General features: G+C 47.0%; 1 long non-coding RNA gene across 1 annotated transcript; it reads right to left on the bottom strand.

Moving 5' to 3' along the window:
* Window positions 1-109612: 109612 nt before the first annotated feature.
* Window positions 109613-237234, bottom strand: LOC130483641 (uncharacterized). Its single transcript, XR_008933666.1, has 3 exons — window positions 237131-237234; window positions 218487-218564; window positions 109613-109668 (listed from the first exon to the last, which is right to left on the bottom strand). It is a non-coding gene; the product is annotated as an uncharacterized LOC130483641 (long non-coding RNA).
* Window positions 237235-250098: the final 12864 nt, after the last annotated feature.

Here is a 250098-nt window from a genome sequence, read left to right as displayed (position 1 = left end):
TCATCCCCTACTAGGGTTGCCAGGTGTCCCCCCGCCCCCCGGAGGCAGCTGGGAGGGGGTTAGGTTTGCCAGATCTCGGCTGGGAAACTCCTGGAGATTTGGGGGTGGACCCTGAGGAGAACAGGCACCTCAGTAGACTATGATGCCATGGAGTCCACCCTCCAAAGCATCCATTTCCCCCATGGGAACTGAACTCTGTAGTCTGGAGATGAACTGCAATTCTGAGGGATCCCCAGGTCCCACCTGGAGGCTGGCAGCCCTGTCGCCTATACCTTCATTCACTTGCTGTATGGCATACCTGGAATCCCGCTCAACCAAAGGGGTTAAATAAAAGGGCAGATGACACAACTGTGGGGGGAATGGATGGAGAAGTCTTTCTTCCACTGGAGATATAAATAACTGTGTCCAGTATATGAGTTGCCAGGTGACAATCCCTAGCTAGGACTTAGAATCACAGAATCATAGAGTTGGAAGGGACCACCAAGGTCATCTAGTCCGACCCCCTGCACAATGCAGGGAATTCACAACTACCTCCCCCCTACACACACACCCCAGTGACCCCTCCCCCACGCCCAGAAGATGCCCAAGATGCCCTCCCTCTCATCATCTGCCTCAGGTCATAGAATCACTTACTGGAGATCAAGCTGGAGGCCCACATTAACTCAGAGTTGTGGTAGAAACTTATCTCCCGTCCCTCATACGGACTAATTCTGATGTCTAGATGAACACAATTAGTCCTTACAAGGGTTTGGGAGACAAGAACAACCTTTTGGGGGGAAATGGTGGTAGCCATTTTTAGCTTTCTGGTATCAAATAAGTAGCTTAGTTACTGATTTTTATAATTGCTCTTTATATTGTAGTGTGTAGCTGTGATATGAGATGTGACATTACGTCAAACATGAACACATATGTGTATGTGATATGTTAGATGTTAGATTTTGTAGTGTGACATTATAAAGTAGTAATAAAGAGAACTATGGTAGGAGATACAAGACAGAAAGTTAATGCAAGATTTAACTTTATATTTTATAATATAATTCAACATATCCACTGATGTGCTTTTCACAGAGTGTCAAATTGACTTTCATCTTTAATGAGCGTGCAAAACTCAATTAAGCAGATGAGTATGAGGACAGAAAATTTTGACAGCGGTGCATAACTGGCCGTCAGGCACTTTGGCACAACTCTGCAGCTGAAGATTCCCTCCTCACTGACAGCGTTAAATGTTTAGGCATCATGACTCAGTCCCCTAAGTGATAGGAGAAGTCTTAAGAATTTAAAGCATTTATTATTCTTTTTCTGGCTTCCTAATCGCCAAACCATCATCTTTATCCTCCTTTTCACAACCTGAACTACAAGCAACTTGGAAAATACACAACCCACCAAAATTCTTACATACAGTTTGTTAGAGTTGTTGTAGTGGAGTGACGATGCAAGAGCATTATGGGACAGGAAGTCCCTGATTTTCCACTTTCACCATGAGCTCATGGCGGGACCTTTGGCAGTCGTTCTCTCTCAGCCTCTGGCAGACATCTATAATAGGGGGATAATAATAGTGACCTACCTTGCCAGATTGAGATAAGGATAACCAATGGGAAAACCCTGCTAATCTTGGCTTGGAAATCAGGAAAACAGAACCCAGCACAACCGTTCTTCCTGGACTCAGAACGCCTCGTCTTTCTCTCTCACCCAACTGGACCTGCTGTGCTGATGTTGGCAGCCATGCTGGTTTTGGGCCAGCTGGCTCAGCTAGGAGGAAGACTCTCTTCTCCCCCTTTCCTTTCTTCTCTGAGACCCTGGGTGAACCTCGAGAAACCTTTTCAAAGAATTCATAGCCCATTCCTGAGAATTGTGCCGAAACTTCATAGGAGGCGGCATGACCCCGCCGCCAGCGTAAGTGCGTGCAATCACATGATTACATGCACTTACGCCGGCGGCGAGGCCAGGCCCGCTGGTGGGTGAGTGCTGCAGGGCCGCGCCTCACCCCTCCACCGGCGTGGCCTCTCCATGGCGCAGGCCAGGGCATAGACAGGCTGCGCTGGCACAGGGGGGCGGGCCGGGGGGCGGGCCGGGTGGAGGAGCCGCCGGTTAGGTGGCTCCCTATCCCCTTTCGGTGGCTTACGCCGGCAGCCAGAATGGTGGTGCTGTGCCTGCTATTTTGCAGGCACAGCCTCGCTGTTTTCAATGGGGCGAAAAGCCCCACTTGAACTAAAAAAAAGCCACAAGATGGCCTTTTTTGCTCAACGGCGTATGTGAAACGGCTTAGGAAGAGGAGCAGCTGTGCTTCTTCCCCGGCGTTCCCCTATGCCGTCAGCTCAGGAATGGGCTGTAAATCTCCTAATGTCAAGCATGCTATAGACGACTTATCCCAAGGTGCATTTCAGCATGATGCCCAAAACACTCCTGGCACCAGTAGGAAGGAAGGAAAATGAAGGCAGCAAAGATTCTCCATCCCTACCTAGACGTCACCCAGACGGTTGACTGGCTTCTTGTCCGGCTGCCCACTGCAGCTGCCACCAGCCTACCCTGGGAGCTGTAGCAACACAGGGCAAGCGCAGTCAAGCCTGAGAAAATGTTGAGGCTGTAATGCTCACCTTAATATTTAAAAGTATTACAAGATACTAAAGATTACATTTCTGAGTACAAGAATATGAGCTCTCTGGCAAAGAGAGCAACACAATAATAGCCATGATCACAAAGTCTTGCTAGAGTAGATTTTGTGGCTGAACATTAGTTTTCATCCTTCAGACTACTCTTTGGATCGAAACTATCCGTAGGAGATCTGATGAGCAGCCAGAGAGGAGTTGGCATTTCCCCCTTTTTCTGTCAGTACAGATCACAAACACTAATCCCATCAGTGCATAAATCTGTGACTGAGATTCAGGGATTTCAAGGAAAACACACTGATGTATTCAAAGCAGGAAAAAAAGCAAGAAATCCCTTAGACTTTTGTGAGCAAATATATACAGGTACCCAAAGGGCTGGTCCGCTGTTATTATTTCTCTGTTGCTGAAATGCACAACTGTACCCACCCGTCCCACAGAAACACCTTCCAAATGCAAAATAATCTTTGTTTTTTAATTTTACAGAAACTTACAGCCTGCCTTTCTGCTCTCACAAGGGCCTCCAAGGCAGCTAACAAGTTGAAACATGCATGATAAACCCACCGCCACCACCCATCTTTTTCTGCTTACAAACTGGAACAGGTGACAACTCCGCGTTGTTTCTTTGAATGGAGCTTTAAGCTTCAATCTCTTCAGGCACGGCTTTCCCTGACACCCTCTCCAGGACTACAATACCTTCTCCGTTATCGAAGGAGAACAGGCTTGTAACCATTGTCTCTCCCCCTCCCGTGAATCAAAATGCAGCAAAATCAATGTGTTCGCTCCATGTCAGCAGCTTTAAAACTCAGCATTTCAATGATGCCTAAGAGATTAATGTATTTGGGGGACATTTGATGGAATGGAAAACGAGGGTTTCTAATATCTCTGTTCAGACTGAACACGTTCCTATATATCAAACACCCCTCCCCCTTTACCTAGATTTCACCAAGTGCGGTTATCTCACAAGCAGCAATATTCAGCAATAAGATTTTCCTAGGCTGCTCACTATCAGAGTTCTTACTGTTATGTACATAGTAGTGTGGTATAGTGGTCAGAGTGTCTGATTAGAATTTGGGAAACCCAGGTTCGTAACCTCACTCTGTCATGGAAGCTCGCTGGTTGACCTGGGGCCAGTGACATAGTCTTAGCCTAATCTACCTCACAGGGTGGTTGTGAGGCTAAAATGGAGAAGAGAAGAACATCAGCTGTTCTGCCCTCCCTCCCCCCATTGGGGAGAAAGGCAAAGTATGTATACATACATACATGCATACATACATGCATACATACATATGTGTGTTGAAGCGGGTCAGTGCCTTTCAGTGCCTATTCTCTTAGAATCGCCCCCTTCCTGAGAAGAAGTATGTTATCTCATTCAGTTAGACACCTACTAAGTAGGACTCAACTAATTTCTTACAAGAAGTAAGCTTTTTATTGAATAACTGCAAAATATGTAAAGTATGTATATGTGTGTACAGTCTTAACATAATGTAGTATGTATGTATGCAGATGGTTACAAAGTCTTTAGATGTTACAAAAGTTCAGACATTATGAGTCTTAAACATGTTTCATATTACAAGCAATCTTAAGCAATCTCTATTTTATACCTCTTTAAGAGAGTTTCAAACCTTAAAACAGTAATATTTCATTCAGAAAATACAAGTGTTACAGAAATCTGTAAAATTGGTTAGTGCAATAAATAAGATCTGATTTAGTTAAAAGTATCTTAATTCAAAGTATCTAGAATATCATAAGAATAAGTAGGCATGTTTTACCCAATTATGTCTTCCATGATGCTCTCCAGTCCACCAGGACTAGAGAGATCTGAGAGTCCCCAACCCATGCTAAGGATGGGTAGACCTCTAAGGCCCTCTATTCTCAATCCATGTAAGGACTTAACAGATCTTAGTGAAAGCTCCTTAATCAATGTAAGGATTAGGGAGATCTCAGTGCCTCCATACAAAGGATGGAGAGATCTATAAGAAGGGAGCTAGGGAGCTCTTAGAACTTCCATGTCTTCGCAAAGATTGAAAAGCTCTAAGCTCCTCCAGTCCATGATGCATTTTTGGGGGTACAGCCCCCAAACTTTCAGCGTAGCTTCAGAGGAGCCTTCTTGAAAGAATCCCCAAGTTTTGTAAAAATTGGATCAGCGGGGGCTGAGATATGCCCCCCCTTTCCCTATTGGGATGAATGGCATCAGCTGATCCTATGTGCATCTCGACAGCGGCAAATCCAAGGCAAAACCTCCCATGCTTAAATGGAACTGTACTGGATTACCCAGTCCTCCAAGTCCCTCCTGATGGAACAGAAGACAGCCACAGTAAGACCCCTTTTGGGGCTTTAATCTATAATTTTTCTTCTGTGTGTGTGTGTGGGGGGGAAGCAGAGTCTGTGTGTGTGTGGGGGGAGGGAGCAGTTTCTGTGGGTGGGGGGGAAGCCAAAGGGGGCTTTCGCCCATTCTGTCTGGGGGGGTGTGCCCCCTCGAGTCTCTCTCTCCCTGGTCTGAGGGGGGGCTTCAGTTGTGTGTCCTCAGGTTTTCCCTCATTCATAAGATCGGTTAGGTCTATTTTGATGCTTGTTCAAAAATTGTTTTCAAATTGTGACTTAAAGAATGCATTTGCCTGGTCCCAAGTCCGATGCAAAAGGGGAAGTTCCATCCCCTCCTGCTCCTGATGCTTAGCTAGCATGCCTCTGTCCCTTTCCATGGTTTGCAAACTCCCAGGCGTCAAGTGTTGCTTTGCATGGTTGCAAACGTGTTGCTTTGCATGGTTGTGTTGCTTTGCAATGTTTGCAAACTTCTTCTGTCCCTTTCCATGGTTTGCAAACTTCCAGGCGTCAGGTGTTGCTTTGCATGGCTGCAAACGTGATGGTTTGCATGGTTGTGTTGCTTTGCATGGTTTGCAAACTTCTTCGCACCTACCCCGCCCTTGCTCCCCGCAGCTCAGCTGTTTGTCGGGGCTGGGAGCTTCCAGTGGGCGGCAAGCTCTGCTAATTGCAAATGCACATTAAGGAGGGGGACCCCTTTCGGGGCCCATATCTCAGCCCCCGCTGATCCAATCTTTAAAAAACTTGGGGGTTATTGCAAGAAGGGTCCTTTGAAGCTACGCTGAAGGTTTGGGACCTCTACCCCCAAAAATGCCCCCCCGGAGCCGCGGAAAGGTGCGGTTGTCATTTTAATGGCTTTATTTGGCCAAATTTTTCCCTGAACTCCAGACCTCATGCCGAATTGCACGGACCCGAAGTGGGGGAGTTCAGACTTCGGCATTTCTCGAATAAAAACGGGCCGAATTTTGCCGAATCCGAATTTTACCGAATTTTTTTTTCAACAGCCCTAAACCTGGGTCTTCCAGGTCCGAGTCTAACACACCACACTAGTTCTCGATACTCTACGTGACACAAGAAAAGAGACTGAGAAGTCATGTATTGCCAGAAGTCATGTTTTGCTTTTTCTACAAAGGACTGCACCTGCCTGAAGCTTAGGAAGTTTGGACAGGTGCTGAAGAGGGCCTTTAATATAATATTATCTTCTGAAATCACGAGCTTTTTTCATCTTTTAAATATGGCTTGGGCAATGTAATATGTACTAGGAGAAATGCAAAGTGTCACTTAGAAGTTATAAAGCACAAAACAAAATCAACTGTGAATTAAATTGCTGAGTTTATGCTTTGGCAATTTTGAATTGACAATTTATTATTCATAGCATGGAATGCAGAGAGCAAAGCTGCCCTGTCTATACCTGCAACTTTTTAAAAAAATTAAAGACTTCATAAACATTTTTAATTTTCTTCATGCAAGATCATTTCATTTCACTGAGAAACACTCAAATAGCTTCATTAACCATTTTAGCTTTAGCAGCTGCAAGAGATATTCCCAGATAGCCATCAGCTAAAGTGCTTAATCCTGAATTATGAATGTTGTTTACTTCAATATTCCCCCTATTTCTTGTTGACTTCAATAGGAACTTCAAGTAAAAAAAAACGCTTATGAGATGGATAACGCCGTGGACTTTCAAAAGATCAAAACTCATTTGCAAGTTCCCACTGATATATGGATATATCTGAATATTTAAAAATTTATTTGCTTTGATGATTTAAAGATTTTTAAGACTTTGATGATATCTTACAATTTGAGATATTTTCATTTTCAACTGGGAGACCTTACTAAAGATCTTTTTGAGGGGAAAAAGTCATTCTCTTATAAGTCATGACTTCATAGCTTTTTAAATTTAATGAATGTGTATGTACATTGTCATCTGTTGCATTTTTATTGCAATATGCTACACCCAAAAATAAGGACATAAAACACATTACGACGCATGTCTTAAATTAACATTGTTCACATATCTGGCATTGACAAATGCATAGACTCCCAAAATGATATAGAGCAGCACTCTTCAGTTACGTACGAGCACCGCTTTGGCAAATGCCACTTAACAGAGTATTGCAGCTTATCTGGCTATTGCCGTAATAATAAAATCATTCATTCACTCAACAATATTATCACCTCCGCCAGGTCCTCGTCAAGCAAAATATACGCATCGTCCATCAGCATAAATGGAGGAAATGCTTAATACACAAATGGAGGTTCTTAAGCAGAGAGGAGGCTGTCAGGACAGGGGGGGGGGAGAGAAGAAGAAGAAGAAGAAGAGGAGGAGGAGGAGAATCACCTTCCCTTCCTCTCCCCACAACAGACACCCTGTGAGGTAGGTGGGGCTGAGAGAGTTTGGAGGGAACTGTCACTAGCCCAAGGTCCCCCAGCAGGCTTCATGTGGAGAAGTTGGAAATCGAACCTGGTTCTCCAGCTTAGAGTCCACTGCTCTTAATCTGGTAAACCGGGTTGTTTTCCCCACTCCTAGACATGAAGCCAGCTGGGTGACCTTGGGCTAGTCACAGATCTCTCAGAACCCTCTCAGCCCCACCTGCCTCACAAGGTTTCTGTTGTGGGGAGAGGAAGGGAAGGCGATTGTAAGCCGGTTTGATGCTTCCTTAAGTGGTAGAGAAAGTCGGCATATAAAAACCTCCTCCTCCTCCTCTGGAGCCTGCGAAGTGGTTTGAGAAAGTGGGCAGGGCCCACATGTGGGACTTTTGCCCAGCAAGGCTTCTGATTGAGTATTGGGGATTTGATTGGCTCTGCAGATTTTTAAATATGTTGCGTTGGCAGCAGCGGCCACCACAGCACAAAGATCTTCACTGTATGACTGAAGGTAAGCTGCGGCAGCCATTTTGTGGCTGGCTCCACCTCCTGCGGCAGCCATTTTGTGGCTGGCTCCACCACCCTGTGTCAGAAATCCAAAGGTGCCCGCAGGCTCAGAAAGGTTGGGGCCCCCAGTGCTAGACTACAGCCACTACGAAGGAGTTAAGAGATAAAATAATTTCTCTGCCCTCGGCCACTGTATTAGTCTACTGAGCAGAAGAGCTCGCGGGCTATTTACTTGTTGGGGAACATGTATCCGCTGTTCAAAGAGGGTTTTGATTTCTAATGTAGCTCTTTGAGACTAGAACCTGGATTTTGAAAGAATTCTGTTATCCAAACGTGTATAACTATATATGACTATTTCTTAAAGAGGTCACTTGACATATTGTAAAGTTGTGTATAAAAGTCAACAAAAGGTAGAAATTAAGGCCTGTGGGAAGGGACGAATAAACCAATCCTGCTGTTTTTCCAATCTTTGATTTTGAAGAGGGTGACGTCAAAAGCCCAGTTAAAACCTTCTGATTGACTCTTTACTCCCCCCCACTGCCAATGTGTATGTTTTAAATTGAGTTTTGGCATACTTTTAATTTACGTAATTGCACAGCAAGACTTTGCAGTTTTTAAAATCATTTATGGCTTTCTGCAGACTAATTGCTGCAATTTGATCTCAGAGATTGGTCGAAAGGCACCACGATACAGCAACTTTGCAGAAGCGAAGGTTGCGGATGGTCATGGCTTGCCTGGATGGCAGACCTTTTGGGGCACCCCATGCGTGACACCTTGAGTTGCAGGGCGGAAGACAAGCAGGACAAATGTCATTAACCCAAGCATTTTTACTCAATATTATGAACATCCTGGCCCTTGTAATACATTATTGTCACTCCTCTGTTCCAAAGGACATGCGGCTACAGTTCTAAAATCAAGTCTATTTCTCAAGTCTACCAGTATCAATAGAGGCCTTACAACTGGAAATGCTTTGAGGAGGAAGGCTTAAAGCAGGTATTAAAATGGAGTGTCCTCCACCTAATTCAAGCACACTCAAAGATGCCTCCACCTACACTTCCATTAAGCCATTAATTGTCCAACATTATTAGTTTGCCTCTTGTGTGAATTTAGCAATACCTCAATGACTACCTCCTCAGCCGCAGAGCGACTATACAATGAAAGGGGATCTCAACATTATAAAATAGTTTTCAAGATCCCACAGTCAACAAAAACATAGCTGATATTCTACACGAAACTCATGCCGAATATCACCCATTTACATTTTTAATTCTCCTTCCTCTCTACCCACTGGGCCCTGTCACTGTCCGCGTGGGCAATCCTACTCAAACAGCCTGATCCTTCGCACCTTTAGAACCGGCCCTGCTCATTTCAAACGGGGCTTACTTTTTAGGAATTAGACGGGATCGCAGCCAAAGTGGACCATGACACTGTGGTGCCGTTCTAGAATTAACTTGTTTGGCACCGAGCAATTTCCTCTGTCTAATCAAGTGTAACGGGCCATCACGCCACAGTATTCCCCCCACCCCCAAAGCATGGAGAGAACAAATCTGTAATTTTTCTGAGAGGCTGGCCAGGTGTAATTTCTTACTGAAAGCACTTTGGAGGAAGGTATCAGTAATAAATTCCAGGCAGGCTGTCGTGTCAGCACTGCAGCTCTTTCCCCATTTCAGCCGTAACAATTCAGCGAGGGGAAATGTACGTTTTTGACTAATTAATAAAAGCCACGACTAAGCATCCGATCCCTCATTATAGCTTCCGCCTGTGGCCCCAGGTCACTGGCTGCGACCCTCTAAATGGTTGTAGCTATTTTAAAAATCGTCAAGGTAAGCCTTTAAATAAAGTACGCTCCCTTTAATTGCCGCCATTCCCCCCCCCCAGTAACACCCCCCCTGCAAAATACTGCTAAGGTATTGGGGGAGTTCGGTTCAGCTTTAGCCAAATGCACACCCGCTAACCTCTCCTCCGTGAATCTATCTAGCCCCCTTTTAAAGCCATCCCCGCCTGTGGGCCATCACTGCAACCTCTGGCAGCCAATTCCACATTTTAATCACCGGCTGTTTAAAGAGGCCCTTTTGAGTTCTAGTATTTCAGAAGAGGGAGGAGAAGTTCTCTTTGTGAACTCTCTCCACCTTGTGCCCAGTTTTATAAACCTCTCTCCTGTCCTCCCTTAGACGTCTCTTCTCTAAACTGAAAAGTCCCAGACTCTTCAGCCTTTCTTCATGGTGGAGGTGCTCCGACCCCTAATCGTCTTGGTTGCCCTCTGTTGTACTTTCTCCGGCGCTGCAATGTCCTTTTGAAGATACGGTGATCAGAACATACAATGTTCCAAACAAGGCTGCAGCATAGATCTATACCGGGGGGTGGGGGGTGGGCACTGCAGCATCGGGGCTGTTGTATTTTCAGTTCCTTGCCTCACAATCCCCGACACAGAGTTTGCCTTTTTCACCGCTGCAGCATACCGGGTTGACATTTTAATTGAGCTGGCTACCAGGACCCCAAGATCTTTTCCCCTCTCGGTCCCAGCAAGACTAGACCCCGTTAGCCTGCACTTGAAGTTGGGATTTTTTTTTGTCCCAATGTGCATCACCTGACACTTACCAACAACTTTTTCCAGAAACAAGACCCTTGTCTGGCCTTGTGCATAACCTTTGGGAGGATAGTTTCAGCCTTTCAGATTAATTGTATTTACAGGAAACAAGTCTGTTTTAGTAAAATGGTGAAAAAGGTTCCTATGAACTCTTAGGTGGGCCTGCTGCTGATTAAAGGTGCTGCATAGTAACCAATTCAGTTGCACGGTGTATTTATGAACCTACCATTCTCATTCAGTGGTTGGTGTTAAACTACTCTAGGAGCATGATGGACAGTATGATTACAAGACATGCAAAATACTTTAATTCCATCCAACCTGTCTGTAATTAAAGTTTTAATTTAGCACAATGTGTGAGCATTTGCTTATTATCCTTGTACTCACATCTGGCCATGATTAAGCGAGCTCACCTGGATTTATTAATCTGAATTATTTTGCCTAATCTCATCAATTGGGATGAGTGACTTGATTCAACGGGCTACAGGGGATATTGTGCTTGATAAATTTCACCTCACACCCTTCATCCCATATCACTGTGCCATCAGCTCCTGAAGAGACCATCAGTGGTCTCCCCCTGGCAGAACTGCTCTCCCCACATTTTCACTGAGCTCCCTGGAATCATAGAATCATTGAGTTGGACGGGACCACCAGGGTCATCAAGTCCAACCCCCTGCACAATGCAGGAAATTCACAACTACCTCCCCCTCCACACCCCTAGTGACCAGAAGATGGCCAAGATGCCCTCCCGCTCATCATCTGCCTAAGGTCACAGAATCAGCATTGCTGATCTGACCTCTTCTTAAAAACCTCCAGGGAAGGAGAGCTTACCACCTCCTGAGGAAGTCTGTTCCACTGAGGAACCGCTCTGTTAGAAAATTCTTCCTAATGTCTAGATGGAAACTCTTTTGATTTAATTTCAATCCATTGGTTCTGGTCTGGCCTTCTTGGGCAACAGAAAACAACTCAGCACCATCCTCTATATGACAGCCCCTCAAATACTTGAAGATGGTTATCATATCCCTTCTCAGTCTTCTCCTCTTCAGGCTAAACATACCCAGCTCCTTCGACCTTTCCTCAAAGGACTTGATCTCCAGACCCCTCACCATCTTCATTGCCCTCCTCTGGACACGTTCCAGCTTGTCTACATCTTTCTTAAATTGTGGTGCCCAAAACTGAACACAGTACTCTAGGTGAGGTCTAACCAGAGCGGAGTAAAGCGATACCATCACTTCGCGTGATCTGGACACTATACTTCTGTTGATGCAGCCAAAGACTGCGTTTGCCTTTTTAGTTACAGCATCACACTGCTGACTCATGTTCAGTGTTCGGTCTACTAAGACCCCAAGATCCTTTTCACATACACTACTGCTCAGACAAGTCTCCCCCATCCTATAATTATGCAGTGTTCGGTCTACTAAGACCCCCCCAGGCACTGCCCCCAAATCTCCAGGAATTTCCGAAGCTAGTAAACGTCGGGATGTGATGTCACCCCATGTGTCAGCAATGACCCGGTGCTTGCACAGGGGACTACCTTCACCTTTTTACTTTGCACCAAAGAAGTAGCTGCTAGGTTTACAAGATATGATAACTGTATACATTCTCTTCCTTCATTTGTTTTTAAATTGTGAACTAGATGTGTTGTTTGCTCCATATGCTGGTTCTGATTATATATTGTTGCATTTTAATACATTATAAAATAAACTGCAAGGTTATGTGTAGGTAAACCCTCAGTGGGCATTTGGAATGGTGGGCTTCAATTTCAATTTAATAAACACCTACCTGAACCACACCCAAGTGCTGACCCACATCTACAAATAACTTCAACAGTTCAGAGAGAGATTTATCACAAGAAGTCTGGATTATGAATAATTTTATCAATTCTCATGGCTGGCATTCCTTCAAGAAAATTGCTATTTCAGACAGTTCTTTTCCTTGCAGTAATCATTTAATCAGAAATAACCAATTACTTGTCAGATAAACAAATAGGTTTCTGTTGCTTTTATTTTAGCTGAGCATTTTAAGAGCCTCGTGCACCTGATGTATTATCCTGCCATAAACTTGTTCCCTTGCTACTCTTCGTATGATTAATAATAATCAGTCTGTAATTTAGGCTAGCATAAATATTACATTAAACAGTAAGGAAAGAGTTTAGGATTTCAGGAGGCCAAAGGGAGGAAGAGTTTAATGAGGTTTGTAAAAGGAACTCATGATTGATACGAATGACCTGCTTAGGAGTTGTTAACTCTAAGAATCTAAAAGATATCCAAGGGTGTGTGTGTGGGGGGGGAACTGTCACGGTTTCAGTCCTACAAATCTCAGATAACTTTGACTATTCAGCTTTTAACAGTATTCTATGTTCAGTATTCTGATGGGCTAGAGAAGTATGTCTTCTGAGTTTTAATTTGTTACTATAATGTAATGTAATTTTTATCAGTGATTGTTGTCCGGCTTGATAGCGTTGGTTTTTTTTCTTCCTGATTAATTCTTTTAACAGCCTTTGGCCATATATGATGAAGCTGAACCTTGAACCATGTATACTCTGCCTTTCTCCAGAATGGCTCCCAAAGCAGCTTACACCATTCTCTTCTCCTCCATTTTATCCTCACAACTTCCCTGTGAGGTAGGTTAGGCTGAGAGGCTGTCCCAAGGTCATCCAGCAAGCTCCCGTGGCACAGTGGGTTTGAACCTCCCAGATCCTAGTGTGAAACTTTCACCACGGGCACTATAGGGGCTTCTGTGGGGTGGCTGCTGTTGAGGGGGTCGTGGGGCCTGGGTGAGTCAGGCAAGTCACGTAGTAGGGATGTGGGGGGGGTGGGCCACAATGAACCCTCCTCAAAGGCCAAAACAGGCCTGGAAAGGCCCCCTGCCTCCCCCCCCCCCCGCCGCCTTTTACTTTCCGAAATCAGGCTGGCAATATTGTGGTAGTTTCCTAGCAACGGCCACAACGGCTACTGCATTCATGTCTTAAAGGTACAGGTGCTCCTTCCTTCTTCTTTTTTTAGATTCTAGATTTTTCTGCAAATCCAGGAATATCCTAAGGTTTGTGGAAGGATGTGTCTTGTCTGTTCGTGGCTCCATTCTCTGGATTTATGCCTTGTTGAGAATCAGCTATATTGATGAAAAGGTAATATTTCAGAACTAAGAAGTTAGAATTAAATGTGAAACCATCCACCTAAGCTTCCTGCCACAAAACCCACAAGATCTTTCAATGAAGCCAAAAGGTCTTGCAATGGAAGAGATACTGTTTTTTGCAAGTCTCCCGGGAAGCAGAGTTGCAGTTTCTCCAAAGCAGCTGCAGAATTCCTTTCTGCGTGTAGTTGCTACTTATTACAGTGCAGTCAAGAGACTGCGACTGTTTTTGGACCATTTGGATGGGAAGGTGGGTGAGGAGTACGACTTGGAACCATCTGTTCAGTAGAGGGGAATTTTGCATGTGTATCGCTTTATGTCCTCAGTTGTATAAGAGTATTAAAGGTCCAATGGTTTTTCATCACTTTCATCGTCTTCCTCTATCATCTTGAGGGCTGGATGTTCAGTTTGCGGGCTGGGCCAGGGGTGGGTGGGTTTGGGTCATCAGAAGCCATTCAAGCTGGTTTGTGTCAAAGGTGGGCGTCTGAATCAGTGTGGGCCGTGACTGGATCCGCTCCAGCCTGTTCCTGCAGTTCTGAAATGATGCTCTTTGTGGAGTATGTTAAAAGGCCATAATAATCCCGTTTTGATGTACTATGAATTTTAAAAAATGAAATTCAGAGTGTCTGTCTTTGAACCCAAAAAGCGGGGAGGGGAATATGTTGACAGAATAACAAGCCATCAAAGCTGGACTCAAATATACCCAGATGTGACACTGATGTGTTTCTCTGAAGCTAAGCAAAGGTTATGTTCAGAGGCATGAAAGGAAAGGCCTGTTTCCTTCAGGCTAGGAATAGATGTTAAGAAACAAATAAACATGAATTTGTTTGGTTGCAGATCGCTTATGGTTGTGTGAGTATGTGCTGATGACGGACCAGCTAACGAGAGCCCTGAAACGAAGCAATAAAAGTTAATGCATTTCTCCTGAACGTTAGCGTCAGAGAATGTCAGGACTGTGACTGCCACTCAGTGTATTCCCAGGCAACTAATGCATTTCCTCCTTTCAGTTGCGGGGTGCCGCTGAGCAGAGAGGAATTATTTGGCTTTTAAGCATCATGAATAGAGGAATTGTCAGCCTGTTTAGTAGAGTGAGCAGAGGAGCCTCAGGTAAAGCGGTTTTGAAACAGAGCAGAACAGTTGGGCTACATATGTTTGGACAATATTGAAAGCTGAAACACAATTCAGTTTTCCAGAGTTCTTTTGAGTTTTCCCTTAAAAACTGTAAGCACAGCTAGGTTTGAGTCCAGTACAGACTTAGAGATCATCAAGGTTTTCAGGGTCTAGGCTTTCGAGAGTCTACGCTCCCTTCGTCAGATACTTGACAAAGGGAGCTTTGACTTTTGAAAGTTTATACCTTGACAGGTGCTACTGGACTTGAATCCAGCTGTTCTACTGTAGACCAACAAGGCTACCCCCAAAAACCCTTAAAAACAGTATCCATTTTTCCCTTCGCAAATGATGTGGAACTAGGGGTGAGTTGCTAACCTGTTAGCTCCCAGGGTGACTTTAAATTAAAAGGGATCTTTTAACCTTTGCGCAAAACAAGCAAAATCCCATGTAAACAGAACCAGCTGCAACCCAAATCTCATTTAACTACTTTTATTTCAGCTAAGCAACAATAAAGATTTTAAGGCAACAATGTTCATTTCTTCATTTTAACTTCTTATTACAGTTTCCTCAATCTAAAAGAGGATAAATTCTCTAAAACCCCACAAAATTCTCCAAAGAACAACAAAATTCTAAAAGCCGAATTCTGCCCTGTTCCTCTTAACCCAAGAGATAAATTCCTCACAAAATACAAATTCTTAATGAATTATAGTACACCTTACCTCATTATTCAATGCTAATGCTCCACAATACTAGATTATAAATTATGGAAATCTCTCCAGATTACAAGAGCAATATGACAACAGAACAAGTCGGCCTCAAGGGGTGCGGGCAAAAACAACAACACACCAGTAAAATTCAGATTCGGGTCTAATGGACCTGACATTTTTTGGGAAACTGAATATTCCTGAACCCCCCCCCCATATTGGGAATATCCAGAATCCCTAAAAAATACAGGTCCATTAGACCTGGATCTGAATGTCACCCACACACCCCATCTCCCCCTCTCCTCACTTCCCTTTACTCAAGTAATTGCCGTGGCCGCCACGGAGCCCCACATGGAGGCTGGAGGTGACCGGCACAGAGTTGCCTCCAAACCTCACTCGGAGGCCAGAGGCAGCGGCAGCCGAACACCACCTCTCAGACCCACATGGAGCCTGGAAACGGCGGCAGCCAGTGGTGCAGAGCTGCAGGCGGGCCCAGCTGGACCAAGCTTGACTTGCAGGTCTGCGCCACCAGCCACCTCTCCAAGACCCACGGGGAGCCCAAAGGCGTCGGCGGCCAGCTGGTGCAGAGTTACATGCTGGGCCTGGCTGGGCCAAGTCTGTGCAGCTCTGTGCAGCCCACCGCCTCCGAGACCCAGGTGGAGTGCAGAGGCCTTGGTAGGGTTGCCAACCTCCAGGCACTAGCTGGAGATCTCCTGCTATTACAACTGATCTCCAGCCAACAAAGATCAGTTCCCTTGGAGAAAATGGCTGCTTTGGCAATTGGACTCTATGGCACTGAAGTCTCTCCCCGCCCCAAACCCCGCCCTCCTCAAGCTCCATCCCAAAAACCTCCAGGTATTTCCCCACCTATCGCTGGCAACCCTATGCCTCTGCCTGGCCAGCCACCAGGTAAGGGAGGGAGGGAAGGACAGGGGAGTCCCCCGTCTTAAAAAAAAAAATGGTGGTAGAACTGAAGAGGCCTGAAAAATGTAAAAAAACCCGGCAGTATTCGGAATCCACTTTTCAGCTCCCTTTAAATCACCACAATTTTTTTTTGGGGGGGGGGGGACTCCCGAAAAATACCTCACTGGCCACTTCTCATTCAACAGATGTATGCGGAATACATTTACTGTAGACTAGACATGTGTCTCTGTAGGTAGGGTGAACAGATAGCAAGAGAGTTTGACTGCACAGGGATGGAGTCGTGTGTGACTTCTGACACTCCAGGTTATCCTTCAGGAAATAAATTAATCCTCACAGCCTGTAACAGCCTTTTGGACACACTTGACTATTTAAAACCCTCGGTGCCAAGCCCATCAGCAGTCTTTTGTTCCTTACTTGCCTCACTCCCCAACTTGACTTGACTTACTTCAGAGTACTTTAATCATTAAAACGTCAGAACAACATTAATAAGAACATAAGAAAGGCCCTGCTGGATCAGACCAAGGCCCATTAAGTCCAGCAGTCTGTTCACACCGTGGCCAACCAGGTGCCTCTAGGAAGCCCCCAAACAAGACGACTGCAGCAGCACCAACTTGCCTGTGCTCCACAGCACCTCATAGAATAGGCCTGCTCCTCTGATCCTGGAAAGAATAGGTATGCATCATGACTAGTATTCATAAGAACATAAGAAACATGAGAACATAAGAAAGGCCCTGCTGGATCAGACCAAGGCCCATCAAGTCCAGCAGTCTGTTCACACAGTGGCCAACCAGGCGCCTTCAGGAAGCCACAAACAAGACGACTGCAGCAGCACCATCCTGCCTGTGTTCCACCGCACCCAAAATAATAGGCATGCCCCTCTGATACTAGAGAGAACAGGTATGCAGCATGACTAGTATCCATTCTAACTAATAGCCATGAATACCCCTCTCCTCCATGAATATGTCCACTCCCCTCTTAAAGCCCTCCAAGCTGGCAGCCATCACCACATCCTGGGGCAGGGAGTTCCACAATTTAACTATGCATTGTGTGAAAAAATACTTCCTTTTATCTGTTTTGAATCTCTCACCCTCCAGCTTTAGCAGATGACCCCCGTGTTCTAGTATTATGGGAGAGGGAGAAAAACTTCTCCCTGTCCACTCTTTCCAAACCATGCATAATTTTATAGACCTCTATCATGTCTCCCCTCAGCCGCCTTCTTTCCAAGCTAAACAGCCCTAAGCGTCTTAACCGCTCCCCATAGGACAGTTGCTCTAGTCCCCTAATCATTTTGGTTGCTCTTTTCTGCACCTTCTCAAGCTCTGTAATATCTTTTTTTAGGTGTGGTGACCAGAACTGTACATGGTATTCCAAGTGTGGTCTCACCATAAATTTGTACAAGGGCAGTATGATATCAGCAGTTTATTCCTCGTCTAATTATGGCCAGCATGGAATTTGCCTTTTTTACAGCAGCCGCACACTGGGTTGACATCTTCATTGAGCTATCCACTACCACCCCAAGATCCCTTTCTTGGTCTGTTGCTGCCAGCACAGATCCCATCAGTGTATATGTGAAGTTGGGATTTTTTGTCCCAATATGCATCACTTTACACTTACATTGAATCTCATTTGCCATTTTAATGCCCATTCTTCCAGTATGCAGAGATCCTTCTGGAACTCTTCACAGTCTGATTTTGTTTTAACCACCCTAAATAATTTGGTGTCATCTGCAAACTTGGCTACTTCACTGTTTAACCCCAACTCCAGGTCATTGATGAACAGGTTGAAAAGCACCGGTCCCAACACAGATCCCTGAGGCACCCCACTGCTCACATCCCGCCATTGGGAGAACTGACCACTGATTCCTACTCTCTGCTTCCTATTTTTCAGCCAGCTCTCAATCCATAAGAGGACTTGTCCTCTTATCCCGTGACTATGAAGTTTGCTTAGCGGTCTTTGGTGGGGGACTTTGTCAAAAGCTTTTTGGAAATCCAAATACACAATATCCACAGGCTCATTCCTGTCCACATGCTTATTGACGCGATCAAAAAAACTCTAATAGGTTAGTGAGACAGGACCTACCCTTACAGAAGCCATGTTGGGTTTTGCCCAGCAGACCTTGCCCTTCTATATGCTTGACAATTCTATCTTTAATAATGCTTTCCACTAATTTACCCGGAACAGATGTTAAGCTAACTGTAATTTCCTGGGTCCCCCCTGGAACCTTTTTTATAAATGGGTGTTACATTGGCCATTCTCCAGTCCTCTGGTACAGAGGCTGATCAAAGGGACATGTTACATATCTTTGTTAGAAGTTCAGCAATTTCCCATTTGAGTTTTTGAAGAACTCTAGGATGAATACCGTCTGGTCCGTGACTTGTTAATACAAGTGAGAGGCTCCCTTTGGAAGGCAGAAGGCTTCATTTTCCCCTTAAAGAAATGTTCCATGTTTCATCCACGCTCCGTCTCCACCTCTGCTAAACCTACTGCATTTGCACCTCTCTGTTTCCAGCTGCTCCGGCCTTTGACCTTCTTCAGTGTCAACAGTATTCCTGGGATCTTCGCCCAGAGTTACTCAAAACAGAACAAGTTTTGGCCAGGTTACATGCAGAGCAAGTACTGATACGAAGGCCCAGAATCGATAGAAACCATGTCAGCATGTTTCAAACGAACAGAAAAAGTCTTTTACTAGGCCTGAGACCTACATTTTAGCTCTGTTGGTCTCTGGGCCCTGGAGGTCTTTTACATACATCAGTCTTGCTGGAATCCATAGGTCTAACAGAGTAGTGCGGTGGCCAAGTTTGCAGACGACACAAAATTGCTCGTGATGGTGAAAACCAAGGACGACTGTGAGGAGCTCCAGGAGGATCTCACACAAACTGGGTGGGTGGGGCGACAACGGGGAAAATGAAGCTTGATGTGCTTGGATAATATGGAATTCATCCAACAGGCAGCAGTGAAAAGTATTACATTTTTAATGCTTATTGAAAAACTCTCGAGCCGATCCACTATGTCCATATGAAGATGACAGAGCCGTTCCAACACAAAGTGATGCTTTCAAAGTTAATGCGGTCAGATATTTGACACTATCTCTCTCAGCTACTCTTAGCTTGATATGGCAATCACGGAGCTGTCTGTTCCCAACAGACTATTTACTCCTGGTTCTTCAAATACCTGCCAGGTGCTATTAAGGGACAGTTGACAGCTCCAGAATTCTAACAGGCACACCTGATGCCGCAGGAAAAACAGAGTGATCGCTGCATCTCAGATTGGATGCAACGTGATCGGGTCCACAAACAGAACTCGCCAGCTGGGGGGTTATTGCCACCCAAGCCCAACAAAGCTGCATATTTAAGATGAAAACTCACGAAAGATGTTCTTGCTCTGCCACAATCACTGTCTGTCCTCTGTGTGGATGGCAAAAGCTACACAACGTAGCCACCCAAGGTCACAGGAGGGACCTCTACCAACTCAGGGGAGGGACTCCTCAAGTATGCAGGAAAATGGGACTTTGTTGATTAACCAAAAGGTAAAGGGAGGGGGGGAGAGCACAGCCAGAGGAGAATTGCATGCATTTATTATTTAATTAAATATTTATACCATGCCTTCCCTCTTGGCTCACACTGACTTAGAGGTAATGATTAAAACCTTTCGAAATAAAACCAGATAAAAATTTAAAAGCCTCCATAAAAGAAACCTCCATGCCCAATCCAGAAAGATATCAGTTAAAGAGAAAAAAAAGGTCCATGGGGTATTTCTAGGAGATTTTTTTAGGGAATAGCTAGGATTACTGGATGGTTAGCCCACATCTCATGGTTCTTCACAAGATCTGACTTTGTTATGAACAAAAAATCTGTGCCATGGGTTCTGTGGTACAGGAACAAAAATCATGTACACTGGATCACCTGAGAAATCCAGGGGTTTTGCTACTGTTTGGGCACCCGACTGTATATAAGGGCCACGAGAGCCAAGCACTGGCTCATTCCTTCCTGCCTCCCTCTCATCATCTGCTTAAGGTCACAGAGCCAGCCTTGCTGACAGATGGCCATCTAGCCTCTTCTTAAAAACCTCCAAGGAAGGAGAGCCCACCACCTCCCGAGGAAGCCTGTTCCACTGAGGAATTGCTCTAACTGTTAGAAAATTCTTCCTAATGTCTAGACAGAAACTCTTTTGATTTAATTTCAACCCGTTGGTTCTGGTCTGACCTTCTGGGGCAACAGAAAACAACTTGGCACCATCCTCTCTATGATAGCCCTTCAAGTACTTGAAGATGGTTATCATGTAACCTGTCCAGGCCATTAATGCACAACCTGTACTATGGACAAGACACTACTGTTAGAACAGAATATAGAGTCACAGAATGGCTTCCGTTTGGCAAAGGGACCCCAAGGTTCTTCTGGTCCAGCCCCCTGCACAATGCAGGAAATCCACAGCTCCCTCCCAGTCCACTCTCCCCGTGAACCCTGCTCTGCGGCCAGAGCTTGGCTTGAGGCCAGCTTAGAGGGGATGCTAGAAGGTGAGTTCACAACTCTTTCCTGTATGTGTGTGTGATGCGGGAGAGGGGGGTAAGGGGAAACAGCTGTGTGGAGGCTCTCTGTGTGAGAGATCCCCCTCTCTGAGTTTGCTTCTCCAAATCAGTTGCTCAGACGTTGATACAGAAACAATAGATTTATTGAAGCCTTCAGGAGATGAGACAGGCACAGGTAGAAAGTTGCAAGTGAGGGGCTATACGGGTTTACAGAATATATTGACTCCAGGGCACTGGGGCACTGGGGTTCACACTTATTGTTATGGGAAGTTACAAGCTTGGCATAATACAAAACATCAGACGGATCCCAGGAAGTCTGGTGCGGCTATCACACTTCCAAGGCCGCACCGGCCTGAGGGAGTACTGGCAGGAAGAACAGCGGGGGGGGAAGATACATGGGCCATCAGGCCTGGCGCCTGAGACCAGAAGGTGTGAACTGCTTTTACGAGTTCACTGATAACACCGCAGGTGATGGAAAGCAGAGACACAAAGACTGAGACCCTCACATTCTGCCCCCCTTAAGGCCCCCCTCCGGGGTCCTCGAGAGGGCGAGGCTTATCGGGATAAGCGAGGTGGAATTCTCGGACCAAGCGAGGAGCTGCCATGTGGGGTGCGGCCACCCATTCGTCATGAGCGGAGCCAAGGTTTTTCCAGCGAACAAAGTAAAACAGTTTCCCTTTCTTCCATTTGGAATCTAAAACCTTGGATATTTCCAAATGGGTATCCCCTCCCACCACGGTAGGAATCTCATGAGCGGGAGGGGGGTGGAACTGGGGAGCTGCTACATAAGGTTTGAGGAGGCTTATATGGAAGACTGGATGAACTCCCTTGAGAGTTTTTGGGAGATTCAGTTCCACGGTAACCTCGTTGATTACTCTGGTAATGGGGAAAGGTCCTACATAACGGTCGCTCAGTTTTTTGCAGGGGCGAAGAGAGCGGAGGTTTTTGGTGGACAGATAGACTTGCTCCCCCACCTTGAGTTCCCATCCCGGAGACCGGTGTTTGTCTGCCTGTTCCTTGTACTTGCTTTTTGCCCTTTCCAGATTTTTGAGCAACCATGGCCAGGTGGATTTAACCACCTGAATCCACTCCTGAAGATCAGGGGTAGACTGGAGCTCTGGCGAGACGGGGGCAGAACCGAAAGGGCCAAAATCCGTCCCGTATATAACTTGGAAGGGACTAAAGCCGGTAGAGGAATGAGGCGCATTGTTGTACGCATATTCGGCAAATGGCAGCAGGTCGACCCAGTCGTCCTGGTGGAAATTTACATAGCAACGCAAATAACATTCTACCACCGCATTTACTCGTTCCGTTTGACCATCCGTTTGGGGGTGATAGGCGGAAGAAAGGCCCTGTTCCTCCACTCCCATTAATTTTAGGAAGGCCCGCCAGAATTTGGCAACAAACTGGACCCCCCGGTCGGAGAGGACCTTCCTCGGGATCGAGTGTAGCCTGAGGACGTGTGTGATGAACAGTTTAGCTAAGCCCTGGGCTGAAGGAAGACCTGCACATGGAATGAAATGAACCTGTTTGGAAAAGAGGTCTGTGATAACCCAAAGAACCGTTTTTCCCCGACTAGGAGGTAGGTCGGTGATAAAATCCATGGCGATGATTTCCCAGGGACGGGAGGGGTTCTCAAGCGGTTTGAGAAGCCCTGGGGGTTTTCCCATCCGTTTCTTGGCTGTGGCGCAGGTGGGGCAGCTGCGCACATACAACTCTACATCAGATCTCATACCGGGCCACCAGAATTGCCTTCGAACCAGGTGAAGCGTTTTTATGAAACCAAAATGACCCGCTAGCCTGGCCCCATGTACAAGTCCCAATACTTCTTTGCGAAGGGGTGATGGGACATATAGTTTCCCCCCTTGCACCCACCAAGTGTTGGTTCGTTCCAAGCCAGTGGGGAGGAGATGGTGCTCCTCCTCCTGTAAGGAGGCGTCCCGGAGTCGCTGTTGGAAGGCTTCCGGGATACCTTTGAGCGTAGGGGGGGTCTCTGGTTGGCGGGCTTGGGATCGGGTGGTGACGGCCAAGCTAGGGACTTCCCCTCGCTGTTCGGGAGTGAACAGGGAGTCGACGGGGCGATCGAAATCGTTGCGATACTGGGGAAGTCGTGACAAAGCGTCGGCTAGGGCATTTTCTTTGCCAGGGACATGTTTGAGAGTGAACCGGAATTTTGCAAAAAATTGGGCCCACCGAATTTGTTTGGCATTGAGTTTTCTAGCTCCCTTGAGAGCCTCGAGATTCTTGTGATCGGTGCACACTTCAAACGGCTGTTCGGCCCCCTCTAAGAAGTGTCTCCATATGGTAAGGGCATGTTTGACCGCTGCTGCCTCCTTCTCCCAAATGGCCCAGTTGATTTCGGACTGGGAAAACTTCTTGGAAAAGTAGGCGCATGGCCTCAACCGTCCCCCCTCATCCCTCTGCAATAGGGCCCCGCCCATGGCTACATCCGAGGCATCAACCTGCACCACGAAGGGCTTGGTGCAATCCGGGTGAGCCAAAACGGGTTCGGATGAAAAAAGTAGCTTTAAACGTTCAAAAGCTTGCTGGCACTGGGGGGACCATTGCAGACGGGCTGAGGGAAGCACGGCGCTAGCCCCCTTGTCCTTGGTACGCAACAGGGCAGTGAGGGGAAGCGCAACTTGGGCAAAGTTGGGAATGAAGTTCCGGTAAAAGTTGGCAAACCCCAAAAACTGTTGAAGTTGGCGACGGGTAGTGGGGGTTTCCCAGTCCCGCACCGCCTGGACCTTGGCGGGGTCCATTTCCAACCCTTGGTGGGAAATCACATACCCCAGAAATGTAATAGAAGGTTGGTGGAATTCACACTTGGACACCTTAGCATACAGTTTGTGCTCCCGCAGCCGCTGGAGCACTTCTCGCACTAGGCGCACATGTTCTTCCATGGTTTCAGAGTAAATAAGGATGTCATCGAGAAATACCACCACCCCCCGAAACAGTAAATCATGCAAAACTTCATTAATTAATTGCATAAAGACACTCGGAGCCCCCGAAAGTCCGAACGGCATGACCAGGTATTCAAACATCCCAAAACAACTGGAAAAGGCCGTTTTGGGTTCGTCTCCCTCTTTGATGCGAATGCGGTGGTAGGCTTCTACTAAGTCCAGTTTGGTGAAGATTCGGCCCTCCTTTAATTGTGCTAGAAGGTCAGGAATAAGAGGGAGGGGGTAAGCATTAGACTGGGTGACTGCGTTCAGTCTGCGAAAGTCAATACACAGTCTTAAATCTCCCGTCTTTTTCTTTACAAAGAAAGCTGGGGCTGAATAAGGAGCCTTGGAGGGGCGTATGAAACCCCTCGCCAGATTGACATCCAGATAGTCTCGCAATACAGTCTTTTCACTAGGGCTCATGGGGTAAACCTTTCCCTTAGACAGTTTGCCTTCCCCTACAATCTCGATGGCACAGTCCGTTTCTCTGTGGGGAGGCAGTTCGTCGCACTCTCTAACATCGAAAACATCAGTAAACTGCGAGTACTCAGAGGGTAATTGAGGAGAGACTGGGGCGGGGGACCCTACCAGTGCGGCGGCTGGAGTTCTGAGTACCCGTTCCTTGTCATGCAACCCACAGGGGTTTTCGGGGAAGGAAAGCACCCGTTTAACCCAATCAATGGAGGGATTGTGTCCCCTTAACCAGTTCATCCCTAACACCACAGGGGTTACAATAGGGGCGATGGTGAAATACAACCGTTCCCAATGTTCCCCCACGGACATAATCACGGCTGCAGTTCTGTGGGTCACAGGGCCCCGTTTAAAGTCACTCCCGTCCATTTGGGAAAAACGGAGGGGTCCCGGAAGCCGCTTGCGCCGGACACCCAACTTCTTGGCAGTTTCCTCATTTATCATGGTGCGGGCACACCCCGAGTCGACCAACGCGGGGACCTCTAACGGGGGACCCCCTTTGGGTAGGGACAGATGAACACGCACAAATACATTGTCCTCTTGGGCGCTTACCATCGGTGGAGCTCCTTGCACAACGATAGGGACGGTCTGCTGCGGAGCCCCCTCTACAGCAGACCGACGGCGTTTTTTGCCGGCTGTTCCCACTCTTCCTCCTCGCTGGAAGAGGGGGACGGGGTGGTGGCTTCCGGGGAGCCGTCCGAATCAAAGACGGTATTTGTAATCCGGGACCCCGATGGGACCGTAGAGTCGGATGCCCCATCCTGGGGGCGCGCGTGGAGAGCGGAGGGTGCGCCGGAGCGCCGGCTCAGTGGTCCACTTCTGCGGCGAGGCTGGCTGTCGGCGGCCGGTTTCGTCGGCTCGGCCTGGGTTTGGCGGGGGGGGGTCGGACGGCCTGAGCGAGAGGGGCATTGCGATGCAAAGTGACCCTTTCCCCCGCAGATCAGGCAGACGCCGGCCTCGAACCGCTTGCGGCGTTCCGCGGCCGAGAGACCCCCGCCACCCCCTTGCCGGAGTTCCCGGCCACGGTCACCTCGGGGCCTGGGGTCTCGCCCAAGCCGTTGCTTGGACAAGTTCAGGAGTTGTTTGCGACTCTCGATGTCAGCAGCATGGCGAACCCAACCTTCCACATCCGGGGGGTTCCCTTGCATGAAGGCCCAATGTTGGAGGTCTGGGTTGAGACCCTCCCTGAAACATTGTACCAAGGTAGCTTCACTCCAGTCCAGAATTCGGCTAGCCAGTGACTGGAACTCACTTGCATACTGCGCCACCGACTTAGTCCCTTGGCGCAGTTGCATCAGGGAGGCTTTAGCCCGCTCACCCAGAGTCGGGTCCTCAAAACGGTTTCGGAGTGCTACCATGAACTCGTCCAGGGTTCGCAGCACCGGCGAGCGGAGTTCATACTGCAACACCATCCAGGCAGCCGCCTCCCCTTGCAGTAAGGAAGCCACGTACTGCACCCGGGACTCCTCAGAAACGAAGGTTCGACCTTGTTCCCGCATAAAAATGTCCACTTGGACCATAAAAAAGGTCAACTGGTCTCCCGACCCGTCGTACGTGACTTTCAGGTCCCGACGGGCCGGGGGGGCAGGGGTTGCGGGCGGAACTACCGGCGCCCCGTCTGGGGGAGCACCGGCTGGAGGTTGCAACTTCAGCGCATCTAGGGTCGTGGCCATCTCACCCATTACGCGTTGCATGGTCTCCATCTGCTCCTGCATAGCCCGGCGGTCTTCCTGCCACTGCTTCCGTTCTTCCTCCATGAGGGCCTCTTTGCGGGCCGGGTCCCCTTCGAGCCCCGTGCTGGGGAAGGCCAACCGGCGGTCCTTCGCCGCAGTCCGTGAGAGCGACCAACCCTTGGGAGAGTCCAGCCAATAAGTAAGCCCCCGGGGACGTCCGTCCCGATCTTGGTCGGGTATGCGACCCTGCGGTTTCTTTGGCTTGGCGCCCTCCTCCTTAGGGTCCGGCTTCTCCGGCTCGTCCGGTTCCGTTGGGACATCGGGGTTAGGGGTGGTGTCCTCGTCGGCTGACATTCTGTCCAAAACGGTACAGCTGCAGTCCGAGAGGCAAGGACTTGCAACTTAATGTGAGAGATCCCCCTCTCTGAGTTTGCTTCTCCAAATCAGTTGCTCAGACGTTGATACAGAAACAATAGATTTATTGAAGCCTTCAGGAGATGAGACAGGCACAGGTAGAAAGTTGCAAGTGAGGGGCTATACGGGTTTACAGAATATATTGACTCCAGGGCACTGGGGCACTGGGGTTCACACTTATTGTTATGGGAAGTTACAAGCTTGGCATAATACAAAACATCAGACGGATCCCAGGAAGTCTGGTGCGGCTATCACACTTCCAAGGCCGCACCGGCCTGAGGGAGTACTGGCAGGAAGAACAGCGGGGGGGGAAGATACATGGGCCATCAGGCCTGGCGCCTGAGACCAGAAGGTGTGAACTGCTTTTACGAGTTCACTGATAACACCGCAGGTGATGGAAAGCAGAGACACAAAGACTGAGACCCTCACACTCTGCTTCGGTCAGTGCCACAACATGGGGAAGATGGGATTTGGCCCTGACACTGCCACTTGCTTTCATCCACTGAAACTGATCTTCCCCCCTTCCCCGGGTCCAGACTGTTGACAGGGGGCAGCCTGCAGCCTACCTCTGTCTACCTTTCCACCCTTCCAGTGCTCACAACAGCCTGGGTGTGTGTAGGGGAGAGGTCCTGATGGCCAACACTGCCAGGGTGAACAGGAATAATTTATGGGCCTAAAGGTGCTGGTCAATATTGTGCAAAAAGCACAGACCGCAGGACAAGCACTGAAACCAAACTCTTCTTTGGGCCCATTGGGCAGTGTCCAGGCAGCCGGCTGCATCTGCTGAGTCTTACAGGGTGAGGCACCTGAACGCTATGCCGGAGGAAAGGTCTCGGGCACCCTCCCTTCCCCCACCGGTTGCAATTTATGCACCGTACTGCTCGGTTGCAGGTCAGGAAGAGTCACCAGTTCACTTAGTCCCCTTCTTCACAGCAGGTGCAGGAGAAGCTTTTTTCCTTTTTCTCCAGTTGCCTGGGGTCAAAGCACAACCATTAAAAACGGGCACCTGAGTTAAAACGTGGAAATGCAACCGAGCCTGCCAAGCCCAGAACCAGATGCTCAATCAACATTAAGGAACAGAATCTATTTTGACAAAGCCCTCCAATTAGAGGGTGGCAGAAACCACGGGCTTCTGCCCAGGAACGCCAGGCTGTGGTTCATTTGCATACCCTCAAGTAATATCTTCTCTCCACTTGGAAACCAAACACCTTAAGCAGCTGTGGTGCCTTAAACCCATTTTGCTAAATTACAATCTCAGAAGGCTTATCCTGATTACTTGGAGAAGGGTGAAGGAATGAGGACAGTTTGCCCCTCCAGGTATAATCTGGAGCGCCCAGATGCTCTTCTTTCGAGTATCTGCTTCCAAAGATGGTACCCCAAGGTTTTTGTGTCTCCTTAGTGGCTGGACGATCAACTTCCTGCTTCTTTTCCCCCAGTCATCACAGATCTAAATAATGTATATGAAGAGAGCACATCCCACTCAGTGGGGAAAGAGGCAGGAGAGGGCAGGCTGAGTTCTGGCTTTCATGTAAGGAGGTCAACCTTGCTGCCAAGAGCAGGCTGGGAAGTGAAACAGGGCCTGGAGTGAGTCGAGCAGAGGGGTCCCTGCGATGCTACAAGCCAGCTCCGCAGGGCCACTCGGCTCCATGGGGCCGACAACGGGCATCAGCGCTCCCTCTGCATAACCTCCTAGCTGGAAACAGTGCAGGAGGAGACGCTGGGTGAGGTGACACAAACTGCTGTGGCTGATGAGGGGTCTGGGCCAAGTGGCCCCCGAGGCCCAGGCAACATTTCTGGGGCTGGGCTCTGATTGGTCCCGGCCCCCAGTGGCCCTCTAGGACGGTGGCCCACCAGGAAATCGACCTGGAAGTTCAATGCCCAGCCCACCCTTGCATGCCACAGATGGATGGTGTAGGGATCCATTCTCATATTCAGATTAAGCCCAAACCAGACTCCACACGTGACTCATGGGTGTTACACAGTCTCTTTCTTGCTACTTTTCTGCCCCAGAAGGTGGCTTTAAACACTGGAGAAGAATCACTGGGGGAAGAGGGCACTGAAGCCTTTCCTTTGCATGCCTCTTCCATGATCTAAAAATGCTTTTCCAAAGCTGAAATGGGCTCCTGTAGAAAAGCACACGGGATCAGGTGCCTGAATCCAGGGGTTGCAGGACCCAAACAGGGGATGGGGCTGACTGTCCATCTACGGCAGGGGTTCCCAACCTTTTTTTGACCAGGGACCACTAGAACTTTTTTGTCCGGTGCAGGGACCCCAAGGTTCAAAATAAAAATTCCGAGTGCCAATGCGGCAATTTAACCTGAATACTGAGGTTTTAGTTTAGAAAAAACAACTCATACGTTAACATCTTTTGCCTTAAAAGAAAAACACAATAGCAGAGCTTTCAATAATACAAACAACTTTTAATTGAAAGGCAAATCCAAGGCAAAACCTCCCATTCACAGATGGCCAATAACCCCCCCATGCAGAGTTTTGAGAATCTGGATGGGGAAAACGTGCATCTGAGTGGCAAGTCCAAAGCAAAACCTCCCACTCACAAATGGCCAATAACCCCGTCCCGCGACGGCTGTTAGCCCTTTTGCAGGCCCTCTACAATGCCGCACACTTACCGCACAGGGGGCAACCCATGCCTGGAGGCTAGCCCAGGGGACCGTCTTCCATCCCTGATGGAGGGAGCCGGGAGGGTGGCACGCTCGCCAACAAGCGCCCCTTTGGTTGCGTCGCCAGCGAGGGAGGACAGTGGCTGCGTGAGGGGCCTGGGGGCCGGGGGGAACCGAGGCCCAGCCGGTCCCTTGCCAATACGTCCCCTCTCCTCTAGGAAGCCGTCACGAGGGAGGAGCACAGCGAGGGACCTCCCCACAAACAGCCGGGAGACAGGAGGACGAGCGAGGGGGAGGCGAAGGCACGCGCCGCCAGCTTCTGAGCGGCCCACCGGCCAGCTGGGCGTCGGACGAGCCTGGCCGGGATGCGGGCGGGTCGGAAGGCGAAGGGTCGGACTGACGGAAGTCCCGGCCCAGCCCGGTGTAGGGGCAGGGGAGACGTTTAAAAGGGGGACGGCCCTATAAAGAGGGAACGGGGTGGAGGCCGAGGAGGATCGCCACGGGAAGGCAAATCCAAGACCACCTCCTCCTCACTGCCGCCGCCTGGGCTCCTTCCTACCTTTCCTCCCCGGGGGCCCTGCCGTCCGCCCGTTCTCAGCGCCTCGGCCTCCTCCGCCAGCCAAAACCAGCGGGAAAATCCCGCCCTCTGATTGGATGCTGCCACCACCCGCCTTGGCGCCGCCAGCCCTCGAGCACCGCGTGCAAAACCCGGCTGCGCTGTGAGGAGAGGGAAAGGGGGGAGGAGGAGGGCGCTTTACCTCACACACAGCCCCTGAGCCGCGGGCGCAGCTCAGCTGAGAGAGAGGGAGAGAGCTGCGTGCCGGACCCCTGGTGGTCCGCGGACCACTGGTATAACTTTGTTTCGCGGACCCCTGGTTTAGTTCTCGTAGACCCCTTGGGGTCCGCGGACCACCGGTTGGGAACCAGTGATCTACTACAATGAAGCTGATGTGAAACCTGAGAGGAAAGCCATTAGCTGGCTCTTAAAGAAGCATCTGAAGTGACTCAGCCACATATACTGACCATTTTTACATATATTTGTAACAAAACTGTTTCTTATTGTTACTGTTATCTAACAAAACAGTTTGTCATTGTTATTGTTATTTAAGTGGCAGAGCGTCTGCTTTGCATGCAGAAGGTCCCAGGTTCAATCCCCGGCATCTCCAGTTAAAGGAACCAGGCAAGTAGGTGATGTGTAAGACCTCTGCCTGAGACCCTGGAGAGCCGCTGCTGGTCAGAGTAGACAACACTGACCTTGATGGACCAAGGGTCCAATTCAGTAGAAGGCAGCTACATGTGTTCATGTGTTATTATTTGCAGTCAGTTCCTTTTGGAACTTTTTTGGTGTGTGCTTTTCAACTTCCTACATCTTCTTGTTCTTTTCTTACGTAGAACGTAGCGAAGCTTAACAGGGAGACTGCAAGGCTGAAGGGAGGTTACGAGTTGTGTATTGAACCGAAGAAGGAACCTGAAGAAAGGGTAGGCAGAGAACGCAGCTTGAGAAGTGGAGGAGGGGGCAGGGCACTGAAGCAAAAAGAAGCTACTCCTCCCCCCCCCACTTCCAAGTACAAATGCCATGTAATACCTTTTATTAGGACCAACTCTCCCCTCACCCAACAAAACACACACACACACACACACACACAGAGAGCACTACATGCAACTTTTTTGTGCTCTCTACAATTCTTCATCAGGCTGGATATTTGATACAAAAAGCAAAAGCTAAAACCTGGAGGATGTGGGGAAAAGACAACAACTTGTTTCCACCTCATTTGTTTTTTGGGGGTTTTGTACCTGATCTAGTCTGATGCAAAGTTTCTCTAGAGCTTGATAGTTTATTTTGTGATATTTTCATTGATCCAAATAAAAGGTGTTGCCCAGCGGTTGCTTTTGGAACCTGTCTGAAGGCCAAAACGCTGCTTGTGAGCTTGGTCTGTTTTGGAAAATACCCACCTGTAGCCAAAGAGAACTCTGCTTCCAGTGGAGGAAGATTGATTGTCTGATGGGACTTAGTGGATGATGGGAAAGCAGCTCCCGTAAGCAAAGCATCATCCTGTTCTGCTTCCACAGAGTCTTCACCTAGCACAGCATCTTAAATTACTCTCCACATTGTTGAGCCAAAGGCTATGAAAGGCTCACAGTGTTTCCTTTGCTCTCTGTGCCTTTCCTTCAATACTAGGGAGACATTTCATTAACTGCTGCATTTCATGCTCATTCAGGGTCAATGCAGTATATTTTTCTCTCTCTCCTTTATGGCAGCAACCAGGAACAGTTTGAAAACCCGTCCTGCCCTCAGTGTCATATGAAGTAATGTACTTTAGGCTGCAGCACTGCGCTTTCCATGTTCAGACGACAGCTGCAGACTTTGGGCTTTGTCACCAGGCATCAAAGCCAAGTATTTTTCTCCTCCCTCACCCTCACTTTTTTTTTTGTAATGCACTTTTATTTACATGATTTTATAGTCCATCTGTCTTGCAGAGACTCGAGGCAGATTACAAAATCTAAATGCTAACAATACAATAAAAATGATCCACAAAATTTCCAGAGATGCTAAAAGTTATAAAAGATTTCCTGTTGTAAAAATGTTTTCCTAAATGGTTCCACTTTGCACGTTCTATGGAATGAGGCCATTCCAGAAACAGCAGAGAAAGCCCAGGTATGGGAAAAGCTGCTGATCTGACCCATTTGCCAGGTGGCACCTTAAAAAGCCCTTGATCGCCTCAGAACATCCAGCCTGATGAAGAGTTCAAAAGAACGTGAACGTCTGCCCTGTTTCGCACACATTCAAGGGAGGCAGCCGGTTCTTGGACTGCAGGGATCCAGTCAGGATTTAAAGCTAGACTCCCACACTACCTCAGGGTCTACATTACATGTGAGCAGTAGCTGACTTGCATATTTCACTTTTAGCACATTACTGCTGTCAGGAACTACAGCTGGCCCAGGGCTATTTCAAGCTGATTTGAAGCACAACAGAAATGATCAAGTACTTAAGAATAAAGTCTGCATCACGGAACTCACAAGAGGTACGTCTTTTGAAATCTGGGTAGGCAAAGCTCTTTAGCAACACTGAGTGGTATGGTTGTCAAAAGCCTGCTTCGACCCAGTGCCAGCACACACACACACAAACAATAAATATGGATACACAAGGCAAGACCATTTCTCAAAGAAGAGACCTGCTTAAATGGAGGACAAGACCACCGTGTCTCACTTGGTGTCTCTGAGAGACCAATTTAAGCCTCCAGTGGTGGGGGGGGGGGACGGACTACGGCAGAATTATCAACCCTTAATGGCAGGGCATCCTTTTGGCAGCTTTCTCCTCTTTTAGGAGTCGTCCAGGACCCAAAGAGCTCCAAGCGCCTCCAACAGGCTGCTCTGATCCCCCGGTCATCTTCTATCTGGATTAAGCATTTGGCTCATCCAAGTATGATTCCATCAACAACCAAAGAGCATCTCACGAACAACTTAACACATTCATAGCGTGGATTTTTCAACAACACTAATGATATCAGCACATAGGCTGATGGGCGCCTATTTATGATGAAGCCAGTGTGAGGTGGTTTGGAGCGGTGGCCTCTGATCTGCAGAACCGGGTTTGATTTCCCACTCCTCCACATGAGCGGCAGAGTCTAATCTGGAGAACGAAATTTGTTTCCCCACTCCTACACATGTATGTCAGGTTCTTAACTGAATGCAAGATCAGGCTCTTGACATGAGTTCAGGCCAAGTTCTGGCCACAGGTCAAGTCCTTGGTTCCCAGGGTTTTGAAGCTCCTGTGTATACTTTCGTTTGTGCCGATTCTCAAGCTGCGGCATGTTTTGTCTCCACTCATGAGAACCGCTTATCTAGCTGTTGCCTAGGCAATGTTTATCTTATTCTCCTGTACTAGTGTTTTTAAGCAAGTAACCTCTTAGGGGTCTCCATTGCTAACCTCGCCTGCCTGTGTGCAGTCAGTTCTTTTATTTGCCTCTTAGTTCCTAATAAAGTATTACTACTTCAGATCTACCTGTCTGAATGAGTTTGCTTAAGGGACACTAGAGGCAGATGCCTGAGACTGACACCTGGGTGACCTTGGGCTAGTCGCAGTTCTCTTAGAGCTCTCTCAGCCCCACCTACCTCACAGGGTGTCTGTTGTGGGGAGGGAGAGGGAAGGGAAGGTGATTGTAAGCCGATTTGATTCTTCCTTAAGTGGTGGAGAAAGTCAGCGCATAAAAACCAACTCTTCTTCCTCTATACGTTACTTTTTTGTCATAGACTGATGGGTGCCTATTTATGATGAAACATGGGACAAAGATCTATATGTTCCTTTTTTTGTGCCACACTGGATTGGTTAAATGTATTTGTTCGCAAAGGACAGGTAGATAATGTCAGAGGGTGCCCAAGAGAAAAAAAAATAACAAGCTAATACCATGTAACCAAACAAGTTCACGTTTAACCTTCTATATTACTAAGATAATTACATCATTTTACACGGCAAACAATCAAACCAAAAGGCAAGATAATAGAATCGGGGGGGAACGCTATCAAAATGAAGCATTCTGTCGATAACATCATTGCGGGGAGCTGTCGAGACAGTTTTCAGTTCCCCACTGTATCATCTAATTCTGTGCATGTCATTAAAGCCATTCTGCTGGGGTACCTTGGACACGCACTGTTGAACATGTGAATAAAAATGCTTACAGAACTGCTAACGTATAAATGAATTCATCAGTTCACTCGGGAAGAATGAGGCATAAGAAAATAAAAGCTGATGGAACTTGAAAAGAATCCCCCTCTGCAATCTCAATTAAAGCTACCGCTTTACAGGTTTCCTGACAGCATCTTGAAAGCTACACGAGACAACGAGGGGATGCAAGTCTTGCCAAACAAAAAAGGGCTACCAGCGACCAGGTCCATGTAGGAATAGGCCTCTGAGTTATGTACAAATAATAATCCTGGTCAATCGATGGAAAGATGGTTTTGCCTTCATTAACTCACCCACCCCTTGGCCCAGCAACTCCCACCCAATTCAAGCATACCTTTAAAAATCTAATGAATTTTTCACCACAGCAGTTCAACCATTCAGAGCAAGTTATAAATTATAGTTCAGCTTAGAGCTAAGAGCCATTATCTATTCAAAATCTTGCTTTTCTTGCACACATTTGACTTTTCCAAGAAACTCAAGGTCTCTTGCCTATCACAGAAACCTTAAATGCACATACCGTTAAAAAAAAAAAAACACAAAATACCCCTCCAAGTGTCAGCAGTCCAAAAAACAGCTGAAACACCCATTATAATAAAGTAGCAAAGGAAATATACCAGCTTATCCACTAACAAGACTGACCAGAGAGGGGCAATATCCTAATGAGAGACAGCGTGGTGTAGTGGTTAAGAGTGGTGGTTTGGAGCTGAGGACTCTGATCTGGAGAACCAGGTTTGATTCCCCGCTCCTCCACATGAGCGGCAGAGGCTAATCTGGTGAACTGGATTTGTCTCCCCACTCTAGGACTGTTGGAAAAAAAAACAATTCGGTAAAATTCAGATTCGGCAAAATTCGGCCCGTGTTTATTTGGGAAATGCCAAAGTCCGAACTCCCCCGATTCGGATCCATAGAATTCGGCGCTAAGTTCAGAGTTCGCAAATAAATCCGGCCATTTAATGCCATTAAAAACACATTTGTGCCTTTCCGCGGCTCCGGGGGGGCATGTTTGGAGGTAGAGGTCCCAAACTTTCAGTGTAGCTTGAGGGGACCCTTCTTGCAAGAACCCCCAAGTTTTGTGAAGATTGGGTCAGGGGGTCCCAAATTATGGGGCCCGGAAGGGGTCCCCCATCTGCCCATTGCAATAAAGCCATAACAAACACATTTGCAGCTTTCTGCAGCTCCTGGGGGGCATTTTTGGAGGTCGCTTTGGTTCTTCCTGCTTCCCTTTGCCTCCATCGGAGTTGACATGGGGAAGTCAGTCCGAGGGGGTGGGAGCGATTTTACATAAGGTTGCAAGGCATGATGGTAATAGTGCAATGGCGCAGAAAACATGTTAGCACAACGCTAACTCCCACAGAGGCGAGCGGGCACAAACACAAAGCCCCGGCAGAACCGGCACACCCCCTCAAGCCAGTACGGCTCAGCTCAACCCCAAATAAAGGCGAGGGGGAACCAAATCCCCCCCAAGCCAGTACGGCTCGGCTCAAAGCACCTACAAATGACCCAAGGAGGAGGCAGGGCTGTTGGTGAGCGGAGAGAGAAACTCACACGCACGCACAGCCACACGGGCTCAACTCCAGGCGAGGACTGGCCACTGGCCACGGGCAGAAGAGAGAACAACACTAACTCCCACAGAGGCGAGAGGGCACAAACACAAAGCCCCGGCAGAACTGGCAAACCCCACTTTGGCTTCCCCCCCACCCACAGAAACTGCTCCCCCCCCCCCACACACAGAGAGAATCTGCTTTCCCCACACACACACTCACACAGGAGAAAAGGTATAGAGGAAAAACCCCAAAATCAAACTGTGTGGATGTCTTCCAGCAGGAGCAGGGACGAGAAGTAAATCCAATCCAGTCCTATTCCAGTAAGCAGGAATTGGGATTCAGGATCTCTCAGAGTCAGGAGCAGCACCACCAAAATGGAAGGAATTCCAGACTCGAGTCGGGACGGGACGGGTGGATGGGAGTTTTTATACTCTTCTCCTGGCAAATTCAAAAGGGAGAATCCCTGTTCTGATTGGCCAGGAGAAGACCCGGCTTAGCCACCATTGGCCGCGGGAGAATGCTGCTAGTTGCTTACTAACTGACGGTTATGCTGCTGATTCGGAGCCCCTAATTTGCCGAATTTATTCAGCAGTCGCCCCGAACTCGCCGAATTCGGCTCGTCATTTTCCCACCTTTTTTTAAATTTAGTTCCATCCGAACTAAAAACTGCTGAATCGGGGAAAATTCTGCTGGTTTTCGGTTCGGGACAAACCCAATCGACAGCCCTACCCCACTCCTACACACAAAGCCAGCTGGGTGACCTTGGGCTAGTCACCACTCTCTCAACCCCACCTATTTCACAGGGTGTCTGTTGTGAGGAGGGGAAGGGAAGACAATTGTATGCCGGTTTGATTCTGCATATAAAAAACCAACTCTTCTTCTTCGTCTTCTAATGACAATCAGCATCCAGATGACCTGCAGGAAAATGCTCCATGTTTCCATGTTTGCTCTGTTTGCAACACGGCAGCCAAGAAGTTTAACATACAAAGCAAATGTGGGCAGGGCTTACCCAACAAATTTGGTAAACACATGAGAACAGAGTTTACCAAGGAGGGAGACGAGCAGAGCAAAAGTTGTTTCTGTCTATCAAACAGGAACATGGCCGGTCAGAAAACAACTTTTATCATCAAGTTGTAATACTCCTTGTTTGAAATAAATGCCTACTTCTGGTGTCTTTGGTAGTCCTTTTAAGGCACTCATCTTGAATTAAGTAATTCCATGTTCCCTAGTGTCAGGCCTGCTCGCTGTGTCTGAGATAGTTTCGTTTTCTGACAGACTCCCGTTCAAAGATTCTTTCCCTATCGCTCGCATTCCTGTTCCCTTTGAAGCTAGCGGGTGCCCGTGGGAGCCTTGGTGTTTCTAGATTGTTTGGGATTATCTCATGAGACTGTATTGCTGCAGCTTTTCTGGTGTTCTCATATCATCAAGTGCATGCCATTTCCCCCCATTCCTGCCTTTCGATTTCTAAGCTCTGCTTGCCTATGTTACCAATAAACCTACTCTTTTGGACTACTAAGTCTCCTGGTGTGGCGTTTGGATTTCTATGGAACAAGTGCTTACACCTAGAAATGACTGACTGCATGCTCCATGGGAAGCTAAAGGCACGCACATTCCTTACCTTCACTTCCTTATCCCACGGAGCTTAGTTACAGAGGTCTGCAGGTACCAATTTCAGGGTTCTCAGACTGGGAGCAACGAAGGTTCAGAGACGAAGCACAAGAGAAGCGGCTTCTAATGTATCCAATGCATGACAACAAAGAGCAATAACCTCAAAGCCAGCAAAAGGAAGCCGTGTTATTTTTAGGGTATGGTCAGATTAAAAGGGTTTCCAACCAACCAGGATTCAGCATGTTTAACCTGACGTCATACAAGTCCAAATGGTGCCGCAGTACCAAAACAGCAGTGAAATGAAATCTTTTGCCAACTAAGCCTGACACTTTTCATATTAGCGCAAACTACTGTGGCCATTGAATCCCTTCGTTTCCCTGGACAGTCTAAGTAAATGTATCTCCACTTGATGGAAACGTTTGTTAAACACTCCCCAACACTATTTAGTTTCCTTCGGATAAAAATGCACTGGAGACTTGAAGTGTCTTTGTAACATTTGCTTTATCTACATTTCCAGAAGGGCCATGAAAGCAAATGGGTGCTCCCTCAGCAGGCGGTGAAGAGAACCCCGGAGAGCAACCGGGGCATCCCTCGGCACTCTGATTCCACAGACTCCAGCTAATAACTCTCACATGAGGAATGAAAAACTGAGGTCTCGTCCACATCTTCCTGGTACCTTCCTGCTAACTAATGTTGCATACATATCTATTCCAGACCATTCCAATTTCTATAGAATGGATTCCTTTCAGCAGGTAGACACTGATTAGTTAGTCATTCCTGAAGCCCTCCTGGCATTACGGAAAAGGCATGAAATTCCAATATACAACACAACTCCACCAGGAAACTGTAATACATAGTAAACGTTTAAAAAAAGTAATGTTTTTACCATATCTGGATGGGAAACCCATGCCAGCAGAAAGACGAGTCCAATTCTTGGGTTAATCCATCATCATTTTACAGACAACTCAAACAATCTAGCCACTGTCAAATAAAACAGCCAACATGATTCATTTACATTGAGCAAACTTTTGTGTATCACAACCAAACAACAACAAAAAGGAGTCAATTTGGAGGAATACAATATGGCATACTAGTTTAAACATTTGGGGGGGGGGGGAGGATTCCAGGAGAGAAAAGGGGGGTTTCTGAAAACTAGAACAGGTGTTTATTTTGTGACACAGGCAAGCAACCGAACCACAGCCCTTCCAAAAAGATTTAAGATTAAGGAGGTGTTCATATTTTTAACATGTTACCCAGTGAGAAAGTCCAGGAATCACTTGAGAGTGGATTGCAAAGGAAGAGTAGCAGCAATAAGGTGACGGGGCTGTTCCAGTGCTCCCTGCAGGAAGGACCCAACAGGTAAAAACAGGCTGGATTCCTGGAGAGCAAGCATGGTGTAGTGGTTAAGAGCGGTGGTTTGGAGTGGTGGAGTCTGATCTGGAGAACCGGGTTTGATTCCCCCACTCCTCCTCCACATGAGCTAATCTGGTGAACTGGATTTGTTTCCCCTCTCCTCCACATGAAGCCAGCTGGGTGACCTTGGGCTAGTTACACTCTCTCAGCCTCACCTACCTCACAGGGTGTCTGTCGTGGGGAGGGGAAGGCGATTGTAAGCTAATCTGGTGAACTGGATTTGTTTCCCCTCTCCTCCACATGAAGCCAGCTGGGTGACCTTGGGCTAGTCACACTCTCTCAGCCCCACCTACCTCACAGGGTGTCTGTTGTGGGGAGGGGAAGGGAAGGCGATTGTAAGCCGGTTTGAGTCTCCCTTAAGTGGTAGAGAAAGTGGGCATTTAAAAACTAACTCTTCTTCTTCTTCTTGATCACTTCTCAGGAATGTAGTCAGTATATCCGCCTCGCAGCCCTCCGGGGTCCACCCACAGAAAGCAAACTCTGAATGCCCTCTGGCCCCATTTTATTCTACACAATGTCTGGTGAGAAAATCCAAACTCCTAAGCCTAAAGTGCTATATAAATGCCACACACACACACACACACACACGTATATAGCCCAGCAATGACATTTTTAGGATATATGACATCACACAACATAAAAATAAGACAAAAGCTCTCTATATCTGGGCTGTTTTCTGTTCTACCCACAACTGAAGACGCGTCGCTGTGCAACATGCCCTATCAGATTCTATTTCAGCTCTGGGATCCTGCCGAATACAAACCCTCTATATTTAGCACGCACAAAATATGTTCTTAATTTTTTTAAAAAAAACCTGTAGCTAGGAAATCAAGTTCTCATTAAACTGCGAAGCCTGCAAATGAGGAATAACAGAGAGCTGCGGAGGCAGAGTTGCTTTTGTGAGCAAAATGGGGGCTGCCGTTGGTGCTGCAGGAGGCCCCTCCCCAAGCCAAGCAGGTGCCGAGCAACCCAGCTGCATGGCGGATAAAAAGCAAGCAGCCTCCAAAGGGACCGGGTAGCCTGGAATCGTGGCAAGTGCTGAAAAGGAGCCGTATCCCCCATGAACACGTGATGCCGCCGCCTATCCCCAGCCAGATCTCCGGTCTATCCAGGTCAGGAGTGGGACTGACAGGCAGGGCCTCACCGATTCACCGACTAGCTGACCTTTTCAGCTGGAGATGCCGGGGACTGAACCTGGGATCTGCCACAAGCAGAGCAGCTGTTCCACCTCTGAGCCATCCCCAAGAACAGAACATATTACCTCACCTTATAACTGAAGACCACTGATGGTTAAAGCGGGAAGTACCAAAGCAGGGCTACAGCTGAACATCAAGAAGTCAAAAGTAATGATTACAGGGGAATTACTCAACTTTAAGATTGACAACGAGGAAACTGAAACTGTTCAAGACTTTCTATTCCTTGGCTCCATCATCAACCAAAAGGAAGACTGCAGCCAAGAAATCAGAAGGAGATTGAGACTGGGAAGGGCAGCCATGAAGGAGCTAGGAAAGATTCTTAAGGGTAAGGATGTGTTGCTGGCAACCAAAATCAAGTTAATTCATGCCATTGTATTCCCTATTACTATGTATGGGTGCGAAAGTTGAACAATGAAGAAAGCTGACAGGAAGAAATGTGGTGTTGGAGGAGAGTTTTACTGATACCGTGGACCACCAAAAAGACAAATCAGTGGGTTTTAGATCAAATCAAGCCTGAATTTTCCCTAAAAGCTAAAACGACTAAACTGAATCAAGCTGGTCACATTATGAGAAGACAAGTCACTGGAAAAGACAATCATGCTAGGAAAAGTTGACAGCAGCAAAAAAGGAGGAAGCCCCAACAAGAGATGGATCGACTCAAGGAAGCCACAGCCCTAAATTTGCAAGATTTGAGCAAGGCTGTTAACGACAGGATGTTTTGGAGGACATTGATTCATCGGGTCACCATGAGTCAGAAGCGACTTGATGGCACTCAACACACATACACATAACTGAAGAAAAAGAGAGAGTCCCTGCATGGTGGACCAGAAGGCACTGGCCCAGGGAGCCCGCCCCCCTCCGGTCACACTCTACTGTGCCTGCAGCTTCCCACAATGCTGTGCTACTGACCTTCCTGCATCCCTCCTTTTTGTGTTTCCACTTCCAATAAATTACCATTTTGAGAACATTATTTTTTTTAGAAAGGATCATCACATTTCCAGTCCACTAATCATCTACAGCTCAGTCAAGAGCAAAAACTGCTATTTCCTAAGGAAACAAATCATAGAATCATAGAGTTGGAAGGGACCACCAGGGCCATCTAGTCCAACCCACTGCACAATGCAGGAAATTCACAACTACCTCCCCCTCACACCCCCAGTGACCCCCTACTCCATGCCCTGAAGATGGCTAAGATGCCCTCCCTCTCATCATCTGCCAAAGGTCACAGAATCAGCATTGCTGACAGATGGCCATCTAGCTTCTGCTTAAAAACCTACAGGGAAGGAGAGCTTAACACCTCCTGAGGAAGACTATTCCACTGGGGAACCACTCTGACTGTCGGAAAGCTCTTCCTAATGTCTACATGTAAACTCTTTTGATTTAATTCCAACCCATCGTTGTGTTTGACATCACTCCCCTCAATGCCTTGACCTGGACACAGATGTGCTCCATGTACAATGCAAGCTATGAAATGCTGACCAACAGAAGAACCGAAGATGAGACCTTGCTGTTTGAAGGTCTGACTACAAACTGCAAAGTATGAATTGCAGTGTTGTGCAAAGGAATCCCTCCAGCGCCATACTTCACATTCGGAAACTTCACAGGTTCAGCTTGTGCAGCACCCATGTACAGGGTTGCCAGGTTGCTGGGACCAGCGGGCGATTGCCTGCCAATCCAGAAGCCTGCTTTGAGTGGCAGGCATGTGTGACATGCTTACATCACTTCTGGGTTTAGACCCGAAAGCGCTGCATCGCAAAGGGGCCCTTGACCACTCAAACCCTTTGCGATGCGGTGCTTCTGGGACTAAACCCGGAAGTGACATATGCGCAGCTGCCTGCCTCTGGCCTCAAAAACCTCCCGCTGGTGAAGAGGGAGGACCTGGCAACCCTACCCATGAAATGATTACAGAAGCCCTGCCGTTCACACGGCACATCAACACCGCATCCTTGAGTTCGACATCACTCCCCTCCATGCATTGGCCTGGGCACAGATGTGCTTCATGTACAAAGCTCGAGATTTTAACCAGTGCTTTCACCTGCCGCTTCCTCAGATCAATTATAACCTTCCAATTTATGAGTTTATTTACAGAATTTCTATTCCAAGAAGGAGGCATTTCACTGACAACAGATAAAGAGACAGAAGAAATGAGAGGCTCCTCAGCACAATCAAGCACAGGGGCATTACAGCGGTAAGAGTGTTATGACTAGGATGTTGGAGGCCCTGGTTCGAAACCAGGTGACTTTGGGCCAGTTGCACACTCTTGGCCCAACCTGTTGGAAGACAGCCAGGTCTCAAGCACAAAGAAAAAGAAAGATCTTGCAGAGGGCAGCAGGCTCTATCTAGGCAGGACTTCTTGCCAAAGGGGCTTCTCCTGGTTTGTCTGCAGAACGCTATTCTTAGGCTTTTCTTCTAGAACAATCTGCATCTCTCTCTCTCTCTCAGCTAGAAGGCAGCCGGGTATATCTCTTCCAGTTTGTTAGTTCCATAAATAAAGCTTAACCAGTTCAGTGTCCTGACTGCTGCATAAGTACTCTGCCTACCTCACAGGATTGTGGTGAAGATAAAATGGAGGGGAACAATAAAATGGAAGAGAACAAGTGGTATACGACCACGGAGCAGCACCAGGTATTTGTTGGGTTCGCTCAATCTGTGACGTACGTTCTAGTGCAAAGTTTATTCCAGGGCCTCTTTGACTTCAAGCCAGACGGACCGACATTGATGCAGATCCTCTGTTCCCCTGGACAAAACTAACTGGCAAACAAAGAGGGGAAACATGTGGCAGGGATTATCTTCCGCTAAAACAATGCCATAATATTGCTTTCTCCACTCCAACTGTTCCATATAAAGTAACGGACATGTTCTTGGGGAAAACAGCAGCTGCATTTTAAAAGGAAGTTTTGTTTTGTTGTTTAATGATGCCTTAACCCATTTCCTATCCCCCTGAACTAGCTTTGGACATTTACAGAGTTTTGCCGCTTGCTCCTAGTTCTAGGAGAGTATCTTCTTTCCCAGCCATGTTCTCAGCTAACATGCAACACAACTATGCGATTTCTCTTACCCCAGAGAGGAAAAAAGGCATCTCTCTAGCAGCGGTGTTGTAGTATTTTACTGCGGCAGGTAGAGCATAGAAATGGTCCCCCGCAGCACATGAAGCCGTGAGAGCCGTACCCAGAGCCAGCCCACCGGAGCTGGGGAACAGGGCAGCGTCGGGGCGTGGGGCCAAGGGACCAGGGGGGAGGCTTTGAGGACCGAGAGGCTGGACGTAGTGAGGGGGGGAGGGAGCAGGGCGCCTGCCCAACAGGAGCGTGGATTAAAGATCTCCGCAGCCATCAGATCCTGAGGAGCGGAGCGGGACTCCAGCTGGGTTGGCCGGGTCTGGCGTGAAGCGAAGTGGCGGCCGGCTGCTCTGTTTCATGCGTTATGGGCCTGCCTGAGAGGGTGTTTTTCCTCAGGCTTGTGCTGTCCACAACCGAACACCCCACAACTCCTGATTCACTTTTGACCTCACTCATGTTCCTCTCTGAATAAGCTTCTTTCTTGTTCACTTTCAGAAAGAAACCGTCGTGTTCCGGTCAGTTTTACCTCAGTTATCAACCCAGGCAGGGGCGCAGACGTCTCCATTCCCCCCCCCAGAGGGGGGGATGTGGGGGGGGGGAGATGGGGCTGGCCGGGGGCCTTCCAAAATCCAGATGCCATCAACAATTAACCATGTGGTTTTAAATATATATATATATATATATATATATATATATATATATATATATATATTTCACTTGTAATAGTCTGAAACTCAGTCAGAGAAAGAGGACCCTGTAAGGGGAGAGGAAAGGTACGGGGACGGTAGGCTAGGAGACCTCCAGGGAAGGTCACAAGCCGACAAAACCAGCCCGTGGCCTCCCATGACTAGGGTTGCCAGGTCCCTCTTCATCATCGGCAGGAGGTTTTTGGGGTGGAGCCTGTGGAGGGCGGGGTTTGGGGAAGGGAGGGGCTTCAATGCCATAGAGTCCAATTGCCGAAGCGGCCCTTTTCTCCAGGTGAACTGATCTCTATCGGCTGGAGATCAATTGTAATAGCAGGAGATCTCCAGCTGCTACCTGGAGGCTGGCAACCCTATTCCCAGAGGTCTGTCACAACAGGATTGCTACCTTCTTCCACACGACGTACATCTTGCCTCTCACTGAAGCCCGGCCTTATATCCAGATCCTACTGCGCACCTGAAGGGCTGATCTTAATGCAACCACCTCAGGTGTTTCACTGATTGGTTTTGTTTTTTAAACTGGTTTGCAACCATATTTCCTCGGGGGCGGCAGCCTCCGCTCAGAGCACCTGGGCTGTATCCTGACAGTTCATTCCCAAGAGGACATAAAACATGGACAGGAAAAACAAAGCCTGGTTCACTTCTGCGCACTTGAGCTGCGGCAACCTTCATGTGGAATCACCATCAGAAGGTTCTTGCACAAGCCATCTTGGCTTGGCTGTCTAGCACAGGAGTGTCGAACTCATTTGTTACGAGAGCCGGATATGACATAAATGTCACTTGGTCGGACCAGACCACGCCTCGCCATCCCAGACCGGGACTGGGGGTGTGTGTGGGGCTGCCTCGGCCGGCTCGCGGGCCTGATAAAAGCTCTCAAGGGGCCAGATCCGGCCCGCAGGCCGTATGTTTGACACCCCTGGCCCAACACTATTCCTTTTGCCTGTGCACAGGCAGCATCCCTTGATTCGCTCAGTGCACACGCAGAGGACTTTTTCAGTATAACTGTGTGCACGAATACCTAACTTCAAGTCACAGTGGGTAGCCGTGTTAGTCTGTTTATAGTAGTCAAAAAGGGCAAGAGTCCAGTAGCACCTTAAAGACTAACAAAAATATTTTCTGGTAGGGTAGGAGCTTTCGTGAGTATCTGAAGAAGTGAGCTGTGGCTCACGAAAGCTCATACCCTACCAGATAATATTTTTGTTAGTCTTTAAGGTGCTACTGGACTCTTGCCCTTTTTGTTAACTTCAAGTCAGGTAATCAAAGCAGGGTGAAGCTTTCTGGTTTTAACCGAAAGCACCATATTCAACACCGTCCTGAAGTGTAAAACACATGCCGAGCAGCGCGTTAACACCGACTAATAAGGTGTCCCAGTTTTGCTACATTTGACATAGTTATTCTGCAGAGTCGGACGCAGATACCAATGAGCACTTGAAAATATTTGCACATCAATCCTACTAGCAATTCTTTCTACTCATTCTGCCTGTTCAGACAACCAACCACCACATACACAGGAGGGGGGGTCCGCATTTAAGGCTATATGCTTTATACAGTACTCATAAGGGTAAATCCATTGCAAAGCAATGTTTACTGAGGTCGATTTTGCCAAAATGATGAAATAATCACATATATACTGCATCATTAGTTGTTAGTAGCGTTTATTAACTTCCCCAATGTCTTTATGCAGAGTACAAAGTTGAGGGAATCATTGTGGGGGTCATTGCTGGCACTGATCGACATCACAACCGGCCATTTCAGACGGTGAGCTTTGGAAGTATTTTGGGTTCATATTCTGATTCCCTTTTCCCTCTCTTTGGTTCATTTTTCAAGTAAGCATAAGTGGCACACTAAAGAGAACCAATAGCATTTCTTAAACTAGTAGCCAATGCCATATAATTAATTGTACTGGATCAAACTGTTTTCTGTGACCCTGCTTTATTTTTCATTTTGTCAATCTACCTTCATGGGGGGAAAAATAACAAAGATTTTGCAGAGTACACTAGTAAGGCATGCAAGATAAATTTAAAAAAGAATGCTACTGGTTCTAATGTAAATGCTGAACAGTTTATGGAGATCTCCCGCTATTACAACTCATCTCCAGCCGACAGAGATCAGTTCCCCTGGAGGAAATGGCTGCTTTGGCAACTGGACTCTATGGCATTAAAGCCCCTCCCCTCCCCAAGCCCTGCCCTCCTCAGGCTCCACCCCAAAAACCTCCCGCCGGTGACGAAGAGGGACCTGGGCAGCCCTAGCGGGCCTTCTCCTCGCAGGGGGGGGGGTTTGGGTTTCTCAGCCATTTCCGTGCTTCTCTTCACTCATTTAACAGCTGCTTAACATTTAAGTGCTGGAAGGTGACACATGAAAGGGTGTGCGATAATTGCTTCCCTATATTTGTGAGGGATGTAACGGAAGAAATCCTGAAGTCGTAAATACATTTTCGAAAGGGCAATTAATTTAATTAATCACATTGATGAGTTAATATTTGCTCACAGTAATACACCGCACATTTGCTGCGTTTTCCAGCCACGCTAGATCAGACCCAACACACCCGGCCTCTGTGATCCTGCCTACCGATTTTCCCTTGACGGAGTGACAGCTGGGGTTAGGGTCCCCTGGGAGGATTTCATGACGATCTCTCTGGTCTCCTGTCTCCACTGGGAAATGTTTAAAGAATGTGCCGTATTTCTATCTCCCCCTTCTCCAAACCAGGTCAGGGCAGGAGACATTTTTATTTATTTACATCATTCACATCCCGCCTTTCTGCCCAATGGGGTCCCAAAGTGGCTTGCATTGTTCTCCTCTCCTCCATGTTATCCTCACAACAACAACCCTGTGTGGTAAGTCTGCCTGACAGTGTGTGCCTGGCCAAAGGTCACCCAGCAAGCTTCCATGGTGAGAGTGGGGATTCAAACCTGGGTGTCCCAGATCCCAGTCCGACACCTTAACCGCTATGCCACGCTGGCCCTCCAATGGTTCTCCTCTGTTCTAGTTTACACTCACAACAACCCTGCAATGTAGATTAGACTGAGAACACATGACTGGCCTAAGGTCATCCTGTGAGCTTAATGGCTGAGTGGGGATTTGAACCCAGGTCTATACAGCCCTAGTCTGACATTCGCTTCAAATCAATTACACACTGGAGCAATTCAAGGACCAAACCTAGAGGGCAAAGAAAAACAGCCTGTTTTTATCTTTTAGATCAGGAATTCAGGCTAATTTGCATACCCAGGACTGAAAGCCCTTGCATTTTTGTTCCTTTGGGTTAAAGCATTTGGATTCCAGCGTGCAAAAAGACAGTATTTGCCTCCATTAGCAAAGAGAAACTGGCCAACAATTTTAACCTGTTACTTGTTTCGTCTTAATTGTCTAATCATTCTTCAGCGCACCAAGACACACAACCCATCAACCGCTGTGCAAAACAGCCGTTTATTCAGCAGTGGGCCTTTGGGTACCGAAGCTGAGGCATCTCCTCATTTACAGGGAAGGAGGCAGAGGGTGGTCTGTGATGAACCCGCAGGGCTTCTAAACAGACTCATACAGATAAAGCATACGGAGCGCTCAGCAAACGGGAGAATGACTTGGCCCACAGGATCGGCCGTCCCAACTTGAGACCTGCTAGCAGAATTATGTTTAGGCACGTTCAACCATTAAAAACAAAAGACCGAGAACACAATCACAATGGGTTTAGGAAATGCCCACTCACTTGCTTTAATACATGCAACTTTCAACAACTTGGATGGGTGCCCTAGCTCCCCTCTTTTCTCCACATTCAATGGAGCATGTTTAAGCTTTCCGTTATCCAGGACAGCGTATGACCAACCATGTACAATTCACGATGGGTAGCCGTGTCAGTCTGTCTCTAGCAGCACCTTAAAGACTAACAAAATTTCTGGCAGGGTATGTACAATTCTGGCATGTACAATTCAGACCAGTAGCCATGGATGGCAACGCTTCAGGGATTCAAACCACCTTCTTCTTCGAGGTCTGGGTGGGAATGAAAGCAAAGGGTTGCCATAAGGCACATGGCCAACGACATATGTCCGGTGAGCAGTATTCAGGCTCCAAGTAGAAAGCTGCACTGACTTGGAGTACAGCACAAAGCAGAAATTGCCATTTTCCCCCTATGGAACAAAATTTAGTGAAATCCACTGTCATAAAATTTGGACTTTACAGAAAAAAGGAAGACTTTGATTTAGTACCTTTCCACTAAAAGCCTGAAACAATCCAACATCCCTCCATACTTCTCTCAACAGTGGGCAAAATGAGAACATGCCAAATAATGCAGAAATGGCCACAGGGGCCGCTTGATAAGCGACGTGTAAAAACACAGACAGAGAATCTTGTATTCATTGCCCTATACTGGTACTCCGTTTGCTGTGATTACAACCGCAACATCATTTTTAGACAACTACCAAGTTTGTGTGCGTGTGTGTAAAGTGCCGCAAAGTCGCAGCCGACTTATGGACCGAGTATGTACTTCTTTTTAAAACTCTAGTGACTTCCCTTGCTGGCCTCCAGCAGCACTTCAAGAGATGCGTTTCTTCTTCAAAAGGCTACTTCGGAATGGGGGAGAGCCATTAACACGCAGGGTCTGCAGTGAGTCCATATAAATATTTCATTAGGGCAGCTAGCTTTTTCAGGGAAACAAAAGACAAAAGTACCTGCCCTGTGCATTGGAAAACCGAAAACTTTGGGAGAGAGTTTGTCTTCTGGAAACCGTCTTGTTAAATATAGTTCTTTCACTTCTGTGTCCTTTAGAGAAGCACAAAAGAACGCGCTTTTGCAGCTTTCACCCGTGGCGAAGAGCACAGCGTGTTCCAGCTTCAAATGAAGAGCGGATACCATGTTCTACCTCTCCCACCTCAGGGTTATCAATAACTCTATATCAACTTGCTGCAATATAAAAGGTCAGGAAAGAACAGAACTTGTTAAAGCCTTCCGTTTCCTAAAATATTCTGTTGAGCTGCGCGGATGTTCTCCTTGAAGACAGACTCAAGACAACTCACTTGGTTTCCCCCTGCCCTCCACGACCCCAGCCCCCTTATCCCTGAAGATGAACCCACAAAATCATCATCATCACACTATGTAACACTCAGAACACAATTCGACTTCAGTATATGTAGGAACAAATTTTAGTTTTTATATGGCAAGTGCTTCCCCTTACACTTTTGAATAACTTGAAAACAAAACATAGCCACCAAGCAATTTCAATATGATCGGCTGAATTGTTTGAATCCAAAGTTAGAATCAAACACTGCCTGAAATAGAAGTACTACCTACATCCCTCGCAACTGAGAGGGAAACCTAACAGGTTTTATAATGATGGGTGAGGAAACATGACCACCTCCAAACTGAACGCTTTTGCGATGGTAAATCAGGTATTTTGGATATTGTTTGGCATGTTTTATATCCATTGTAAAAAGAATGATCTCTCTAGAGGTATTTGGATTACAGTTGTACATTCAGAGATGGGGGGACCTGTTCTAAAGAAAGAGATAGTAGCAAAGTTATTGACTGATATTGATCCAAATATCAGCTGTGGCAAAAAAATTACCTATGGCTTTGAATTATACTTCCTTATAACTGTATATTCTGGATTTTGTACTTCTGTATGTTTGTCTTTGTATTACCGAGCTTACTGAATTTGTTTTGCTCATGACCTGTTGGTCTGTGAGCGTAAAGGACAGAAATAAAGGCAGCGAAACACTGATGAAGGCTGTCTCCAAATTCATTATAAAAACACAGAGATGGAAAGGGCCAGAAAAAGCTTCCATTTCAAGTCTTTTTTTTTTTTTTAGTCAAGTTGCAACTGACTTATGGCAACCCCATAAAGTTTCCAAGGCAAGAGACGAACAACACTAACCAGGGCTGACCCTGCTTAGCTTCTGATATCTGATGAGACTGGGCTATCCTGGGCTGTCCAGGTCAGGGAGTTCCAAGGCCATTCGCCCCGCCCCACCTAATGGGTCTACTCATGCAACCTGTGGGAAACTACAAGCTGTAGGACTGATTCATCCTTAAAGAACGCTCACGCTCTCAGCTATTGTCACCAATTAGCCAACTTAGAACAACGTGATTGGTGTGTGTGTGGGGGGGTGCCCTAAAGTAAGCCATTGCCAAGCATGAGCGTACTCCATCCACCCCGTAATCTCAAGAGATATAACCCGGGTTGTAGCAACTGGTTCTTGGAACCTGCATTTTCATTTCGCTCAACAGCACAAGTCCCCTCTGCAGCAGTTCTGAAGGCTGAGCTGAACACTCAAACTCAAATGTTTTAATCTTGAAAGGGGGTGGAGGGGGGGAGACATCAGGTTTAATAAAATTTCCCACCTCCCTTTCATCACCCCTCCGTTGCCCCTTGGAATGCGATTCTAGAAGCAGCAGCAGCAGCAGCAGCAGCTTTCCTCAGCATTTCCCTCCACTGTGCCTGATTGGGGGAAGGATGCACGCACACGCACACGCACCCCCCCCTTTAACTGGTCTGTGGACATTCTCACATCGCCACGGCCAACTGGCTACATGGCTTTGTGACAACATCAGGTAGCCGCATCTGATGGCTAAAGTAGCCATCTCATGAAAACACATCAGATGTAAGAGCCGCAAGAGATTTCTGCTAAGCAGTGTCTGTTGCCTGAGTGAAACATAGATCCATGGTCACGCAACTACGCTGCAGAGCCTACTCGATTCTAAACCTTTCCAGCGGCCAGCCTTCCTTCTTTCATACCCAGACAGGAGCTACTTTAAGGTTGTGTGAGCACCCGGACTCTCTGTCCCCCCTGCAAGAAAACCCTACTTTTGTAGGTTCTCTTCTAGTTTACTATGACACTATACTATATATGGCCTCTGCCCCCCCCCTTACCAATATCCTCCTCCATATCTAAGGCACAGGTGTGGTCTTTGGGTGTATCTGAACAGGAAGAGAGGCAAGATTAACCTACTTTTAACATGATCAATAAGATTTTCTTATTGTCTATAAATACAACTATAACAATGACACAAAGCTATTCATACTCATTTACAATAATTAAACTCAGGCGTATAAATACCATATGTCGTCTCCCAGGATAATTAACTAATGCTAACATTTAGAGGGTTTCTTTTGGAAAGTCACATTGTCCAAAAAAATTTCAACTCTACTTAAAAAATAATAATCATATCATAGAATGAGGATCCATTAAGTACAGTAAAACGTGTGACGCCTGCCCTATATAGAGTCAGACTCCTGCCCCATCTGGCCAGTATTGTCTACCCCATCTTCATCCTCCCCTTTCTCCAAGAAGTGTAGAAGGGCAGGTGTGTGCCTCCCTTCGCTCTTTATGTAATCCCTACAGCCTCAGATGCAGACAGTAACTGAGCCAAAATCGCTCCTGTGAGCTTCATGGCTAAATACGGTATCTGGATCCATGTCTCCCTTGTCAGACACACGAACCGTGGCAGCACATGGGCTGAGGTTGGCAGCAGGTTTCCATGGCCTCGGGCAGAAAGCCCAGCAACCTGAAACCCCTCTAACAAAGGACAGCAGGGACTGAACCTGGGACTTCCTGGGGGTAGAGCACCTGCTGCCCCACTGCATTATGTAAGAACATCAGAAAAGCCCTGCTGCTGGATCAGACCCAGGCCCATCCAGTCCAGGAATCTGTTCACACAGTGGCCAACCAGGTGCCTCTAGGAAGCTCACAAACAAGACGACTGCAGCAGCATTTATCCTGCCTGTGTTCCACAGCCCCTAATAGAATAGGCATGCTCCTCTGATCCTGGAGAGGATAGGTATGCATCATGTAAAAAAGCTAAAGGTAGTCCCCTGTGCAAGCACCAGGTCATTACTGACCGATGGGGTGATGTCACATAGGGGAAAGGGCCGTGGCTCAGTGGTAGAGCATCTGCTTGGCATGCAGAAGGTCCCACGTTCAATCCCCGACATCTCCAGTTAATGGGACTAGGCAAGTAGGTGATGTGAAAGACCTCTGACTGAGACCCTGGACAGCTGCTGCCGGTCTGAGTAGACAATACTGACTTTGATGGACCGAGGGTCTGATTCAGTATAAGGCAGCTTCATGTGTTCATGTGTTCACATCCTGACATTTACTAGACCGACTATGTTTATGGGGTGGTTTGCCATTGCCTTCCCCAGTCATCTACACTTTACCCCCAGCAAGCTGGATACTCATTTTGACTAGTCATTTTGTCTAGTAGCCATGGGTACCCCTCTCCTCCATGAACATGCCCACTCCCCTCTTCATGCTTCCAAGTCGGCAGCCATCACCGCATCCGCATGACCACATTACGAACCCTCCCCTACAGCGCCACTAGCGCCCTCCGTTTCCCTTGATGCCGGCTGCTGTCAGCCAGCCGAAGGCTCCTGCCTTTCTCCCTCCCTTGGCCTTCTCGCTTCAGCTTCCTTCCGGCTCTCCCCCAACGTCCCTCCAAGGACCTTTCGCTGCCTGAGTCTCACCCTGAAGTCCCTCCATCCTCTGCTCGAAGCCCTGCTCTGCCCTCGGTGGAGCTGAACTGGGGTCACTCAGCACTGTGTGTTTTACCTGCGCCCCTAACGCTGCGATTCCCACGGCTTTATTTCAGGATCACCTGCAAGTTTTTTCCCCCTCGGTCTCATGACAAACTAGAATTTAATAGGCACGAATGACGCACTTGTTTCCTCCTGACCGAGAACTGGATTTCTGCCGGTCTGGTGTGCATACCCGCACACACAACAGAGTATAAATTGCAACTTGACAGGCACAGCAAATGGCTGCTCTCTTCTGCTTGCCCAGCACTTCCGAAGAGCCGGGCAGGTGAAACGGTTCTGGGCGCTGCAGGTGCCAGCTGAGATCTTCCCCTGTGCTGAAGAGGATCCCTGACCTTGGCCGTGGATCACGTTTCTTTTGTCAATGCCAGCGCTCGGCCCCGGTCGGCTGGCTGACATAATCTACAAAGAAAACCTGTCTCCAAGTCAGACGCTTCCTTTTATCTAACAGCTCCAGTGTTAGCCATTTGATATTACAGGCACAGTATTGTTTGGACTAAACCTGATTTCTCCGACTTTCTTCTACCTACCAAAGATTTGACTTGCCTACCAGCCAGTTCTGAAAAACTGCACAGGTTTAAGCTGCATCAATGCATGCAACCGGTGTCTTAAGGAAAATGCCCGTGACATAGTTGTTCTCTGCCAAGGGAGAGCCCTATGGGGCATGTTGCCCCCCTGCCCCAATGCAGACGCAGGCATCCCTTTGTTTATTTACTGCATTTATACCCTGCCTTTCTCCCTAAGGGGAACCAAAGAGGCTTTTGCGCAGTTCTCCTCTCCTGCATTTCATCCTCAAAACAATCCTTTGAGGACGATTAGGCTGAAAGTGTGACTGGCCCATGGTCACTTAGTAAGCTTCCTTGTCAGAGCAGCAATTTGAACCCGGGTCTCCCAGATCCTACTCAGATTCTCTAAACACCACACAACCCGAGCGACCTAGATTCTCATGCTAGGTACTTATGAGGAATTGGAAATCCGGGCATGCCTCCCATACAACTTTCCCCTCCCTTTAGTTAAAAAACCAACACACACAAGTTCCCACAGGCAGAGAGCTGATGGGGGGGGGGGCAGACAAAATGCAACTCCCCCCCCCAAAAAAATAACACAGGTCCATAAGAGTTGTACCATGTGCTGCTCCCCCCACCCCGTCCAGTTTCCCTCTTCAGCTGTCATCAAAGCATAACAAATCAATGCAATGGCTAGTTAGAGAACTGAACCTTAGAAGAATTTCAATCAATTATTCTCTAATTGTTGTTTAGCAGTTTTTTAATAACAAAAATATCTTTCTGCCGGCTTCTAATAAAGCCTTTCTGAGAGCTGTAATTTTAATTCACAAACAGGCATTTAAAATTTGCATGCCGGGCTCTAATTGATCTTCTCACTGATGTCCAAAAACTATTCTGAGCTAGACTATATTTTCTTCAAGTACCAGACACCCTTTGTGTAAATATCAGATGAGAACTCACAACTAATATTTTACAATGTATGCCTTAAAGAGGATATCTACAGGGTATGCTATGCACATTTTGTGGGTGGGTGGGGATGTTTTATCAATGTTTTACTGATGCCTGACTAGGATATAGTTATAACCTAAGGGGGGGATATGATATAATCACTCTTATTAAATATCTGAAGGACTCTCATTCTGAGGAGGGTAAGGAACTCCTTTCAGTTTGTGATAGACCGCAGGATTCAATAGTGGGTTCAAACTACAGGTCGGAAGAGATTGGCGGGATATTAGGAAAAAACAATAAGGGCCGTTCAGCGGTGGGACTGGTTGCCCGGGGATGTGGTGGGTTCTCCCTCCTTGGTGGTTTTTAAGTGGAGGCTCGATGACCATTTATCAGGGATTCTTTAGGTTATGCTGCATTGTGCAGGGGGTTGGACTGGATGGTCCCCTTCCAACTCTGATACATGAAACCGTTTGCATCTCACAAGTATGACTGTCAGGTTGCTCCACATGGACACAAGAAAACTGGCTTTCTTCACACTTGCATATCGGGCAATCCCATTTTCGTCACACTCTTCTTCCAAGGAGTTCAGAAAGGTTTACACAGATCCCTCCACCTCCATTTTGTCCTCCCCCCTATGAAGGGCTTTGAAAGACGAGGCTGATAGAAGATGGCGGGCCCGCTGCCTACCAACGAGCTTCCTTGATGAATAGGGGATTTGAATAGCCCAGTTTGATACTGAAACCACCACACCACAAACATGTAATTCATGCATACAAGCACATCCGAGGTCTATATGCTCCTAGAAACTACATGCCTTCCTGTTGAGAGCATGTCTATAAGTCTGTGGGAGCTAAATGGAGCCACTATCTGCAGAGGCAACCGGCATCAGATACCAGGGGAGGGCTCTCGGCTTCACGCCCTCATTATGGGCTTCCTGGACTTATCCGGTCATCCACTGCTAGAAACAGGATGCAGGGCTAGCTAGATTTGTGGCCTTCTCCAGCAGGGTGCTCAGGATTGTCACTGAAGTGCACAGTGTTGGAGATAATGTGAGGGAAACTCAAATGTTTTGTGGTGAAGAAGAAGAAGGCGAGTTGGTTTTTATATGCTGGCTTTCTCTTAAGGAAGAATAAAGCTGGCTTACAATCACCTTACCTTCCCCTCCCCACAAAAAAGGTAGGTGGGGCTGAGAGAGTTCTGAAATAACTGTGACTGGCCCAAGGTCACCCAGCAGGCTTCATGTGGAGGAGAAGGGAATCGAACCCGGCTCTCCAGATTAGAGTCCGCCATGCCTAACCACTACACCACGCTGGCTCCCTTGAACTGGCTATTGCTTGAACTTGCATATATGGAATTGGGCCATGCAAGTGAAAAGTAAAACTACCCACCTGCACGCAGGGATGCTTACAGGCACCAACAACAGCCTATTCTGCTCCCAGCACCACAGAAATTCGGAGTACATTATTAATTGAACACGCACCTTTTGAGCCAAGAGCCGCACTTAATGACAAAGACATTCAAATGATTTTGTTCTCCGTGCTTAACAGCCTCCCCCTCATATGTTTTTGTGTAAAGTAATTGTGAGTGGGATAGGAAAGTTTGAACTTGCGCTCAGGAACTACAGTAAAGACAAAAAAAGGACTTTCAACTGCTTCAAATTCACAGGCATTTTATTAATGCACTGAAAGAACAGAGAAAAAAAGCTATTTTCATACACACCTGGCCATATTGTTTGCTTAACACCTGGGATTCAATTGTGCCAAGCCTTTTTGTGAAAGTAACTAAACAAGCACATTCTCATGGGTTCATGCAGAATATTGCACCTCAAAATAGTAAGCTATTCCAATTAGATGTGGTTTAATTGCTTGCAGACTCAGAAAAAAAAATCCTTTTCCTGCTTCCCCCAGATTCCTAGATTTACAATTAAATTAAACTAAGAAGCCTGTCACTCAAACTACATGGGCTCATGCTACATCTGGCTGGCATCAAAAGAACATGACTCCTCAAACAACTAGCAGTAGGCTTTAATTCGTGTAAAAGTTCCATATCCAGGGGCCACAACACAACCAACACGGCCTCTGGACCGAGCAGCTACCCGTCGTCCTTCAGAAGCACAGAAGAGAACTTCCCCTGAAGATCTACAGGAACAAGCAAGTTCATATGGCTCAACAGATGGCACGATAATTGTCACCTGTATAAAAAAAACCACAGTAGAACTAGCATTATCTCTGAAGATGATCAACCGTGGGGCTACTGCTACCAAACTGTAGTTTTTTCATTACTACTTTGTCACTGCTGTCCAAGTACACATCAAAGTGAAGCTGAAGACAACAAGGGGGGAAATCTGTTTCAAGTTACTGCCTTATTATCTTAACAAGATATAAAAAATACTGCAGATTATTTTACCTTTTACAGTCCAATTCAATCTGAACCTGCATAAAATGCAAACTATGCCATGGTAGCCCAGACTGGCTCATTCTTGCCAGAGCTTGGAAGCGAAGAGGGTCAGTACTTGGATGGGAGACCACCAAGGATGACTCAGGCTGCTATGCCTGGGAAGGCATCAGCAAATTGCCTGTGCTCATCTCTTGCCTTGAAAACCCCTTGATGGGGTCATCATGAATCAGTTGGGACTAGATAGCACACTTTACCCTTATGTCATCGCAACACTGTTCATCAGAGACACAAAAAGATTAAGGAGAAAGTAGTACAGCCTACGTTTCCCCAATTGTTGATATCCTTGTATCTCATCAAATGAGTCCTTCCAACCCCAAACATGAGACTTTTCCTTAAAATAGCTGCTTAAAAGTCACTTCTACCATTATATAATACATATCCCTGCAAGCAACAAAAGTGTACAAGCATGGATAAGCAGAAGAAATAATGGCATGATTAGGCCAAGATTCCTCATCAAGTCTTTCCTTTGTGGGCAAAGTAGGACTTCCGCTTAGCTCACTGCGACATTCTTACAGAAATTAAGCGTCCCACTGGCCCAAAGCTCACTCGGGTATAACAAGGAGCAGAGTAACGGCATAACTGAGCAACTAATGAATGAGGGTCCTCGCCCAAGTCAGCTGAACTAATCACTGAACTCCAGCAGAAACCACGGATAAAAGAGGGCATTCAAACGGGAGCCATTTCTCTGGGTGCGTTTGGAAGTGAAGTTTGTCTTTATCCTCCATTTTTTGGAACAATAACTTGGGATAACAATAATGGCAGAATGAAAAACAACCTGTAGGAATATTGGTTCTTGTAGGTTATCCGGGCTGTGTAACCGTGGTCTTGGAATTTTCTTTCCTGACGTTTCGCCAGCAACTGTGGCCGGCATCTTCAGAGGAGTAACACTGAAGGACAGTGTCTCTCAGTGTCAAGGGTGTAGGAAGAGTAATATATAGTCAGAAAGGGGTTGGGTTTGAGCTGAGTATTGTCCTGCAAAAGTATTGTCCTGTAAGTATCAAGATAATGTGCTCATGAGGGTATGGTATGTTAATATGGAACCATTGTATCCTGAAGTGATCTGTTAATGTGTGTAATCCAAAGATAATCTGTATGGCTATTGTTGAATGTTGTCTTTGTCTGGAGGTTTTTCAGGGCAGGAAGCCAAGCCTTATTCATTCTTAAACTCTCCTCTTTTCTGTTAAAGTTGTGCTGATGTTTATGAATTTCAATGGCTTCTCTGTGCAATCTGACAAAATAGTTGGTAGAATTGTCCAGTCTTTCAGTGTCTTGGAATAAGACCCTGTGTCCTGTTTGTGTCAGTCCATGTTCAGCCACTGCTGATTTCTCAGGCTGGCCAAGTCTGCAGTATCTTTCATGTTCTTTTATCCTTGTTTGTATGCTGCGTTTTGTGGTCCCGATGTAAACTTCTCCACAGCTGCAAGGTATACGATATACTCCTGCAGAGGAGAGGGGGTCTCTTTTGTCTTTTGCTGATCGTAGCATTTGTTGTATTTTCTTGGTGGGTTTAAACACTGTTTGTAGGTTATGTTTTTTCAAAAGTTTCTCCATCCTATCAGTGACTCCTTTAATAAATGGCAAGAATACCTTTCCTATGGGAGACTGTTTTTCCTGAATTTTCTGATTTTTGTTTGGTTTAATGGCCCTTCTGATTTCATTCTTGGAGTAGCCGTTTGCTAGCAGTGCGTGATTTAGATGATTAGTTTCTTCCTTGAGAAACTGTGGTTCACAGATCCGTCTTGCACGGTCCATTAATGTTTTGATTATTCCTCTTTTCTGTCGGGGGTGGTGGTTGGAGTTTTTGTGTAAGTAGCGATCTGTGTGAGTTGGTTTCCGGTAGACCTTGTGACCTAACTGAAGGTTTGTTTTACAGATGACAAGGGTATCAAGAAATGGGAGTTTACCCTCAATTTCCTTTTCCATGGTAAACTGAATGTTTGGATGGATATTATTAAGATGGTTTAGAAAGTCAAAAGACAAAAGAGACCCCCTCACCTCTGCAGGAGTATATCGTATACCTTGCAGCTGTGGAGAAGTTTACATCGGGACCACAAAACGCAGCATACAAACAAGGATAAAAGAACATGAAAGATACTGCAGACTTGGCCAACCTGAGAAATCAGCAGTGGCTGAACATGGACTGACACAAACAGGACACAGGGTCTTATTCCAAGACACTGAAAGACTGGACAATTCTACCAACTATTTTGTCAGATTGCACAGAGAAGCCATTGAAATTCATAAACATCAGCACAACTTTAACAGAAAAGAGGAGAGTTTAAGAATGAATAAGGCTTGGCTTCCTGCCCTGAAAAACCTCCAGACAAAGACAACATTCAACAATAGCCATACAGATTAGTTTTGGATTACACACATTAACAGATCACTTCAGGATACAATGGTTCCATATTAACATACCATACCCTCATTAGCACATTATCTTGATACTTACAGGACAATACTTTTGCAGGACAATACTCAGCTCAAACCCAACCCCTTTCTGACTATATATTACTCTTCCTACACCCTTGACACTGAGAGACACTGTCCTTCAGTGTTACTACTCTGAAGATGCCTGCCACAGTTGCTGGCGAAACGTCAGGAAAGAAAATTCCAAGACCACGGTTACACAGCCCGGATAACCTACAAGAACCAATGAACTCTGACCGTGAAAGCCTTCGACAATATTTTTTAACCTGTAGGAATAGCTCGGCTAACACACAAAGATAATAATCTCATATGTGGGCGCGCATACACACACAACGAGGAAGGCATAAACTTAGTCGCAAATCTACAAAACGTGAATGGCACATACCCAGAAATCTGCAGACCTCACAGAGAAGGACTTCCCCATTTCTCTCTCCCTCGCTAGATCCCATTGAGCATGTAAAAACTGTATTCGGGGCAAGGAGGGTCCCTCCTCAGGGACAACATAGCGGCAAAGAGAGCCAGTTCAATGTAATGGTTAAAGGGTTGGGCTAAGATCTGTGAAACCCAGGTTCAGATCCTCACTTTCTCACAGAGGCTTGCTGGGTAATCTCAAGCCAATCACACATTCTCAGCCAAACCTTCCTCAGAGGGTTGTTGTGAGGTTAAAAAGGAGGAGAAGAGAACAATGTAAGCTGCTTTGGGACTCCACTGAAGAGAAAGGCAGGGTGTAAATCAGTGGTTCCCAAAGTGAGCAGTACCACCCCCTGGGGGGGGCAGTGGGATTACCTAGGAGGGCACTAAGAGGCAAGTGGCAGCAGGGGGGCGCTAGAGGCGGGCCCCTTCAACTGTGTTGTTGGATAGGGTAGGGGGTGCTGGGGTTGAGTTAGTGGAACCAAGGGGGAGGTGGCCCCGAAAAGTTTGGGAACCACTGGTGTAATTGAAGTAGATAAATAAATAAAAGTAGGAGTCTGAGGTGCAGGGAAGGAACTGGCAGGAACCACCACTCCATGATCTCAAGACTTAAATGCCCTTAAGTCATCAGAACAAGCCAGCATAGTCGCCTTTGCTTACATTCTACTTCGCGTTATTCCACAACATGCAAAAACGTTGCTAAACGTCTATCAAAGGCTGCATTTCTTTTGCACCTTTTCTCATGCACCTTATAGCCCATATTTGAATCCGCTGCAGTACCTAACCAGGCTGACATTTGGTGCTCCCATCAGAAAAAGTGGTTTGCCTTCAGCCACACTGGTATGTAGACAAAGAAAAGGGCCGGGGGGACCAGACACAAGACTCTCTGATGAAGCCCTGAAGACAAACAGACTGACTTTGCATCTTTCTCGGAAACACTTTTTAATTTTTTACTACTAGTGCCTAGAGCAAGATGTCTGAATTTTAGCCGTTGCTATTTTAAGATGTTGAATTGAATAGCTAGGAAAGCATCTCACTCTCATCTTTCTTTTTGCCACGACCACACAGGCAGCAGCTGCCAAAGCTTAACCTGTGGATGATCCTTGTGCAGTTAATTAGCACGTATACACATATTTCTGTGGAAAATTAAAGAAATACTCAATTAAAAACCTAATGACTCTGTACAGTTATAAGAAGCATCAACAATCTCTTCCATTTCTAGCATGTTGTAGGTTCTTCAAACTTATATGAACCAGTCTGACTCCTCCACCCCACCACTGAAGAAGGAACTGCTACATGCTCCATGGGCACAAATTCCCATAAGGACAGCTGACCCACAGCTATTGTGGTTTTTCTACTGAATGCTAACATGATTAGGGTTAACAGCCTCCAGGTGGTGGCTGGAGATCTCCTGCTGTTACAACTGATCTCCAGCTGATAGAGATCAGTTCCCCTAGAGAAAATGGCCAATTTGGCAATGGGACTCTATGGCATTGAAGTCCCTCTCCTCCCCAAGCCCCACCCTCCTCAGGCTCTGCCCCAAAAACCTCCCACCAGTGGCGAAGAGGGACCTGGCAACCCTAAACATGACTGATACTATATTGGTGTGTCTACAGGGAAGCTTTCATGCCTGATAATCCATGGGAGCAGCCTAGGGTTGCCAGCTCTGTGTGGGGAAAGACCTGGAGATTTTGGGGGTGGAGCCTGAGGAGGGTGGGGTTTAGGGAGGGGAGGGACTTCAGTGGTGTATAACGCCATACAGTCGACCTTCCAAAGCAGTCATTTCCCCCAGGTGAATTGATCTCTGTCGCCTGGAGATCAGTTGTAATAGCCACCTGGAGGTTGGCAACCCTTGAGCAGCCAATCCTGCTAAAATGGATCTACTTGGAAACTTTGCCTATTAGAAGCATCCACCGTATGTCAGTCAGCTGGCAACCAGGGAACTGAATACTACACCCCATTGCTTGGATCCCATTTAAAATAACCACAGAAGGCCTTCTGTCTGTGGAAGCATAACTTCCCCGCCTCCCCCTTCCGGCTGCTGCCAGAAATGCCCACCTCGACGCTGCTCCTAGCAGCTGAGGGACCCCCCTCAAATAAGCTGGTGGGGAGTGACAGGTCTGTCGCAGGAGACGGAAACTCAGTGGACGTCCCGATCCTTTGTGCACGCAGAATTTGTAGGCAGGATCTAACCCAATTACTGGATAATTCATAGTTCAACAGCCTTATGACTGTGGGTATGCTCCTATCAGAAAAAGCTGTTTGCCTTCAGCCACACTGGTATGTAGACAAATAATTGCCTGGAAACATCGACATTGGTTAAAGGAGGGCCAGTTTTCAGAATGGGGTCGCATGCCTGTTTTGAAGAAGGTAAAATGTACTAGGTGACCTATATTGATGTGAAATAGGATTGGGGGCTCTTTATTTGGAGGAAAGGGGATATTATCCAACATCTTACTGTTTTTATCCATCGTCCTACTATTGTTATTCTAAGGTGTCCTTCATAGTCAGAGCTGTGTTTAATTCTAGTAACTGGACATGCCGGGGCATTTGGAAGAACACAACGCTGGACTGATGACCAATTCACGGCTAGAAGGTCAAATGGTAACATTGGCTGGAAGGCTATTAATGAACAGCCGAGTTAAGGTAGAAGAAATCCCAGCTGTCACCAAGCTTGGATAGTTAAAACACCCCCCTGAAAACAATTCACATAATTTAAAATTAAATCAAGGCAAATTTATTTTCCAGAGGAAAATTTTCAGACTGACTGTTCAATCTGAATTTCCAGGCATATCAAGATTAATTCCCATGCCTGTGTGATGTAAACACTATGTGACTAGCTTCTGACAGATCTTCGACACACACTGGCCCAAACCCTGCCTGTCTCCCCTTGGAACCATCCTGTAGATGTAGTCTCTCCCCCTCACCCCTCCATTTATGAATCATCCACCTCAAACATGAGAAACGTCCATGCAAGCCTGCATTAAAAAGGGTAAATAGTCTGAGGTCATGCCTGACTGTTTTTTCAATTACAGAGCCACGGCATCTTCAGAAGCCGGAAAACAGCCCCAGAAAGTTAGACAGTGGAGGGAATCATGTGCAGAGTCACATGTCTCTAGATGGAACTTGACAGTGCGCCATGCGCTTATAGGGTGCTGAACTGACCCAGCAGAAGTGCCCAACACTCGCTTCATGGGAGAGCTCCCTCACACCCCTAGAAATGGTCCCTCTTTAGTGAACCATCCGTGCGTCCAGGTGTTTGCTTAAGAGGACAAGACCATGACATGCACCAGCTCACAAGAGGGGCTGTGGCTCAGTGGTAGAGCATCTGCTTGGCATGCAGAAGGTCCCAGATTCAGCCCTGAAAACTGACATCCTTTGAAGCCCATGGTTACTACTGCAGCCCCCCTCCAGGGTGAAAAGGAAAGGTGGAAAGGACCTCAGTTGTCGGCTCTGAAAGTCTTCCCTCTTGACTTTAGCTAAAGCGGAAAAACCAGAAGCTGACTACCATAATGGGCAGGAGAGTGTGCCAGGCTTGCTGCGAGTAACACTGCCATGTCTCACCTCTCTCAATGGGCACAAATGTTTGCACCACTGGGTGTGAATATTCTAAAGCTGATTATTTCCCTCAATAGGCACAATATTTTTGAGACCTCTCCATGACTCCCCCACCAGTGCCACCCACTAATGTTGGGCGATGTCCACCCTTTATCTGTCACAAAATCTTGCATACCCACAAAATGTTGTGGTTGTTATTACAGTCTCAGCCCTGACCAGGACAGCCCCAGGCTAGCCTGGTCCCGTCAGATCTCAGAAGCTAAGCAGGGCTGGCCCTGGCACAAGTATTTGGATGAGTAACCTCCGGGGAATCCCAGAGCTGGTCTGCAGAGGCAGGCCATCGCAAACCACCTCTGAACATCTCTTCCCCTGAATATTACTCCATAGTCTCAACCCAAGACCTCTTACCGTTCCTGCCCTGCTGATGTTAACAGTATGGCTTGCGAGGAGGATTGATACACTTTCAAATTTTAGACAAGATTATTTAAAATTGCATCAGGAGTAATTTTATTGAAGTGAATGGGGAAACTGCATTAACAGGCATTTATTACTCAAGGAAGTCTATAGTAAATCAATTACTAAAGATTGCGCTTCTCCTGACATCTAAGAGGTGCGTTATAAAACCCAAAAGCTTTTTCCAACTCAGGCTGGTAATGGAATATTTCAGTCATCTCTAAATACTTGTATAGTGATATGTAAAGAAAAAATGTTAATTCCAATTCTGAACTTTCTATACTTGGAATAGACTGCAATGCTTCATTTCTTCACTTACAGGTCAAAGAGAGTGAATGGTCGTAGTTATAGCTGGCACACAACCCTTCATGTTCAATTTTCTCTGCCGTCCATGCTTAAAAAAATGAACATAACCTATTTGCTTGCACACAGAACAAACCAGAAGTGTCTAATTACATTTCCTGGATTTCATCATAATATTCATTCCTAAATAAGCATCATCGTACAGCAGGTAAATATCATAACTGCGCAATTAACATCAGTAGTTATTTGTAAGGAGCATAAGCAGAGGAGTAATTTTACATGCTATTTCAAAATCCCTCTTTAAAAAAGCACGTCTTGCCCAAGCAAAGAATGGGGAGCGCTGCACACCCCGGCAAAGCAAATGAAAATTGACAACAGGACAAGCAAGACGACAACTCAAAAAACTTTTGAAAGGATACAGCAGAAGCAAGAAACCAGACAGGCAGAGCAGATTGCTAAAGGAGGGCAGGGAGATGGCACAGAAGCTCAATTTTTGCCCATGGGTGCCAAGGTACCCTCTGCCACTTTTGCTTGCCACCCACCAAGTGTTTTTAGAGAGTGGGCAGGGCCTGGTGGGGCTTTTGACCAGCAGGTCTTTTGACCGGCCACTGGAGATCTGATCGGTTATGCAGTCTTGTAAAAAAGTTGCTTCAGAAGCACAAAGATCTTCACTGCGTGGCTGAAGGTAAATGCACTGAAATGTGGCCTCTTTTACATACTCAGCTTTTTCCTGACTTCTTCCTGGTTTGCTGAGCAGCCAGTCCACACGCTTGGGTGGGACCACACGTCTTGTTTTTTCCTGAAAATCAGGACTGCCTTGGTGCCAGCTTATTTTTTTGGCACTGGGGGGGGGGGGATCTGCAATATCATTGGAGGCTGCTGAGTGTCACCAACGGCGTAATCGATTGCGCAACAGCACCTCCCCCCTTTTTTCTTGTTGTGTCTACGCTCCAGCGCAACTGCGTATAACCGCTAACATTGCACATGGCACTCAACAACCAAAAATTGTTGTTGTTGTTGTTGTTTTGGACTTCAGAGCCAACTTGTGAAGCAAAAAAAATAAATAATGTTAGCAAAAGAAGGCGAATATACCATATACAAGCCTGGACCATGTATAATCACAGAGGTTTGTCCATGCTTCATATTCCTCATTTAGCCCATCTAGCATGATAGGTTTGCAGCACAACAGTGCTCATAATAATAGATAAAAAGACAATATTTACATATGTGGGGCAGATTTTTTTCCATAGAAAAGCAGAACATCAGAAAAATTTCCATGGAACATTTTTGGTCCCACACCACTGAAAGTGAAATTAAGTCATACCCTTCTCACGTCCACCACTTTCAGACTGGAGGTCCTCAACTGGAGGTCAGAAGTCAACACAGCGAGGAACTAAGACAACTCCAACGTCTCACTTCAGAATTAACATTTAATCCGTTTCCATATCCCTCCACTTTAGCAGGTTAAAATGCACAGAGTGGCAATCATTCCCCCAAAACGTCAGCCGCCGTGTCTTGCCTCTTCACTCGGTATTACAAAACATCCAACCGCAAGCTGGTGAAGTCTGCCCGGCTCCCGTGCCAGCAGCAGCAGCGCTGCCTCACTCAACACAGCCCTAAGGAATGATTTGTCCCATAATTAACTCCCATCGGTATTCGGGGACTTTACACAATGAACAAGCCCTTCGACTTATCTGAAACAGCAGCGAAGGGCAACAGACCGGGCTCAGTAGAGAATCGTCCCAGTGAAGGAACAGTAGAAAAGAAATAAAATTTTCAGCAAGTTTACTCATCCAGCAGACAGTATCATGGAAAGAGACCAACTTCATTTCCTTTCAGAATCATCTGCACAGAGAACAAGAATTAAAATATCCCTTTCACAAGAAGCCTATTATCTGATCTCAAACTAACCTCTACCTACAAAAAGAAAGCACATGCATTGTATTATGCTACCCATGTACATACCCCGTGGCTCAGCTCCACCATTTCTCTGAATGGTGCCATTTTTAAAGAAATGTTACTTGAAAGCTGTCGCAGGTTCGCTTCCAAACCCCTCCACCCCACTGGCCCCTTCTCTTCAAGCTCGACTTTGGTTGCTGTAGGGATCCACCATGTTTAAATTATTACATTTGCACCCCAGCCCTCCTCTGAAGCACCTGGGGCAGGAGACACAGATTTCTCCCCATATTATTTTGTCTGTTTACTTGACTGGTACCCTGCCTTTTTCCCCATTGAGGACCCAAAGGGTCTCACATGATTCCCTCCTTCTCCATAGAATCATAGAAGAACAGACTCATAGAGTTGGAAGGTACCACCAGGGTCATCTAGTCCAACCCCCTGCACAATACAGGAAATTCCAAACAACTTCCCCCCTACACCCCCAGTGACCCCCTACATGCCCAGATGGCCAAGATGCCCTCCCTCACATCATCTGCCTAAGCTCATAGAATCAGCATTGCTGACAGATAGCCATCTAGCCTCCGCTTAAAAACCTCCAGGAAGGAGAGCTCACCACCTCCCGAGGAAGCCTGTTCCACTGAGGAACCGCTCTCACTGTCAGAAAATTCTTCCTAATGTCTAGACGTAAACTCCATTTTATCCCTGTGAGGCAGGTGAGACAGTGTCCAGCTGGACCAGGATCACCCAGCAAAGGCTCCATGGGCAGAGAAGGGATTTGATCCTGGGGAAGAAGGTCCCAGGTTCAATCCCCAGCAGCATCTCCAGTTAAAAGGACCAGAAATAGGTAAGGTGAAAGACCTCTGCCTGAAACCGTGGAGAGCTGCTGCCAGTCTGAGTAGACAATACTGACCTTGATGAACCATGAGGGGCCTGATTCCGTGTAAGGCAGCTTGTTGTGTCCTGGTCCAAATCTCTAAATACTACATGGGGCTGGTTGGTCTAAGAGAAGGTGACTCTATCCAAGGCCTCCTAACCACCTCCAAGGCTCAGTGGACTCTATCTTGCCACTAGTTCCATTAAATCCCATAGTCACGCTGCCCTGACCACTGGAAAATGAGGGGCTGGAAGTTGGGTCGTGGTCATTGCTCAACACAGTATTCATGCTCTTCTGGAATGTGTGAGTCCAGACACCTCTCACTTCATCTAGGATGTGCTGGCTGGTATTTTACCCCAAGCTGCATGGCAACACTGGGGGAGGGTGGGTGGCTCTGAACCTCCAGCATCTGTGTTACTCCTGCCTTCCTCCCAGGGAGCTGATCTGGCTCCAGGACTGCCCACTATGGCGCACATACAGCCAACTAACTGTCCTCAGCACCCACAAGGATACGGGTGCTTTGACTGGAATACTGCCAAAGGCAAATACGGGGCAGTAGCCAAGAGTCAGACTTAATCGAGATTAAGCTAGGTTTATTTTCCAAATGAGAAGAATGAATGTGATTACATGTCAACTCTGGTTTTATTGCCTGGAGTCTGTGAACAGAGTAGTTGACTGGAAAAAAGAAAGCGGTGGGGTCAAATACGTATTCATCATGAAGCTCATCAGGTGACCCTGAACCATCAACTCCCTCCCAGACTAAGGGTCTAACTAAATGATACCACCCCCCACCCAAGTTCACCAGGGGAACAGGGTGTCGTTTTACAGCTTGGCTCTTAACTTTTCAAAATGCCATGGGAGTCTGATCCTGCTGGGAATTGCGGTACAGGGCAATGAAGGCCTCCTATTTTCTTCTCTCCTCCCACCTCCCGGCATCATTTTCAAGAGCAAAACCAAGCTCTAAAATGGTGCCATGTCCTTATGGCAGACTCGGGGCTGTGGCACAGTTTACTTTGGCCCTAATATACCACCTAACAGTCATCAGCCAGGCTTAAATTACTGACATGCTCTAACTTCAGAACCAAGTGGTTAGACTGAAGTAAGCCGGTGGGGGGTGGATGGGGGGAAGAGAGACGACAGAAAGTGGCTGCATTCAATCTGTGGAGTGTATATATTTTATAAGAACCCCAGGTCAGAATCCAGGAAGCTAACTTGACAGATGGAGGAAAGGAGGATTTTGATAGTCTAGATCAATAAATTGGTCAAGATTTTCACTAACATTACTAAGGACACATCTGTTTCTGTAATTATTAGAAAAACTGTAGGAAGGCAGCTGAGTTGAGGCCAAGGAGACAGGTTCCCCCAGGTCACTGTCTATAGGAGAAAAAATAGGGTTAGAGAGGGTGCGTTGTGAACAATAGCCTCAGTCTGTCTTCCTTTAAAAGGACCTTTTGTCGGGAGATTTGTAAGAGAAGTTTTTATATCAGTCATCCCATTTAGATGTACGGACTGATCAGGCGCATGTCCCCAGGTTAGATGTCCAGGTGGTGGAGCTGAAAGAGATCTGGCGATTGAGATTTGCAGGACCAAGGTCTACGGGCAGAGAGCCAGCTTGGTGTAGGGGTTTAAACAGATGGACTAGGATCTGGGAGACCCAGGTTCAAATGCCTACGCTGCCATGGAAGCTTACTGGGTGACCGTGGGACAATCACACTCTCTTGGCCTAACCTACCTCACAGGGTTGTTGTAAGGATATCTTAAATCGTAAGATAAATGGTAGGGAGAGGTGGGGTGCTAGAACAACCATCAGCATGTTGAGGGAATGGCATTTCTCTGGGATGGAAGGGGCTTCCCTGAGGTGCTTCCAGAAACAGAAAAGGGAGATGTCAACTGTGGCCACGAATGCAAGGGAGAATCATGTGCAGACTTAGGCCAGCGCACTAAAACAACAGCAATGGGTGCTCCTGTGTATATGTATTTACTTATTCTCAGAACTCACATGTGCCATTTCATAATAAAAGTGTTTGGGCTGCAGAAACTTTATGGATTATTCATCATCACATCAATTATCAGTAACGTTAAGGTGTGTGTTCCCAATTATGCAAATAGCCTTTCCTATGCTGGCGCCTCGTTGACTTCCTGCTCTGCATTTTGATACCGTTTGGCTCTTTGTTTATAAAAGGTTGCTGATCCCACGAGTTATGAGACCCCCATAGAGAATATGATACTGGAGGGGGGTGTGACACATTTAAAAAAAATAAAAATGGGAATGTATTTGCCGTGACTTCTACAGGCCTCCTAGCGGAAGGAGCCCCATGTTCCACCTCTGTGCTCCAGCACTCACGAGGACACAACAGGAAACTGGGAAGCACCTGCTTGGGCCCATTTTTTGCCAGTCACCACCTGCCCCTTCTCGTGATCTGTCCAGGTCACACCAGCCTACCGTGCTGTTTACAACCAACAGGCAGGTATTAACCTCAGGAAATTTCCTTGCAGGTGATGAAAAGCAGACTGGTCATTGAGCCGAGGTCCCGCCTCTCTCTCTCTCTCTCTCTCTCTCCTGCTGCTGCTCTCTGTGCAGCCGGTAATTTCTGATTAATCAGTTCTGTAATCCAGCCCAGACGGGGTGGCTTGAGCTGCAAGACGTTCAGCTGTCACAGGCCTTAATTGGCCAAACCCAGCAGATTCCAAGTGAAAGAAGCATATCTGAGCATCTGGCTCAATGACTGCAGCCGATTCGATTAATATTTTAGGGTTGTTGGGCTGCGGTTTGTGGGTTTGTTGTTTTGTTTTTCCACCTGCAAGTAACTCTAAGGGTGGGCTATACTGAAAATTCCTCGAATCTTCGATTCGACTGTACTGCTGAAAAGGTTGGGGGAGGGGGGGAAGTCTGCTGAATTCTCTGCAATCCCCCCCCCAAATAACACGCTCTTGCTAGCACCGGCCTTTTTTGATAGCTGTGAAATAGACTGAAGGAATTCCACTGACAAAGTATGACTTGTGGGGGGGGGGCGCAGATTAAAGGTTTCCTCAATAGTTGAAGTGTAACAGGGGAGGGGCCGTGGCTCAGTGGCAGAGCCTCTGCTTGGCATGCAGAAGGTCCCAGGTTCAATCCCCAGGGGCATCTCCAGTTAAAGGGACTAGGCGAGTAGGTGATGGGAAAGACCCTTTTCTGCCTGAGACCCTGGAGAGCTGCCGCCAGTCAGAGTAGACAATGCTGACTTGGATGGACTCGGGCGGGGGGGGAGGTTGATTCAGTATAAGGCAGCAGCTCCATGTGTGTGTGTTCATGTATTTCACAGACCGCCCCCACCCCACATTCAACAAAGTTAGGGGAGGGGCGCATTTGGCTGCGGTAGCGCAAAAACAGAGCCAGTCCTCTTGCATCTTCTAACCTGACGTGGGAAGAGGGTGGGCCTGGGAAAAGGGCTTAATAGCGCTGGGGTGGAGATTTCCTCCCTCTTTTGAAGCGGATGGAGCAGACATCCCACCCTCCCTCTCCTTGTTTCAGAGTAGGCGCAAGCTGGTCGCCCATCTGGGGGCCGGGTAGGAATCTCCTCATAGGGCCTGGATTCCAGACCTTTGACCATTCTGGTCGCTCTCCTCTAGACACACTCCTGCTTGTCAACATCCTTCTTAAATTGTGGAGCCCAAAACTGGACACAGTATTCCAAGTGAGGTCTGACCAATGCAGAATACAGTGGTAGTATTACTTCCCTTGATCTAGACACAATACTCCTATTGATGCAGCCCAGAATTGCATTGGCCTTCTTAGCCGCCATATCACACTGTTGACTCATGTTCAGTTTGTGGTCCACTAAGACTCCCAGATCTCTTTCACATGTACTGTTGTCAAGCCAACTCTCTCCCATCCTGTACCTGTGCCTTATGTTGTTTCTGCTGAGATGAAGCCCCTTACACTTCTCCCTATTGAAATCCATTTTATTACTTATGGCCCAGCTCTCCAGTCTATCAAGGTCATTCTGAACTCTGACCCTATCCTCCGGGGTATTAACTACCCCTCCTAACTTGGTGTCATCTGCAAATCTGATTAGCGAGCTCTCTATTCCATCATCCAAGTCATTTATAAAAATATTAAATAGTAACGGTCCCAGGACAGACCCCTGTGGCACCCCACTGGTCACTCCTCTCCAGGGTGAAATTGTGCCGTTAATAAGCACCCTTTGGGTTCGTTTGCTTCCCTTCTTTACTGCCAGCTGCTTCCCTTCTTTACTGCCAGAACACTTTGCAGCTACCCCAAGGTTGTTTTCTTGAGTAACTATAGCCAATTCAGAACCTGCTGGTATATCTTGAACAGACAGACTATGAAAAAACATAAACAGAAAAAAAAAATCTGCTCCTAGCTTCCCTCCTGCACAAACCAAGGATAATTTTTGTTCCCTCTTTCCACTTCTGGTTTCCACTTACATAACAATGTAAACACAGAAAGAACTGTACCACTAGGACTGCGCTCAATCTGGTAAACTCAAATACATTTCAGAATCTATGTGAAAGCGCATTACATTTAACTTTGACTAGGATGCGAAGGTTCTGCTACTGATTGACATAATAAACACACAACCGTCATGGGTCACCCCATAATGAGACGACATAAATGGGAAATGCGTGTTGAGTATGCTGAACCAAAATGGGATCAACAAAAAGTGAGAAAAAGCCAAACATGTAGCAATTATCCACCTATGTGCTGTTGCAATCAAGGAAACCCCCAACAAGTTATGCCTTCCATGCAGAAGCTATTGGCAAGTTATCTTGCGGGACCTTTTGGCTATTCATTCATGTTCTCTAACTGCCTCCAGAATTACCTGAACCAAAGTGCTATTGAGCTCAATATTCGGGTGATTCCAGGCTGCCAGGTGCATTTCCTCTGGTGCAGTGACCACATAATGACCCAAATCCTAGCCATGGTTACTTAACAAAGCTTCAAAATAAGCTTTTGTTCACCTAATACAGCTCTGATTATGCCCACAGCTGGAGCATCTCACCCAGTTTGCAGCACAGCTTTTTTGAGTTAATAAGCAAGACCTTCAAGGGGGGGTAAATTATTTGAATTCGGGAACTTCAGAAATAGACATATGTGAGCAAGTAGCTGAAAAAAGCTGGTTATGTTAAGCATAAAGAAAAAACTGAGATGGCGGGGGAGGGCTAGGCAAAACCTTCTACAGCTTTATAAATGTTCTGAATTGAGTACCCCACCCATCACAAAGTTCAGCCACTGAGAAGCATACCAACATTTCCAGGATAACATACACATCCAAGACGGTATTGCACAATTAAAATGTGCTAAACTTTTGGCCAGTGTGGCTGTTGAAAGATCTGGGAATATCTCACTACAGCCCCCCACCCCCAAGACATAGTCTCAACTTACTGAACTCCTCAACATCTGTATTTGGAAGGAGGAGTAGGGATATGCAATAACCTACTAGTTATTGCATACTAGTGATTGCATACCAGAAGAAGAAGAAGAAAAAGAAGAAGAGTTGGTTTTTATATGCCGACTTTCTCAGCATAAGAGAGAATCAAACCATCTTACAATCACCTTCCCTTCCCCTCCCCACAACAGACACCCTGTGAGGTAGGTGGGGCTGAGAGAGCTCTTAATAGAGCTGTGACTAGCCCAAGGTCACCCAACTGGCTTCATGGGTAGGTGTGGGGAAACAAATCCAATTCACCAGATTAGCCTCCGCCGCTCATGTGGAGGAGTGGGGAACCAAACCCGGTTGTACAGATCAGAGTCCGCCACTCCAAACCACTGTTCTTAACCACTACACCACGCTGGCTCTCCTTTGGTGATATGATAAGCTCACAGGAACAAAGAGGTGAGATCTCTAATTTCCATGAAATTTTCACAAGTGCAGTCTTGGCTAGCCTGCATCAGATAACTCATTGAGATATTTTCAGAGGGTGCACAGAGGGTACATTTCCCCTTCCAAGTGTTGACCTGCTTAGCTTTTGAGAGCTGATGAGATTGAGCTATACCAGGGGTCCCCAACATGGTGCCTGCAAATACCATTCCTGGTTCCCGCTAAGCGGTTTTAGAAAGCGGGCAGAGGCTTCTGAATGGACACCGGAGATTCGACTGACTGCATTTTTTAAAATGTTGCACTGGCAGGCATCCACAGTTGCAGCCCGAGGGTCTTCGCTCTGTGACTGAAGGAGAGGGGTGGCAGCAATTGTGTCACACACTCCGCCTCCTGCGGCAGCCATTTTCTGGCCACGCCCACCACCCTGTGTCAGAACTCCAAAGGGGCCCACAGGCTCAAGAGGGTTGGAGGACCCCCCGCCCGCCCCCCAGGCTATGCCATTCAGCCTTCCCTCCCAAATGCATACACAAGGCGAGAAAAAACCTGCAGGTCTTAAGTGCAATCTGAACACACCACCCACTTGTTATTGGAACAGTTTGTTCGATTTAAGTAAATGTTCTCTAAAAGTATCATATTCTGCACTGTTATGAAGGGCCTGGCTGCCTTACCTCTCGGTACCAGCAGTCAACCTTCCACCCCTGTCTGGAGACAGCTTTGCAGGTTCAAGCCCCCCCACCCCACTTAGGGAAATTCATCCTCCTGACCCGTGGAGGAGGCAAGGGACCTCAAGCAAAAAGTATGTTTATTTCATTCCTTGCCCAGACTGGATACCGTTGTCACTCACACAGCACATGTGGGGCTTCTGAGGAATCCTGGGAAGGGGTTCCACATACAGGAATAAGGGTGGGAAACGGCCTTTTGATTACATGGGTTAGAAGCTGTAGGGAACATCAACAAGTGCCAGTTTAATGTCTATGCTGGCACGCTTGAGCAACATACAACAATCCAACAGAATCACAATGCCACGGACTACGCTAATAGGTCAGAAACCATTTTATCTCCTTGCATGTCATGCATTAAAGTACCCACAAGCAGAGAAAGCAAGTTTCAAATACTTGTCTAAATAAAAGAAGTGAACAGCCCGGCCAGAGCACTGAGGATCCGCTGGATTTAAAGCAGGGAGCCTAATATTGCTTCTGTGAAAATCACCCGTTGTGTGGGTTCCAACTTGGATTTGCTATGTTGACTTTTAGGTGCAGCACTTCGAGGACCCATAAGATAAGACGAATGTCTGACTGTGGTTTAGGGCTGGTGTCTGTCATATAATATAATCATCATGGGCAATCTGTGTTGCATATTAGCAATAAAACACTTTTTATCTTGGGCAGATAGTAATGATGGAATTATTCTAATTTGTAAAGAAATTGCCCACTTTCCTTCAACATGGGACGGGTGCCGTGGGGAATGGTACTAAGAAGAGAGCCAGTGTGGTGTAGTGGTTAAGAGTGGCAGACTTTAGTCTGGTGAACCAGGTTTGTTGTCCCACCCCTACACTTGAAGCCAGCTGGATGACCTTGGGCCAGTCACAGCTCTCTCCAAACTCTCTCAGACCCACTGACCTCAACAAGGTGTCTGTTGTGGGGAGAGGGAGGGAAGGGGATTGTAAGCCAGTTTGATTCTCCTTAAAAAAGTAGAGGAAGTCAGCATATAAAAACCAACTCCTACTCCTACTCCTTCTCCTACTCCTTCTCCTTCTCCCCCGAGTATCATTGAAATAAACTGTCTTTGGCCCAACCCCCTTTCAGCTATTAGCACAGATCAAGCAGCACTCACTCGCCCGTCAGAACGAGGGGATTTTGATCACTCACGAAGCAGTCGGTAGAGCCGAGGGGATCGGGGCCGTCAGTGACTGACATCAAAGGCACTCAAGTCTACAAGCGCCTTGCTGAAATGCCTCCCCTCCCACCTTAGGGAGGAGGGACCCAAAAATTCCTCTGCCAGCCAAAAGTCGACTGTCTTCTCCTCCTCTCTGCACTATTGTCACACTTACTCCCTCCTGCGTGAGTAAAACAGCTCAGACAGGAGACGGATGCACTTTTTCCTGGAGAGGGTACATCTTACATTAGAGTTCCACACATGAGCAGCTCCCTCCAGCACCCCCACAAGAGTTTGCCGGCCAGACCGTCCCTTCGGGTGCCCAAGACCTCTCATTAAGCCCACATGCTGCGAGGGGAGAGGCGTTCATGGCTCTCGTGACATGCTCTTGGGTGGCAGCTTCCAGCTCTCTTGGTCTCTGCAGCTAAATGTTTAAAGGCTTCACTCCCCCTTTTAAGTTCAAAGCTGTACAGAAAGATTGGATGATTTTCAGCATAAATTCTCTGCTAAAATTCTGCAAGCAGCGGCCGTAAAAATTAGCGTCAGGGAAGGGGCGGGGGCCAGCTGAAATGAGGAAACCAAACAGAAACAAAACAATTAACAGAATGCTGGGGAAAAGGCACTTAAACTTAAAAGCAAGTTCCTCTGACTTCAGTGGAAATGACTTTAACCAAAGATGACGCTCGAGCGGAACCCATTCCACGTATACTGAAAATAAACACAACATTTCCAGTTAATGTGCTCTGCAATGAGGTATTAAAACCATTTGATGGTGCTGTGATTGGTTGCCTTTTTAGTCTGCAAGTTTTATTTTGTTCTCAAGTTTGGTTTCCTATCAACGGCTACAATGTTGGGAAAGAGGAGTTATTAGTGGGAAATTATCCACTACATGTCAGTTAACCATCCTTCCCATCTTATGAAGCCTGTATCAAAAAAAACCAAGGAAGGGCCTTTCCAGGTCATCAGTTCACAACACAATGACTGCACGGGCATTATTCGCCTGCTGAGCCAATCCAAATGGCTTGCCTCAAGTTAGCTCTTCTGTGCTGGGGTGTTTTCCCAGCTTCCAAACTACAGGCAAATCCCCCTCACCTAGCCGGTGAGCGAGCTCCTGAAATGGCCCGCTGTGATTACCTGTGTGTTACAAGCAGCTATCACAGTATCTCTGATGTGACCTTCTCCAGCAATTGTTGGCCAACCCCCCCCTTCCCCAATGGTCGCTTCTGCCAGTCTCCCTTTGATGTGTCCTGAAGTAGCATTATGGCAGCGACCCACCAATGGTGCCCCACTTCCCATTCTAGAAACAACACAGCAATTGTCGAAGGCTTTCACGGTCAGAGTTCATTGGTTCTTGTAGGTTATCCGGGCTGTGTAACCGTGGTCTTGGAATTTTCTTTCCTGACGTTTCGCCAGCAACTGTGGCAGGCATCTTCAGAGTAGTAACACTGAAGGACAGTGTCTCTCAGTGTCAAGGGTGTAGGAAGAGTAATATATAGTCAGAAAGGGGTTGGGTTTGAGCTGAGTATTGTCCTGCAAAAGTATTGTCCTGTAAGTATCAAGATAATGTGCTAATGAGGGTATGGTATGTTAATATGGAACCATTGTATCCTGAAGTGATCTGTTAATGTGTGTAATCCAAAGCTAATCTGTATGGCTATTGTTGAATGTTGTCTTTGTCTGGAGGTTTTTCAGGGCCGGAAACCAACTCACACAGATCGCTACTTACACAAAAACTCCAACCACCACCCCCGACAGAAAAGAGGAATAATCAAAACATTAATGGACCGTGCAAGACGGATCTGTGAACCACAGTTTCTCAAGGAAGAAACTAATCATCTAAATCACGCACTGCTAGCAAACGGCTACTCCAAGAATGAAATCAGAAGGGCCATTAAACCAAACAAAAATCAGAAAACTCAAGAAAAACAGTCTCCCATAGGAAAGGTATTCTTGCCATTTATTAAAGGAGTCACTGATAGGATGGAGAAACTTTTGAAAAAACATAACCTACAAACAGTGTTTAAACCCACCAAGAAAATACAACAAATGCTACGATCAGCAAAAGACAAAAGAGACCCCCTCACCTCTGCAGGAGTATATCGTATACCTTGCAGCTGTGGAGAAGTTTACATCGGGACCACAAAACGCAGCATACAAACAAGGATAAAAGAACATGAAAGATACTGCAGACTTGGCCAACCTGAGAAATCAGCAGTGGCTGAACATGGACTGACACAAACAGGACACAGGGTCTTATTCCAAGACACTGAAAGACTGGACAATTCTACCAACTATTTTGTCAGATTGCACAGAGAAGCCATTGAAATTCATAAACATCAGCACAACTTTAACAGAAAAGAGGAGAGTTTAAGAATGAATAAGGCTTGGCTTCCTGCCCTGAAAAACCTCCAGACAAAGACAACATTCAACAATAGCCATACAGATTAGCTTTGGATTACACACATTAACAGATCACTTCAGGATACAATGGTTCCATATTAACATACCATACCCTCATTAGCACATTATCTTGATACTTACAGGACAATACTTTTGCAGGACAATACTCAGCTCAAACCCAACCCCTTTCTGACTATATATTACTCTTCCTACACCCTTGACACTGAGAGACACTGTCCTTCAGTGTTACTACTCTGAAGATGCCTGCCACAGTTGCTGGCGAAACGTCAGGAAAGAAAATTCCAAGACCACGGTTACACAGCCCGGATAACCTACAAGAACCAACACAGCAATTCTTTGTTTTTGGGTTTCTCAATGTTGGCCCCATTTTGCAAATACTGGCTCAACTAAAGCTCAGTTCCATGGGAACCAAATACTAGTTTACCGTCTCAATGGACTGTACTGTGTTTTATGTCACAGAAAAACCACAAGGCATTTGGCGCTGGGCAATCAACGGTGTCCTGTTTTTGAACGGATAAACGAGAAGGACTGCCAGCAGGACCGCAGCAGAAGTTAAACAAATCAGAGTTAAAGCAGTACGCTGACGCAATGGTGTCACAATATGCATTTCCCCCCATTATTTCCTACTGCTTTGGCTCTGCCAGACCTTACTGGGAATGGAATTGAATTTGGAAACACTGGAGATTGACACCAAGTGTCCATGAAGGACAATGTCAGTAAGCCAGTAAGCCAGCATTCACTGCTCCCAATATGCATTTCCCCCCATTATTTCCTACTGCTTTGGCTCTGCCAGACCTTACTGGGAAGGAAGTGAATTTGGAAACACTGGAGATTGACACCAAGTGTCCATGAAGGACAATGTCAGTAAGCCAGCATTCACTGCTCCCTGCATGCGAAGTCCAGCAGCTTTTTCCTTTGGCCAAGTCAAGTGGTGATTTCCATGAGCAAGAAATGGCAGACCGAGCTCAGCGAATCCTTCACAAAATGAGATCAACACATGATCAGAGTTAATGTCCGTGTGGCATTTGAAGAAGGGGAGCACTTGAGGGCTTATTGGTGTCCTTATCATATGAGAGAGAAATATACATAGGGATGTACAGAACCTGAAAATTTCAGATTCTGATGATCAAAATCCACTTTCTCACTAATCTATTGATTCGAGGTTTATTTGTTTCCCTTCTATAATAAGCCTATTTAGGAAGGAGTACCTCCATACATTTCTTATTATGGCACTCCATGTTCCTTAAAGGACTTTGGTTCTCCATATCCTTGCTGTACCCATTTTAGATGCATCATTCAGAATCGTGTCTAATTCTACACCACAATTTTTTTAAAACCTCAAGAAAAACCTTAGGATCTAAAGATAATTCATAGCCAATTATTTGTTTAAACAAAACCTGAAATTGTTCCCAGAATTGTTCTCCTCCTCCTCCTCCTCCTCCTCCTCCTCCTCCACACAACACATAGTAAAATTGTGGAACTCCCTGCCCCAGACTGTGGTAATGCCTGCCAACCTGGAAGGCTTGAACAGGGGAGTGGACATGTCCATGGAGGAGAGGGCTATCCACGGCTACTAGTCAAAATGGATACTAGTCATGATGCATACCTATTCTCTCCAGGATCAGAGGAGCAGGCCTATTCTATGAGGTGCTGTGGAACACAGGCAGGGCAATGCTGCTGCTGCAGCCGTCTTGTTTGGGGGCTTCCTAGAGGTACCTGGCTGGCCACCGTGTGAACAGACTGCTGGACTTGATGGGCCTGGGTCCGATCCTGCAGGGCCGTTCTTATGTTCTTATCATACCCCAGCCTTTGTATAAACCCTTCACTAACTAGGTGTCTTCTCCTGCAAGATAAAGGGGGAGGGGCTACTTAACATGCCCTGAATCCCTCATCGCCTGGGATCACGTGGTACACAGATAATAAGACTTCATTTCAGAAAACCAAGTGGCATGTGGTACTGAGATGGCTGCCAAAAGGGTCAGCAAACAGGCACAGAGGAAGCTTACGTCAGGATCTGGCATGATTCAGGTCCTGTGAAACCCAAATTGTACAGTCCAAAGGCCGCCTCTTCCAACTGTGGTGCTGCCCTACTGCTCAGCCTTTGGGCTGCTTGCTGCAGACGAAAGGGTGGAAACTCCCGGTTACAACGGTCCGCTCTGCCTTCCCATGTCTGAGTTTCCGGCACCCTCAGACACAGCTTGACATATAAAACATTTCAACAGAAGGTGAAGTACCATTTCTTTTTTCATCTCCCAGTGACAAATGGGGGGGACAAGTTGTTAACAGTGTACAGACTGTGCTGATACCCACAATTAATGCAGATGGGCAGAGCTCTAGCATTGTCCAAAGCCCCCCCCCCCCCATGACAGTGAAGGCTGGGGGCCCCTGCCTGGCAGTATCTGATCGCACAAAAGTCCCTCGTGACCCTGCCTGAGGCACAAAGATCTTTAGCCGAGACTCAAAAGGGATTTTGGTAGCCAAGTCTGAGCGCTGTAAGGCTCAAGGTATGTATTTTCCACAGCAGCCATTCTTTAAGGGTCCCTAACAGCACACACTTTTAAAAATAGCAACACCAATCCGAACATTATTTTAATGAGACCAGGTCATCAGCCTCTTTTGCTTTTCATCTGGCAGGATCAAGTGGTGGCTTAGAAGCTCTCAACACAAAGCTCTTCCTAAAACGACAAAACTTTTTTTCAAAGCAGCAAAAGGTACACACGGAGGTGACACTTCTGTTCAGTACTAAGGTCCTTGAAACACCATTGATTTTCCTCCTTTGGATTGCCAAATGTTCGGTCGTGTTCTTGACGGGGCCCAAAACAAAACAGAGCGTCAGCCAAGGAAAGTTCAGAGGGTCGGATGCCCTCACCTCCAGCCGCTGACTCCCGTGTAGCAATTACCCGGCCACCTTGGGCTTTTCCTGAGCTATCCAAACAATGGCAGCTACCGAATTGCTAAGCACATCCACCACTTAGCTACACGTTCGGCATTTTCTTTTCCCCCCAAAGGAATGAAGTCAGATTAGCTGACTCCTTGAAAAGTATAATTATCAGCCTTTAGCAGAAGAAAAGGTTTAAGACTGATGTCCATGAAGGGTTTCCCAAACTCCTGGGTAAAAATATCTTCAAGGAATGAAAGGGGGGGGGGACCCACTAACCACATGCTGTTTCTCTGAACAATATATTTCTAGAGGGGAGGGGGATGCACTTTCTAAGAGCCTTGCTATTAAATGCACCCCTTACTTTCTACCTCTGAACAGTAGCATTCAATCCTTCGTGCACAGTGGGCCGTTGTGTTTCACTGAATGCCCTGCTGGCAACGGAACTCGAAGCGAGGAGGAGATCCAAGCCTTTTGTTTTGGTCTGTCCAGAGCTGCCAAAAAAGGCCCAAGGAAACACAACCCGTGCTCGTCGCCAGTGCACCAGCTTTAAAAGAGAAAAGCCCATGCCATCCTGACAAGAAGGGAGGTTTACAGTTTCTTTTCCTCTTTCCGGTTAGCTAGTCCTCCCTAAAACATCAAGAGTCTGGTCTGGATCCAGAGTAACACTTCTGCAGGTGCAAGGACTCCCCCCCCCCCGTCCTGCAGAGCATGACTTTGTGGGGGCCCTCCCCCCTTGGCAGCCTCAAATGCCCCCCACCGTCAGAAACACTGGCCTGGATCCAACCCTCTGTTTTACACTTAGCAGCAATGATGCGGCAGTGGATGATCCGTGCCACCGCACCTCGGCAGAAGCATTTCAGAATAGTCATTTCCTTGTGGGTTGGGACCTGAGTGATGACGACAAGCATTTATGATCACAGATACAGAGGAAGCATCTTCGCTATTCCGTGGGTACAGACAGACTCTGATGATTGGGGCTGCAATGATTCTATGTTGCAAACGACTTTGATTTTCTCATCAAGCTATCATTCTCCCACTAAATTGGATTCCCTTATCTGAGCAGCAGACGCAAGAGGAAAGACCACTTATTCAGCACTAAGGTTCTCATAAAGAAATTCCTGATCGAAGCTATTCCACCCTTCCTGTGTGTATTTCCCCCCCCCCCCCGTGTTATTCTCTGATGCCCAGCTACCCGGGATAAACACACTGGACTTATTTTACCATCTGCTTCCTCCAAAATGCTGCTCTCCTGAAAGTGAAAAAAGAGTGAAACTGCTAATATGAAATATACCACCACCCACCTCAAATTAGAGCAGTAAAATGGCACTATTTGTTTCTAGATTTGATTTGCAGCTTTTTATTTTGTTTTGCCATCACTTTTTCAGGCATCATTCGGAAATCTGGAGGGCTAGCTATCTTTTAATTCCAAGCTGAGAATCTTGGGCTTCTTACAAACCCAGCAGAATAAAGAGGATAGGATTTAATTCCAAGGCATCTGAGGAAGTGAGCCCCTGACTAAAAAAAAAAGAAAAAAGCTTATGCTGGAATAAACTTTTATTCACCTTTAAGGTGCCGCTGGATTCCTGTTCTGTTTTGCTGCTGCAAACTCACACGGCTGCCCCTCTGGAATTGATTCCAAATCACTTTATGCTTCACAGTCTTCTGTAGCAATGCTCAACGCCACTCCAGATACTGAAGTACTGCTTGGCAGGCTAGTGGAGTGGCAGGATAGCCTACCAAGAAGAAGATAAGCTGCAGTACTCATTATTCTGCTGTATGCGCTGTCCAAAGTCTCCCCAAGATGTGCCACTTTGACGATTTAGCTGCTGCTGCTGCTGAGCCGACAGTCGTGCCAAAAGGCACCAGAAAGTGCAGAGCAAGGAGAGAAGGCGGTCGAGGCACAGGGGGGACGTGAGAAGTCAGGGACTCTGTTTGGGTACCCAGGGCCACCCTGCAATCGTCAGTGCCAGCTACCAGGACCTTGACTGCTTTCCCTTCCACCCATGCCCTACTGGCCTTGCTAAAAAGGACGGGATTTGTCTGCCCCACACCATGGCCCCTCCCTTTCACAGTACATTAGACCTAGTTGGATGATTAATGCGTATATTCTTCAGGCCTCCATGGGAGTTGTTGAATAATGGGGGAAAGTCCTAACCTCTGAAAAGTAAGGCAACAGATAAATTTTAAATGCTGCAACTCTTACAGATACTATCCAATCCTAATTAAACATCGTTTAGACTACATATAGAGATAGGGTTTAGAGGATTGCGCATTTACATCATTTCCTTTTATTCTTGATCAGGACAAGAAGAGTGGGAGATGCAGCAGTTCCTCAGAGCCTTTAAAAGGCAGCACAGGAAAGAGGGCAACAAGCAGCAAGAGATACTCTTCCAGGTATGCTGGTGGCAGCAGATAATACCCCAAGAGAAGCTGGTACTCGGGAGTAAAGGGAGGGGGCAAAGTCAGCCTTTCCAAGCTCCCAGATGAATAGGAAGGAGGAATGAGAGACTGTTTCCTCACATCTTCCATCTTCTAATCCTTCAAATGCTTATATAAAACTCAATCATGGGAAAGCTATTTGCATTGTAATGGTTTTCAGTTGTTTGTTGCATTTTCTTCTCTTATGCATCCATATTTTCCCGCTTCTAAAAAAGAAATTAATCGTGTATAAAGTAAATTAGAAAGTAATTTAAAACCTGAGCCATTCAATAATGGTTTCTCTTCCTCAAATTTCCAATTAAAAAAAAATAGCCTGTCCCTTCTCTCTCACAATTAATGCTTTAACCCTAGGTGGTTCAATTATTCCAACTGATTGCTGATAGGCAAGTCTGCACACTTAGTTACACACTCTCAATGTTTTAATTGCACGGAACCAATTAACTGTTGATTGTACAACAGGTTTAAACAAGTCACACCAAACCTGGAAGGATGAACAGTATACAACTCCTACAAGACAATTAAACTAGTTACATGAAAAGGTCAGCTTCTTAATCATAGAACCATAGAGTTGGAAGGGGTCATACAGGCCATCTAGTCCAACCCCCTGCTTAATACAGGATCAGCCTGGAGCATCCCTGACAAGTGCTTGTCCAGCCTCTGCTCAAAGACTGCCAGTGAGGGGGAGCTCAACACCTCCCTAGCCAACCGTTTCCATGGCTGAATTACTCTTACTGTAAAAAAATGTTTTCCTAACATCCAGCCGGTACCTTTCCTTCTGTAATTTACACCCCTTATTGCGAATCCTATCTTCTGCTGTCAACAGGAACAGTTCCCTGCCCTCCTCTAAGTGAAAGCCTTCCAAATACTTCAGAAAGAGCAATCCTGTCCCCCCCTTAACCTCCTCTAACATTCCCAACTCCCTCAGCCTTTCCTCGCAGGGCTTCTTGGTCTCCAGGCCCCTGATCATCTTTGTCGTTCTCCTCTGCACCTGCTTCATTCTGTCCACATCCTTTTTGAAGTGAGGCCCCCAGAACTGCCCATAGTACTCCAGGTGCGGCCTGACCAATGCAGTGTACAGCGGGACTATGACATCTTACGATTTGGATGTTATGCTCCTGTTGATACATCTGAAGATCACATTAACCTTTTTTGCCGCTGCATCATACTGTCTGTTCGTATTTAGCTTGCAGTCCACCCATACCCCAACATCTTGTTCACACACAGTGTTACCCAAAAGTGTATCTTCCATCCAGTATGCGTGCTTCTCATTTTTGTTACCCAGATGTAGAACTCTGCACTTATCCTTGTTGAATTGCATCTTGTTCACATCCACCCATTTTTCCAGCGTGTTCAGATCTCATTGAATTCTACCTCTGCCTTCTGGTATGTTCTCTGCTCCTCCCAATTCTTACACAATTCAGTTCTTACATAATGGCACAAGAAACCCATTAATTAGTTATTATCATAATAACTGCAGCGAAGACTGTTGCCTGAAGTTCTAGTAATCTCAATAGTAGATTGCACATATCCTACTTCAGTAACTTTGAAATCGCAGCTGAGACAGTTCTGGAGGCTGCTTACACCCCGCCCAACAAATATCCATGTTGCTTTTTAAGAGTCTTCAAACATAATTCCACAAAAATCTGGCTGCTCAGGGTCAAACTTCCCTGGAGGTTTTTAAGCAGAGGTTGGATGGCCATCTGCCAGCAATGCTGATTCTATGACCTTAGGCAGAACATGAGAGGGAGGGCACCTTGGCCATCTTCTGGGCATGAAGTATGGGTCACTAGGGGTGCGTGGGGGAGGTAGTTCCGAATTTCCTGCATTGTGCAAGGGGTTGGACTAGATGACCCTGGTGGTCCCTTCCAACTCTATGATTCTATGTTTGTGTTTTTGATGAGTTGGGCCCTTCATTCCCTGCAGCCCCACAGCGAGAAACAGCTTTTAAAAAATAAAGGAGAGAACAAACAGGCTCAGAACGCGCCACAGGCGGAGAAAGTGTTCCTGCATCCTCCTTCCCCCCCTACATACACTTCCCGTGCAGACACAGCGCTTAGGGATCGTTAATTCACCATTTTTGCTGCTCCGTGTGCACAGAATACTCCATGTGGAGCAACAAAAATGGGGAACTAACTCCCCCGGTGCTGTTTCTGCATGGAAAAACCACTGGGGGGGATGCAAGAGACACCCCCACAGTGGCATTCCAAGCTCATGTAGGTCATATAGGCACTCATTTATTTTTTCAAAGGCATTTGTTGTGTCAGCTGTGCGTCTGCAGGGAACTCGAGTTGGTCCAGGGAACCCCAACTCGTCGAAAACCCAATTTGGTCTTTAATTGCATACAAACCAATTTCTCCCTTAGTAAACCATCAGGCAACCAGAAAATGGTTCAAAAGAGTCGGGGAACAACTGCACGTGGTTCCGATTAACAGTCGCAATATGTCTCAATGAACATAGAAGGAAAAGACTACTAGTCAATCCAAAAACTACAACCACAAAAATGTTGGGGGTTAACTGAATCAACATTTCAAAGCCTTATTATAAAACTGTTCTCTTCCAAGAAATTGTGAGCAAGCACAAGGAGGTGTACTTCATTCCATTGTAGAAATAAACACACACTGTGGTATAAGTTCGACATGCTTCTCCACTGAAGGACTGTGTTCAAGTCCTACCACAATTCCAGCACCTTCTGTCCATGACTAAGCTGCTCTCAGAGGGGAGAGAAAAAAATGGCCATCAGGCGGATGGTGTGACATCACTTCCAGGGAAAACCCAGAAGTTACATCAGTCCTCTCTAGGAATCACTGGGAACTCTATGGTTTTTCCTGTAGCATTTCCAGAGATTCCTAGAGAGGCATGGGTCTTCCCTGGAAGTGGGATTATGGGTCTTCCCTGGAAGTGGCATTATGCTGTTGCTGATGGCCACCCCCCTCCCCCTCCCCAGTTTCCCACTGGTTGTCAGGCCATGCTGGGCACCTCTAGCTGACAGCTAGGCGGAAGAGGCACTGATTTTACCTCAGTCTCATCTTCTTGAAGATTATTCAAGTTTACAGTGTTCATTTAGTTGAATCTAGTTAATTCTTTTCTTTTACTTTAAATATTATTTGAATGTTGCTGCCATTTAGGGGACATTATTGGTTAGTAAATTTAATCTTGTGTTGCATGATTACAGGCCCTTACTATGTGCCCTCCAAGTCGTCCTAGGGTTGCATGGCATTTGGAGAGTTCTGTCTTCCTGTCACGAGTGCACCAGAACTGTTTCCCCCTTGGCTATTTCGTAAGCGGCCCTGCTCTCCTTCAATGCCCACATGCCCTGCCTGCACCCCTGGCACCCTTGGCTACATTCCAGCAATTTGGTCCCCCACCCGCCTCAAGCCATACTGAATCTCTTCAGTGATGCCTCCGCACCTCATTGCTAAGAGATACTCCTTTCAGTCAGGCTTTAAAAAACTGCATCGGACCCCATTTAGAGCTCAATGGATTCAGAAGATACCAGTTTCACCATTTTGTGGGATACCTGTAAAGACTCTCTTGAGCATTGTAGCCCCTGCATCACTGAAAAGAATACCAGGAGCAAGGAAGCTGCAAAACTTGAGGCTCTAAGGGCAGAAATCTGGCAGAAAATCTTTGGCCAGATTAACAGCATCTTTCTACCCTCGAAAGTGAAGCATTCAGGAGCATGCTTTCCTGATTTTGAGCCCTCATCCTCAGAATACAATTCTGAGACTTCCCAATCCTAACTGACAGGTGTCAAAATGTGCATCTCATTCACTCTTCCCTTTCCTGCTTCAGTTAAGATACAAAGTGGAATGCTATCAGGAAGGTCTGGGCTTCTAGAAAGGAGGCTGGCTGAGTGTTTCAAACATTCCTTGACATCTGCCACTTCTCTACGAAGAAACCAATTGAGAATTCTTTCCAGTACTAGCACAAGGTAGGGCTTTTCCATCCTTGCTCATTTGGAACCATGCTAAGCCATTTATCATGCATAATGTTACATACAAGCACTGTAGTGTCAGCTGTTTTATTGACGCAATACTTTGCAGGCAATGTCATTAAGCGCGTCAAGCAAGAAGAGAGTTTTCCTCCCAACCAATGCCTAGAATGTGGCACCAAATTTGCACTAAGACGAACAAATATAAACAGGAACCACAGGAAAGTGCTGCCCTGCAGGGGAGAAGTTCAATCCTGAGGCCAGCAGAGTCGAATACAGAGCACAGCAGACTCACGGGACAACACAAGAATGGGGGTGGGGGAGGGTCCAGTCACTTTTACTTCTCCCTCCCTAACAGGCCCATAATATGCATATGTGCCAATTGCATATACTAGTCTAGCAAGAGTTTGCCAACCTAGGTAGGCAGAACCACTAAACCAAAATGGTCAAGGTAGAAGACAATCAGCTACTCGTCTACCTGGGAAGACCAGTGCAGCTATGGGACACTTTATATCATGATTTATTAAGCAAATCAATAAAGGCCACCAAGAACATTCGCAGACCTGCAAATTGAATGTAGTAATATTTTTGTGCTGGCAGGAGTTCGCAGCTCTAGTCACTAGATTTAAGTATCTTCAGATTTGCCCAAATTGGCTATTAGAATATAAAATAATGTTTAAAGGAACGTTTTTATAAAACACAGCGTGGTGTAGCAGTTAAGAGCAGTGGTTTGGAATGGTGGAGTCTGATCTGGAGACCCGGGTTTGATTCCCCACTCCTACACACGAAGCCAGCTGGGTGACCTTGGGCTAGTCACAGTTCTATTAAGAGCTCTCTCAGCCCCACCCACCTCACAGGATGTCTGTTGTGGGGAGGGGAAGGAAAGGTGATTGTAAGCCGGTTTGAGTCTCCCTTAAGTGGGAGAGAAAGTTGGCATATAAAAACCAACTCTTCTTCTTCCTCTTCTTCCTCCTCCACAGTATAAATTGCTGGTAAGTACAATGATCTCGGTTACTTGAAACACCTTCATACAGTCAAAGCAAAAATCTAAGAATGATGGCCTGGATTGAGTACTTCATGCCAGCTACCTCCATGAACCTAGGAAGTTTGGACTCGAGATTCTTAAACAGCAGCCTATTCCCACAATGTAAAAGAGAAAACTGAAGGGCATTTCATTTGCGGTTGTTGGTATGGCATATGGGCCTGTCAAACAAACACCCAAACAAAAAAACTGCAAGAATTTCATGGAATGAACGGCAAGGCCAAATGGTTCTTCGGAGCAGGGCAGAAAGCCTGAAGAGAACAACATAGTTGTCTACAACAAGCTGACTTTGGTAGAATCCAGTATATGCTCCCAGATAGGAACAATACATTGGAATGGAAGGAATGAATAATATGCCACAAGACAAATGCAATGGCATCTTTCCATCACCAGAATTACTTGGTCAACAAAACCTTCCTTTAGAAGATGTTAGATAACAGAACCATTATTGTTTAGTAGCGGTCTCATTAGGAGTACTAGAATAACTTCAAAAAACATGCTAATCTCAACTGTTGGTTTAGGCAGATTTAGCTAGTCATAATCACTATGATAAAGCTCCCCCTTTGTATCTCACTTGTATGACAAAGATCCACACGGTTATGCTCAACATGAATGTAGTGTAGCTGGATGCACTTGCAAAGGCAGATCACTTTTCCCTTTATGGTATCTTAATAATCTCTTTAAAGTCTGCCTGTTTTAGTTTATCTAGACAATGTGGCCTGCATTAGCAAAGTAACTCAATTTTAACCATGTATTTATTGTAGCTGTCTCCATGCATAATAGTGATCATTAAGTGATTCTCCTTAAAAGTACAAGATGATCCTTTAAGTATTCCTTTTAAATCCTGAAAAACTGAACATTATGTACACATTAAAATATAGCACATCTGCTGACAATAATTTTGACTCCTCCCTAACTGCACAACTTTTGCTCTTGGTTAAACTCATAGTTTCTGTTTATTTTATTTATTTACTTAAAACATTTTTGTGCCACCTTCCCATCCAATCGTTGATCCAAGGTGGTGAACAATCAAAACATCAAAACAAGCTTTAACAATGCAGATGTAACAATCGACAACAACTAACAGAACACATAAATAGGAAGGAGGTGGATCACGACGGGTAGCCATGTTAGTCTGTCACTAGCAGTAGAAAAGAACCAGAGTCCAGTAGCCCTTAAAGACTAACAAAATTTCTGGCAGGGTATTGAGCTTTTGTGAGCCACAGCTCTGATCGGAAGAGGTGATCTGTGGCTCATGAAAGCTCAGACCCTGCCAGAAATGTTGTTAAGTCTTTAAGATGCTACTGGACTCTGGCTCTTTTCTACTGCTATGGGAAGGAGGGTCAGTGAGGGAGCTGCAACCTTCCCCGGGGGTGGACGACGTGAACGGGTGTGTGTGTGTGTAGATGAATCTGCATGGGAGGGAATTCCAAAATGTGGGTTCCACAGCTGAGAGCATTTATGAGAAAGTCTGTCCGCAGACATGATAAGAGAGCTAATTGTGATTTTAGGTGGCTCTTCAGGAGATTTACTTCAGGATAAGAGAGCTCTAAAGATGATGTTGTTCATGTCCTTAACAATATTCGAAAGTGCTAATTTGCATTGGCTGATAACTTCGCTGCCACAGATGATACCTGAACTTGTTGGAGGATTAAGGTCTTATGTTTGTTCACTGGGAATCCAGATAATGCAGGCATCTATAACAACCAGCTTGTGCAAATCTGGATTTCTACATAATACATTCATATCAAATGCGGCTCATCTATATATTGCTTATTTAACTTTTTCCCCATTAGTCTGATTACGATATTGTGGCCTAATGTACATTCAGTGTGCAACAGATGCTCGCAGCCAACTGTGAAGATGGAATGAAACCATGAATATAATGGATAAGGATGATGTAGAGGCAGCTGGCAAAGGGGCAACGGTGAAAATTCTGGACCCTGATTAATGAAGTATATAAGCAAGCGGCTGCATCATTGCTCTGTTTTGAGGTACCCACTGCCTTTGCATTGCATCAGATTGACAGCGCCTTGCCCTTCGTCAGGACACGATGGAAAGCCAGCAGCATGACCGAGTTTATCCTACATCATTTTACTGGGAAATATTGCACTAAATGGCGCAACGTGTAATATGCTGACTTACTAAAATCTCCTGTGAAACTGTAATAAAAATGGCAGCCGTCACCTGGTGTGATCCAGAGCCTTCTCGGAGAATTTGAGTTTACCCAATTCTTTTTTTTCTTTCATGAAATGACCCGGGGCACCTATACACACCCAATATTACTCCCTGTACTTTGAGCACAAGGGGTGATTGTTGAGGATTAACTAAGTAAACCTTGCTTAATAACTGTGTTTTTAGAACACCTCTGTCCTTAAGCAAACAAAATCACTGTAATGATGCTTGAGCAGTATTTACCCTTAGGAGCTACAAAGACTGGCTGCAAGTATACCGCTAGGCTGGCTCTTCTCACCAATACGCATTTCTGTGCACACACAACACTGCAAAACAATTCTGCAGAGTTCACACGGTGCATTTAAATTTTTCCTATTGGCCATCTTCGCAACTGAAAGACTTCACAAGTATACCATATTCACAAAGTCACTTCTCATTCTGTAATGCTGAGGCTACGGCAGTTCAAGTGCCCCCCCCCCAGGACCCTTCTTGCTTATTCTGATTGCGCAAAGACAGTTCACAAGCCTTATCAGAATGGACCATCACTCTTCCCTGCTCTCCCCCTCCCCACTTGAACACGGTTAGCTAAAAACTGTACCGCTCCTGCAGAGAAGTTTATTGTTCCAGCGTTTACTTCCGAGGTGGATTTCTGCTTCTCCGCTACTCAGAAGGAGCTTTCCTGATTGCCAGGGCATGACCCCTTGGCCTCGAAAGGGCAACCTAACTTCCAGCCAGAGTGATGCGCCTGAGGCCAGCCGGAGGAACGGAGCATTCTGCCAGCATCCCCGATTCTCACTACAAACAGGAAACTGGGCTACAATAAGCAATTGTTCTAAGTAAAGCATGTCTCTACTATTTACGGTTATTTTGTGTGTTACGAAACAGAAGATCTCAACAAATGCTTGACTGGCAAGAAGGACTGAAAACATTGCCACACAAAAGGGGACTGAGTATTGTGTTGAGAATTTCACTTCAGGGGCTGCCAAGCCCCATACATCTCTGCCTAAAGTGAGTGCGTGTACACTTAGGCCTCAGTGCCTTTCTTTCAGTATGTTTTGCTTTAACTTAAACGCTATACAAAAGGGGGGGGAACATGCTCTTTAAATTAATCTACTTAGTTCGGGCTGCTGTGCCTAGGATTGCCCACTTCCTGGAATTACCACCAGTCTCCAGAAATTAGAGATCCGTTGCCCTGGAGAAAATGGAAGCTTTGGAGGGTGGACACTATGGTATACCATAGCATCTATGGGGAGGGGCCGTGGCTCAGTGGTAGAGCATCTGCTTGGCATGCAGAAGGTCCCAGGTTCAATCCCCAGTGGCATCTCCAGTTAAAGGGACTAGGCGAGTAGGTGATGTGAAAGACCCTTTTCTGCTGGAGACCCTGGAGAGCCGCTGCCGCTCTGAGTAGACAATATTGACTTTGATGGACCAAGGGGGGTCTGACTCAGTATCGGGCAGCTTCATGTGTTCATGTGATCTAGGAGAAACAGAAGTCCCTTCCCCAGTCTCTAGGAATTTCCCAACCCAGCGTTGGCAACGCTCGTGCGTACATCAGAAGCGTGATCAGAATCAGGTCAAGTCCTGGCTGGATTAGCATACAGTCGTGGCCAAAGCCCGGCTCACACGTGCAGGAAAACGAGGTAGCGGAATGGGCGGCATCAGTTTACACTGCTGGGGAAGGATTCCAGCCACAAATGTGTCTTTGCACAACAGTCCCATGCAGACTGAAAACTTAGGACAGGAGGGAGGGAAACTCCATGCCAGCATTTAAATTGTAAAGGCTCCTCCTCGCCAGAGGCTGCATGTGAATCAGCTGGGCTGGGTGATACAGGCAGCCTAGTGAGCAGCCTAGTCACTCTTCCCTCCTCCATTCTCTACAACAACAACCCTGTGAGTTAGGCCAGGCTGAGAATCTGTGACTGGCTCAAGGTCACCCAGCAAGCTGCCATGGAAGATGGGGGGATTCAAACCCCCATCTCCTAGAGTCCCCATCCGCTATTCGATCGCACTACGCCACGCTGGCGCTCTATCCCAATACTCTGAATGTGTATAATAATAACAGCACGTCCCCACTTCTCTCACACAAGAGGGGAAGCCTTTTCTACGCCGCTGCCTACAGCAAGCTATTTGTGTAACATCTAAATATCAAGGAAGAAAGCTAGTCTCATGGTAACTATTTTATTTAATATGTTAATTTGCACAGATTTAATCAACTGGCTGACAAAATCTCACGGGCCCAACAGATTGACTGGGCAACAGCCCTAAAAATAAAACGGAGCCATTGGCAGTGAGGCCCGCTTGTCCTAATGGTCCTCTACACAAGACACAAGCGGCAAATTGGATTGTGGAACGGGAGCTGCTTTCATGAACACAAGTTCTTTCCTTGCTTATTTGCCTGTTGAGAAAACTAACTTCTGCCTGACTGAGGTGAACGAGAGCGCTATGTGGCGTTGACAGGGAATATGCACTCAATGCATCCCTTCGACTACAGAGCACCATGTCTACCCACTCCTCCCTCTTGGTTTTCTCAGGTGCCGACAGGCAACAGAAGCTCAGCTGGAGGATCTCCACCCAGTCCTTCAACTGACAAATTCTTGGGGGCTTCTTGCTCAACTGACAATATAAATGGAACATTAAAGTGTTTTCTATTAGAGATTCAGGTGGCACACGGTGCCGAGCTCTTCTGTGCCACTGATTCCAAGTTATCACACATGAGTGCCATTCAATCACATTACCTAGTTGTTAACTATTATTCTGTTCCAATTGCCACACCAGGACTCACTGGATGAGCCCAAGATGAATTATTTTCTTGCCAGTTCCATTAACAGCACAGAAAAATAAACCGTACTTGTTTTAAACACAACAGTTCCAAACATTTAATGTGTTGTGGCTTTGATTCAAACTTCCATGTTTCAACATTAATGGATTTTCAAAGTCAAGTGAAACAGGACTAATTTGCATATACTATTGTTGAAAATGCTAGATGCAACCTTTCAAGATACACCGAACACTCTGCAATAATAATCTGAGTAAATATCAGCCAAAAGAGATGGGAAAGTGGAGTTCATGGCTCAAGGGTAGAACATATATGGCGTGTATACAGGCAGTCCCAAGTTCTATACCTGGCATCTCCACTTAAAGGATATCAGGTAAAGAACACTGTGAAAAGAACCACTTCCAGTCAGAACAGACAACATTGAGCTAGATGGACAAACAATCCAACTTTGTAATATGGCAATTTCAGACATATCAGGAAGAAAATAAGGGCCACTCTGGTAGGTAGGAGTTAAAAACAAGGAGGTACGAGGTAGAGCAGTTTATTAGACCTTTTAGATCCCAACGTGTTTCGCTATATGCTTCGTCAGGGGATCTAATAAAAAGTTAAAATAGATACAATTACATTAATATTATGTCAGCTGGACTGAACATACATATTTATAATTAAAATATTTTAAAAACATTAAAATTATTTTTAAAATTATATTTTAAAATAATTTAAGACAAACTTTGTGCATGGAACAGGGAACCTAACATATTCTCTTTTCTGCTGTTTTGGAGGAGTTCCCATCTATTTTCTGCAAGATCTTTTTCATGTGCTGCTTAAAGCAAATTCCTAGGGTATTCTCTTGTACTTAAAGTGTTAGTTAAGGCAGATGATTCTTTCTGAAAGCCTGAAATTTCAGAGAAATTTCTCCACAACCTCAAAAACTGACTGTAAGGTAAGTTGCTTCTGATATGTAAAGGATGGTGACTGTCAAATCTTAGAGGGGAATTTTATCAGTGGTCTTTTTATAAAGTCTGGTAGACAGTTTTGTACTGCTGAGATCAATCATTATGCCAAGAAAGCTATTTATCATTATGTAGTTGGAGAAGAGTGTTATGGATACCGTGGACTGCCAAAAAAACAAATCAGTGGGTTATAGATCAGATCAAGTCTGAACTGACCCTAGAAGCTAAAATGACTAAACTGAGGCTATCATACTTTGGTGACATTATGAGAAGGCATGTGTCACTAGAAAAGACAGACATGCTAGGAAAAGTTGAGGGCAGCAGGAAAAGAGGAAGACCCAACAAGAGATGGATTGACTCTATAAAGGAAGCCACGGACCTCAGTTTGCAAGACCTGAGCAAGGCTGTCAAAGACAGGACATTTTGGAGGACATTAATTCATAGGGTCACCATGAGTCGGAAATGACTTGACAGCACTTAACACACACACAGTTCAAATTTTATATTAACAGCTTGCTGGTTCAACCATGTATGGAAAACTGTCCATTGTGTTTGCTTACCTTCCCATATTAGAAAAATATAATCAATACAACACCACCATTCAAAGATGCAGTTCACAAAGGGATTGATGTTAGACTATACATACCCCAATTCAAAATTTTCCATATACAAATTGGCAATCTCAGGGGCCATGGAGCCCGCCCCCTCCCGAGCAATGCCTTTCGTTTGCCACCGGGCCTGGAACAGAGGACAGCCGCAGGCGTCATCTATGCTGGCCTCCCTACCCCTTCACCCTGCTTCTGCTTGGACCTGAGGGGGTCCTGCTGCCGGATGCCCTCAGCAAATAACATACGGAAATTGAATGCCATCTATGATTTAATTAGTTGAATGGTTGGCAGAATACAACAGAGCAAAACATCAGCCACAAGGTTACTTCAGTTACTTAAGAGAGAGGTCTGTGAACTGCCCGTTTCAAGTTTATGCTCTTTTCTCAGGGGCACAATATAATCCAAAGAGAAACTTCATGCAGGAGTCTAATACGTTTCTCCATCTTGTGAGTATGGGGAAGGCCATGGAAACTTGCTTAACAGGGACCTCCTTCATTTCCAGATTTTATTCTGCCCTTAAGGAAGAGTACCAGCTAAAACCAAATTAGTTCTCCCTTGACTGACAATACCTAGAGCATTTGGTTTTTTTTCTACATATCACCCACACTGAGACATTCAGTCACGCTACATAGAAATCTGGTCTAGCTGCAAGTCCAAAAGAAACCCTGGAGAAACTGAGTAGAAGGCATAAAATAGGAATCTGCCTCCAATTTCTACTTGAGTTAGACAGATTTTAAGTAGCTCCAGGCAACTCATGGGCCACCCCACAGCCAATGCTACAGAGTGTTGCTTGGGGGGGGGGGGCATGCTGTACTTTTCTCTGTGAAAATCAGAGAGAGTCCAAACATTTTTTAAGAAACACACAACTGTTAGATATCAATTTGACATTATCAGACTAAGACAGCTGTGATAGTACTGGCAGTATTTTCGGCACCTGGCACATCAAGTATCACAAGAAGGTCTCTTGAGCACCACAAGAAGGTCTCTAATGCCCAGAAAATGACACTGGAAGGAAAGGTTGGGGAAGAGGGCCCCACCTCCCTCCCCTCTAGTTCTCACACCAGAAAAGAAAACCGGAACACCCAGAACCATTTAACAATTCGTCCATTCAGTTTCAAAAATAATCATTAGAAGGTAGATTACCTTGGTACTAGAAGCCATCACACAACCCCCCCACCTTCTTAAGCCATGCCTCAGAGCTAGAAAGCCCAAGGTTTTGTCCATGAAATACACATGGCAAGGAAACCGTACCTGTTAAATGGCACAGCGCCTTTGCAATCTGAAGGTGACAACGGGCCTCAACACAAACTTCAGCCTTTTTCCTTAGGCAGATGTCAGGAACTGAGTACATAACCATGCTTCCATTTACAGCCAGCATGGTGAAGTGGTTAAGAGCGGTGGTCTCTGATCTGGAGAACCGGGTTTGATTCCCCACTCCTCCACATGAGCAGCGGAGGCTAATCTGGTGAATTGGATTTGTTTCCCCACACCTACCCATGAAGCCAGTTGGGTGACCTTGGGCTAGTCACAGCTCTATTAAGAGCTCTCTCAGCCCCACCCACCTCACAGGGTGTCTGTTGTGTGGAGGGGAAGGTGATTGTAAGCAGGTTTGAGTCTCTCTTAAGTGGTAGAGAAAGTCGGCATATAAAAACCAACTCTTCTTCTTCTTGGGGAGGGGTTGTGGCTCATTGGTAGAGCATCTGCTTGGCATGCAGAAGATCCCAGGTTCAATCCCCAGCATCTCCAGTTAAAGGGACTAGACAACTAGGTGATGTGAAAGACCTGAAACCCTGGAGAGCCGCTGCTGGTCTGACAATATTGACGTTGATGGACCAAGGCAGCTTCATGTGTATGTGTTCATGTGTTGTTCTTCTCTACTGGTGCTCAAGGGATTCGTATGTTAATATAACAGACCCTGAGCCAATTATGTTCTTTGTTGGTATTTTTACTTTGCTTTTATCTTGTTGTCTTTGGAAATGCCCCCACACTTTCATTACACACTCTCTGTCTTTCATTACACACCATCTAATTGCAGGTATGAGCTTTTGAGATCCAACGCTCCCTCCATCAGATACCCTACATACTAGAACAATGTGCTACCCGTGAACCTGCAGATACCTGCAATCAGATGGGCATTTTCCGTGAATACGTCAACATACGTATTTTCAATCTTTGGTACATGCAAACACACAACCACAACAAACCTAGGTTTCCAATTGCACATATCAGCTAGAACATACATGCATTGTGTTATTCACACCACACGCTGCTCATGTGAATGAAGAAGACTGAGCATAGTGCGCTTTCCTGGTATGCGAGGCAGCAACGCACAAATCTAATGACTGGAAAGGGCTACTGTGACCTAGCACACTGTTTGCCTCTGGCGACAGTAGGAAGCTATGCTGTTTAACATGGGAAACAACGTACTCCTATAGTCTGAGACTCCATTCTGCAAGATGCCAGAGGCCAAACACATTTCCTCCCTCTTTCTGAACACTGCTGTAGAGTTGCAGAGAAGAAGAAGAGTTGGTTTTTATATGCCGACTTTCTCTACCACTTATGGGAGAATCAAACCGGCTTACAAATCACCTTCCCTTCACCACAACAGACACCCTTTGAGGTAGGTGGGGCTGAGAGAACTCTAAGAGAGCTGTGACTAGCCCAAGGTCACCCAGCTGGCTTTATGTGGAGGAGTAGGGAAACCAGCCTCACCAGATTAGTGTCCGCCACTCATGCATAGGAGTGGGGAATCAAACCCGATTCTGCAGATTAGAGTCCACCACTCCAAACCACCACTCTTAACCACTACCCCACGCTGGCTCTAACTACAACATGTCCTTTGCTTGTCCTGCACAGGCTGAAAGTCCTGATTAAGAAATAAAGTTCCAGAGGAGGCAAAGAAGATATTCGTCACTACCCCAGGTAGGCTGCAGTCGTCACTTCAAGCACCTGAAGAACAGCCTGGCTGGACCAGCATCTTGTTATTAACAGAACCCAATCAGATGCTTCTGGGAAGGCCACCGGCAGAACATGAAGGGAACCCTCCATGCCCGGTTTTTGACCCCACTGCTAAACACTCTTTCTCATTGGTAGTCTATCAATCCTTCAAAAAGCTCAGGACAGAATAAACTGTTCTCCTCTGCACCATTTTGCCCTCACGAAATCCCCTGGAGGCGAAGAAAAAGCAACTAGTACGCTTCGTGGCAGAGAGTGGGGCAGTCTTCCCAGTTCTTGTCTGACACCAACCACTACATCACATGGCTAGTATCTGAACCCAGAAAGCTTGTTTAGGTATTAAGACCAATTGCTATAAGTGTTTATGATCCCTTTGATTAACCTCCTGTTGAAGCCAATACCAGGCCTGCGCAATGCTGAGCCAGGCCAGTAACAGGCAGGAGGCTACTAGGACCCTCCACCCCCTCCTCTTCTTGTCACTCACCACCCAAGTCAACATAGTTGGTGGAGAAAATATCTGTTTTCTTCATCCTATTCATGTCAGGATGGAGAAGGTTCGACGCTCATGCAGAGCAGGAAGAGGCTGATATGCTGAGGGAGTGGGAAATTTGCAATTGGGGCGAGGGATTAAAGAAGCCAAGTTGGGGGGGGGATAAGAGAAAGATAATGAACAGGGAGAAGTGAAGCCCCAAAGACACCAAGGACACCTCTGCCGGTGCCTCTGTGATCTCCTGGGCCTGTCATTAGCTTGCCTGATGCAAATTTGTTCACACATTCCATGGGATAAAAGAAAACTCCTCGTTGGTGTTATTGCAGCAGCAGCAACCACCTCGGCCTCTTCCCGCCCCTCGGAGAATTAACTCCTTGCTGCTTTTCAGGCCCTGTGAGAAAACATCCCACTGAGAATTTTATCGCTTCACAATTTGTACGTTAACGGTTTGGCAGACCATGAAAGACGGTCCTTCAAAATAGTCGGCAGCTTCCTTTCCCTGGCCGCTGTTGTCTGAATGGGAGCCCTTTGCTGGATGCCCATTTAGCCCCCCTGAAGCTCCCGAGGAGCCGTTCTTCCAGCAGCAGCCAGACGGCAACCCTGACGCTTCCCCAGGGATGTAACCCTGGCCCTGAGTTCAACCCACAAACCCATGGGACAGCATCTGCAGAATACTACAATATCTTTTTGTCTTTTAAATAACTCTCTCCATACGTTGCAGATCTCTACTGACCCTTTTCTGAAGTGTTCCCTGTCCACCGGCACTAACGTTAGCTACCCTGGGTTTTCTGCCTTCCTGCCATGTTGATGCCATTCCAAGCAATGGATATATGAAGCTGCCTTATAACGAAGTTGCCCGACTGGTTCGGACCCCTCTGCTCAGACCAACAATAACTCTCCAGGGTCTCACGGAGAACGTCCTTCCCAATCCAGCAATGCTCTGAATGGGAGATCCCGGGGCCTGAGCCTGGAGCTCCTACATGGAAAAGCCTTGTACCAAATTACAGCTTCTTTCCTTTGCTACTAGTATGACACAAGAATTGCTGTTCTTCGGCTGAAAACCACAGAACACGCAATGAAAAGCTAGTATTTACCTTGTCAGTATTTTGCATGTTTGCTTCTTTGTACAGCAGGAGCAGAAAGAGGAGAAGGAGAAGAACAGTGAACGCCTTGGGGGGGGGGGGGCTCTACTGAAGGTATATTTTGCTTCTGTAGTGGCAGCGGTAGAAAGTGCTGTCAAGTCACAGCAGACTTCTGGAGACCCAGTAGGGTTTTCAAGGCAAGAGACGTCCAGCGGTGGTTCGACCACAGCCTGCCTCTGAGTAGTGACCCTGGACTTCCTTGGTGGCCTCCTATCCAAGCGCTAACTAGGGCCGAACCCTGCTTAGCTTCCAAGACTTGGATGGCTCAGGGCTTCTGTAGTAGTGAATGCCCATCTCCCTCCTCTCAAGCAGAATACAGGATAGGAAAGTAACATCATTTCTCTGACAGGGATTTCATTTTAACAGGAATCGTTCTCGCATCCCTATATGGAACACATTGGCTTCAATGAACAATGCTGCTGCAGTTGTCTTGTTTGTGGGCTTCCTGGAGGCACCTGGTTGGCCGCTGGGGATATAAAACAGACTGCTGGACTTGATGGGTCTTCTTGGTCTGACCCAGCAGGGCTTTTTCTTATGTTCTTATGTACTCTATCTCTGGCCCCTTAGTGCCAAACTGGATGAGATGGCGTCCTCCTGCTGGAGTGAAGAGGCCACCTGTCAACCTTATCATACAATATGTTTTGCCAGGGGTATAAGATATGTCATAGCTTTTTTAGAGGGGAAAGGGGGTGGGCAAATGAAATCACCTCACAACAGCAGCTGCTGCTGCAGATTCGGTTGAGGAGAAAGGGGGCGGGGAGGCTTTCAACAGGCTTTTCCGGCAGAGAACAAGGAGGTGGGCAGAACGTCCTGCTCCAGAGTTCACGTGGTAGCCATTCTTTTTCAAGCAGATCATCTCTCCTTCAGCAAGCCTGAGCTGGTGAATAATGAGAAACAACACAAATAGGTTCTAAATAGGTTAAAGTTAATTTCTGTTGCTCTCCCCAAGGGTACTTGTTCTGCAGAGTTATTTTATCACAATATCTGAAACCAGCCAGCAAACTTAATTATGCCTATCTCTGCTTCCCTTTATTCCCCCCACCCCCAGTTTGCTACTGCGCACACCAAAACACCCTCTTCCCAAGCAAAGTCTCTCACTACTAATGAATCCTATGCCAAACTGAAGTTACAGCTTGCGAGATAAATCTCACTGGACCTTTAATGTGGTGTTTCTGGGCCCTTCCTTAGAGCTAGTGAGGTGCTTCCCATAGTAAACACATTCATCCTTGAAATCTAAAACAGCAATATAATGATTTGAGAAAAGCAAGATAATTGCTCAACAGGATCTGTCTCATCTGTCAATTTTACTTTTAATGACAGATATAAAATAGGCAAAAAATGACGACGACAACAACCTGCTGCCAGGATGCGGGACTTCAGTGGCGATTCTAGCTTCCCTCTGAATCAATCTTCTGAATTCAGCACTACCGAGACCGCTGGGCCAGCCGCACATTAAAACCTGCTCTTCTGTTCACCATCTCTGCCCTCAGTCTGGTACTATAGATTTTTAATGCTGGAAGAGTCCATTGTTCAAAAAGGAGGCCCCCGAGTGGTTTCAAGTGCAATATTGCAATTGACTTGCTAGATTTGTTTTCCCCACTCCAGGGAGTTCAAGAACGGGTTATCACCACTGCATTTTATATCTGTTTTAATACGCTTGACTTTTTGTTAATATTCAGGTAATCAACGCATGTGATTACTTTGCTGTATTTTCTGGATTCGCTCACTCTGCAGATTCCTAACCCACCATGACACTTTGCTGTAGCATCTATGAAAGGAAAACACTTTTTCACTGGGATATTGGACTATATCATTAATCTACTTGTGTTGCTCACCTGATCACATCTAACTAAGGCCTACAGTACATCAGTAAGAGAACACAAATGGGTTTTTTTTTTGCCGGGGGGGGCAGGGAAAGGAATCCACCAAGAAGAATCCTAAATTAAGGGTTTTCTTGGGTCTTTGAAGGACAACCATTCTCCATTCTTTAGAACAGCTCACATTTAGATGCCTACAGCCAGCTCCTCTCCCATTTCCAAAGTCCTGCTTGCTTCCTGGTTCCTTTGAAATCCCCTTTGTTGACATTCCTGGGCCTCAATGTAGTTCACAGCAGGGCAGACTTCTGGCTCATCCAGCCATTCATTAGAGAAAGGATTTCCATTTTCCTGAATATATCCTTAATGTTTCTGCAATCAGTATGGTTACAATCGCTGCTTTTAAAAATGACAAGTGAATTAGGAGATAATTGATTTATCAAATCTAATGGTACAGACAACCAGAAAACATTTCAATCTAGCTCCTGGGAGCACCCATGGAATTGAAGTATTTCTCATTTATTAGCATGGCACCGTAATAGGGAAAGAAGAGATGCGCAAATGCCACTGGGGACTTAGAGACTTCAGAGATTATGAAACTGCCCAATGAAATTAAGACACTGCCTTATATCCAGTCAGACCATTGAACTGTCCTGCTCAGCATTGTCTACTCGGACTAATAGCTCTCAAGGGTCTCTTTGAAACGCCTGCCTCCTCCATTAACTGGAGATGCCAGCAACTGTCCCCAGGAAATTCTCGATGCAAGGTGTGCACGCGCTGCACCACTGAGCCACAACCCCGACTTGCAAACCAGAACTTCAAAACTTCTTCACTGTTACAACCAGATCAGAGTAACTGCCCTGCCCTGGGGCCCTAGACAACCTATTGAGGACACCACCCCAGTTCATTTGAATACCCACAAGAACCAGATATTATTTATTATGCTACCCTTCCTCCAAGGAGGTCAGAGAAGCACATTTTCTTCTGACCTCCTCATTTTATCCTCATGATAATCCTCCCAATAAATAGGTTACGATGAGAGAGTGAGGCTAGACACAGTAAGGATCTGAACCTGAGTCTTCCACATCCTAGTTTGACGCATGGCTTGCTATATCACAGGGGCTTGCTGCAGCAGAAACTTGTGCATAGCTGGAAAGACCTCTGTATATGCGGTCAACCCCTGGTCTTCCAAAAGATATTGTTGTACATCTCAAAGAGGCATGCCTTTGATTCCAAGATGCTCTTCTTCTGAAGAGAATGCCTTTAGTCAAACACAGATTTTGAGAAACAATTCTCCACATTGCCCTTATTCTATGTTTTGTCTGCCGTGGGCCGCAAACAACGCTGGTATCATTTACTTAGGAGTTTCCAATTTAGTGCCAAGGCAGCCAAAGCAAAGAATGACATGAATTTTTCCAAGGATAAAAACAGAAATTGTGACAAACGAGAGCCGAAGCCAAATCTCCCAGTAATGCAAAGTTGGATGTTCTTTGCTGACATGCCGGGAGGGCTGCTCTCTTTGAATGCTGATATTTTTAGCAGATCATGACAGCATGTAAGCCTTTCTAATTAAAAGCAAAGCAACACAGCATCATGCATATCCATAGTTTCATTAAGTTAAAGAACAAGGAAACTGTTAAAAATTCCCACATCACTGTATTTCAGTTCCCTCATGGCAAGCAAGCAAAACAGGTCTGCAAGATTCATTCTAGTTATTCATGCACACACACAAAATCCTTGGCCGTTAATTGAAATCTGATCCGCAATTAGCAGGATAGGCAACAAGTTTACAATCTAAAATTCAAGGGGGCTGGGGTGGGACTGAAGGAGAGTGTAGAATAGAAGGTCAAAGCTACCAATAGAGGTCTCCAAGTTGTTTCCAGTCCTGGCTTTGATATTTGAAGCTCTGGTATGCCTCCAACCAACCTGGGGTCTGAGATCAACTGGTGAGACCCTGCCCAAAAGGCCTGCAACAAAGAAGATGGGCAGGGGGATTAAGGCATTTCTAGCAGCTGCCCACCCTCAATGCAGAATCCCAAAGTCATTCTCACTGCTGCCCTTCTGAGACACTTCGAAGACATTCTTTTTCAGAGGCCCTCTGGTACTGCATCTTGCACTGTGAAGACCTGTAGATAAAACTGTGTCATCCAGGTTTACTCTGCTCTGGTTAGACCTCACCTAGAGTATTGTGATCAGTTTTGGGCACAACAGTTTAAGAAGGATGTAGACAAGCTGGAACGTGTCCAGAGGAGGGCAATGAAGATGGTGAAGGGTCTGGAGACCAAGTCCCATGAGGAAAGGATGAGGGAGCTGGGTATGTTTAACCTGGAGAGGAGACAACTGAGAGGTGATATGATAACCATTTTCAAGTACTTGAAGGGCTGTCATATAGAGGATGGAGCAGAGTTGTTTGCTGTTGCTCCAGAAAGTCAGACAAGAAGCAACGAGTTGAAATTAAATCAAAAGATTGTCGAAGGCTTTCACGGTCAGAGTTCATTGGTTCTTGTAGGTTATCCGGGCTGTGTAACCGTGGTCTTGGAATTTTCTTTCCTGACGTTTCGCCAGCAACTGTGGCAGGCATCTTCAGAGTAGTAACACTGAAGGACAGTGTCTCTCAGTGTCAAGGGTGTAGGAAGAGTAATATATAGTCAGAAAGGGATTGGGTTTGAGCTGAGTATTGTCCTGCAAAAGTATTGTCCTGTAAGTATCAAGATAATGTGCTAATGAGGGTATGGTATGTTAATATGGAACCATTGTATCCTGAAGTGATCTGTTAATGTGTGTAATCCAAAACTAATCTGTATGGCTATTGTTGAATGTTGTCTTTGTCTGGAGGTTTTTCAGGGCAGGAAGCCAAGCCTTATTCATTCTTAAACTCTCCTCTTTTCTGTTAAAGTTGTGCTGATGTTTATGAATTTCAATGGCTTCTCTGTGCAATCTGACAAAATAGTTGGTAGAATTGTCCAGTCTTTCAGTGTCTTGGAATAAGACCCTGTGTCCTGTTTGTGTCAGTCCATGTTCAGCCACTGCTGATTTCTCAGGTTGGCCAAGTCTGCAGTATCTTTCATGTTCTTTTATCCTTGTTTGTATGCTGCGTTTTGTGGTCCCGATGTAAACTTCTCCACAGGGACCACAAAACGCAGCATACAAACAAGGATAAAAGAACATGAAAGATACTGCAGACTTGGCCAACCTGAGAAATCAGCAGTGGCTGAACATGGACTGACACAAACAGGACACAGGGTCTTATTCCAAGACACTGAAAGACTGGACAATTCTACCAACTATTTTGTCAGATTACATAGAGAAGCCATTGAAATTCATAAACATCAGCACAACTTTAACAGAAAAGAGGAGAGTTTAAGAATGAATAAGGCTTGGCTTCCTGCCCTGAAAAACCTCCAGACAAAGACAACATTCAACAATAGCCATACAGATTAGCTTTGGATTACACACATTAACAGATCACTTCAGGATACAATGGTTCCATATTAACATACCATACCCTCATTAGCACATTATCTTGATACTTACAGGACAATACTTTTGCAGGACAATACTCAGCTCAAACCCAACCCCCTTTCTGACTATATATTACTCTTCCTACACCCTTGACACTGAGAGACACTGTCCTTCAGTGTTACTACTCTGAAGATGCCTGCCACAGTTGCTGGCGAAACGTCAGGAAAGAAAATTCCAAGACCACGGTTACACAGCCCGGATAACCTACAAGAACCAATAAATCAAAAGAGTTTTCAGCTAAACATTAGGAAGAACTTCCTGACAGAGCGGTTGCTCAATGGAACAGGCTTCCTCAGGAGGTTGGGGGCTCTCCTTCCCTGGAGGTTTTTAAGCAGAGGCTAGATGGCCATCTGTCAGCAATGCTGATTCTGTGAACTTAGGCAGATTATGAGAGGGAGGGCAGGAAGGGTTGTGTCAGTGCTTGGCTCTCGTGGCCCCTTCTTACATGCCCAGAGTAATGCTGATTGCCACTTTGGGGTCAGGAAGCTATTTTCCTCCAGGCCAAATTGGTCAAAGATCCTGGAGGGTTTTTTTTTTTTTTTTTGCCATCATCTGGGCATGGAGTAGGGGTCACTGGGGTTGTGGGGGGGTAGTTGTGAATGTCCTGCATTGTTCAGGGGTTTGGACTAGATGACCCTGGTGGTTCCTTCCAACTCTGTGTTACTATGATTCTATATACTGTTGCTGGTTACTGCGCTGTACATTTTATCTCAATCATTTTTACCCATTTGGTTTGATTATTGTATTTATGGGTTTTGCAAGCTGCCACAAGTGCTTCTCTTATGAAGCAAAAAGGTCAGATGGAAACATTCTAAGCAAAACCACTGCAGAATATGCAGGATTCTATGAATTCAGTCATCCTGCATTCAGTTCAGTTACACGTACTTGGACTCACCTTTAGTAGGTGATGGGAACTGAGAAAAGGTTTCACTGGAAAGGTAGGTTTTGAGCAGTGTGAAGGAAGGAATAAATGGATTTTATTTTTGAAGCCTTTAAGTGTATTTCTACATTGCTGTAAACATATTAGACATCCCACCCCAGTGTGAAGACAGTTCCACATACTGGAGGAAGAGTTGTCTATGCAAGCTAAGCACTAGTGAGAAAGAGATTCTTGAGCCATGTGCAAAAGTCAGTATCACCCGGGCCACACCCACAAAGTGGCCACCTATTTGGCACATGAGTGTAAGCACGCGGCTGCCAGAAAGCTCTTCTACTTGTTCTGCTATCTAAGAACAATTAATCTTGGTCTACCAGGAGATACACAGGGGTGGCTCCTCTGAACCATATTTCTGGGTCTAACCCACCTTATTAAGAATATAATAAAAAATCTTGCTTATACGTTTGGTAACATGAACATGCCTTATATTGAATCAGACCATGGGTCTATCAATGTCACTTCTGTCTACTCAGACTGGCGGTGGCTGTCCTGGGGCTCAAGCAGAGGTCTTTCACATCACCTGCTATCTGGTCCCTTTCACTAGAAATGCCAGGGATTGATCCTAGGACCTTCTGCATGCCAAACAGATGCTCTACCACTGAGCTACGGCCCCTCCCAAGGAAGTAAACCCTTAAATGCCAGTGCTAGAAGGTAACCCAAAGCACCTGTGTTTCCAGACCCTCCAGAGCAACTGGTCGGCCACTGGACAAAACAGGATGCTGAACTAGATGGACCCTCACTGGTCTGACCCAGAAAGGCGTCTCTTATATTCTTAATATGCCCAGTCCCCAATAAAAGTTGACCTTGTCTTGCAGAATGTAAATATTTGAGCAAGCTTTCTTTTGCATCTGGGAAGGAAAGGCACCTCAACAAAATCTTGTGCGTTCCTTGAAAAACACACAACCTTCCTGTGTGACTACTAAGCAGAAATAAATCTAATTCATATCACATTTAAAAATGAATGTTCGCCATGTGGAAATGTGGCCCCACACCCAACACACTCCACTATTTCGGCTTGTTAGCAAAATCCTCAGAGCTATATAAAGATTCTAGTTTCCATAGAAACTGTTGTCTGAAACTTCAGGATGTTAAAACATCCATGTTAATTTGAATTTCCATTTGCTAACTGCAGACACACTATAATTTCTAGCTCTTCAGCACTGAAGCTGTAGGTCAGGATCCACAGTTTTCTTTTGCTGCTGTCTCAAACCCACTTTCTATCCAATTCTGCTCAATTTACATTTCAGTGGTGGGGAGAAAGCAGGGGAAAGGAGAACATCGGTGCTCTGGGTATCAATTCTTAAGTAAGCTCCTCAGAGGTCTGAGAACTGGGCTGTGCATCCAAGCAGGCAGAAGATGCCTATGGATATACACCCAGGGCTGTTGAATCCAAGGGTATGCGATATGTTCAGCAGAACTTGCAGCCGTCCAAAAGAAAAACAACAACACAGGAAACTTTGCCAGTATGGCAACAAGTTTTGCTCACTCTTTTCCTGATATCTCTGGTTATTAAACTGGAAAGATTGAACCAGACAACTGCACCATGTTGTCAAGCGACACACTATTTTCTTCTGCTAGTTCACATCAGGCTAAATGGACTTCTTCCAAGCTCACTCTCAAGCCAGGTAACCCCTCTGCTTCCCCGGTCCTCCAGTATGCAGACACGCGACTCAAGCTCTGAATGCTTTTAACAGTTCAGCACCGGGTGCCGTAAAGGCATTTTAAGTCTGCAGAGTGTTTGCGATTACGGAGGGGGAGGAAATGAACCGGTGACACTTTACAGGTTGGTTTAGTGTACAAAGTTATGTTGGGAAGTAACTTTAACAAAAGGGCCAAGTTTAAAAGCTGTGTCAACCCCAAATCAACAGCAACATGTTTTGTTTTGCTTTTAAAGCAACATCATATGCTGGAACGAATGACGCCCTCCAGGCAATGCATTTCAGCCTCTCTTTTTTTCATTTCTTGCGTTTAATTTATGGTTCATCCTTCTCAGCTTTTTGCCCTAGAGACACGAGGAGCCGAAATCTAATTCCATTTTTGAAAGCTGCAGAGATTTCCACTTATCACATAATTGCAGGAGCAGAACCTTCTGGAAAACCAAATGTTACGACATTCACGTCAACCTGACCTTTGGCCAATATAATTTCTTCTACGACTACTTAAAACCAATTTGTAAACCTAGCCATGAACGGCGCTTTAAGCTTAGAAAGCTCAGCTTACTGCCTCTGAAAATCTTATTTATTAACATTATTCAGTGCTATTTGAACAATGCCCTCAACAGTATGCAAACATCTATCACACCTTTTATATGCAAAATGGGTTATGTTTGGTGGGTTTTGTTTGTTTGTTTGTTTTGCACAGCAAGGGGAGAGGAAACGGACCCCTGGGTCATCACAAGAAGTCTTATTAGGATGAGTGTGCTTAATAATGTCTGACAAGAAATAGCACCAGTGAGAACAACTTCTAGTGTTCAGAATGGGTCTCCGCCATCTGAGAGGGGACACGATTGACCATCTTCAAGTACTTGAAGGGCTGTCATGTGGAGGATGGTGCCGAGTTGTTTTCTGTTGCCCCAGAGAGCCGGACCAGAACCAGCGGGTTGAAATTAAATCAAAAGGGTTTCCGTCTAGACATTAAGAAGAGCTTTCCGACAGAGCGGTTCCTCAGTGGAACAGGCTTCCTCAGGAGGTGGTGAGCTCTCCTTCCCTGGAGGTTTATAAGCAGAGGTTAGATGGCCATCTGTCAGCAATGCTGATTCTGTGAACCTAGGTAGATCAGGAGAGGGAGGGCATCTTGGCCATCTTCTAGGCATGGAGTAGGGTTCTCTGGGGGAGTGTGAGGGGGGAGGTAGTTGTGAATTTCCTTCTAGATTGGACTAGATGACCCTGGTGATCCCTTCCAGAGAGCCAGCGTGGTGTACTGGTTAAGAATGGTGGTTTGGAGCAGTGATCTGGAGAACTGGGTTTGATTCCCCGCTCCTCCACATGAGCGGCGGAGGCTAATCTGGTGAACTGGATTTGTTTCCCCACTCCTCCACATGAAGCCAGCTGGGTGACTTTGAGCAAGTCATTCTCTCTCAGCCTCACCTACCTCACAGGGTGTCTGTTGTGGGGAGGGGAAGGGAAGGTGATTGTAAGCCGGTTTGATTCTTCCTTAAGTGGTAGAGAAAGTCGGCATATAAAAACCAACTCTTCTTCCAACTCTATGATTCTATGATTAAATCTTGTTGAGCCTGTGGGCACTTTTAGAGTTTTGAGATGAGGTGGAGCAAACCTGGGATGGGCTCTTTGCTTTGGGAAACAAACAAACGGGCACCAGGAAAACAACGGGCAGGTGCTGCCGTGCCCGAGGTGCCACACTGGGGATCACTGTTCTAGGATTTCAACTTGTGAATTAGGTCCTGCTGTCTTTTCCCTTCAACGACACCCCCTTTAGACACCTGCCCAACACTCCTCAAGGGAAAAGTTCACGGTTTCGTTCTCACTGAGGTGCATCTGGCCGGCCTCACTTCAGACGGTAAATGGGAAGTCCTCTGACTGACGCCCCACAAGGAAAACTTTGCATGTAGAAAACTGGTGTGTTGTGGAGAAGGCTAAGATGTCGAAGACCCTTTCCTCCACCTGGAGGGCTGGGGCCAGTCACAGGAGGCGATGCTGACCTCAGTAGACCAATGCTCCCACTTGGTAGAAAGCAGCTTCATGTTCTCAACACACAGGAACCCTTTGTAAGGATTGTAGCATCCCTCATGCTATACTATTTATATTCTTGACACAGTCAGTGTGTATGGCACATCAACTGGCAACCAGTCCCTGCCCAAAGGAGCTTGCTGTCCAACATCTGACACAGGGAAGGCTGTGTTTCAGCCTTTCCAAAATACAGAAGGGTTTTTTCTGGGTGTGTGTGTGTTTAAGAAGCCCTCTCCTAGCTGAGGTAAATTAGAGATCACAGGCTTCAGATTGCTAACTTCGTTGTGTTTTTGGAAAGTGTCTGGGGAGGATTAGAAACCCACCATAAACTGAGCTGAGAGTGGGTTTCTAATCCCAACCTTACCTCAACCACTGTTTTTTGGGGGGAAGGCTGAACCACAGCAAAGGGAGAGACCTGAAAGCCCCTGTTCAGCAGCTGTTAGATTTGTTCATCTCATCATCTGTCTGAGAGTCTCGACACAGGATGTTTGGCTGCTGAGCAGATCCACTGTGAAATCCACAATGTTCCTACCCTAAGGGGTAGCAAATGATGAATTGCTTAAGAGCATAAGAAGGGCACTGCTGGATCAGACTAGAGGTCCGTCCAGCATCCTATTTCAAGCAGCAGCCAACCAGTTGCCCAAGGGGGCCAACAAACAGGGCGCCGAGGCCTTCCCCTGATGTGCTGCCTCTTAGCACTGGGTTTCAGAGGTCCGCTTCCTCTAAACATGTCTGGTGCCCATATTCTCCATGAATCTGTCTAACGCCCTTTTAAAGCCAGCTGTACTCATGGCCATCCCTATCTCCAGTGGAAGTAAATCCCACAATTGAATTACTTGATGAATAAAGATGCCTTTCTTTTTGTCTGGCCTCTAACTATTTAAAATGGCATCTCTGCCACTGTAACTCGGGGGTTACTTTGCCTCTCCAATTCAGCTGGCCACAAGCAGCAAGCGAACACGCCCAGGTAAGGCACAGCTTGAGATGCCCCCACCAAACACCTTTGGGGGGGTCCTAGAGCCAAAAAGAGGAAGTTCAGGCTGAGAACCCTGAAAAAAGCACCATTTGGGGCACATTCTGGACCGAAAAAGACAAGCCTTTAAAAAAAAAAAAAGCCTTTAAAAAAAACCATTCAGTTACTGATCCTTGCAACGGAGTACCTGAGTACAATAATAACGGAAGCCTTTATACAACTTAATGAAACTAAACCCACTGAGCAAATAGTTACCTACGTATTTTGGGCAAAGCAACGTTTTTGGTACAAGAACACGTCCCTCTAAAATCTTTTTTAAAAGAAACATTTTATCCATTGTTAGTGTTCTCAAGGTATTCATCAGAAAGTCAGAAATCAGGAACTAATTTGGTATTTACCTGCACGTCATAAACCCCTGCTGAGGGCGTTCAGTTGCAGCACAGCCTTGTAGAAAGCTCCTGGAACTCAAGAAGGCCCTCAGAAAAGGACCCTCGAAACGAACGAAGGCTTTTCAGAAAGCCATTTCTTAGTCATCGGATACATACATCCAGGCCCACGATGCCCGGCACTCAGCAGCAGCAGTAGCAGCCGGTTCTAACAGCCACCCGTTTACTTTGAACGTAGCTTGTGAGACTTGGGGATTTTCCACAAGTGTCACTAAGCACATTTTTGGAAGATGACCGGCACACTGGTGAGCATTAAATGCTAGGGGGAAATTACTGAAAAGCCACCATCTAGAAGACGGCAGCTCAGTTAAACACGGCAAGTCTTCATTCAACGGATAAATGCAGAAAAAGCAAAAACGGCTTTAACTAATGAGCGGATCATGCCGGTTCTTAACAGAAACTCTTCCAGCTAGGGAACCACACGACTTCGAACAGACGTACTTGCTCGTATGTCGTCACTTCCACCATTTCCCAAGAGCTGCAGGAGGACCCCGTTTGGGCTGTGTTGCTCCTCTCTCCCTCAGAGTGCCTTTAAGGGCCACTGAAAGCAGGGGAGGTGCCACGTCTCAAGGAAAGGTGAAGATACACAGACAACTGGGGATTTTTCAGCTGACCGGCAGAAACACTCAGGGCACGGGCAGTCCCACAAGGGGGGCCAAAAGCACCCCTCCCCGCTGCTTCTGCTGGGTGGGGGGGAAGGCTAGAATCACTCCTCCTCCCGCACCGCATTCCCAATTCAAATCAGGTAAGGAAGTCCCCCACAACTACTGCGTGTCTGCAGGGAAAGCGAATTGGGTCAGGGTAACTCCCACCCAAGTCATGGCCAAACATATCAGGCAGTTTGGCTCTCGCCGAAAAGGCCAAGCGGTGCTTGGACTATCCTACTTCTGACTGCAGGTGGGGGCTAAGGGGAGAAGGCTCCTCTTCACCAAGACAACTTGCTTATCTAAAAGCACAGGTCCAGACCCTTCTGCCCGGCCATCCAATTATCCCCGTGGAGGGAACTTTATTTGAATAGAGGATCAGATGGCTAACTCTACTGCGTTTCAGCCTGTAAAAGGACACTTTAAAAATCCATACATTTTTCATGACTAAGTTACAATTAGATTTTAAAAAAACCTCTTCTGTAATGGAAGCAAAGCAAATGTCACAATGTCTGCAGGAAGTTTTTGATTGTTTCTTCATTCCATTAAAACCTTTACTCAACGTATCACCATAACATCTGGAATGTAAATGAAATATATGCCTACCTTTGGAGCCCTGGCATACTTCCCACATCTGGCATCTTTGACAACAGTGAGATCTAACAGCTCTGACTCCTGTACCTGAAAGAAGAAGAAAACCCACAGATCTTAACTTCACTGAATGAAATGTAGTTACAACCACTTAAATTGGATGAGATGTAGTTACAACACTTTATGTGCAATTTCTAATATCAAGTAGGGTTACCAATTTGGACATTAGCTAACCAAATAACGGACTGAAAAACCTATTCTCATGAATACCCTTTAAAACTTATATTAACCTTTGATATTGTCCATTATTCTGGGGTCTGGCTGTCTGGCTTAGAAATCAAGGAAAGGGGCGCTGACTCAGCACATTAATGTAACTGAGACATTTTCCAGCCAGCAAAATTACACAGGAGATTGCCTTTCCAAAGTATTGACAGTCAATCATATTGCTTGGATTTGGTATGGATAATGACACTTGTTTACTACGCAGACATTTCAGTGGCTCACACTGATGTAACGGCAGCCCTGGAAACTGAGATGTAACTGAACCAAACACTGTATTTGCCCCCCAAAACAGACACCAGGAAATGAATTCTCCATAATTATATGTGTTCATGACCAGTAGTAAACAACCGTTGCCAGCCTCAGGGAAGGGAAAGAGAGTGGACAGAGCAGCAAAGCAAGGATTCACTGGAGGAGACAGAAGGATGTATACGGAATTACAGCTTGTCCCGGCAATATGAACCTAACGGAAGCGCAAAACTCATTTCCAACATAGAAACCATCGGTCATTTGAGCCTTAACAGCTATCTTGTTCATTCAGAGCCACTCTGAGCCCCAGCCTCAGTCAGGATAGACACCAGGGCAACAAATTCAATATAATAAATAAACAAATAAAACAATACATTGGCCCTTCAACTTCTGGCCCTTCCTGCTTTCTAAGGGGCTAAGACACCTCCGAAGGGGAGGCAGGCAGGCGGCGGGTGGGCGGCTGCTGGCTGCTGCAGGGCCACCGAGCTCCCTGCATTCAAGCCAGCGCGTCAGGGTAAAAGTCGGTTCTTGCGGTTCCCCGTGGAGTGATGCTGATCAGATGGAAGGGAAGACTGCCCCGTCACGCATCCCCCGGCCCCCACGTGCAGTCAGAAGTGGTGCAGCACAACACCCCCTCAGTGTGGGAAAGGAGGCCGTCGGGATCCCCCACTCCCCCATCCCCGTGTGCATGCTGGGGGGGGGGAGGGAGAGAGAGGGGGGGGAGACTCTGCTTGTTTGCCAGGATGTTTACATGGAGTTTTAATTTTTCCCTTTACTTGTTTTACCTCAGAAGAAATGAGGCACCAGAGGCTTATTTCAAGTTAACAAACAAGAAACAGAGATTCATTAAACCCTGTACAAGGGATGGTTTTGGAGGGAAAACCTTTTGTGAGGAAGAGCATAGAGTTCCAGAGCTGACTTTATAAGTTTCCCTGCAGAGAAGGCGTAGATCTTCGGCGGCTTCGATGGCGCAGAAGTACACTTCTCCGTTTCAGTTCACAAGTTCAGTTCAGTTTCCAGGACTTCTTACAGGGAAGTTGGAGACCAGACAATCCCTCCTCCCCGGAGAAACACAGAAGTATGGCGATTTCTCCTCAGATCTCTCTTCCGGGTCTCACTACAGGTCGACCCTGCCGCTTCTGTGGCCGTCATCCCCCCCACAACCCCCTGTGCCTGGAATGTCTCCTTCCCAGGGCCTCCTCGTCCCCTCCAGTGACCTGAGGAAGGGTCCCCTTTCCTCCCGCTCTCTGCCCGTCACGCCACAGCAGTCCTTTTGCGCCAGCTGAGGCAAACCTGGAACCCCTCCGGTGCCCAAAGGGCCGGCGACTCAACGCCCAGGGGGCCAAAACCAGAATCCCGCTCCGTCCTTTCCTTCCGGACCGAGCGGGGGGGGCGGGGGGCTTCCTTAGCTCCGCCCACTCCCTGCCTCTGAGCCGCTCTCCAAGGGGGTCTCTTTGTTCGTCACAGAGGACCTAAATAATTGACAAGGGTCTGAGAGAGAGGGGGGCGGGGGCGGAGAAGGGGTCGCATGTGCACGAACCCGCTGCAAGGACTGCATAGGGGCAACAGCGAGGGCCCACCTTAGACAACCTGAAACCTGCCTCTGGGGGAAAGTACACCACTCTTCCATCGGTGCCGCCAAGAAAGGAACGGGGAGGACAGACGCAGACACCCATTCCTGGGCCCACCTTCTGATCTTTTTGAAAATTTTATTGGTTTTTATAATATAAATTTTCCATGTTAACAAACAACAATATACGTAATATTAAAAACTAAATCATAGGTAATGTTATAATTGTTTAAGTGCTAAAAAATAAAGGAAAATTTATTGACTTCCCCATCACCTCCGTCCGCCTCTTAATAAAGTATTCTATCCCATCGTGATAATGTCTGATCTTAATTATTCTTATATCTCAATTAGGTTTCAATCACATTATACTATCAATATAATTGATTACGTTTCTTTATGTTAGCAATGTCGTCTAGATCAGATTAAAAGGTACTCTTCCATTTTCCCCAGTCCTAATTCATATTCACAATATTTCATCCAAGCCTCCCATTCCCCCATAAATTGAACATTGTCTTTTTGATTTAAAATAGCTGTAAGTTTTGCCATTTCCACCAGGCTGGGCCCACCTTCTGATAACCCAGTGTGCTTCTCAACCGGTTTGAGCTCCTGCTTCGCAAGAACAGGGGCCAAGGGCACCTTCCACAGGGACCCAGCGCTCCTCCGGTGTGTCCAATTTGTACTTGGAGCAAATAACGCTATGCTAATTATCTACATTAGCATAAAAAGATGCTCAGTTCCATAAACACTGCCAGTGCTGAAATTGTTACAGTATATTACACATTAGATTTAAACACCTCTGATCTTTGGAGAGTTACCGGATTAATGAGAAATGCCTGTATCTTCATAAGGCCTCCCCAAATGATTCATCTTTTCCCTGGCACAACACGATTAGATTGTTTTAAAAAATGCAACTGATACACGATATCTGAATGCAGCTTTTAACAGTTAATTGGCAGACAGATTTGCAACAGGGCCATCACAAGCTCTGAATGAGGAACACACAACTGAGTACCGATAGCCCCACTTCCTATGCCAGGGGTGGGCCACCCCCCAGGGCACACAGACTGGCAGGAGCACACCAGACCACTAGGCTGGAAACCCTGGGCTAGGGCTCCACCCCAGGGACTAGAAGATACCAGAGCCTCCAGGTGGGACCTGGGGATCTCACCCCCCCCCCAGAATTACAGCTCATCTCCAGACCACAGAGATCTGCCCCCCCGGAGAAAATGGCTGCTTTGGAGGGTGGGGGGGCTCCACTGAGGTCCCTGACCCTCCGCAGACTCCATCCCCAAATCACCAGGAGTTTCCCAGCATGGATCTGGCAAACCTCCCCTCCCTCCCCCAACAGAAGCCAGGGGGACCCGGCAACCCTACCAAGGACAAAGGCCCTGAGAGTACTGCTGAGGACAGCTCACTGATGGGGCCCCCAAAGCAGCTCATATTGTTCTCCTTGCCTGCAACCCATAAAGTCTGTGACTGGCCCAAGGTCACCCAGCAGCCTTTTATAGTCAAGCAAGGATTCGAACCTGGCTCTCCCAGGCTAACACTCTAACCACCTCACCACACTGGTTCTTATCATCAGCTCTCAGACCTGCCCAGCCACCAGACCTGAGCCCAAGGGGAGGCCCTGAGGGGCTGCCGTCTGGAAAGGCTGCCTCTCCCCCCCCCCCGTATTCCTTCCCCCAGGCTTTCCATCCTAGGGTATCCTCGGTATTAATCTGCATAACCACAGTTCTGCAGGTTTCCTGTTTTTTATTTGATTCATATACAGCTGACCTTTCTGACCGAGACTCAAGGCAAATCACAAAACATGAAGAACAATTCAGTCAGACGGCACAAGACATCAAATAAGAGAGTGCAGCGGGACCAGGATCACAGCACTGGAAAACAATACCCAGGAATGTTTAAGGCATGACATTATCATAATGCAGAAAGTGGTCTACAAAGGTGTAGATGACAATGCAGAAAAAGCAAGGTGATTCATACAAAGGGCCCCACAGCACACTATCATCCCGTTCCCTGATAAAGGCACACTCCTGCGCTGCTCCATCCCACAACAGTTCCAATCCCATTAGAAGAAGAAGAAGAGTTGGTTTTTAATATGCTGACTTTCTCTACCACGTAAGGCAGAATCAAACTGGTTTACAATCACCTTCCCTCCCCCTCCCCACAACAGACACCCTGTGAGGTGGGTGGGGCTGAGGGAGCTGTGACTAGTCCAAGGTCACCAAGCTGGCTTCGTGTGGAGGAGTGGGGAAACAAATCCAGTTCACCAGACTAGCCTCCGCCACTCATGTGGAGGAGTGGGGAATCAAACCCGGTTCTCCAGATCAGAGTCCATCGCTCCAAACCACCGCTCTTAACCACTACACCATGCTGTGGTGTTCTTCCTGAGAACATAAGAAAGGCCCTGCTGGATCAGATCCAAGCCCATCGAGTCCGGCAGTCTGTTCACACAGTGGCCAACCAGGTGCCTCCAGGAAGCCCACAAGCAAGGCGACTGCAGCAGCAGCATCCTGCTTTGGCAATTGGACTCTATGGCATTGAAGTCCCTCCCCTCCCTAAACCCCGCCCTCCTCAGGCTCCGCCCCCAAAACATCCCACTGATGGCAAAGAGGGTCCTGGCAACCCTATATAAAGTACCTAAATAAATAAATGCCGCCGCAGCTCAGCTGAGAGAGAGGGAGGGGCTTGCCCCGGGTGCAAGGAGAGGGAGGGCACCAGCGCAGGCTTGGGGAGCATGGGCTTGGGGAGAAGGAGCACTGCCCTCAGCACCCTCAGCACAGCAACACAGCACAGCCCTGGGCAGACGCAACGGGTCCGCGCGTGCCCACAGAGAGGGCTCGGTGTGCTGGCTGCGGCACATGTGCCATAGGTTCACCAACACGGGGCTATGATCTGGAAGCCCAGGTTAGGACTGCCCCCCCCCCCCGCCATGGGAGTTTGCTGGGTGACCTTGGGCCAGCCCCACCCTCTCAGGCTAACACCCCTCACAGGACTGCTGAGAGGGTAAAATGGAAGAGGGAAGGTGATGGATGTCACCGTAAGCTCCTTTCTCCCATTTTCCTTTCTGTGCTATAGGTTTGCCAGTTCTTGGGGAAGGCAGTGCAATAAGGTGGATGAAAATGGACCACTTTTTTGTACTGTGTATTCTTCTAAGAAAAAAATATGCACATTAAAAACCAACAATTTTTACCAACACATTTTTACCAACACAACACAACTGTGAAATGGGTTCAGTTTATGATGAGTTAACAGCTGACACCAAAGTCGCCTTCAGAGCCTCCAAACCTGCACTAACCCTGGTGGAGGCACAAGAACAGTAAAAAGAGCACTTGCCAAACTGCACGGGAGCCAGACAGACAGTTCGCTTGCAAAGGACAGCAGAGATGCAAAGAGATGCAGGGAGGCTAATGCAGAGCCTACAGAATACTTTCCAAAAGCCCCAAATATTTGTACTGCAGATATGTCCTGTTATATAAAAAATAGAGGTGATAAAACGCTGAATTCCAAATAACGGTTTAAAAATAAAAAAAACCTCCACCGTTGCGCCATCACAGAGTTGACAAAAAGCGAGGCTGGAGCTGGCACGTCTCTGCCTCCCCGGCTTCAGCAGCTGGCAGCTGGCCCTCCCTGCCCACATGGTGCGCAGAAACTCACAAAATCCCACACCCAGTGGGAAAAGCTCCAACACAGAAGAGGCAAAATTACATCTAGCGGAGGGAATCCACGAGGGACGGCCCTCTGGGTGGACAAGGCTGAAAAAACGACAGCGGTAGAACGCTTAAATTGCACGCAGAAGGTCTCAACTTCATTCCCTAGGAACTCCCCCCCCCCCAAGGCTGGAGGGCTGGAAAACATCATTGCCTAAAACTAGTAGAGCTGCCCTCGCCCAGAGAATGCTGCCGTAGATAAAAACCAATCCTCTGACTGAACAGGCACATCACGCCCCATACATTTATCTAGATATTGTGAAGAGGAGCACAGCTCAGGGATGCAAGGGGAACTCATCCTGCCCAGTGGTTTGGAGATGCTGGCTACCTGGGTTTTCTTATCCCTCTCCTTGGGGGTTCTGGTATGGCAACCTTGGGAGGCAGAGCCATGACTACATCTAGGGTCCATCCATCCATCCATCCTTCCAGACAGAGGAGAGTGGCTTCCACCCCTGATGTGTGGCGAGGTCTGAGTGTAGTTACGTGAGGAGAGCCCTCAGCTCAGTGTTTCTCAGGAGGAGAAGCAAAGCCACCGAAGCCAGCTTCGAAGACAGGGATGGTCCTGCCTGATACAGCAAGGCAAAATGCAGCAGCCAAGCCACAGATTCTGGAGCAGAGAGGGAAGACAGAGCTGAGGAATACCAGAACGCGGGGTCATCTGCTGAAGCTGGAGAGTGAGAGATTCAAAATAGATAAAAGGAAGTAATTCTTCACACAACATATAGTTAAACTATGGAATTCCCTGCCCCAGATGTGGTGATGGCTGCCAACTTGGAAGGCTTTAAGAGGGGAGTGGACATGTTCATGGAGGAGAGGAGTATTCATGGCTACTAATCAAAATGGATACTAGTCATGATGCATACCGTAGCTATTCTCTCCATGATCAGAGGAACATGCCTATTCTATTAGGTGCTGTGGAGCACAGGCAGGATGCTGCTGCTGCAGTCGCCTTGCTTGTGGGCTTCCTGGAGGCACCTGGTTGGCCACTGTGTGAACAGACTGCCGGACTCGATGGGCTTGGATCTGATCCAGCAGGGCCTTTCTTATGTTCTCAGGAAGAACACCACAGCATGGTGTAGTGGTTAAGAGCGGTGGTTTGGAGCGATGGACTCTGATCTGGAGAACCGGGTTTGATTCCCCACTCCTCCACATGAGAGGAGGAGGCTAATCTGGTGAACTGGATTTGTTTCCACGCTCCTACCCATGAAGCCAGCTGGGTGACCTTGGGCATGTTACAGTTCTATTAAGAGCTCTCTCAGCCCCACCTACCTCACAGGGTGTCTGTTGTGAGGAGGGGAAGAGAGGGTGATTGTAAGCCGGTTTGAGTCTCCCTGTAAGCCGGTTGAGAAAGTCGGCATATTAAAAAGCAACTCTTCTTCTTCTTCCTCCTTTCAGAAGCCAAGATCTTGCTGCTGCAGGCCGTCAAGCTGAGAGGAAACAGCTTGTTGTGTTTGAAAAGCAAAACGCTGCTCCTTCCTTCCCACACTTGTCAATCACAGCCATGATTCCTCTCATTGCATAGAACCCACGGAAGACGGTGGGAATGGGCCTGTTCCCTCTGCAGACAACTGACGGCACATCTGGGGTCTAGAAGGCCCACAGAATTGGGTTTTTTTTTAAGGAAGCTGGGGGGGATCCAGGCCAGCGAACAGGCCAAGCGGGCACCTGCTGGAATGTCCAGATTCCAGGTAAACCCCATTCAGCCAAGGAATGGGGCAAACCAATTAATAGACATATTTTGGACTACTGACTTAATTATAAATGGTACTTTAACGTTCTGTCAAATTGTGGTAGCTCGCTAAAGAGGAGATAAATTGCTGCAATGCGTGTCAACATTTTTAAATGCACATAATGCAAATCTGACTTCATTATTGCTAAGATACATTGTTTGAGAATGGCATAAGGGTCACTATGCTGTTTTTGTATAAACATAAGTCTTCCGATTTATCTAGAACAGTGGTTCCCAACCTTTTTTTGACCAGTAGGACTTTTTTGTTCGGTGCAGGGACCCCAAGGTTCAAAATAAAAATGCAGAGAATTTGAAAATAAACTTTAATCATAACTGTTAGTTAAACATTAAACTTAGAATAATATTTGAATATATATTTTTATAATAGAGAACTTTTAATTGAAAATATTAATTTATTATGGGTTTATAACTTTGTTTCGCGGACCTTAATTTAGTTCTCGCGGACCCCTGGTTGGGAACCAGTGATCTAGAAGGAAACTACCATGATTGTTTTTTCCCTAGCTGCAGGTTAGAATATTTCAAGTTGTTCAAACATCCATACATAACGTTTCAGAATCCATATCAAGCATTTACAACCACTTTTTCCCCTTAATGTGTAAGATTTCCCTATAACAAGCCGGAAAGAGCCTACTATCTGTAAGGGCCTAACATAAACGCCCTTAAAGCCAAAGCATGCACACATTGTAAGAGCATCAATTGCAACAAGGCACACTGTTTTATGGCCATAGTTTTAGAGGGCAGCCGTGTCGGTCTGCAGGAGAAGAGTTAGATTCGAGGCCAGGGGCACCTCAGAGACCCACAAGCGTTTCAGGGTGTTTCAGGCTCTCGAGAGTCAACGCTGCCTTCATCAGACAGGAGTTGGAATGGAGATCCCTGCCGGCTTTTTCATCACAGTCCGAAGGTGGGAAGGGTGCTGGGAAGGAGCCAGAGGTCCCAGGCATACTGGAGTCAGCTTGATTAGAGCAGGGGGGGGGGCGCCTGGGGGCAGGGAATTAGCATCTGTAGTGAGGTAAAAACCCTTGTATGCCTATTCAGCCCTGGGGGGCGGGGGGGGGGGGCGCATTGTTCTGCGCTTGTGAATTAACTCAAGTTCAGCAATCTTGCATTGTAATTTCCTCTTGAAGTTTTTTTTGTTTTGTTGTTGTTGATTTTTTTTGGGGGGGGGCTGCCACTCTTAGGTCAGCAATGGAATGACCTGGAAGATTAAAATGTTCTCCCACTGGCTTTTGAGTGTTGTGGGTTTTTAATGTCAGATTTATGCCCCTTTATTCTTTTGTGTAGGGACTGACCTGTTTGTCCGATGTAGAGAGTAGAAGGGCACGGCTGATGGCATATATAGCGCTAGAAGATGAACGAGCGTTTGAACCTGAGATGGTGCGGCTGGTGTTGGTTAGCTCTGGTGTTGGTTAGCTCTGGTGTTGGTTAGCTCTGGTTATCGTGCTGTCAGAGTGGGCAGGGGTGATGGTGTGGGTGGGAGGGGGGGAGCCTCAGCAGTCCCAGCAGCAGTGACTAGGGGGGAGGGGGTAAGAAAGGGAAGAGTGCAAGGGGACATCTTCCCCCGGGGTTATCAGCATAGGCAAACACAAACACTTGACCCTTTCCTCTTTTGCTTCTTTTCCAGCTTGAAATTCCTCCCCCAAACTACTTTCTCACTGACAGAAGAGTCCCTCCCCAGACCTTTCCCCTTACGGGCGCAAAGAAGCTGGGCTGGAGGAAATGGGTTAAGCAACCCCGTCCTCACTTGTCACCACTCAGATCAAAAGAAGCTACTACCAGGCTACAACAAGATGGAAGGCAAAGTCATCATGGAACTCCACGTGGGTCTCAGTTCATCATCTAGAATCCAGGGGTTGGATCCTATCTCTATCCCCCCCCCCACTTCACTGCAGCCTAAGTAGCCTTCTATTGGGGGGGATCAGGCTCCCTGGAGGGTGGTTGGATCCACCCCCTAGACTTTATAAATATCTGGTTAGCCCCCATTGTAGCGTGTTTTGGGGTGAGATTTTTTTTAGTTTGGGGGAGACTGCACCTATCCTCTCTGGATATTATTCTGGAAGAGCGAAAGTGCAAACGTGTATGTCACTCCAGTTTTGGCTTCTCCCTCAATAGTGTAATGTCTAAAGCATTTCCAGGAAAGTGTGTCTCCAATTTAAAGTGAAGGTCTCATTAAATGTAACTGGCAGCTGCTGTGAAGTTGCATTAACCAAATTTAGAGATGCTTTATGCATTAATCTGAACAACCTTCTGCACTTTGAGACATAAATGTCTTTTCCTCCCACATCAGGTGTTCTCACTTCATGTCAATGCCTTCAAAACAAAGCAAAACAGACACATATACACCGCCCCCCAGGTTAGAGTTTAATGCAAAGCCCCAAGTAACACAAGGTGACCCCTGTTAACAATCCTGACATTTCCACAGTTTCCGTATTTCGAGATCCCGGCTTTTCTTTCAGGCTCCCAACCCTCAGCCCTGTGTCCGTTGTTCATTCCCTCTCTCCATTCTATGCCTTCCAATTCAGCACAACCCTCCTCCACGCACCGCACAAGGCCACGGGGAACGTTGAAGAGTCATTCCAAAAATGTACAAGACACCGTCCAAAAGAGCTTCAAGTCTGACTGCAGCACAGTCAGGCGTCGCTTCACTTCAGCAAGTCACAAGCCGAGTTCTTACATCCCGCCATTCACCCTCATTCCAGGAAAAGGAGTGTCGCCTTTGCTCTGCCTTCGTGCTTCTCATGCTGCCCTTTGCTGTGGCGGCTTCGTTGTCAAATCTCAGCCATGACCAGGTGAAGCTCAGAAGGGGGGGGGCTTAAAGTTCACTGAAAATGTAGCCGAGATGAGCAACCCTCCCCCCCCCCGTGGTAGTAACAGGGGGAAGGTCATTCAGGGGGCAGGGAAGTGACCAAGACCCTTGCGTTGGGAGTTCCTTCAAAGCACATGCGCAGCAGATGTAACTACATGTGAGAAGTGGGTGTACATCACCTGCAACCACCTCTGCACATTGTCAGCACCACACAAACATAGGCGACTTTTCAATGCCCAGGGGACACTGGGCCCCCACGGAGCTTCCCAGCACAGTCGACCACAGCAGACTCATGTCATCGCCAACAGTCCCCTTCTAGAAAGGTGTTTTTCATGATGGCCGCCAAAAGCCATCCCAGCATCTGCTGACCTCACAACCCCCACTAAGAACTCAAAGACGTCAAGGTAGGACCCCTCCCCCAAAGCACAACAGGTGTGAGTCCAGGTTTCCTGTCCCCCATGTTTATCCTACCCTTCCTCAAAGGAGCTCAGGGTAGAAAATATGGCTTCCCCCTTCATCTCCTTCATTGTAACCATCCCTTTAAGGTGTGTGTGTGTATGTGTGTGTGTGTGTGTGTGTGCGTGCATGTGTGTAAAGTGCCACCACGTCACAACCAACTTATGGCGAGCCCTCATGGGGTTTTCGAGGCAAGAGACATGCAGAGGTGGTTCGGCCACTGCCTGCCTCTGCATGGTGACCCTGGACTTCCTGGGTGGCCCTCCCATCCAAGTACTAACTAGTTGAGCTTCCAAGATCGGATGAGATCGGGCTAGTCTGGGCCACCCAAGGTCAGGGCTGGTTAGGTTGAAACAAAGTGCCCTACCTGGTGAACTTCAAGGCAGAACATAAGATTTGGATACAAGTCTTCCCGGTCCTAATCCAACATGCCCACTACATTTTCCCTTTGGGACCATGTTTTTCTCCCCTTAAAGCCATCTCATCCCTTCAACAGCCAACGGGACATGCAAAAGAGAAGACCAAAAACAAAGAACTATGTCGGCGCACAATATGAACAGCACTATGAGGTCTCAGATGTTTCTGCCTCATTCGCTGCCAAGCGCATGTTTCTTCCGTTCAGGTTCTTCCTCTCTCTGGTAATCAAATTCATATACCGTTTGACATTTTTATTGGGTTTTATTCCCATTAAACAAAGACCATTGGGAGCAAAGTAAAAATTAGAACCGGGTGACAAACTTAAATCATCCACACAAACAATTAATATGTGAAGCAGTCTCTTAATAGCAAGACATCTGCATACCATGCCAGAAAGCAAAAGAAAAACCACATTAGGATAATACATGTTAGTATAGCTTAAAGACAAGTGTTCTGGATAACCTTTGCTTGGATTAATATCTCAGCTAATGCCAAAGACGTCATCTGGCACAATGCCCTTTGGCACCCTCCCAGCTCATACAAGTCTCTGTTTTTGAACTTGCACGAGCAAAATCTTCTGGCTGCAGAGGAGACTGAAACCTCTCCATCATATTGGAAGGTGAAATTACATTGGAAGTGCAACATTACCAAGTCAAATCCTCCATCACTTTACATCTACAAATGCAAAACCTTGAAGCACAAACCACTCCCACTTCCCAGGGCTGGTCAGGACTTCATGCTGACCAACCATGCTAAGCTATGCTCAGTACTCACGAAGACACCATTGCCCCAAAAGCTCTTACGGGCTTTTCCTCCTCCTGCTCACCACCTGCTCAAATTTTACCAGCTTTCAACAAGTTTCCTTTGAAGACTATCATCTAACAACAGTGTCACCATTAAATCTCCATTTCCTTACACTGGCAAGCATCTAAAGAACCAGACGGAGCCGAGCGGGTCTTGCACGGGGCATCTTTGCCACACACCCCTTCCCGGAGGCAGCCCTGGTGCCCACCCCAAGCCCACTTGTGAGGGTTGCCTGGGAGTCGGGAACGGAGTGAATGGTGGTGGTGGGAGAAGACGCAGAGCCAAGGAGTAGGAGGCAGAAAGCTCCAGGTGAACGCATGACTCTCAGCGGTATACGGAATCACACCGTTGCTCCACCAAGGTCAGTACCGTCTACTTAGACTGGCAGCGGCTCTCCGGGGTTGCAGGTAGAGGCCTTCACTGTTCCTTTGGCGTAGAGGCTGGGGATTTAACCTGGGGCCCTTCGCACACAAAGCAGACGCTCTACAGTTGAGCCACAGCCCTTTCCCTTCATGCATGAGTGAGAGAGGGATCCTAACCAGGGCATTCCCACAGATCCCATGGAGAATTTCTATGGGGGAAGGATTTCTGCCTGCAGAGAGTGACTTCCTTGCCTCCGCCTCCCACTGCAGCCCAAAATACAGAAGCAGCATTTCAGAGAATATTTTGGGATGCAGTGAGAAAGGGGGAGAGCAAAAATGTCATGCTTCATGCAAATGCTCCATTGCCTCCAAGCCACTAGATCAGGGGTCCCCACCGTGGCACCCATGGGCTGCCCACCAACACCTTTTCTGGTGCCAGCCAAGTACTTTTAGAAAGTGGGCAGGGCTCGGAGGGGCTTCTGCCCATTAGGGCTTCTGACTGGTGGTGCAGAATAAAAGGCATCCTGTTAAACAGAGTCTCTGCCTGAAATGTTGAAGAAGTACTATTAGACTGATACCGTGACATTTTGTGGTTGGCGCTACGTCCTGCGGCTTGCATTTTGTGACTGCCCACCGCCCTGGATCAGAATTGCAAAGGTGCCCACAGGCTCAAAAAGGCTGAGGGCCTCCACACCAGATGTAAAATGAGTAACCCTCCTGAAGAGAAAGTGTGCCCTGGGGGGAGGGTTTTTGCACACTAGATGACACGGCTTCTTGCCCAGGTTTAACTCCACCAACTCCTTCAGTTTCGAAGCTTCCACAAGTATTAGGCTTGGCAAGCGATGGACTCGTGTTAGACAAGCTTTTGCTGCCAGCAGGTTTGCTTATCTTCAACAACTGGGGGGGGGGGAATCTCTCCCCAAAGCATAAACAGCAGCTTCAAAGCACCCACCCCCACCCACTTATTGAGTTTCTGTCTAGCTTTCTGTCTAGCTATGATAGGAAGTGGCTCGCTGGAGTTTGCCAAGTTCTATTTGAGATTTCTAAAGGAATTCTGAATCTCGTTTTTATCCATTTCAGCTCCACGTCTGTTGTTTCCATATCGCCGGCTGACGCTGCCGCGCTTTCAGAACAAGCCAAACGCCTTGACATGTAAGAGCAAAGTGCACGCCGGGGGGGCGGGGACAGCGACAACATGGTTTCTGCAGTTTTACTTCCAGGAGGCAATTGCTGGAAAGTTCCTGCCAAAGTTGTGGTGGAAATCTTCAAAACGATCACCCACACACTTATGTAAGGAACTTCCTAGCCTGAAGCGGGTCCCCCCCCTTTTAGAGCTAGCAGAGAACAAAGAGCACCCCATCAACGCCAGGGAGAAGATGGATAGGACACCAAGAAGGCGAGACAAACTGGAACTTTTCTGCTTCCAAATGAAACCATAATGGAAACCATCACCGGGGGGGGGGGGGAACGGCCATGCCGTTCTATTCACCGAGAGCGGGCGTTTGCAGTGAGTGCGCCACTGTAACCGAGCCCATTTTTCAAAAGGGCCATAAACTGGGCCCATGCTAGTTATTGCTGTGTATGTGGCAACAGGGAATTTTCCACATGCCCAATATAACGGCAGTTTAATCATCTCTGCGTCTCCTTGTACCTCTACAGGGCAGAAACAAAACACGCATTTCATTATTGTATCATTGGTTGATTTATTAACTCAACCCGGCATCTGTCAATTCAATCAGAAGGAAACTGGGTCACGGCGACACTTTTGTGAGGAGCAAGAACTACTCAACCTTTAAGCAACCACAAGCATCCCTTAAAAACTAAACTATCTGGAAAATAGCCACTGACAAACACAGCCCAATTTCCCCTCATTCAAATAAGCTACGATCTCATGTAACAGCAAACCATTTGCCATAGAAAGCCAATTAGTCTCACCCCCATTAGCAGAGAACGATGCAATCAGAACAAATTGTCTGGTTTCGTAAATGAATCTGAATTGGGGGGACGGGGGACGGGGACTTCAAGAACATTTTGTGGATAATCTGACCCAATCCAGTCAGTGGCCAGTGCCAGCGAGTCCCACTTCTCATCCCCTGGATTCTGGGATTTAAACTGTCTCTCAGCTCTGCATCAATACCTGTAGAACTGATTTGTGAGCAGCGTTCCAGCCATCCTGGCTCTTGTAACTTGCACCATAATCCAACATGTGATCCAAAGCGACCTTTTACATCCTTTCTCGACACAGTTCCTAAATAGTTGCAACTTCTTCCCAGGTCATATGATTCGAATCATACTAGTGATGAGTCATCTAACCCCAAAAGAAAACCAATGCTAAGGGTTAAGACCCCTACGAGCACAGGGATCTTACTGGGTCAAGCCCCTGTGAGAAAAGCAAGGTGAATCAAATGGCCAAAACCTGAGTTTGGCATGGGCATTGTTCCCTTTTATAGATACATCTAACCTGGCCACCCTAGCCCATGTGACAATGTCAATACTGGGCTACTGTGAAGTGGTCTTTGTGGGACTGCCCTTGAAGACCCTGTTGAAGCATCAATCCTTGCAGAGTGTAGCAGTCTGCCTGTTAACAGAGGTTAAGTGTCTTATGCTTGTTACCCCAACTTTGAACTCCTTGAACGAGCTGCCAACTGAGATCCACATTCAATCCTCGGTGCTGGCATTAACCTTTACAGTTCTTCATGACCTCGGACCGTCATACCCGAGGGACCATCTCCACACCTGTGAGCACATTTGGCAACTCCACAAGCCATCTCAGGTTTGTTTCTGACGTTTTGCAAGTTTATAGAAAGCCTTTCTTTGCTATTGGGTAAGTGACGTGCTGATTTTTTAAGAAGTTTAGTTTTCTTCTTAAATCTGCTGGGCTCTCAGATTTGTGACCTTGTTGATTTTCACATTCGCTGCTTAAACTCCACCATGGAGAAAAGCAAGGAATAAGTCCCCCCCCCCAAAAAAAAATCTTGACCTTTTAAACCATTATTCTGCAGCCACAAGACAGTCCATCATAACTGAGACTTTCCTTTCAAGTTTACATTTCTAGAAAGGTCAGATGCCCTTTATTCTGATCCAGGCCTGCTTGAAAACCAGTCACAACCCACTAGAATTGGGGGTCTCTAAAAATTCTGATCCATCTCCATTACGCCTTGAGAAATGCTACAGGCTCAGCTTGGGTTTAATGGGCCCTGCATGGACCAGCATGTTAATTTCCCCTTCTTGACTGGAGTGTGTAACTAAGAACATCCTACACTCTGTGTGCAGAGCAGCGATGCCATTGTCCATGGAGTGGAGGGAGAATACTGCCCGGTGCGTATAAAATGCAAAGAGACCCAGAGTGGCACAGTGATTAAAATGTCCAGCTAGGAGACAGACGGGAGAGCCAGGTTCAAATCCCCACTTGCGCCATGGAAGCTCGCTGGGGCCAGCCACACACTCAGAGGCTAACCTACTTCACAGGATTGTTGTGAGGGTAAAATGGAGGAAACGAGAATGATGTTCACCACTTTGGGTCCCTACTAGGGAGAAAGACGTGGAATAGATGAAGTAAATATATGAGTACACGGGCCACTGATACTCGTCTGGTTTCAATCTTCAACTGTTTCATGCCATTATAAAATGGATAACTCTAGATTCCCTTTTGCTTATGAATTTTTTTTAGTTTGGGTCAGTCGCCTAAGGCTTAGCGGCCCCTTTTGTCATCCCAAAGCAAGGCCTCCACTCCCGGCCTCCACCCTGCACCGCACTGACAAAGACCTAGAATGATCCATCACCATTTTACCCCTCAAAGAGGGTGGAGCTTAATGTCCTTGATCTGCTGAACAGAGCTTTCACAGAGGGGCATCTCGGGAGTGGTTATCCAGTCTGTGTGGGGGTCCCACACCATGAAGAACTTTAGAGGTAATAACCAACCGCAGGAACTGAACCGGGAAACTAACAGGTAGGCAGTGAAAGGACTGAACTCGGGCAGATCATGAGAGGAGGGGCAGGGAGGGTTGCATCAGTGTTTGGCTCTCGTGGCCCTTTCTTACATGCCCAGGGAAATGCCGGTCACCACTTTGGGGTCGGGAAGCAATTTTCCTCCAGGCCAGACTAGCCAGTGATCCTGGAGAGTTCCCCCCCCCATCTTCTGGGCATGGAGTAGGGGTCACTGGGGGTGTGGAGGGGAGGTAGTTGTGAATTTCCTGCATTGTGTAGGGGGTTGGACTAGATGACCCTGGTGGTCCCTTCCAACTCTATCTATGATTCTATGAAGCCTAACCCGTTAGCTAATGTGCTGCCATGTCTTGTGTCAACCAATATTATCTACTTGTCTTCAAGGACAGTACTCATATAGAGCATGCTACAGTAGTCCAGCTTACTATGGCATGGATCAGCTTGGTCAGGTGACATGAATCAAGGCAGGGAGCCAATTTCCATACTAAAGATGGGGAGGGAGTGCTTTTCACAGATGGTGTTTCTAATAGCAGCGTGTGATCTGCTATTATCCCTCGCACACTGAATCAGATCCGGCCCTAGCAAATGGGCTCAAAACGATTCCCTCTAACACAGTAGCTTTCCTGACCAGCACTGCCTCTCTCTTGTCTGGACTCAACTGCATCATTACTCATAAATGGTCCCTTAGCATAAAAGAATACTCTGCAAATTAGCAGAACACACTTGTCAGTTTCAATCTAGTTTTAGTGCAGGTCCTGATCATAAAACTAAGTACTTCCCACGTGTCAGTTCCAAGGTCCCCAAGAATGATGGGCAGCACTTCAGTTTTCATGCCCAGGGGAAGCTTCCTTGCCCAGACAACCCAATGCACCCAGAGACTTCTAGAGGAAGTCCGCTTTTTTCATCATAACTCAACAAGATTAAGAAACAAAGGCTAGAAGTTGGAGGAGGGGGAACCAAGGAAAGACAGCAAAGGCCCACCGAGCTTTCCAAGAAACAGAAGTTTCTTCTTCAGGGAGAGGGATGTTTGATTCCTAATACGTTTGAGCAATACAAGCAACGCAAATTCATATTCTGAAACTATGCACACATTTTGGAAGTGTAACAAATGAATTTATTATAGATGATCTCAAGGAAGAGGGAAAGCTGGAATACTGGAATAAAATCAGGCCACAGGATCATGTTAAATCAACCTACAAAGCTGCCCTCGATGGAACAAACCCCCAAAGGTTGAGGACCAAACCAAGTCTATCTGAGAAACACGTCAGTCCAAATAAATCAAAAATCCTTTTAATAGATACAAAAAAATCTTCATGATTAATAAAACCTTCATATAAAAATATGGAAGACCAGACCCATTTTGACTGCACAGACTTTTGAGTGATTTATTCAGACTACCTATGTTTCTAGGATATACTTGGTTTGTTCCTCAGCCTTTCTGTGTTTATTATTTTGGTGTGTTAGCTGCAGGTTTATTCCCCCTACCTTTTTTCCTTTCTTGCTGCTTTATCTGGAGTCGGGCTATTGATCCAGGTATCCGTGTTCTGCCTGTGCTGATGCAATAGCTCGCCTTGTCTCAGGAAAGTGTTTTCCCCAGCCCTGCTAATACATGTAATTTTCTCTCATGACACCAGGGTTTGGACCTGGGTTCCTGGTGCATGTAAAAAAAAAAACACTTTCCCTCTGATCCATGATCCTTCCTTAGTGTAGTGTTGTAACAGACAAGAATTCAATAAATCTGAATGAATCTTTCATGGACCTAAGATGTAGTAAGCTATTGTACAGAGAAGCATTTGTATCAGAGCTCAGACTGTATAGACGTCCTTGTAGATGGCCGATGGCCCCGTGTTCACAGTGTAAGGAGATGTCCAGCCACAGGTGTGCAGGAGCATATTGCACCACGTGCTCCTTTTGTACATGCATAGTGAAGCTTAGAACACTCATAAAACCAAACATTGCTGATGGAGCTCATGGCGTCTTCCAAAAGAGAGCATATTTGGTGCGTCAGATGAAGTGGCCTATGGTTCACAAAAATTTATACCCACAATAAACCCATTAGTCTTTAAGATGTTGTTCTTTATTTTCGGCAGTAGGTTGGCACTGTGGATTCTTCCACCTCTTTCCCAAGTAGAATTCATGGGGGGAAAGACTCCTTTCCTGTTGTTTCCCAGCTGGGCCAATTTGTCAAATAAGTGTTCTTCTTTTTCCCCAGTAGACCTATGGCATGCAGATGATTTCTAAGCACGTGCCCAGAGGGTTTAGTCCTTGAGCACAGATTTGGGTCTCCAGAATAACTCTGCCAAGTCTGCAAAGGCAGAGATCACCGCTCAAGAGTGAAGTTTGCAGTCTTGCAAAAGCAATAATAGATCAAAGATGTTTAAATTATGAAGAGAAGGGAATAGCTGGACTGGACAGCTAGCTTGAATTCAAATTCATGGTGCCTCCGATCCTAGCTAAGAAGGCTTCAGGAAGCTGAATGCTTAAAATATGGGATGCAAACGGAGTACAAAGTGTCATTCTTCTGTGCCTGGATCGCAGTGGGGGCTCTAAACAAAAGCACACCCAGACAGGAAAAAAGTGGCCTATAAAAAACTTCTAAAATAAAACTTCTAAAATATTTGCTCTTTTAAAAAAACAAATTAGAATTGTGGGATGATCCTGACGTTCCAGGATAAATGCTGGCATACAGAATAAATGCTGGCACACAGAGCTGCTCAGCTTATTATTCGTAACTGAAAAGGAACATTACATTTTAAAAAATCATTTCATTTCGTCATACTAATTACACAAATGAAATAATCAGCAGCTTCATAAAACACAACATACAGTACAGTATGTTGCTCTAATACTTGACCTGTGCGACCCTGGGTTCTTTCACTTGTCAAAGGGTCAACCTGACCCCTGACTGGCAGGGGAACCTGAAACCCCCGGGCCCACCTTCACAGGGAAAACCTCCAAGGTGTCCCCACTGATTCTCAATGGTTTAAGCACCAGACGACTGTTCTCCACCAGCTCTTAGCCAGTGGCAGCATCTGTGCCCGTTGTCTCTCACCTCGAGGGCCAAGCACTAACTTCACCACAAACGCTTTCCCAGTCTTGATTAAAATCACAACCACCCACTTTTATTGCGCAAGCGTGGAGCTTTATAGAAGAGCACTCCTGGCCGCAAAAGGATCTCCCGCTGCGCAAACCTCGCAGCCCTGCCGAAAGATTCTTGCAAAAACAGAGAGGTGTTGCGATTCACCCCAGCTTCTCAAAAGTGGGGCAGCTTTCAAGGACAGATTAGGATCCTTTCGAAGTGCTGTTTATTACCCCTCTAGACTACAGAGGTCAGTTCCCATGGAGAAAATGGCCGCTTTGGTGGGTGGGACTCTTATCGCTTTATATTATATATTGTCATTTCCTTGGCTTCAACAGGCACATTAAATGCACAGTGGATGAAACAGTGGTGTGTTCTGGGGCGTGCAATGTGAACTAGGCGCTCGTATGCATGACAAGTTACAAATGGATTTCCTGAACTGCTTGAAAAGGGTTTTGCTTGAGTTGAAGATCTGGATTTAGCTCTCAAGAGGCAAAGTCTCTGCACATTACTCTGGAGGGGTAATCCCAGGAGATCAGTTGTAATCCCAGGAGATCTCCAGACCTCACCAGGAGGCTGACAACCCTCAATGACTAGGATGGCCAGCTCCAGGTTGGGAAATATCTGGATATTTTGGGGGCGGAGCCTGAGGAGGCCGGGGTTTGGGGAGGGGAGGGACTTCAATGCCATAGAGTCCAATGGCCAAAGCGGCCATTTTCTCCAGGGGAACTGATCTCTGTCGGCTGGAGATCAGTTGTAATAGCAGGAGATCTCCAGCTAGTACCTGGAGGTTGGCAACCCTATCAATGACCCATCAGCCACCTCCATCCTATAAGCTTACTACAAAGGGCACCAAAGAATTTCCACCCATTTTTCAGCTGTTGTATATGTCAGACATTGGACCCTCCGTACGCAGAATATGTGTTAGAGGCAGCAGCTCTCCTTTCTCACAAGCAGCAAAATCCTAACGGATGTCAGGAACTTTCCCTTTAAAAGGGGGCCTCATCCTGGGCCGCTTTCACTTGGGGAAAACCTGCACAAGAAAAGGGGGGGGGAAGGAGAGATGGTGGGTGCTGCTCTTTCACGAGGCCTTTGAGCCTCTGCCAACTAACACGCCTGACAAGTGAGATGAGATTTTTTCATCTTTTAAGCTCTTATTCAAAAGCTCCCTATATGGCAGAGAGATGACTTCTTTGTACTTGGTCCATAAATCATTTTTATGGCTGCTGTTACATTTAGCATGCAAACTGCTGTCAGTTTCCCTCCCCCCTCCTTCCCTTCCAGCCACAATTTGCATACTAGGCAATACCTGAGTTTTAAGTTGGCTGTTTTGTTTTTTTAACATGGTTGTATATTTTACATCCTTCAACAAATCTTTTCCAGGTCAATCCCGGTGAACATTCTGAATTTAGTAACCTTGGAAGAAAGCCGGGGAGCTGCGCTGTCACCCAGCCAGAATCTTGCCAATGGCCCAGAAACCAATGCCTCCATGTATCACCAGCGAGCTCTCGGTTTGGTTGTGCACCACCGGCTCGCTTGGTAAATCTTGTGCCATGAAATGATCACTGGAATGCTTTTGTCCAATTCTGAGGAAGCTGGTTAGTTTGCATTCTGAATGTTCAAAGCACTTCATGTGTGAAGGGGGGGGGAACCCTGGACACCGGCGTCTTTGCCCCCGCGCTGGCATAGGTCCCACTTTATTCCATGATGTGGGGTCACGCTGGCTCCCCCCTTCAGGAATAGGCTCTAAAAGGGGCCAAACTTATTTTTCAGCCTTCAGCCTGTAAAAGTGTGGCTTCATCATAAATAAGGGGAGGGGGAAACCCGTACATCACTGATACCCCAGAGCAGTTCCTAATCGTTTGGGGGATCTAATTTTTCACTGCTTGTGAAGGGCATTTGAAGGCCTTACATGCCCTTTATGGGTACTGGGCAGAGGTAAGGGTGACAGGTGAGAAATACTCCTTGCTAAAGTCACAGAACATGCTGCTCTAATGCGCCGATCATCTGCAAACCATCAATGTCATTGTGTGCCCTTCTGCCAGGAGTGGTACAGAAGAAAGAGCCAGAAAATCACGCCAGTTTCCAGGGGCAACACAGGACCAAGTTATGTATCGCCACGAAGCCGCCCAACTACACTGGACCGGGACTCTTTGTGTGCCAGAGATCCATTTTAACTTACTGGATTAGACACATCTTTGGTGAAGCCAACTGTTGTACTCCAAAAACATCAAGTAACTTTAGCCAGACCACAAATCTTTGGGCCAGGCTTCTGCCTTTCAATTTCTGCGCAGCATGCAGAGATTTTATCTATAGGTTATATATCATTCCTCTTTTTTATCACAAGCAGTTGTGAGTTTCAGACAGGGTTAAGCCCTTTGGGAGAAAGGGAAAGAAGAAGGATACAAATTAAATTGCCCCTAAAAGGCATGACAAGCAGTAGAACACATCGCCAGAAGTGGCACTGTTTTCGAGGGAGCCTGTCGGGACAGAAGGGAGCTACGTGGGAGCGACTGGAATCCTGGCACGCTGGAGCAGGGACTGTCTCCTTGGACGTGTCTCCTTCTGCCTTGATCTGTTATTATTATTGTTATTGTTATAACACAGAACTATCCGCTGTCATATGGACAGTCGCACCAGCCTAGTAGGGAAGGGGCGTTTCAAGCGGAGTTAATCTCACTCTTGTATCAATGCTGGAATTTGGAGCTGTCCAAAGAATCCGACTGGCCAGGAGACAGAGGTCAGGCAAGAGAAAAGACTTCTTCATAAAACACAATCCACGTATGGAATTTGCTGCTGCAAGGGATGCCTGGAAGCCTGTATGGCTTGCAAGGGAGATCAGACAAATTCATGGATGAGATTGGGTTTCTCAGTGGCTACTGGCAAGCACAGCTGACCAGAATCTCAACCGGAGAGGCTGCATGCCCTCAATACCAGTCGCTAGGGTCAAATATTGGGCAAAGGCCGTTGCTTTCATGCCCAGCTCAGGGGCTTCCTGGGGCACTGGGCAGAGAGCCAAAGAACAGGGTACTGGGCCCTCATGCCACTCCGTCAAGCCTCTATTTATGGCCACTGTTTATATTCTCAGGAGACAGGCAGCCATGGGTCTGATATGCTCTTGGGAAAACAGTCATCCCAACCGCCAACATTTTATTTTGTTCCACAGTGGTGCCAATTTATACTTGGGAAACATCATGTGGTCACCACTAGAATTTCAACCAAGAGATGCCTGTTACACACCTTTAAACTTGGAATACCTATTTTATGTTGAACCTTCACTGTGTTGTTGCTGTTCACTAGGGGAGAGGGGCTGTGATTGAGTGGTGGAGCCGGGGCTTCGTATGCAGAAGAGCTCCAAGTAACAGGGCCAGGCGGGGAGGGGGGAGATGTGAAAGACCTCAGCCTGAAACTCTGGAGAGCTGCTGCCACTCTGAGTAGACCATACTCACCTTGATGGACCCGGGGTCTCGGTCTGTATAAGAAGAAGAAGGGTTGGTTTTTATATGCCGACATGCACCGGCCAACGCGGTGTAGTGGTGAACAGTGGTGATTTGGAGTGGTGGAGGCTAATCTGGCGAACCTGGTTGGTTTCTCCATTCCTCCACCTTGGGCAAGTCACAGCTCTCTCAGCCTCACCTACCTCACAGGGTGTCTGTTGTGGGAAGAGGAAGGGAAGGCAATTGTAAGCTGGTTTTTTGGTTCTTGTAGGTTATCCGGGCTGTGTAACCGTGGTCTTGGAATTTTCTTTCCTGACGTTTCGCCAGCAACTGTGGCAGGCATCTTCAGAGTAGTAACACTGAAGGACAGTGTCTCTCAGTGTCAAGGGTGTAGGAAGAGTAATATATAGTCAGAAAGGGGTTGGGTTTGAGCTGAGTATTGTCCTACTCAGCTCAAACCCAACCCCTTTCTGACTATATATTACTCTTCCTACACCCTTGACACTGAGAGACACTGTCCTTCAGTGTTACTACTCTGAAGATGCCTGCCACAGTTGCTGGCGAAACGTCAGGAAAGAAAATTCCAAGACCACGGTTACACAGCCCGGATAACCTACAAGAACCAATGAACTCTGACCGTGAAAGCCTTCGACAGTAAGCTGGTTTGATTCTTCCTTTAGTAGTAGAGAAAGTTGGCATATAAAAACCAACTCTTCTTCCTCCTCTTCCTGTCATTAGACAGCTATAGCAATTACCGATTTTTAAAAAAGCTCTCCAGTGATGCTGATGTCATGACGTGGCTTGCCATGCCCCCTTCTACATGGGTGATCCTGTACTGACTGGCTATACCCACACTTTCAAGAACAACTGTTTGTTTCACGACATCCTGCTCCCGTGACTACACCCTGCTAGTGACCACATCCTCACCAGGAATTTCCTCCAACATCATGCAAAGCACGTTATATGTACTTGGGTGATATATCAATTTTCCACCAAGCCAAGTCTCAAAATTACTTAGCATAAAGATGCTGGTAATTTTGCCATGTGAGAGTCATTTTGTGGCATTCTTTGCAGCCACAGTGAGAACACAAGGAAGTCTCTCATTCCCTTCAAGTTCCCTTCAAGCAGGGGCTGCCACAGAAAAGAATGTCTGGCAGCCGGTCCAGCGTGATAAACAGAAACATGAAACAGGCCAGCCCCCTCCATTCCCTGCTGAGAATGAAAATGGCGAGAGGAGGCTGCTGGGGAAGAGGCATCCATCAAGAGGGGGAGGCTTCCTGCATCTTTAAGGGGAAGGGGAAAGAGCAAACTGAGCAAGCAGCTCTCTTTGATGTGTGTTTACTCTTCCATTTCCAAAGACAGCAAATAGGTTTTTGAAGTGCATTTGCGCTCCATAAAATTGGTACTGCAGCAGGAGGCCATGTTTGTAAATGTTCAAGGAATGGCAAATCGGTGTGGTTTTCTCTAACTGGTGCTGAAGACACAGGCCCAGCTTCAGACACACAGCAAGAGGAGTATTGCAGAAAGCAGAGGCCCAATTGCATGCACAACGCCTAGACTTGTACATGTACACACAGGGCTTGATGCAGATTCTGGGCATTGTGTACTGATGTCCAAATTGGCCCAACAATTCTCATCCTACTTCCTTCTACATTCACACTATGTGCTAACTTTGAACATCTGCACCGTGCTACAGTTCTTCTGGGTCTGGGACTTCTCTGTTGCTTACATGGATGTCATGTAGGATAGCTCAGACTTCCTTTATATCCATAAAGGTTTTGGAAATTATTCTCCTTCTATGAATATACATTCCATGGGTGTAGTAATCACATTTTAGCTGACAGAAGCATGCTACAAGGGTCACCTTATCCAGTCAAACTTACCTATCACCTTCCTCACCAATATTTGGCTGGTGCTGCGTGCTAAGCTTCTGACACACAGCCAAAGTAGACCTTGTCTACCCGGCCGCAGAGGAAGTCCTAAGTGATGCCCCTCTGCACTGAACAGCAAGCCTGCAATTTCTCACTTTGTACCTGTAGTACCTTTTGCAGTTATACTCCATGTACTAAATGGACAAGGGTATGCACTCCTGCGTACTGAAGTGACACACATCATGTAGCTGGCTGGAACTCCACAGCTATTATTTTTATGCTCCTGCTTGATGAAATGGGGTTTTTAGACAAGGGAGCTGCTGAGTTTACAGCTCAGTTAGCAATACAGCTCGGCCTTATCGTGCTGCATCATTGTAAGGTTTCTGACAGAAGTGGAATTTCTGATCATACCTTCAGGTGGTACAATTCAAGTTGCAATCAAGTAAAGGCATTTGCACGGCCTTCTTTCATTTCAGACAACCCTGCCATCTTCTGGATAACTAAAAAGAAATTGTGTGCATGCAACTGCCATGACCCAACCTTCTGAAAGGGTGTTTTAGCTCATCATCTACACAGAGCTTTTTATCTCTCTCCCATGATAGTAGAAATCCAAGTCACCCAATGAAGCTGAAGGGTGATAGGTTCAGGACAGACAAAAAATATATATTTCTTCACTGAACAAGTAATTAAATGGTGGGACTCAATGCCAGTGAATCTATTGAGCATATACAGCATATGGAGCATGAATATTTTAAAGAGAGAACTGGACAGATTAATGGAGGAGAGGTCAATCAATGGCTACTAGTCTTGGTGAGTAAAGAGAACCTCATGATATAGAGGCAGCAAACCTCTCAATACCAGGGATGTATCATCAGTGGCGACAGGTTGCCACCAATTTGGACAGCAGCACACTGGGGAAAAATGCAGGTGCTGCAGAGACAAAACACTTTTCATTCTTTGAAAAAATTCCACCAAGGGAAACCATGACAAGGTAAGGTAAATGGATTGAATCTAGGGCTCCCAACACTGCCTGTGCAAATGCCAGGAGATTTCGGGGGCAGTGCCTGGGGAAGGCTGGAGTCTGGGGAAGACAGAATGTCAGTTTTGGGACATGCTATAAGCTACTAGAGAAATGGGAAATTGCTAGAGCATCACTATGCAGAGACCATTTTTTCTCTCCTGCGCCTCAGTTCCTCAAGGATATGGAATTAGGGCTGGGGGCTGGTAATCCCCCACCCTAGGTAGGTAAACGGGAGACCTGACTCACATCTACGAGAGCAGAACTGTCTCTCATAATTTTAGATTCCATTACCCTGGTAAGAGCAAGACCACTGCTCAGCGCACAGAGCTATTTACTCAGTTAGCATGGCTCTGATCTACTAATTGCACTACCTTGAATTTGCTGAGAATGTTGTTGCCTAAAAGAAGGGAGGCTCTTTTCCCTGGTGCCTGCCACACACAGAGAGCATTCAAGGTGCAGGCGGCAATGCCCATGCAGCTCACTCTCTTGCTGTTTTTCCTGACCGATCACTACTTCCACTTGCTATGTGGCAAGGATGAAGAACACAGGCTTGGGCCACTGCACAGAAGGAAGCCAGCAAGGCAAACTGGGGCACCACGGGAAGACCGCCAAAGCCAGCACATGTCTGTGGACCCCCCCCTGCTCAGCAAGTCTTTTACTTGGGGGGGGACCCTTTAAAGCACTGGTTCCCAACCAGGGGTCCGTGGACCCCCAGGGGTCCACGAGAACTAAATTAAGCTCCGTGAAACAAAGTTATAAACCCATAATAAATTAATATTTTCAATTAAAACTCCTCTATTATAAAAATATATATTCAAATTTTATTCTAAGTTTAATGTTTAACTAACAGTTATGATTAAAGTTTATTTTCAAATTCTCTGAATTTTTTTTTTGAACCTTGGGGTCCCTGCACCGAACAAAAAGGTCCTAGTGGTCCCTGGTCAAAAAAAGGTTGGGAACCACTGCTTTAAAGGGAACAGGAAAACCAGTGTCCAGGCTTCAGATCAGACATGTAGAAGATTCTTAGTTTTGGTAAAAACAGTTAGACAATTCAAGCATCCAAAGGAATGGACTGTGGTGAACATTTGGCATTAAATAAATTTTAAGAGGTCATCAAAGCTTTTGTAAATGCCTCTTATATAAGAACCTCAGACGAGCCCTGCTGGATCAGACCACTGAGGGTCCATCTAGTCCAGCATCCCATCTCACATAACCAGTTCCTCTGGAGGGCCAACAACAGGGCACAGAGGTCGAGGCCTAACCCTGATGTTGCCTCCTGGCACTGCGATTTCAGAGAGTTGCTGCCTCTGAACACGGAGGTTCCCTTTAGTAACCATGGCTAGTAGCCACTGATCAATCCCTCCTCAATGAATCTGCCTCAGCCCCTTTTGAAGTCGTCTCTGCCTGTGGCCATCACTACATCCTCTGGCAGTGAATTTCACATTTAATCACTTGCTGTGTAAAGAAGCGTTTCCTTTTGTCCCTCCTGAATCTACTGCCTATCAACTTCATTGGATGCCCTTGAGGTCTAGTATTGTGGGATACAGAAAAAAATCCTCTGTCCACTCTCTCTACCCCTTGCATAATTTTATAATCCTCTATCATGTTCCCCCTTAGTCGTCTCTTTTCTCAACTGAAAGATCCCAGACTCTTCAGCCTTTTGTCACAAGGAAAGTGCTTCAAATCCTTATTCATTTTGGTCAACATCTTCTGTACTTTTTCCAGCTCTGCAATGTGCTTTCTGAGAGACGGTGACCAGAACTGTACATAGATTTTGAAATGAGGCCTCACCATAGATCTATACAGGGGCATTATAATATTGGCTGTTTTGTTTTCAATCCCCTTCCTAATAATTCCCTGCATAGAGTTTGCCTTATCCACTGCTGCAGTCCACTGTCTTCATACTTTCATTGAGACGCCCACTATGACCCCCAAGGTCTCTCTCCTTCTCAACTCAGCAAGCTTAGACCCCAAAACCATATGCTTGATGTTGGGATTTTCCTCCCTAGTGCGCATCGCCTTGCCACGTCGTTGCCCACACACTCAATTTGTGGAGCTCCTCCTGAAGTTCTTCACAGTTGGCCCAAGTTTTCACCATCCGGAATATTTTTTTGTCATCTGGCTGTTATGTGGTTCACTTCTAATTCCAGATTACTTATGAAAAGCTTAATTTGCACTGGCCCCAATCCCAATCCTTGTGGGAGCGCACTGCTTACTCCCCTACATTGTGAGAATTGTCCATTTGTCCCTACCCTTTCCTTCCCATCATTTAACCAATTTTTAATCCATAAGAGGACCTGTCCTCTTACCCCATGACCAGTTAACGATTCAGGAGTCTTTGCTGAGGTACCTTGTCAAAAGTCTTCTGAAAGTCCAAGTATATCATGTCTACTGGGTCACCCTTGTCTACATGCTTCTTCAATTTCTCAAAGAACTCTAAAAGGTTGGTGAGGCAGGACTTCGCTTTGCAGAAGATCTTCACTTTGCGTTACATTCATGTTGAGAATAGCCACAAGTGAGCCATGCCGGCTAGTAAACATTGGCTGTGTGTCCCCACAAACAGGCAGGGGGTGATGATGACGATAGCCCACCACCAGTTGGGAAATTGGTGGTTCTTGGCCAGCTCTGATTAGCTCTTGTTCAGCAAACCATGCTTTCCCCTCTTTTACCCCAGCTGTCTGCTGGAGACCTTGACTGCCGAAGGAGATCTAAGGTAAGCAAGAAGGACCAGATCGGAGGGGGAAAGGGGGCTTTTTTGCGTGTTCGCCTAACCAACCCACTCCAATAGTCATTGCCTGTTTCTTGTGTACCTTTCACATTCTCGAGCACTCCAAGATTAGCATCATAAAGTTTATTCTTTTAAAAGTTTATTCTTTAAAAAGACATTATGAATTGCTCCACAAATTGCATTGCAATCACAAAGCAAACCTTTATATGTTCATGTAATCCACAAGAGTTCTGAAGTGCAAATATTCCATTAGGACGGGTCAAACGGAGCCCCCACACTCCAGCAGAGCTAAATCCAGGTTCTTATTTCTGTGATGTTATCCAGTGGCAAGACCAACACTTCATTATCAGGCTGTGCCCCCACCCCCGCCCCGCACAACCATGCAACTACCAATCTACCTGAAGGGAGGTTTCAACACCCCCCAACTCACACAGGCTGCATTTTGCTTTGACCCATTAATATGTCCAAGTCACTGCAGGTATGTGGTTGGCTTTAAAAACATAGCTGTTTCTTGTGGTTGTGCACCTGTTTCAAACTCAAATTTGTATACTGCCTGTGTACAGTTAAAACAACAGCTTGTGCAAAGCTTCTGAGTTCTCGAGAACTCCTTATCAGGCAGGAGGTTAAACCAAAAAAGGGGGGAGGGAATCTTTCAGGGTCATCCTACAGCCTCTTGGTCGCATCCTGTGTAGCATTTCAGGAAGGACTTAACAACTGTAGTTGTGCTGTTATCAAACTGCATCTTTAGTCTTCTGGGGAGAAGGAAAAATTACAGCTTTCAAATGAATATATAAAACCAGCGATCGATCAAATGTCCGTAACACCAAATTGATCACACAGGAACCTTAAAATGCCACAAGCAACTGCGTTATTTCATTAACAAAGCCAGAAATTAATTTTTGATGTTACACTAGGTATTGTATCAAGGGGAGTCAAACTGAGTAATATTATATAATAATTGGGGGGGGGGCGACGATAAGAAATCCTATTAAGCACAATATCTTCACAGATAATTTCCCTTCAGTTGAAGAATCCCTCTCCTTGATAAATCTGTTTCCGAAACAGGCAGCAATTACTGGTTAACCATCATGATCCAGACCAAAACCTCAAAACAAAAGCTATGGAAAGTCCTCTCAGTAGGGGCCAACCAAAACATTACTGGAAGTCTGTGTGCTCCAGAGCTCATTAGGTACCCGGACAAAGGTTTCCGTTATTTGCCATCATCTCCCATTAATTGGTCTGATACTTTTTAAAGTCATCTCAGCGTGGGTTTGACCTGACCTGGATGGCCCAGGCTAGCCTGACCTCATCAGATCATGGGTGCTAAGCAGGGTCAGCCCTGGTTAGTATTTGGAGGGCAGACCGCCCAGGAAGTCCAGGGTCACTACGCAGAGGAAGCCGTGGCAAATTGCCTATTAGTCTCCTGCCTTGCAAACCCCACAGGGTCGCCATCAGTTGACTGTGACTTAATGGCATTTTACACACATACACCACACGCCTGAGCTCACCATTACATTTGGTGGCAACCAGTTCCTTGGTAACTGTGCCTTGCATGAAATATACATTAGATTGCTTTGTAAAGCCACATCTGTACTGATAACCACATCTTTTCAGCTCAGCCAAGGCCTGTGAGATGCACATCAAATTCAAGTGACCCAAAGTCAGCTGCCAAAGGAGAAGATAAATGGATGCCTGGAGGTTCTTGCTGCTGACAGGGAAGACCAATGTTATCTTTTAAAATGCCCGTTCCCAATATAACCCTTTTGTTAAATACGCTTTAGTCTTGCTGCTGCAGGCAGTTCAGTAAAATGATAACCAACTGCAAGAAGTTCTAAAATGAAGCCACACACGCTAGGCGCTGGCTGTGAAGTCGCTTTCATAACGGTGGCATGGCAGAGTCATGTGCGCCGGTCCTCTGCATGTTGGGCCCTGCAATATTTAAGGAAGGCTCTTAAATATTCATGACAACCTGTCCCTTTGAAAGGGGCGGCTGTGCCCTGCAGCTCTATCAAAAACATCAACCTAGAATCCGCTTGCCATGCCATGCTGGCTTCCCATTAGTTCCAAAATATCCTCCAACCCCACATGACCCCCCCACCACCAACACCACACAATCACACTGTGTAACATAACCCAGAGTGTTGAAAATAGAAACACGCAACACTCTCGATCCAACGCATCCACCCAGCAAGACTGAAGCGGCAGTTACGGCCCACTGGGATATGAAGGAGGGTGTCGCTACAAGGGGAAGCTTTCTCAAAATGTTAATTCAACTTTGTAAGTTAACTTCTGAGTTGGAAAAAACAAGATAACTTTTACAGACAGGGACTTCCAATCTTAACACAGTAATATCACATTAGCAGCCGACAAGTTCCTTCCCCCCCCCAATCTTTTCTGTACCCAGGGAGGCAGCAACAACAGAGAAGCAAAGAGCAACTGACCGATGGCCAAAAGTCCAGCAGCCCAGGCAAAGCTGATGGCAGACGCTGGTTTGACTCTTTCTGTCCCTGCTATATTTGGGTTTTAAATAACATAACTAACCTTGAGTTCTCTTCTGATTGGAGAACTGGGCTAAAATTATTATGCATAAAGCAACTCCATCCCTTGTCCAGAAAAAGACCCAGATTTTTCCTCTTTCAGGAAGAGCAGGACAGGCGTTAACTAGCCAGAGCCTTTCGAGTCAAGCTGACTAAACCATGACTTTATTTGCAGGTGTTCCTTGTTCTGCAAAATGGAAAAGAAAAAAGGCAGCTCTAAACTATCAGTACAGCTCCCGGCCTGAATTTACAGTCTCCCCTAGACCTTTAAGAGGATCAAAAGCACCCAACACATCTAAAGCCGTACAGTAAACGGACTCCAGAGCAGGGGAAAGAAACTACGCGAATGCTCCTTTTACTATTTCTGTTTCTGCCCCTGGGGGAGCAATAGATCCTAGATGGCCGAGGGACATACTGAAGGCCACACAGGACTCCACCCAAATTTAAGTGTATATGAATGTAAGTGATCAAATGCTCCCCCTGCCTTGAAAAGTCCCTGCCCACAGAAGGGTAGCAGGACAGGAAAAAGCATTCCAGCTTAGCCCCCTCAATGCCATGCTCGTGTTTTTACATGGGCCACAGTTCGATTATCCCTGCAATAGTGTATCTGTGGACCACGCTGGTCCCACACTCCTAGGGCTGCCGGCCCAGAGGGACGTCACAGGTTCCCTCGACATCCTAGGAATCTTACCAATCCCGCTGTGGTAAAGACCACCGAGAGGCGGCATTCCTCCGACATCATGGGATGCCTGTGACATCACTTCTGGGCTTTTACCTAGTAGTGATGTCATGGGTCGATCACGTCCTTTCTCTCCCCTGCTGCCTCGGTGTTCAGGGGCAGGAAACTGGGTGCAGCAGGTGGGGCGCTGCTTTCCGTCTCCTGGCCTGCTTCTTCCGCACCAGCCGGCTACGTGTCTCCCCTCCCTACACGTTCACTTGCACATCACACATCGCAGACGGAGGCCTGGTTCTGTGTCGCCAAATTTGTATGACTGCAGGTAGGGGACTCCAACTACCTCCTTACAAAATATCTCGTACAGAAGAGCAGGTGTCGGGGTGAAGTACGGTAGTCTAGCTGAGGCTTCTCCCAAATGTCCAGATTTTCTGTGCGAAGGGACCTTACAATTCAGAGCAGCCTTCAACTGCGTGAGCCTCCTTCGGCAGCCGGCATCGGTTGCAGCCCGCCCAAAGTTTCCCCGCGGGGTGGTGGTTACAGTATGGGCCGAGGAGACCCAGACTCAATTCCCTCCTCTGCCCTGGAAGCTCACTGGGTGACCCCGGGCCAGTCTTTCACACACACCCTCAGCCTGACCCACCTCACAGGGCTTGTCGTAAGGATACAACGCAGGAGAGGAGAACCAGGTAAGCTGCTTTGGGCCCCCTTTGGGGAGAAATGCCGGAATATCAATGGACTAAAATAAAACAAAGCTCTGAGAATGAGGGTCAGGACTCTGGGGGTTTTAGCCTCTGTGTTATTTGGAGTCAGAGAGCCATGGATGGCTTGATGCCATCTTGTTTTTATCCCATCTGCACGCCTGCCACATATTTCTCAGTTTATTTGGTGCTAAAATTATTTTGTTATTCAAAGCAGTTACTAAACTTGAAATTAAGAATGCAGTGCGTACATCTGAGATCGATCTCCAGGGCACTCAACCTTACTTACTAATAAGGCCAGGGCCATTTGTCTCGCGTATTCCATTGAAAGCAGGAATTGTTAATTAATAAGCAACATATATTGGCTCTCAGTTTATTTCAGAGGTACTTGGCTGTACTTCACTTTTTTTCAACCTTATGATTCCTGATTGAAATAGCAAGCTGAATAGATGAAAACGTAATGTATCATCATACACCTAATTCCCAACTCAGCCCCACCATGTAGTTCAATTTCTCAAGGGGGCCCATTCTTGGATCGGGTATATTTTTCCAGGTTTATAAAGAAGTCTGAACACTTATTTATAAAACTTAAGCTCTCCTTCCCTGGAGGTTTTGAAGCAGAGGTTAGATGTGTGAGGACCTGTCAGCTTTTGCTCTGTGTGCTCCCGCCTGGACTCGTAAAAGCAGTCTAGGCCTTTTTACTTCCTTGGTTCAGGCGCTGCTTCCAGCAGGCCCCAGGTTGGAATGTCTCTACCCGCCATCCTCCTCCCTTGCTCTCCCCAACCCCCTCCCACCAGCTATGGCCTTGGTGTGTAGATAGCAGTAACGAGCTTCCTGAGATCTTTGATGTTCCTGTACCATGCACAATTATCTTGTAGTTCCCATAACATGTACTTGACATCTGCTTTCCTGTAGAGGTTATAATTCTGCCTTTACGCAATTGCTAGCACTTGCAACTTTGGAACTGTAGGGCCTAGTCATACCTGAAGCTTTCAATAAAGTATCTTGTTTCTGCATGACCATCTGAGCAAGTGATTTTATGGAAACTGCACAGGGAGGTTCTGAACCCTCACATTAAGTTGCAAGTCCCTGCCTCGTATACCTGCTCCTGTACCGTCCCCGGACAGCTATGGCAGGCAACGGGGATAACGACGATAAGAGTGACAGCACCGCTCCCAAAGAGCCCGACCAGGGTCCCTCGGAAGGGAAGTCGACTGGGAAGACGCCCAGTGGAACCGATTCGGGCTCGGACCAGGCTACCAAACCTAAGTCCACCCGGTTGAATACCTGGCTGGAGTCCCCCAGAGGGTGGTCGCTCCCGCAGAGTGAGGCGCGGGCACGACGGACCAAGGTCCCCGGGAGTGGTTTTGAGGACGACCCGGCCCGTAAGGAAGCCCTTCTACTCCACCAGATGGATGAGGAGCGGCAACGCTGGCAGGAGGAGCGCCAGGACTTACTGGACCGGATGGATGCCATGAATGCGGTGATTCTTGACATGGCCCAAGCTACGGACGAACTGAAGGTCCCGACGCCCCCCGTGGCTCCGGCGGACGGAGGACAGCAACCAGGTCCACCTGTGGCTCCCGCTCCTCCTATCCGTCCCGCTCCACCGGCCCGCCGAGACTTGAAAATCATGTATGATGGGTCGAGTGACCAACTAATGTTTTTTATGGTTCAAGTGGACATTTTTATGCAGGAACAAGCCAGGACCTTTACCTCGGAAGAATCCTGGGTCCAATACGTGGCGTCTTTTCTGCAGGGTGAGGCGGACGCCTGGATGGTACTGCAGTATGAGCTTCGCTCTCCCATCTTGCGAAGTCTCGATGACTTCATGATAGCCCTACGGCACCATTTCGAGGACCCACACTTGGGCGAAAGAGCCAAAACCGCCTTATTGCAACTGCGTCAAGGGACTAAATCGGTCACACAGTATGCAAGCGAATTTCAGTCGCTCTCGAGTAAAATTTTGGACTGGAGTGAAGCGACCAAGGTGCAATATTTCCGCGAAGGTTTGAACCCGGAATTGCAATGCTGGGCTTTCATGCAAGGTAACCCTCCCGATGTCGAAGGGTGGGTTCGACACGCAGCTGCCATCGAGAACCGAAAGCAGCTGTTACTTCTGTCCAGACAACGCACCGGGCGAGAGACCAAGACCCGCGGAGACAGGCCCGGCGGGCCAAAAGACTCTCATCCCCCTTTGGGGGGAGGACCATCATTGGCCGAACGCCGCAAACGCTTTGAGAGCGGGGCCTGTCTCGTTTGCGGGGGAAGGGGACACTTTGCCTCACAGTGCCCTTCCCGACCCGGACGTCCGGGACCGTCTCGTCTGGCAACGACCGAACCCGAGAGACCCCCCCCCGAGGGGCAACCGCGCCGCCAGAGCGGCGCACCGAGCCGACGGAACACACCCTCGGCCTTACACGTGCACACTGAGGTCGAAGCCTCGGGAACTTCCGGCCCATCGGGGCCTCGGATTACAAAGGAGACCTTTGACTCACCGGAGTCACGGATTACAATTACCCATAAGGGGTCTTGGGATGGAGTACAACACCGTTGCCCAGCTGCGGGGCTTCGGTTCGGTGCTCCAATCCCAGGTGGCGCTGGCCCCACACAGAGATTCCCATCCTGGTGGGGTCATCTAAGCGCTATTCCGGTGGTTGCCCAACAGGCGTTTGGGTCGGTTATCGATGCTTTCGATAAATCGGATGACAGGATGGTGATCCGATACTTGGATCCGCCCCCATGGTTTTCCGCCAATGCTCCATTCTGTTGTGATCAATAAAAGCTGTGGGTTTTTATTACCCAAAAAGTACTCTGTGTGTGTGCGTGTTTGTTTATTTTGCTGTTTTATGTAACCCTGGGTGTTGTGGGTTATTTTGCTGTTCCCTTTCTCTGGGGCCACAACCGTGGGGCTAAAAATCCTCAAAGCATCCAGCAACACTGTGGTGAAGGTACCGGGGATGGAAGGCAGGACAGCAATCGCAGAAATAAATAAAGCCATGGGCAAGTTTCTTGAGACATTTTCACGGATCATCACACAAAATCCCAACTGGCACCTTGGGTTGCCTAGCAACTAAAGATCCCCACAAACATGTTTGACAGGTAGAGGTGGGAAAGCAGAGGACAGCGAGAAAGGCTGGGTGGACCGGGGAAGTTACAAAAACAAAGGACAGGATGACTGGAACGGCCGATGAGGGGATGGCAGGATCTCCCGCAGCGGCTTGGAGCTCCAAGCGTGTCGTTTTGACGGCCTCGAGCCATCCCTGGCCAGCTGGCCAGCAGCGTCCTCAACACTTTCTGCTTCAAGCCACCGCTCTATCAGCTGGCTAGCAGAGTCTTTCGCAACCACTTCAGCCCCCACGCCACTGATGATAACCTGGCCAGTAGCCCCCATTGTGTGGGGCCAGCAGTTGGTAGGGGAGGGAAGAGTAGGATTAACTCTCCCCCCCACACACATAAGCTTTTAGAGGTCCCTGCTTGTGCTCTCATAGATGTTAACATCAGTTTCATTCGTAATACGGGAGCCTTCGGCATGTTTTAGAATAGCTGTGGGTCACACACAGCCTCTGTCCATCGCTAGTCCTTCAAGGACTCTTCCTCACACTATCAGTAAAAGCCTGTTGATCTATTATATTGAACAGGTGGAGTTTATCCATCATCCCTAGGCACTGTAGAGCATACAAATGTTGAAGAAAGTTTGTTTTATTTACTTGTTTTATTTATTTCATTTATACCCCACTTTTCACCCCAATGGAGATGCCAAGTGGCTTACTACATTCTTCCCACCTCGGCTTTATCCTCACAACAACCCTGTGAGGTAGGTTAGCCCACGAGAAAATGACTGGCCCAAGGGCACCCAGCAAGGCCACATGGCAGAATGGGGATTCAAACCAGGATCTCCCAGATTCTACCCCGATACTCTAACCCCTACACCATGCTGGCTCTCAATGCAAGTGAGCTGAAATTTTAAACTGACTCTGTTTTCCCTGTAACAGCAAAATGTCCCATATTTTTAATTCAGCAGTGGAATCGGCTGCCTAGGGAGGTGGTGAGCTCCCCCACTCTGACAGTCTCCAAGCAGCAGCTGGACGAACACTTGTCAGGGAAGCTCTAGGCTGATCCTGCATTGAGCAGGGGGTTGGACTAGATGGCCTCTATGGCCCCTTCCAACTCTAGGATTCTATGATTCTACATTCTTATGATGGCATCACTCATACATTAGTAAACAGTGTGTTTCCAAAGTACTGCCACCTACCAAGAGGGTTTTTCCCTCTGTAAACAAACAATACACCTGGTATTGTTGAAGGCTTTCACGGTCAGAGTTCATTGGTTCTTGTAGGTTATCCGGGCTGTGTGACCGTGGTCTTGGTATTTTCTTTCCTGACGTTTCGCCAGCAGCTGTGGCCGGCATCTTCAGAGGAGTAACACTGAAGGACAGTGTCTCTCAGTGGCAAGTGTGTAGGAAGAGTAATGTATAGTCGGAAGGGGGTTGGGTTTGAGCCGAGTCATTGTCCTGCAAAAAGTATCAAAGGAAATGTGCTAATCATTGTCCTGTAAGTATCCAGATAATGTGCTCATGAGGGTGTGGTATGTTAATATGGAACCATTGTATCCTGAAGTGATCTGTTAATGTGTGAAATCCAAAGCTAATCCGCATGGCTATTGTGGACTGTAGTCTTTGTTAGTCTGGAGGTTTTCAGAACAGGAAGCCAAGCCTTATTCATTCTTAAACTCTCTTGCCAAGCACAACTCCCAGCCTCACGCCAATCTGACCTTGCCACTTGAAAGAGGTTATGTTACCCACAGAACTCATATCAAGTGTTCGGTTTTTAAACACTAGTATTAACTTTGCAGTTACAGAAGTAGAGTATTTAACCAACACACTCTTCAGCCTGATAAAAATCACTAAGGACAAACAGTAGGCCTAGTTAAAGACATTACTTCAGGTTCAAGCACCTGTCCTGCAAAAGCTGCATTTGGTGCTGGGGTTTTTTATGTCGGAAAAGCAAGACTTGACTGATGTTTTCAATAAGAGCAAACGTTTAACTGACCAAAAGTCTATAGTTCTAAACATGCCAGAGATTATGGCCCAAACTGCCTAGCAAGTTCGTGACAAAGGCAACCTTCAAATCAGCAACTTTTCATCTTCACCACTGGGCTGTGCCAGCTTTTAATCACTTGGTTGGCACTAAATGGGCACATAACTATGTAACCAAATATTAGCTCACCCTATCTACGGCACCCTCACCTGATGCTTACTGAAACCCAATCATTGATGACTGCAGCTCATTGGAAGATTCGTTTTCAGCACCGATGGCCAAGAAGTTGCGAAGGTGTGCCATATGAAAGGATATCCAATAACATTTTTAAAAATCTTAAGTACAATGACCGGAATCTTTTCTGTAAAACAACAAGCTATGCAAAGAAACGTTGTATACACTTCCCCAACAGATTTTAATAAAATGAAAAATAAGGAACCATTATCCTCCGTGTAGAGAGCTACGTCTACTTCTCTAAACAGCGAACGTTGAGCAGAGGCATGATGATGATTCATTGACTCTTCGTTTCAAGAGGCCTCCGAGTAGATCTACTCCTCACTCATCTGTCCTAGGTAAGCATATCTTGATTAAGAGACTGTCCAATTATGGAAATTCTGTGACAGGAAAGTGAAATGCTTTTAATACTGTTGTAAGTTGCGGGATCCCTCCTCCCCCTAAGGGGTGCCATGGATGGCACGGGGACCAAAGACTAGCAGCAAAGCAAGACTCTGCTCTCCACAAAATAGAGGCCTCTCAGAGAATTTTGGGATCCATCTTGTGTGTCTAACTTGGGCAGGAAGGCGGTTGACAGCTGTACTTTCCCCCACGTCCCAAAGGTGTGCCTGGCCAGATAATGGGGCTGTCTAGTCTCCATTGTGTCACCCTAAGGTAATTTAACCAGCGCCTTGAGCCGACCATTAATTACCTTCTCGGCACCCATCCCTGCAATCAGTCAGTATCCAAGAGACTAGCCCAGGCATTCTCTCGGGTCCTGACGATTCATCAAGCCTTTCTTATCTTATTGTTTGGACCCCCCAGAAAAGCAACCAATTCTTTGTCTCTGGCTGTCCTGCCAGCCTACCTCATACCACCTCAGGACCCATTTGGGGTTATAAATATTTGGCCATTCATAGAGTGTGTGTGTGTGTGTGTGTGTGCGTTTTGGAACTGTGCATGCACCCCCGCTTGCGTGTGGGCCCCTTCGCTCCTGGAAACGCTGGCCATTTCCCTCTTCAGCACTGCTTTCTCGGGACGTCTCACTTGGGCCAATAAATATCGCTCATCCCTGAAGTCTGTCCAGCTTTCCACACTTTTCTCTCTTTGCTCTTCTATGATGAAAGGTATATTCTTTATCATTTTATTCTGTAATAAAAACCATTTTAACTGTATAACTGTCTGATTATTTGAGAGTTTTCCCTACGGTTTATCCTGATATACATAGGTTATTGATCCCAGTTACCCGCCTCTTGCTCTGTCTCTGCAGCTAATTTCTCCAACGGAAGTGGAGACTGCCTATTTAGGGTAACACTGTCTGTAGCAGTACAAAAGAGCAAGAGTCGAGGAGCACCTTAAAGACTAACAAAATTTCTGGCAGGGTGTGAGCTTTCGTGAGCCACAGCTCACTTCTTCAGATCAGAGCTGTGGCTCACGAAAGCTCCTACCCTGCCGGAAATCTTGTTAGTCTTTAAGGTGCTACTGGACTTCTGCTCTTTTGTACTGCTAGTGATAGACTAACACGGCTGGCTACCCATCATGAACTGTCTTACAGCAAAGCTTCACAAGGCAGTTTACAGTATGGTGGAGGAAAGTGCCATCAAGTCACAGTGACTTATGGCGACCCCGTAGGGTTTTCAAGACAAGGGATGTTCGGAGGTGGTTCTGCCATTTCTTGCCCCTATGTGGGCTGAGAGACTTCGGAGAGAACTGAGACTGGCCCAAGGTCATCCAGCTGGCTTCATGTGGAGGAGTGGGAATCAAATCCGGTTCTCCAGATTAGAGTCCGCCTCTCTTAACCACCACACCATGCTGGCTCTCAGTTTACAATATAAACATCACAAACACCACAGAATCCAAAAAGGAGCAGCAAGCACAAAAGAAAACACCAGCAACAATTAAAACCCTAAATGGTACACTTCACATTCATCCACTTTAAAAATAGCCATGTGTAAACCAAGCTCTGACAATGGCGAATTGTGAAGGTAAAGGAGAAATATGGGTTGTTGGTCAGTAACTCCTGCTTCATTGCATGAGAGAACAACCCTCTCCAGCTTTCTCTGCCCATCTCTGGGGAAGGTTGTAGACCGTTCAGCCATCACAGCTGAGCTACTCTAGATGTCAGGTGCAGCCCGGCTGTCAGCATACATGGCTGCCATTATGGGCCATATGGGATGGACCAGGTTTATTAGAGGCAGGATTTCAATACTGCATAAAGCCAATTGCAACTAGCATCTATTTCTTTTAAGGTATGGAAGTTCCAAAAGGTATGGAAGTTCCTGTGCTGGCCACGTCTATACTTAGCCTGTCCTCTAGGGGAATAGCTACTCCTACATATTTCAGAATAAATAGTAATGGCAGCTGTAAAAACCAGGGTCTTTATTGCAGATTTGCAGCACCTTAAGCCAGGAGCGAAGATCTGGATTAAACACTATCCAATAGGCATGCTTACCGTTTTTGCACCCATATTTCATATCGCTGCTGTGGCTGTTACAATAGCAGCTACCTGTTTGTCGGGGGTGGGGGGGAATCCATTTTCTCAGCTCCACTGTATTAAACTTCAAGTGCTTGTAGAACAAAACATCCCTGCAACAGACAACAGAGTCTTGGGTAGCCCCCCGCCCCCACTGGCAACCAAACAACCACTGTCAATACAGACGCAAGTGCCCATCCCAACCAACTGCGCCTTCACCCTCTCTACGTTTCAAATAATCAATGAATCCCTCTAATTGGCAATCAGAGACTCGGAGGGGGAACTTTGCATCCGCTTATTGTTCACATCTGCTTCTGCTAAATGGCTTTTCTTAATCACTCTAGCAACATTTCTTTCATTAATATAACGATTTATACCCTGCCTCTCAAGCACATTATCCCTAGCGTGGCCTTAAACCACGACGCCATATTATTTCCCTGGCATCTGCTATCCCCAGGGTAGCAGGAGCAGAGTTCTTTCTGCCTGGGGAGGGGAGTGAGCTCTCTGCAGCCGCTCATTTTCTGGGCACTGGTGAGGACCAAAAGGTGATCTTCCCCTTGCCGAGATGTCCTTCTTGGCGAGAGAAGAGTCAGTCTCCCAGAAGCCCCTGGGCTGCTGGCTGGCTGCAGAAGACAATGCCCCATTACCCTCAGGTCTACAGAGCAACTGTACTAACATGTCCTTATTAATCAAAACCCTACTGATAAATCAATCCCCAAGATGATAATATGCTCTGGGCAGCCCTACACTAAACAGCGCCCAGACTGCAGACTCAACAATTTGCTTTTGGCCACGGAGAGACTAAAAGATGTTTTCTGCCCGCTTAACCAGCCCGTTACCAGTTCTGAAAGCTCCAAAGCATTCGCAGCATATTTGCATTAATTCTAGGGGCACCACTTTACATTCATTTCCTGAAGGGATATTTCCGTCGACACATCTGCACCCAGATGAAAAACAGAACGTGCCCTTTTCAAAAGCAAATAAAATTGTGCAAGGAAAATGTTCCACACTTGTGTTTTTCCTGTTTCTGTATTTCTGCAAATATGTTTACGTGGGCGAGTACTCAGCCTCAATACAAAGACACCATTTAACATTTTAAGCGCTCCCAATTCGTGGAGCAGAGAACGCAAGCGGCAGGGAATCTGCTGCTGAATAAATCTCTGGCTTCTATTCAAACACCCTAAAAATCAATATTGCTTTGCATAGATTAATGCTTTGGCCTAGTTCCCTCTGAAGCCGTCAATCTGCATCTGAGCGGAGCCAGCTCGGAAGGAAGGTGCCGCTCACGGCGGGATGCTTGTCCATACGACAAAAAGTCAGAGGGAGAATCAGGAACCCTAACCCACCACCATCCCAACTGGCATCTGAAGGGCTGGGGCCACCTCACCGAGATCGAGGCAGAGACTCCTCCCGGCTCCAGACACTTCCTCTGGACCACCTCCTTTGCCTTTGGTAACCACATCTCCTTCAAGTTGCACTGCTAGAACCAAAGAGCCACGGAGTGTGCGCCGTGATCCTCACGAGAGCATCCCCAGCACATGAAGAACAAATTAAAACCCTGAACTTTTTCTCCATTCTCTTACGTTTAGGCTACCGGCTTGCCAGGCAAGCAAAGTCAAAACACTAGAATCACAAATACTTAAGCGAGCCAGTCCAGCTCTGTACCAGCAGTACATTTTCTGCAGTGTGCATAAGCAACAATACTTCTTGCATCTGAGATGCACAGCGCTCCATTCTGAGTTCTGCCAGAGGGGAGAGAGACCATCGCGTGGTTTCAACCACAATTAAGGAGACCATTACTTGCAGCCTGACAAGCGCAGTGCCGGCCACTTGCGGGGGGGGGGGAGGCAGCGCTCTTCCGCTTGACAGGGGCCATTTCATGCTGACAGCTCCCCATCATCAGCAGCAGCAGGCGGAGGTGCCAGTTAGCCAGCCGGTTACTTGCCCAGAGGCCATTTTGTCTTCCTGTCTAGCTGCCAGGAATACAGAAGATAAAAATCACAAGTCCAACCACTATTCCTCATTTCCCTACCAAATGTGGATTTCCTGCCAGCCAGCCCAAATCACAAGGGACAGCATATTCCAGAGGAAGTGAATAAACTGAATTCAGAGCCAACTCTTGGCATATGCTCCCAAGTCAAGGTGCCAAACATTTCCCTCCGCTGTGCTGAGGTTCTGTGACAATCAATTTTCAATCTAAAAATTGTCATTTTCAATTCAAGGGTGAACGAACTCCCTACATTCGGCTCACGGGCACAGTTTTTTGCACCTCCTCACAGCCTGGGTTTCCCTGCCTGCACCCCCTCCAGCCCTTTGCTCCCTTGGTTGTTTCACAAGATGATTCCAGCCAACACGTAGCCAATCACCGTAGGCTACTTACATAAGGCATACTTTTTTTTTTAACAACCCACACTTCCTACTAGGAGTTCAGGATGGCCCATGGAGTTCTCTCCTCCTCCACTTTATCCTAACAAGCTTGTAAATTAGAGTAACCAGCCCGTGGCCACACTCTGACTTAAGTGGGGATTGGGACCTGAGACTCCCTAATCCTAGCCTAACTGCACCAAACTGTTTCATCGAATCACAGAATCACAGAGTTGGAAGGGGCCATAGAGGCCATCTAGTCCAATGCCCTGCTTAATAAAGGATCAGCCTAGAGAATCCCTGACAAGTGTTTCTCCAGCCTCTGCTCGAAGACTGACAATGAGGAGGCGCTCACCCACCTCCCTGGGAAGCCAATTCCACTGGGAAGCCAATTCCACTGTCAGACAACTCTTCCTGTAATTTGTTTCTCCTAATACCCAGCCAGGACCCTCAATTTAAACCCATTATTGTGAGTCCTATCCTCTGCTGCCAACAGGAACAGCTCCCTGCCCTCCTCTAAGTGACAGCCCTTCAAATACTTCAAGAGAGTGATCATGTCCCCCCCCCTCAACCTCCTCTTCTCCAGACTGAACATTCCCAACTCCCTCAGCCTTTCCTTGTAGGGCTTCTTGGTCTCCAGGCCCCTGATCATCCTTGTCGCTCTCCTCGGTACCTGCTCCATTCTGTCCACATCTTTTTTGAATGGAGACCTCCAGAACTGCACACAATACTCCAGGTGCAGCCTGACCAATGCAGTGTACAGCAGAACTATAACATCTTGCAATTTGAATGTTATGCCTCTGTTGATGCACCGCAAGATTGCATTAGCTTTTTTTGTTGGTGAATCACACTGGCTGCACATATTTAACTTACGGTCCACCCGTACTCAAGATCTTGTTCACACACACTGCTACCCAGAAGTGTATCCCCCATCCAGCATGCATGTCCCTCATTTCTGTTACCCAGATGTAAAACTCTGCACTTGTCCTTGTTGAATTGCATCCTGTTCACATCCGTCTACTTTTCCAGTGTATTCAGATCTCGTTGAATTCTATCTCTTATCTTCTGGTGTGTTCGCTGCTCCTCCCAATTTGGCGTCATCTGCAAATTTAATGAGTAGTCCCTCCACACCCTCATCCAGATCATTTATAAAAATATTGAAAATATCAGGCCCAGAACCAAAACCTGTGGCACCCCACTGGACACCTCTCTCCATTCACATGAAATGCCGTTGACAACTATTCTTTGAGCGCGGTTCTGCAACCAGTTCCCTACCCACCTAAGTATCCTCGGGTCCAGTCCACAGTCCTCAAGTTTACCCATCAGAACATCTTGGGGAACCCTGTCAGAAGCCTTACTGAAATCCAGGTAAACAACATCAACCACATTCCCTAGATCCAGTAAGCTGGTCACTCAATCAAAGAAGGAAACGAGGTTGGTCTGGCAGGACCTGTTGGGGACAAATCCATGCTGACTTCCCCGGATCACCAAGTTGTCCTTCAGATGCTTGCAGATCGATCTCTTTAATATCTGCTCCAGTATCTTCCCTGGGACAGAGGTCAAACTGACTGGCCTATAGTTTCCTGGGTCATCCCTCCTCCCTTTTTTGAAAATTGGGATAATGTTCGCCCTCCTCCAGTCTTGTGGCCCATCTCCCGTCCTCTAAGAGGTCTGGAAGATGATGGACAAAGGCTCTGCAAGCTCCCTAGAAAGTTCTTTGAGCACTCTCAGGTGCATACCATCTGGCCCGGGGGATCTGTACTCATCCAGTGGGGCCAGGTGTTTCTCAACTACCTCTCTGTTCATGTCAACCCACAGCCCGGATGCTGTGGTTTGCCTACTATCATCTCTAGATGAGCCCGTTCTCTTTTTCAGGGAGAAAACTGAGGAAAAATAGGCATTGAGCCTTTCTGCTTTCTCTCTGTCCTCTGTCAGAGTTACTCCGTTTTCATCCAACAGTGGGGCCTATGGGCCTCTTTTCCCTTGTGTTTGCTCCTCACATATCTGAAGAAGCTTTTCTTGTTGTAGCGAGCTTCCCCGGCCAGCATCAGCTCCCTGTGAGCTTTGGCCTCTCTGGTGGTTGACCTACAGTGCCCAGCAACCCATAGATACTCTTCTTTAGAGGTATACCCTTGCCTCCATTTCTTGAACATTTCCGTTTTCTCCTTTATCTCATCATGGAGCTCTGGTCATCCACATTGGCTTCTTGGATCTCATACCATGTTTCCTCCTTGTTGGAATAGTTCTTGGATCCTCTACCATGTTTCTTTCTTGTCAGTTGTCTGTACATAGTGAAATCAATGACATGTTTTTATTTTGCACTTTTAAAAATCCTGCCCTTCCTCTAAGGAGCTCAGGGTGGTGCACACAGGGTTGCCAACCTCCAGGTGGGGCCTGAAGTTCTCCCAGAATTACAACTTATCTCCATACATGGAGGTCAGTTACCATGGAGAAAATGGCAGTCTTGGTGGGTGGATTCTATGGTATATCATAGATTCTAGGTGAAACCCCAAGTTTCCCTGTCCACAGGCACTGCTCCCAAATCAACAGGGATATCCTCGGCCTAGAAGTTGGCAACCTTAGGTATACATGATTTTCCCCTTCCACAATTTCATCTTTACAAATGTTGGTTAGGCTGAGAAATCAAGCCACACTAACTATATTGCCTGTTGCCACTAATGTGCAATAATGCCAGAGATTTTTGAGCTGTTTTGCGAATACTTTTTCATGAATACTTCTGCACCTTTTTGAGTGGATCCTCAAACCATTAGCAAATTCAGCACCCCAAATTCAGCTTGGTACTGTGTCTTCATTCATTCAGGAAAGCCAGCGTGGTGTAGTGGTTAAGAGGGGTGGTTTGGAGCAGTGGACTCTGATCTGGAGAACCAGGTTTGATTCCCCACTCCTCCACATGAGTGGCAGAGGCTCATCTGGTGAACTGGATTTATTTCCCCACTCCCCCACATGAAGCCAGTTGGGTGACCTAGGGCTAGTCACACTCTCTCAGCCCCACCTACCTCACCAGGTGTCTGTTGTGGGGACGGGAAGGTGATTGTAAGCCGGTTTGATTCTCCCTTAAGTGGTAGAGAAAGTCGGCATATAAAAAACAAACTCTTCTTCTTCTTCTCTCTAAAGCAGTTGAATGTTAGCTCAGGGCAACCGCTCTGCAGATTGTTCTTCAAGGCAATCCTAGATGCTTGTTCCGCGTGCTGATCAGCACCCTGGAAGCAGACATGCTTGTGCTGAGTGAAGTACAATCAGCAAACACCAGATGAGCAGTGAATCAAGGCCGGCAACAGCTGTTAACAGGCTTCCCGGCATCACATTCCAGTGTGTGACCTCCACTAATACCAAGCTAGTGCTGCAATCCTAAGAAAATTGTTCGGGAAGTAAGCCCCAGTTAATGAAATGGGACTGCTTAGGATTGCTCCTGGTGGAACTTTAACACAATGCCTGCATGCTTCGGCTGCTGCTTCATGTACTGCTCCATTAATTATTAGCCAAAGGCTACATCAGGTTACTCAGGGTTGGTTAGCGTAGTTAGACCTTAGGCTCTTGCTTCCCTAGTAAAAGAACTATTCAGATCCAAAAAAATGGTATTCTTTAATATTGAACACCAACTTGATTATACTAGAAAAATGCAGAACGGGGTTACAGGAGAACTGTCTTTGTTCTTGTTCTATATTAATTCCCCCTTACAGTCTTCTGAGGCCTTTTCTGCCAGCGTTCTCGTGGGGAGGGGGATCTGCTCTCCCCAGGACTTCAGTTGTCGCAGCTGCCTTTGTGGACCCCCCTCGAGACAGGCTGCAGCCGGGCTGCTGCCGAGGGCCCTGGCCCTTCTCCACCGCTGCTCAGCCCTCTCAGCCCTCCGGAGGGGATCCTCTGCCACGGGCATCAGGGTCTCAGCTCCGTCTTCTGGCCGCCTTCGGAGTTCTTCCTCTGGCCCCTCTGGCTGACTAAGCAAGTTATAATTTGAAGGGGGAGGGGTTGAAAAAGCTAACTTTTGACTGGCCCCTATCAATGCTAAAGGGGCCAATGGGATCGCTATGTTCTCCCTGCTGTCTGATTGGTTCTTTTCTAACCAGGCTAAGGGACCAATATGACAGCTCTAGTTTCCCTCCTTCTTCTCTAATTGGCTAGCTTTACAAACCCTGAATTTGCATGATTGTTCAGCTTTCTAATGCACAAAGTAGACCGAACACTGAACATGAGTCAGCAGTGTGATGCGGTAACTAAAAAGGCAAACGCAGTCTTGGGCTGCATCAACAGAAGTCTAGTGTTCAGATCACGCGAAGTGATGGTATCGCTTTACTCCGCTCTGGTTAGACCTCACCTAGAGTACTGTCCACAGTGGGTAGCCGTGTTAGTCTGTTTGCAGTAGTCAAAAAGGGCAAGAGTCCAGTAGCACCTTAAAGACTAACAAAAATATTTTCTGGTAGGGTATGAGCTTTCGTGAGCCACAGCTCATACCCTACCAGAAAATATTTTTGTTAGTCTTTAAGGTGCTACTGGACTCTTGCCCTTTTTGACTAGAGTACTGTGTTCAGTTTTGGGCACCACAATTTAAGAAAGATGTAGACAAGCTGGAACGTGTCCAGAGGAGGGCAACAAAGTTGGCGAGAGGTCTGGAGACCAAGTCCTATGAGGAAAGGTTGAAGGAGCTGGGTATGTTTAGCCTGAAGAGGAGAAGACTGAGAGGGGATATGACAACCAAGTTCAAGTACTTGAGGGGCTGTCATATAGAGGATGGTGCTGAGTTGTTTTCTGTTGCCCAAGAAGGCCAGACCAGAACCAACGGGTTGAAATTATATCAAAAGAGTTTCCGTCTAGACATTAGGAAGAATTTTCTAACAGTTAGAGTGGTTCCTCAGTGGAACAGGTTTCCTCAGGAGGTGGTGAGCTCTCCTTCCCTGGAGGTTTTTAAGCAAAGGCCGCTAGATGGCCGACTGTCAGCAATGCTGTTTCTGTGACCTTAGGCAGATGATGAGAGGGAGGGCATCTTGGCCATCTTCTGGTCACTAGGGGTGTGGGGGGGGGAGGTAGTTGTGTATTTCCTGCATTGTACAGGGGGTTGGACTTGATGACTGTGGTGGTCCCTTCCGACTCTAGGATTCTATGATTCTAAGACCTTCAATTCATTCTAATACATATACTTTTCTGTTTACAATTATACACACACACGCACAAATATATACATGGGTTTTTAAAATTTCTTCACAGGGCATAACTCAATGTCAAGTTTGATTAACCTATTCATTTAAATATTTATATCCTGCTTTTATTTGCAATGGAGACCCAAAGCAACTTACAATATCGTTCATTTACCTCACAACAACCCTGTGAGGTCATAGAATCATAGAGTTGGAAGGGACCACCAGGGTCATCTAGTCCAACCCCCTGCACAATACAGGAAATTCACAACTACCTCCCCCCAACACCACCAGTGACCTCTACTCCATGCCCAGAAGATGGCCAAGGTGCCTTCCCTCTCATCATCTGCCTGAGGTCATAGAATCAGCATTGCATCAGCAGGTAGGTGAGGCTCAGAGAGTATGACTGGCCCAAGGTCACTCAATGGACTTCCATGGCAGAACAGGAATTCAAACCCGGGTCTCCCTGATCCTAGCCTATCCACTACACCATCCCGGCCCTCCTCAAAGCATTTAACGGCTCATACGTGTTTTACAAGATTAATTAGCTGTTTTGATATTTGAATACATTTGACCGTTCATGGATTCTTTTCTTTTTTTTAGAACTTAGGTTTTATTGGAGAAGTTTTTGTTTACAGGAAGGAAAAGGGCAAATGCATAACCATTATAAATAAGATAGTATAGGAAGGCAGGATAATGCTAGAACAAAGGGATCACCATCCTTTGAAAAAAGAGACTGATGCTAAGCAAAGAGTCTTTGCGCGCCTAACTAAACAATTACCCACCCACCCACTGGAGCCCAATAAATACAATTATATATAATAAAAGGTACACGGGGTTCAAGTATTCTTATTGTAAGCAGAGAATCTCCCAGCCTACATTTAGCATATATTATTTTACTCTTTAGAGAGCCACAAAGAAAGGGTAACCTGCTGAAACTGCTACCCCCCCCCAACCAGTCTTCAATGAGTTAAGCAAACTCCATGAATGAAGGGGAAACCTGCACAAGAAGGGGGCCAGGCAATTCCAGCTGATCCGGTTGCAGGCCCCCCCCCCACACACACCTACTGTGTGGTGTATTCGCTCTGGAAGGCCCACCTCCCAGCGACAGCTTTCCAGGGAAGCAGGGAAGTGCTCCGGTGGGCATTTAAAGCCACTCCTGCAAATTCATCCCATTGACTGGACCCTTTGGATCCAACCCACTTGAAACTTGATTGTCCTGCTATGCCTCGATCCCAGAACAAGACCAGCCAGCCACCCATCCACGCTCTGGCTACTCAATACTTTCAGAGACCCCTACAGGGCAGTGGGAAGCTAGCGCTGGGGGTGAGGGGCTGCATCTGGGTGGGTAGAAGGTTGATCAGCAGATCTTGTCACCCTGTGCATCGAGAAGACTTTGCTTCTCTTCATCCAGACAGTCCCACATTTCCACCTGCAAAATGCAGTTGCTAGATATTGTTTTTATTTTTGTGTTAATGGTATTTATTTTTACACTCCACTCCTTCACTACCAGGAATAGCTGCCGGTGCCCCCCTCGGCCTCCACCCATCAATTGTATTCTACTTCAGAAGGCAGCAGATGCTGCTGGAACTACTTTTAACCTCCAAGTAGAACATTAACTCACCTGACAGGGTTTTTGAAGTAAATATACAGCCAACCAAGACACCTGTGAAACACAGTCTTCTCTATTTTAAGGATGTAAGAAAGCTAAATTTAACTCAAAGAACCAGAAAACCCATCAGTGCCTCTCTTCCTAGCAGCCTCCAACCTTCTGAAGCACTTTAAAAAGAACAAACGTGCAAACTGCCCCCCCCTGCTTTCAACTGTTTATCGATGCAACCAGGAAGGTCACGCGAGTGGCCCACTGCCCCCGCTCTTTCATTACTTCTCACCTTGAGTCCTTTTTTGCTTTCCCTCCCAAGCACATGCATTAAAATGCGAATATCTATTTCAATACTGCAGTGGGATGGATTTACAAACCTACGCTATCTCAGAAATAAACTTTGGATCAGAGCCCTTAATTCTAAGGTGAGTGATCCATTCTGAAAACAACTATGCAAAACAGCTTCCATTTGTGAACATTGCTTGAGGAAGGTGAGTTAGAGGCTCATCTCAAGAAGGGAAAGCCCCTTGCATGTAGAAAGCTAGCAGATCAGGAGGATTGCCTGTTCTGATCTGCTAACTTCCACTGAGTTTTTAAGATCATGCCTCCATAGAGATACAATGTATCCGGATACATTGGGGCGAACTTTCTCACCGTTTAAAGCCCGTCTTCTCCATTGAGATACATTGCAAAGATCACACTAAAGCATCTGAACACAGCCACTTTACCAATGCTTTTCAATGGAGGAAGATGGGGGCGACTGCTTACAGACCCCAAAACTCTGGACCCCCTGACCCAATCTTTATCAAACGGGGGTTCTTGCAAGAAGAGTCCCTTCTAGCTACCCTGAAAATTTGGGACCTCTACCTGCAAAAATGCCCCCCCCCCGGGAGCAGCGAAAACCTATGAAATGGGTTTAATGGGTTTAAATGGCTGAATTTTTCGGGAATCCCGAATTTAAAGCCGAATTCCTACCTTTACTGGTATAGGAAATTCGGCATTCGGGTTTTCCGGGGGGGGGGGAATAAACCTGAACCCGAATTTTCCTGAATTTTTTCCCCAGCAGCCCTATGGGGACCTTTGAGGGACTCCACACCCATCAGGTACCACGTAAACACGGGATTCTGATGGGGACTATAGTAGCAGCAGCAAGGATCTTATTCACTCATTATTGGGGAAGGGGAACTCTCCCAGATATGCATAAATTGCTTTGAAAAGTTTGGTACATGACATGTATAAACAAAACAACAGCTCTGAAGTGTTTAAGAGAAAAGAAAAAATATAGGCAAGAAATGTATGCAGAACAATGGCATCCATTTATTCATTACTGGAATAAAGCACACAAATAAAGGGCTTAATTTAGGTTACAGATTATATTAGAGTGCCTTTCTTCAACTTCATGGAGATATGATTATTGCATTTACTTATTTAGCTGTGCACCTGGAAATCTGTACGTGTTCATAAATTTAAAAAATGCAAAAGTAAAAGCCCACATGAAGGGCTTTGGGGATCCCCATTCCTCAGCAACAGCACACAGCGAGTAAGTCTGCCCAAATCCTTCTCTGCCGTCCCCCTGGTGGCAACATCTTCTCTGCCCCCCCCTGCAACCACCAGCTTCTCCCTCACGCAGCCCCCTCCCAAACTCACGGCCAGCCAATGGCCATTTTGTTTCCTTACCCCAACCCCCTCCAGCCTTAAGAGTGGATTCAGATATTCTGAAGCAGCACTGAAAAGAAAAGACAAAAGCTGAGCTGGACCCTTCCTCCTATTAGATTCCTGAAATTCCATCGAGTAACCTGTGCTGGGAGAGAAAACACAAATAATTGCACATCATTGTTGCCTCATCGTAGCAATGCCAAGAGCCTCAAAACTATGGGTTTAATATTCTGCATTCCTCCCAAATTCTTTTCCCTTCAGAAAAGGAACCCTGCACTTAAGTAAATTTCCGAGATTGCCAACTCCACCCGTGGCATCCGAAAACGCCTCAATATAGAAAACCAACACAGCAGGCATTTCCTGTTACAAATTAACAATGTCTCTGTGACTGTGAAAGCACCAAAAATTTACTTCTAAAGCAGACAATTTCAAATGAGCAAAAGGAATCTTATCTGTTATGCCACAGGCTCTTTTTTTTGGAGGGGGGAACTATACAACTATGAAGCCCATTTATTACAACTACAAGATTTTTCTAGGCTTACAAATCTGTAGCCAGAAAAGCCATCTGTATTGTGGCTTGGATCCTGCGGAGCTTTTTAGTGAATTTCCACCTGCAGTCAGCAACTCTCCCGCCTTCACGTTTGCAGCACAAAATGCCCCCTGAAATGCTGCTCCAGGAAGAGGGAGGATGTCACTTGCTGCAGAGGTTCTTGCTCTGCCTCTCTCAGTCCTTCCTCTCCACGTGGCATGCCTTAATACTTGGCTGCTTTGCTTTCAGCCATATCTTTGCGTGTCATTTCAACATGCCATTCCCATATATCTTTACTCACAATCCCCTTCACCCAGATCTCACCAGAGTCCTAGCCTAGCCTCCTCCTCAGCATGCCGCCATCTTCTTACATAGAGAAGCATTCCATCACATAAGTTAAGCTCCAGCAGCTGTCAAGACACCTTAAGCAATTGGGGTGCGATTAGCTGATCCAATGGTTGCAGAGAAATAATGTTTCTTTGCCATGATCATCTCTGCTTCATAGGTCTTCCAATGGGTGAGAGCCAGCGTGGTGTAGTGTCAGACTAGGACCTGGGAAACCCAGGTTCCAATCCCTACTCAAGCCATGGAAGCTTGCTGAGTGACCTTGGGGCAGTCACACACTCTCAGCCCTGACCCTGGCAGGTATGTGGATGGGAGACCTCCAAGGAACACCAGGATGATGCAGAGGCAGGCAATGGCAAAACCACCTTTGAAGGTCTCCTGACTGAAAAGCCCTATGGGGGGGGGGGGCGCCATGAGTCATAGAATCATATCATAGAATCATAGAGTTGGAAGGGACCACCAGGGCCATCAAGTCCAACCCCCTGAACAATGCAGGAAATTCACAACTACCTCCCCCCTCCACACCCCTAGTGACCAGAAGATGGCCAAGATGCCCTCCCTCTCATCATCTGCCTAAGGTCACAGAATCAGCATTGCTGACAAATGGCCATCTAACCTCTGCTGAAAAACCTCCAGGGAAGGAGAGCTTACCACCTCCCGAGGAAGCCTGTTCCACTGAGGAACCGCTCTGTTAGAAAATTCTTCCTAATGTCTAGACGGAAACTCTTTTGATTTAATTTCAACCCGTTGGTTCTAGTCCGACCTTCTTGGGCAACAGAAAACAACTCGGCACCCTCCTCTATATGACAGCCCTTCAAGTACTTGAACATGGTTATCATATCCCCTCTCAGTCTTCTCCTCTTCAGGCTAAACATACCCAGCTCCTTCAACCTTTCCTCATAGGACTTGGTCTCCAGACCCCTCATCATCTTTGTTGCCCTCCTCTGGACACGTTCCAGCTTGTCTACATCTTTCTTAAATTGTGGTGCCCAAAACTGAACACAGTACTCTAGTTGAGGTCTAACCAGAGCAGAGTAAAGCGATACCATCACTTCGCGTGATCTGGACACTATACTTCTGTTGATGCAGCCCAAGACTGCGTTTGCCTTTTTAGTTACAGCATCACACTGCTGACTCATGTCCAGTGTTTGGTCTACTAAGACCCCAAGATCCTTTTCACACACACTTCTGTTCAAACAAGTCTCCCCCACCCTATAATTATGCATTTGATTTTTCCTACCTAAATGCAGAACTTTACATTTGTCTTTGTTGAAGTGCATTTTATTAGTTCTAGCCCATTTCTCCAGCCTGTCAAGATCATCCTGCATCTTAGCTCTGTCTTCTACCGTATTTGTTACCCCTCCCAATTTAGTATCATCTGCAAATTTAATAAGCATCCCCTCTATTCCTTCATCCAAATCATTTATAAAGAGGTTGAACAACACAGGGCCCAGCACAGATCCCTGAGGAACTCCACTAGTCACTTCTCTCCAAGTGGATGAGGAACCATTAACTAGCACTCTTTGGGTACGATCTGTCAACCAGTTGCAGACCCATCTAACAATAATAGGATCTAACCCACATTTTCCCAATTTGTCAACTAGAATACTATGTGGAACCTTATCAAAAGCCTTACCAAAATCTAGATAAGCTATGTCTACAGCATTCCCCTGATCCAGCAAGGTAGTAACTTTCTCAAAAAAGGAGATAAGATTAGTCTGACATGACTTTTTCTTGAGAAACCTATGCTGGCTCTTTGTGATCAGATCCATCCTTTCTAAATGCTCAAGGACAGACTGTTTGATGATTTGTTCGAACACTTTTCCTGGTATAGAAGTCAAGCTGATGGGTCGGTAGTTACCCGGATCCTCCTTTTTCCCCTACTTGAAGATGGGGACAACATTTGCCCACCTCCAGTCTTCTGGCACCTCACCAGTTTGCCAAGACTTTTCAAAAATAATGGACAGAGGTTCCGAAATTACATCTGCAAGTTCTTTGAGTACCCTTTGGTGCAATTCATCTGGCCCAGAGGATTTGGTTTCATTTAAAGAAACCAGGTGTTTGTACACTACCCAGTTGTGACTTGATGGGGGAAAAATAGGACTATATTGTAATGAAATGCTCTCAGAAAGATGTTTTTGTGGAGGAATAGGGGCTGTGGTCTATACTATGGAGTTTACTACATATGGTCTATTGCTTTAATACAGTCCTTTTGTGTTATTCCTACACTGTGTGAGAGATCCCCCTCTCTGAGTTTGCTTCTCCAAATCAGTTGCTCAGACGTTGATACAGAAACAATAGATTTATTGAAGCCTTCAGGAGATGAGACAGGCACAGGTAGAAAGTTGCAAGTGAGGGGCTATACGGGTTTACAGAATATATTGACTCCAGGGCACTGGGGCACTGGGGTTCACACTTATTGTTATGGGAAGTTACAAGCTTGGCATAATACAAAACATCAGACGGATCCCAGGAAGTCTGGTGCGGCTATCACACTTCCAAGGCCGCACCGGCCTGAGGGAGTACTGGCAGGAAGAACAGCGGGGGGGAAGATACATGGGCCATCAGGCCTGGCGCCTGAGACCAGAAGGTGTGAACTGCTTTTACGAGTTCACTGATAACACCGCAGGTGATGGAAAGCAGAGACACAAAGACAGAGACCCTCACATTCTGCCCCCCTTAAGGCCCCCCTCCGAGAGGACGAGGCTTATCGGGATAAGCGAGGTGGAATTCTCGGACCAAGCGAGGAGCTGCCATGTGGGGTGCGGCCACCCATTCGTCATGAGCGGAGCCAAGGTTTTTCCAGCGAACAAAGTAAAACAGTTTCCCTTTCTTCCATTTGGAATCTAAAACCTTGGATATTTCCAAATGGGTATCCCCTCCTACTACGGTAGGAATCTCATGAGCGGGAGGGGGGTGGAACTGGGGAGCTGCTACATAAGGTTTGAGGAGGCTTATATGGAAGACTGGATGAACCCCCTTGAGAGTCTTAGGGAGACTCAGTTCCACGGTAACCTCGTTGATTACTCTGGTAATGGGGAAAGGTCCAACATAACGGTCGCTCAGTTTTTTGCAGGGGCGAAGAGAGCGGAGGTTTTTGGTGGACAGATAGACTTGCTCCCCCACCTTGAGTTCCCATCCCGGAGACCGGTGTTTGTCTGCTTGTTCCTTGTACTTGCTTTTTGCCCTTTCCAGATTTTTGAGCAACCATGGCCAGGTGGATTTAACCACCTGAATCCACTCCTGAAGATCAGGGGTAGACTGGAGCTCTGGCGAGACGGGGGCAGAACCGAAAGGGCCAAAATCCGTCCCGTATATAACTTGGAAGGGACTAAAGCCGGTAGAGGAATGAGGCGCATTGTTGTACGCATATTCGGCAAATGGCAGCAGGTCGACCCAGTCGTCCTGGTGGAAATTTACATAGCAACGCAAATAACATTCTACTACCGCATTTACTCGTTCCGTTTGACCATCCGTTTGGGGGTGATAGGCGGAAGAAAGGCCCTGTTCCTCCACTCCCATTAACTTTAGGAAAGCCCGCCAGAATTTGGCAACAAACTGGACCCCCCGGTCGGAGAGGACCTTCCTCGGGATCGAGTGTAGCCTGAGGACGTGCGTGATGAACAGTTTAGCTAAGCCCTGGGCTGAAGGAAGACCTGCACATGGAACGAAATGAACCTGTTTGGAAAAGAGGTCTGTGATAACCCAGAGAACCGTTTTCCCCCGACTTGGAGGTAGGTCGGTGATAAAATCCATGGCGATGACTTCCCAGGGACGGGAGGGGTTCTCAAGCGGTTTGAGAAGCCCCGGGGGTTTTCCCATCCGTTTCTTGGCTGTGGCGCAGGTGGGGCAGCTGCGCACATACAACTCTACATCAGATCTCATACCGGGCCACCAGAATTGCCTTCGAACCAGGTGAAGCGTTTTTATGAAACCAAAATGACCCGCTAGCCTGGCCCCATGTACAAGTCCCAATACTTCTTTGCGAAGGGAAGATGGGACATATAGTTTCCCCCCTTGCACCCACCAAGTGTTGGTTCGTTCCAAGCCAGTGGGGAGGAGATGGTGCTCCTCCTCCTGTAAGGAGGCGTCCCGGAGTCGCTGTTGGAATGCTTCCGGGATACCTTTGAGCGTAGGGGGGGTCTCCGGTTGGCGGGCTTGGGATCGGGTGGTGACGGCCAAGCCAGGGACTTCCCCTCGCTGTTCGGGAGTGAACAGGGAGTCGACGGGGCGATCGAAATCGTTGCGATACTGGGGAAGTCGTGACAAAGCATCAGCTAGGGCATTTTCTTTGCCAGGGACATGTTTGAGGGTGAACCGGAATTTTGCAAAAAATTGGGCCCACCGAATTTGTTTGGCATTGAGTTTTCTAGCTCCCTTGAGAGCCTCAAGATTCTTGTGATCTGTGCACACTTCGAACGGCAGCTCGGCCCCCTCTAAGAAGTGTCTCCATATGGTAAGGGCATGTTTGACCGCTGCTGCCTCCTTCTCCCAAATGGCCCAGTTGATTTCGGACTGGGAAAACTTCTTGGAGAAGTAGGCGCATGGCCTCAACCGTCCCCCCTCATCCCTCTGCAATAGGGCCCCGCCCATGGCTACATCCGAGGCATCCACCTGCACCACGAAGGGCTTGGTGCAATCCGGGTGAGCCAAAACGGGTTCGGATGAAAAAAGTAGCTTTAAACGTTCAAAAGCTTGCTGGCACTGGGGAGACCATTGCAGACGGGCTGAGGGGAGTGCGGCGCTAGCCCCCCTGTCCTTGGTACGCAACAGGGCAGTGAGGGGAAGCGCAACTTGGGCAAAGTTGGGAATGAAATTCCGGTAAAAGTTGGCAAACCCCAAAAACTGTTGAAGTTGGCGGCGGGTAGTGGGGGTTTCCCAGTCCCGCACCGCCTGGACCTTGGCGGGGTCCATTTCCAACCCTTGGTGGGAAATCACATACCCCAGAAATGTAATAGAAGGTTGGTGGAATTCACACTTGGACACCTTAGCATACAGTTTGTGCTCCCGCAGCCGCTGGAGCACTTCTCGCACTAGGCGCACATGTTCTTCCATGGTCTCAGAGTAAATAAGAATGTCATCGAGAAATACCACCACCCCCCGAAACAGTAAATCATGCAAAACTTCATTAATTAATTGCATAAAGACACTCGGAGCCCCCGAAAGTCCGAACGGCATGACCAGGTACTCAAACATCCCAAAACAACTGGAAAAGGCCGTTTTGGGTTCGTCTCCTTCTTTGATGCGAATGCGGTGGTAGGCTTCTACCAAGTCCAGTTTGGTGAAGATTCGGCCCTCCTTTAATTGTGCTAGAAGGTCAGGAATAAGAGGGAGGGGGTAAGCATTAGACTGGGTGACTGCGTTCAGTCTGCGAAAGTCAATACACAGTCTTAAATCTCCCGTCTTTTTCTTTACAAAGAAAGCTGGGGCTGAATAAGGAGCCTTGGAGGGGCGTATGAAACCCCTCGCCAGATTGACATCCAGATAGTCTCGCAATACAGTCTTTTCACTAGGGCTCATGGGGTAAACCTTTCCCTTAGACAGTTTGCCTTCCCCTACAATCTCGATGGCACAGTCCGTTTCTCTGTGGGGAGGCAGTTCGTCGCACTCTCTAACATCGAAAACATCAGTAAACTGCGAGTACTCAGAGGGTAATTGAGGAGAGACTGGGGCGGGGGACCCTACCAGTGCGGCGGCTGGAGTTCTGAGTACCCGTTCCTTGTCATGCAACCCACAGGGGTTTTCGGGGAAGGAAAGCACCCGTTTAACCCAATCAATGGAGGGATTGTGTCCCCTTAACCAGTTCATCCCTAACACCACAGGGGTTACAATAGGGGCGATGGTGAAATACAACCGTTCCCAATGTTCCCCCACGGACATAATCACGGCTGCAGTTCTGTGGGTCACAGGGCCCCGTTTAAAGTCACTCCCGTCCATTTGGGAAAAACGGAGGGGTCCCGGAAGCCGCTTGCGCCGGACACCCAACTTCTTGGCAGTTTCCTCATTTATCATGGTGCGGGCACACCCCGAGTCGACCAACGCGGGGACCTCTAACGGGGGACCCCCTTTGGGTAGGGACAGATGAACACGCACAAATACATTGTCCTCTTGGGCGCTTACCATCGGTGGAGCTCCTTGCACAACGATAGGGACGGTCTGCTGCGGAGCCCCCTCTACAGCAGACCGACGGCGTTTTTTGCCGGCTGTTCCCACTCTTCCTCCTCGCTGGAAGAGGGGGACGGGGTGGTGGCTTCCGGGGAGCCGTCCGAATCAAAGACGGTATTTGTAATCCGGGACCCCGATGGGACCGTAGAGTCGGATGCCCCATCCTGGGGGCGCGCGTGGAGAGCGGAGGGTGCGCCGGAGCGCCGGCTCAGTGGTCCACTTCTGCGGCGAGGCTGGCTGTCGGCGGCCGGTTTCGTCGGCTCGGCCTGGGTTTGGCGGGGGGGGGTCGGACGGCCTGAGCGAGAGGGGCATTGCGATGCAAAGTGACCCTTTCCCCCGCAGATCAGGCAGACGCCGGCCTCGAACCGCTTGCGGCGTTCCGCGGCCGAGAGACCCCCGCCACCCCCTTGCCGGAGTTCCCGGCCACGGTCACCTCGGGGCCTGGGGTCTCGCCCAAGCCGTTGCTTGGACAAGTTCAGGAGTTGTTTGCGATTCTCGATGTCAGCAGCATGGCGAACCCAACCTTCCACATCCGGGGGGTTCCCTTGCATGAAGGCCCAATGTTGGAGGTCTGGGTTGAGACCCTCCCTGAAACATTGTACCAAGGTAGCTTCACTCCAGTCCAGAATTCGGCTAGCCAGTGACTGGAACTCACTTGCATACTGCGCCACCGACTTAGTCCCTTGGCGCAGTTGCATCAGGGAGGCTTTAGCCCGCTCACCCAGAGTCGGGTCCTCAAAACGGTTTCGGAGTGCTACCATGAACTCGTCCAGGGTTCGCAGCACCGGCGAGCGGAGTTCATACTGCAACACCATCCAGGCAGCCGCCTCCCCTTGCAGTAAGGAAGCCACGTACTGCACCCGGGACTCCTCAGAAACGAAGGTTCGGCCTTGTTCCCGCATAAAAATGTCTACTTGGACCATAAAAAAGGTCAACTGGTCTCCCGACCCGTCATACGTGACTTTCAGGTCCCGACGGGCGGGGGGGGCAGGGGTTGCGGGCGGAACTACCGGCGCCCCGTCTGGGGGAGCACCGGCTGGAGGTTGCAACTTCAGCGCATCTAGGGTCGTGGCCATCTCACCCATTACGCGTTGCATGATCTCCATCTGCTCCTGCATAGCCCGGCGGTCTTCCTGCCACTGCTTTCGTTCTTCCTCCATGAGGGCCTCTTTGCGGGCCGGGTCCCCTTCGAGTCCCGTGCTGGGGAAGGCCAACCGGCGATCCTTCGCCGCAGTCCGCGAGAGCGACCAGCCCTTGGGAGAGTCCAGCCAATAAGTAAGCCCCCGGGGACGTCCGTCCCGATCTTGGTCGGGTGCGCTACCCTTCGGTTTCTTTGGCTTGGCTCCCTCCTCCTTCGGGTCCGGCTTCTCCGGCTCGTCCGGTTCCTTGGGGGCATCGGGGTTAGGGGTGGTGTCCTCGTCGGCTGACATTCTGTCCAAAGCGGTACAGCTGCAGTCCGAGAGGCAAGGACTTGCAACTTAATGTGAGAGATCCCCCTCTCTGAGTTTGCTTCTCCAAATCAGTTGCTCAGACGTTGATACAGAAACAATAGATTTATTGAAGCCTTCAGGAGATGAGACAGGCACAGGTAGAAAGTTGCAAGTGAGGGGCTATACGGGTTTACAGAATATATTGACTCCAGGGCACTGGGGCACTGGGGTTCACACTTATTGTTATGGGAAGTTACAAGCTTGGCATAATACAAAACATCAGACGGATCCCAGGAAGTCTGGTGCGGCTATCACACTTCCAAGGCCGCACCGGCCTGAGGGAGTACTGGCAGGAAGAACAGCGGGGGGGAAGATACATGGGCCATCAGGCCTGGCGCCTGAGACCAGAAGGTGTGAACTGCTTTTACGAGTTCACTGATAACACCGCAGGTGATGGAAAGCAGAGACACAAAGACAGAGACCCTCACACACTGTTTGAATTGGTCACCTTGCTGTGTCTGCTTTGTTTCAACTTGGTTCCAGCTCTCAGATTTTCTGCTCATTTTCAGATTTCTGCAATGCAAACTTCTGTTGTATTGTTTATTGGATGTCCCATTCCTGTTGATTTAAATTGTTTTGCCCAGTGTAACAGGCCTTGAGTCTCAGTGAGAGAGACTATAAATGACAAAAATAAAACAAGTTAGGAGCACCACCACTTTTGTGGGTACCAGCTACTACAAGTTTACCACACACAAAACCCCAAATAATTTTCCAAGTCCAATCAGAAGCAATTTGCCCTGTTGCCAACTGCCTGCAGAAAAAAGGGCCCTGACCCTTTACCAGAGGTTTAACGTGAGAAAATGAGGAGCTGAAGCTTTTCATGTCATGGAGGTAAATAACACCACTTAGCAAAGAATGCCCTGACCTGGATCGCCCAGGCCAGCCCCATCTCGTTAGATCCCAGAAGCAAAGCAGCGTCGACCCTGGAAAGTGGTTGGATGGGAGACCTCCAAGGAACACCAGGGTCATGACAGGGAGGCAGGCAAGGGCAAAACCACCTCTGAAAGTCTCTTCCCTTGAAAACCCCACGAGGGGGGTCACCATAAGTCAGATGTGACTTGACGGCACTAAAGAAAGGTAAATAATAGCCCTTAAAGCTTCTACTGAAGAGACAGGAGATTTCTCTCTTCATGCTGTTGGCATTCTAAGAAGTTCTCATTCTGATGTGGCAAATGAAAAAGCCTGTTTAAAAATATTATTCTTCCACCTACAGTCTGAATTTACCAAGGACCAAGAATTTACTTCTAAAGCAGACAATTTCAAATTTTGCCTCATGACCATTTTTTTCAAAGTTCCTCTATGTAAAAAGTAGAAAAGCAGCTCACAGGGCAGCCGAGGCAATACTTGCCTGCTTTGCTATTTTCTCTTTTTCCTTTTAGAGACTTCTTTTAAGCTAGGTGAGTATCCCACAGCCACTTCCTGAAATGGTCAAGTCTACTCTGACACCTCAGGATCCCACGTAAATTTTGCAACATGTATTAGACCCAAGACTTTATGGGAAATGGGAAATCTTGATGGGGAAATCTCCATCTGATGTTGTCTACAGGAGGTAGCCCCTTCTCACCTCCTATGGACAGTACCATTTGAAGGTTATCTCCCGAGGCCCACAAAAAGAAACCACAAAGCAACAGGGCAGGCAGGCTGAAGCAAGACTGTTCAAAATTAAGTCTTCAGGCCTAAGTTACAGTGTTGGGTGTGGGTTTTTTTTACGTGTGTGCTCAACCAACCATTATGGGGCAATTCTGTACTTAGCGCACCATTCCCGAGTTACAACAACATAATTTTAAAAGTTATTTACTCATTCAAGCCTGAAGGCCTTCTGGCATCTGACAACAGAACAACTAATTTTTACTTATTGATTCTTGATGGTTGAGGTGCTGAAGGTGAGCAGAGGGTTGTGGAAGAGCATCCTGAAGGCGGGGAGGCCCCACCATGCGCATCATGAGCTGCAGTGCTTCTTGCTGGCTTCACATGATCATTTAAGCCCTGTAGAACAGATGGGAGGAAATATGCACACACCACTGACCAACACCCATCTTTCTCCAGAGTGGATTTGTCAAGCTGGACTACCAAGCAACCAGCTGATCTTCACAAAGACGTCAACACAGGCTCACTTGCCTAAGCTGGGCAGTACTCAGCCATTGAGACCGAGAAAATTATGTTTTCAAAGGGGAAGGTGTCGCGGTAGGGCCGCTTTGTGACAGCCCTCTTCGAGGTCCTGAAGGGCGGTGCAGCAGTGTGATGCTCTGGAAGTAGCAGGGAGAAACACAGCACAGGGATATCGGTTCAGGGCAGCCCCATAAACTGGACAGAGTAACTGCACTGAATCCAAGTTGCAAATAACTGCACGGATCTTGCAGATTTAGGAGGAAATGACACACTAAATGCAGAACTGAGTCCTGAAAAGGGCTTGGCTTTTATGAAATGGAGAAAGGAGTGAGGAGCATTTTTAACTCTTTCCCTTCCTGCAACTTATTTACTCCGAACACCCCAGTTTTCCTACTTCAACTCTGTTCAACGTATTCGATGCTTCTAGAAGTCCCTCCAGCTTCCACTGGTTAAGCCGAGGTCACAGTTTGTTTGGCTGCAAAACTTTCATCTTTCAGCCCCAGCACTGTGGTAAAGAGTTACAAGGGAAGACTGACACGTTTAAGAAAGAGTTAATGTTTGGAGGAGAGACTGACCAACTGCTTCCTGGTAAGGCCTGGGAAGGTGAAGCATGGCTGCTGCTGCTGCTGCTGCTGGAGTCGCTGCAGGTGGGGTCTCCAGGCCCGAGTTGCACTACGTATAAATAAAGCTGTTGAGTTCCTTCACAAGCAGCAGGGTTCAGTTCTTTGGGGGACCTGGAAGATCTTCCTACGTTCCCATTAGCACAAGCCCTAAGTCTGGATGTAAGTTTCCCCTAAGACTAGCAACACAACTTGTTGCTCAAATTAGGTAGCCTCACGGCCTTCCTGTGACACATCACTGGCTAGTAGGGTTGCCAGGTCCCTCTTTGCCACCAGCGGGAAGTTTTTGGGGTGGAGCCCAAGGAAAGCGGGGTTTGGGGAGGGGAGGGAGCTCAATGCCATAGAGTCCAATGGCCAAAATGGCATTAATAGCATTAATCTTAAGACAGGAGTGAAACACCACTCTGGCGTGAGGGAGTCTTAAAACAACTTTCTAAAGGATGGGCTAAAGGCTCAATTAAAAGCTTGGGCCGGGCACTGAATGACAGCAAGGCAGGTGCCTGGTGGGCCTCACTGGACAGGACCCTCCACGGGGGCCGGGGGCCATATCAGTCACCACCCATTTCCCCTATGCAGCAGGGGCACCAAGAGCAGGACTTGGGTTGAAGATCTTACCTGGCAAGCTAGAGAGTCCGGGAGAAGGCAGTACCTGTCAGGTGCCTCAGCCCCAGGCCACGGAGGGCCTTAAAGGTTAGGACCTGCACTCTGAATTGTGCCTGGAAAGGAGCAGGCAGCCAGTGTGGCTTCTTCTGGACAGGGGTAATATCCAGCCCCAGACAATAAATAACCTGGCAGTTGCCAAGGATGGACCCAGACCAAGAGTTTCACGCCTTTCGGTAGCCTTGAAGCCTGTGAGGTAGGTGGGGCTGAGAGAGTTTGACTAGCCCAGGGTCACCCAGCTGGCTTCTTGTGTAGGGGTGGGGAAACCAATCCAGTTTGCCAGATTAGCCTCCTCCGCTTATGTGGAGGAGTGGGGAATCAAACCTGGTTCTCCAGATTAGAGTCCACCGCTCCAAACCACCACTCTTAACCACTACACCAGGGGTCGGCAAACCGCGGCTCACGAGCCGCATGCGGCTCTTTGGCCCGTTGTGTGCGGCTCTCCAAACTTGGTTCAGAGCCCCTGCTCTCGCGCCTGCTCGCGCCGGCAGCCGGGCTGCGGAGCCGGCACGCCAGAAAGAGAGAGAGCAAGAGCGAGAGAGTAGGCAAGCGGGAGCGCTGTCTCTCCGTCTCTCCCCCACCCCCGCCATGGGGGTGGGGAAAATGTGCATCTAGAGAGCGGCCCATCCAAAGCAAAACCTCCCCGGCATAAAGGGCCCCAACAGTGAAGGGGAACTTTCAACAGGCGCCTGGGAGAGCGGGAGGGTGGCCGCTGCCCCTTTCCCTTCGCCAGGCCTTGCCCGCTCCATGACCCCTCTCTGGCTGCCGCCCCTTCCCAAGTGTGAAGGCAGCGGTGGAGGAAGCAAATTTTTCCTGAGAGTTGTGCACATCAGTCACCTATACTGTACAAACAACTCTGTAACTATTATTCCATTTTTGTGGAGCTGGGAACTAGACAGCCTCTTGCTTGTATCTACCTAGAGAGTTCAGGATGGAGGAGATCTGGCAATGTGTTTTTTTTAATGAAAGGGATTCTGATCTATGTCCAACTTCGCAGCATTTTTTCTCTTCAGAACTGCATCATTTATTGGTCAGACAATCAGCATGAATGCTAAGTCTGACGAAGTTAATACAGGTTGAATTCTTTGCATTCTTGTCAAGTTCACAACACCATTGCAATTCAAACCAGACTTCATGGTTTTGTGCAAGTTCCCTGCATTTGCTCTGTGTACATGTGTAGTCTAAATTAATACACTGCTTTAAATTTTAGTTTCCATCCAACTTAAAACACTGTGTGAGATTTGAATTTGATTAATATGCTTTCCCACACTTTGGATCGATGGAACAGGACAGTTGCATACAGATCAGCACGCAGAGTCTCTTCCAGTAGCTCAGATCTATCTGGTGCCGACTTCCGGGTCGGACGATGCCACCGGCACAAGCGCGGGAGCCGCGCTCCAGCTGCCCGCTGCCCGGGGGTATTAAATTTGCCCCCGTTAAAATCGGCAAGCGGCACCCCTCAGGAGAAGAGGGGATGCGGAACTGGGAGCCGGCAGCAGCCCCGTCATTCGAGCGATAGCCGCCGAGAAATCGGCGGTGGTTGCTCTGATGGGAGCTGCTGAAGAGCCAGCGCCATCTTAAAGGGCCAGCTGGAAAGACGCGGTGGAGGGATCCAATTCTAACAGCAAGTTGATTACAATTTTTTTTTCTCTTTTAATAACTCTAAACTGGGGTGTTGGGCAGAGGTGTGAATCAAGGAAACAACTTTGGACTATCTATAACTTCATTACGCTCCGTTCAGTGATTTTTGGCTTTTTGCCAGTGGACTGACGCTGTTTAAAAATTCACTTTCAGTATTGGAAGACTTTTATAACAAAGGAAAAGAGTAAGAAAACAGTCATAGTGACATGTCATACAACAACTGATATGTCACAATGAGTGTGTTTTCTCCAAACTGAAGTGATCCATCTGAACTAACTTTTTTAAGCCGATGAACTAACAGAAACACTCTGCCCCCTCCCTCTTTTTGGATTATTGTGGGACTCTGCTAAGCCTCTCAATGGGAGAAAAAGAGAAGCAAGTCAAGGAATCTCTTAAAGAAACAAAGCTACTGGTACAGCTTCCTCCACGTAGATCTTCTGTATCTACATCTACAGTAAAACAGATGACTTCACCCTCATTAACTACATCAGTGACAACAAAGATGACTCCAAAACTTAAACCTGATGTGACACTGAATTCTGTATTTGAACTATTAACTAAGACTCACCAAGATGTCACAGAAATGAAGCAGGAGCTGACCCAAAATACAGTTACTACGTCTCAGAATTCAGTTGCAATTGCTGCCTTACAAGACACAATCACTTCTCTGACTGTCAGACAAGACAAGGTGGAAGCCAAACTTGTTAAAACAACACAAGAGACTAAAGAAATCAAGAAAAATGTGGACACCTTGGAGATGTCACTAGCAGCTTCGTGTGAAAGGGATGAGAAACAAGAAGACCAAATGGCAATGCTTGAACTCAAGATCAAGGAATCTTCCCTACACATACGTGGGCTGAAAGAAAAAATTGAAGGACGAGATCTGCGGGGATATCTGACAAGACTTTTGGCAGATTTTTTACAGGAAGCGGAAGAAGTTATCGAGGGGATGATTGTGACGGCCTACAGAATTAACTCTACATATGCAACTAGAAATAAAGTACCAAGGGACTGCCTGCTTCACGCGGCCACCACAACCATGGAAACCGTCATCCTCAACAGCCCCCCTTCAACAGAATCTGGCTGCAAGATCTGCTGATGCAGACTTTATGCAGTGGTGCTGCCGGATTCTGAGACTGGACTTTTACTCAGCAGCGTTCGCCTTTTAAAGCTGGCCTCTAAACGGCCACTGCCCTGTGCTGTGACTCCATACTGGAGGGATGCCTGCACTCCTGTGGGTTCGGATCTCTTCATGATCGCTAGGTGTGAACATGCCGCTGATTTAACCTATGATCAGATTGACTACACAACAAGCCACGTGCGAGAGTTCGCTGGGGTGGCCACACAACAGCACACACACACACAGGTTTCAGGCCTGCCTGTTGTCATAAAGTCTCGTGGCAATGGCCACAAAGGCTTTATTCTATTTTCTGCAACCAAATTTAAATCTGTCATGAATATCATCCAGAATGAGTTAGTTTTAATGCAGATCCTATCTTCTGCTGTCCCATCAATGATTTCTGACTATAGCCGGCCAGCCTGGTTTTCCTGCACATACAGAGTTCTGCACAGCACCTCAAGAGTTACCATCAAACCAGGAATGGGTCCAGAAGAACAAAGAAATCGCTCTAATATGGTCTCTGCAAATAGAACAAGGCCAGGGACTTTCATCGGAGTGGACTGAGTGCTTGGGAGTAGACTGAAAGAGCCCCCTCCCAAACAGAGCCACAATCCCCTCCTCCTCAGTAGGAGGAAGGAGACATAACACCAACCCTCCAGCCACTAGGTCATACCACCTAGTTAGTCTTCTCCCTCAATTTTGTACTTAATTTATTTCTACACATAACACTAATAATTTTTGCCAATAAAAGCTGCAGACAGCAATTTTATGCATATTTACTTGACAACAAAGATGTTCAGAGGTGGTTTGCCTTTGCCTGCCTCTGTGTAGTGACCCTGGACTTCCTTGGTAATCTCCCATCCAAGTACTAACCAGGGCCGACCCTGCTTAGCATCTGATGAGGTCAGGCTAGCCTGGGCCATCCAGGTCAGGGGAGAAATAAAGCAAGATACTCTGGTGGAGGAAAGGGCTGTCAAGTCAGAGCCGGCTTTTGGTGACCCTGTAGGGTTTTCAAGGCAGGAGGCCATCAGATGTGTAGTGATCCTGGACTACCCCCTGATGGGCCTCCCATCCAAGTACTAACCAGAGCCGAACCTGCTTAGCTTCTGGGATCTGGCCAGACCAGGTAGCTTGGGCCATGCAGGTGAGAGAGATGTACACCCTCGCAGTAAGTTCCAGCCTTGTTATTTGCATTACTATTTTGGATTAGCATTAATATCTGCAACTGAAACAATTTGTCTTCACTACCAAAGGACAATAATTTCCCATTCTATAAGATCTTCCTTATTTTCATCAATATATTAATTTTAGCTGATAAACCAAAGGAAGCATTCAAATATTTTCCACAACATGTCATTGGGTATCCATTATAGTACACACACAAAAACAAACAAACCCTACTGTCTTTTGTTCATGAGGGAATCAGCTAGGTCACTTTGATAGGAAGTCCTACAAACCTGAGAGTAGGTTTTAACGGCTGCCGATGCCGGGCTCCGCACAAGGCCTTCAAGGGGCCCCCTTGGGACAGCGTTATGAGAGGCCGTCACGCTTATGGTCAAACAACTACAGTAATCCATCCTGAGCCAAGTTCTGAAATGGCTCCAAGGCAGAGACAAGTTTGTCTCCCTGGCCGTTTTCCAATGGAACAATAACAAACGTGCCAGAATTAGCATCTCTCACCAAGACGGCTTAGGGCACCCGCACCGGAACTATTTTAACCACAACTTGGTTCTTCCCCATCATTCTGCTTTGTGTTACACACAAGAGATACTTCTGCCTAAGGATGACCCGCAGGTAACCCAATTATTCAGAAAAAACGGAGGGGGGGTACATTTCCCCTAAAGTCTAGTACTTCAAATGGTCTCAAGAGCTCATCTGAAGAGCTTGGAAAACAAAGGACTGTTGGCAAGTATGTTTTTGCTATGATAAGTATGTGTAGCAAAGACCTGCAGCACACCTCATCTCCTTGGCGCATTGGTACTCGTAGCAGGAAAACTTGTGCCAGCTGCACCTAGGGTGCTGTCCACCTCTGCAGAGTTGTCATGCGGGAAACAACCTTAAATGTAGGAAAGACTGGGTGGATCCGGTGACCCAGCCCCAGCCCAACAACCACAGAATGAACGACGCCTGCAGTAGGCACAAAAAAAGGATCTCCATAAACCAACTCAATTGTCCTACAAGTTTCCATTCCCAAGACATTTTCTTCCAAGCCCACTTACCTCAGGCTGTGAAGGCTATTACGACAAATAAAATGTCAATACATTTTAAACACTGCCAGCACCCTTAAAATATGCAATTTGCAATCATAAGTGTGCAGCATAATGAACCTCCCGTTTGAATGCCTCTTTTTCAAAACCTTCATTAAATCAACCCTTTTGGAGACGAACTGCGACTTGTCAAAAGTATCCACAGGGTTCCGATGAATTAATCATGCAACATTTTAATCACCGAGTAACATTCTTGGGGCTATCTGTTGACCTTGATCTCCGGCAGAATATCCACTGAAACATTATTGCAGTCATTAAAAAGAATTCCTTTAATTAAGCAGGAAATTTATCAGAATAGAGCATTAGGCAAGCTATGAAAGGTCCAAAAACGAGTCTTCAGCAGGGCACTATCCACATGCCAATTAAAATAAATGCTTTTGAAACAGTTTCTCCCAATCCATCATTGACAAGGTCAGAAGAGTTACAGCTCTGTCTAGCTTGTTTCTGTGCAAAAGGCTGAATTCCACTCCTCTCCACCTCAGAATAGACAGGTTTTTAAAAGCTATTACTGCATTTACTTGTGTTGCTTAAGGTTAGCTACCAAAAGTCATTGGGGCGGGGGTCATACAACCTTGACTCCTTCTGTATGCCATGCTCTCCAGTGCTTACGAGTTGTGAAACATTAACACTACTCAAGGGACTACCTTCACATTCTGGGGGCCAAATTATGAGATGCTGAAGCAATCTCTGGGCTCTGTGCATGGAAATGCATAAGCGAAAAGGAAGATGAGAAGCCGGTATATTTGATTAGACCAACAGCATGGAACCGGGTGTGCTTCTCACCCTGTGAGTGGTCTCCATTGGCTTTTTCATGTTGAAAACCTCCTCCAGAGTTTGTTTTTTTTGCCCCACAGACAAAGTTCTGTAACTTTTCCTCAGCCAGATGTGGGCAATTTTGGTAAGAAACTCTAACAAGGCCAGGGTCTTGTGAAATCCCCCAAATTTGCAACCCTTCCAGAAGCATTCTGGTAAGAGACACACAGGGCATTAAGGTGGAGAAAAATCAATGGTTATATTAAAATTAAAAATCAGGTTTTTTAATGAAATGCTTTTTTAAAAGGAAAAATCTTTCTAAAGATAGTTTGTAATTAAGATACACTATAGCTCTGTGTGTGTGTGTGCGCGTGCGCGCATGCTTGTATCACTAGAAGAGTTGTTTTTTGAAAAAACCAAAGCAAACCATATGCCTCCAGATGTGTGCGTCCCTCCCTGTTGCGCGTACACAGCTTCTGACAGTCTACTGTTGTGAACACCCAAGGTCTTATTTTTATCCATTGCGAACATACAAATCAGTTAATCTGCCCCGGCATTCATTTGTACTGTCTTCCAAGTGGGAGTACTAATCAGTGCTTCAACCTCCCCTAGACAACCAAACAATGAACTTTGGGTAGTTGTGACATTTGCAGATCATACATAGGATCCCTCTCATTGAGTTTAAATAGACATAACTGGGGGAATAATCAGAAAGAGAGAGAAAGTGAGCACCCGGACGTACTGAGACTCCTCTGGCTCACGTTCAGAATTCTCTCCCTTTTAACAGTAAAGGTGAAACCGAAAAGTGTTCTTATTAAAAAAACAAAAAAGATTTGCTATGAAGAATGAAATTACGTCTGGATACAGCTCAGTGGGAAAGCGTACGCTCTGCCTGCGGAGGGCCTCGAGTGCGCCTGCGGGCCTCCCTAGCCAGAACAAGCCAGCCGAGGACTCTGAAGCACACAAAGGCCACGCTCTCTCTCTTCTCACACAGGGCCATTTCCCATGCTCCTGGCTAAGAAGTTATACTGGGGTTGAAGCAGCTCAGTCGAAGTATAATATTGGAATAAACTAGCCTCTTCCGACATTCAGCATTCACTGATGTGCAGAACAATAACAGGCAAAGCAACCCTTGGCTGGAGAGGCAGAGCTTAGCTTTCAATCTGCAAAGCCAGTCTTGGGGAGTCAGGTGTTCTTTGCTTGACCAATGGCAGCTGAGCAAAAGTTCATTACAAGCCTCATTGAACAGCTGTAGGGATTCCAAAATCAACTTAGAGATCCATGAATATCAAGCTGGTACAGGGTGGCCCCATAGGAACGGCGCCTTCTTCTTCAAGAGCAGCTAACGCATTCCCTGCCAGACATTTGCTCATGCTTCATCTGCTCAACAGACAATGTACACTTAACTACGCTGGGTTAGGCAACTTTGCCGTCTTCTATTCCTGATTCAGCAGCGAAGCTTCCCAACCTGACCGCGCCAAAAGGCTTAGGAAGAGACCTGTGGGGGCCTCTGCAAGCCCTCCCCCCCACTCTACCCCACCCTCATGCAAGACCTGTGCCACGCTCAAACACAGCCTGAGAGGGGCACAAGGGACTCGGGGGCAGCCCTTTTCTGCATCTGCTAGTTCACTGGCATGGGACAATTAACCCAAACTTGCTCAGAAAAGCTCTGGGATCACCAAACTAACAAAAAAAAATGTGAACGCTGAATTTGGAAAACTACTTCTGCTTAGCTTAGGCCAGGAGTCCCCAACATGGTGCCCGGGGGTGCCACGGCTCCCACCAACAACTGTCCTGGTGCCCGCCTGGTGTTTTCAGAAAGTGGGTGGGGGCCAGGTGGGGCCCGTGTCCGGCAGGGCTTCTGGCAGGCTGTGCAGATTAAAAAGCATCCTGCTAAACAGAGTCTCTGCCTTAAATGCTGGACAGTTACTATGGCAGCTACACAAAAACCTCGGCCCCTCGCTTTTAGTGGTCGGCTCCGCCTCCTGTGGAAGCCATTTTGTTGTTGTGCCCACCTCCCTGTGTCAGAATCTGAAAGGTGAACAACAAGGTTGGGGTCCCCCCAGATTAGCCCAACTGTAGTCCAAGATGCCCCCAGCTCCGGTCAGTCCATCAGACCGACATGCTGCTCACTGGAGCCGTGGGCTCTACCAGGGCTGGCCTTTCTCTGCCTCGTGCAAGAACGGAGAGAGCTGACTTAGGAAGCCTCTGCTGGAGCTTTATAGCTATACAGTAACAGCCTTTGCGGCTATATATAACTTGTTAGCTAGCATTTCTATACACATTAAATATGTTTTATGGAGGCAAGTAATTTGAGTTAGGCTTTTAAGTCAAAGGGAGTTAAAAATAGCAGCCATTACCTAAAGCATGTCTGGATTCGCTCTTATTTATGTTCATCCTATTATTTCACTTTATACAGCAAGTTCTCCAGAGTTGCCTGCATGGAGCTTCCAGGGGGCTTCCAATACAGAGGGTCAAAGACAGGGAAGCGTCTCCCTGGAGCCGGAGAGCAGCATGTGCCCCCCCCCCCAGGGCTGCCCATTTTTACAAAGAATTTTCTTCAAAAAGGACCTTTAAGCTCAAGCAGTATTACAAATAATTGTGGTATCTGTCCTACCCTAAAAAGGGCAAAGTGACCTTTGACAAAAACATTGCTAACATCCACCTTTAGTGGCTGGCATTAAATAGCCATGACAAGATTTGATATCATGTAGGCACGGATCATCAGGGCAGAAATACAAACAGCAAAGGGCCAAAATAGGCAGAACGTTTGAGCTCCATCTTCAGCCAACCTGCCGGAACAGGCGCAGCTTGCCGGGCAACACGCCAACAAAGGGCTGCTCACCACAGACAGAACCATCTCCCCAGGCCCAGCCAGCCTCCCCCACCCCCGGCATTAAGAGAACAGACGTGTGGTAGACATTGTGCTCCAAGCTTGCCAAGCAAAAGGCTGACCCTGCACCAAAATGCCCTCTGTCCTTCAGGGTGGTCTGCCAGAACACCAGGCCAAAAATAAGACCACCTAAACCATATGCTTCTCAGGGGCATCTTTCTATCAGTTCAGCTTGAGAAGGTGCAGAAAAGAGCAGCCAAAATGATCGGGGGACTAGAACAACGGCCCTATGAGGAGCAGTTAAAACACTTAGGGATGTTTAGCCTGGAAAGAAGGCGGTTAAGGGGAGACATGACAGAGGTCTATAAAATTATGTATGGTTTAGAGAGAGTGGACAGGAGAAGCTTTTCTCCCTCTTTCATAATACCAGAACACGGGGTCATCTGCTGAAGCTGGAGGGTGAGAGATTCAGAACAGTGTAAGCACACGGGCCGCCTAACTCCCGGACTGGTCATGGCAACCCCAATATGCATGCACTTGACTACTGTTCCAGCCGCGCGCCCAGCCCCAAGCGCTACGGGGAAAGCAGCAGCGCGCACCAGCGAAACTGACATGACCACTCCTGTGTGTTCTGAGCTGGAAGCGGAGAGACAGAAGCCAGGTCAACCTCCAGCAAACCTGAGAGACTCCATTTTCCTGTGCATCTCTGTTCCAGCCATTTCCTGGAAAGCGGACAGCCACATAGTCTGTGCCAACAACACCCCCCTCTCATAGTGACATCAGCAGATTAATGGGCCATCAGCAGAGATCCTGATATCAGCAATGACTCGTTCCTCCAGCTATGCGAAACAGCGATCCCCGGAAGTTAGCAGAATCGCGCCCATTGTTCGTTAAGCTCATCATCGAGATTCTCCCGGATCCTCCCGAGTTGCACAAGTCACTGGAATTAGAATAGATTTCCAAATTCCAATCTCCCCACCCCAGCAGCCGAACATTAGGTCTTTTGTCACCTTTTGTCACCTGGGAATCTCGGAGGGGTAATCCAATCACCCCGCCCCCAGAGAAACAGTATAACTGGGGTCGCCCACACCCAATATGTTACCTTAGGTCTTTCCCTGGCATATTTGCCGTCACTCTGTTGGTTTGGGTTTGCACAGCCTGACCACACTCCCCTTCGCCTCGCTGGTCGAGCCCACGGGACCCCCTCGCCCTCGCCCTTCTATTTTTCTCTGTATCTTAGCCTACTGGAACTTGGGACAACTCCTATACAGGAAAGTTATCGTATAGCCCTTCATCACCTCCTGCCACATTGGCGATTGTCTCTCTCCTCCCTTTTTGAACTCCTAGATTCTCTGTATGTTTGTATTGCATCATTGAACATTTGAAAACACAAACTCTCTTAATTCGGAATTCCCTGCCTCTGTCGTTATTCTAAGGTCACAGAATACGGGCTTTGGTAAAGTTGGTTGTATCCCCGCTTTATAAATATTATAGTTACCGATTGCTCAGCTAATTTCCCCATTTAAAGAGCATTTCGGGTAACAACAGATAAAAGGAAGTGTTTCTTCACACAACACATAGTTGAATTGTGGAACTCCCTGCCCCAAGATGTGGTGATGGCTGCCAGCTTGGAAGGCTTTAAGAGGGGAGTGGACATGTTCATGGAGGAGAGAACTATTCATGGCTACTAGTTAAAATGAATACTAGTCATGATGCACACCTATGCTCTCCAGGATCAGAGGAGCAGGCCTATAATATTGGGTGCTGTGGAACACAGGCAGGATGGTGCTGCTGCAGCCGCCTTGCTTGTGGGCTTCCTAGAGGCCCCCTGGTTTGCCACTGTGTGAACAGACTGCTGGACTTGATGGACCTTGGTCTGAACCAGCAGGGCTTTTCTAATGTTCTTATGTTCAACTACACAAGACCTAGAAATGGGCTAACCGCTTCACCATTTCAAATTGGCCTGCGCCCACCCATCATCTCACACAGACAAAATTCTGCTCAGGTATCTCCTCTGAGGGAGAAATGCTGGATCCTATCAGTCCCAGCAAACCTCCGGCTGCAAGGTGACACACTCCGCATTTCACTGTTTGTCACAATACAGGCCGCTTGAAGCAACAATCAAATCTCTTCTGGAACTTATTGGCCTGGCCGGTTTGCCTATGAACAATTTTTTCCCCAGATAAAAAGGTCCACGTGACCCATTCCACAAGTGTTCCAAACCATGACACAGACCCCCGACAAGCCAAGGAAAATGTTATTTTCCTGTGAGCGCTTTGTTTTTTTTTTATTAAAAAAACAAACCAACAACACCGTCAACAGACATCTCCTATTCGTCCTGGTCCTATCCTTATTATGGTAAATTAACTTGATCCAAGTGAAACTACTCGCATTTGAGCAGTTCAAATCTGGCCTACAGTACTAAAGGTACATTTCTGCTCCATGGAGTGAAACCATCAGCACCAACTGCCTGCTGTCAGCCAGTTTGAAGGGGTTGGAATTGGAGGCATGTTGCACCCCAAATGCCAGCAACAAGACTCAACATCCCATCTTCAGTGGCTCACTCTTTCAGTTAGGAATGCTGCTAATTAATATCTGCATCCTCTAGAGGAGAATTTAATCTACCATGGAGAAGACCATCTTGGTACACAGATGTTCAGCTAACCCCGGGTGTGATGAAAAGGGCAACTCGACCCTCTTCTAGTGGCCCATAATTTAAGGGCACGTGCTCTGCCTGCTTTCCCACCTCATAAGCCATCAGCCAATGAATCAGAGCAGCTGATGTCCTGGATAATGTTTGTGTCAGCGTAAACTGCTATTCCTCACTTGTTGCCAAAATAATCTTTCACTTCTTTTCCTTCGAGCACTGCTTACCTCACCTGTATTGCAGGATGGCCTCTTGAGCCACACTGAACTGCTTTGATGGCCACGTCTAGCTTACAGGCTACATCCAGTGAATCGAAGGCTTGGATCCAGTGCAACATTTCCTTGGGCAAAAGGATTTCCACCAGAACTGCATTTCCAAGGCATTTCAGGCTGAATTGGGAGGAGGTTTGAAAGTGACATGAAAACCTTCCATCCATGGAAATGTGACGCTGGATCCAAGCCAAAGTTTCCTAGTCTTCTCTACAAAGCCCTCCACTCCACCAACAGCTTCATTCTTAAACAAACTCAGATACCCTTTCACTGGCGTTTCCTAACTTTGGGTGCTGGGAATTAGAGGTAACAAGAAGACGTTCCCATCTGTGCAACATCAACAGCTCTTTCCACGACCTCTTGTGGTGCAGAACATGTTTACTATCAGGAGCACTAATCAACATTCCTGGAACTGCCATGATTCCTGAGCTAGATGCAAACAGCTGAGAAACACTCTGCACTTGTAATACTAGCAAGAGAACAAAATGGCTTAAGCACTCTACTTAGTCCGGAAAAACTAGCAATCCCACACTTACACAGATGTTCAAGACAAAAAAGGACAGATACAGACAGCTGTTATGCGGACATAGGAGGGAAAACAACGGCTTTCCACTGACTCTCTCTTGCATAGACCGATAATCCTCAATAGTTTCCCCGACTCATTTTATTCTTATACATTAATCCATGTTTATAAATATTTTACTTTTTAGCCATATTGTTTGACATGCCCTAAAGTAGTCATTACAATTCCTCTTTTCAACAGCCGTTTGCAGATTTGAGAGTGGTTAGAGGGTCAGACTAGGAGACACAGTTCAAATTCCCACTCTGACCCAAAGCCAGGCAAAGTGGTTCCTGGCAACCACTCTCTCAGCCTAACCTACTTCACGTTGGTGGGAGGGCAGCAGAAGCCACTCTGAGATATAAGTGACATATTTTAAGATGACCAGATACACTTGCGTATGCATACCACCTCTCTATAAGCTTACTCTAAGGTTATTAATACTCTACTGAGCCTATAAGCAGGACAGGGGTGAAGCACAACAACTTCTACAGCTAGAAACATGAATTTATTTACCTAATTAATTTATAGTTTGCCGGTCTCACTGAAACTCAAAGCAGATTACACAATTAAAACAGTGCAATCAGAGCAGTAGAATATACACAATCAACTATGTAACAGAACTGGGTTGCAAAACTAGAGAAGTGCACCAAAAAGTATATTAAATACAGTATAAAACATACAAACAAAACATCATTACAAAATTAACAAAAGGCCATATCAAGAACTGTGGGAGGGTGTCATTCTGATTAGGACTGTGCCGGTATTTTGGGGGGTTGGGTTTAATAAACCTGGATATTTTTTTAAAATCCAAAGAGACAAATGTAATGGGGGCATTTTCAGCAAAGGCGTCTCCTCTTTGGAGCGCGCCCCCCCCCTCCCTGAGGCTTGTCTGGCATCTACTTTACTCCCTTTTAGGTGCCAGGCTAAAGCTCACCTTTTAGCCCAAGATTTTATCAGCTTTTTAATGGTCTACTTCTTTTTTATGGATAGTTTTTATGCTACTTATACCCAATGGCTCGTGTTTTAGTGGCTTGTGTTTGAATATCACAGTTTTTAATTGTAAGCCACTCTGAGCAGGATTCTGAAGAGGTGGCACAGAAATATTCTGAATAAATGAATAAATAGAGCTACATGTTGGCCAGGCTCTGACTGCTGAGGATTTTAAACTTCCAGTGATGATCTGAGAAGACTGCGGGGAGGGGGGACCACAAGCGGACAGGACTCCCTGCTCCTCTCCTCCCGTTGCTTTCCTGTGTACCATCCTGTCCTTCAGTCAGCTCATAGTCCAAGGAGTCTTGGATCCCTCCTACTTTCTCAGCCCACCGCTGAAGAAGCAGTCTCCGAATTCTCAGGAGTTGGTACTTGATTCGCACACCAGTCTGCCTTTTGACACAATTAATGCCTCACGCGGCCAGGTTCTCAAATAGGGATCAGCTGGGATGTCCCAATAATCAATTTCATCTGGGCAACAATGCAACGACTACCAAGGAGACACTTACATGGCGTATTGAGTAGACCTTAGAACAGAACACAAAGATGATGGTGTCATCTCTGAACCATCTGTCCACCGTTCCCAGTGCAGCAATCTGGGGCCGTCTGCATCTACACTTCTGTCAAGGGAATAGGGCTGCTGTACCTTAGCCTGTGGGATTTTAGCCAGTTCACTGCATCTTTCATAGTATATTCTATACTGTGTAGAGTGTGTGGCTCTAAACCTTGCAAAATGCTGTTTTTTATTCTGAGATCTGCCTTGAGTCTCAATGAGACAATAAGTGAAGAAATTTATCAAGCATAAGCAGCCATTTCCCCCCAAACACAAAAGCCTCCACTATTCAATGAGACTGACAGATCTCTGGAAATTGCTCCAATGTCAACCAATGCTGAGATTACATGACTGGTTATGGATCTGAATGAGAAGCCACTTTGGGACCTAGCAGAAAAGCAGGGAATAAACAACGGGGTTCCGTCGCAATCTACAAATTTCCCCACAACATCCATGGGGCAGTTATAATATGCAGACCACTTCATCACACACGCACACCGACTACTAAAAACTCTAACGAAAGACTGATGGGAAGATTTATTCCAAAGAGCCAACAAATAAAATATCAGTGATGCAAGACCATGGCTCATAGCATACTAGAGCAACCATCTCAACTGGTCAGAATCCACGTGCTTCTCCTTTCGAGCTGTCATTTGCATACCGCACACTGCTCAGGGCACGAGCACTCACACATTGCTAAACAAAACTGGCACTCCGAGTTAAGACTCGGAGCATCTGCCTGATTAATACTGTTGGGTTTGTGATCAGTCTCGTCAAGCCCCACAAGGCTCATCCAGCCAGCTTCCTAACGACCAACTGAACCTGTTAGCACCATAAACGGGCTCCATTTTCATTCAGCGTCTCCTGAAGACGGCAGAAAACAGCACGGGATACCTTTCACGCAACCCGCTTTACTTTCCCAAAGCTGCTCGACCCAACCCTCCCTCCCCCAGCCCACTGCCAGAGCAAAGGCTTGATTTGAGCACTTTTCTATCAGAAGGCGAGTACTGGGGTATCCAGGAAATTTTTTGTGAGGAGACCCTCAATTTCAAAAACAGCCAAGGACACCCTTCTTGTAGCTACCTCCTCAGACAGGCGATGAAAAACCTTGCAATGCTTTGCTTTGCTCCTGTGCACTGTGTCACCTACACCTCAGAGATATATGAGGGGCCTCCACAGAAACTCCTTCCACGCCAGCTTTCTGCCTTCACTACCAAAGTAGCTTAAGGGGAGCTGGAGACATGCTGCTGCCCTTCGAAGGAGGATGGGTCTTCTCTAGGGAAGCAGGCACTACTACTACACTTCCCTGATGGAGTCCTTCCATTCACATTAGGTGTCGAACACCCAGATCGCTTGGCCCTAGCGCATCGCCACCAACTAAGATCTGTCTGCCTCACCATCAACTTCCCCATTGCACTGTCCTGGGTCCTGAAGCAGGACTCTAGCACACGACACTTCTCCTCATCCTACTGCCTCAGTGTCTAAAAGTTCTTCTGTGACACCGTCCACACGCAGAACTGGGGACACCGTCCACAAACTCCACTCCCCAGCCAGCATGTGGCCTCTGCTCTGGACCTTCAAACAGAGATGCGCTTCCAGAGATACGCGACTTTTCCAGCACCTCTACTGTGCTCCTCCTCCTCCCCCCGTGCAGCTGTGTTGCTCTTGGAGGTTACGCTGAACTGTAAAACCTGTAAGGCTGCAATAGTAATTCCTGCAGTGTTAGGCTGTGTTTTGTAAGAAAATCTACAGTGGACTATGACAATCTGAAATCCACTCTGTGCTCTGACAAGTTTCCTCGAGTACTGCTAGCCCTTCAAGACCCAAAACAGTGCCTTGCAGCTGACCCCTAAGGTTGCAGTAGGGTGGCTCTGTGCTGGCAGGGCAACAGGAACCAAGAGCCGCTCGTTTTCCTACGCAACAGCAACTGATTCTTGCCTTAATCCATGTCTAGCTTCAACATTTATATTTTTAAATTTGAAATACTTACATTCTGATCTCCCTGCTTTGCTTGGTAACTCTATGCAGGCGTTGCACAGCCTTAAAGTCACAACACGGAGAGGTTGTGGCCCATGGGCATGAGGTCCACTGAAGGTCATCCACCGTTTGAAGGGCGTGGGGTGTCCAGAACCCTCCAAGGCCTCTGCAGGGCTCTGCTCAGGCCGTCCAGAGCATCTGCTGCATTTCTGCACCGTGTGTTTTGCCTGAGACCTTCTTTGGATTTCTAAGCATGTGTTTTGTGGAAATGGTCCAACCATCAAGGGTAATATGGCAGAGACACAAACTAGCTACAGCCAACATTTCTTCTCCTGGTGTAGTGACATACAATCCCTTTGCATATACTACTCCAAATTAAGCATGCATGAAAATAACTGCAGGAAAGCATTCCAGTGCAACCCAAGTATACACAGCTATACATAATCTGTTAAATTGAAACATACATTTTGCATGCTGTAGACAATGTATTTCTGTGGACAAAGGGACAACCATTTAAGCCTTAAATAGTTGGCTTTGTAATACAAAGATCATCTCTGATTGCTCAGGACCACACAGCTGCCAGGACATGCTTGTTACTTCTAAGATTTGTAGTTTTCTAAGAAAATGAATAGTTATGGTGGGTAAAAATAATAATAATGAACTGGCATTTAAAATGCACTTAGTTTCAAACTCTATAAATGTCACAGCAAAAGCCAATTCACTGCTAGCATTTACTCTACTGCAGAACAATTTGAAAGGATCGTGACATGGAGGAAAGGCATCGATATTTTCTGCAGTCTGTGGTTAAAAGGTGCGATTCATTAATGCTCTGGTTCACTGGCCAGATTGGTGTCAAGTACAGCTCTAAATCTGCAGCCTCAGTGATGGACTTACTCAACCCAAGATTAAAGTAGCTCCTTGTGATCAGGCTCTTTGTGATCAAGATACAGACCTTCACCTCCCCATCTGCTGGCTGTTGCATGTTAACAAGAGCCTATGGCTTCAAACTATCAAAGCTACATGGCGATGTCAACACGAGGCTCCTGAAATACCTGTTTAGGGAAACATACTCAAGGCATGTGTACAGGCCAACAGACTGGAATGTGCCTGTCAACACCCTCCCTCCCCGAACCCGGCTCCACATCACCTATATATTGGCTGATCTGTCTGAGTTCTACCATGAGTGACTGAGGCTTGCGTATCTTAGGTCACCACGTGTGCTTCCCCAGCAGGGGCCACATTTCACATATCCTTATTACTGCAGTTGTCCACCACACTTCTTTACAGTCATCACCTCCAAGTACCAGATGGTATGAATCCACATGGTCATTCATGACCTCTACAGAGAACTAGGCAGGGGGGATTTGATCTTTCTAGTTCTGCCGGATCTCTCAGCAGCCTTTGATACTACCAACCACAGTATCCTACTGAGCTGCCTCTCAGAGCTGGGTGTGTGTGTGTGTGAGAGAGAGAGAGAGAGAGAGAGAGAGAAGGTGGTGCTAGAGGATTTCTGCTCTGCCCCATGGCCACAGACCTGTGGGGTTCCGAAAGGTTTATTCTGAGCTCCCATGCTATTAAATATCTACAGGAAGCTGCTGGGAAAGGTTTGGGCCACTGTGTCACCAATACAAGGATGACACCTGGCTCAACCTTTCTTTCCCATCTAATTCAAAGGAGGCCATTGATGTCCTGACCCAGTGCTTGGAGTCAGTTACGGGCTGGATGAGGGTGAATGAGCTGAAATTTAATCCTGACAAGTCAGAGATTCAATGGGCTAGTAGAAAGGCAGGCCTGGGACCTCCTCCACCCCCCCCCCCACAGTGGCCCCTGCTCTATGCCCAGAGGAAGGGGGGGGGAAACAACCCTCCAGGATCCCTGGCCAATCTGGCCTGGAGAAAAATTCCTTCCTAGGCAGACTGGAGAAAAGCTATGAAAAACCCAGAAGGTACACAAATGCTGTGGGCCAGCAGGGATAAACCCCACTTCCCAACAGCACACTGAATCTGGGTCACATCATGCATGTAAAAATGGGCAAGGGCTACACAGGGCAATCCTACAGCAGGTAGGCCAATTTCATAAAGGACATGAGAGGAGGACTTGCCATCATTTTCAGTCTCAAACAGAACAAAATTAGCTCAGGCAAAGAGATGTTCGTTGGCCACACGGTACTCGTACAGAATCAAGGAAGTCCTCCAAGCCAATGATTCAAGACATCAACACTGTGGGGAAAAGACCAAAAAGAAAATTGCTTCTGTTGCAGCAGGACTTGTTCTTACTGGCTGGCCAGCATGGTGTAGTGGTTGGACGAGGATCTGGGAAGCCCAGGTTCAAATTCCCCACTCTGCCATGGAAGCTTGCTGGGTGACCTTGTGCCAGTCACACACTCTCCGCCTGACCTGCCTCCCAGGGTTGTTGTGAGGATAAAATGGAGGAGAGGAGAACGATGTGAGCCGTTTGGGGCCCCCATTGGGGAGAAAGGTATGGTACAAAAGAAGAAAATACTCGTTCTGCATTCGCTTCTCTCACGACTCTCATTGCGGCCTGAATTTTGCTTCAAGCAAACAAACAAGACCAGGAGGCACCAGAACATCACGCCTGAGTCATGCTGGAGGGACAGCCTGGTCGTCTGCAGCAGCCCAAGTGGCGAGGCGTCTTGTGGCACTTTAAAGGCTAACCGGTTTATTTTGGCCTAAGCTTTTGTGAGCTGGCATCCCCCTCCCACTCTCAAGCATCCCTTCCAGCTGGCAAAAGGAGCCTCCCTTTCTCTCTCTGCCCTCTTCATATATCTGACTCAGAGGGCACTTCTTGTTCACCACAGTTCATGCCAGTGGAAGTTATTTAGTTCTTTAAGGTGCCACAAGACCGTCGCTCATAACCATGCGCAGTGTTTGTTTCCCTATTTTGCTTTCATATCAATAACATACAACTTTTTTGTTTTTTCATCTAACAAACATCTCTGACACCGCATCAGCGCTGGTCCGTCTAGCTCAGTACTGGCAGCAACTCTTCAGGATCTCAGACAAAGATTTTTTACCAACTAAATGCTAAATGAGATCCTTCAACCGGAAATGCCAAGGGCTGAAGAAAGACTTCCTGCTTGTCAAGCGTGTGAGTCGTGGTCATGCCCACCTTCTTTAAAAGTCATGCGTCACGCTTGTGGACACCCTTGGCAAGATCTGCTCGCTGTCCATAAGGACGCATCCATATGAGACAGAGAAGACGCTGCTGCAGCAACGATGGGTACAAAACTGATCAGAATACAACTGCTACTGCAACAACTGGCATTCCTAGAACATGGCAAACTAATGACAAAGACTCATTTCACACAGGGTCCTCCTGTTTCACCACACACAGCCTCAGAATACAGATGGCATTTCACAAGAGAACGGGCTGTAGCTCAGTGGCAGAGCTCATGTTTTACAAGCAGAAGATCCCAGGTTCGATCTCTAGTATCTCTTGTTAAAGGGTCTCTGGTAGCCCTGGGAAAGATCATTCTGTATCTCAAACCCCAGTGAGCCACTGAGCTTAGCAGCTAGGCAAACCAATGGTTTGACTGGGGATAAGGAAAACTTCATACGTTAGATTATCAGCTTTGTTTCTACTGGTCAGTAAGGTAGCATTCTGTTTACAACTGAGTGGAATGGAATTTACTGATTTATCATAGTAGGCTTTCAAAAATCATATCCAAATACCAACATATACAGGAATTCTTAAGTGACATAGCAATTCAGGCAAAAGAATTTAAATGGAGTGGAAATTAAATGGCTTCAGGGACTCATGAAAAAATAACAGACTCTGAATACCAGCACTAGGAGGCAACAACAGGGAAGGCCTCAACCTCTGCGGCCTGTTGGTTGGGCTACAGCACGTGGCCCTACAGCACGTCCTCAGCTGTTTACTTCACCGAGGCACAGTAGAAGGCAGAGGAGCTTCACTCCCTCCCAGACCCACAGAGTTCAAAATGTGTCCTGTCATCTTTAGCTCTTTGCTCGCAAAATTAGCTGGCGAGCGGTACGGCACCTCCCGTTGCAAGGAAAACAAAATGGTTCCATTCCCATCAGCACAAGATCCAAAAGGCTGGCTTCAGAGGTTCAGGGAGGAGTTTAAAGAGGACTTTTATTGTTTCAAAACAATAGGGGTTGCCGCACTTGTATTCCCAGCAATGTATTAAGAGTTTGAAAACGTTATAAAAAATACTGTTTGCACTTTGTTTGGCCCCTTTAGCTGTGAAGACATCTTCCAACCATTTATAAGCCGTGGTATCCAGAAACCCTTTTAAAGCAATGTTTTTTATAACATTTTCAAACTCTTAATACATCGCTGGGAATACAAAGTGTGGTAACCCCAATCATTTTTCATTACCAGGTCAACAGATTCAGACAAGGTAATGAAGTCTGGAACATAGATTTCTTTTTATCCATCCCATCAGTGCCAAGTGTTGTATTGCAACAAAGACTCTTACTCAACCAAGGACTAAGCTGCTAAATCAACTTTATGTCAGATAGTCTTTTACTCCTCTTCTAGTGACTTGTTTGTTGAACTCCAAATCCACCTAAGCCAACGCATCTAGTAATCAGCAGCTCGGTAAGCATGTAATTTGAGATCCAATGAGAAACAATGTGTTTACTTTACGTGCCCATAAAGTGCCAAATTCAGTGTTTGGTCTCACGTTGATTTGAGTTTCCAGCTCCTGTATCAGAACTAGAAGGCCAAGTTAATGTTTAAACTAGCCGTCACATTCTTTATGTATATATGCACACTATAACTGTCAAACATTACCCACTGCCAAATTATTCTTCATTATTCACCTGCAGAAAACCAGAAGTAGTAAATGCCTTATGGGAGGGAAGCACCAGTGATACAGCTAATGATTACTCATGCCTGGCTGATTTATCGAAGTAATAAAGTTAAAAGATACAGCTCGGATCCAATATTCATTCACTACCACAGCCAACACCTGCACAAGTGGAACTCTGCCAGCTCACAGCCACATAAGCTGTCATTGTAGGGGCAGCTGAAGAATATGCGGCAGCCGTTTCGTTCACAGCTACTCGGTCCCATGCACGAGCACAGCGGTCCACTGCAGGAAGTCAGTGTATTGGAAAACCTGGGGCTTTCGTTCTCAAGCCTGTCCGACTTCCTAAAGCTATTTCCAGCCACCTGGTAACCACCAACTTCTGAAAACAACAGTCACAACAGAAGCCATTCTGATGCTAAAGGAAAGGGGGTGTTTCCCAGTGATCAGTCTACCCCACTTGTCATGATTTATTACTCTGAGGACTTTTTACGTTCAGGTTCAGCCTTATGAGGCCTTTTCAGCCATACTGACATGGAGCCCCCACCAACATGCAAGTTTTGGGAAGGGCGGGCCTCCCTGTTGGTTGATAAACCTACACAGCAGGGCCGACTGTGGCTCCCATTTAGGGTTCCGCAAGCCTGTGACAGGGAGAATTCCCCAGGGGTAAAAAACACTGCAGAGGAACGAGGGTTAAAAGGCCGTATGAATAGATGTCATGAAGCTAAACAGAATTCAGGCAGCTTTTGGGGTGGTGAAACTGAAAATGGTGGCCACGATCAAGCACTCGAAGTGGCCACAATCAAGAAGAGAAACAGGAGCAGATGGCAGCCTTTTGGAGAATGAGGCCCAGGGGGGTGGGGGGTGGGGCAGTCCTACAACAGGAGGAAAAGGGGGTTTCCCTGTCCACAAATTGGGCAAGTTAGCCACATTTTACAGCCCCAACCCAGCAGCCAAGAAGTCATGCATGATGAGCAAATAACTTGCAAAGTATATTCTCGAGTTTCTAGAAGTTAAATAATGAATTCACTCACATCACCAAACTACCAGAGGATCTGGGCTAACAAGGTACCTGTGAAAAATCTCATGGAGCTATTGAATGTTCATATGATGTTGCTACTACACGTGTGGGCAGGTATTCTTCCATTTGTGCATCTGGGTAACTTAATTCTCTACCTGCACACCACCCACCCCCTCCAAGGAAGCCAAGAAAATACACATTAACAGGCAAACCCATATAAACTCAAGTGGTACAACCCCCAAGGATTTCAATTACCTGTGTTCCAGAGACGAGGAAATCCCCCGCCTTAACCAGTTCACCTACCTACAATTACCAAGCATTACGCTCCCACTGTTTTATTCTATTTTCTGCTTTCACCTGTACCTAGGCATACAGTGAAATACAAAGCAAACTGAGCCCTGTTAACCCTTTGTAGACGCTACATAAATAACGGGGCTCTTCACGCTGCTGTTACCTTCACTGGACTGCACTGGCAAGCTATAGAACATGTTGGATGTGACACATAGAATCTATGTTTCAGAGGGTAGCTGTGTTAGACTGCAGTAGAACACCTAGATTTGAGTGTGGGGTAGGGTTGTGCATATCGATATACCCAAACTGAAAATAAACCCGAAATTAGCCTTTTGGGCAATATTTGGGTTTTAGGTCAACCAAATACCAAAACCTGGGAATCTGCCCAATTTTTGGGTTTTGGCCATTCGCCTTTGCTCAGATGCACAGCTCTGTGCTTTCTCCCATTTTTCTATCTTCCACTGGTTTTGATTGGTTGCTTTTGAGGCAGGGGTCATGTAATCAGAGCCAGCTTGGTCAGACCAAACTAATCTGGAAGGGTCATTTCAAAAGACAGGGCTCATCCAGTTCCATTCGGAGGGATACACCTGTATGGAAGTAACAGGTGTATGGCTTTAAGAATATTGCTCGGCAGAGAGTTACTAAGAGTTCGACCTTGATTGGAGGGGGAGGTTTTTTTAGGGTATTAGCCTCATCCTGAAGTCAGGGTTTTTAGGGGGTTTTGCTTGTTACGAATTGAGAGTGGTTTTTTTTTTTTTTAATAAACTTTATTTTACAAAACTAATGAGAGGAGCTGCGCGTGTTGTGAGTGAAACGTTCCCAGGGAAGAACCAAAGGCTGGAGAGATAAGGTTTTTGGCAAGGAAAAGCTCTCAACCTTATCATCAAACGAACCATACCTTGCCCATTGGGAGTCTGAAATGGCTGTTGTCAGCATTTCAAACCTGGGCAAGAGGTTGCCGGTTCATACAACTAAAAAATGCCAGCTTCTACATCTACTTATTGGGCTTTTGAAGACTCATCACCCACGCGGATTAGCAATCTCCTTCACAAGAGCTGATCTGGTCATGTCTTTGGCTGGCTCCGATATCACCACCACCACCACCCCTGAAAACCTGCTCTCAAACTTAAGGTGGCCCCAAGTAGAGGCTTTGTTTCCCTTCACCGAGACCATCTCTTGAAATCAGATTTTTGATTACTATGATGAAGGACTGTTCACAGGATGTCATTTGCCACCAAAAGAAATGTTTTCTGTGCCTTATTTTTCTTGCATTTAAGCCATTTTCCTCAGTTTGGAAGCTAATTTGCATGGGCGTCATGCTAGGTGCCCCAGATATGAATGGAGGCATCAGACTTTGAGGCACCAGCCTGCCAATCAGCTCTTTCCGCCAGTCCTCGGCAATGCTGAACTTCTCAACCTGAAAACTGATGGACAGCTCAGCTTGCAAATGCCTGGAGGATGGGGGTGACCCCTTTGTGGGCCCATAAAATTGGACCCCCTGTCCCAACGTTCACCAAACTTTGGTGTCTATCCAAGGAGCGTCCCTTGCAGCTATGCCGCAAATTTGGTGACTCTACCTCCGAAAATGCCCCCTTAGACTTCAGGAAAAATCCCCACAGACTGTAATGGACTTGAATTTTTTGGTAAACTTTGAAATAAAGCAAAAATACCCCTTTACCGGTATGGGTACTGGACTTATTCCAGGTTTACTGATAAAAATCGGGCCCAATAATCCCGAACCCAACATTTACCAATTTATTTATTTATTTATTTATTTGGTACGACCCTAGTACAGGGCACCTTAGAGACCAACAAGATTTTCAGGGTATAGGCTTTCAAAAGTAAAGCTCCCTTCAAAAGATATAGAGTCCATGGGTATGCCCATTACCAATGTATGAAGTAGAGTCATCACCTACATGTCTCAGCATGCTTGGTCAGAACACTGACAAGCCATACCTGGGCCTAGAGTGTACTTCTCCATGTCCACCACTCTGCTTAAAGAGCATCTGTCTGGCCTGGCTTCATAGAATACAATAAAAACGGTGCGAGCCAGTGGGATGCTGATATCTAGAAGATCCAACCTTCTGGAGAGCTTGCCCTATTGACTTAAAGCAACCTTTGGCTTTCAGCCTTTCCAGATGCTGGGCCCAAAAAGGCAAGGCAACAACATGAGACACCTGAATCTGCAAGCACATGGCAGGATATCACATGCCATTGATCATGTGGCAGAAAGGAGGCACTCAATTCTAAGCTCCTGCAGGGGCTAGAAAGAAATCCATGGCATGACCTTTCCGGATGCAATCAATGAATCTTTATTTGTTATGATCACAGACCAACTACGACTAATGCATAGAAAGGGTCTTGAGCACATCTACATACAATAAAATTTCAGCCACATAATAGGCTTATTTCAAGAGTACAGACATAATTAATAAAAAGACTTCCTTATTGAACGTACCGAGGCACAAAATTTGGCCACCTTAAAGATGATTCCATTAGAACAATCTGAAAGGAGGAAGGAAATATAAAATTCATCAGCTCTACCTGGAAAATCTGATGACTGGTATAGAGGTATAGAGACCAAATGTCCCTGTACCAAGGGCCATACAATAACACACTGTCCAACTGGAAGGGGCAAACACCCGGAGAGTAAGGGATATGTGTATACCTCCCTTCCGAAAGAGTTGATGGTAAAGCATTAAAACTGGCCAAGGTGAAGGCTGTTTAATATTTGTGCATGTGTAAAATGCCCTCAAGTCACAGCTGACTTATGGCGACTCCATAGGGTTTTCCAGGTAAGAGACGTTCAGAAACGTTGTAGCCAAATGGGTACCATCTCCCGGACTATGTTACCTGGTAATCAAACAGACACATGTCACAGCCATCCCAGATGGGTGCCAAGCCCAGACCTTATGGAAAGAGGCTCCCGTACTGTCGAGCGAATGGACGAGGAAGATCCATGGGCAGAGAAGCCTCTCAGGAAGAACCAGAGGGAATCCATTTTCTCTGTGCCCAGACCGAGTCTCCAGCAGCTGCCATTTCAAAAGGAACGACCAGACATGCAGGCAGCCCACCCCACCCTCCATCTACATAATTAATTGCCCCTCGGAAGCCATCGAGATAACAGCGGTACAAGATCGCACCTCCGGTGTCAAATGAATGAGTCACCCGGGCGCAGTTGCGCAAACTTTTGTTTCAGACCAGATAGTCTCATCTACCAATGCCTCCCAACACTCCCAGAATGTGCTCAGTCAATGGTTTAAGTTTAGCCTGTCTAAATTGCCCACTGCCCCACCTCTCAGCCGACCATCAAGATCTTTGTTCATACAGGGAACCACGAGGGAGTAATCTAATTAGCCCCACCCCAGAAAGGGTATATCTGGGGACACCAGCATACACTAGTCAGTTCTTCTCTTTCCTTTTCATACATACTGTTACTCTGTCAGTTTGGGTAAGCGCTGCCCAACCACGCACCCCTCCCGCCTTGCTGGTCAAGTCACGGGAACCCCCTTGCCCCCTTGTCTCTTGGCTTTGCCGCACGGAACCCAGGACGCCGTCTTCAGGATCAGGTGACTATTGCCCCATCTTCAAAGGGACCCGGCCAAATTGGCAAACGTTCTGTTTTTACTACTTTCATTCTCTAGGCTCTGTATGTTGTGAAAGTCTGTTTTGCTTGCGTGCGTATATATAATTGAGTAACCACCTCTGTTAAGTCTCTTGCCATGAAAACCCCAAAAGGGGTCGCCATAAGCCGGCTGCGACTTGAAGGCACTTTACACACACACAAAGACCTTTTAACAAAATCCATTGCCTCCGTCTTATTTTGGGGGTCACAGGACGGACTTTGGTATACATAGGTTATATCCCGCTTAGTTACGCCCTTGCCAATTATTTATTTGCTATTCCCCATTTTACCATTCATAACTGAGCAATTTGGCTAATAGTGTTTTGCCACTGCCTGCCTCCATGTTGCGCCCCTGGTGTTCCGTGGAGGTCTCCCATCCAAATACGTGCCAGGGTCGAGGCTGAGAGTGTGTGACTGGCCCAAGGTCACCCAGCAAATTTTCATGGCAGAGTGGAGATTTGAACCTGGGTTTCCCAGATCCGAGTCCAACACTTTAACCACTACACCATGCTGGCTCTCACATCAGTATTGAGGGAATTATAAAACACAAGAGGTAGTCTGCTGGAGCAAAGTGTTTACCATGGTTCTCTACCACCAGATAGGACTGGGCCCACGCTCTGTCTACTCCAAAGGCAATATCCTAGATTTGCTATTTAATTATATCTTTGGCTCCCATAACTGCAAGATGGCATCGAGCCAGGGGAGTAGAACCATAGAAATGTAGTTCCTCCTCAACAGTTCTCACACAGCATGAGTGGAAATTATCTGATCGAATTTATGAAGTTATTCCAGAAGTGTTAAAGTTTAATTTAAGCCAAATGATTCTTATGCGTGCTGAGGGTGCACAGAGCCCGTGCTCTCTACACATATGCTCAGGCAGCAGGTCCTTTCACAATCCAGCAAAAAAAAGGCAGCTCTATAGGGGCTTATGATGCAGCAGATGGGGCTCTGCAGGCAAGCAAACGCCTCACCCAGGGGCACACTGAAGGAGGGAGTCCTGCCAAATACTTTACCTCTGAGTACTGGATGCCTGGCCATTACTTTAGTTCCCACCTGGCACGCTTCCAGGGACATTTGACTGGCTGCCGAGAGAAATGGGACCTTGTATAAGGCCTGATCTGGCCATTCTTTCATGATTAGTCAGTTTCTTTTTCCTAGGAGCCCTTGCTGGATCAAACCCAGAGCCTAGCACCTTCTTTTCAAGGGAGGCCAGCTAAGTAACTTTAAGGAAAACCACCAAAACAGGGAGCCCTTTTCCTCGTTTGCTCCCAGCAACTGTTATTCTAAGGTCCCAGCGCCTTCGAACTAACCATAGTTAATGAGGGAAAGCCAATGGGGAAAAAGTCTTCACCCACTCATAGAATTGGAAGGGGCCATACCCTTTGCTTAATGCAGGATCAGCCTAAAGCATCCTTGACAAGTGTTTGTCCAGCCTCTGCTTAAGGACTGCCAGTGAGGGGGAGCTCACTACTTCCCTAGGTAGCTGATTCCACTGTCAAACAATTCTTACTATAAAGAGGGGATACACTACCCAGAAGTGTATCCCCCATCCAGTATGCATGTCCCTCATTTCTGTTACCCAGATGTAAAACTCTGCACTTGTCCTTGTTGAACTGCATCCTGTTCACATCCGTCTACTTTTCCAGTGTATTCAGATCTCGTTGAATTCTATCTCTTATCTTCTGGTGTGTTCGCTGCTCCTCCCAATTTGGCGTCATCTGCAAATTTAATGAGTAGTCCCTCCACACCCTCATCCAGATCATTTATAAAAATATTGAAAATATCAGGCCCAGAACCAAAACCTGTGGCACCCCACTGGACACCTCTCTCCATTCACATGAAATGCCGTTGACAACTATTCTTTGAGTGTGGTTCTGCAACCAGTTCCCTACCCACCTAAGTATCCTCGGGTCCAGTCCACAGTCCTCAAATTTACCCATCAGAACATCATGGGGAACCCTGTCAAAAGCCTTACTGAAATCCAGGTAAACAACATCAACCACATTCCCTTGATCTAGTAAGCTGGTCACTCAATCAAAGAAGGAAACGAGGTTGGTCTGGCAGGACCTGTTGGGGACAAATCCATGCGGACTTCCCCGGATCACCAAGTTGTCCTTCAGATGCTTGCAGATCGATCTCTTTAATATCTGCTCCAGTATCTTCCCTGGGACAGAGGTCAAACTGACTGGCCTGTAGTTTCCTGGGTCATCCCTCCTCCCTTTTTTGAAAATTGGGATAATGTTTGCCCTCCTCCAGTCTTGTGGCCCATCTCCTGTCCTCCAAGAGGTCTGGAAGATGATGGACAAAGGCTCTGCAAGCTCTCTACAAAGTTCTTTGAGATAGAGTTATATGTCAATACAGTTTTGCGGCAGCAAGAATTATAATAGCAAAAAACTGGAAGTAAATAAACCTTCAATTAAGGACTGGAGAGAAAAATTGTGGATATGTATATGCGGATGGCCAAACGTACAGATTCTTTACATGGTAATGATATGGAAGAGTTTAAAAAAACATGGTTAAAGGCCATCGCATTTTGGGATAAACTGGCGAAAATGAATTTTACAAGTATAGTTAATGAATTATAGATAAAATGTAATGTTTTTTTATAATAATAATAATAGTATAAGGTAATTTTAAATACTGTCAAAACACTTCTCCGGAAGTCTATTGGTGGTGGGACACACTGTTAAGGTGGGTGGTGGGTATTAGAGCACCGTGTATTTTACAATTTATATTATATGGTGTAATTTTGACTGTTGTATAAGTGCTCTTTTTGTATTTTTGTATCTTTTATGTTTATCTGTTTTCTTTTTTATGATTGTTATAATTTGTTTTGTTTTTCTTATAAAAATAATAAAAAATTATATATAAAAAACAAAGTTCTTTGAGCACTCTCAGGTGCATACCATCTGGCCCGGGGGATCTGTACTCATCCAGTGCAGCCAGGTGCTTCTCAACTACCTCTCTGTTTATGTCAACCCGCAGCCCGGATGCTGTGGTTTGCCTACTATCATCTCTAGATGAGCCCGTTCTCTTTTTCAGGGAGAAAACTGAGGCAAAATAGGCATTGAGCCTTTCTGCTTTCTCTCTGTCCTCTGTCAGAGTTACTCCGTTTTCATCCAACAGTGGGGCCTATGGGCCTCTTTTCCCTTGTGTTTGCTCCTCACATATCTGAAGAAGCTTTTCTTGTTGTAGCGAGCTTCCCCGGCCAGCATCAGCTCCCTGTGAGCTTTGGCCTCTCTGACAGCTGACCTACAGTGCCTAGCAACCAGCACTCTTCTTTAGAGGTATGTCCTTGCTTGAACATTTCCTTTTTCTCCCTTACCTCATCTTGGAGTTCTTTGTGCATCCACATTGGCTTCTTGGATCCTCTACCACAGAGGTGGGGAACGTCAGGCCTGGGGGCCGTATAAGGCCCGCAAACTCATTTAGGCTGGCCCTTTGTGGGTCCTGGCACATCTCTAGCTCAGAAGGATCTAAGACTGGCTATCTGCCCCCTCCCACGGACAGGAATAGCCTCTATTCAAGGCGGATGTGAGTTTGTTTTGCTTAGAAAAGGAACTTTTTCCCCCCCCCGGGTCGTGGAGAAACATATTCCCTCTGTACTACAAGAGGGCTGGGGGCGGAAGTGGTGACATAAGTAAGGCCCTGCTGGATCAGACCAAGGCCCATCAAGTCCAGCAGTCTGTTCACACTGGGGCTAACCAGGTGCCTCTAGGAAGCTGCACAAACAAGACGACTGAAGCACCATCCTGCCTGTGTTCCACTGCACCAAATATAATAGGCATGCTCCTCTAATACTAGAGAGAATAGGTATGAAGCATGACTAGTATCCATTCTAACTAATAGCCATGGATACCCCTTTCCTGGAACAATGGAGGACAATGGTGACAATGGAGGGGTTAAAGGGGGCAGGGCCAGAATGCACGGGGGGGGGGCAAGTTCTTAGCCAGTGTGTCCTCATTTCACCCCTGCAGGCGGAGGAAGCAGGAGCCGGCTGTAGAATCTGGCCCCGACCATGCGGAGCAGGAGCAACTCCGGCATGTGGCTGGACGGCTATGCCTGGCTGGTGCAACAGACCATCCTGTGCCACCAGGTGGGCGAGTGCGCCACCGTTGGATGCCTGCCTGCTTACCCGCACGAGAGGGGGTCATCTGGGGCAGCTGCCTGCTTGGGGCTTGGTCGGCTAATTTTTAAGTTGATAATTTTGTATGGCCTGGGAATGATGTTATAAATATCCAAATGGCCCTTGACGGCAAAAAGGTTCCCCACCCCCTGCTCTACCATGTTTCCTTCTTGCTGGAATTGTGAGGGCTTGAGCTTTTAGAGAGCCCACCCTTCACTTGCTCCTTTCCCTTCCAGCAGTCTTGCCCATGGAATGATCATCATGCCTCTTGAGTTTGTTAAAATCTGCTGTTTGTCCTTCCTTATTCTCACCCAGATACTTTCCACTGGGCTGTCACCCTCCTCTTCCAGTATTTCTTGACAAGCAAACCCTCTCCTCACATACAGCACCATTCCGTCACCTCTTTGACCTTTTTGGGTCTTCTTGAACAAGCCATATCCATCCAGTACTACATTCCAGTCATGGGAATCATCCTACCAAGTCTCTGCAATGCCTACTAAATCATATCCCTCTGACTGCATTAAAAGCTCAAGCTCTTCTTTCTTATTGCCCAAGCTTTGGTACACATGAAGCCCCACACCTTTGGCTCCTTTAGACCTAGCCCTCCCAGGCAGGCCTCTGCTGTTAGATCACCTTCATTTAAATCCCCACGTTGGTTGTCTCTTTCCCCTTGTGGTATTAGTTAAAAGCTCTCCTGATGAACCTTTGGTTCCTGTCGCATTCCCCTTCTCTGACAGGAAGGATTGAAGAGAACACCACCTGTGCCTCCATTCCCTTCAGCTTCCTCCCGAGAGCTTCATAGTCAGCTTTAATGTTTTCAATGGTGTTCACGGCTGTATCATTGCTTCCCACATGGACCATCACAAATGGGTAACGACCTTTAGGTTTGACCAGTCTGGGTATCTGGTGTACAATATCTTTAATTTTTGCCCCAGCAAGCAACACAGCTCTCGGGTCATGGGGTCAGGCCTGGACACATGATGTTCCATACCCCTCAGCAGGGAGTCACCTACAACCGACACTTTCCTTTTCCTTCCAGTGCCATCTCATTGTGTCCCCCTGCCCTCCTCCCTCTGTCTGCCTTGTGTTTGTGTTTCTTCCGCTGGCAGTGTTTCTGGCTCTTCTGCCACCGCGAGGGCCTGGAATCGATTCCTGGATTCTAATGGCACTGAGCGCCATCTCGCACGATGCCTATGGGAATGCGCTGTGGCACTCAGAGGAGTCTCATTAGGGCAGGCAACCACACTGTTGTCCCTTTGAATCATCTCCCGTTTGCTATACAGGGCCTCGAGGCTTTGGTTAATAAAATCCTCCCCTTCCTTGATGTCACAGAGAGTGGGAATCCTTTCCTCCAGGCTCCGACCCTTGTCCCCTATCAACTTACGCTTCTGACAGGTGAAGTCCATCTTGTCCTCAGGAAGGAAAACAAACATGGCACACTCCCTGGAGGTGACTGGGAATGTGTCCAGGAGCATCCATCATTACCCTCGTAGTAAATTCTTCACTCTAGAAAGACCTTGGTATGGTGATCCAACCTAAAACCAGCAGACCTAAACACGGTCTATTGAAGGCAAAAAGGGTAACAAAAACACCAATGTAAAGGCCACTTAACTGCTTTTACGGTCTCCAAGCCCGATCCACAGGTTAAGAGCCCTTTAGCTCTGGCGAGAGCAGCCTTGCTAATCAGCCCCACCCCTCAACAGCCAACAGCAGAGGACGGGGCCAGCAATTCTCCTCAGTCTCACAAGCCCTCTTCACTCACAACAACTCTCTAGTAGCTCTGCCTCACCCCACTGCTGCCTCAGCTCTGACCCAGCTCTGGCAGATGACAATGATAGAGGGAGGCAGGCAAAACTGCCTGGGGAAGGGGGAGAGCCAAAGTTTCAGCGCCACGACCAAGAAGACCCTTTCTCAGGTCGCCACCGGCAAAGCCTCAGACTGCAGGCACGCCTGACGCCGGGCCTCTGAAGATGACTGGTTGAGTGGGCTCATGTCGGAGCAGGCAGCCCACAAGCTTTGGTGGCCCCAGCTGCACAGGACTTCCAATATGGCCTTGCGAGCCAGGACACCCACAGAAGTAATGGGTGGGAGGGCAAGGGCTACCCTTTAGGGTTGGTCTACAGCCCCCAAGACCACTCTAGGTCTCTTGCTGGCTAGTCGGAAGTGTGTCTATGTGTCACAGTACACTAAAAATATCAGTGCATGTAGGATGCTGGGGGGGCAGAATTTCCCCCTGGCACCCAATGTGGTCACCCATGCTTGCAAGAGTTCAGGTACTACTCAGAAGCTCCCCACAGGCAAGCCCCTCTGTACCTCTCTCAATTTCCCCTTTCAGTTGTGTTTACTGCCTTTATTTAATCATTTGTTCCAGCCGAGTTTTCTCATGAAGTAAAAACTTTACAACCTTACCTAGGGGCTATTTTTTTTCCTAATGAGGCCTTTAGCAACAAAAGATGTCCCCTGATAAATACCAGCTCTTTTGAGGCCATGCTAACTTACAGGTTGTTTTTAATCCTCACTTGCACCCCCATCTGTACACCTTACATTCTCCTTTGTTACCTCTCAGGACCACTTTATGGTAATTGGTTTCTTTTGTTTTCTTACTGAAAGCACACAACCCATTATGCAGAATGCAGTCCTGCCTTACCTCCAAAAGGAAGAGCAATTATTTTATTCTTATGATGCAACAAATTACAAGGTTCTTTGCTTTTCATACAAAAGCACCTCCTTAAAGCACACCGCATTTGGTAAAGAGTTTGCTGAACTACTCCCAGACTCCAACTGAACCCATTGTTAATCATAAAAACGAGCGCCTGAAGTCAAACACAACTCTACACTTACCTACATCTTGTTCTCCACTTCTGCATTATAATGGTAAAAACCTTTCTCCTATCAACTTGTCCAAGCACAATTTTCTTGTAACGGTTCATTTTATTCTGCTTAACAGCTTCCACTGCCAGCGTCACCCAGTGTATTTAACACGCCATGTAGCTGAGCTACAACAGTTTTGATTCTTTTGCCTTGCATTTAATTATATCAATGCCAACAATTTGGAGCCTTTTTTTATGCCATAATTATTTTGACTTGGAGGGGTGTCTCCCCCCCATACCCCATTAGTCACTTCTGAGCATAGCATGATGTCTCTTATCAAAAGTCATCAATCTTGGACATCAGCCTACTGAAATGGACCCAATTCCTGTAACGTAGACTCAGCTCCCAGGAATGAAACAAGACCTTCCACTCATTCAAAGAAAGCTGATACTAACATGCTGTTTACGACAAATTAGGGAACTGTTCTGAAAAAACTTTAAAGCAGGGGTGTCAAACTCATTTGTTACGAGGGCCAGATATGACAGAAATATCATTTGGTCGGGCTGGGCCTTGTGTACCAGCCCAGACCAGCCATGTGTACCAGCTCGCTGTGGCCTCACCAGCCCAAATCGGGATTGGGGGGGTGTCTGCCTCAGCTGGAGAACCCAGAGCATACATCGCCCTCTCCAGTAGCCCCCGACTTCAGGGCAGCAGTGAAGGGTGATCCGAGTACTGGGCTGGAGCCTGGTGTGTACATCACCCTCTATTGCAGCCCCAACTTCGGGGGTAGCAGGGGAGGGCAATGTACCCGCTGGGCTGGAGCCCCCACCTTCTGATCCCCGCTGCCTGCGGGCTGGAGGTCCTGCATGGAGGTCCCAGCCGGCAAGCGATACGGAGGTCCTAGCCGGCAAGTGATATGGATTGGAAGGCCCCCACAGCCCAGAATCGGGAGCAGGGGGGGTGGCTGCCTCAGCTTGTGGGATGGATAACAGTGCTCAAAGGATTGGATCTGGCCTGCAGGCCTTATCTTTGACACCCTTTGCTTTAAAAGGCTTCCATGGACTACATCATCTGCTACCCCAAGCAGATCTCTGCACTGGTGACTTTAAAATATCAAGTAGCTTTCTAAGCAGCCAAGAGCTAGGGTTAAGAACATAAGAACATAAGGAGTGCTAAAGAACACGTGTGTGTGGGAAAAAAATATAAGCATGAAACACCATGAACACTTTAGAGAGCTGAATAAATGGTAGATATAATACTTCAGAGGCAAGTTTGGATGCACGTGCGGTAGACTTTCATTTGACATGCAATTTATTGGTTGGATCCAGCTAGCTTTTCTACTCTGTCTCAACCCAATTCCTAAGCCCCTGTCCCATATGGCTTTTGTTTAATGCTCCATGATCCCCAGGATCAACAATTTTGGTGGTCAGAGGGGACCCCTCCTTGTGTCACCAGCAAAAAATCTGATTACATCCATACCTACTTTCTTATTCTGCAGCTTCTATTTACCAGTGGAAAAAGAAAATGAAAGGTTTATTTGACCAGAGACCAAGACGGATAGTCTCTCTCCATCAGAGTTCCGGTGTAAGCCAGCGCCTCGCTTCTGGTCTCCGTGGACAGCCAAGCCATCAACCCCACAAGGGAGCACTTTCGGTAACAAACATCTGCTTCGTAACAATCTGCTCTCCTATTCTCCATCATGAGTTACTTATTGTGAAACCTACAGCTGCTTATTGTGAAGAACAGAGCCTCCTTATGGTGCATTTTTAGAACTTGAGTGATATGGATGTTCCTGGGCGACTGGTTATAAATAAAATGCAACCTTTACTGTCATGTCCCCATAGTCAATAGTAGGTCATGACAGGGTGTGTGTGTGTGCGCGCGAGTATGTGCGTGTGTGTGAGCACCAAGCCATGAGCAAAGTCTCACTGTAGTAGTTAATTATTAAAATGCATCAAGCTGAATGGAAGCCAACAGGCATTTTAAAATGACTAGCAAGAACGTCACCGGTTATGGGACTAGCTGTTAGCGCACCATCAATTTCTTCATTTGAAGTTCAGAGAACAGCATCATACCAACCAACCAGGAAAGGCAACAAACATCATTGCTCCACAACATACTCTGTCCTATATCATCTGACTTTTCCTCACTTTGATGCCAAGAGTTAAGACATATTTCTTTAAATTGACACTAACATATTATGCCAACCTTTGCAGAAGAACTCAGTTCCTGACAGATGTGTTCTCAGTTTTAACATGATGCCCAGTAGGTGAATTTACAGCAGATAAAATGGTAATGTTTTTTTCCAGCTGGAAAATGTTGTATACTAATTAGCAGCAATGTTGAAGAACCAACCAACACAATGCCATAAGAATAATAGAAGGGGCCATAGAGGCCATCTAGTTCAACCCCCTGCCCAATGCAGGATCAGCCTAGAGCATCCCCGACAAGTGTTTGTCCAGCCTCTGCTTAAAGTCTGCCAAGTGGGAAAGCTCACCACCTCCCTAGGCAGCCCATTCCACTGCTGAACTACTCTCAATGTAAAAAAAAAAATGGTTACTAAAGTTCAGCCAGTACCTCTCTGCCCGTAATTTATACCCATTATTGCGAGTCCTACCCTCTGCTGCCAACAGGAACAGCTCCCTGCCCTCCTCTACGTAAGTGATAGCCTTTCAAATACTTCAAGAGAGCAATCATGTCCCCCCTCAGCCTCCTCTTCTCCAGCCTTTCCTCATAGGGCTGGGTCTCCAGGCCCCTCATCATCCTCATCCCTCTCCTCTGTACCCGCTCCATTACGTCCACATCCTTATAAAAATGAGGCCTCCAGAACTGCACACAATACTCCAGGTGTGGCCTGAACAATGCGGCGTACAATGCGACTATGACATCTTGCGATTTGGATGTTATGGCCCTGTTGCTACACCCCAAGAACACGTTAGCTTTTTTGTTGCTGCATCACACTTATTGCTCATATTCAGGTTACAGTCTACCCGTAACCCAGAAGTATTTCCCCCATCCAATATGCGTGCTTCTCATTTTTATTACCCAGATGTAAAACTCTGCACTTGTCCTTGTTGAATTGCATCTTGTTCACATCCACCTACTTTCCCAGTGTGTTCAGACCTTTCTGAATGTTATCTGTATCTTCCGGGGTGTTCACTACTCCTCCCAATTTGGTGTCATCTGCAAATTTAATGAGTAGCCCCTCCACACCCTCATCCAGATCACTGATAAAAATATTGAAAAGTACGAGGCCAAGAACCAAACCCTGTGGCACCCCCCACTGGACACCTCCCTCCAATCAGATGAAATTGGCTTCTCCAGCCAGTCCCCTCTCCACCTAACTATCCTAGAGCCTAGTCTGCAGTGCTCCAGCTTACCTATCAGACACCATGTGGGACCCTGTCAAAAGCTTTACTGAAATCCACGTAAACAACGTCGACGGCATTCCCATGATCCAGTAAGTTCGTCACTCAATCAAAGAAGGAACCAAGGTTGGTCTGGCAGGACCTGTTGGGAACAAATCCATGCTGACTTCCCTGGATCACTAAATTGTCCTTCAGATGCTCCTAGACTAACCCCTTTAAAATCTGCTCCAATATCTTCCCTGGGACAGAGGTCAGTATCCATGCTGGGTCAAACCAATGGTCCATCTAGACTAAAAATCCTGTTCCCAACAAGTCAATGCCCCAGGGGCATCCGCCAAGGGCCCACCAACAACCGCCCTACCCTGAGGCATATTCTGCCTCTGAACATGGAGGCCCATTCAGCTACAATGGCACAAGTGAAGTGACAGACCCAACTCCCATGAATCTGTCCAACCCCCTTTAAATCCATATAAGCTAACAGCCATCCACATATCTTGTGGCAGCAAGTTCCTAGCAATATACCACAAACAAACGTCTTTTAATCTCTGGCTTAAGTTCACTGTAAAAGTCTATTTTGATTTCCAGCAAAAAGTAGAAAGCTGAAGTGGCTAATACATCATGACAGACACATTTGAGATTTAGGGAAGCAGACCAATGTTATTATGCATCACTGGGCTATCAGAGGATAAATCTATTATTTGAGACAAGCAGCAGCACCATGAACTTAACTGGCATTTATTTTTTGATAAAAACCAGCAGTGATTGGCTTACGCACACTTCCTGGATGAGCAGGTTTTCATACTGCTATTCAAACGGCCTCCTTCCAAACCTCCTCATCCATCGCCCTCCAGTATTGGAGGCATCACAAACAAAAAGGCTGCCAGCATACAACTCGTCAGGTCAAACTGGAACCCACCTTCTTCATCCTTGACTAGCCAACATCAACACAAAATTAAAACACTCACAATGCAACGTATTTGCTGAAATACATCTTAAAGCAGGACTGCACCACATAAGGAGGCCTAGAGTTCATCATGGTATCTCCACCACCACCACTTACTTGTGGCCCCTTGAAGCACTCCAAGAGCCCACTGTTGGCCATCTTCTCCAACACCACTGTGGAGCATCCAAGGTCTGCGTCAGCTCAAGGGCAAAGGCCCACTGGAGGGCAGGAAATCCCTCACCCCCAGCAGGAACCTTAAAACCCTACTAGGTCCTGGAGCTGCTAAGTTCGGAGAGGAGTGCTGGTGATAAAGTTGTATGTTTGATTTGCTGCTGCCTCTCAACAAATAACCAAGTAATGCTCTGAGGGGTAGGGAAGAGAGGGGAGAGGAGAGGGGGGAGGGAATAATCAGACTCCATTAATGAAGCAATTTAGATCTGAAGAGTCTATCTGGTGCGTTTTCAAAAATGTTTCAGTTGTTGATTATTACATTTACTACCGTTCTCCTGACTGGAGTCTACCACAGTGATGTGGATTTTCTGGAAGTGCTTGAATTGGAACACTTTCCAATATTCTAAATAGAGTGTGATCTAATGTACCATGTTCATTTTTACTTATATTTAGTAAACAAAATGCAAGATATGGTGGTGGAAAGTAGCATCAGGTCACAGCCAACTAACAGCCATCCTATAGGACTTTCTAGGCAAAGAGACATTCAGAGGTGGCTTGCCATTGCCTGCCTCTGCACAGCAACCCTAGACTTCTTTGTTGGCCTCCCACCCAAGTATTAACTGGGACCAGACTGCTTGGCATGTAAGATCTGACAAGACTGGGCTAGCCTGCACCATCCAAGTCGGAGCATAGAAGATGCACACCACGTGAATGTTATATCCTGGCACTGACAAGTACTTGAACTGAAATGTTTAATGGGGGGAGTAGGGCTGTTGAAAAAAAAATCGGTAAAATTCAGATTCGGCAAAATTCGGCCTGTTTTTATTCGGGAAATGTTGAAGTCCGAACTCCCCCGCTTCGGGTCCATGCAATTCGGCATGAGGTCCAGAGTTTGGGGAAAAAATCGGCCGAATAAAGCCATTAAAATCACAACCGCATCTTTCCGCGGCTCCGGGGGGGCATTTTTGGGGGTAGAGGTCCCAAACTTTCAGCGTACCTTCAAAGGACCCTTCTTGCAATAACCCCCAAGTTTTGTAAAGATTGGATCAGCGGGGGCTGAGATATGGGCCCCGAAAGGGGTCCCCCTCCTTAATGTGCATTTGCAATTAGCAGAGCTTGCCGCCCACTCAAAGCTCCCAGCTCCGACAAACTGCTGAGCTGCAGGGAGCAAGGGCGGGGCATGTGCGAAGAAGTTTGCAAACCATGCAAAGCAACACAACCATGCAAAGCAACACGTTTGCAACCATGCAATGCAACAGGTGATGCCTGGGAGTTTGCAAACCATGGAAAGGGACAGAGGCATGCTAGCTAAGCATAAGGAGCAGGAGCCGGAGGGGGTGGAATTTCCCCTTTTGCATCGGACTCGGGACCAGGCAAATGCATTCTTTAAGTCACAATTTGAAAACAAGTTTTGAGCAAGCATCAAAATAGACTTAACCGATCTTATGAATGAGGGAAAACCTGAGGACACACAACTGAAGCCCCCCCCCTCAAACCAGGGAGAGAGAGATTCGAGGAGGCACACACCCCCAGGAAGAACAGGCGAAAGCCCCCTTTGGCTCCCCCCCCACAGAAACTGCTCCCTCCCCACACATACACACAGACTCTGCTTCCCCCCCACACACACACACACAGGAGAAAAATTATAGATTAAAGCCCCAAAAGGGGTCTTACTGTGGATGTCTTCTGTTTCATCAGGAGGGACTGGGAGGACTGAATAATCCAATACGATTCCATTTAAGCACGGGAGGTTTTGCCTTGGATTTGCCGCTCTCGAGATGCACACAGGATTGGCTGATCCCATTCATCCCAATAGGGAAAAGGGAGGACCCCATATCTCGGGACCGTCTGACCCAATGTTTACAAAACTTGGGGGGTCTCGCAAGAAGGGTCCTTTGAAGCTCCGCTGAAAGTTTGGGGTCTCTAACCCCAAAAATGCACCCCCTGCAGCCATGGGAAGGAGCGAATGTGCACAAGCACACACCCCCACGGGGATTTCTCTCTCACACACAAACAGATACTCTTTCTTTTCCCAGGCCGCGCAGCTGCTGGGCTCATGCACTCAATCGCTCAAACTGATTGGCCAGAAGACGACCCAGCTTGGCCATCGATTGGCCGGGGGAGAATGCTGCTTACTAACTGACGGTTATGCTGCTGTGCCGAACCCTGAATTTGCCGAATTTATTCACCAAACATGCCGAATTCAGTGAATTCGGCTCCCCGTTTTTCCGCCTTTTTTAAATTCGGTTCCATTTGAACTAAAAACCGCCGAATCAGGGGAAATTCAGCTGTTTTTCGGTTCGGGATGAACCGAATCGACAGCCCTAGGGGGGAGGGAATTGAGTGTAGTGTACAAGTTAAAGCTTTAAATAGAAATCACATCTCTGAAGGGCTGCTGCTGCGAATTGGGCAACTGGAATGCGCGGGGGGCACAAATACATGAGGGCTCAGAGCATGTGGCCCACTGCAGTATGGCCAAAGGAAAGGATGGAAGTTTAACAGCAAGAGGAGTTAAGCAAGACTGTACAGGAAAGAGGAATCACTTATGGGATGCAGAAGAGACAGGGAATGGGTTGGAAAGAAAACACGGAAGCCCTCTATATGATTTCTTCTTGTGCTTGGTCAACAGCCAAAGAAGAAGAAGAGTTTGTTTTTACCCCCCCTTTTCTACCTCTAAGGACTCTCAAAACGGCTTACAATCTCCTTCCCTTCTTCTCCCCACAACAGACACCTTGTGAGGTAGGTGGGGCTGAGAGAGTTTGGAGAGAACTGTGACTAGCCCAAGGTCACCCAGCAGGCTTCATGTGGAGGAGTGGGAAAACAAATCCTCTAAGGACGTTTTCATGTGCAACTGTATGGCCTCTACCAACTTTATGATTCTATGGCTTTATTCATGGGGTCAGTACCTCATCAGCAAGGAGTGGCAAGTTCTAGTACTAATAAGCAACTTGTAATGCTTCACTCCAGAAGCCTTACCACAATACAGGTTACAACTAGTTCATCCCAAATCAGAGAGGGAAAATTCAGTTTAAAAATAGCAGAAGAGGGTTTCTGCTAAAATCACATTAATCGGCCACAGAATCTGAAGTCGGAATGGATAGGGGAGTGTAGGAATGCCTCCACGAGACCTCTGGAGGCAAAGCCCCCCACCTGGAAAACCCCTGCTATGAATCAGAGGGTTTCCATGTGAAATCTCCTCTGTCTCACAACTTTGTTGAGGTGCTCTAGGTCCAGAATTGCGCTCCAATCACCATTTTTCTTGGGCATGACAAGTAAGATGAGACTATTCCTTGGCTCCATCATCAACCAAAAGGGAGACTGAGACTGGGAAGGACAGACATGAAGGAACTAGAAAAGATTCTTAAGTGTAAGGATGTTTTGCTGGCAACCAAGATCAAGATAATTCAGTATTCCCTATTACTATGGGTATGAATATTGGACAATGACGAAAGCTGACAGGAAGAAAGTAGACTCCTTTGAAATGTGGTGTTGGAGGAGAGTTTTACAGATACCATGGACTGCCAAAAAGACGGTATTTAGTGGGTTCTAGATCAACTCAAGCCTGAACTTTCCCTAGAAGTTAAAATGACTAAACTGAGGCTGTCATGCTTTGGTCACATCATGAGAAGACAAGAGTCACTAGAAAAAAACAATAATGCTAGGAAAGGTTGAAGGTGAAAGGGAAAGAGGGTGACCCAACAAGACATGGACTGACTCTATAAAGGAAGCCACGGCCCTCAGTTTGCAAGACCTGAGCAAGGCTGTTAAAGATAGGACGTTTTGGAGGACATTGATTCATAGGGTCACCAGGAGTCGGAAGCAACTTGACGGCAATTAGCACACACACAGGGGTCCCAGGAAATCTTTCCTTCTCTTGTACCAGTTCTGGGGCTTGGACCTCCAGCAAAGAGCGTAAGAACATAAGAAAAGCCATGCTGAATCAGAGCAAAGCTCATCAAGTCCAGCAATCTGTTCAAACAATGGCCAACCAGGAAGCCCACAAGCAAGACAGATGCAGCAACATTATCCTCCTTGTGTTCCACTGCACCTAATATAGTAGGCATGCCCCTCTGCGCCTGGAAAGAATAGGGATGCATCATGGCTAGTGTCCATTTTGACTAGCAGCCATGGATAGCCCTCTCCTCCATGAACATGTCCACTCCCCTCTTAAAGCCTTCCAAGTTGGCAGCCATCACCAATCCTGGGGCAGGGAGTTCCACAATTTGATGGCTTGGAACATAAGCTGGCACCATGGTGGCATGCTGAATCTTGGGGATAGTAAAAACCGGTTCCTTGGGGGGAGGAGGCAGAGGTATGATATAGACCTGGTTGACAGACTGGTACACCCATGTGTCCTTGGTGGAACGAAACCAAGTGGGGTGTGTGTGTGTGTGTGAAGGCCCATAGTCCTGGTTTCAGGAACTGAAGGTTTCTTTCCTTTCTTGCTGTCTAGGGGGCCCTGATAAAGGGAGATGAACTTAGAGGAAAATCAGGATCTTTTTCAGGTTGCTTGCAGAATCTGGAATCCAGGTGCTGAAAGGATCCTTGGCCTGACAGGTCCCTGTTGGTTCTCTTGTCTTTTTTTGGAGGAAGACGGCATGGCTTTCTACTTTTCCTTGGTCTCCACTAGGACTTCATCCAGTGTCCCCAAAGAATCACTGGGTGGAGTGAGGCCCTGCTGAAAATGACTGGTGGGGATGGAAGGAAAGAGACACCCTCTGAAGGCAAAGGCAGCTCCCTGTTGTCCCCCTAGATGCCATGAGGCTCCCTTCCCATGGCTGAGGCTTGGGGGGGGGGGGGAGAAGGGGTAAGGACACCCTTTCAGTGCTGGTCCTTGCTGGGGCCTCCGAGCCTTATGACATCAACAGGGCAAGAGGCGCTGGCTTGAGTGAGCTGTGGAGGGGGGTCTCAGCCAATGGGTTGTCCACCACCAGTGCTTTGCAGGGGAGAGGAGAGCAACAGCGAACAGAGAGGTGGCGGCTGCCCTCCGGGAGGTTTGTCCCTGGCCCCCGGAGGACGAAGCTGCCATGCAGTCCTGCCACAGCAGCTCCGCTCTAGCTGCTGTCTTGAAGCATCCCAGCTGAGAGAGCTGCTTCTTTTCTGCCCCAGCCGCCGCCATGAGTAAGAGAGAGGCGGAGGGAGCCAGAGCAGATTTCTTCAGCTGTTTCGGTGTTTTGTCCTGCTTTCCCCTTAAGGAGGCGAGACAGCGGTGGAAGACTGCGCACCTGCAGAACGAGGAGGGTGTGGACTAAGGGGGGGAGGGAGAGTGCCTCCACAGGACAGCAACAGCAACAAAAAACCCTGCACATGCCCTCTGCCCACAGAGGAGCAAGGAGGAGGAACAGCCCAGACAAGGACACCTTCCTGCACTGACGAAGAAGACCCGTTTTAGAATGGTCACGGGTGCTTCCATTCAATCTGGGTGGAAGCGGCTTCCGTGTATTGATTAGAATAGGCATTATCCAGAATCTATGAGGTTCAAAAGGAACGTTTCCTTGCTCTGTAGTTCAAACTGGGCAACTATTTAATTGTTACGTTGCGCATATATATATTTATTTTATAAATAAATAAAAGTGAGCAAAAATTCATTTTTGTAAACAAACCTTACTCATAACCTAAATCTTAAATACAAAGATGTTTTTGCATGTCACATTCATTTACGTTTTGGTATGATGCTTCTTTCCTTATTTCAACACATTCCAGATCCTTTCCAAGTCATTTAAAAATCATTTTAGCCCAAAAAGGAAGTAACATCGACATGGAGAGCCCCCAAGCACTTCAGCCATCAGGTTACAGCAAGTGGTTTGCATTTTGCACTTTCAAGAGGAAAAAGTGGCAAAAAACCTTGCCAAGGACTCCTGGCCCAAGGGCAGTGAGGCTACAGAGGCTACACACAAAGCCACAGAGAAAAAAGCCGTTCAAAACAAGAACAAAAAACCCAACTTGGAGAACATTTTCCCATTCACTCAAGTACTATTAGAAGGCAAGAGGATCTTTGGCATTTTGTTTCACATTCAAGTACACCAACAGCCTCCATAAGAAGCGTCTCCTCCCCATTTGCAGTTCTGCATATTAAGAAGTGCCTTCACTGACTAAAACAGGTTTTTCCTCAATTGAACTAAGGAGGCCGTCACAGGGCTTCTTCATGTGGACTACAATACATATCCGTGTCGACCACTAACGTCACCTGACACAGAAGTGACTCTGATGCCTCCCGGGAAATGGGTGGTGCACAGAATGTTCTGCACATGCCTGCAAGTGTTCTAGCAAATTCCAGGGGAAACGAAATGTTTTTTGGAACCCATTGTCTGTAGTCATCCCCAGTTTACTTGACAACATATAAAAACAGTGCTCGACATACTACATTGGGTGCCTCTTGGTTTCTAGTTGCGAATCAAAGTGCCAGTTTTAACCGATGAAAAGCCTTACACGGCTTGGGACCAGGTACTTGGAGGCCTGACCACTCCCACACCTGACCTCACCTGGACACAGCGCTTATGATCGTGGGCCTTTTTGGTGTCTCCCTGCCTTCCAGCATGAGGTGGGACACCACAACAGAGAGGCCCTTTGGGGTGGTTGCCCCTTCCTTTGCACCGACTCTTGCCATTTTCTTCTGCCAGGCAATGCCTTGCTTGACTATTTATAAGTGATACGTGCCTCACCGCTGGTTAGTTTTATCTGCTCTTTCCTGGTTTTCCACTGCTACGAATGGTTCTGTTGGTCTACATTGGTTTTAATCATTGTTCTCTCCATGGCTCTGTCGGGTGCTCTGCCTATATTGATTTTATGCTATATTTCCTTGACTGTACACCTTCGGATATGCTTTTAGTGAGGAGGCAGGATAAGTGTTTCAAACAGGATAAGAAGTGGCTGTATGAATGTTGCATATGATACTGTGGCAACCCTGTATTGAAGGCATTTAAACATCTATTTGGGAATGATCCTTTTAGACCACTTTCAGCACATTGTGAATCTCCCACCTGGATACAACACCATGAGCCAGCTAGCAGAAAGACTCTGACGGGGTCAATGTAATCAGTGAACAGCAGTTATCTGTATCCAACAAAAGGGAGCTCTGACTCTCGAAAGCACAGGCCCTGAAAATCTTGCCGGTCTCTAAGGTGCTGCTGGACTTTTAACTTGTCTACAATGCATCAGCCACCCCATTCAATCATTAAGAAAGAGATTAAATGTCATGACCTTTCAGACTCTAGTCAAGAAATGTCTTCTGAATTCTACCCAGGCAAAGATCACTCTATCTTATAATGGTGGAATTATCCATCCAGAGGTTCCCACTCTGGGGCCACCAACGCCATGTTTGCACTCTGATATCCACTGACTGACGTTTTTAAGCTGCCTGTCACACTCATTTAACTTTGCTTTAGGGCCGTGTTGGCGAACCTATGGCACGCGTGCCGGACTTGGCACACCGAGCCCTCTCTGTGGGCACGCGCAGCCGTCGCATCTGCCTTCCCTGGACTCCCGCCGCCCAGCTGGGCTGCGGGGGCTTTTAACTGCTCCGCGCTGCCTGCAGTTCAAAGTGCCCCCCTGCCCTGGACTCCCTGCCGCCCAGCTGGGAGTAGCCCGCCGCCCCCCCTTCCCTGGACTCCCCACCGCCCAGCTGGGAGGAAACCTCAGTATTCAGGTTAAATTGCCGTGTTGGCACTTTGCAATAAATGAGTGGGTTTTGGGTTGCAGTTTGGGCACTCGGTCTCTAAAAGGTTCGCCATCACTGCTTTAGGGAGAGGCCAAATTGAAAAAGCTAAATTTGGCCCAGAGCTCAGCAATGTTTCATCCTTCTCTGCGAGAACATTGGTCTTGGGTTACCCAGCTATGAAATTGCTTTCTTTCTAGCAAGGGGATGAAACAAGACCGTGTTCCTATTTGCCTACCCCTCTGATATTACTAGTTCAGAATCAATATTCCACGTCTTGGGGCCCAGCTACCCCGCCTGCCTCCTGAACTCCCACGCCACCCCCTCACCAAGTATCATGACAAGCGAGCGCTGGCATTGGAACAAAATCTTCCCACAAGCCTTTTTTTGCAACTTCTCTCTCACGAGCTGTCAGCGGTGACTGTAAATAAACATTCCGGTCCTGAGCAAAGCTTGCAGGCAGCTGATCTATTTTTGTTTTTCTAAACAAAGCCTTTTAGTATACATTTCAACAAATATTTCTAGAGCCATCATTACCAGCTAGAAAGGGGGGAGGGAGACTCCTTCCTCAACTTGTATAGATTGTATTAAAAAGTCTTTATAAAAACTACCCAGAGTCATCACGGTGTAGTGGTTAACAGTGGTGGACTTTAATCTGGAGAACTGGGTTCGATTCCCCACTCCTGCACATGAAGCCTGCTGGGTGACTTTGGGCCAGTGACCGTTCTCTCCGGACTCTCTCAGCCCACATGGAGGCGGGAAATGGCAAACCACCTCTGAACATCTCTTGCCTTGAAAACCCCTATGGGGTTGCTGTAAGACAGCTGTGACTTGACAGCTCTTTCTACCACCAGTTTTATACGCTCAACAATGAAATGGAAATCCCTTGTACCAATTCACTTTTTAAAAAAGTTATAGGCTTTTAAGCACTTCTCAAGAACTAGAACCGTACTATAAATAAACACACTTTATAGCATCCTTTCAAGAGGGTGTTTCACAGCCCCAAGGAAATACAAGGAAGCGCCCAACTCAATACATAAACCTGAAGATGTGGCAAGAGTTCAATATTGAGGCTCACCTGCTCATGCCATGTTCAAAACTCACTCCAGCAACAGACTTGGCTGTTCTGAGTTCCTCTCGTTGTTAACCACCATTTGTTGTGACTCTGGTCAGCGTTGTCCAGGGCCCTTGCTGCCCCCAGATGCAGGCAGTAGCTGAAGGTATGTAAGCTCCACCATGCTTACCACCATCTAAATTCTTCCACTTATTTCCCAAAATGCACACATGAAATTCATGATCAAGGGAGGGCAATGTAGACCATTAATTCCATACTCTAACATGATCTTGCTGCCCTACAGTATATGGCTCGTTCTAGTGTTTGCTAAACATTATCAACATTATCAACATTATCAACATTATCAACATTAACATTATCAACATTATCAACATTATCAACATTATCAACATTATCAACATTATCAAGAGAAGGCTTTTCATTCAGGTAGGTGGTACTTGGAGCTGAGCGCTACTTCAGAAACATGCTCACACACAACACCAGTAGTTACAATTCCTGGACCAAAATTCTTACCTCTTGGGGGGGGGGATTTATGCCAACAAGGTATTTACTCAAAGAACAGGTGCAGCTACCAAGAGGATACCTGAATAATTCAATGAAATTACCTTATTTTGGTCAGTCCAATGCAAGAAAAACCCTTGTGGGTCTGTTCGGAGGAAAATTGATGTCACACTTGTAGAGTCCTGCAACAGAAAGGACACAGACAATGTTAAAGTACAACACAGCCAACTATACCTAACGCAGCCCACCAATATCCACAAATAATCAAGTGCTCACCACACTCAAATCTCTCATTTTAGTCTTCCTCTCTCTAAAGACATATCTTGGATGCCCAACATGTAAACACAAAGGAATGCTAATGTCTCCCCCCCCCAAAAAAAACCACATCCATATCCTGCAATATGAGCCTGTGCCCTGGATTCTTTTAGTCTTCTAGCTCTTCACAACTGCTGGACGAGATGTCCGGGCAGGGTGCTGTAACCCAGCACCGCAGAAGCCGAGCACTATGCAAAGCCAAGCGTTATAAGCCTGCTTCCCTCTTGGGGATGCAGCCTCAAATCTATAACTTTTGAAAGAGACAATCGCCTTTACTTATTGCAGAGTTCATTTACAAAGCCCATTCCCCTGTCACGGCATTCATGGCATCATTGTCATCTCCCAAGTTCTAGCCCCCCTGGAAATATACAGTGTGTTCCTTACGCGATTTTGGTTGTTTGCTCCACATGTATCATGCTATATTTCAATCCAGTGATGCCTACAGTTTAACAACTGCCAATTATGCAAGCCTTGTAAGCCTCGGAGGATCCCCCAATTATGCCTTAGAGCCAGGCTGCCTGCACCGCGGTGCAGCTTCTCTAAGGGCCCAGGGAGGAGGTGCTAGCAATGGGGGGGGAGGGAAGGAGTCAAACCACTCCAGGCCCTCAGCCCATTGTTATGAACCCCTTCTTCCCGAGAGCCCTTGTACTTCAGTAAGCAGCAGCAACCCACTTCCACCTCTTCCTGATCGGAGCGATAAAAACAGTCCTGAGATACCAGCTCACGAGTTTATCAGTCAACGTACAGAAAGCTCCCTTCCTCAGCTGCCCTCTTTGTTTTCTCCCATCTACTTCTTCGTGTCCAAAGAGGGTACTACTTGCTGACTTCGCAGGTATAATTTCATAGCCTACCTGGATAAGACTTTGCAGCACTTTTACAGTACATAAAAACATAAGAAAGGCCCTGCTGGATCAGACCCAGGCCCATCAAGTCCAGCAGTCTGTTCACACAGTGGCCAACCAGGTGCCTCTAGGAAGCCCACAGACAAGACGACTGCAGCAGCACCATCCTGCCTGTGTTCCACCGCACCCAAAATAATAGGCCTGCTCCTCTGATACTAGAGAGAATAGGTATGCAGCATGACTAGTATCCATTCTAACTAACAGTCATGAATACCCCTCTCCTCCATGAACATGTCCACGCTCCTCTCAAGCCCTCCAAGCTGGCAGCCATCACCACATCCTGGGGCAGGGAGTTCCACAATTTAACTATGCGTTGTGTGAAAAAATACTTCCTTTTATCTGTTTTGAATCTCTCACCCTCCAGCTTTAGCAGATGTTCTAGTATTACGGGAGAGGGAGAAAAACTATTCCCTGTCCACTCTCTCCAAACCATGCATAATTTTATAGACCTCTATCATGTCTCCCCTCAGCCACCCCTCAGTACGGTGTGGGGCGTTTCTCCTTTGAAAGAGCACGAGTTGTGTGCCAAAGGGAAGTTTTTAGTTAAACCCCTGGACACCGGTTCAGTTGTCCCAGAGCCTGTTTTCAAGCACCCGGCTTCCAACAAGCTGCTGACTGAACGTTTTCTGAATACCTGAATTGCTGAAGATGCAAGATGAAGGCAGATGGCAAAAAGGGCTGCCAGGTCCTGTGGACTGCTACTGGTGGTGGCCCGCACTCCAAGGACGACCTGACAAGTTATGCTGTGGGGATCTGTGGTTATTTTTAACTCTTCTTTCTTTATGGCTTTTCTTCGGTAACTCCCAGGAGCAGCCTCATATGCTTGGCAAGTGGAACACGTTCCAATCCATGCAGTTATTCCTCAAGTCTGCATGTGCAAAGCATTTTCCCAAGTGCACAAATATGTAATTGGTTGCTCACGTAATATGCTGGTTTTAGAGTGACTCCCCTGGCCCACGGAGCAGCAGGATGAGTCAAGGGCAGCCCCCAGCCCCCCATCTTACCTTTCCCTGCATGCTGGAGCTACCCGGGCAAGACAGTTTGGCAACAAGCGGAGGTTCGTTGCCACAGGATAAGAGTAGTGAGGAGCCGTCTTTCTCTCACATTTTTCAACCAGGAGCTCAGGGCTACATTCACAGCTTTCATACTCCACTCATCCTTCACAACAACCCTGTGAGGTGCATTCGTGTGAGAGAGTGTCAAGGTCTTCCTGCTGGTTTCAAAGCTGAGCGGGGACAGGAATCCCCCCCCCTCGCCTGACACTCAAACCACGCGGCTTTTGGTCTTTCTCACTTCGGTCTACAGGAGGCCGCCCCTTATTAACTTATACAAGCAGCCGCCTGCAAGCCAGCCACTGAAGGCCAGAGTCCCAGGCTGAAGGAGACCCTTTAAAAAGCCAACAGGAGGGCAGGGGGGGTGCTTAGAGGGGAGGATTGTTGGGGGGGGAGGAAAAGAGGCATTGAAACCCGGCCATTTCCTGCCAATTCTCACCAGCAAATGCCCTTTCCTGGCTGTCCCTCCCCCACCGCAACTTCAGCAAGGCTCACTTGCTGCTTTGGAGCCAGCTCTCCTTGGAAGTGCCGGGGAGGAGGGATTTATGGGGGAGGAACCGGGGGCTGGGCGAAGTTTAAGAAGGCCTTCCCGCCTGTTTCGTCATTTCCTTCACTCCCACAAGAGCACTAAGGGCAGCCAATGGTTAGGATCCCCAAACTTACCCTCTATGCCTACTTCTAACCTTTTAACCAGTTAACTATTTGGGGCCCTTTAGAGCCACTATTCCAAGCCAACAATTTTGGAGTAACTGGTTTACAATGTAACAGCCAGCAGGGACCAGATCTCGAGACAAGGCAAGTCAGACTTGCTTGAAGTAACCAAAATTGTTCCAGCGAGATGCAGACTGTACTCATTTGACTATTCTTACCCACTTGCCACTCTTTGGTCCCTCTTTCCTAACCGTTAATTTACACACATAACAAAAGAACTGTGTTAGTGCTGTGTTAGTGCTGACACTAGCTAATAAAACGGCAAAAGCAGACACGTAGCTTTCAAGTAAGTGGCCCTAAACTCATTATTAAGTATTAGCAGATATTTCATTCTCAGAACATTAATTGAATCGGACTCATAAGCCAACAATGGGAGTTGTAACATGTCCTCTGGGCGTTCCGTGTGTTAGTCAATGGTGGTTTGTTAAACAAGATGCTGACACAACAATATTATGCATCAATAATGCAGCGCTTTACATTTCTTAGGGGTCAGTGTTAAAACAGACAAAAATACTCCAGCGCTGCAACTTAGAAATGAGCTCTCCAGCCAATAAACCAACCTAGCATAAAGTCAAGGGCTATAAAAAGAAAATTCTTGCCAAAACTATCCTAGTTCAGAGCCAGGGTGGTGGTGTTGTGGTTAAGAGTGCTGGATTAGTATCTAGGAAATCCAGGTTTGAATCTCCACTATGCCGTGGAAGCCTGCTGGGTGACCTTGGGCCAGCCACGTACTCTTGGCCTAACCTACGTTGCAGGGTTATTATAAGGATAAAATGGAAGAGAGAGAACATTGTAAGCTGCTTTAGCCCCACTGTTGAGAAAGGCAGGTATTAAGTGAATACATAGTTTTTCAGGTCTCACAAGGAAGGTCACCCTGTATCTGGACTGCAGCTGGGAATTCCCATGACCACATGCCCCTCGAGCCAACCAATTCCCTACACATGATAATCGGGGTGTCTCATCAGCATGCCAATTTTCCATGCAAGGATTACTTTGTGTGAAGGACCGTGCCACACACAAGCCCCTGTCATCAATGAAAGCTTCAGTGGTTCGCAGTCCAGGCACACACAGACCACAATCTGTGACAATCGCACCACGGGAAGGTTTGTTCAGGTATGGAACCACTACACAAAGCACAACTGGCTGCCTGTTACTATAGTGAACTCAATCCGTTCTAGCGCATAATACATTGTGGGACTGATTTAGGATACTTCTATGCACTCCCACTTTCAGATAAAGGTATGTCCCATATTTTAACATCACCTGCAAGCACTACAGGATGATGGAAATATCCAAGTAACAACAGTGAAGCAAGGAAAGGTGAGCTTCCTAAGGCAAGTCATGCTCAGCCAGCAGCTGCGTCCTTGTCTACACCCATGAAAAGCTGTAGGGTCCCAATTATCTATCAGTGCCCAAATACCTCAGAAGAAAACACCAAAATGTTACCATCCCCCAAAGTAGCATCACTACTGTGATTATCTGGATCCTGTATATATTGTGTTAGTGACTCCTACAGTGTTCATCAAAGAACTGACAGGACTCTTCCTGAAGAAACTTAAGACTGTGTTTGAAACATAGCCAAGTTGTCAACACTTGGCTACATTTAAACATGGAAGGTGTTTATTGGCATGCGGGGGGGGGGGGGAGAGATACTGCCTTCTAAACAAACCCTGATCTTTCATCCTCATTATCAGATGTTCAGTCTCTCTCAATTGAACTACTCTCCTGCGTCTATTAACAGAAGCATATCACGAAACATTTTAGGGACAGGTTTTAAGTTCTCTGCGTACTGCATAAATAGCTCACAACAGCCTCTACCCAGCGCCTTCTCCAGTTCTAAGCACATGACCAGGGGTGCCCAGTTATTAAGTGGGTACACTGCAGTCGTAACTGGAGGAGATAAAGGCCAACTTTTCTCCTAGGAAAAATGGAAGGATAGATACTCAACTGGTCACAAATTACATCAGGAGGAACCATTTCTTGGGTTGGATCTAGTCATCTTTTTCACACAGTCTCAGCCAATCCCCCTCTTTATTTCCATCCCTATCCTTCATGGCTTTTGCCTATGTAGCTCTGCATGGACCCCACCCCCAGCAGAGCCTTTTCAGTAGTCAAAGGGAATCCCTTCTCTTTTGATTTTCACCAGCAGAGAAGTTGGTTGGATCTAACCCCTTCTGTGAACTTCAACTCTTCTTCAGTTAGGCTGCGCCTAACTAGCAGCCACAAGATAGATCACGATGGGCAGCCATGTTAGTCTGTCAATAGCAGTAGAAAAGAGCAGAAGTCCAGTAGCACCTTAAAGACTAACAAAATTTCTGGCAAGGTATGAGCTTTTGTGAGTCACAGTTCACTTCTTCAGATACCTTCAGATAACTGATATCTGGAGAAGTGAGCTACGACTCACGGAAGCTCCTACCCTGCCAGAAATCTTGTTAGTCTTTAAGGTGCTACTGGACTCTTGCTCTTTTATCAACCACAAGTTTCAAAGCCCATTACAAATCTGACACACTAAAACTACTAAAATGATCATTCTGACCCCTTGAAACACACGTTCAAGGCTTAAGTGCTGAGAAAGCTGCAACTGGAAACCTGTGTGCCCAAAGTACAGAGATAAGAAGGGTCAACAAGAGTCAATCAGCCCACTCCTTGTTGCCTTCAGATTTGAACTTTAAAAGGCTTACCATCCCTCTGACATGTGACCCTTTTGAATCAGCTTCAGCCAACTTGGGATATACTGACCCTAGATGTATCTTTAACCATCACTACAAGGCTCAAAATACACACACACACACACACACACACAATCAACATTTCATCCTCCCAAAATGCCAGTATTTCTCAACTGTGGAGTCACTTGGTACATACTTTGAGTCCAGTGGCACCTTAAAGACCAACAAAATTTCCCAGGGTCTAAGTGTTCATTCTTAGTTCAGACAAACTGAGCTTTGACTCATGAAAGCTGAAACATGGGGAAATTCTGTTGGTCTTTAAGGTGCTCAAAATATGTCCCACTGCTGCAGACGAGCACAGCCCACCCCCCTGAAACTCGGCTCATAGTACTTACTGGTGCGCTGCTTTTTTCCTAAACCACAAAACACCACTCAGAACTCTAAATCCTCATAGTACTAAGCTATTTTTTTAAATCCTGATGTCACATCTAAGTATAGTTAGGATTAACAATTTTGGTCTGTTCTCAACGATAGCGATCCAATTGTTAGCAGTCTAGTACTGAGTGGACCTCATCTCTAGTTGACTCTGTACGGCTACTCATCCACTCCCAACACACCCGTGCAAGGGGGACACCATGAGGCTCACCGGGATGATCCCCACAAGCAGACTGCCGGGAAGAAATGGGTCAGTTTTAGATTTAGATGCAGTGGAGAATGTTGCAACAAGGGCTTTCAACAAGAAAGCCGTTTCCCTGATCCAAAATCTCCAGGGGCAACTTCACTAAAGATACTACCAGTGCAATTCTGTGGCTTTCCATGAAGGGAAAATAATCCTAGTATACAGAATTATTTCCCCTCAGAATTGCCTCCCAGCACTGGTATTTCAAATGACGCTGCCTCCAAAGATCTGAGCACTCCTCATGAAGAACTATTAATTGCCAAATCTTGCTTATTGGTGTAACTTAAGATTTAACGTTTCAAAGGATATATCGGCTAAAGGTTAACAGAATCTAGAAGAGACTTTCAAGAGGTTATTGAAGGGATAGCCCGAGGGTAGCCTGATCTCGTCAGATCTCAGAAGTTACGCAGGGTCGGCCCTGGTTAGTATTTGGATGGGCGACCTCCAAGGAACACCAGAGCCGTGATGGGGAGGCAAGCAATGGCAAACCACCTCTGAACATCTCTTGCCTTGAAAACCTTATGGGGTTGCCATAAGTCAGTTGTGACTTGATGGCATGCAAAAATACCAAAGGGCTTACTTTCCTTCTTACCATGACTACACAGGCTGAGGTGGCAGATGATGAACCCATTTGGTCCCTGCAAAGACAAGCAAATGTCTGCATAGCTTCTACTTTACACTCTGACCTTTCAATAGAAAATCAACTGCAAACCTTGTAAGCATCAGAATGAATAGTCAGCGTTGGGGGAAGGTTATGTCCTTGACAATGCTTGCCGCCAGAGATTTTCCAATCTGTCATGCCAACCCTGACAGCATCCAATAAGGTTTCTACTCTAGAAAGCAGCGCGTCATGTCAAGCATTTAAATTCCTTTGCTAGGGAAACATGCCTTTCAGAAGCTGTGTAATGTTAGGATGAGGAGTTTACTCAAGCCATGTCTGCTACAGACCCACTTGGCTCTGACTTCAAGGGCTTCCAAAAATCCATTTCTGCCAGCCTTCAACTCCTCTTGCAGCTTCACCTCTCAGTAACGTCTCTCCTTCTCTCCAAGCTCCACACACTCCACTCTTAGGCTGCCCTGTCTTCACATCTGCATTCTGTCCACCCTTACCTAGCATCAAGAAGCCTGCTTCCAGGCGCTTTTTGGATAAGGGCCCCCTGGCCCCTCACACAACAGGGTTTGCACGACACAGTAGCCCTGTGTCACTGAACGCATGCACTCTCTCTGCCTGTACATGTGCACATCTGTTTGTAAGAAAGAGCTAGCATACTTTTTATGAATGAAACTGGGGACTGGAACCTGGATAAACATGGGGATTGTACCACACGTTCACAGCGCTTAGGGCTGCTCATGAGCCCTGTTGGACTGTTTGAGAAGCAGGCTGGTGTAGTAACCAAGAGTGCCTTCCACCAGCTGTGTCCGGTTCGCAAACTCTTCCGCTTCTTAGGTTCAGCCACTCGAGCCATGCTACCTGGCACTTTTGTAACATCCTGGCTGGACTACTGTACCAAGCCCTATGCTGGGCTACCCTCAATGACTGCAGAAACTACAACTGGTTAAGAAAGCAGTGACCTAATTACTATCAGAGTCAGGCTGATATGAACAAATCTCAGCTACTTCAGAAGAGCTACAATTTGATTGCCCGCAAGTTTCTGAGTTCAAGTCAAGGTGCCACTTATGACCCTTAAAGCCCTTCACAGCCTAAGACCCCCATAACCGAAGGACCTTCCCCTTCCCTTATGTCCCCGAGTGCACCAACTGCAGCTTTCCGGTTTCCTCCTTGCAGTTGTTCCCCCACTGGGCATCTACGAGAGCTTGTTCCTTTTCTATAGCTGCTCCCTCTGGCACAGTAGCAAAATAACTTGACCCTGTATTCACACTTGGATGCTCAAGTATGCGCCGTTGGCTCCCTTTGAAGAAGGGAGCATTGCAAATTTTTGTCATTATTGTACTGCTAGTGCACAAATATACAGGTAGAAGGCAGGTGGAAACAGAGGCGCTCCTACAGGGCCCCAACCCTCCTCCTGCGAGATCCCCAGACAGGGAAATTCCACAGCCTCAAGACACTTCAGGCAGCTCACACTGCCTTTCTCTATCTCTAACAATAACTATCTCTAAAAACTGCCTTAATTTCACACAGACACTTCGCCGTCAGAGGGAGCAGCGACAATGGAGGGGTTAAAGGTGGCAGGGCCAGAATGCGTGGGGGGGCGAGTTCTTAGCCAGTGCGTCCTCATTTCATCCCTGCAGGCGGAGGTAGCAGGAGCCGGCTGTAGAATCCGGCCCCGACCATGCGGATCAGGAGCAACTCCGGCATGTGGCTGGATGGCTACACCCGGCTGATGCAACAGACCATCCTGTGCCACCAGGTGGGCAAGTGTGCCACCGGTTGCATGCCTGCCTGCTTGCCTGTGCTGGGGGGGTCATCTGGGGCAGCTGCCTGCTTGGGGCTTGGTCGGCTAATTTTTAAGTTGATAATTTTGTATGGCCCGGGAATGATGTTATAAATATTCAAATGGCCCTTGACAGAAAAAAGGTTCCCCACCCCTGCACTAAGGGGGGAGGCGGAATACCATGGACACCCAAGTTGCTGGGCAGTCACTGGACCGAAATAAGGGTAGGTATGCAGCATAATGGGGAAAGTTCCCTATCAGTGGCAAAGCACATTTTGTATGCATAAGATTCCAAGACCCGTCTCCAAGGATCTCAGGTGGCACAGGTGGTGAATACCTCTGCCACAAATGCAGTAGCCTTGGCCTGCATGAGCCAGGCAAGCCCAATATATAGCAGGCACGGGGGACAGAAAAAGGCAGGGCCACAGTTACTGGGCCCTGACCTGCACGAGCAAGGCGAGCCCAATCACGTCTGATCTTGGAAGCTAAGCGGTGTCTGAGTGTCTCTTGCCTTGAAAACCCTACGAGGTCACCATAAGTTGCCTGCAACCTGATGGCCCTTTCCATCCCCACCACAGTTACTGGTCTAGATGACTTTAATTTTTTTAAAAAAATGGGAGAACCAAGTATATAACAGTACTCCAACACTTTTTAAAAAAATGCTGTTATACAAAGATTGTTTGTTCAGCCCTAACAAGAACAGTTCTCCTTCACTGAGGCAAGCCAGCTCTAGAAGCACAAAACAAGGTATCTTTTACATCGCTCTTGAAACCCAGAGAGGAACATTTCACATAGGGAAAAAACCGATCCCTCATGCAGCCTTCTGCTCCTCATCCTTGCAGAATGACGCCTGAACATGTGGGCGGCGGCTGCCTCCTGTTAATAGATGGCGCAAGCTGCCAATTCCACTACCACAGGCATCGTTTCAGCACATTTTCCCACTGGGACAAACCACAGCACCACATGCATGAAAATTCAGAAGAGGAGCATGAACAGGAGAGACCATAGTAATAAAGCTGAGGAGTACCTTTCATCTGCTGAGACTATCCCAGCCTATGTGGGGACAGGTAAAACAGCCCAACACTAGCAAATGCTTCTCCCTGTTCTCCCTCCTCCACCTCTTTCGGAACTTCCTGGACTCCTTTTACAGTAGGGCCACATTCTTTTCACACAGAAACTTCTGCAGCTGGAATTCAAGCAATCTAATGTACTGGCTGAAGGTCCTGGAGGTTTGATTTTGGTCGCTCCTCCTTAACAGTTCCGAATCCTAAAACACACCACGAGCACACCGAGAGAGCTCCAGCGCATTGCAACTTTTAGATTAGTGGGTAGAACTCAACGTTTGAGCCAAGTGGAAAGGCCAGGGGGGTAACTACTTTAATCAATTATACACTCTGATGTTAACTTTAAGCTGTTTTCTTAACAAAGTTTATACCAAGTCAATCCATCTATGTCAATATTGTCTAGGCCTATGTCACACTAGGGTCTGGGAGACCCAGGTTTGAAGCCCTGCTCTGCCATGGAAGCCTGCCGGGTGACCTTCAGCCAGTCACATACTCTCAACCTAACCTACCTTGCAGGGTTGATGTGAAGAAAAAGTGGAGAGTGATGTCAGTCACTTTGGGTCCCCACTGGGGGAAGAGGGAGCAGATAAACAAAGCCAATGAAAGACATGATCCAAATGGTAACATCTCTCCCAAGCTCCCTAGCAGAGGTCATCCCCAGCATTGACTCAGGAGAGGCTCTTAAAATTGGGGAACGTCAGGGACTAAACATGGAACCTTCAGCACGCAAAGCCATGTGCTCCTGCCACTGAGCTATGAGCCCCCCCCCACTCGCCCCCCGCAGCTAAACAGGCATCCTTTTATTCTGTGTCGCAGCCTCGCACTCACCACGCCCGAGGGATCGCAGTGCCCAACTGGCTGCCTCTGAGTTTCTATTGAGACTCAGCTCACAGGTGGAGAAACCTTCACCGAGCCCTCAGAAGCAGAACCAACCGCCAGGATGCGTCTCCACAGCACCAGCTGAGGCTCTGTACGCTCAATAGACCAACCAGAAGGAATGCCAAATTGGATTCTCAATGCACTCGCGATGGCTCATTCAAGCACAGTAATTACATTTATTCAGCTGACACACGAGCTATGAACTTTATTCTGAATAGAAAACGGCACAGTAAAAAAATTAAAAAAGGGAGCCTGCCGGCCTGTTGCGAGCTCCCACAGCTCTCCCATGAATAAATAAAACTTACGCCAACCTTTAGTACCTGCGTAGATTTTAGCCTCTTGCTTGCAGCAGCTGGTCCAGAACACCCACAGCCCCCCACCCTTAATACCAAATGCTGGGCATCCAACTCAAAAAAATCTTTGGGATGAACAGCAACTCAATAGATTTCAATGATCATGGAACAAGTACAGTGTAGCCCAGTAAAGACTACGTGTTTTACCAAAGAAAGCATGTTGGGACCTGCTGAAGAAGTGCCAGAGAAATGGTGGGCAGCTGAGGTACCAGAATGGACCGTACCAGGGATCCCCAAACGTTTTGAGCCTGCCGGCACCTTTGGGATTCTGACACCACGTGGTGGGTGCAGCCACAAAATGGCCGCCACAGGAGACAGAGCCAGCCACAAAATGGCCGTCAATGCCGACCTTCAGCCACACAGTGAAGATCTTTTGTGCTGGGCCGGCAGCTGTTGCCAAAGCAACATTTTTTTTAAATCTGCACTGCCAATCAGAAACCTTCTGGGGCAAAAGATCCACGTGGGCCCACCAGCTTTTTAACAACACCTGGTGGGAACCAGAGAAGGTATCCGTGGGCACCACGTTGGGGACTCCTGGATCAGGCCATTTCCAACTGCAGGTGGTAGATTCCAGCTGTGAACGCCCCTCCTCGCAAAAAAGCTTCCTCAATACAGCAGAGGAAAAGGCTTCTGTCCCTTCTCTTTGCTTTTTGTGCTGGTTCCCTTTTTCCAGGAAACCTTTAGCATTCCAACATGTAATCCTTCACCTACACTCTGAAGAGGTGCAGCCCGCTCCATCGCCTCCGCTGTCTGTCACCGCTCTGCCTTCCTTGGCACGAGAGACAGAAAAAGGCGGCGCACAATTGCTAAGGATTACCTCAGCAGTATCCAAGTGTCCACTGGTTCTCACAACCAGCTATTTCTGGGAGCCACTTCAGACCCTGTTTCCCTAGGAGAGACGCACAGCCTCACCTCAGAGCTGACGTTGCCCCTGTGAGGCAGAAACTCATCCAAAACTCCCCTATCCCTAGTCAAAGGGAAGGGAGCAGGAGGAGGGGTTAAGAGTGTCAGCCTAGGATCTGGGAGATCCAGGTTCAGATCTCCACTTGTACTGGGGAAACTCTCTCTGTGACCTTGGGCCAATCATACCCTCTCAGCCTCACCTACTTCACAGGATTGTTGGGAGGATAAAATGGAGGCGAGGAAGAGGATGTTAAGCATCTCTAGGTCCCCACTGAGGAGAAAGGCTGGGTACAAAAGAACTGAATGAATCCATAAATGAAACTGTGGAGCATCAGACTGAGACTGGTAAGATCTGCAAATTTAATGAGTCGTCCCTCCACACCCTCATCCAGAACACTCATAAAAATATTGAAAAGTACCAGGCCGAGAACCGAGCCCTGTGGCACCCCACTGGATACCTCTCACAAATCAGATGAAATGCCCTTGACAACTACTCTTTGAGTGCGGTTCTCCAACCAGTTCCCTATCTTAGAGTCCAGTCTGCATGCCTCCAGTTTACCCACCAGAACATCATGGGGAATCCTGTCAAAAGCTTTACAGGAATCCAGGTAAACAATGTCAACAGTGTTCCCACGATCAAAAGAAGGAAAAGAGGTTGGTCTGGCAGGACCTGTTGGGGACAAATCCATGCTGACTTCCCTGGATCACCAAGTTGTCCTTCAGATGCACCCTCCTCCAGTCTTGTGGCCCATCTCCCGTCCTCCAAGAGGTCTGGAAGATGATGGACAAAGGCTCTGCAAGCTCTCTAGAAAGTTCTTTAAGCACTCTCGAGTGCATACTGTCTGGCCCTGGGGATTTGTACTCACCCAATGCAGCCAGGTGCTTCTCAACTACCTCTCTATTCATGTCAACCAACAGCTGGGACACCATGCCTTGTCTACTACCATGTCTCTAGATGGACCTGTTCTCTTCTTCTGGGGAAAAACTGAGGCAAAATAGGCATTGAGCCTTTCTGCTCTCTATCCTCTATCACAGTTTCTCAATTTTCAACCAACAGTGGGCCTATGGACTCTTTTCCCTCTTTTCTCACAAACCTGAAGACGTTTTTCTTTTTATAGAGAGTCTCCCCTGCAAGCCTCAACTCACTCTAAGCTTTGGCCTCAGGGTTGGCTGACCTACAGCGCCCAGCAACCCACAGATACCCTTCTTTAGAGGTAAGTCCTTGCCGCCATTTCTTGAAGATTTCTTTTTCTTCTTTAGCTCATCATGGAGTTCTCTGTTCATCCACATCCACCTCTGTCAATTACCAGGTGTACTTGTCCCTTGCACAATTCTATTTTGTTTTGGTAGCCCTGGGGATGTAGCAGCAGAGAGAAGATACTTTCCATTCTGCTTTAGAATACGCAGCTCCTGCTATTCATCAACATTAAGGACAAAGGCTCAATTGGCAGCCAGATACAGACTTTAAAAAGTGCCGAGCAATGACAGTGGTGAGTAAGCTAGTAAGAAGCACCCAATACAAAATTATCTTCACTGGACTCTAATGCAGTTCTGATACTCCAGTATCCAACGGACTTGGAAGAGATCCTATACCCCCAGTAAGACACGGTTTCCCCAAACACTGTGAAGCATATACAGTGAGGGGGAAAAGTATTTGATCCCCTGCTGAATTTGCCCGTTTGCCCTCTGACGAAGAAATGACCAGTCCATAATTTTAATGGTAGGTCTATTGTAGCTGTGAGAGACAGAATAACAACTGGAAAAACCCCAGAAACCCAGAAGACAAAAGTCAGAGATTTATGTGCATTATAATGAGTTAAATAAGTATTTGATCCCTTTGCAAAAGATGAATTAGTACTTGGTGGCAAAACCCTTGTTGGCAATTACAGAGGTCAGACGTTTCTTGTAGGTGGCCACCAGGTTTGCACACATCTCAGGAGGTATTTTGTCCCACTCCTCTTTGCAGATCCTCTCCGAGTCAGTAAGATTTCGAGGCTGATGTGTAGCTACTCGAACCTTCAGCTCCCTCCACAGAATTTCGATGGGATTAAGGTCTGGAGACTGGCTAGGCCACTCCAGGACCTTAATGCGCTTCTTCTTGAGCCACTCCTTTGTTGCCTTGGCCGTGTGTTTTGGGTCATTGTCATGCTGGAATACCCATCCTCGACCCATTTTCAATGCCCTGGCTGAGGGAAGGAGGTGCTCACCCAAGATTTGACGATACAGGGTCCCGTCCATCGTCCCTTCGATGCGGTGAAGGTTTCCTGTCCCCTTAGCAGAAAAACACCCCCAAAGCATAATATGTCCCCCTCCATGTTTGATGGTGGGGATGGTGTTCTTGGGGTCGTAGGCAGCATTCCTCCTCCTCCAAACATGGTGAGTTGAGTTGATGCCAAAGACTTCGATTTTGGTCTCATCTGACCACAACACTTTCACCCAGTTCTCCTCTGGGTCATTGATGTGCATTGGAAAACTGCAGACGGGCCTGCACATGTCCTGTCTTGAGCAAGGGGACCTTGCAGGCTCTGCAAGATCTCAGTCCTTCATGGCGTAGTGTGTTACCAACTGTTTTCATGGTGACTATGGTCCCAGCTGCCCTGAGATCATTGACAAGTTCCCCCCGTGTAGTTCTGGGCTGCTTCATCACCATTCTCACGATCATTGCAACTCCACAAGATGAGATCTTGCATGGAGCCCCAGACCGAGGGAAGTTGACAGTTAGGATTAGGGTGAGGGTTGTCACCTTCCCACCAAGCTGCTTGGCAATAGGTCTTGTAGCCCAGTCCAGCCTTGTGCAGGTCTACAATCTTGTCCCTGACATCCTTGGACATTCTTTGGTCTTGGTCATGGTGGCTAGTTTGGAATCTGATGGATTGATTGCTTCTGTGGACAGCAGAACCCTAACCCTAATCTGGCTGGTTGATAGGGGATCAAATACTTATTTCACTAATTATAATGCACATCAATCTCTGACTTCTGTCTTCTGGGTTTCTGGGGGCTTTCCTGTTGTTATTCTGTCTCTCACAGCTACAATAAACCTACCATTAAAATTATGGACTGGTCATTTCTTCGTCAGAGGGCAAACGGGCAAATTTAGCAGGGGATCAAATACTTTTTTCCCCCTCACTGTATCTGCTGCTTTTACATCTTTGATAAGGAGGCAACATCACAATTCGATCTCATGCATAGAGCCCCACATGAGGGGATTTCGTTTTTCAGTCCTCCTTTCAAACCACCGCTGGGGCTACGATCTGTTTGCAAAATTTGATGTTGGCACAAGATGATCTCACCGCTATCTGTCACCCACACTCAACTCCCATCTCTCTTGACTGAAGCACCAGGGCAATATGCTGAAACTCCTGTAAGGAACATTCATTGCTCAGACACGACTGGGCATACAGACGCTCGGCGCCATCCACACTCTGAAACACATGACTTACTTCTGTAACAGATGGCATTCCCTCTGCCTAACGAGACAAGCAGCAGATCTGGCGATGCTGGTCATTGCTTGATGAAGCAAATACTCTCCATACCTCTGAGCCGTCACATGCCATGTTTTTATCCTGTCCTTCCCCCAATGAGCTCAGGGTGGCTTCCATGGTTATGTTAGACTTATATCCTGCCCCTCCTGCTAGAAAGCAGTCCAAGTGGCTTACAAAACAGATTAGACTAATAAACAAACTAAAGTAATCCACTTTAAACGAACAAGCAAGCCATAGTAGTTAAAATACTTCCCACAGTCCATCTCAATCTAGCTTTAAAACCCTAGAACCACTAAAAGCTGCTGTAACAAAAATAATAAAATGATAATAATAATAATAATAAAAACACAACAGCGTCGGTAGAAACCTGAACATAACTTGCCAAAAAAGCAGTGGAGAGCTGCATGCATTAACCCTCTTAGCTGTTGTGCCATCATTGTGTTGCAGGATGGATCTCCTTGTTCACAAAGGAAAATCCAGGTGCAAACGTTTGCTACTGCACAATTGCCATTTCTCTGTGGATGCAGCCATGGTCATCCCCTTTCAGCCTTTCAATCTAGTAAAGTATCCATTTTGCATGCAGAAGATTCTAGGTTCAACCCCCCGTACCACTGGTCAAAAAATCCAGACAGCTAGAGATGTGGAAAACCTCCCTCTGAGACCCTGGAGAATTGCTGCCAGTCTGAGTTGACAATACTGACCTTGCTAGACCAGAAGTCTGACTCAGTATCAGGCCGCTTCATGTGGTCATATCCTAGCCCAAGATGCACACCAATCCTTTCAGCACCTACAAGGAAATGCCCTCTCCACTGTGCGCAGGAGAAGGGGGCCCACACTTTTTCATGGGCCAGCATTTCCAGACTACACATCTCCCAGCAGCAGGAACCAGTTGTTCCTCGCCAGTTACATGTTTGGGGGCATCTTAAGTAAACCTGCAGGGGAGGGGAAGATTATGGGCTCAGTTCAAATACATTAAACCACAGTTGGGATCACACACCAGCCTTTTGCCCATTTAATACCGACAAGCTTCCTGGATGCTTCAGCAAGAACGCTTTTGCATTCTAATGGCCACACTGATACTGACTTCTCAGCCGCTGAAGGACAGCACCCACCTTGCCGTTTCTCAAACAAATTAAGCCCCGTGCACATGGAGATGGACAATCTGTGTCTAGCCTGTAACACTTCGGACTTTTTTGGGGTGGGGGGGAGACATGTCAAATAACGCCGTGCTCTTCCATTTGGGGGAGGGAGAAGACTTGCATATGTCCCGGCATATTTGTTTTCTACATACACGAACAAGAATGCCATCAAGTGAATTTCCGCCTGGACTCTGAAATGACACAATCCAGGCACACGTCTATGCAAACAGCAGCGAAGGGTGCAACTACATCCAGTACATTTTTACTCCAGCCTCCTTCAAGTCTCTCCACTCCCACTCTTATCCTCCTAAAACCCTGCAGGTAGGTTAGGCTGAAACAGAGGGGGACGGACCCGAATAGCAGAGACTGAGCTCTGAGCCGCAGGGGCGATTCACAAGTGGCTCCCCTGGTTTTCGGCCAGACCCACCGACCCCTATATCCCACTGGTTAGTTATAATGCCATGGAATTTATTTTTCATCCTTCTACAGAATGCAGCCATTGAGCCTTCAAAATCAGAAGCCAACGGCTGGTGCTTGGGGGGAGAGGGACTCCCGGACGCCCTCTCCCTTGTACCTCTTCCCTCCCTCCCGAAACCTGTCCTCCTCAAACTGCTTTGACCCCCACTGGGGACAGCTTGCTTCCAGCATCATCTGAAGCTGCCTTCTACTGAATCAGACCCTTGGTTGATTGTGGTCAGAGTTGTCTACTTAGACTGGCAGCAGCTCTCCAGGGTCTCAGGCAGAGGACTTTCACGTCACCAAGGTCTTTTTAACTGGGGGTGCTGGGGATTGCGCCTGGGGCCTTCTGCATGCCGAGTCACGGTCCCTCCCCATAGCCCGTGCTTATCAACGAGAGTCATTTATGGGGGTCATTTATTCAGATGTCTTGTCTAACCCCCTCCATGCTGGATAGGCCACTGACATGTTACTTTCTACCTTGAACTCTAGCAAGACAGCAGTACACAGAGATGCTCTTCTACAGAACTAAGAGCCAGCATGAAAAGGAGAAATTTGGAGAGCCGTGGCAGTGAAGGAAACCCAGAGGTCCAGGACTTGGAACATATGGGAACTCAAGACATCACTAGCAGATACGCAGCAAAGGTTCTCCACAAATGCCCCTCAACTTTGCACTAGAGGGCAAAAAAATAAATTGAAAAATAAATGGGACGTACAAGATCTAACCAAGTTGGGGGTAAAAGACCTGCCCATTGTAGGGGAAAACATCTCATTTTTTCCAAATTTCACTTGATCAAAACCATCTCCACCTCCCACCCCCCACGGTCACAGAGGCGACATCCACCCGTCAGCGTGCCTCCCTCCCTCCCTTCAAGACATCCCCGGGCTGCTCGCCCCTCCAAGCACCGCGTTGCTTGTTGCCACGGGCAACTTCGCGGGAGGCAAAGCCCTTCCCGCGGCCCGCAGGTCGCTTCTCGCAACCCCGCCCGCGCCGCCCCGCTCGCTCCTCTCCCAACTTTCCTCCTAAAGAACAGCTGGCAGCACCGGCCCGGCAGCAAGTTGCCGGGACCCTCTCTCGCCGGACCAGCGGGCGTGCCCCCCCACCCCCACCCCCCACCCCCCACCTCACTGGAGGCAGATGGAGCGACTCTGACCCGCCCTCCTCTGGAAGGAGCGGAACTCGTCTACGCCGCACCTCCGCGCGTGGCCTCCAGCGCCGCCACCTTTCCCCACGTGCACAAACGGGCGCAACTGCCCGGCCTCTGCGCGGCAGCCCCCCCCCCCCCGCCCGAGGAGCCTTCTGCGCGCGGAGCCGGCGGGGCTCTTCCGGACCGCGGCCGCTCTCGCCCGACGCCTGCTCGGACAGAGGCTGCCCAGAGGGAGGGAGGCCGGCAGGGACGGGCCCCCGGCGCGCGCGGCGCGGCTGCCCCAAGGCGCCGCTTGGGCTGCTGCCCGCTCTCCGCTCGCCCGCAAACAACTTCGAGGCTCCGCACAACAGACCCCAGGCGGAGCCCGCGGCCTCGCCCCACAGACACCCCCAGCCCCACGCCTCAGACGAGCAGCGGTTTTCGCGAGGCATCTCCCCCCCCCCCGCCACCGCGAACATGTGGCAAGTCCTCCTCGATCAGCGCTGCCCACTGCGCAATGACGCCTGGCCATTTCTCTCCCCCCCCCCGCGCCGCCCTTGGCCACCAGGGAAAGGTGGGGGAAGGAGGGCTGCCCTGCCCCGCCCCGCCCCGCCATCAACTTACATCGTCCCACTTGACAAAGGTGGTGCCCTTCTTGAGGTTGGCCGAGACGCGGACGGGCTGGAGCTGGAGAGCGTGGACGCCTGGCTGGGCCCCGGCCATTGGCACCACACGCAGCCGCCCGCCCGCCCGCCCGCCCGCCGCGCACGCAGAGAAGGGCGCCCGAGGAGGCGGCCGGCTGGCTGGCTGGCTGGCTGGCTGACCGGCCGGCCGGGCTTCGCGGCGCCGGGGCGGGCGAGCCGCTGCTAGCGCAGAGCCGCTGCTTTCGGCGAGGCAGGGCGAGCCGGCCGCGTGCCTCACAGCCCCGAGCTGGCGCAGCCGCCCCTCTCGCCGCCGCACATCCTATATAGAGAGCGAGGCGCGCGCACGGGGGGCGCGCGCGCACACACACACACACACACCGTGGCACGCCGGGGCCGCCGCCGCTCCCCCCCCCCCGGCGCGCCCCGCCGCGGCCGCCCTCCGCCTTCCGCGGCCGCCCCGGCCCCGGGCTCGCCCCGCGCGCGAGGGCGCAGCGCCCCCTGCCGGCCTCCCCGCGGCGGCCCGCGCTCTGCGGCACCGGCGCCCTCCCCGCCGCGCGCCGCCTCCGGGAAGGGGAGAGCGGGAAGGCGGGCGAGGCGGAGGGGGCAGAGAGCCCGCGGGGCCCCCGCTCTCCCTCCGGGCCCACCCTCTAGCGGTCAGTCGCAGGGGCGCGAGGGCTGGCAGGAGCGCCCATCGCGAACAAGGGGAGCGGCTGGAAGGGCCACTGGAGAGAATGTCGATGGACTTGCATGGGCTCCGTGGAAATACCCTCCACCGCAAGAAAAGTAGCGCAGAAAACGTGGAAGGGATTTCCCATGAAGGTCTCTAGGCCCAGAGAGACTGCTCTGGGAATGACGGTCCCTAGCAATAGAATCCGTGCTCTGGGACTGGAAGGACAGTTCCCAGAATGGAACAAGAGCTGCAAACTATCGTGTGCTCTGGGGGAGGAATTACAGCCCCCGGAGTGGCATGAAGGTCCCTAGCAATAGAATCCGTGCTCTGGGTCTGGATTGGCAGATCGCAGAATGGAATGACAGCCCCCCCCCCCCGGAGTAGGCTCCATGCTCTGAGACTGGAGTGATATATGACATGGTGGAATGACGGTCCCTCAGAATTGCATCAGTGCTCTGGGACTTGAAGGACAGCCCCCAGACAGGAATGATGGTCCCTAAGAAGAGAATATTTGCTCTGGGAATGGAATGACAGCCCCCTGAGTGGAATGACAACTCTTGGGAGTAGAGGCAGTGCTCTGGGACTGAGGCAGTAACATGCAATGTCTGTGGCATCTTTGTATTTTTACCTGAGGATAACAATAATTACACTTGCAGCAAGTGTAAGTTGGTAGCCCTACAGCAGGGATGGGGAACCTCAGGCCCGGGGGCCATATGCGGCCCCGAGGACATTTTTTGTGGCCCTCGGGAGCTCCGGGGCCCTGTCACGGAGGTGGGGCGCAGGGCGGCCCTCTCCAAGGGTGTTCCTGGGGCCACGGCTTACAGGGGCGGTGCAGTGCCCTTTGGACCTCCTCTCGCCAACTGTCCGCTGTTGGTCAGCGAGAAGGGAGGGGGAGGGATGCTTCCTCCAAGGCTGCCCCCTATAGCCACGGCATGCAGGAATGCCACGGCACATTGTAAGCCCCTCTCGCTGCCTGTCGGCTGTTGAGCAGCGAGGGGGGGGAAGAGGCTGGCAGCTTCCGGCGGCAGAGCATGCATGCGGGAGCCGATTGGGCTTCAGGGGGGCCTTTTATGGACTCGTGGGGGGAGGGCACGGAGACTGGGGCCCAGTTGCTCGGGACTCCATGTGCCGTAGGGTGTGTGTGTGTGGGCAGGGGAGGGTGGAGGCCGGGGCCCGGTTGCGCGGGCCGGCGTGCACGGTTGTGTGTGGCTGGGGGAGGCTTTTCTCTCTTTTCTTCCTCTTTTTCTGTCACTCGTTCTCCTTTGTCTCGCTTTCTTTCTCCCTCTTTTCTGTCTCTTTCTTAGTCTCCCTCTGTCCTTTTCTTTCTTTCCCTCCATCCCTTTCTTACTTTCTCCCCTTCTCTCCATTTCTTTCTCCCTTTCTCGCTCTTTCTCCCTTCCTCCCTTTTCCTCTTTCTCTGTTTTCCTTCCTCCCTTGCCGATTGACTGCGGGCTGCGCCCCCCTGGTGCCTCGTTTGCTGGGGCCCACCGCTGGCTGCCCTCCCGCCTGGGAGGGGGGAGCGGGGGCGCCCTGCAGGCCTTCTCTGTGTGACCTCCCCTGGGGTTGCCAACCTCCAGGTGGTAAATACAACTTGCAAGTAAAACTCGGATTGCAATAAGAAGCTATTCAACCAAAGGGCAATCACTATGGCAAAGTAGACAAAGTAGAAAACCAATGATATTAAAGCAAAATGTGTATTAATTTGTTCCTTCCCACACGTTATATAAACCACAAGTATACTCCAGGACCAACAATCACAAATCAAGACAGAATTCCGGTATTCATTCTGTTTCAAAACTTTGCTCAGTTGGAAATTGTTAAGGTCCATAAAAAGGTAAGTATTGTCCTCAAATAATAATCTTGTATTTCTTTTCTTTTTCTTTTCAGGTGCTTCTTCCTTTTATATTGAAGAAGATGAAGCTCATAGGCAATGAAGCTCACAGGCACTCCCACGCTGGTTCTATTTAAATTAGTTAAACATAGTTTTCAAAAATATCATTAGAAACCATACAGAGTAATGCAAAAACATAAATACTTACAGACAGCTTATCACGTCTTCTAAATCATTATAAATGCTCATTGGTTCTTGTAGGTTATCCGGGCTGTGTAACCGTGGTCTTGGAATTTTCTTTCCTGACGTTTTGCCAGCAACTGTGGCAGGCATCTTCAGAGGAGGAACACTGAAGGACAGTGGCTCTCAGTGTCAAGTGTGTAGGAAGAGTAATATATAGTCAGAAAGGGGTTGGGTTTGAGCTGAGTACTGTCCTGCAAAAGTAATGTGCTAATCATTGTCCTGTAAGTATCAAGATAATGTGCTAATGAGGGTATGGTATGTTAATATGGAACCAATGTATCCTGAAGTGATCTGTTAATGTGTGTAATCCAAAGCTAATCTGCATGGCTATTGTTGACTCTTGCCTTTGTTAGTCTGGAGGTTTTCAGGACAGGAAGCCAAGCCTTATTCATTCTTAAACTCTCCTCTTTTCTGTTAAAGTTGTGCTGATGTTTATGAATTTCAATGGCTTCTCTGTGCAATCTGACAAAATAGTTGGTAGAATTGTACAGTCTTTCAGTGTCTTGGAATAAGACCCTGTGTCCTGTTTGTGTCAGTCCATGTTCAGCCACTGCTGATTTCTCAGGTTGGACAAGTCTGCAGTATCTTTCATGTTCTTTTATCCTTGTTTGTATGCTGCGTTTTGTGGTCCCGATGTAAACTTCTCCACAGCTGCAAGGTATACGATATACTCCTGCAGAGGTGAGGGGGTCTCTTTTGTCTTTTGCTGATCGTAGCATTTGTTGTATTTTCTTGGTGGGTTTAAACACTGTTTGTAGGTGTAAGCCCTTGGCCCAAATCTGAACCCAAAAACCACCTCAGAGACAATCAGGTCCAAAGAAGCAGGTTTTTACTGGTCAAAATAGGTTAACAGAGCGTAAAGGAAAAGGTGACAACAATGACATTTGCTGGCTTGAACTTGGTAATATAAAAGCATGAAAAAACGCAAGAGATTACAGAACACAAACAGTACTGTGGTTCACACAGCTTCAAAGGCAGTTCGGTATGCATAACAGTCCTTGAGCCTGATCAGTGAGAATTGAAAGGAAACGAAAGCAACTGGGATACAGGCCTGACAGTAGGTTATGTTTTTTCAAAAGTTTCTCCATCCTATCAGTGACTCCTTTAATAAATGGCAGGAATACCTTTCCTATGGGAGACTGTTTTTCCTGAGTTTTCTGATTTTTGTTTGGTTTAATGGCCCTTCTGATTTCATTCTTGGAGTAGCCGTTTGCTAGCAGTGCGTGATTTAGATGATTAGTTTCTTCCTTGAGAAACTGTGGTTCACAGATCCGTCTTGCACGGTCCATTAATGTTTTGATTATTCCTCTTTTCTGTCGGGGGTGGTGGTTGGAGTTTTTGTGTAAGTAGCGATCTGTGTGAGTTGGTTTCCGGTAGACCTTGTGACCTAACTGAAAGTTTGTTTTACGGATGACAAGGGTATCAAGAAATGGGAGTTTACCCTCAATTTCCTTTTCCATGGTAAACTGAATGTTCGGATGGATATTATTAAGATGGTTTAGAAAGTCCTTTAATTTTTCTTCACCATGGCTCCAAATAGTAAATGTATGATCTACGAACCTGAACCAGACTGTAGGTTTGTAAGGTGCTGATTCTAATGCTGTCTTTTCAAAATATTCCATGTAAAAGTTTGCTATTACTGGACTGAGTGGACTTCCCATAGCTACTCCATCAATCTGTTCATAAAATTCTTGATCCCATAGGAATTCCAAGACCACGGTTACACAGCCCGGATAACCTACAAGAACCAATGAACTCTGACCGTGAAAGCCTTCGACAATATTATAAATGCTCTCTGAGTCAATTTCTTTATATTTCAGGGGGATACTAAAAAGGAATCAAGTTCGTCATTTATAGAAACGCCGAATCAGGGTAAGGATTAGGGTTAGGACTAGGGTAAGGATTAGGGTTAGGGTTAGGGTTAAGGTTAGGATTAAAATTAGAGTCAGGATTAGGGTTAGGGTTAGGATTAGGTTTAGGATTAGGATTAGGGTTAGGATTAGGATTAGGATTAGGATTTGGATTAGGGTTAGGATTAGGGTTAGGGTTAGGATTAGGATTAGGATTAGGATTCAGGTTAGGGTTAGGGTTAGGGTTAGGATTAGGGTAAGGATTAGGGTTAGGATTAGGGTTAGGATTAGGATTAAGGTTAGGGTTAGGGTTAGGGTTAGGGTTATGGATAGGATTAGGGTTAGGTTTAGGGTTAGGATTAGGGTAAGGATTAGGGTTAGGGTTAGGATTAGGGTAAGGATTAGGGTTAGGGTTAAGATTAGGGTAAGGATTAGGGTTAGGGTTGGGGTTAGGATTAGGATTAGGGTTAGGATTAGGGTAAGTGTTACGGTTAGGATTAGGGTTAGGATTAGGGTTAGGGTTAGGATTAAGGTTAGGATTAGGGTTAGGATTATGATTAGGGTCAGGATTAGGGTTAGGATTAGGGTTACGAGTAGGACTAGGGTTAGGGTTAGGATTAGGGTAAGGATTAGGGTTAGGATTAGGGTAAGGATTAGGGTTGGGGTTAGGATTAGGGTTAGGGTTAGGATTAAAGTTAGGATTAGGGTTAGGATTAGGATTAGGATTCAGGTTAGGGTTAGGATTAGGGTAAGGATTAGAGTTAGGATTAGGGTTAGGATTAGGATTAAGGTTAGGGTTAGGGTTAGGGTTAGGGCTATGGATAGGATTAGGATTAGGGTTAGGATTAGGTTTAGGGTTAGGATTAGGGTAAGGATTAGGGTTAGGGTAAGGATTAGGGTTAGGGTTGGGGTTGGGGTTAGTATTAGGGTAAGGGTAAGGGTTAGGATTAGGGTTAGGGTTAGGATTAGGGTTATGATTAGGGTCAGGATTAGGGTTAGGATTAGGGTTATGAGTAGGATTAGGGTTAGGGTTAGGATTAGGGTTAGGATTAGGGTAAGGATTAGGGTTAGGATTAGGGTAAGGATTAGGGTTGGGGTTTAGGGTTAGGGTTAGGGTTAGGGTTAGGGTTAGGGTCAGGATTAGGGTTAGGGTTAGGGTTAGGATTAAAGTTAGGATTAGGATTAGGATTAAGGTTAGGATTAGGGTTAGGGATAGAGTTCGGATTAGGATTAGGGTCAGTGTTAGGGTCAGGGTTAAGGGTTAGGGTTAGGGTCAGGGTTAGGGTTAGGGTCAGGGTGGGGTTGGGGTTGGGGTTAGGGTTAGGATTAGGGTTAGGATTCGGATTAGGGTTGGGATTAGGGTAAGGATTAGGAGTAGGGTTAGGATTAGGGTTAGCATTAGGGTTCGGGTTGGGGTAGGGTTAGTGGTGGGGTTGGGGTTGGGGTTGGGGTCGAAGTAGGGTTCGGGGTAGGGGTTGGGTTAGGGTTATGGTTATGGTTACGGTTGGGGTTGGGGTTGGGGTTGGGGTAGAGGTTGGGGTTGGGGTTGGGGTAGGGGTAGGGGTAGGGGTTGGGTTAGGGTTGGGGTTGGGTAGGGGTAGTGGTTTGGGTTAGGGTTGGGGTTAGGGTTAGGGTTAGGATTAGGATTAGGGTTGGGATTAGGGTTAGGATTAGGAGTAGGATTAGGATTAGGGTTGGGGTAGGGTTAGGGTTGGGGTAGGGGTAGGGTTAAGGGTAGGGTTTGGGTTATGGTTACGGTTAGGGTTGGGGTTGGGGTAGGGGTTGGGGTTGGGTTAGGGGTAGTGGTAGGGGTTGGGTTAGGGTTAGGGTTAGGGTTGTGGTTGGGGTAGGGGTAGGGTTAGGCTTACGGTTAGGATTAGGATTTGGGTTAGGATTAGGGTTAGGGGGTTAGGGTTCGGGTTATGGGTTCGGGTTCGGGTTGGGTTAAGGTTAGGGGGTTAGGGGGTTCGGGTTAGTTTTGGGGTTGGGGTTAGGGTTGTGTTGTGTTAGGGTTAGGGTTAGGGTTAAGGGGTTAGGGGTTAGGGGGTTAGGGTTGGGTTAGGGTTAGGGTTGGGTAAGGGTTGGGTTAGAGTTAGGGTTAGGGTTGGGTTAGGGTTAGAGGCTTAGGGTTAGGGTTAGGCTTAGGGGGTTAGGGTTGGGGTTAGTGTTAGGGTTGGGGTTAGGGTTAGGGTTGGGTTAGGGTTGGGTTACGGTTAGGGTTGGGTTAGGGTTAGGGTTGGGTTAGGGTTTAGGGTTAGGGGTTGGGGTTAGGGTTAGGGTTGGGTTAGGGTTGGGGTTGGGTTGGGGTTGGGGTTGGGATTAGGGGTTGGGGTTAGGGTTAGGGTTAGGGTTGGGGTTCGGGTTAAAGGGTTCGGGTTAGGGTTAAGGGGTTGGGGTTAGGGGGTTAGGGGATTATTTTTAGGGTTATTTTTAGGGTTAGGGTTGTGTTAGGGTTAGGGTTAGGGTTAGGGTTGGGTTAGGTTAGGGTTAGGGTTAGTTTTAGGGTTGGGTTAGAGTTACGGTTAGGGTTAGGGGTTAGGGGTTAGGGTTTAGGGTTAGGGGTAAGGATTAGGGTGAGGGTTAGGGTTAGAGGTTTGGGTTAGGGTTTGGTTAGGGTTAGCGGGTTGGGGTTAGGGTTAGGGTTGGGTTAGGGGTTAGGGGTTAGGGGTGGGGTTAGGGTTAGGGTTAGGGTTGGGTTAGGGTTAGGGTTGGGTTTTGGTTGGGTTACGGTTCGGGTTGGGTTAGGGTTTGGTTAGGGTTAGGGATTAGGGATTAGGGATTAGGGTTAGGGTAAGGGTTGGGTTAGGGTTAGGGGATTAGGGTTAGGGTTGGGGTTAGTGTTAGTGTTAGGGTTAGGGTTTAGGGTTAGGGGTAAGGGGTAGGGGTTGGGGGTAGGGGTAAGGTTAGGGTTAGGGTTAGGGTTGGGGTTAGTGTTAGTGTTAGGGGTTGGGGTAGGGGTAGGGGTAGGGGTAGGGGTAAGGGTAGGGTTAGGGTTTAGGGTTTAAGGTTAGGGTTAGGGTTAGGGTAAAGGTAAGGGTTAGGGTTAGGGGTTAGAGTTGGAATTAGGGTTAGGGTTAGGGTTACGATTAGGATTTGGGTTAGGATTAGGATTAGGATTAGGATTAAGGTTAGGATTAGGGTTAGGGTTATGGTTAGGATTAGGATTAGGGTCAGGATTACGGTTAGGGTTAGGATTGGGGTTAGGATTAGGATTTGGGTTAGGACTTCCGGGTCGGGCGACCCCCCCGCCGCAAGCGCGAAGACGCGCTCCCGCCGATCGCTGCCGCAGGGCACATAAACAGCCCTGTAAAAGACCGGCAAGCGGCACCCCTCGGCACAAGAGGGGATGCAGAGTCGGGTGCCGGCGCTGGAACCGCCATCGGAGCGATAGCTGCCAAGAAATTGGCGGCGGTTGCTCTGGCGGACTCCAGCAAATAGCCGGCGCCATCTTAAAGGGACGGCAGGAGAGAGCGAGGTGGGACCTGATTTTTTCTTTCAATTTTGGATTATAAATAAGTTTTTATTTTTACAATCATTAACTTGGGGTGTGTGGCATTATTTTTTTCTATAAGAGACATTTCCTAACCATCTATAATTCAGTTACGCTCTGTTCTGTGATTTTTGGCTTTTTGCCAGTTTGGTGACGCACTTTGAAAAGAAAAGTATTTTGCCAAGGAAGATTTCTGACTCAAAAGAAAGTGGTTGGAGAATAATCAAGTGACATGGCATAGTACATCTTAGTGGTCATAGTGATTATTTCTCCAAATTGTTTTCCATCTAAATAATTTTACAATGACTTAAAAGGAAATTTTGCCCCCCCCCCACTCCTCCCTGGATTACAAATGCTAGCAGTTTTTTTCCAGCTTACTAATGGCTGAGAAGCATACTAAGGACATTCTTAAGGATACAAAGTTGGTGGTACAGCCTCCTATCAGACGGTCTTCTGTAACTCAAGTAACTCAGACACCCAAGTTGACAACTTCTCCAATAACATCTACATCTATTTTAACCAAGATGCCTTTAAAAACTAAACCTGAAGTAAAACCTGAAGTGACTCTGAACTCTGTGTTTGAACTGCTAACTAAGACTCATCAGGATGTCACAGAAATGAGGCAGGAATTATCCCAGAATACAGTCACCATAGCTCAGAATTCAGCTGCAATAGCTGCTCTTCAAGATACAATTTCATCTTTGGCTGTCAGACAAGATAAGGTTGAAACCAAGCTCAAAAATTTTTCACAGGAGACCAAAGAAATTAAGAAGAAGGTGGATACCTTGGAGATGTCAATAACATCTGCAGCTGATAGACAAGAGATGCAAAATGACCAAATGGCGATGATGGAACTTAAGATAAAAGAATCCTCTTTACGTATACGTGGCCTGAGAGAGAAAATTGAGGAACGGGACCTACGTGGATTTCTGACAGTTCTCCTGGCTGACTTTTTACAAGAAACTGAAGAGGTTATTGCTGGGATGATAGTGACAGCTTATAGAATAAATTCAGCATATGCGACAAGGAATAAAGTACTTAGGGATTGCCTGCTTCAATTGTTCTCTAGAAGTCACAGAGACTTAATTTTAAACACTCATTACAAGACACCATTGAAGATTGGGGATGAGTCTCTGAGACTGATGAAAGAAATACCCGCAAGACTGCTGAGGAAAAGGAAGGATTTTATGGAGATTGCTCAATGTCTAAGGCTTAGTGGAATACAATTTCGTTGGGAATTCCCACAGGGTCTTTCTTTCACATTCAAGGCTAAAAGGTTTAAGTTCACTGAAGCGGACAAGGCAGACCAGTTTTTAAGAAGATATGACACTGAACTGGTTAAACCTTCTAAAGCAGCTAAACAAGTTCCAACCAGAGAATCTACAGAAGAAGAAAAGGCATCTGAAGCTTCTGGAGGTGGAGATATACCAACAGTTCCATCAGAGGACTCTCCAAATGATGACACAGAAGAATAAGTAGAAGAAGGGGGGTGGGGGTGGCAGTAGTAGGTGGTAAGCATGTTAAAATTGACTATGGAAATATGGGTTTTAACTGAAATTTGATATGTTACAGGTTCTATCTTGGAATGTGAATGGATTGAATTCTCCCAACAAGAGAAGGAAAATATTTCATCATTTACGGAAAACTAACGCTAGTATTATTTGTTTACAGGAAACGCATATACTCCCAAGAGATGCATATAGGTTGGAACAGACAAGGTTGGGTACCTTATTCACAGCATGTAATGATAGTAAGAAAACCAATGGTATTGCCATGTATATACCTGCTTCATTCCAACCAAAAGTTATTCACCAAGACACGGAGGGAAGGGTTTTGATGCTGGAAGTATTATGTGATTTTCAAAAGATATTGCTTGTGGGAATATATGCACCTAATATAAATCAAAAGTTATTTTATGAAAAACTAACAGTATTACTAGCTGAATATGCTACTGAAAAAATGATATGGATGGGAGATTTTAATGGTGTTAAGGTACCTAAGATTGATAGATCTGGGAAAAAGAAAAAAGCAATTAATGAAGGAAAATTACCAGAGAATTTTGATACTCTTGTAGATCAGTGGGATATGTTTGATGTCTGGAGGTTGATGCATGGTAATAAAAAGGGATATACTTTTTTCTCACAGAGACATCTTACATATTCCAGGATAGATATGATATGGATTTCAAAGGGTCTGGTAGAGAAATCGGAAAACTCAGAGATTTTGCCCATGGTGTTGTCAGACCATAATGCGGTTTTAGTTAAAATTAAAATGGGTAATAGAGGCTATAAGCCCTGGAGAATTAATGATTTTCTTTTAAAAAATATCAAAATAGTGGACAAATTGAAGGTGGATATAAGTAACTATTTTAAAGAAAATATAGATAAAGGTACCACTGAAGACATAGTTTGGGATGCAGGTAAGGCAGTAATCAGGGGAATTTTAATTCAACAAAATACTAGATACTATAGGGATAGGGAGAAAAGGAAAAAATTTATACTAGAGGAAATAAAACAAGCGGAACGATATTTAACCAGACTGCAAGATAAAGGCGCCAAACAGGAACAACAGAACAAGATTAGAAATTGGCAACACCAATATGAATTTTTAATTGCGGAAGAGATAGAAAGAAAAGTTATGTATAATAAAGATTTTTTGAACACGCTAATAAACCGGGTAAAATGTTAGCTTGGCAACTTAAACAAAAAGAAAAAAAACTACCAATAACCCAAATTAGAAGGAATGGTAAGATAACAAGAGTTAAAGAGGATATAGTTGACACATTCGTGAAATTTTATACAGATTTATATAAAAAAAATCTAGTCTCCGATGCGGAGATGGAAGTTTATCTTACCAAATGGGATTGGGGAAAAATAACACAGGATCATAAAGAACTGTTAGACTCCCCAATATCTAAGGATGAATTGGAACAAGCAATTAAAAAAAGCAAATTGAATAAATCTCCCGGACCAGATGGCTTTACAGCATATTATTATAAAATATTTAAAGAACAACTAAGTCCCTATTTATTGGATGTGATGAATCTTGGGCTGAAAAAAGGTATCATTCCCCAGACATGGAACCAAGCAAATATAGTATTGATACCAAAGGTTAATTCAGATCTATTGGAAGTTAAAAATTATAGACCAATCTCACTATTAAATATTGATTACAAACTATATGTAGCAATTTTAGCCAACAGATTAAAAAGAGTATTGAATCAATTAATACATGATGATCAGGCTGGATTTCTGCCAGGAAGGTTGATTAGTCAGAATGTAAGGGTGGTAATAGACATTTTAGAATATGCGGAGCAAGACACAACACCAATAGCTTTAATATTTTTGGACGCTGAAAAAGCTTTCGATAATGTTAATTGGCAGTTTATGATTAAGATATTGGATTTCATGGATTTTGGTGACAGTTTTAAAACTGCCATAAAAGCTATATACACACATCAAACAGCTAACTTGATTGTAAATGGACTATTATCACCAAAGATTGAAATTCAAAGGGGAACGAGACAGGGTTGTCCTCTTTCCCCTTTACTTTTTATTTTAGTTTTAGAGATTTTACTGAATAATCTTAGAAAGTCTAATGATGTAGTAGGGTTACGAATTGGGAGAAATCATTATAAACTCAAGGCATATGCTGATGATTTGGTATGTTTTTTGATTGATCCAATTGACCAATTTGATAGATGGAATAAAATTTTGGAGGTTTATGGAAAGCTTTCAGGTTTTAAAATTAATAAAGCAAAAACTAAAATATTGGTTAAAAATATGACTCTTCCACAGCAACAAATATTACTCAAAAAGACGGGACTCAGTATTGAAAACAAAGTCAAATATTTGGGCATATGGATATCGAATAATAATCTTAATTTATTTCAGGATAATTACATAACTCACTGGCAACAAATTAAAAAAGATTTGATAAGTTGGGGGAAATTACCCCTATCACTTTGGGGAAGAATTTCAGTAATTAAAATGATGGTTTTACCCAAAATGCTTTTTTTGTTTCAAAATTTACCAATTGTGACAGGCGCACAGATATTCGAAAACTGGAAAAAAGATATTATGGGATTTCTTTGGGGTAAAGAAAGACATAGGATAGCATATAACAATTTAATAGAATTAAAGGAAACAGGAGGACTGGGATTACCCGACTTAAAAATGTACTACCAAGCGGCATGTTTCACCTGGATCAAGGATTGGATTCTATTGGAGAATCCAAAACTACTAGAATTAGAAGGTTATAAACTTCGATTTGGGTGGCATGCTTATTTATGGTATGAGAAACAGAAAGTTAATAAAGAATTTAACTTACATATAATTAGGAAAAATTTACTAAAAATATGGAACAAGTATAAAGATGTATTAGAGGGTAAAACTCCCGGGTGGTTAAATCCGATAGAAGCATTTATGAGAAGAGGAGCACATTTAAATTTGGACTGCGAAAATTATAGAGAATTGTTAGATTATATAGATGGGGAATGGATATTGAAAACACGTGAACAACTTCAAATAAAAGACTGGTTTATGTACTACAAGTTAAAAGATGTCTTTATTAAAGACAATAGGTTGGGTTTCAATTCTACCAAATCTAACTTTGAGATAATACTGTTAAAGGGTAATAAAGGCTTGATCGGAAGGATTTATAAAATACTTATAGAATTGAATTTAGAACAGGAAAGGATCAAACCGGTTATGTTGAAATGGATGAGAGATTTAGGTTATAATATTGATTTGGAAATTTGGGGAAAGCTATGGAAAAATGAATTTAGGTTTACTATTTCAAATGAAATAAGGGAAAATTTATACAAAATGTTTTACAGATGGTACATAACTCCGGTCTTATTAAG

Source organism: Euleptes europaea, chromosome 10, assembly GCF_029931775.1.
Source record: "Euleptes europaea isolate rEulEur1 chromosome 10, rEulEur1.hap1, whole genome shotgun sequence".
Classification (NCBI taxonomy): Eukaryota; Metazoa; Chordata; class Lepidosauria; order Squamata; family Sphaerodactylidae; genus Euleptes; species Euleptes europaea.
Note: the sequence above shows the minus strand (reverse complement) of the source record. Positions and strands in the feature narration are given on the sequence as shown.